General features: G+C 44.4%; 8 protein-coding genes and 3 long non-coding RNA genes across 18 annotated transcripts; 5 read left to right on the top strand and 6 right to left on the bottom strand.

Annotated features, from left to right (window-relative positions):
- The first annotated feature begins 1,708 nt into the window (after positions 1-1,708).
- On the top strand, positions 1,709-10,047 carry atp6v0d1 (ATPase H+ transporting V0 subunit d1). The gene is made up of 8 exons (XM_049031058.1): positions 1,709-1,965; positions 2,663-2,834; positions 3,538-3,716; positions 5,938-6,017; positions 6,139-6,216; positions 7,379-7,555; positions 8,201-8,278; positions 8,570-10,047. Exons 1-8 carry the CDS (start codon positions 1,836-1,838, stop codon positions 8,729-8,731), a joined length of 1,056 nt encoding a protein of 351 aa, XP_048887015.1. The 5' UTR covers positions 1,709-1,835; the 3' UTR covers positions 8,732-10,047.
- Positions 10,048-22,335: 12,288 nt separating this feature from the next.
- hsd11b2 (hydroxysteroid (11-beta) dehydrogenase 2) lies at positions 22,336-38,999 on the bottom strand. Its single transcript, XM_049031077.1, has 5 exons — positions 38,474-38,999; positions 30,936-31,148; positions 26,693-26,878; positions 25,191-25,328; positions 22,336-23,870 (listed from the first exon to the last, which is right to left on the bottom strand). The coding sequence occupies exons 1-5, from the start codon at positions 38,745-38,747 to the stop codon at positions 23,476-23,478; spliced, it is 1,206 nt and encodes a 401-aa protein (XP_048887034.1). The 5' UTR covers positions 38,748-38,999; the 3' UTR covers positions 22,336-23,475.
- A 50,789-nt stretch (positions 39,000-89,788) lies between these two features.
- Positions 89,789-107,500, top strand: zdhhc1 (zinc finger DHHC-type containing 1). 2 transcript variants are annotated; one of them, XR_007400830.1, is made up of 12 exons: positions 89,789-90,458; positions 91,987-92,205; positions 92,695-92,870; positions 93,233-93,334; positions 95,612-95,736; positions 96,021-96,176; positions 98,995-99,116; positions 101,363-101,451; positions 103,071-103,185; positions 103,406-103,508; positions 104,369-106,962; positions 107,310-107,500. XR_007400830.1 is itself a non-coding variant. In XM_049031517.1 (11 exons), the coding sequence occupies exons 2-11, from the start codon at positions 91,987-91,989 to the stop codon at positions 104,797-104,799; spliced, it is 1,638 nt and encodes a 545-aa protein (XP_048887474.1). In that variant the 5' UTR covers positions 89,789-90,458; the 3' UTR covers positions 104,800-106,996. The 2 variants fall into 2 exon arrangements, 1 of the variants encoding a protein (XP_048887474.1); XM_049031517.1 differs by lacking the exon at positions 107,310-107,500 and having other exon boundaries at positions 104,369-106,996.
- Positions 107,501-109,005: 1,505 nt separating this feature from the next.
- Positions 109,006-110,699, top strand: LOC125752041 (uncharacterized). The gene is made up of 3 exons (XR_007400842.1): positions 109,006-109,469; positions 109,665-109,739; positions 109,988-110,699. It is a non-coding gene; the product is annotated as an uncharacterized LOC125752041 (long non-coding RNA).
- A 2,582-nt stretch (positions 110,700-113,281) lies between these two features.
- On the top strand, positions 113,282-119,380 carry tppp3 (tubulin polymerization-promoting protein family member 3). Of its 2 annotated transcripts, XM_049031509.1 has the most exons (5): positions 113,338-113,440; positions 113,517-113,592; positions 116,581-116,779; positions 116,937-117,090; positions 118,290-119,380. In XM_049031509.1, the coding sequence occupies exons 3-5, from the start codon at positions 116,592-116,594 to the stop codon at positions 118,491-118,493; spliced, it is 546 nt and encodes a 181-aa protein (XP_048887466.1). In that variant the 5' UTR covers positions 113,338-113,440; positions 113,517-113,592; positions 116,581-116,591; the 3' UTR covers positions 118,494-119,380. The 2 variants fall into 2 exon arrangements, with proteins under 2 accessions (XP_048887465.1, XP_048887466.1); XM_049031508.1 differs by lacking the exon at positions 113,517-113,592 and having other exon boundaries at positions 113,282-113,440.
- An 8,110-nt stretch (positions 119,381-127,490) lies between these two features.
- Positions 127,491-191,976, bottom strand: plekhg4 (pleckstrin homology domain containing, family G (with RhoGef domain) member 4). 5 transcript variants are annotated; one of them, XM_049031542.1, is made up of 25 exons: positions 191,803-191,976; positions 186,724-186,760; positions 184,316-184,421; positions 156,613-158,509; positions 154,307-154,516; positions 153,877-154,000; positions 153,669-153,762; positions 151,052-151,138; positions 150,533-150,649; positions 150,069-150,167; positions 147,248-147,393; positions 143,691-143,829; positions 143,253-143,375; positions 142,914-143,105; positions 133,339-134,219; positions 132,075-132,324; positions 131,037-131,126; positions 130,500-130,724; positions 130,167-130,337; positions 129,672-129,852; positions 129,392-129,508; positions 129,066-129,305; positions 128,771-128,967; positions 128,500-128,576; positions 127,491-128,362 (listed from the first exon to the last, which is right to left on the bottom strand). In XM_049031542.1, exons 4-24 carry the CDS (start codon positions 158,270-158,272, stop codon positions 128,505-128,507), a joined length of 5,415 nt encoding a protein of 1,804 aa, XP_048887499.1. In that variant the 5' UTR covers positions 158,273-158,509; positions 184,316-184,421; positions 186,724-186,760; positions 191,803-191,976; the 3' UTR covers positions 127,491-128,362; positions 128,500-128,504. The 5 variants fall into 5 exon arrangements, with proteins under 5 accessions (XP_048887499.1, XP_048887496.1, XP_048887495.1 ...); XM_049031539.1 differs by lacking the exons at positions 184,316-184,421; positions 186,724-186,760; positions 191,803-191,976 and adding exons at positions 160,436-160,633; positions 169,275-169,405; XM_049031538.1 differs by lacking the exons at positions 184,316-184,421; positions 186,724-186,760; positions 191,803-191,976 and adding exons at positions 160,436-160,633; positions 169,251-169,394.
- Positions 191,977-194,106: 2,130 nt separating this feature from the next.
- slc9a5 (solute carrier family 9 member A5) lies at positions 194,107-216,613 on the bottom strand. Its single transcript, XM_049031544.1, has 16 exons — positions 216,161-216,613; positions 211,573-211,875; positions 211,206-211,369; positions 207,350-207,428; positions 206,861-207,038; positions 204,705-204,925; positions 204,064-204,266; positions 202,831-202,920; positions 201,517-201,587; positions 201,221-201,347; positions 198,495-198,586; positions 197,838-197,964; positions 197,598-197,756; positions 197,093-197,165; positions 196,369-196,506; positions 194,107-196,113 (listed from the first exon to the last, which is right to left on the bottom strand). Exons 1-16 carry the CDS (start codon positions 216,504-216,506, stop codon positions 195,560-195,562), a joined length of 2,925 nt encoding a protein of 974 aa, XP_048887501.1. The 5' UTR covers positions 216,507-216,613; the 3' UTR covers positions 194,107-195,559.
- A 711-nt stretch (positions 216,614-217,324) lies between these two features.
- Positions 217,325-255,910, bottom strand: fhod1 (formin homology 2 domain containing 1). The gene is made up of 25 exons (XM_049031543.1): positions 255,482-255,910; positions 253,483-253,589; positions 250,087-250,151; positions 240,213-240,280; positions 239,523-239,628; positions 239,059-239,153; positions 238,667-238,778; positions 238,450-238,544; positions 238,047-238,190; positions 236,805-237,076; positions 233,425-233,535; positions 231,635-231,730; positions 230,305-230,355; positions 228,864-228,994; positions 227,470-227,562; positions 225,537-226,420; positions 225,114-225,269; positions 224,480-224,662; positions 223,819-223,938; positions 223,358-223,519; positions 222,946-223,136; positions 222,380-222,572; positions 221,554-221,719; positions 221,206-221,379; positions 217,325-218,653 (listed from the first exon to the last, which is right to left on the bottom strand). Exons 1-25 carry the CDS (start codon positions 255,644-255,646, stop codon positions 218,574-218,576), a joined length of 4,020 nt encoding a protein of 1,339 aa, XP_048887500.1. The 5' UTR covers positions 255,647-255,910; the 3' UTR covers positions 217,325-218,573.
- Positions 251,220-253,374, bottom strand: LOC125752027 (uncharacterized). Its single transcript, XR_007400833.1, has 2 exons — positions 251,753-253,374; positions 251,220-251,559 (listed from the first exon to the last, which is right to left on the bottom strand). It is a non-coding gene; the product is annotated as an uncharacterized LOC125752027 (long non-coding RNA).
- Positions 255,911-257,046: 1,136 nt separating the features above from the next.
- Positions 257,047-262,687, bottom strand: LOC125752028 (uncharacterized). The gene is made up of 3 exons (XR_007400834.1): positions 262,540-262,687; positions 259,937-260,006; positions 257,047-257,249 (listed from the first exon to the last, which is right to left on the bottom strand). It is a non-coding gene; the product is annotated as an uncharacterized LOC125752028 (long non-coding RNA).
- Positions 262,677-278,394, top strand: abcc12 (ATP-binding cassette, sub-family C (CFTR/MRP), member 12). Of its 2 annotated transcripts, XM_049031546.1 has the most exons (31): positions 262,677-262,909; positions 263,720-263,788; positions 263,884-264,047; positions 264,558-264,704; positions 264,787-264,934; positions 265,960-266,193; positions 266,824-266,997; positions 267,246-267,393; positions 267,807-267,955; positions 268,041-268,148; positions 268,304-268,546; positions 268,752-268,823; positions 269,020-269,144; positions 269,350-269,422; positions 270,392-270,595; positions 270,896-271,030; positions 271,193-271,283; positions 271,375-271,450; positions 271,768-271,853; positions 271,941-272,044; positions 272,585-272,767; positions 273,422-273,648; positions 273,755-273,892; positions 274,027-274,213; positions 274,558-274,647; positions 274,738-274,927; positions 275,482-275,641; positions 275,862-275,940; positions 276,126-276,239; positions 276,547-276,711; positions 276,918-278,394. In XM_049031546.1, the coding sequence occupies exons 2-31, from the start codon at positions 263,732-263,734 to the stop codon at positions 277,008-277,010; spliced, it is 4,164 nt and encodes a 1,387-aa protein (XP_048887503.1). In that variant the 5' UTR covers positions 262,677-262,909; positions 263,720-263,731; the 3' UTR covers positions 277,011-278,394. The 2 variants fall into 2 exon arrangements, with proteins under 2 accessions (XP_048887503.1, XP_048887502.1); XM_049031545.1 differs by lacking the exons at positions 262,677-262,909; positions 263,720-263,788; positions 263,884-264,047; ... (14 more) ...; positions 271,375-271,450; positions 271,941-272,044 and having other exon boundaries at positions 271,739-271,853.
- Positions 278,395-288,358: the final 9,964 nt, after the last annotated feature.

The following is a 288,358-nucleotide window of genomic DNA, read 5'->3' as shown; positions in this document are numbered from 1 at the left end:
GTTGATTATCAACAATAAATTGTCCTTTGGGAAAACTGAGATTGTACAGAAGCTGTGCAAGAATGAACTTAAATGGACCGAATTGAACTGGCTGGAACAAACATGCACTCGTGCCTGGAGTTATTTTTCTCCACTGAAAGTTTATGAAGGAAGTAATTTCACAGCCATCTCACTCCAAAATGAAAATGTGTAAAACATTTCCTTTTTCCCCTTATTTATAACTTATTATTTTCTTCACTTTCTACTGACAGTATTTCAGATCAACAAAGTGGAGCCAGGACTTCTGGCTAAAGAGAAGATTATGGATTCTCATCCATATATCACTTCTTTTATTCAGCCTGTATACTTTCCCCCAGGTAGTCTGCCTTCCAGATTTTTCAACATTCAAGATTCTTTGTCACATACACAGTTATACAAGTATAACATGTAGTGAAATGTACCCTGATTTCATCCTGAGACCGTACAGTAACATTTAACGAATTGAGTTAAAGATAAATACGAAAAGGGTAAGGCTAAGGCAGTGAAAATACACAGAAAAAATATACCCAAATAAACATTATAATTGTACACAGTATCTGTACAGTGTGCAATATAATAGAATATACATACATATTTTGTTGTTGAGGTAAATAGGCATAACACAGAGATGTCATAACAGCAGGGAGTGGAAGTTCCCTGAGAGGTCAGAGTGTGTTATTATGAACACAGTTAAGCTGTGGTGGTATGTCCTGATTTAGGAGTCTTATGGCCTGAGGATAGAGGCTTCTCCTGAGCTGAGTTTTTGCCATAACACTCCTGAAGCGATTGCCTGATTGAAGCAGATGGAAGAGGCCGTTACTGGAGTGAGACGGGTCTTTGACGACCCTGGTTGCTCTGGTCCGGCATCTCCTGATGTAAATGTCCTTATATTGATTTCGTCTTCGGAATAAGAGCGTTGTGAAACATTTAACGACCCAAAATCCAACCAATAGAAACCTCTGTCAAAAGAAAAGAAGCAATCGATTCAAGATACATGTCAGAACATATAAGAGGATATGTGTCGTTTGTGAACGTTTATTTCTCGTTTTTGAATGAAGGATTTCGGTTTCAGCGCATTCTGGACCGAACTGTACGATGCAGCTCACCGCCGATATGCACTCTCTTTCGCCACCTAATGGTGCAACGATGTACAGAAACCTGAAGGCAAATATATTAATGTTTTTTGCGCGGCAAATATATTAACGTTAAGTATTATATATAAAAATGTTTCAATTCTCTACATATAGATTAGATATTGTATGTAAATATATAATTTAGACAATTTAATAAATTACATTTAAATACCTTCAATACCACATGATAGTATTAACATAAATGGGCGACTCATCAAACGAGAAAATACGGCTCCCTTGGGAATTCGGGGCTATAGTCCGTCTTTAAATATAAAAATGTATATTGCGTGTCGGAAGTCACCGGTTTTTAGCAGAGAGAGCTCATAAATGCTGCCAATTCGAATTCATGTTCTCGGGCTGTGCTAAGGTATTCAACTTTAAAACGTCTATTTTAAAAGAAAGTCCCATCTAAGTAAATTATACTACAACTACAACAATTATAAAAACAGGGATGCAACAACCACTCTGCTTGGAGTATTAATGCTTATTACTCCGCTTGGAGTAATAAGCGCGACCGCAGCCGCTGTGGTGACGTAGGATGACGATGTGCCGAATCATATGATTGGGTCACGTGACGTGCCGCCATCCGCAGGGTCTCTTCCTGAAGCTACGTCTGCGTACCTTTGGAAGGAGCCGAACCCCGGTTCATTTACCTCAGATTGGACGTATTAGAAAAACACCAGCATGCCCACATTCCCCGAGCTGTACTTTAACGTGGACAATGGTTACTTGGAGGGTTTGGTGAGAGGTTTTAAGGCTGGGATCCTTTCACAGGGCGACTATCTCAACCTGGTGCAATGTGAAACCTTGGAGGGTAAGTAAGACAGAGCGATCTGCAGGCTTTTCTAGGCCTTCACTTTAAAATACTCTGTCGGACGAGGTCGTGTTTTTGTTGTGGATCTAAACCGTATCCATACGTCCATCAAAGGTTTCGCGTACGATTGGATTTTAGATGACAGAGCCGGAAAATGTTATAGCCTGGTTTTTAGCATTGCTAATAGCAGTGTTAGCCCCTGCTGATAAACATTATAACGATGAGGGTATCCTGTGTTTTCTGATATTACATGACATTGTCGTTGACGTTTTCCTTGTTGAAAGCTGGGTAATCCGGAGCGGAATATTGGGTTATAGTTTGAATCAACCCTCCTGACTGTTAAGCAATGCTGACTAATATGGCATCCAGTTCGCCCGGTTATTGGTTTAACGATTTAATGCTGTGCCCTTCGTTAGCCCTTCTAGCATCCTGAAGTTGTCATTTTATTTATTTTCACTAGTAAAATGGAAAAAATCATTTAAAAAATCACCTTAACCCGAACAGTAAAGTATCAAATTGTCATATTCAATGTTGATTTCTACTCTGCTGCATTTTGTCCTCGTTCATAAAAATATTTCTGTTACCTATAATTTATTTATATTTCAGGACTGTTATGTCTTTAAATATAAAATTCTCTGTTGGTTCGTGATGGTGGACCTCTGGTTATTCATATATTTGTATGTATTTGCACCTTCAGACCTTAAGCTGCATCTGCAGAGCACAGACTATGGGAGCTTCTTGGCCAACGAGGCCTCGCCACTCACTGTGTCTGTCATCGACGACAAGCTGAAGGAGAAGATGGTGGTGGAGTTTCGTCACATGAGGAACCAGTCCTACGAGCCGCTCGCTAGCTTCTTGGACTTCATCACGTAAGCCTAAAGGAACCAGAGCGGCAATAAAAGTCTCAGTGACAATCCTTCTATTAAGGATGTATATCAGGGTGACGTGACCTGGGCATCAGATAGATGTCCCTTTCAGGACAGACTGGACAGGACAGGGATTACCATGGGAACAAAAGCACAAAAAAATGCAATTTTTTTCTGACAAGAAAACACAGAGAACCTCCAGACTCAAATGAGGAGGGCTGAACCAACATGGCTTTCACAAGCATGCATGATGGCATCTAAAACATTTGAAATACTGTGGTCACCAAACACAACCTATCCATTTTAACTCTCATCGGTGACAAGGGACTGGTGGAATAAATGAATACGACGTCTGATCTTCTTTGCCACAATTGCCACATTCTTAAATTCTGAAAGCCAGCAGCTGTTCAAATATCCATCCATCCATAACTACTTTTCCAGTTCTCAGTCGCAGCAAGCCTGTAGGCTTTCCCAGTAAGCAAAAGGCAGGGAGATGAAATATGTACAGCCTCTTAGAAATGTATATTATTTTCCTAACATAAATTTGAAACTGGTAGCTATTACACTGTTAATTGACAATGTGTGCCTCATTTTGAGTGTAAAAAGCCTTGTATTTCCTGTTAGTAGCAGAGTGGTTGGCATGCCTTGAGGCTTGTGGTTTGTTCTGACTAATGTCTCTGTGCCCCGCCCCTTCGCCCATGTCTAGGTACAGCTACATGATCGACAATGTCATCCTGCTGATCACGGGCACCCTGCACCAGCGCTCCATCTCTGAGCTGGTCCCCAAGTGCCACCCGCTGGGCAGCTTCGAGCAGATGGAGGCTGTCAACATCGCCCAGACACCTGCTGAACTCTACAACGCCATCCTGGTGGACACGCCCCTCGGTGAGCTCTGCTATTTACAGTTTATTTTTATTTTTTTTTAATTTAGCCTGTATTTTATATTATTTTCAAATTTTATTTGCAGTCCAGTTTTAGTTTGTGTGGTTTAATTTTATTTAGTGTTTATATTAATAGTTTATTTCTGTTTTAGTTTTTATGTATCTTAATTTCAGTTTAAGTTCAAGGGATACACTGAAAGTTGTAGAGCTATTGATGTGTGATCTTCAGAGAGTCCTACATGAGTGTGAAGTGCATGTTATATACTAATATCCTCAAAATGAGCCAAACATCTTGCAGGTAGGGTTAAAGGTCATCAAAAATAAAGAAATCATTACTTTAACTGAGCAGTATTAGAAAACAGGGTGCCACATCTCAACATTTTTAGACAAGTCATAAACACTCTTTTCTTTTTATTAATGAGTTACTACCATTTACAAGTGGTGACAGGGAGTCTTATTGTAAAGTGGTACTGAAAGCAGTAATGAAAAGCATGTTTTTTTATATATTTTATTTCAGTTTCAGAAGCAATATTGATAGTTTTTGTTTAAGGGTAGTTTTTAATCTAAATCTATTTTATTTAGATTTTCTTTTCGTTTTCGTTAATGCTAATAATGCTGGTGAGCATGCAGCTTACTGATGGTGGCGGGACCCATCATTTGCAGCTCTATGCTTTAATTACTCAGTAAGCTCCCCTGTTATGTATGAGGGGCCTGATTGTCACGACCGGTCGCGGAGGTAAGCGGCGATCGTGCGGTAGGGCATGGAAGGAGCAGGCAGGCAAGCGGGATAACAGGAAAACGGGGGTTTAATGAGGTAACGGGGAGCAGGAGACATGTAACGCCACTAACATCAATGACAGACAAAGCAAACTGGGGAGACCAGGACTTAAATACACCAGACTGAATGACAGCAAACGGAAACAGCTGGGTACAATTCGGGAAACACACGTGGGTAAGCAGGGGCCGTGGCACACAGGAGGAGCGGACGAGCCGGGCATGACACTGATGCATATATAAACAGGAGCCTGATTGTTTGAGCATCAACAGGCCTCACCTCATCTCTATTGAAACACTCCTGAAGTACGTGTGACATTATTTTTTTAGGGCATTTATCAGTATTGTTTTGAAGAGGAGTAACCCAGTTCTCTTAATAAAAAAAAAGGCTTTCTGTGCATCGCCAGATACAGCCCTTAACACTTGTGCCTCCACCCTGCCGCGGCTCCCACACCAGAGCCGCATGTGGGCTGCCGTGCAGACGGCTCGTGCTGGAACTACAGGCCAAATTGGCTTCATTTAAATCCAAAAAACCTTCTGCGAGGAATTAAATCTGCTTAACTTGAAAATTCGCTTTGCAGATGGAAAAATATTCCCTGTTTTTTTTATTGAACTCTTTATGATGTCCGGACAGAATGTACCGCAGGTGGCAGTTTCACGCTGCTTCTCGCTGTGATTTATTGTAGCTAGTAGGTTTAAACATGGTTTTTGACATTTATTCTGTACCAGTGAATGAGTGCTGGATTACTACCATAAAAGGGGCGAAACTGGCCTGAGACAGCTGCTAGTCTGACACGACTATTGTATGTAAAAACTATATATTGCAAAAAAACTGCCAGTTTTAAAAATCCAGGAATTCTATTGCCAGTCAAAGTAGCTGTCATAAACGTGTGATGCATATGAACTTCCATCTTTTTCTTGCCTGCTATCAGTTGTTATTGCTTCTTTGTGTGATTTTCTGTCCTGTGTGTTTATCTTCATCCTGTTTATATATCGTGTGTGTGTGTGTGTGCGCGCGCCTGCCCACATGTGCACTTGCATGTTTTGTATACATTTCCATTATGGTCTGTCTCTTTGTTGGTTGATTCTGACTCATTGATATTCCGTCCTGTAAATGACACATTTGTAGTATGATCTCAGTCATTGTAAATGTAGTCTGTGATGGGGGTGTGTTATGTTATTACCCAGCCCAGTCGAATACTGGAAAAAGGAAATGTAAGTTACTTAACCTTTATGACATTAGAGGATGCCAGACCAGCCCATAAAAAGTGTCATGAAGTGTCACAAGATGGAAACAATCTTCCCTCTTTCCGATAAAGCCTTAAAGTATTGTGACTGCTTTATTGAGGATTGTTCAAGGTTTAGAAACATTAACGGATACCAGTATGCCGTCCTCAGGCATGGTGTTTGAATTTTAACCAGCATTTTATTTTTATCTGTATCTATTCCAGCTGCCTTTTTCCAAGACTGCATATCTGAGCAGGACTTGGATGAAATGAATATTGAGATTATAAGGAACACTCTGTATAAGGTAAGAAAAGGCCCAAAATCAAACTGGATTTCTGAGCTGCACTCAATTACCATTATTTAAATATCTAAACGATGATGATGTGAAACCAAAAATAGTTGAGATCTGGTATTTTGCTTTGCAGGCATATTTAGAGTCTTTCTACAAGTTCTGTTCATCCCTCGGAGGAACCACTGCAGACACAATGTGCCCCATCCTTGAAGTAAGTAATGGCTGTGTCGCTTTTACGGACGGACCAGAACTGCCCCAGAACCACCCTAAGCAGCAGTAGCAGTAGTGAGCTTCATTGTCATGTCGACTAAGTACATTAAAGCACACAGTGAAACTAAATAACGTCCAACATACAACACAACAGGACAACAGCGCAATTATACCTGTACACATATATCTCTAAATATACATACAGATGCTGCTCTATTTATGAACTGTCAGCTTACGAGCTTTCAAACATCCGAATGAAGAGCACTGTAAGTCCAAATTATGTTCCTTGGGCTCCTGTTTCCTGTCCGCAGCATCAAATTTTTTTTATACGTGTTTTTATTCCGCCTACGTAGTACGACTTCTGACCACTACTCCCACCGCGCAGCAGCGTAGCGTACGTACTCCCAGCACCCTAGTTCTTAGTACTTGCGTATACCCTTAAAATGATCTTGAATATTGACTTACGAACATTTCAAGTTACAAACGGCCGTTCGGAACGTATCTCACTCGTAAGTAGAGGAGCATCTGTATACCAGACAATAAGATAAACTAAACTACTAAAAAGACTTGGGGGCATATTAGGGGGGCTGCGAAAATATACATCCATCCATCCATTTTCCAAACCGCTTATCCTATTGGGTCGCGGGGGGTCCGGAGCCTATCCCGGAAGCAATGGGCACGAGGCAGGGAACAACCCAGGATGGGGGGCCAGCCCATCGCAGGGCACACTCACACACCAGTCACTCACACATGCACACCTATGGGCAATTTAACGACTCCAATTAGCCTCAGCATGTTTTTGGACTGTGGGGGGAAACCGGAGTACCCGGAGGAAACCCCACAACGACATGGGGAGAACATGCAAACTCCACACACATGTGACCCAGGCGGAGACTCGAACCCGGGTCCCAGAGGTGTCATACAACAATATATTATACAATTTAATTTGTGCATTTTAACATTAGACTATGCGCTATGAGAAACAGTACAAATATGTTGACAGTGTAGTCAGCGTAGACTTGTATGCTGCTGTACAATCACGTTGTGCAAATATGAGCAATTGTGCAAGTATGCAGTGAGAATAAAATATTTATAGCAAATGGAACTATATGTTCATGTTTGTTTCTGCCGCCCCCCCCACCCCTCCACTATGGCATGACCAGTTCGAGGCTGACCGCAGAGCCTTCATCATCACTATCAACTCGTTCGGCACTGAGCTGTCCAAAGAGGACCGAGCCAAGCTGTTCCCCCACTGTGGCAAGCTGTACCCTGAGGGGCTGGCCCAGCTGGCCAGGGCGGATGACTATGAGCAGGTCAAGGCCGTGGCCGAGTACTACCCCGTGAGTGTCTACTTCCTGTGAACGCCATGCCCTGGCCCACATGCAGCCGAAGGGTCAAATTTATCAAACTTTTTTTCAGAGGAAGACAATACAGTAGAGAGACGGTTCTGTGTTTTCAATTAATTTTCGTTTCGGTGGGCTTGTATTTGTTTTGGTTTGACTGTGCTAATATTGCACTCATTCAAAAGGCTGTTTCGTTCGGTGCTCAGACTCTAGCTGTTAGTGTTTTTTTATCATCCTTCTCCTCTGGTAGATTAACAATCCAGTAGAGAGAATTTGCCGTAAATTCCCACGCTTTGCATTTCCCTAAAAAAAAGGGAACTTTAAATGTTATTTCATTACTGCGGTTCTTTGAGTTGCTGAGTTGAGTGAAAAAAAAAATGCTTCAAATGCAAACCTGGAAACCCGCATCTCTAGTCAGCTCCCTGAGACTGGTCATCTGGGCCTGATGAAAGATCACACAGAAATCTCCAGAATTTAATGTGCTGCTGCTGAAATGGATATCCAGTCTGTTAAAGTGACACGAATGATATCAAATCAGTCAGAGTACGCATGCAGCTTTTGAAAAGGACAATTTGTTGCTTGGTATTATATCTGCTGTGATGTAGGATTGTCATATAAAAACATGTTTCTGCTTTGCTGAAGGAATACAAGCTGCTCTTTGAAGGGGCGGGCAGTAACCCAGGAGACAAGACACTAGAAGACAGATTCTTTGAGCATGAGGTGAGCAGTGTGACTGTGTTGAGACAGGTTGTGCGAAGTAGGTGGACAGCTGATGTCTTATTCTCTGCTCTAGGCTGTCACAGGTAACATCTGGGAAGAAATTAGTCTGCATAATTAGACAGTGCTTTACTGTTAATATTTGTATGGGACTTCCATGGTATTCTGGTTCTGGTCCAGTTGGCAATGCTATGCAAGTGGGGGTGAGAGTTTCCAAAGGTGCTGCTTTGGTTTGACTGCCAGGGGGTGAAAGTGGGACCTGACAGGTCACGGTGACTCTCTCTCGGCTGGCAGGTGAAGCTGAACAAGCTGGCCTTTTTGAACCAGTTCCACTTCAGCGTGTTCTACGCCTACGTCAAGCTGAAGGAACAGGAGTGCCGGAACATCGTGTGGATCGCCGAGTGCATCGCCCAGAGGCACCGGGCCAAGATTGACAACTACATCCCCATCTTTTAAAGAGGCGGCCCTGTGGCGAGATTTTATGAATCCCGACCCCCCCCACCCCACCATTTTCATGACCAAACTCACCCCCCAGATTTGCCACCTCCACATATGACAAAAATGACAGCTTCATCATATTTTAACAACTCCCCCTCCCTCCATGACCAACTCAGATTAAATGCCCATATTTTTCCCCTTACCCTCCCCATTGTAAGACTAATACCTTGTCAGGGAGGAGGGATAAGGCATTTTTTTCTTTCACAGTTCAAGACAAACTGGATATTGTAGGTGTACCACAGTAAAATGAGTCTTGCGATGGTCTTTGTTTGTTGTGTCGATTGCTGGTCAACACCAAAATATTTTTGATTTGTCAACTAACCGGCTTTGTTTGTTTGACACTTGACTTTGGGCCGCTGGTAATTTTGGTATCTGCCTGATGGTCTGTCAGCGATAAGAGTTCACTGGAGCAGAACCTGAGTGGGCTGAGTATGGAGATGTCTACTGTAATGTTATTTCTTTTTCGCAGCAAGAGTTTTTTTTTTTCTTTTCTTTTGTTATTCCATAAAACATGCTGCAGTTAAAGCCGGCTTTTCTACCTACTACAGTACTTTGAAGTTTTCCAGTGCAGTTTCAGGTGAACCCTGGAGAGTAGGTCAGCAGGTTACCCATCCATCGGCAGATTAGGATATGACCACAGATAGTTCCGCGAGGTGGATTTTCTGTCCTGAAAGGCAACTCCCCCCCCCCCTTAATTTAAGGGTTAAAGTTTAACAAAATTTACACGTTACATTCCTTTCACAATATCCAAATTATTATATGTTGGTTTTAAAAATATTGGCAGTTCTTGATGTTTTGCTGTCTTAATCTAGCTGGATGTGATAAAAATATGCTTGGTAACACCACTGCAATCATGGACATTTGACGTTGTATAGGTGCTGACTTCCTGGAGACAATACAAAGGCTTTGCTTTTTCCAACAAAAGACAAAGATCTTTGCCAGTTGCCAGGGTTATGGTTTGGTTTTGTTTAGGAGATGTTTTGAAATGATTAACTTTTGTTGATGAGTGAACTCCTTAAATGGCAGCATGCTTGTTGCATATTTGTGTGTCCCCAATAATTTAATATATTTCTGTGTATGTAGTATAGATTTTGCTTTCGAACAAAAATGTGAATTATATATTCCTGTGTGATAATATGGATAAAATTGCATATTAAAAAGTAATTTCATGGAACTTGTGAAACAGTAAGAAATATAAAGTTATAAATTATATGATGTTTATATCATAAACTATGATATATAATTGTGAATAAATGGCAGTAGGATATGTACTATGTGCTGGCTTTGTGTTACTGTCTGCTCTAGTGTAGCTACTCATGCGAGTTTGATCTCTGGGTATTATTATATTGGGCTCTGAGTGCTGCAATGGGGCAGAATGGCCTCTAGATGGTGGTGTTTCCCAGCCAAAACTACTAAACCAGAGCCGCTTACAAGAATTCTGTGCGGATCCATATTAAAGATGTCAGTGTTACCTTTTGTATGGGTCAAACGAATGGTGGTCCTGAATAAACGCCAGAAAACTGAAATGTAATGAGCAGTTGAAGCTTAAGAGGGTTTGAAGCTGAAAGGCTTGGGTAGCCTTGAGGTTTTCCTCCGTCACCTATCGCATCACACAGGAACAAACTGAGAAAGTGACTTGACATACAAAACGGCGTGATCAGCAGTTTTGTCACCGCCAAACAATGATCGGGGTGAGACCGCGAGAGTGCTGAGCGGAGCCTTGTAAAATCTGGGCTGCTGACGCCTCCGAGAGCTTTGCAGAACCAGAGAGACTCAGCCTCAGGTGGGTGGGGAGTGTATGTGTGTGGGTGTCTCGCCAGCTGGCAGCCAACTTCTGACAAAGTAATGAATTAGACCCCCAGGCGAGGAGCACCTTCGTATAAACAGTCAGGCATTTTGTTCTCTGTGGTTTGTCAGACCGAAGCAGCGGCTCTTGATAGATGTATGCTGGTACGATTTAGGGACTGGTCTGCATCACAGTGACACATCTGCCCTACCCATCCTCCCACTCCTCAGGCACCCCTGGTGCATAAGAGTTCATCGGTGATGAAAATTACACCTCTCTATAAATCTGAATGGCGATAGTCTGTCTTTGTATGGATTGATGGTCTGGGAATAGGAAGGTACGTATTTGTGCCACCTTCCAGCGATGCTTCCTGACCACCAGAGCATTGCTGGCACCTGTACAAGAACGTTTATTATACACCTTGAGGCTGCCTGCGTGGGTTCAAAGGCAGGGCCCTGTGCTGAAGCTACTCATTGATGATTGATGACGACCTGGGGCAACATGATTTAAAACCATATAAACACTCGTTTATGAAAATCTTCCACATTGAGTCAAGGCTTTTCTTCCTTTCCTCTTTTCTGACTTTCCATATGGATAAGAGTGTACAAACACCACCCCCTCGACTATTCCAGTAACAATAAAATAGAATGATTCAATCATTAAAAATATAAACTTAATTGCAGTAATTCCTTTATGACTGCTTAGCTTCTTACTGGGTCTGGAAACACTAAACGGAAATAAAAGTCTTGGAAATGTATGGACTGATTCTATGGGGTTGAGTCAAGCATGGTCCATATGTCCAAGCATGACCCTCAGAGAAACTGGAGCTCCTTGCAGCCGGGATAATCCCGATTAGAAAAAGCTTTGTTGATAGCTGGTTTGCCTTCACACGAGCTTGGTACCTTCAGTGGAAGAGGACCAGCTGTGATTTCGGTCTAATGTTGGACCCCCCCTGTTTTTTTATGGTATGATCCAGCTGACATGCTGCATACGCAAAGACTCTAAAGCTACTTAAAACAGTATTATAAGCAGAAATAAACAGTAAGACATTTTCCCATATTGTCCACATGTCTACATTTCTGCATATCAATTGGCAATGCAAATTATTATTATACCTAACTATGTCATGTGATTATCCGGTCTGTGATTGGTTGCCCCCCCATCCTGGGTTATTCCCTGTCATGCTCTTGTAGCTTCTGGGATAAGATCAACCCCACAACCCTACATAGGACAAGGAGTTATAGAAAATGGATGGATGGATGGATGGATGATGATCCTGTTGCTGAATTACCATGTGGGTTTGTATTCTTAAGGAATATATTAAACGAATTATCTGTTATAATTACATTTTATTGATACGTTATTATGAAGGTCTCAAAAAAGAAGACATATCCGTTTTCCTAGACTGATGATATCTAGAGGATGAAGGTCTGTCTCGAGCTGTCATTGACCTTAGGCCATACTGCCGTGGAGATGCAGGGAATGCAGGAGCCGAGCAGATTCAGACAGAGCTGCCAACCGTTTCTGAATTTATGGACAGTGTATAAAAATGTCTTAAATTCACTGTGTCCGCAGCTCCATAAATCCATTTTAAAGCTTTTTAAAGGTAAAAATTGGGTTCCGGTAGAAAATATGGCATGTCAGTGGAAAGACAGTCATTTCAGTAAAATCACAATTTTAAGTTTGGCAACCCAGGATTCCTGACGTGTGTGTAGTCACTGTTTTCACAAACTCACTCAAGAAATGTAGAGCCAAATAACAGAGAAATTAATTACTGGCCTTGTAGATAAATAATTAGGTTAAAGATGTTCTAGTAAGTTATGGCTGTATAGCGCTGAAAATCAATGAAAGTCTGTTCTAGATCCTTTAGCAACAGAGAAGCCCTCTACATCCCAGGGTGCAGGATCCCCAAAGGCAGACTATGGAATTATATAGCTATGACCTTAGCTAATTTTGTTAATACTTCTGCAGCATTCTCTACATTCTACCCACTGCTCCATGTCGTATTGGTACTTCACTCTGCCACATGTCACTTTACTACCTCATGTTGAATGTTAAATTATATGTTATTAGGTATCTCACAGTAGTTAGTGTTTTCGTACTTAGTATTCATGGGTCAGGTCAGGTTGGCGAGTATGCACTGATTCAGCACGTTGCTGCACCCACCACATGACAAACACCTCAGGCTCCCAGGCCGACGCCCCCCTGATATGGTGTCTATCTGGTGCAGGTAATGTGCCTCCTTCTGGACTTCCTGAGCAATCATCCATTCCACACAGAGCCAACCCCATGACCCCCCATGCTCTCCCAATCCATCTACTGACTTCATACTGTAGGAAGAGTCACCAGAGACATGAATGTCACTGCCGAGGTAAGAGAACCGCCCGACAGGGTTGACATTCCCACCGCAGACAGACACACTGCTGATGTCTGTGCCCAGGAGGTCATTAAAGGCCTGGATCTTGGTTTTTATCCAGGTCACTCGCAAGCCCAGACACTCAGACTCCTTACTCAGTCTCTCGAGAGCCCCGATCAGAGCCTCCATTGACTCTGCGAAGATCACAGCATCGTCGGCGAAGTCAAGATCCTCACCTACAGATGCCCCACTGCCGCTGAACTCCATGACCCTGCCCAACACCAAGTCCACACGAGCACTGAACAGAGAAGCAGGAACATACCCCGGAATCAACTGGGAAGAACACAGAGGTTCTCCCTCCACTCTGCACAGCACTCACATAACCAGGCTGGCCATGACGTCCAGCAACTTCGGGGGGGGGGGGGGGGGGGGGGGGTGTTTCCTCTCATTTTATGCTCCTGATTCAACTTCTTTGCTAATTACCACACAGTTCCTGAGCTTAATCAGGTGTGGTGAAACAGGGAAAGATCTAAGCTGTGCAGGGCTGCAACCCCTCAGGACCGGATTTGGGTACCCCTGGTCTCCAGCATTAGAAAATAACAAGGACTTGACGTGCTACAGTAAAACAGACAAATGGAAACCCTCACTTCCAGTAAAAGGACCGGATAAGCCTCTTAATGAAAGAGAGCTTTAGGACGAGGCCACGGCGCTCTACCCCCCCCTGTGGCACAAAGCTGCTGTCGGTTCACACGAGGCCGGTATGCATGACGGCAAGCCCATGCCGCATTCTCGCACACTCACTTGGCTCTCTGCTAATGGTGGGAGAACTCCGCAAGCCTTTCGTTCAGCAATGCGCAACCTGCTGGCAAAAGCTGTAGGGTATGCTTTTACATAACCGCTATAACCACTGTGACCACTGTGTGACTGCTATAACTAATATAGCTCCTCTGAGATTTACCGGGAATTTGCGGAGGGAACAATTGAGGGCAGACCCCTCTCCTCCATGACCTTCTTCCTTCACTACAGATCCTAGGTGGATGGCCAGAAACGGAGCCCCAGCTATAACAGTATGTAGTCTTCAGGAGAAAAGGTACATCTTAGTGAGAGCCTTGAGAAGCGTAAAAGGCAAGTGGTGCATGTTGATAAAGATTTCCTGAACCCGCTCTGCAGTCAGGAAATGGGGGCGGACTAGTGAGGGGGCTCTTCATGTCCCCCCGAACGAGGGGGCCGCAGGAGTGGGGGTTGCGTAATTCCCTATTTCCACGCGCACATACAGTCCTGCCCCATCTCCATGGCTTCTTTAACAATGCTTGTTAATCCTATAGGAACCACTGCAAATTTGGGCAGGATCGTTCCTGGCTCAGTTTCAGCAGAGGTGCGCTGTTGGGTGTCCACGCGTGACCTGCCTCTCTGTGAGCACTCTGCTTCCCATCTAACCTTGAATTGGACTCCTTTGCCGCTGCCCCAGCAGAAACTGGGCTCGCTGTTAACTCCATCGACTCCAGGATCATGCAATCCAGCATTGCGAAATGCCCCAAATGACCTCACCTGGTGTCACATCCTGAGGTCGCAAAACTCCTTCCCGTAATCTCCCCGACCACTGATAATCAGCCATGTGTGAGGGAATCAAGCATGCCACAGAGGAGCACAGTGTAAGACATGCACAGTACCTGCAGCTATGTTCATGGTAAATAAACATGAAAGGTGGCATGGGCAACCATTATCACACAGGGTTTACTGCATCGCTTTGATGGGTGCGGCCGTTTCCGTATGCAGTGCGAACCGAAAGCAGTGCCACCCAGCTCTGTGTTCTCTCTCAATCCCACTTCGCCGTGCTGCAGTACATCGTGTTCCTGTGTGCTCTGCACTCCCCCCAGCAGGCAACGCAATATGGAAATGGTTATCCTTCGCTTTCGCTTCTTCGCTTGCATAGGATAACAATCTCCCGCAGGGTCTGGCAGTGCTGTAGAATCTGAGGTTTATTTCACTGCGAGTTGCACAGTGCATGTAATACCTGAGCAGGTATCAGCCGTACAGTGCATTAAATAGGGATTTTGTCTGCACGGTTGCATCTGACTGAGAATTACATCTGGCTGAGATAATGAAAAAAGTAATTTTACATTTTTTATCTGACATAAAATGGTGTATAAAACTGATTTATCTTTCAGAAAAAAATCATTACTATATCTTCATCATCACCATGATCGTCATTTTCATGCTGGTAAAGATCATGGTGGCGACATGCCAGGCAGGACAGACCAGACCAGATGTTTCCAAGCCAGTTGAGATTTATCTCCCCAGTATGTCCTGCTTTTGGCCCAGAGCCTCCACCCAGTGGGATGTTCCTGGAACAGCTCTCTTGGGAGGTGAATCTCTGAGTTCATCACCTTATTGCAGAAACTGAGCCCAGTTTCTGGTCACTCTGTGCATCAGCTGCACATGACAAGGGGAGGAACTGCCTTACACTGTACTTTATATGCTTTTTTAATCCTCTAGTCTTCCACTGTAAAATGAGTATAATCTTACGCACTGCACAGCCGTATAAGGAAGTTGTACTATTTGTACTACATATTTATTTATTTGTTTGGTTGCTTGTTTGTTTATTCATTATTGTCTTGTGTTTTTGGTGTCTTACATGTAAAACCATTTGTTTAAAGTCTTGGACAAATGCTATTTTATTTTGTTGCATGCCTGCATGTTTTGAAATGTCGAAGTTTGATTTGATGTGAAACCCTGAGGAAAAACCTCTGTTCCCTTCTATGGCCTTCTTCTTTTACACATAGCAGATCACCCTAAGGTGAAGAGAGGCACGTAGCCAGCAAACGACAAACTGCAGCTGACACTTCAGCTGCTGTTTCACCACCACAAACCTGCTTATTGTCCACAAAACCGGCACTTCCTAAATGATCCACCTGCCATACTCCCTCTTACTGTCACTGTGAAGATGATTCCAGGTACTTAAACTCCTTTCCCAAGGGTAGGACCTCCTCCCTCACCAGAAAGGAGTGGTCCATGAAAGAGCACCGCTGGTTCAAATGTAAAGGTGGTGTTTCTTATCCCTGCCGCGTCACACTCAACAGCGGATCATTTATGTTCCTGCTGGAGGTCCTGCTCAGATGAGGCCAAATGAAAAACATAATCTGTAAATAGTGCGAAAGTGACCTCCAACCCCCCACCCCCCATGCCAAACACCCTTTTAGCTATGTCTGTGCCTTGGCATCTTGTCCATCACAGACAGAAGTGGAGACAAGAGACCCACGTGCTCATATGCCTTCTCCCAGTCCATGAAGCACATGTACACTACATTCAGATGAAACCTCACACAACTGCGAAGAGAAGAGTTGTTCCACATTCTGGTTGAGAGTCTCCTCTCCAGTATCCTGCTATAGGTTTTCCCAGTGCAGCTGAGAAGCCTGATCCTCTAACAGCTGAAACACATGCTTTTTAACATCGGGCGCCACCAATCCCACATTCATCAATCCAGAGCTTCTTTACTCACCCTCCATGCAACAGTGAAGACAGGGATCAGCCACATCATCCCAAAAGAACATCCAGTGTTTTCAACATCTTCAGATGGATTTCATATACCCCTGCAGCCTTTCCACCATGAAGGCCTCTGACCAACACAGCACCTGCAGTCATAGTCTCCATCCACCAGGTGTTTCTAGCATTGGCTCCTTGTGAGAAGGCATATCCACCCCAAAATTGGTCAGAACATCCCTACTCCTTTCGAACACTTCCAGAGCAATGAAGAGAGTCCCACCTCTTCCTCCCCAGGCTTCAAAAACTTTGGGGACAGCAAATAATCTCTTAGCATAGGCTCCCCAAAATCCTCCCATAAGCTTTTGCCACCCTGGCGGCCTTCGTAGCAGACTGTCAATACCTTTCAGTTGACTTATAAGATCTCTATTGAAGCACTAGTGGTGTCCACCATTAGGTCCAAGAGTTAGCGCCATGTCTTCTGGTCACAGCTATTTACAGCTGCTGCAAAAATTGCGCCCTTGAACATGACCCTCCTAGGCTCAATGTCCCAAGTGTCACTCTGCACACAGGAGGTGTAAGTTGATTTCATCTTGTACAGTAGCTTCAGCCAAACATTCCCAACGAACTTTGGCTGCTTGTCTGAGTTGCAATGGGCCATCTGGCTTTTCCCCATACCCTAAATCCAAACCACCACGAAGTGATGATCAATAGATAGCTCTGCCCCTCTCAAAACACACTGTCTCACGTCAGATGGCGCAACAACAAAGCTGATTGCTGACCTTTGGCCTAGATTGCCCTGATACCATGTATATTTATGAGCAATCCATAGACAATCCATGGCATGAAAGTACAATTGCAGTTCATCACTCAGGTTTAGATCTGGAAGGGCATTCTTCACACTCATGACCCTTCTGCTATCTCCATCATTCTGCACATGTAATTTGAAGTTTCACAATAGAACCACAGAGTCTGTAGGAGACATCCTTTCAAGTACCTTTCCACCCTGTTGCCAAGCTACTTCAAATTCCTATTTGTCATACAAACATAATGAACAGAGTTTTTCTCTCTCTGTACCTCACAGTTGCTTAGATGTGATCCTCTTGTCCCCCAGGAAAAACTCCACCGGTAAAGCCCTCAGCCAGGGACCTGCCCTGCCTGAGGTCTTCCATGATGAGAAACTCCGGATAGGCTCCACCCATTATCAAAAGGCCTGGTTTCAGAGCTCACACTGAGTGTGGAGGCAAGGCGACTATATCTAGCTAATTCTGTTCCCACATTTCCTGAAGTTTCCAGTTTCAGGTTTTTTTGTCACATACACAGTCACACATCGTACTTATCGTAGAGAGATGCCTCTCTAACTGCTTCCTGGGCTGTGCGTCAATGGAAATATGCAATGTAAAGAAAAATAAAATAGTATAAAAAGATAAGAATAAAGAAAAATAAAGTAGCAGCAAAAAATAGATTAAAATAATTCCCAATAGACAATAAGAATAGAGGACACTCTATCGGCAGCTGTAAAAAGATGTGCGATGACAGTGTGGGATGATATAAAGTGCGTGAAGTGACTTATTAGCTTTGGGACTCTTCGTTCAGAACACGAACAGCCGGAGGGTCGAAGCTTTTTCTCAGTGTCTCGGTTTTGATCTTCAGGCAGCATTAGCGGCTCCCCGGCCGCCGCAGTGAGAGCAGCCCATTGTTGGGCTGGGCAGGTTTTTTATTATTTTCAATGCTTTGTCCTGGCACTGCTTCCTGTGGGTGGCCTGCAGGTTCAGGAGGTCACATGGTGCCGTCCCGCTCGGTGCGGCTCCCAAAGCAGGTGGCGATACTCCCAGGCAGGATGCTCTCAGTGGTGCAGGTGTGGAACGCTTTGAGAGTCTTGGCAGCCAGTCTCAACTTCTTAAGCATCCTGAGGAGGTGGAGGCGCTGAGGTGCTGTTTAAAAACGAGCTTGATTCTTTAGGTTTCTTCACACGATAGGCAATGCTCCACATTCCCAAAGCCATGTGGGGTGTTTGGGCCTGATTTTTGTCACAAACTTTAGATGGAGTCATGGCATTCAGTCATGTGTCATGGCATGGTTCTGTGGTCCAGATGCCCCCTGACAAATGAGGTTTTACCTCATCGCATACCCTATCCCATGGTCGGATTCTCATTGATCTAATAATTATACCCAGAAAGGGTTTCACTTCCAAGATTGAACATTTGAGTGACTGATCCAAAGTAACTTAGGGAGAAATCTACTTGGATTAGTTGCGCCAAGTCCAGTTGTTGCTTTAAAGGAAAATTTTATTGTCGATTCTAATACAGCCAACACAAGTCTATATAATAATTTATCTCAGAATTTGAATAGACAGTCAGCAGAATGTTACAAAGGTACAAGCTTGGGGTTGCAAATGCACAAGCCGGTTGTCCTTTAACTGGGTTTAGCTGTACAGTTCATTTTAATCCACTGTAATACCATGGATTCTAATGACCGCATCAGTAACACAAAAGCCATCGCAGTTCTGCGAATCTCCACCTTAAATAAACACAGTATGTAAATGTTTAGTGCCAACGAGGCGTTCATGTTTTTGTGGTGTAGACTGACTACACCATGCGGAGCAACCGTAATCCCAGAACAAGGACTGGCTTTAGGACGACCACTAAGCTAGAATGTCTTGACATGTCCGTAGATTTGTAAAAGGAAGATGTGCCTGTTGGGTAATAGATCAATGCTAATTTGTGGTTGTAAAGTTTCCAGTATTGTGTTTCTATGGGAACTGGGCTATTGCCGAACATCGGCAGTTACACATACAGAGCCTGAGCACAATATGTGATATAAGCTTTCAAATGATAATATGTTAATTTTAAAGCTCTGGAAGACTTCCAGCCATTGCTGTTCTTTTGGTAATCCTCATTCAAGAATGCAAAATAGTTGGCATCAGAAAATATTTGTTTTTAAAAATCCCTTGCAATAAATTTCCCGTAAGTTATATCCCTGCCAGTACTATGTCCTCCCATGATCTCTTGGTGAAAAGAAAAAAAAAAAACAAAAACCAAATAACGCAGAACATTTTGAGCGGATACTCAGAATTTAAGAACTCGGTAATTCCTGGAAGTCAGCTCGTGTGGTCCTGGATTTGTCCCCCTCGAGAAGTTAAAAATGACAGATGTTTAATAACCATTTTCCATGGTAAAGAAATGCCTTTTTCACTTTTGGAAATGTAATTTATTTATTTTAGTAGAGCCCATTGCTAGCAGTTGTTCACCCTGGGTGATCGGACCTTTGGGGCCTAAACTGGAAGCCACTGAGGGAGCCGTTGCAGGCGGCGGCGGCAGGGAGACGTGTAGCACTTGGTACAGGTGCAAGTCCCACACATAATACTGTGTGAGGCGATGAGACAGGGCATACCGTCAGTGCTTCATCTGGATTATGCATTATAGGTGTGCATATGGCAACAATATTGGCTTGGTACTGGACTGTCACGCTGAGGTAATTTCCTGGCAAACATAAACTGACGTAGCTGGATGCGGGTGGAGGTGGGTCAACAGAAACAGATGAATCCAGGTCAAATTGATTTATCCAGCTATTCATCCTTTCTGGTTTAATTTGCTTAGCTGTGAATGATTGGTCTGAAAGTGTCACTGGAAACGTAGTTAAAATTCTATGTAAAAATTACTAAACTAGGGCTTCTCAAATCTTGACCTTGATTCCAAATCCAGGCCTTGTTTTCAGTTCTCCCAGGTAGTTAGTTTAATAATGTCTGATTCTGATTGGCCACAGAGGCTTCACACTTGGCTCATGGGTAAAGGAAGGCTGGAAAATCAGCAGTGCTTTGACCTTGAGGACCGTGATTGGAATAGCCCTGTGCTGAACAGTTAGTATTCAAAGTATCTAACTTGAAGTTTTTATTAATTTACATGACTCAGATACAACATCAATGAACCTCAAGGTATAAGTCTTGTTACAGCCCTCGTGTGGATCACCCCAGGTGCCTCTCGTCTGCTCCCTCGTCAGTGATGTATATAGTGCCTCCTTGTCTTGAGCTCCCCAGTGCAGTCATTGATGTTGCTGCCTGCATGTGCTCCCCAGTTTGTCCTGTGTCCTGGCCGTTTCCTCCCTACCCTGTTTTGACCCCTTGTGGTCCATTTCCTTTTGTCCTGCCTGTAATTTTATTTAATAAAGTCCCTTTTGGATTTCCCCATGCCTACCTCCGCTTCTTTCTGTACCTGCGATGTCTTCTCCAAAATTCGTCTCAATTTCTGGATATTGCTCACATGGGACTCACTGTTGAAGCCCCCTTTTCTCTTCTTGAATGACCTATACAGATGGACAATATCCCATCCAACATGCAATACAATCAAGTGGATGCTCCCAGGAGGGAGCAAAAATGTGGACTGTCTGACATGGAGCTCAGAAGGACCAACTATGGGCTGCTAAGGACCAGATTGGGAAACATTGCTTTACTGTATTGTCTTGTAATACAGAGCAGTTTGTCACCCCACCCCCCATCACCCTTACCCTACAAGCTTCACCCCTCACCCTGATACTCCATCTGTGTCCTCAGGCACCGCACTAAGTTTGGATCTGGCGCATGGAAGTAAACACTGAGTCTTCTTTTCAGAACTGGCTCACACATACCACACCGTTCCCAGCTGCAATTGAACTGGCGAGCGAGATGAAAACATTTGTGAAGCACAGCTCTCGAGTCTGCAGCCCAGCTAAGTAAACATGTCTAGGGCTCAGTGCTAACCTGGAGGCGACTCGCACTGCGTGGGGGCTGCACCGGGATCATGGGGGAGAAGGGGAGTGGGGAAAAGTTGGCAAAGATCGCCAACGGAACTGAGAAAGCTGGCAACAACTGCAGGGACAAAGGAAATATCATGCAGTCACTCTGGCTGGGAAGAGACTTATTACTGGGTGAGGGGCAAATGGATGGCCTTAAGCCCACCAGTCATCCCAGATAAGAGAGAGGCACGCTGTAGCCACATGCTGATTGCATGACCGGTCATCTCAGGACTGGATAATGGCTAGTAATTGCATATGAGGAAAAGGAGCATAGAAATCTTGCGTGGAATTAATATGGAGCTGTACTGCTGAAAAAGAAACATGTGAAAGAACAAATCTATTATCCGAAAAATATCTAGGCCCACCAACTTATAGGTCAAGGCACCATATTTTCTCTTAATGCTCTTCTAATTATAATGCATCCACTGTCCACAGAAATTGGGTGTGAGATACTGTGGATGGGATGTCAATGTATTGCAGGGCTCAAGCTGACTGAGTGCAGAAGTAAAACAGAGAATCCAAAGGAAAGTGGCACAATTGTAGGGAGAACACGCACGCCGCACACACACAGAGCAGGGGCCGGGAAGCGAACCCACAATCCACCGTGCTCCCCGCCGAGCCACTGTGTAATAAATCATACTGTTCCATGGAGAGTAGCTTTAGAAATGCCCAAAGTGGAATTTGACTTCATGCAACCTGACAGTTTGCATCATGTGACATGGAAACTGCGAGAGAGGGCACCTGTCCTAGCAAATGATGCGGCTGGCAGCCACTTTTCAGCAAAAGCGCCATCCCACTGGCGTTAGGGAATCTCCATGCCAGCCGCTGTGAGGCTTCTGCCAGCCTGCTGCTTCAACGAAGCCTGGGGAAGATTCCCGGAATGGGTACAGACAGACTGCCGATCATTATCTAATGAGGCTTCGTATGTGTGCTGACCGGCCGGAAAAAACGGCCACAACTGCTTTGTTTTTATAGCTGGTTGTTGGCAGAGTGGGAAATTTCCCACTTCGTTAATCAAAACGGAATAAGAAATTAGGAAACATAGAGGCAAACTAAAATATACTCCAGCGAAGTATTTGAGGACAAGAAATTTTAAATAATTCAATGAAATCTTGGTGAGAAATAAAACATCAGTATTGAACATGGTACCTTTAGGAACACAAGAGACAATTCAAAATATTTAATTTTTTAATACTATCAAAGAATTAACTGTGTGAACAATTTCATGTTTTTCTTTTTTCTTTTTTTTTTTACAAAATTCACAGTCATTGATTTGTGGAGAAACTGGCATAAATATTTCGACTCAAAGAACAACATAAGGGGAAAAGAACACTAACAAAGAGTAATATAGCAAAAATGACCCTTGGCAATTCGGTCCTTGCACACCCAAACTGAATATCAAGGTGTTTATTTACAAAACCGAGAGCTGAGGCATTGCGTGAGATTCAGCCGCTGTGCTGTGAACCCAAATCAGTATGTGGCGTTGGTGAAGTGGTGGTGCTGGATCGGTTCTGCCCAGAAACAATACGATTCCAGTGTACGGCAAAACCCCAGATGGAGTCTGCCGACAAACACAGAAACGCTCACATACATACACAAGCACACACCGATATACCCGAACGCATACATTCGCACGCACACAAATACAGTCAAACACACAAAAGGCAGGCAGTTTTTTTTCCATACGTGTCAGTGCATTTAGGTTGAGATTTTGCTAATGGGGGTTTTACTTACACAAAAAATCTTCTGAGGGCAGAACGAAAAATGAATGGTTCAGAGAGATAACCAATCAGATTGTAGAGGAGGTGGGTCCAAGAAACTAGAAGAGGTGGAGTGAACCAATCAGATGTCTTGGTCCAACCTCTTATAGTTACTAGGCCCCTGCTCCTCTACAATCTGATTGGTTATCTCTCTGAACCAATCAATTATTCTTCTTCCCTCAGAACATTTTTGTGTAAGTAAAACTCCCAAGAGCTGAGATTTTAACACGTCACATGATTTAACCAATCTAAGGGTTCAGGTGGACAATGTATATATTCTCACTCAGCAGAAAACCTCCTTCTCAAGACAGCACAGTAAAACTACTTAACAGTCTGGCTTTGTGAACTTTAGTCTACTGTCCCCTGTTTGACCTTATTACACGCATATATGTGCCATGTCCTGCAGTAAGATGTAGACGTTTGGGTGCGATTTGGTGATCCCTTCAAAAAGTACAAAACACAAGTAAGGAAGAGGGTACAGTGGGAAAACATCACTGTGAGTACGCTAAATGGGTGGTCCTATCGCATCTCTGCGTGCGCCAATCCGCGTTTATTCATCTACTTTGTCGATGTTGTTGTTGTTGTGGCTATCGCTGGTGTCGCTGCTCTGCTTCTGCAGTACCCGAGGCAGCACTTTCTTCTTCATGAAAAGTCTCTGTAGGAAGCGGTCGCTCAGGGACAGGGGGAAGTAGCTGTGGATGAAGTACATGAGGCCCACACCCGGGCCGGCGTAGTAGCGCACCTTGGGTCGTGGCGACACTAGAGCGTCGATGATGGTGTCGATGACGGGGCTCAGGTCCTCATTCGCCATCTTGGCATGTTGCTGAAAAAGTTGCTTCGTCTCCAGTACGTACTCCTCGCCGTACTCCTCCAGGAGGGCTGGAGGTAGGTTCTGGAGGAGGTGCTTGTACTGGAACTCCCAGTACTCAAAATTACTGGATTGACCTAGAAAAAAATGCCGACAGGGGGCAGGGGTCACTCAGACATGAGGTCTTGGCTGTTTGTCTGTTTAGTGATCCAGAAGGTGTCCAGTAGGGGCCACTGTCTACAAAGGGCTTTTACTTCAATCCCTAAATCAAAGTAAACCCAAAGTAAACTCTGCTAGCTCAGAAGAAGCCCCATGCCGTCCAAGTCTATTTGGTGCTCATGTGTTTATTTAGTTGACACTGAATCATGTTCTATTAGCTGAGCTGTGTGTGTGGAGGGCTGGCGGCTTGTTTGAGATACACCATTCAATTCAGTGACTGTGTTGAATCCCTCCCCCAGCACATGTAGGACTGCAGCACTTCTTGCCTAACTACATTTCACTGGGTGTGGATACCCCACCTGTACTGTTTAGATACTTCCAGTATGCTGACTTCCACGCTCACCCCCCTAATCTCGTTCTTCTGGTCTTTTTCAGTTTTGCCGGAGGGGCAGCCGGTTGATTAAGTGTACAGGAAGCGTCGACGTCAAGACGACCGCGGGTACAGTTTATCCAGGGATTTAGAGCACCTTCCCTTAACGCAACATCTCACGGCGGTAGGTGAGCGCAGAAGTGGAACAAAGCCGCCTTCGCTCTAGCTGTATCTCATGGCCCCCTGGATGCAGGATGGAACTACTGACCCGTGTGTCTACAGGAAGGTCCAGGAGTTGCCGGCAAACCTTAAACTGTAGGCTGCGATGGCCTGCTTGTAAATGACAGGGGCCCGGCAAGCCCATGAATACTATACTGAAAACAGATGTGTTTATCAAAGCCAGCTTATGTAACTTAACATATTACCACTTTACACGGTTGGGCAGCTGCTTATATTAACGTGCCATATGCCCCAGGGTACGGCTGATTGGACTTGGAGTACAATCTGCACATGTGAATCCTTGAAAGGTGGCCCATGAGGATGCGGATGCACATGTTGGAGCTCTGCAATTGAATATGCACCCTGTGGGCAGGTGGCTTGCAAGCCAGATACGTATCAACATTTAGCCAATAGCCAGAGGTCCAAGAAGCTACCCCATGGTGGAATTTCACTGGCCGATTTTGTGTACGTGTTTAGAATAACAACCAGATCTTTTCACCCATTTGTAAATGCCAAGTCTTTTCTGTTGTCTGTTATTTATGTCTCTACATGGACTTTTTTGTGATTCCAACAACTAGTGTTATAATGGGGTGGGAGGAGGCTTTATGTGGGCAGGACCTTGCTGTGGGCAGAGCTTTGATGTTGTCGGGAGCTTTGATGTGCGATATCCCATGATGCACTATAGTGTCCTCGGTGTGACACACGGTACCTGTCTTGAATGATGCGGGGAGTATGGTGGACACCTTGACACCCCAGGGTTCCAGCTCATGCCGCAGAGTGTTGATGAACAGGTTCAGTGCTGCCTTGGAAGCACCATACGCTGCCAGGCAGGGAAACGGCTGCTCCCCTGCAAAGTAATGCATGCGGCACGCGTCACAGCATGCAACTGCACAATGCATAATGGTATAGCATGGGTAGGATACAGCACAGTGCATAATGGTGTAACATGGGTAGGATACAGCACAGTGCATAATGGTGTAACATGGGTAGGATAGATCAGCAAAGTGTAGCACAACACTCCGTTGTGCAACATAGAAATCCAATAAACAGGACAGCTTAGCAAAGTATACTGTAGGGTGGCACGACATAAACTGCAACACCATTCACAGTCGATGCGGTAAACTGACACCTATTCAAAGCAAATTGCGCAGCCTTTTATCCAGTCATACTGCTGGATGATTTACTGACACGATACTCGTTGAGCATCGGAGCTGGAAATTGGATTGTAGGCCTCATGTCCGTGCAGAATTGCAGCTGGGGACAGCATCTGCGATGCAGAATGATGGCCTACCATTTTCACCCCATGTGCCCGACAGTCGCATCTGGTCGTGCCGCTGCATAAGTACGCCATGGTGATAAAAATAGCCCTGCTACTAGAATCTGTTGATACTGGGAACGCATGTGTGAATGAGAACGCATTGGCAAGCAGGGAAGGCCCGGGGGGGGGCTCAACAGCAGCCTTTCGATGGGGTTCTCTGGCAAACCAGCTCAAGGGGAGAAACACACCTTGGAAAATACTGAATTGACTGTTCATAGCAAAGTGCCTGAACAACCCTGGCTCTTCAGTCAAGCTCACCCAGTCCTTTTACTTGGCAGCTTGCACAACTTGCAGAGTTGTGTGCCTGTGAGTTTTGGTTGTGTTTGCTGCAGGACCAAGAGCATCGTATTTTTTCCATACCAAATCCACCGGCCAGCAGGATTTCCGGTGAGTGAACGAAATTCGCCCACCTGGCAATTTTTTTCACGTGCTACCATTGGACTGAAATGCTGTGATTGAGACTTAAAACATTTATAACATGATGTCACTGTGTCACCACGCTGCACAAATATTACAGAGACAGGCCGATCTGATGGTCTCCTCAGATGTTCTCCTAGGCCTTCAGGTGTTCCGCAACTTGCCAAATGTTCTTTTGGACATTACCTCAATATAAAGCAGATATATGTAGATGTATTGCTAGGATGAATATTTAGTGACATGTGATGTTTTCCATGACTTTAAGCAATGGTGAATGACCCTTCAACATTTTCATAGCATTTAGTGGATTCGAAAATGTTTATAAAATGCACAGGGAAGATGCAAGGTTGCACAGATTTGTAGAACAGAGTGGAAATCATGAGTAATTTCATTTACAGCAGACAATTGCATTCACAGCAACAGCAGATGAGGAACATCTCAGTGGAGAGGCGTAGCATGCTTTCGGACCTCCGTACCTGAGGGGCTGGACACTGTCACAATCCTGCCTTTCGCCCGTCGCAGAAGAGGCAGGAATGTCTGGGTCACACTCAGTGTGCCGAAGAAGTTGACCTCCATGCAGCCCCTGTAGTTGGACATGAGGGAAAGCTCCGCATCCCCGAAGTTCACGCACACCCCAGCGTTATTCACCAGCCCCCAAAGGCCTGTCGAGAAAGAGCAAGGAGGACTGGATGTCACTTAGCTGGAAGCTGAGCTCACCTCTGATAGCTGCTGAGATCAGACCCTGTGACAGCGCTCAGTTCAGCTGTGCGTGAAGCGTATGTGAGGCTTGGAGAATGGTGGTATGGGGTTTATCTGGTTCAGTGAAGATGACGATCAGGCAGGTCAGCTTTCAAGTAGATGAACCCTACAGTACCAGAGTTGACATGACAAGCCTTGGACACTCATACCACTTGCACTACCAGGTGTCCATCACTGGGGGTGGGGGCACCAAATAACACAGACAACAAATTACTATGAGGAGCTTCCTTCTAGCTGATGGCATGGGGTAAGCATGGGGGGCATGGTGAGCTTTGCTCAACTCAATAGGAATTGCCCAGTCCCCCCTTCTCACTATGTTTCATCCAGAATGTTCTGCCATGGCTGGGTGGTCTACAGACATCTGGATGGATGTTGTCAGAGATGCCAGCTTGGACAAACAAAGAAAGAGGAGTAAAGGGGAGTAAAACAGAGAGTTATGGGTATAACACGGCGATCCAGAAAACTCCGATTGTTTCAAAATCACAGACATTCATGTTGCGGTAACATCAAGTGCCCTTGCTTAAGGTAGTTTCCTTAACGCCCACCCTCCCCACACTAACCTCCATCCTTTCCCCTGTGCTCGAGTTAAATTTTTTGCCTTACATTTCCAAGAGTGCAGCCGATTTCATGATTTATGCTGATTTCCAAACCCCCTGCTTCGTTTTCGATTCCATCGTGCTCGAGAGGGAAAAAAGGGTGGGGGAGGGGGGGTATGCAAGATGGAAAGAGCAGAGAAGAGTGCAGAGAGGGCCAAAAGCAGAAAGGCAGACAGGGAACAGTTTGTGCTCCGTGTCCACGTGAAACAGCGAGACCCAGAGGGGGACGAGGAGAGCAGACACGCGTGCCGGGGGGTCTAGACATTTCCCATGGACACTCATGATACAAGAAACAGACAAGAAGTCAGGAGCAGAACACACAGGGACGTGGACCTTTAGTCAAAGCCTGGCATCACCCATTTATGCTTTTGGAATTTTTATAAATATTCCATGGTGCCAGAATCAAAATCAGCGTAAATTCAGTCTTGAAAAAGTTCATGTTCACGTGTCTCATCACTGGACACCCCCCACCAGGTAGCAACAGCTAATATAATGTTTTGTTGCATGCATGATTTTCCATCATTTCTCCGATTGCCCCAAACCATGAGTCCATTCTGTCCTCATATGGACCCCTTCACTGCAGACTCCAAAGCCCACATATAAACACTGTTCAGCTATCTCGCGCTTCTCATTTCCTCTGCATGTCTCTATTATGGGGGAATAAAGTCCATGAGCTCAAATGACCTGCACATCTACTTTTTCTTACTGTTTCAAGGTTCACAGATCATGTTGTAATTCTGTTAGATTGTTGAGTAACTCCACTGTTTTGCTTTGGTGAGCAGGTGAAGGACAGTGTACAGATTCTTTCATACAGTTTGACTTTTCATTTTCTGTTTTATATATTTTTTTTACCTTTAACATAACTAAAGGAAAAAAAGCCCTGTGTTGTTATTAGAATGTTTTTCTTTTGATAAAATGGTGTTGATTTTGTTCCCTGTGAAGTTTAATTTGATTGTGCCTCTCTGATAATGCCCATATTTTCTGCAAGCAAACATATACACTCATTTTTCCAAGTTCTTCTTTCTACAAAGCTATTGTGCGTACATAGATCCTCCAAAACGTTTGATGGAGACTGCGCTGGGGAGTGTCTGCTTCTCTGCTGGTCTTGTCGTCCTGTCTCCATCTCCTGGACTTCCATGACTCAGTTCTGCTCACGGGGGTGCACGCATTTCTGCGGACAGGATGCAGCAAACCCCCCAAATGCTCACACTTCGCCCACAAACAAACCGTGCTGACTGTAGTCTAGGACGCTGCCAGCGCTGGTAGCGCTCACGCCTGTACAGCTAATGAGGGGCCCCCCTGTTAGTCCACCCACTAACCTAAAGCAGGTGCCCCGCACAGCTAGAGGTAAACATAAAAGCCCTTATCGCAGCTGTCTAATGAATGACTCAGAGGCTACCAGAGGCCACAGAGTGCGACACAGTGTTTACAAAAAAACGCAAAGGGATGCTGTGTAGCGCGGCGGGCTACTGAGCTATGTCTGCATCCAGAAGGTTGTGTGTTTGAAACCCGTGGACAGTAATCATAACAGTGTTGGACCCCTTGAGTGGGGTCCTTAACCCCAGCTACTCAAGGGAACCTATATGCTGGCTCTGAGTCTGCCCACGAAGGGCCAGACGGAGTCTATGACAACCCAAGAATTCCTAAGAACCTAGTTAAAATTTCATATCAGGAACCGAGGAGTCACATTCATCCCACATCGTGTGTTCTAACCCTTGTACGCTCATTTAAGCTGGCGTTCACATCTTTTGAACAATTCTAAAATAGAGCCAATTCAAAACATGACCTTAACGCGAGAGCAAAATCTGGAGCAGGAGCTATTTAAAAGGACTGTGTTCACATGTGAACTTCATCCCTTGGCAGGTGGCCAGCTCTGGTCCCGCAGTTGCCTTCTTGATGTGCAGCCTGGGATGGCCCATAAACAGGATGTTTTAACACGTCCTCCGGTGCTCCTGCTTTTAACAGCAGGGCTGTCAAGGGCGCATGGGAACGTCTCCTGTGTTTCTCTCAGCGTAGCATTGTTTTCCCTGCCTCCCTGGTTCACAACAAGACAGTTTTTGGTGATGATTCAAGCTGCACTAAATTGCCGTCATGGGAAATGGACATCAATAATAGCTGATACATGCTTCACCAGTCCCAATATGAACCGGGAGCTTTGCTTTAAGCGCTTCTCTTTGAGCTCGTCTTGTATAATCGCCTGTTTTCAGCGACACTGTGTAGCGAATCGACGGCCAAGCTGGGTTTCTCGGGAACGGCGGCGTTTCTTCATTAGGCACAAGGAGCAGTGGATTCATCTCCTTCATTGTTCTTGCAGCTGTTTAAGATACATTTGGACATTCTGGGACACCCTGTATCGACCAGATGGGATCTTGATCTAAGCCACGCCCCCCACCCCCTCCCATCCGAACACGATCAAGCATTCCAGGCATCCTATATGGATTCCACAGGTGTAGAGGTCTGCGTTCCCCCCCCCCACCGCCGTTTTCCCTCTTCTCCACACACTCTGATATCATTGGATAGCTCCCCCCTTTGGACATGCACATTCAGTGGAACACAAGAGGCACAGCGTGTGAGGCGTGTTGAGATACGTGTGCCCGAGGGCCCGAGCTCACTCTGCGTGTGGAGAGTCATGGAAACAAACGGGCCCCTCAGCTCTCGGCTGGAAATTGTAAAGTGAGCAAGGTTACTGGGTAGGTGAGCGTGCAGTGGGGCAGAAGAAAAGTGCAAGTGACTGAGTGACTAAGCAAGTGTGCGCTTGTTGGACAGAGAACGTGGGAGGGATGAGTGACAGGACGAGTGATCCCCGCATGCGGGGAGATCCAGTTTGCCCCTATCTGCCAGGAGTCAGATTTCATATTGGCAGCATCCTGTACAGCCAATACACTGTTTTTTTTTTAAGTAAACAAACCCCCCAAATCGTGCATACAAACAGAGACACTCACTGTGTCAAGAGCGTAGGAACCTGGAGGACGAGTGTCCCCCCAGTACTTAATTAGGATTTATTTACCCCTCGCAATAAATAGACCTTTGTAATTAAGTTATTGAGTTGCTCAAACTCTCCCCTACACTGTTGCATTAATTGCATCTTCAGCATTTCTTATTTTCACCTCAACTTTTATATGGTGGATTTTTTTAAAATAAAGCAAATTAAAATTGTTGTAAAACCTTCTCCAGTGTAAAAACAATTACCGTGTCAGTAACACTGCATGTCTGAAATTCACGATGAACTGCCCGCGGGGAGCTATAAGTCGAAGAGATGAATGTTTATGCCTGTCCCACAATATGAGACGTGGAGAAACACTTGACCCCCCCCCCCCCCCCATGTGTTAGGAACCACTCCAGCTATCATTAATGTGCATCTCACCTCGGAGCCCCAGTTTGGCCTTGGTGCGAGCCAGCGCCTGCTGAATGTCCTGAGCTTGGGTTATGTCCATCTGGATTAGGGTAAGACGGGGCGAGCAAACGCGCTGCAGCTCTTGGGCTCCTTCTCCACTCAGATCCAGCACGCTGGCGAACACCTCGAACCCAAGGGCGTCCAGCTTCTGAGCAGCTGACTTCCCAAAACCGGAGTCACAACCTGACAGAAAACAGAGAGCGTGCGTTAAACCCAGTTAACAAACGATGGTACATCCATGCTTACTTCCGTTGTTGGGAATTTTCCTTCTCCTTATTGTCACATTATTGAGACTGCATCAAAGTCAGTATTAAATATGCACTATTTTCATGGCAATGATACCGGAATATTGAACAGATCCTATTTGCATTCTGCGGTGTGATGTTTTGTTCCTTGTCAGGTATCAGTACTTCATCTAAACATTTGAGAACACTGATTTGTTCCAGATTTATTTTGGTGTACTAGAACTTACTGTTCTTTCAACTTGATCTACCTGGCTTTCACAGAATGTCACTAAACTTCCCTTGGAATGTTATCCCAGGATGGAATCGCTTTCCGTAGTATGAACAGCATTTTTATCTTGATAACTTTCACAAATATGTAACCACAAAGGTAACAACAACCCATGACTATGCATTGCAAATAGCCAGCCATCCATATAATATAAAGTCAAGGATATGCTCCATTGCGTTATGGCCCAATGCACTTCTCAAAAAAAGAATTCCACCTCTCCTGTTCTCTAACCAAACATAGTTTTAGATACATAATCCCTTACATGTATGGCTGGAAAAACACAGTTTTGACACTTATTCATGAAATGTGTAAACACTGAGTAACAAACAATACAAACGAACAATCTGCTGTAAGTTTGCAAAGAGGTTTTACTACCATTTAGTGGAACTAAATATAAAACTCAAATGGACTTTGGCACTATTGCAAGCATCTAAGAGGCTATAATTTAAAGAGGGGTCTATTTTTCCTCAAAACTGATGAATGACATTTCTAGGTGTAGCCTATCATTCCTGATTTAGCAATAAGTAAATGAGTAACACAAAGGCATGCTGAAAACCTTCAAGAAATACATCACAAAACGTCACATTTTGTCCAGTACAGGGAGTATGTGTACCTGACACTTGACATTCTATCGATTGTTAACTAAGGAGTGAAAAGTCCGCCATGGACGGACAATAAGAGGATGATAAGCATTTCAGTGAACAATGCATTGATGGTTTCATATGCATCCAATTCATTCTGGTGAAAGTTAACACTTGTCACCTTTACCCTGAACGACATGTTCATAATGAAAGACGAGTTGCCCTGTTATCATAATCACACCTCCATAACTCATATTTCTGCTGGACCTTATCATAAGATAAGGTGGTCTGAGGATACATGCCAGATTCACGAATCATGCGGAGGTCAGGCTGTGTCCTATTGCAGCCCAGATATCCTGTGTGCATTCCGTACCCTGTGGGCAGGACCATCACGCCAAAAGATCTCAGGACATGTGTCACATGTAAATACCATAAAAGTCAAGCAGCTGTATTCCAAAGACTACACAAATTGGCCCGATTAAATGCGTAACCCATGTTTGTTTTAAGTTACTGAAAAGTGAAATTGTTCTTTCACGTTCCAGTTAAATTACAAATACACCTTACAGAATCACTCGGTTTCCACAGAATAAATATATGGAACAAAACAAAGGTTTCATCATTAGGAATTCATTTAAGAGGTGGTCAAGAGCAGCCACTGGAATTCTTTTTTTGCCACAACAGACCATGTCAATATTCAAACTAAAGATCAAAATGGAAAATGAGATGCATGCAATCGATTTGATAAGAAAGCCTCAAAATACGATGGCTTCATTCGTCTGTTTTTTTTTTTTTCTACGTTTCGTTTTTGCTGTTGACAAACCGTAATAGGGTGAGGTGAAGCTGTATCAATTGCATAAGATTGTGTAGTGAAGATATTTTTAGAGTCGAGTTTACAGGGCCTTTCAACTACAGACTGATGCTGGACATCGTCCAAGAACAGTGCGTAAAACTGCACACCCGTGGTTTGGCGGCGTAAAGTAAATCTGTTGAGTGACATTGGGTTAATATTGCTGAATAAACAGCACACAGAGTTCCCTGGAGTGTGAGAGGTTCAACTTAGTGTGTGACTCACCAGGACGAGGACGGCAGAGCAAGTCATGCTTACTGATCTGATCTCTCGTGCCAATCAACTTCAAGCAGTAGCGTGTTGGTTAGCCAAATATTGACATGCTGCTGGCAAGGCTTGCGACAAATGAGACAAAAGCCAATAATCTTGTTTACGCCCCCATTGAGATTCGCTGTCTGCGTGTGATGTTTTTAGTCTTTCACCCACATTAGATTAACCAGAAATTACTTGAATGTGCTGGGTTCCCAATGAATTCCTTGGATGGTTTCCAAAATGATTCTGATAACATCGTAACAGTATGTTGACTCAACTATTTTTGAGTACACTCTTTATTTTCGCTTTATTTGTTTTCAGTCTGCGCACTGACCTGAGGGAGACCACGGTGACCCATATAAGCCAGCGAATTACTTCAGCTAATAGGCACCAGCTTCAAATGGGCTGAAAGGGGAAAAAAAAGACAAAGAAGAGGCAGAAGTCCTATAAAAGTGGCGGCTACGACGGATGGTATCTGACTCTGCTTGCTTTTTACCCAACAACAACTCAGCATGTTCTCGGGAAGAACTGAGAATCGTCTAGCGATGAAAGAAACCGAATGGTATGAGAGCACACAATCAATACCCAATGGGCAATTACAGCAGGCACATAGCACGTCGAAACAGATGGGAATGGTGTGGAATTTGTTTACTCAGAAACAGTCTACGAAGTTTAACCTCGGTGTACAGTGATGATGGAGATGACTGCGCCAAGAAGGGAACCAGCCCCCCCCCCCCCCCGAGCGTGCGGAATTAAGAACAAAAACCAGTGTGGTGTCCCTAAAATATTACACAGAAATAGCTCATGCGATTACTAGCCAATTAACCAAATTGGGCACCTAATTGAATGTGTAGATAGGGTTCTACATGCATTCATTAAAAAGCAGACGGAAAACTGCCACGTGTTGAAATCATAACAAACGAATGTGAAGATTAATGGGGCAGATCAGTATCATTATTTTGAATGCAAACAAGTGCAATCAGTGTTTTTGTACTGTGGCATGAGAAAAATGCATGCTATGTGATGCGGATCTTGGTGCCAGTGAGACACATCGATCGTAGCTTGCAGAAAGTGTCCTTTCAGGTTTCTTGAAATGCCAGAACAAAAGGCTGGTACCAAAGAACTACTTTGCTGTTTTTGCTGGAAATATCAATTTATAGCTCGTCTCGTTCATAGTATATTTGAGGTAAAGCAGGTTAAATAGCTGCTCAAAGTTACAATAATAGAACCCATGGGACTGGAAGTGACAACCTTGCTGTGCTTTCGCCTCTGCGATACTTCCAGGAACAGGCAATATGTTTGGTCTCCCTTGGTGGCACTGGACGTGCCTGGAAACCAATGCACATTAACACTTGCATGAGCTGTTTAATCTCACCTGTCAGTGTACCATTAAACCATTCCCTGCTGCAGTTAAAAGAGTCAAAACAAAGCCAACCTTCAGAAGCAGAGCCCCCACGTTTCCCGGAGACTCAGCTTTTCTGTGCCATCATCATGAGGAAAAACAACTGGATATGGGCTCCCTTTAATCTCTGATCTTTATTTAAAAACACACAAAAGAGCTATTTCCACTTTGCTGTTCTTGTAAAGTCCCCCCCCCCCCCCCCCCCGCACACACACACAGTTTACGCTTCAAAACTTGTTCTACATCATCAAGCTGTTTTGCTGCCTACTTGAATGGACAGGGTTAGTGGGAAGATCTAGTACTCGGCCATAAGTACTGCAAACTGGCTGTAATTCAAGCTCTCTTGCTGTAAACTACCTTACAGACATTCCTAAAATGAACCCAAGACATTATTTTCCCATGTTGACTTTGGTTATGTAAATAAAAATACAGATTAAATGTGGTTAAATAACATTAGAAAAAAACACAGCATAAGGCTTTACAGCAGTATTTCTTGCGGGTAACATGAACAAGGGCTGGTATATACCCTCCCGTTCAGCACATTAATTTACAGTGACCCACTGAACAAGTTGGAAACTGAGCCAGTCTGTGCAATTCAAGCTTTCATCCCCACAGGTATGCTGGCGATCCCCCTGCCATTTAAATTGATTCATAAGAGGTTTAACATTTTTCCCTTCCATTTCTATTTATTTATTTATTTGTTTGTTTATTTTACAAAGTTACAATACAGGTCAGGAAAAGTCCATTAATTAATGAAATGTCTATTAGGAGCAATTCTCAGTCCTGAAATCTGGCAGTGACATCAGAATGTATAATACTACATGCCCTCACGTGGTCTACATAATTCATAGTTAAATCTGGACTACTGTAAAATCTGTGCTTTATTGGTATTGGAAAGTGTAAGAGCCACTTGTTTTCACAGCATCATTGCACCTCTTGCATATTTGTACCCGGTAAGTTGTTCTTTGTACTAGGTGCGGCTGAATGAGTGAGCTTTTCAGTGCACTTGTTAGATTGTAAAAAAAAACACATCTTGAATCCTTAATACTTTGTTTCATTGGCCTACTACTGGTTTTCGCTTAATTATCCATTGTTCCTCGAAAACAGCGACGTGTCTTTGAACGTTGAGTAGTCTTTGAATGCACAAATGAAATCCTGGTCTCTCCCGGATATTAGTGATAAAGAAATATGACACCACTTCCAACGGCAACAACAGCGTCATTGGATGAAATTCAACTTTTTCAGCTTAGTGAGCTGTAAATTATGCCAAAGCACGGCGGCTTGTACTGAGCGTCGGGCGGGGAAACTTCGCCCCTTAAGCCATTGGGTAAGAAGGTGATCCGAGTCTCGTTTCCATGCCATTAGACTGCCTCTTAACAGCCTCAGCCACTGCAATTATTTTCCAGCTTTATTTGGTCACTTTCAAACTGTCAATGCATACCCACAAACTTTTGATTTGGTAATGAAGTGAGCAGCCCACTAAGTCCAAGTACCTGCTCGACGCTTTTAATCATAAACCTGGGACGCTCCTTCTCCGCACGCTATATCTTACGTTTTAATGTATCATTGTGTACACAACGTTAATTTTTACTCACCACAGAGTATGCGATCATAAATGAGTGCATTATTAAACCATCAAACGATGTGAAACGTACATCAACCTTTATAACACGTATTATTTAAGTTTGCCGGTACACTATGCTCGTTGGCTTGAAACTTGGTTAATGCTGTTTCCATGGGAATTTAAATTGCCTACTCATCTATTTCAAACTAAATTCATATCTATGTTTTCTAATTTCCAGCTATAACTATTCTAATACACTGTTCTTCCTTGAGGTACGTAGTATTTTTGCCCTAAAAGCTGTTTTTACGGTCAGACCAACGTGCTTAGGTTCTTAGTTTGCATGTTTTATGCATGTTGGTGCCATACACATTATAGTCGGGCAAGGTAAACAGCAATGTGGAAAGCAGGCTGAAGCAGCATCACAGGTGTTCCAGGGGTAACTACCTGCTCTAAGTGTCGTGCAGATATTTCCACCTTTTTTGACTGGATATTCGGTGTCGATTTGGGTTCATGCATTGATATTTCATGATACCGATGTAAAGAATAACCGACCATCAGCATAAAATAATCCCAACTGCTCCAGAGTGTCTAAGCGACAACCTGTAACATATTTACGTGCATTTTTATATGTAAATGATATTTATGTTTGGTTAAAACACGATTTAAAGACAGTTATTGTGAGAAGGTCATGGAGATTGCGTACGGGCAGGTGAACATAATGAAGCGTCCGCTGTTCTTGCAGATTAAAAGACAGCCGGGAGCAAGAGAGCGAAACCGCACACGGGATTCTTTATAAAACAGATCGGTGAGCATACATTTTTCCGTGTCGTTACTCGGCATGAAGCAGATAAATTCTGTTCTCACTTCGGAAAGTTGTTTGTCCCGCCCACACCTTTGGATTCAGGCCAGAGAAGAATGGTGTTTATTTAGTGTGAGTGTGTGTGCGCGCTTTTAATCAACGGGGAAGTACGATAGTATTTTGTCTTGCTTGCAGCAGGTACCATAAAGTACAGCTAATCTTTTATATCTCTATATGGGTCTGCTCCATTCACCTAATACCAGTCTTGAAGCAACATGTTCCCATGCGAAAGCGTTATGTGGATCTGCATAAGGGTTCTATAATGTACAGAAGTGTGTGACGTAAAATATTGGAGTTGAAGTGTTGACACTGGGCTATATTATGCATATTTAGGATTAATGGTAATAAGTATGGATTTAATTTATTTAGGATACTTACACGGCAAATATGTAATGCATTTTGGTTTCTAAAGACCAGATTGGGCAGTATAGCTCTTAAAACTATTTTTAAAATAATGACAACAATAATAATAAACACATGTTAAAAACATCACATTTGTAAGAATCAGTCTCCGCATTTTTGGTGTTGTGAGGTTCAGGTTAACTGCTATGGTCACAGAGCAGGATTAGCAATGCCATTGGCTATGCTCAGTCTACAAGTAATGTATGTCTGGATTTCACTGAAAGTTTAGGCAATAAGATATATGTGTTGTTAATGAGTTCATGATGTTAATAAGGTCAAGAAGGCTCATGAAATATAATGTAATTTTCAGTCATATGGATCACATGGGAATATCATAAAGAAACCCAAATTTGGTTACAGGTAATTTTCTGGCATTTACACAAGCACAGTATTTTATATACTATATACAGACTTTGCTCAGGGATTTAATATAGTTATTCATTACATACAGCATTAAAGCACTAATCATTTAATTCTGTTTTAGCAATTTACAGCAGATGTTGGCTGCAGATCTTGTAAAGAAATACACAGGATTATGAGCCGGTGATTACTTCAATATAAAAAGGATTTAATAAGCTCATTAATATTTAACACACACTCCACTGAGAGATGCTATCCTTAGAGTTATATAAGAACTTAGCTTGATCACAAGAACTTATGCTTTCAAACAGTACATCAAGTGAAGTGGAGGTAATCGGTTTGCACCAAAAGGCTTACATTAGTTTTGAAATTAGATAGGAAATATGTGTTTAGGGGTTCAGTGTGCTATATCATAAATGAGAGCATATGCATGCTGGGAACAGTTTGTGCTGAAGATGTAGTACCAGGAAGGGGCTGCACACCAGGACATTTCCGAAGCCCAGATGCAGACAGACACTCGATCGGGGTCATGCAGCTGCTGCTTGTGTGAAATTTAACATGTCAGGGGCATGTTGGAGTCTTGCAAGCCGGTGCATTTGAGAGAGAGAGAGAGAGAAAGAAAGAGGGAGAGAGCGCGCGCAGAAAGATAGAGTGACAGAGGGGAAACTTGTGCAACTAGTGCCTCAGCTGGTAGGTAGAATCACGGCGGTGCTGGCGGGCGCCCCTACCTGTGATGAAGACCGCCCTGCCTTCTGTGGGAAGGGGGGCCACCGGGGGGCTCCAGTAGGGCACAAGGAGGCAGACGGCTCCCAGAGCAGCCAGCGCCAGCACGGCGGGGAGGCCCAGCGAGCTAAGTCGCTCCACCAGCATGGTGACCCCCAGCCAGGCCACCATGGTGGGACCGGCGCTGACGTGCGTCGCCAGGATCTTCCTCATGGCCCCGCCGACCATGGCGGACATAAGTCCCATGGAAATCCAGAAGAGCAGCGCATGCTCTTCCATGGCATGTGAGATCTGAAGTGCAATTCTCCCCCTTACTTGTTTCCTCTCTCTCTCTCTCTCTCTCTCTCTCTCTCTCTCTCTCTCACTCTCTCTCTCTCACTCTCACTCTCTCTCGTTTTCTGACAGAGGAGGGGATGTGTCTCGCAAAGAAAAGACCATGTACCCCCTTAAGACTCACGCACGCACACACACATGCATACACATACGGCGCAGGCAGAGTGCAGGCTGATGAATGAGTCCTGAAAACTGTGTGTATATATAGCACGCTGCAGAAGGGGGGGGTGGGGCTGCTTCGAAGGAGATCTAATCAGTGCCAAAAAGAGTTTTACTACTCTTCAAGGCTCCTTTTCTCCTCTTGTCTCCCGGGGAGCGTGCTGTCTTTATGCACGTCCCGTTGATAGCCCTCGCCACTATCCTCTGCAGGAAAATGGGGCAGCAGTGCGTACGCTCGCATCAGTCCCCCCCCCCCCCCCCCCGAGAGAAGCACCCACATGTGCAAAGAGACCCACTGCCGTTCTGAGGAATTGCTCAAAGTTTTCAGGGTGCTGACGGGGGTGACTTTGGCGGAGGTCTGTAATATGTGCTGCGGCAATCAGAGCCCGTGGTGCCTGGCGTGGGACCGTGAGTGTGGTGATATTGGCCATGAGTAAAGATCCCGGTGGAGGTTAACTGTTTCTCTTGAAGCCACTTGTGGAATAAAAACGGGGTGGGGGCAGCAGCAGCTGCCTCGTCCGCCTGCCAGCGGACCCCCTTTTTTTCCCCCCCCCGACCGCTTAAGCATGCCTGGAAATGCCCCCAGCTCCAGCCTGGCAAAACAGGTCTTTTCTGGCCAGTTCTGGTGGGAGCCAGCAGTTCTGCTCTGTGCATAATCGACTCAGAGCCTTCAGAGGAACATGCACATTCTGGACTCTTTAGGCAGGTGTCCCATTTGGCAGAACCGAGACGCTTTGCTTTGCACAAGGGGCGTGAAAAATCTGCTATCAGCATGGGGTTTGCTGTTAGCTGGAACTAAATCAAAGCTCCTTGCTAGTACTATAAGCGATTCCACCTTTCTTATTTAAATCTTACCACGGAAGAATGCAAAACAGGAGCATCTTTTGGCGAGAGGTCCATGAGTTTTCCAGAGCAACAGCTCTGAATCTCATTGTGAACGAGAAGTGGAAACAGGCACAAAGTAGGCGGCAGTGCATGGGTGGTATGATCAACACAAGCACGACCAGAGTGTGGTGTATTCTGGGTATTACTGGAGAGCATAGTGATGCCACTATCACTGTTGGGTCACATGACTCTGGATTGTCTGTGGCCACTCCTTTGGTCCCTCACCGGTCGGTCAGTGAACTCAGCCAGCCGTCGGGTTTGCAGTCGCGGCCCAGAACACAATGCCGCTCTCCTGCTGTCCTTTATGGCTACGTAAAGCAAACTGTGAGGAGTCATTTATTTAGCCCAGATTTCTGCTCTTCCGTGTGTCATTTGGGCAGGAACTTTTGCTTCTGCTCGACAGATAATCATTTTTATTGGGGGGGGGGGGGGGGGGGGGGTCTGGCCCTAGAGATGACTGTCTAGGGTATGTGACCTCCTTGCTTTCCCTGAGATGGGCAATACAATCACAAATAGCCACTCGAATCTGCTTTGGTACAAGAGTGCAATCCTCCATAATGGTGCATATCTTATGGGTACTGTGAAATGCCCTCTGAGTATTGTCATATATTGAGCCTGGCTCAGCACTAACCAGAAGGCAGACACCCACCTTTCACATGTGATACCTTACCCAGAGGGGTAGTTCCATGTACTGGGGAGGCGGTGGGGGGTCATTTGATTTGCCAGTTCTGTGGGCAACTTCAAAGCATGTGGTTAAGTAGGTTTGTACCAGGAAGAAAGTAACTAGATAACCCTGATATTGCAAAATATCTTAAAAAAAAAAAAAAAAATCAGTTTTATAGCTGGAAGCCATAATATACCTGCTTGTGGCTTTGGAAGTTTGCGCTGGGATCTGTGTGTTTTTACCTTGATTTAATTTGTCAAAGAAGAGGCACCTCCAGCTTGGCACACACTGCTGTCTTCACAAGCACGCAGGCGGCATTGTGAGGAGCAAACGCAGGCACAAAGCAGGAGTGGGACATTAATGCAGGACAGACTATGTAGCCTTATTATGAAGGACAAGGTGACCCTTTTCGGTGGCTGCGGTTAAACGCTGGCGAGGGCAGCGGCAGCGAAGAACTGGGGAATGTACACTTCTGCTTTTAGACTCCACATCAATTATACGAAATAAGCAAACGGCATAAGAAAATAACAAGAGAACTGTTTAAAAATCATGGACGAGTAACCTGTGGTAATGCAAATCAGGGAAAAAAAAGATTAACAGCCATCAATCATAACCCCCCAAAACAATAGGCTTATGCATGGTGGCTACTGTCTGTTTAACGTGGATCAGCTCTCTGATATATTTGTAACTCATCTGCAGTTCAGTTTACAATAAACAGTAAACAGTTTGCACCGCCACTGAGATGTATGTGAACTGCTTGTTATTCTGAGTGGCGGAGCAATGTGTAATGATTTACTGGAACTGGCATATCTGTTCCTTCCAGGCCATCCCGAGTGAGGAGGAGAGGCCAAAACTCCCATTCTGAGATTTTACGTGGCAGGGTGTTTTCCAGGAGCACACAGGTGTGCTTTCGGTTCTTCCTGGCGCCACTATACAGGTCTCCAAAGAGGATCACCATGAAGGTGCCGTTTCATAAGGGCTGTTAGAAAGGAGGCCATTTGAAGTAGATCCAGCCAGGTTGGCTGTCGTCATCAAAGCCAGTCTCTCAGTGTCAAAACTGTGACCCAGTGAAGCAATGCTGTGGTCTGTCGACCCACCCTCGTGAACTTGCACCTGGGATCCTGCATACCATCCAGCTGTGAAATCTGAAGGGTTGACTCCTAGAGCTCATGCAGGAGCTGCAAATGGTACAAAGCCAGCAAAAACACTCTGGAACTATGGGTATGCAACATAGAAGAACAACGATCCTGAAAATGCAACTGGCACTATATGTCCAAATGGCAATGGCTTGATCCACTATAAATGCAAGCAATGCTGGAGGAGTCCATGTGTGGCACCCTGTACCCACTTGGGAGGGATTTTCTTGCTGGCTACAAAGGAACTGAAACATTTGTGCCTCAGGATTCCAGAAGGTGCATTTTGAGCACTTATTTTGCGTAATGTGAGTCAGTTGTAGCACCAAGCCCCTTCAGAAACGGTACCAGCAGCATCCCCTGTCATTTGCTGACCGTCTGGAAAGAAGCAGGCTGATCTCTTTGGCCATTTGCCTTTAAAATAAAACTTAGGAGAATTTCCAAAAGTCCTATTTGCATTATATAATCTTTAAAACTCTGGCCAAACAAGCAAAACACAAGACTCATAGCTTGCATCACTCTTGCTTCTGCATTTCACAAGAATTGTTATAGGTGTAGTCATTAATTTGGACGAGTTCCATCACCCCACATATTCAAGCCAATGGTTAACTGCAGACGTAATGGATAGATGTGCACTCCTACTCTAATTACAGGGTCCCAAACAAAGGACTCCTACACTAATTCCAGGGATCCCAAACAAAAAACACGTACAACACGTATCATTTTTGAAACCGGTACTGATTATACTTGTTTGTTTAGCTGCACATGAAAAGTGTGAATCTTCACAGTTTTCTAAACTTTGTATTAATGATGGTCATAATATGCTACCCAATATTGTTGTGTGTCTCCAACATGGGCAGTGCCAGGGGCGGCCCTAGAGGGCTTCTTTACAATCCCTATTACAATCATGGTCACCAAGTCGTCACGTGTGACAATTTCTTGACAAAGCCCAGAATGTTTTCTGACCCAAGAAACGCATCTGCTCTCCACCCTTAAACCTCCACTGCTGTCGGTCTTCTGCAACAGTGGTGGGCAACGTTCTCTCCAAAGGAGGATCACAGTATCTGTTGGTTTTTAGCTCTGACCCTGAAAACAGCATTGCTAGAACAATTAAGGGCTAGGCAAGATTTAGTTTCATCCAAACAGTTGAGTATAAAGAGTCACAGTCACAGGGTACTCAACTGGTTGGTTGAAACTAAGACTTGGTCTGGATTTTTGCTTTCTGGAGCTGAACTGTCCACCTCTAGCATTCATGAATCCCCCAATCCACTCTTCAGAGAAAATTCAGCAAGAGGGTCCCTTCAGCATGGGCTCTGTGTTATCCTGAAAGAATTAAGTATGCCAGTCATGAGCATGCTTAAGGTTGCAGGAATTTGTGACGGACTGTATGTATTATTTCGCCGATCTTATTGGAGTGTGTCCAAATGCAGCTTTTGTGATGCCTGTTTTTGTGTATGTGTAGATGTTTCAAGACAGACTCCCTTCATGTCCATGCATGCTTTCATGTGTGTGCGCATCCTGTACTCTTCATCCGATTAAGATCAAACTGGGTTATCTGTCCTAGGGTCACATGTTGGCTTCTTTATTGTGACTGCAAAAACTGTGAAGCAGAAGACAAAATAAAAAAGAAATTAACCTTCAGCATTAACAATGCATATATATTTTGATCCACTTCAACATGCTTGTAGACATCCATGGGACTTAATTTAATTAGGTCATTTGGGCTATACGGGGTTAAATTCCAGACCACAGCAAGCGAAATTCCCCACACCTGCATTCCTGATATTTGCATGGTTTGTCCGGGGGTTTCAACACACTGGTTATGCAATCGTCTTGTCGGGAAGCCGCAAACACACGTCGTGGGAGTGTGGTGGCTCAGCGCGGGTACTGTGTCCTGTGAGCATGGAAGAGCGAGTTCCCAGGGAAAGGTGGATCATGGAACAATCCAGAAAGCAGAATGGACACTCAGATGGTGTACCGTGCATGGGTCAAATGGTGGGAAATAACCTTAGTGATTCTGCTTGCTGCATGACACAAGCAAGCCGAAAGAAGACAGAAATGCAAATAAATATTGTGTACAATTATTATGTACTATACACACACACGCACAGATCTGTACTCATATCTTTGTGGGGACCGTCCATCCATTCCTATGGACATAAAAAATGGTCCTTACAAAGTCAAAATAAGAGGTTTTTAATCAAATTGTGGAGACCCCCCCACACACACACACGGACACACCATTTGTGTTTCTGCCTGTGGTGGGATTTCCCATGTAATAATTCACAGCAACTTAGATTTAAAACATTTGGGCGTCTAGTTTCTTACGAAAAGCACTGCTGAAACATCGATTGGTGAGAACATCCACATAACTTCTGACTCACTATGTTTATGGGTGCAAAAGATGTGACCACAAATGCAGAAGAGCCCAGTTTCGCTCAGAAACACAAGTCAGATTAACGAGTCACCATTGGAAAATAAGCTGCGTCATTTGTTGCCGGTTTTTACAGGCAAATGGTATATTACAGGAACATAATGACATTAATTTGTGGCAATCCGTAGCGTTTCCAACTCAATGATGCCACCTGTTGTTACCTTGTGATTAGAAGTTGATAACAGCCAAACATTCATTTAAATTACTGCTAAAAGGTGGTTGAAAATATAAATTACACTATATTTTCTGGTCTTTCTCAGATTAGTTATATTTTGTTTGTGTCTCCTTTTAAATAGATTGAAAAACCATTAAGGTTGTATTCAAGGGTATCACGTTGGGCTGAGCAAGGAGGGGTGGGGGTGGTGAGGTCCCCACCCACTTAAGGGGATTTAGGGGGGTGTATTGGCTGGTTTTGATTATTGGGTGGGGATTAAACCCCCCCCCCCCCCCATCCCCCCTATAATTTACGACCATGGCGATATCAGTGCAGGATTGCCGCACCCACTGGACAATCAGTTTTCACTCTGCATGACTATTTAATGAAACAGCTGAAACACTGATATAGGTTGGACCGAAAGTGCTGTGTCATTACAGTCTCATATCCGTATAACGTGTTTAAATATTTCGTTGATATTTACCAGATTTTATCAATAAATTTTATCAATAATATAGGTACTTTCATGGGTCATGAGTTCAAAGTAAGCTATGGGGTGGTAATGGGATGGGTCAGCTTTTTAAAATATTGTGCAATTTAAAGGATTCATCTGTGTCTTTTACTGAATAGATAAGTTTAGAGATTGCATAAGTCATGCACTTCGGTGCTATTTTTTTTTTTATATATATCATGACAAATACAACTCCAGCATAAAATTATTGACATTCGGGAAATCATCAGCCAGCAGCTTAATAAGGTGGTTTCTTTCCTGGGGGGGGGGGGGGGGGTTCCTGATTTCACTCAGGCAGTGAAGCTCAGAAGCAGTCAGAAGACATGCACTTTGGCTGACTGGCATCTCTAAATTCCCAATAATGTATCGGTGTTTGTGTGTCCTACCGTGGACTGGCTTCCTTCCATAATGAAAGCTGTTTGGAACACAGATGTAATTAATTATAACTGTTCAAATATCATGGAGGCAAGAGAGAGACGAAGAATCACATGACCTTACAATTTTCACCACCTAAGCTGCAGCTGCAGCTTTATCTGTCTAGACGGACTAATGTCAAATAAGTCTTCTGTAATACAATTAGTTAAAGGACACTAATAACTATGAGAAAAAAGGGATGGTTTGCATTTTGGTATTAAGTTAAGAATAGTGAGACGTTCGACATTAACGTCAACCTTGCATTTATAAGTCATTTATAAGTCGTGTGTGTGTGTGTGTGTGTGTGTGTGAGAGAGAGAAAACAGCAGGAGGTCACTGCCTGTGCTAATGTTTAGGCAGGCAGATGCAGATGGCAAGACAATCCAAGACTTAAATCACTCAGTTTTGTCTGTTTTTGCACGGTTAGATATTGGCCGTCGCTACCATCTCATGGTCTCTGTTAAAGGTCGATAGTCTCTCCTGCTGGATCGTTTTCGAATTTTTCACAGGCAGCCTGGTCTCGGCGTAGTGCTCAGTGGCCTTGGGGCGTCCTGTGCTTTTTTGATGCAAACGTTCATTCACAGTTTATGGACAATTATTACTGATGATTCTCTGGATAGATTAAAAAGTAAAACGGGTAAATTTGTCTGAGTCATATGCTTTGTTAAGGCTTCGGTTATAATGGGTCACACGAAAAAAATCACTGCTAACCTCAAAGACAAACCGAGCTCCTGTTTAATGTAACATGTAACTCGTCTGAAGTGCATGAAAATGTTGATGACTTGTGCCCTTCATTCAATCAACCCTTTAATCAAACTGACTTAATTGGTTCAGCTGAAGCCAAAGTCTACTTAAAAAGGCAATTCTTCTGGTGTTATGCTCCTAACCCTAACCCTAACCCTAACCCTTTCAACAATGCAGAATATACTATATGGACAATAGTATTGGGACACCTGGCCATTACACTTATAGGAACTTTTATGACATCCCATTCTAAATCCATCCATCCTTCCATCCATTTTCCAAACCGCTTATCCTACTGGGTCGCGGGGGGTCCGGAGCCTATCCCGGAAGCAATGGGCACGAGGCAGGGAACAACCCAGGATGGGGGGCCAGCTCATCACAGGGCACACTCACACACCATTCACTCACACATGCACACCTACGGGCAATTTAGCAACTCCAATTAGCCTCAGCATGTCTTTGGACTGTGGGGGGAAACCGGAGTACCCGGAGGAAACCCCACGACGACATGGGGAGAACATGCAAACTCCACACACGTGTGACCCAGGCGGAGACTCGAGCCTGGAACCCAGAGGTGTGAGGTAACAGTGCTAACCACTGCACCACCATGCCACCCCCCATTCTAAATCCATCCATCCATCCATCCATTTTCCAAACCGCTTATCCTATAGGGTCGCGGGGGGTCCGGAGCCTATCCCGGAAGCAATGGGCACGAGGCAGGGAACAACCCCAGGATGGGGGGCCAGCCCATCGCAGGGCACACTCACACACCATTCACTCACACATGCACACCTATGGGCAATTTAGCAACTCCAATTAGCCTCAGCATGTTTTTGGACCGTGGGGGGAAACCGGAGTACCCGGAGGAAACCCACGACGACATGGGGAGAACATGCAAACTCCGCACACATGTGACCCAGGCGGAGACTCGAACCCGGGTCCCAGAGGTGTGAGGCAACAGTGCTAACCACTGCACCACCATGCCACCCCCCATTCTAAATCCATTGGCATCAATATATGAATATATTCATGACTTTTTAATAAAGACAATAAAATATTTGTTTGAGGTTTAAGAGTATAAAAATGATTTTAATGGTGTGAGAAGTGCTCTTCTGGTGAGCTTGACTCTTCACTGGGAAATCCAATACAAAAGGTCATCGGATTGGATCGGAGTGGATTGGGAATCACTGGAATTGATGATTTTGTTGGAGCATGTGCCTTTTTCCCTGTCTTATAAAATCAAAATAACTGAGAATACTAGTGATAAACCGAAGCCCCTCTTGCCATGCATAAGGCAGCAGGAAAAAAAAATGTGTTTTTTAACAGAATACATTAGCAATCACATCCCAAACCCAATCCAAACAAATCCAAAGGTCATCGGTTCTAGGTGTTCCAGGAGATGACCTCATGTTGTACCATTGAGTGAAGTCCACATTCTTAATATCTGTATCGAAGTGCCCTGGGTTGCGGAAGGATAAAACTGCGAACCATGTGAACCCATTTTAATGAGTCTCACGCTCATGCCTCGCACCCCCACACGCATGGAGTCCAAATAAAACAAAGTGCGAATATCAGAGGTTGAACAAAGGTGTTAGATGTGAGAGCTGGCAGTCAATGAATCATGTGTTTCTGCTGTTCTTGAGTGTATATTTATATGTTTGCATATGTTTCATGTGAGAATAATATGATCATTAATCACATCAGACATGTTGGCTTCTGACGGTCTAAACAATCAGTGTAATTGGATGATTTGTCAGTGATCCAGCAGCAACAGTTCCTGATAAACCTCGTCAAAACCAAATTACAGGGGGCACATGGCAGGACTACATGCAGTATTGCCATTTAGAGACAAACGGCAATTTGGAATTACTACTCATCGGTTCAAATTAATTTCAATCAAATCTAAATGTCACAATATCTCAGAGTTTATGGGAAAATTGTGCTTCTGGCTTCATCCAGCCAGGACCTCCAGTACTTGATGCCAAGTGTGAATCTGTGAGAATCAGTACCTCCAAAGCCTAGGTGTTGATGCTCTCTTGGATAGGATTGTACTGCTCCTTTCAGGTGAGGGGGAAGAGTCTGTCCTCAGTGATGGAGTTTAAGTTCCTCTGGGTGACATTCAAAAGGTACGTAAGTGGGATTGTGAGACTGACTGGTGGATGGATTTGCTGACCTGCACTTTTGAAAGCATGGAAGAGGTCCTTGGTGAAGTGTCCATCTATGGATATATCTTCACCTATGGTTATAAGCTGTGGGTAATTCCCAGATGAACAAGGTCATAAGTACAAGTAGCTGAATATCAGTTTTTCCAAAAGGTCATCAAACTGATAAGACAAGGAGTTCAGAAAACTAGAGGAACCCTCAAAAAGCTGATATGGCATCATATTAGGGTAACACCAAGTTGGCCTCCGCGGGAGCTGTTTTGGGCGCATGCCAATGGGCAGATGCCCAAATGCAGACCCGTGACATGCGGGTTGCATTGCATGTGGCAGCTGGCATAGGGATGCCTGTCCTGACCCGCTTGGCATTCTGCCACTACAAGCTTTACCTGGAAAGGCAGTGTAAGATGGAGAGATTAAAAATGAAGAAGATCAAATTGGAGCACGTCTAAGATCTTTTGAACATGGGTTCCAGCTGTGTGCAAAATAATAGCTCAATGGCGCTTCGCCATGTTTGATTCAAACTCCAGTCATTACTAACTGATCTAAGGGGCTTCCTGGTCTAGTATTAAAGCTTAACAGAAATATGGTTTGGCCCTAAGCCACTTAGTGATTTATAGACAAACAACATTCTAAAGTGAATTCTGTAATTAATTTGTAGGTTTAAGAATGGGGTTAATGTGTTCTGTTTCCTTTACCCTTGTTAGAAGTCTAGCAGCAGCATTTTAAATCAGCTGCAGCTGGCCAATGGCCTTTGAGGTTATAGTCAGATAACAGATCACTGCTGTGTTCTACTTTGCTGGAGTTAAAAGCATTGGTAAGTTTCTCTAAGTTGTACATGGGCATGAAACTTCAAAGTGTTTAAAATGATAAAAGGCTGCAGTGCTTGCAGTTGAAACTAAGATCTAAATTCAGTGGCGATTCTAGATCATTTCACCTGGGGGGGGGGGGGCAGACTGGGGCCAGTTCTTATGTTAGGGGGGACAGGTACATTTGACTTGAATGTCCTCCAAGAATTACTTACACTTGATCGCTTGAATTAAGAAGCAAAAGACAATTTTGAGTTGCAAGTATGTAACTCACTCTGATTTCTTGTTTTGACTGTCTCGCTTCCGCAACTTTGATCATTTTTTTCTGTTGTTAACTTCACCAACTGAAGCGACTAGACCACGTGACTCACCCACGTTAAGAGATCGTCATGGAAATGTGCTTACATTTGTGTTTTGTTTTTTCCCAGCAGACAAAATATTTGCCCATATACAGTATGTGCCCTTGAGAGGTAAAGTGGGCTATCCCACGTTTTTGACCCCTACCCCCTTTTTATTGAATATTTTCAACTGGATAAGTTGTTATTATCTAAGTCATACCTCTGTGCTACCTATGATATATATCAATTGTAGGGTATAGGCACACTGATTTTTTGAAAAAAAATTCAACTTTGGAGCTCATTTTCTCAACACTTTGTTTTTGTGGGATAGCCCACTTCACCTCTCAAGGGCACATATATAAATGCAAACAATAATAATAATAGTAATAATTATAGCAATAATACATTTATTTCAGACCCAAGTAGCATAATTATTTAGGGGGGCCACAGAGGAGGCCATGCATGTTGTCATGGGGGGCACAGGTCCCCTCTGCCCCCCTAGAACCTCTTCTATCTAAATCCATTAGAACACCAAGATTGAGCCCTGTTGAGCCCTGAAGCCAAAGTGGATAATAAGTTTAAGTCTCTTCTCTTTATTGCTTAGTAAAATGATCTCTGTCTTGTCTTTAGTTGAAGTAAATTTTGTCTCAAACATTTGTTTAGTTGCTCTGTGTGCTGATGTAGTGAGTCTAGTTCATTGGTGAAGTAAATTTCAGCATCATCTGCATCGATATGGCAGGAAGTGTCATTATCCAGCAAGATTTGGCCTAGAGGGAAAAGGTAGAGTGTGATTAAGGCTAGTGCTGCAATACGGTTGGATGCTGCCTTGAAAGTGGTATAAATAGGCATTTACATTTAGGAAGATGCTGAGTTGATGAAAAACAACTTTATCAATTAATTTCCTTATGAATATTTGCAATTTTTCTTGGATTATATTATATAGAAGCACACAAATTGCACGGGGGCGTAATTGTTACACTTTTCATTGACTTTGGAAAAATCCTTTTCGTTCAATATTTACAGCACAAACAATGCTAAGCAACTGAAAACGTTTTTTTTTGTAAAAGCTGGTAGGGACAATGTTTAGACCGCAGTATTCTCAGTTTTTTTGATTTTATCAGACTTGATAAGAAGGTGCATGCTCCAACAATTCATCAAGATGTCATGGTGTGTCTGTTTATGGTGTTTAGTTTTTCTCCAGTTACACTGGAGTACAGAGTTTTTCTGCAATCTCTTCATTGCCTGAAAAGTGGGAATGTTCTCAATAACCAGCACTGTGATTTATGCTTAAAGTGCAGGTTAATGACTGATCACAGGAATTTCTAGGCAGCATAATAAACTACTAGGAATTAGCATGGAGTTTTAGTTCCTGGTTACTTTTACATGCCTGAGAAGCTTGGCTATAGACCCCACAATCCCTAGGTCTTGGCTTTTTCATGTAAATTAACAGGCTGTAAGCTATACAAATGAAAATCAGGACAGTAGGAGAATTTTGATTCAGCACTAGTCCAGATGGTTACTTTTTTTAAGTATGTACTTGCACTGGGCCATCCATACCATGCTTAAGCACATTTGACCCCCAAAGTCCAGATCATTTGACTAGTGTGAGTGCTCTGTGCTGTGCCTGGGCCCACTTGAAGAGGTGAGCTTGGTATGGTTCAGTTGGTCTCGGGCATGGTACACATCTAGTGTGATGTGACTGGCACATGCTTCCACAAGCTGCACTGTACATGAACTGGATAAGGAAGGAATGGATCAGGTTGGCTGTAGGTAGTGAGAAATATTTAACAAATATGGCAACAAAGGGATCGCTGTAGTCTATGGCAGAGGTGCAGCGTTTGCTGGAAATTTGGACTGATGGGAGTATCGAGGAACAACTGAATGCAAGACACAAAACAGCTGCTGACAGGTGGAGTGACATTAATGACTGGACTGGGGAATACAGAACTGACTAACAAGACTAATGATAGGGAGCTAACGAGAGGCAGCTGTGATTGATTAACAAAGGGGTTAGCAACAAGATGCCTGACTTGTTAGAGTCATGTTAGGGAGGAGAGAAGAGGATCAGATAGGTAGGACATGATACTCCGAGATATTTGGTAAAATACGGGACTATTTTCTTGTATGTGCAGCCCAATTAAGTGAATATTGCTGCGATGCATACTCAGTTAATCTGTCACCCAAAATAACTCCAAAGAAGCTACAAAATAAGGACATTAATCATGAACTACATTTTGCTGTGTGGCAGTGCTTTTCATTCAGTGTTTTCTTCAACACAAAAAGTCGCATGGTGATGATGAAAGCATGCTCAGGCCCAGAACATTAAGCGCAATGTGAGCACAGATCAGCAGAGCAGTGCGGAGGGACGGCCCTGAAAGGTACACTGGATGTAAACAGCTGTTACCTATTGAGATTTAGTGATGTGCGTGGTAATTTACGGGTTTAAAAATGCCGTTTGCTCCATGTTGCTTTCTGCTTGTCTTAAACTCTACAAGTTTATAGAGGGCTACATGCCTAACAACAGAAGTAAAAACACACACCTATACTGACAACCAAATCCAGTATAGGCTCTTGAATGGCAGTGGGCCCTTCTGCAAATGGGGCCCAATATATGTGAAAATCTGTACCTGTTTGGGGTTAATTAGAGTCATGGACTGTGTCCCCCCCCCCTGCCTTTTTTGTAGGCAGAGAGTTTGTATGGTTTTTGTTTAATGTCCGGGTGCAATCCATGTCTGACACTGGCTATCCATCTGTCATGTTATGTAAGTCAAAAATAAAATAGACCCATACATAAAACTCACCGCAAAATATTTTCTGAAGTAATGCATAGGCTATTGATCTGGCAATCCAATTTGCATGTAGCAAGATCATCATCTAAAAAGACTTGTTAGCAAGGAATTAGACATTAAGCAGAGCTAGTGTCATTGCATTAATGTTAGGCGAGATTAATGGTTGTCAGATGGTGACAAATTTGATACATGAATGTTCCCTTTTCATTCTATTACCAATCAAAACAGGGAAAAATATGGACCCATTTAATGTTCTACTGTAAAAATGTACTTTTATCCAAGCCAGGGGAAAAAATAATGATTCTGATACTATAAACATGAATAACCGCTTGATAGAAGTTGTTTTAACTGTCATGTGATCAGGGAGTGATTCCCAGCCCCCCACCCCAGATTGGCAGTCAGTGTGGAACGAGCCGTTCTCCCCAAAGACATGTATTTACATCATAAGAATTTCCTACTGACATGGGGGGGGGGGGGACCTGATGAACTCCATGTACAGTGCAGTGGAACGTACCTTGTTTCATGTTCTTAATTCATCTCCTGTTTGCCAAAAGCAAGAATTTTTAATTGGACGGATCACTTTTCCAGGAGTCAATGAGCTGCATTAAAGCATTAGTCCTTTTCAGAAATGTTCAGCATAGAACAGAGAATGTGGCTTAAAAAACATTTTCATTTGAATGTTTAGCCTGACATTAAGAATAAATAATAATGACAGTTTTGTTGAGAGTGACTGATGATGTGCATTTGCTTATTTTTATATATTCCTGTCATTGCCTGTACCCTGAGGTTATTTGTATACCTAAATGTAAGACAGTTTAGTACATCTTCAGTTGGTACACACAGCATTTCTGGTACACTTTGCTATATTCCTTGTTGTAGTACCTCTATATATTAGAGTAATATTTTAGCAACGCATGCAAATAATTTTTTTGGGTAACTTTCAAACATTTTTCCAGATTTCTTCCGTTGTGATTCCCACAAAGCTGCTCAATGTGTCTCTTTAATTTATTGAGATATTAACATAGAGCTTCCTGCTTGACACTTTATTAATTTATGCTGTGTACATATGATGTGGTACATATCATTAGTGTCCAATGAAAAAGATATCTTCAAAATTCTTGGAGTTTGGAAAAAATGCATTTTTCAGAAAATACTTTTCAAAATAAACCTAAAACAAATTAAAATCTTTAAACCATCAGCCGTCAGTGAACAGTTTAAAGTTTTAATACTAGTTAATTAATTTACTTCATAACACGTCTCTTCAATGGTCAATTAAATGTCAAAAACTATCTTTTTCTGCATCAGTTTATGGTCCCAAGGCCAGCAGCCAGCCTTAACCGTGGCACCTCTTTTTCATATTATCAGCGTGGTTCATGAACATCAAAAGGCCGTCTGTTAACTTATCTATTATTATGGCTGTGAAAAAAAAGTTCAACATGAAATAGGAATGTAGCTATTTGTTTTTTCATCTGTGTGACCTGAGTTTCTGCCCAGAATCTCCATTAGGTTGCAGCTGAGAGCTGAGAGCAAAAGTTGCCATAACAACTTAAATCACAACATAAGCTGAGGCCCAAGGATTAAGTGCAATATAAAGTAGAGCATCTCGGCTGAACACGGAACAATAATATGAGAAAATTGATGGAACAGAGAATTCTTTTTTAAATTAAATGAAGCCATGAAGAATGTTGCTGTGACTTGCTTAATGATCCCGGGCACTGATTTTTACTCGTATTTCAACTAGATCCTTGGTTTTGTAGGGCAATTCATTTTGGCAGCTTGTCTTCACCCAGGTACAACAGTACCACCCCCTTACAAATTCAACCTGGGTTTTTTTTGGGTACAAGTTTGTGTTTTTACCCACAGTTGTACCAAACCGTGGATTGTGAGTAACTTGGATTGGGAGTGCTTTGCAAGACAAGCAAATATTTAAATAAATTTTAACTTGATAAATGAGCTAGGTCTTGCAATACGAGAATTATGTATACGCTTTATCTGCCTAGTATCACCTGATCACAACTGAGCCGATGGTTCTTCTCTCTCTCTCTCTCTCTCTCTCTCTTGCTGCGGGATTGTGAGTAATCGTCTCCCATGCTCTGTCTCAGTCGGCGTGCCTCACTCGTATAGTCAAAATTTAGTAGAAAAGCACCACCCGAATAAGGGCATAGCAGTGTGAGCGATGAATCTGTTTAACGACAATGCAATGTCTACATTTCCGCGAAATCGAAAAGGAGGCAAAAGCGGCTGTCAAGGAATAAGTTCCTTGTTAAAGTTGCAGAAAAGGAAAAAAATTCCAGTGAGCCAACAGATAGCAGTGATTCTGTTAGTTATAGTGAAAGTCGTTCTACAAAATAACCCTCCTTTTCACTATTCTTTTCAAAGGTAAAGTGCAGGTTAATTAATTGAATGTATTTTTACTTTATATTTTGTATTAATAATTTTTATATGAATATTGTTGGGTTGTGGAACCAATCATGTGAGTTTCCATTATTTCTAATGGTAAAATTTGCTTTGATATACGAGTGCTTTGGATTACGAGCATGTTTCCCGAACGAATTATGCTCACAATCCAAGGTTTTACTGTACAAGACTTTTGGCACCAAATACAAGGACTAACGAAGGATAACAAGCACCAGTTGTGGCTCATCAGGGCCATGAAAAGGAGGAGACAGGAGGGTCAGGTGTGCAGGATGTGACATTAGGAAGACCGCAGGGTCCCTAAAATTAAGAAAGTTAGTTGTCCCTTCTTAGTTCTAGCCTCCAGAGAAATCAGTTGTGCTAGCCTAATTGAATAAGTTTAGTATGGGAATTGCCACCCTGAGGATTTGAGATCTAATAGGGTTGCACCTCATAAAGTGTCTAAAATCCATTCCTTTTCAACAGTCAACAAATAGCAGGTAAAGTCAGTAGGATAATCTCTGCACCCATGGAGACTGAATTTCAATCAGGAGGTTAGGTGATGGTTTTATGTCAATGCTAGTTTCTGTTAGGGACTGCAGTCCAACTAAGAAAGACCTTAGGAATCCCACTCCCGTTATCAGATTACCTTCTACAAGGACAGCATTGAGGCAATCATCCCATTCTTATAATACGAGAGCAAGGATTATGAACTTAGTAATAACCGCAACCCTTATAAGCAAGGGCATTAAGCCTTGTGGACATTTAAAGATTTGTTTCCCAAGGTCTCTAAGTACCATAATTATTGCATATAGAGCTTTAGTAAGTTAAGTGCACCTCCTTGAGCATTTTTTTTCCACCTGGATTACCACATGTTCCTCTAGGAATTTGATGAGCACAAAATTAGGTGAGAGATATCTTTCAGCCTTGGGCATTAGGTCACTCTCTGGTCCTGAGCTAGCACAACTGCTTTCTGACTTCAGCAAATTTAGAATTTGTGACATTATTCTCCCAAACGAGAGATGCTGCCAAACTTACTCGCTGCCCAGGAATTAGACTGCAGTCTTTGTATTCTACCTACCAGTGACATAAATAAATATCTAACTAAAACTTTCTTTAACTGTCAAATGCACCTGTATGTAAAAAAAAAACTTTATGTGAGGGGGCACAAATATAGTAGTACACTCTTACTTAATGCATTAATTAACTAGAAACTAAGTGTTTGTTATGTAATGATCTCATGTTCTTTCATCGTTAATCAGTTATAACAGTTAATGTATTTCATGCAGTTACTATATTTGTACATAATTGTGTACTTGAGTACACTCAAGTAAAGTTTTACCTGCACATAATCTGTGGGTCAGGTTTTAATGTGCGATTCTGGCACAGTTTTCTTATGATCCAGTTTTATTGCAGGGATTTTTAAAAGCTTTTAATCCCAGGAAGTTTTCATTTTTCCCAAAGCCTTCACCCGCCTGCAAAATGTTTCCAGTCGAGGGACGATGCCACTTTGATGCATCAGTTCCGTTTTGGTTGAATAAGGTAGCTGACAGTGTGTAATACCCCAGGCTGCCATTTCATTCATCAACAGGCTTCTGATTCCTGGGTGCAAAATGCATTTATGCAATACAGAATGCTGATGCTTGAATTACAAAACATTAATATCATATTGAGTCCCTTCGTTTGGGAGCAGCAACGGATGAGTTAGGTTTTGTCTGATCAGTCTTTGTTGTGGTGGGTTGTTAAACATGAAATGGCATTTCACTGGAATTTGAGGAAAACAAATTAGTAGCATTAAAAGCACAATGTCCGTAGTGGAAATCGGAGTAAACAACATTGCATTCTTATTAGGAAAAGAAATGATCTATTAACTATTGGGGCATGCAAGTTTATCTGAAAAATTCTGGATTGTACCTCTAGGTTGAAAAGTCAAATATGCATTGAATATACCTTTCATTAGATAAAAATATGCTACCTGTTTTGCACAAAAAAAGGCCCATATTCATGAAATGTTTTGCCAGAGACATGGAGTTCCTTTATAAGTAGCTTTTTCCAGTGTGTCCAGCTAAGGAAGTTTATCTGCCTGATGCTTTAGGCATGTTCTTTAATATTTTTTCATACTGAAGCTGCAAATTCTGATGATTTGGTTACACATATTTTCATGTTTTTTTTTTTTAGTTGTAATTCAGTTTGTCCTTATCACATTTCATTCTGCTCTGCAAGTAATTCTTGGCATTAATAAAGTTTAAGGTCATTAAACAGTTTAACTGTGTAGATGATTTCATATTTATCCATGTCTCTGAACCAAGCCTACGTGAGTTGTGATATGTTATCTTATGTTGTCATATAAGCAATTGGAACCTCTTTTTTAAGGACAGCTGCCTCAGCACTTCAGTGGAATTTTACACGGTTTTTTATGGTGATTGTAATGCTGTAAGACCAACTTTGGTTCGCCGTGAGATCAAGGGCGGACATCCTGACATTCTACTCTCCATTATTCTGATAGTGCTGAAATTGTCATTGCGTCATTGAAGGCCAGCTTTCAAGGTCCTGAGTCAGCAGAGCAGCTCCAAGAGTCACAGTCACACTCCCATGCAGGATGATGGGGATAAGTGTGTGACATTTGAAAGTAGTGCATGGCTCTTAGTCAAACATTACTTTGGCCATTTCTTTGGTGCATTTGTGGGAAAAGCTCTACAAATTCTATGATTCACCAGTGTGCTCTTCAGGTGATCTTATGAGTCTAGGTAGTTTGGTCTCCTGCTTTCCATCATTCCAATGATGTTCACTCATTTTCTACTAAACAGTCACTTCATCCAAAGCATGACTGGCGCCCAGATCCTTTACTCCTTTTTTATCTTTACCTTTTTCCAGTTTTTCTTTTTTGGGAAGAAAAAGAATTCTGGACATGTGGCCTTAAGTCCAGCCTGTCTGGACGCCTCAGTTCCTTATAAATTGGTTTCTGGTTACAGTAATATGCAGTAATAATGAATCAATGCACCTGTACAGTAAGCATTTTTGAATAGACCCCTTTTGAAATTCAAATAAGTTTGCACTCTACTAAGCAAAACGTAAAGAAATGAAATTGAATGTAAGATAATGAGAGATTGGAATTATACTATCATCTTTCTCTTATTTGCCAATCACGTATGAGCCAATTTACATGTTGGATGTTTAATAGCAGAACTGCCTGTACTATGGATTTTTTTCTAATTTGCATTAATTTTCATAAATGATCACTAAGGTTCACAAACCTTTGCTAATATTTTATACATTTTGGGCTGATTCATGTCTGCAGTTCGATTTTGTTGCTCATTGAAATAAAGTTTAAATGCAAGGTTAATAAAATACTTAGAGTTAGCTGCACCTTTCTCGTGGAATGCTTAACAATAGGGATTTTGACAGTTAATGACTATAATATTAATTTCTCTGTTACCACAAGTCAGTGGTATGCGGTTTAGGGTCTGGTAGCAGTTCACATGAATGCAGCCTTCCACTTCAACTCGTCTCAGTGTGTAATCTGACAGTGATGAAATTCAAGATCAAAAGTAACCTTGGGCAGAAGTAATTGTTAAGGAGTGATCGGCTGTCTGTTGAGCTTTAAGAGACACCAATTTAGAACCAGTTACATCTTACTCAAAGGTACTGTATGAGTCCATGTCATTTACTATTAAATTATCTTCTGTTGCGTTGAGGAACTTGCAACTAGTCTATTCTTTTAACATCAGATGCTGGTTTGGAGCTGAGTGGCTTTTGTCTGAGCAATATAGAAAGAAGATAAATGAACAGGAGTGGAGCAGAGAGCAGGGGAGGACATGGGGTATAAGTTCATATGTTCCTACTGTATGACTGAACTGATTCCCAACACTGACTGCCTTGAGGAGACTTTATCTGGTCCACCTCCTTCCAATCCGACACACAACTACACACACACACACACAAACACACACACACACACACACACACAGAAACACACATGTCTGTATTCATATCTTGGTGGTGACTGTCCATTCATTTCTATGGGCAAAACCCTAATCCCCTCAAAGACAACCTTAATCCCTACCCAGCCCCTAACCTTAACTATAAGTAACCAAACAAAATACAAGACAAAATAAGGTTTGTATTACATTGAGGGGTACATTTGGTCCCCACAATGTAATATAAACATAACCCACACACACACACACTGTATTATTGCAGAACCAAATTGTCTATGTAGTCATCTTAAGGTAATTTTCCATGCCGCGTACTAAGTCTTTGTCAGCAAATTGCGCTTCCATTTTTTCCACTGATTCTCACATTAAAAATATCCCGGACAATATGGCAGCGAGAATCGGTCTAACGCCGGAAATTTTGTCCGAGTGACACTGATTCAGCACATTTGGAAAGAGGAGGTTCCATCTCAGCTGTGTTACTAAGACCTCTGCATCCAAGCCACTTCTGTATCTTTGGAACTCAGCAATACTGAGAAACAAAAAATCAAATGTTTAACCTTGGCATGGGTATTTGTAAAAAAAAAAAAGAGGAGTTCATATTTATACTTTTAAAGTGCGATTAGATCTAAGAAGAAACATATAGATCGGAATTGATGCCGGTGGAAGTTTGTAAGAGAGGAACCAGAACAGAAAATAATCTGAACCTCTAGTGTAAGTGAGATGTAAGAATAAATTGTCTCCTCTATTTATATGTGTTTATGTGTTAAATTAATAGGTTGATCAAGCTTTAACAAAAGGAGGTCATCGCCTGGCTTCATTCCATTATTAGCGATGCTGCTAAAATATGACAGACAGCTGCAAAGCAGATGTGTGCTTGCGTGTGAAAAGAAAACCGATGGCAACGATACACTCTGACAGCGGAGTAAAGTTGCTAAACCATGGGAAATGGACAAAGGAAGGTCAAAGACTGAGTGGGAGACAAATCTGAGGATTTATATATATATATATATATATATATATATATATATTTGCACTATGAAGACCAGAAATTATGTGTCCTTACTGCATTCCAGAGTACTGCACTCTTGTTACTCATCTTGAGACAATAATGAGTCTTATTTAAAATGTTTAGCAAGATTTTACCATTTTTATGAAAAAAAAAAACATTTGTTAGTTGTGCAACGGCTTGGCAAGATTCCTGTGATTAGATTAATGTGGTGAATTAGAGGCAAAATCCCAGAATTATACTGTGATAATATCTTAAAGGGGAAGCTCTCCAAATCAAGCCCTGCTTTTTACAAGTAACCATAAAACACTGTTCAGCATCTCCTCAATTCCCAGTCTCCCTTTTTAGCCCAGTAATCCCCCTTTATAGCTGTATTGTAATTTGATTAATCAGCTCAATTCTAACATTTAATAGTGAGCATCTAACAGTTCCAGAAAGAAAGCAATTCCACTGTATTTTATTTAATCTAAGTATATTATATTTGCTCTGTAAAATAAATCCATCTCTTTTCTAACCACTTAGCCTGGGTCATGGGACCTAGAAAATGTAATCATTACAATCATGCTTCTGCTCATTAAGAGTATTTTTATATAGAGATATCGTACATTTTTCATATAATTAATCATTTTTTGTCATTTATGGTTTTCAGGATAAGTTGAACAGGAAAATGTCAGTCATCCCTGCACAACAGTGCATCTAGAAATGTTGGGTCCCCCAAGCTGGATTAATGCAATTATGTTAGAAATTTTTTGGATCCCTGTCACTCATGTTCCCCAGGAATCACCCTAACAGCTTCTGCCCCCCCCCCCCCCCTTTCCAGCACTCCAGTCCCTGCAACATTGACATTACACTTTAATTCAATAGTCATATTTTGAATATGCCATGTTTGTGGTTCACCCACAAAAGATCACGGAGCTTGTTTGTCTCAATCAAGCCCTTTGAGTGTTTTTTTTTTCCTGGGTTTTTTTTTCAATCATCACAGTTTTGATGGACATCATTTAAACAACAACAACAACAAACAAATTAATTTTTATATAGCGCATTATCACAACATTACATTGTCTCAAAGCGCTTTACAGCATCCTCACCCAAAGCCCCCAGTGAGTAAGTCATAGGCGACAGTGGCAAAGAAAAACTCCCTAGAAGGAAGAAACCTTGGGAGGGACCAGACTCAAAGGGGGAGCCCATCCTCCAGGGGCCGGCAGGGATAGTCAAATAGAGAGATGGTTAAGTGCCAGAGATGGGCCAAGTCACATTGTCCGAATCATAAGATTTGGGAAATAACTGGAGAGCAAGGAAGATGACAAGCTGATGCCGATGCCGAGTCTTCTTCCAATTGCCAGGCAACCAGAGGTAAACCTGCTAACAATTTTAGGTAACTCCAGTGCCTCTTTAACTTCTCTGAAACAAGACAAAAGTCCTGAAGTTAAGGAAATGGCAAAAAGTTCCCAGCTCAAACCCCGGAATAATAGCTTACCATTCAGCCAGATATTCACTGTGCTCAGTCATAAAAATCCAGCTGCATGAGCACATAAAATTAATAATAGTTTTATTTGTTGCATTCATCTTGAACGTGTGAAAACGTAATAACAAAAACCACTGAAAGCAAATGTATCAGTTGTACTGCTTCAGAGACGCTTCTCACGTGTATTTCTCTCCATAACCGAAATACATACTGCGAAAATGATCACACTCATATAAAAACAGTGGAACGTAGGGGTAGGATCAGGGAAATCCTACAGACTTGAGCTGTCATCTGACTAACTTCCTGGGATGGGTGGTTAATTTTCATTCAAACATGTTAAAGCGGTGCAATTACCTCTTTAACCATTCAGTGTTCAGTCAAGAATCAATAATGTATGTACTGTATTTTGCCAAATAATTTGATTTTATTTAAAGGATGGATAATTTGTAGGATTACCCAGAATCAGAATCAAATAAATATATCTGAACAGTAAAGAGAAGCAGTAAACAGAGAGAATATTCAAAAATGAATTCTTGAATCTCTGCAAAGTAATGTGATTATCCAATTATGGTTCCTCTCATTTAATTGTGGTGGACCGGGGTTCATCAGGGGTGAATTCTTGTTCCTACACTGTCCAGTGCTTGCATGGACTGGGTTTTGGGCAGGGTCATGGGGTGGGGCATCTGTTGGTGAGAAAAGATTTACCGGTCTTACCTTTGTTGACAATTGTGTGATCTTTGCGGAGCAAATGGAGGCTCTGATCGGGGCTCTCGAGAGACTGAGTGAGGACTCTGGGTAAGAGTCTGGGCTTCTGAGTGTCCTGGATAAAAATTGAGATCCAGGCCTTTAATGACCTCCTGGGGTCATTCACCTGCAGTGTGTCTGTCTGCGGAGGGAATGTCAACCCCGTCGGGCGGTTCTCTTACCTCGGCTGCAACATTCATGTCTCTGGTGACGCTTGCTATGAAGTCAGTAGATGGATTGGGTGAGCTTGGGGGCTTCATGAGGTCACTGGAAAGGGGTGTGTGCTGCTCCTGATATCTTTGTAAAAGAACGAAGGTTCAAGTCTATAGAGTCCTGGTGCTCCCTGTCTTGCTGTATGGCTAAAGACATGGATGCTATCCAGTGAGCTGAGACGAAAACTGGACTCCTGTCCCTGAATAAGCATGTTGGAGATGGGTGGATGGTTTGACTTTACCAATAAGGTAAGGTAACAAACAAAGCTGTAAGGTTTTAGTCTTCTATTTTCTGGGTATCCTGCAGTATACTTACAGTGGGACCTTTATATAACCCTTCATGAATGTCTTTCTTAGATCCAACTGAGCCTTTTCAAAAATTATTTTCCATTAAAAAAATTCAGAGATGTCCAAAACAGTAAACCCATTAAGTGTCATTAAGCGTGAGATGTAGTGAGTTTGTTTTTATCGAGGAGAAACATAACAGTAAAACACATATTCAAGCATTTTCTTTCTGCCGTGATCTGGCACAACATAGGATTCCACCCATCTGTTGTAAATAAAGAGAGAACTGGTGCGGGATGGTGTGTGACCATCACAAGGACCTGCTGGAAGTTATGAAAACTCACAAGGACTATAGAAGATTCTGCACACATTGTACTGGGCAGTATTACATTCTGCGTGACATATTTATGACAATATGTGGGCTAAGCAAAATGAACAAATACTGTAGATGCTGGGTGGTAGGCTGTTTGGAGGAGAGTAGGAGAGTACAGACTAAAGTGTTGCGCTCCTTATTTATATTTCAGAACTGCAGAACTTCAAGTATCATACACTAACATCTGGTCCTGGGTTCTCCCTGTCCTTTTGCCCAGTACTTCCTTCACTGTAGCCCTGTAGTGCATAAGCTACGGGAACATGGATGCATGGATGTGTGAATGCAAGTATCATATGTGCAATATGCACAAATACATTTTAGTTTGATGAAAAGTATTGTAGTATTTTTACATGCCGCACGCTATTGTACGGAGCACTTGTACTTCATGCATTTTTGACATTCACAGTTGACAAAACTTTTGAGTTTTGACGGTTGTGTTGGATATATTGGAAAATGAATAACAGTGTGTGAGAAATGAGCCTATGCAAGGGGGGGAAATCTGAAGATGTGTGAAGAAACTGAGAAATACACTGTAAATTCAAAATGTTTCAGTTCCATAGAAACTCCGGTTTCATTTTTTCATGCCAGACATTTTCATCACTATCACTATCTCTTAAATTTTATTCAAACTGCTTGTTGAATAATTTTGCAAGTTCTATTTGGACATTTAAGTATAAATCAGCACTTGGAGGGGACGCTTAGCTCAGAATAGAACCATGTTCAGTTTGACTGTGACATTGTTTAACTCAATGAAACTCACACGACTGTTTTTATATTCTACAACAAATATTTGTGTCCATTAAAGAAAAACTTTTGAAAAGGACCGATATTTGGAGGCTTCTGGGAAAGCAGTCATAAATTACTGTTTTGCAACTGAGTGTTGAGAAATGTGTATTTCTGTATTGAACATGTGGCTATTTTAAAGTTCTACTCACAAGATTTAGTTTTAACCAACCAGTTGAGTACTCTGTAACTTTATTCAGTTATATTCAACTGGTTGGTTATATTCAAATGGTTGGTTGAAACAAAATCTTGGTCTGGAGTTCTACTTTCTGGACCTGAACTCTACCTCTGTATTTTAGAGTTACAGGGATTCTTGGCAAGAGTTGAGTAATTCAGGTCTAGAGAGTAAAAGTTCAGACCAAGATTTTGTTTCAACCAACCAGTTGGACATAAAGAGTCAGTCACAGAGTATTCGACTGGCTGGTTGAAACAAAATCCCGGTCTGGACTTTCATCGCTGGACATGAATTACCCAACTCTGTTCATGACCAGTAAGAAGATAAAGGTAATACCAAAACTCAGAAATGTAATGATTTGTGCCTCCTAACACTAGAGTAACAGACACAGTACTACATTCCAAATTTGCAACATCGTATTAACAGTTTCAGCTTGGCCTGCAACTCTCCACAAGCTACGCATCATCATGAATGCAAAGGGGATTCATTCCATGTGACTTTTTGCTTTAGAATCCTTTCTCTCTTTTACATGTATTCTTTTATTGATGCGTTTGTTTACTGAGAAGATATACAGGGAGTGCAATAGAATCAAGTCACAGTGGTCTTAGAATTGTTTGCAGTGAATACAATGAGGCCTTCCTCTCCATTCAGGGGTAGCAAACCCACAGCAGCTTTTTTGTGCTAACATGCTAATACAGTGACATCTTAAAATCAGTGGTGACAAATACAGTAAAAAATTTCCTCAAGTGGATTGCAAGTCAGGTGTTAAACATTTCACCTGTTCCCTTATCACCACTCATGGAAGATTTCAGAGTTCTGTTTTTCTTCTCAAGCCTACAAAGTGAGCCCAGACCTCGATGACCAACCCTACTCCCCACTGCAGCCCAGCACCAGATGCTAATTTCGCTTTTATTGTGTGCAACTCCAAAATGGCTGTTAAATGTTGTCTTTCCTCCCTGCTATTTTTGCATAACACAACTCCTCTTCGGTGTCCAAATAAAGTCTGTGTACCCTATCCCTGAGACTCTTACATTGGTATTCATCAAGCACGTGTACAATCCTCCTGCTGTTTTATAAAGAAAGACTCCTAATACATTATATTATATAAAGCTACTTACTGCCCCTTACATACTATGACCTACCCAGTATATATATTATGTTCGTGTGGACTGAACACATTTGTTGTGCTATAGTCTTTAAAATGTCACGAAGGAAGCACTGTCTGTACTTTGGACTCTTGGATGGCTTTCATATCCCTCTCGAAAATCCAGGGGCCTGATGTGGTTTTTGGCCGTGCGTCTCGGGATGAGGGCCATCTCGCGCTCAGCAGTGAATGCACTGCTGTACCCGCTGTGAACCTTCTTTCTTCTGACCCTGGCCACGGAGTTGCTTTTCATACCCAAATAGTCTCCACGTTTACAAGTAGGCGAGGTGTCACTGTAGTGTCTGCATTATGAAGCACAGCCAACTACAGCAACCTCCTACTGTGGATAAGGACAGTCTGACCTCTTCAGATTCAGCTTCAGTCACGGACATACCTTCACGTTACCTTCTGGTTAATGTATGGTCAGTTATGATTGTTTCAATGACCTTGCTGATACAACTTTGTTGTTGTTGTAATCTAAAACCATCACCAGGCTGTAATATTTGACTCCTTGCTGAATATCTCCCTAAACTGCAGGGTGATTATTAATTACAGTAATCACTTTGAATATAAAAGGTGGTTTGGATTAGAAGTACTGGAACACATATTAGTATTCCTTTTTTATTTTGTTTTGAAATGTGTATTCAAAGCATCGCATAGTTTTATGATTAAAATTGCACTGGCTAGATTTAGATTGCTCAATGTTTCACAAGTCAGGACATCAATCATCAGGATAAAATGCACCATGACAATTGTGATTTTACAGAGTGTAGTAAAAAACGGATGAATTCCATCCATCCCTCCGTCCATTTTTTGTAACCGCTTGTCCTGTTCAGGGTCGCAGGGGGTCTGGAGTCTGTCCTGGAGGCTACGGGCACAAGACAGGGAACAACCCAGGACGGGACGCCAACCCATCATAGGGCACACTCACACACCATTCACTCACACAACAGTCCATGAATTCAGTAGAAAAATATATTTCGTTGGTGCTGCCGACATAGCAGGCACTAGTAAAAGGAGCAATAATTGATAGCTTGGAAAATCCGTGAAATATCTAAAGAATTAAAGCATTAAAAATAGATATAAATCAGTCTAAACCATATTAAATGTGAAAACAATGTAGTATGAAATAATAAAACGTTACAGATGCACAGCTGTTGATTTATATGTTCTGAATTTTCATTGGTCAAACATAATTTGTCATATATGCCCCCAATGAAATCATTTTAATACTGACCAAGCACATTCAACGAGGTCTTTGGCATCTTTGTTGAAATGAGACACCAGAAGTAAATATGATATGAACGATGGTTCTTGGAGCAATCTTTTGAGAAATCCTGCTGGATGTCATATTTGATGCACTTTCTTTTGATAGATTAAAACATATGATGTTACATGAATTTAGATCATCGTTATATACTTTCAAGTCAAAGCCGTTCCCGATTAGTTTAGCAGACCCCAGAAATGTACATTTAGGAGACGGGCTAGGTGCGTATGCATCCACCCCAGCTCTTTGAAGGCGAGCAGGCATTTGACATAATTGAAGGCGCTGAGCGTGTGAGTGGGTGGGTGGCAAAGTTCCGCCCACCCCAGCGAAAGCCGGTCTTCTGGAGAACATTCAGTTCAGATTCCGTTCCTTGGCAGGTGACACTGCGTGTGCAAGATTTTGCCATCAGAAGCCTTGTTCGATCTCTGTGTGTTTGTGCACATGGAAATCTGTGCAAGTTTGTGTTTTCTGTGTGTGTGTTTGTGTGTATGTGTGTGTGAGTGTGTGTGTGTTTGTGTGCTGGCATGCATACTTGAGCAGTCAAGGTGTGTTTACAAAGGAGACTGTGTGTGTTCATATATTCATCTGTGTGCATGCCCTCAGTGAGGAAGCCTGTGTGTGTGTGTGTGTGTGTGTGTGTGTGTGTGTGTTGCTGTTGCTTCTCCTTAGGTGATCCACACGAACAGACCTCCACTATTTACTTTACAGAGAACGTTTGACACAGATTCTGAGAACATGGTGTTCTGGGAAGCCAAAGTTGTCCTCTTTATTTTTAGGAAAAGCAGGGAAAGATTTCAGCTACCTTCCACAGAGCCCTCAGGGTTATGTTGCCGTTTGGATGGTCAGTGCTAAGTAAACCATTCCCTGCTAAACCATGCCTGAAAAAGGGACTGACCTTAATCGGTAACAGCAGCTTTTTAAAACAACAATTTCCTAGAATGCATTCCGTTAAGTTTTGCCTGGCACTGTTCAGGATAATTTGTCTTTTGTTCTCTGTCTTTAAAGTACACGGTACCCTAGTGATGCGTGATAAAATTAGAATAGATCTTTCCTTGGTGTAGCTCAACCTGTCTCTCCATCCCCTTTGACAAGTAAACCATCCATAGCCATTGCTGCTGAGTGTCCTTCTACAAAAACAGTCAATTCTGCACTTATCTACTTTACACAATGAACTTTAAAGTGGCATGCAATTAAAAAGTGCCTGCTTGTATCCTGTTGCACTGCGGGGCATGAAGCCTGGAAAATGGCACTGGGGGGGGGGGGGCAGGGGGCTTGGGGGCTTATGAGTGTGTGTTTACCATCAATATAAATACTTCTGTTTAGAGCAGAGTTATTGCCTAATGCTTTGCACTGGACTGTTTACCGTGGATATTTTAATAGGCATCTCTCTTTCTGCAGGGGAACCTGGGTCATATCATCCAAATTAGCAAATGACAAATCACAGCCACAAAATGCAAATCTTTGGTTCTGCAGTGAAAGTTCTGTTTACAGTACAATGAAGATGAAGCATGTGTCTGATAAATTCTGCTCCTTTAATCTTTGACGTGTTCCATACCCAGACCCATGTGGGCCAGAAGGGATGTTAGTATTCAAAACTGCCACATATGTGAGTAAGACAATAGACATTTAAACCTTTTTTAAATTCATTTGTTTTCCAATATTAATTCCAACATAAATTTCTAGGAAGGTATATATATAGAGAGAATGTGCAGTAACTTAATCAAGCGTGGTTTCAATTATAACCAGTAAAAAAGGACTATTTAAATCACGATCCAAATGCACTGACTATTGCTGATTTCCCAGCCTTCCTTTACCCATGAGCCGGATGTGAAGCCTCTGTGGCCAATCAGAATCAGTAATGATTAAACTAACTACCTGGGAGAAATGAAAACAAGGCCTGGATTTGGAATCGAGGGCCAGATTTGAGGGGCCTTGCTGTAAAATATCTACTCACCGCTGGAACCCATAATCCTTATTATGAAACTCTTGCCTGGCCACCCAAAAAGTGCCCACGCCTTACACTTATAAACATTCACCTAGGGTGGCATGCTGGTACAGGTGTTAACACTGTTGCCTCATGCCTCCATACCTCACACAGTGTGTGTATGGAGTTTACTTGTTCTCTCCGTGTTATGTGGGTTTCCTTTCACAGTCCACAGATAATCATCCATCCATCCATCCATCTGTTTTCTTGAACCTGCTTGACCTATGCAGGGTCGCGGAGTCCGAAGCCTATCCCATAAGCCACTGGAGCAAGGCAGAGAACAACCAAGGGCGGGGCGCCAACCCATCGCAGGGCACCCAAGGATAATCAGTTCTAAGTTCATTTAGTTCTAAGATTAAATGTTGTCTCTAAATCGCCTATAGTGTGTGATTGTGTATGTGTTTTGCCAATGGCTTAAGAGAACCAAACAATTTGAATACAAAGATATGTTTACTGAGAGGATGAATGAAGCCAAATTAAATATGTCCCAGGTCTGATGCCCATGTGCCCTGCAATGTACTGGAATCTTATCCAAGACATACTTATTGCTTGTGTCCTCTGCTGCCTACGCCTCCGTGACCCTGGCCAGGTTAAGCAGTTAGAAGACGGATGGATGTTACACAGTAAAAGTGAAATTGAAGTGTATAGCTTGAGAATGGGAAAATCACAAGTGGATTATGGGAAATAGATAGTGGTAAGAAAGCCAGCAAGGCAATTATGACAGGGAGAAGCACTTCATCCTCGGTTTGAGAGCATTTCTGCCAATAGATGTGAAGGAAGGGATGAGTGCTGATCGTAACGAAGATCAACAGCCAGTAAATTTGATACATTTCATATGGTGTTAAATTTCCACTTTTGGTTCCAAAAGTTTCCCTGACCAATGATGCGCAAGTGAAGATTAAAGCCAAACTTCATTTTCCCCCAAATCCGCTTCGCTTATTTTAATATTCCTGTCAGATGTTAAAAAAAATGCACCACTGTAAGATTTCATGGTCACAAAGACTGATGCCATATAAATTAACCGTTTCTCCATTTTCTTTTGCAGTAATAGGCGTTTTTTTTTAAGTATTTGCCAAGGAATGTTAACTCAAAGGCTTGACTAGCACACAAATCTGGATTACAGTACCCAAACCACACAGTTACAGCCTAACAGAATCAAACTGGTATTTAACTAATTCTCTTCTATTTAACTTTCTTGACATTCTAATGCACGCATAAAGGGCAAAACTTTAGCTATCATAATAGAGTCCTTCTTAATGACTGTCTCACATGCGCAGGTAGACAGCATTGGGTAACTAATACCAGTTACTGGCAGCTGACTATAGGATTTTGAATTTTTTATGCTGGTTATTTGCTGGGAGCAAACCAATGAGCTATTTCCTTCTTAAATCTGCATAAGGGAAAAGACAGCAACAGATCAATTGTAGCATTCAGTTTGTCATCAGAAGGACATGTACCCTGAGAAAGTGATATTTGGCACCTGCAGCTTGACAGACCTTAAGGGCCATTTGGATGGGTTTCCTTTCATAAATTCACTGTAAGCACTCGGGTCTCCTGTAACATCCAAACCAGCCAACGTCTTAAGTTCCGGAGCCTTTTATCAGCCACCTTTCTCATAAACAACCCTGTTCATCAAGTGAAAACTTGCATGGGCTGATAAGGAGCATCTATTTCACAGATAAATTCTATTTCAGGACCATATTGGCCTTTCCCCAGAAGAATATAACTGGAGCATGAAAGCCAAAATCCTAAATAGGTTTATCTCTTTAATCTGTTCCTGTTTTCAGAGACAGAGTGTTCCACCACATCTCCTATTGTCAGAGGCTGCTGACCATGCCTGGCATTCCCTAGCCCGCAAGCCCCTTGTAGACAGTGCCAGAGCAGCACCACTGTTGTCGAGACTGTCCCAGCGTGTGTCCAAATACCCGTGGAGACTCAGAGAAGAACTTCACCAAAGCGAGACTCGGCCACAAGCCCCCGTTACTCAAAAGGAATGGCCTGCATGTTTTTCTCCTCACCTTGGACCGACTCACAGAGTACACACCCTTAATTACTCCTAATTGCAGCTTCTCTTATGGATAGACTTTAAGCAGGGTACTCCCTGTTCCATATGACTTTATTAATCGACATTTCAGTCACATATCCTGATTCTGCTGGATCCCTCTGCAGCCCTCAGCTCAGTACACCAAATCGTCCTGGCAGCCCTCTCAACTTGTAAGTGAACTTCTTTTCCCAGTGGCCATTCCAGTCACTGGGTTTGTCCCAGTGTCCTGTTACATCGCAGTACAGGCAGCAGCACACAGACACACATACATATTTTAGCCCACTGGATTCTGGACACTGAACTGGACAAAAAAAAACGGTGACATCTCAATTGGAATTATTCACAGCTGGCTCTGGCTTACTCAGGTTTTATTAAGGGCCAGCAGGACTGGAGTAGGAATCAATTGTACAAGGATATTCTATCCAAAATCAATTTTGCAACTGTAGGAATTGGGCATGTTAATACTATTTTTCTGTTTTCTTGAGATCCTTGTCTTAAAGCACTAGCTCCTGCTTTTTTGATGGGGGGGCTCCCTATTGAAGGCCGTTTTGAGTTCATTATTATGGCACTCATGTTGCACGTGTTGTGACTGTTTCTGACACGAATAAATATACTTGCGTACCATCTCAAGCCAGGGACGGATTATGGGTTGTGTGGGCCCCTGGGCAAAACGTTCGTGAGGGCCCCCCCCCCCCCCACTACCACCAGCACCACAATTCAAGGGCCCTTGGCAGCCAAACGCCCTCCCTATAGGGTCGGGGGCCCTTGTAGGCAGAGGATCAAAGAATGTAGGCCCTCTAAAATAGACAAACAAAAATACATTGTTGATAAGCGTTGCAAATTGTTTTGGGCTAGGGGCCCCACGGGCCCCCTGCACCCCAAGGGCCCCTGGGCAGTGGCCCCGCTGGCCCGGTCCGTAATCCATCCCTGTCTCAAGCACAAGTGCGTGTACACACACATGCACAAAAAATACATACAACATCCAGGCTTTAAATATAGATGGAGTCTAGATCCGTCTCCTTCATCATTAACCGTTCTTTCCTTAATGCGGCATTTTGTCATGGGGACGTTCTGAATAGATATTAAGTACAATAGCTATATCAAATAAAAATAACTATTTGGTCTCATTTGTTTTGTATTGTGTTAAAGGGGTAACACAACAGGCCGACAAATGAACGTACTACATCATTAAGACGGTGATCACAAATGTAGTACACATGATAACTAAAAAAAGTAATGTACAGAACCACACCCCCACCACTTGTGTTCAGCACCTCACAGTCCCCCCCCCACTCACTGATTCTGATTTAAACCCTGACCACCCCCACTGACAAGCCCTCAAAAGCTCACACATAAATATATATATACTGCATAAGTGCAGACACAGAGGCAGACACATGCTTAGACACAGTTAAACACATGCAGATATGTCATAGTGACTCCTCTACACAGATACAAACACAGGCGCATACACCGGAGCATGCCGACTCCGTTCTCTGGCTAAAGTGTGGCAGCAGGATTCCCTCCCAAAGTTACGCAGCAGAAGTCATCCGAAAAGCTGGAACATTCACAGGGAAGCCCACACCATTTTCTACAGAGATCTATGGAGGTGGGAAACATAAACTTACTGGAAAAATAAACATGGACTTTGAGAAAACGTGCAATAATAACAGTCACCTAATTACATTATGTAAAATGCGAAAAAGTTGCATAATTCCACAGAGCGCAGGCCTTATTATAATTTATGTATTTTTGAATCAGAGATCTTAATTGTTTTCCCTTGCTATAAGAATGCACTGGATGGACTGTGTTGGGGCTGCAGGATATAGCTGATGCAGTGGGGGGGGGTCCGGTCCCTGTGGCTCACTGAAGTCGCAGTCAGACACGTCATGCGCATGCACTGGATTTCAGACTTGCATATCTATACACCAGCAGCTGCCAACGTCCTCATTCTCTTTATCTTATTTGGCCTGACCCAGTTCTGTACCCGTCCTGTTCTCAAGGTTGGACATAAACTGGACCTCATCTTGACAAGTAAGTACAGTATCTCTGACGACCTGCTTGATACCCCTTTACATGTCTCCAAACACTATTCAGTTCAGTTCACCTTGTCACTCTACATTTCCTTCTGTCTCCCCTCCGTGAACCTTCTTCCATAACTTTCACTTTCTCTCCGACCTGCTTCTCTGCCTCTTTCTCCTCTGCCCTTCCTTCTCCTGGGGAATTATCTTCAGCCGATGCCCTGTCTTTAAGTCATTCCCTGAAACCCTCTGTCCCCTCTCCTGCAGGCAAGCATGCTCATAACCCTTTCAGCCCTGCCTCTCCAGCACGATCTGCAGGCAAAAGACGAAGCTTGGGATGGCCCAAAGAAAATGGCAGAGAACAAGACAAAAAGTGGATTTGGCTGAGTACCAATCAATTCTGTCATCTTTTTCCACTTCCATCACTGCCATAAAAACCACCTACCACCACGATAATATTTTTGCCACCACTTCAGACACGCAAATTATTCTTCACATTCAACACTTCTCAGCCCTCCTACTCCCTCTCCCCCTTCAACTGAGACTGCCCCCCTGGCTTTTGTCAATGCCCTGAGAGTTGCAAGAGCTGCATTTCAGTCAACTGTCCTGATCCTGCTAGACACCTCTGCAGCCTTTGAGTCAGTAAACCATCAAATCCTCCTGGCTACCCTCTCTCAACTAAGCTTCTTGCAGAGTGCTCTGGGATAGCTTAACTCTTACCTATGAGACAAATCATTCTAGGTAGTGTCTTGGAGTCCAGAGGTATCCACAATACATCAGGTAACACCTGATGTCCCCCTAGGCTTGGTCTGTGGTCCCCTCGACTTCTATCTTTACATACTTTGCTTATGACCAATCATCCAGTCATGTGGCTTCTCCTACTACTACTACACCGATGTATGCTTAGATACTTGATGGTGCTCTCTGTCAAGGTCTGCCAGGAACCAAGGAGTAATGATAAATGACCAGCTATCCCTCGTTGAGCACAAAGTATTCTATAAACACATTCATAATGCATTATAATGCATTCATAAAGAATTATAAACATGCCTATAAATATTTATTAAAAAGTCATAACACATTATATGAATGCTTTATGAAGCATATCTTTGTAACAACAAATCATTTCTTTTCACAATTTTATTGGTTTACTTTATCACATACTAAAGGCATGCAGGTATACATTAGACAATTACTTTTAATTGAATCACTTTTCAGGAGAAAATGAAGCATCGTTTCAATGAACTGTAAGGGTGCCAATAAATTTGTCCACGTCTGTAACTCTTTCTAGATCGATGGGCAGCAACAATTGCTTCTCTAAGATCATTGCTGATGTCTTTCCTCCTTGGCTTTGTGTTAATGCACACCTGAATACTCCAGTCCTACAAACTGACAAAACCTTTGCTTTTATAGAAGTTGTAGTGATCATCAGTGAATGTAGTACATTGGATTAGAAGCACCTGGTTGCTACTTACCCTCTTAATTCCTATGAACTTAGAATGTATTTAATTTTTCCCACAATGCAGAGGCATTGTGGCCTATTTTTTGTTAAATAAATAATGACATGGTATAATATGTCGTGTTGTTGTTCATCTGAAGTTGTAATTGTCCAATTTTAAGATGTGCAAAGGGCCAGATGATTTTTTTATTATGTCCTGATATGTCAAACCATAGAACTGAAAGTGTACTTTCTTTTCGCATTATTGTAATGCATTTTCACAACATTGCATTGTCTCAAAGCACATTATCCCTGCTCAAAGTCCCCAGTGAGCAAACCAGAGGCGACAGTGGCGAGGAAAAACTCTCTAGAAGGAAGAAACCTTGGGAGGAGTACAGGCCATCTCATACCATTACAGACGCTCCACATTGACTGGTTTACCAGCTTGTGCTGTCAAACCACTTAAATGATTAAATGATTAATGATTAAATATGGGCGGCATGGTGGCGCAGTGGTTAGCACTGTTGCCTCACACCTCTGGTACCTGGGTTCGAATCTCCGCCTGGGTTACATGTGTGTGGAGTTTGCATGTTCTCCCCATGTCGTCGTGGGGTTTCCTCCAGGTACTCCGGTTTCCTCCCACAGTCCAAAAACATGTATATATAATGTGCTACTTGTAATGTGCTGTCTTGTATGTATTTTTGGCTTAAAGTGTTACTAACTGAAGTAAATGTAAGTCTGTTTGTATATATATGAACCTGTTTTACATGCATACACTGAAATCCAGACTAGCATATATATATATATATATATATATATATATATATATATATATATATATATATATATATATATATATATATACACTGAAATGTACACTGTCATCTTCATACAGTGAAAATCCCACCGACATTTCTGTAAAGTGCAATCCACTTGCCAGTCTGTGGACCAGAATTCCCCATGCTGACAAGTTGCACATTTACCAAGATGTATCACACCTGCATTTCCCGAAAAAGCAGCCCACTGACACTGTAGTGTGATATGTCTGCTTGAGAATGTTCCATCTGCAGAGCTGCCTGGTATGATTTTGTTTGATTTAAAATGTTACTGCATTGGTTTTACCAGTAACCATTTGAATGGGTAATATGTTATTAATTAACCCTATTCTGGAGGAATCACAAAAACTCTGCAAGAAGGCCTTCATCACTTTTGTCCTGGAATGTTTGAGTCATCCCATATTGCATGATGAAACCAATTTATCCTGCAATTTAGGAAGGACCTGAAGCAGTCTCTCTTTGAGGAATGGCTGTTCTGTACGAGATGTACTGGTGTCATGGTCCACATGTGTGGGGGTTCTCCAAACTGAACTGGCATTCATTACAGTAACAAAATTACCTGCTCCTATCTCCACTCGGAGCTAGACAGCTGTAGTTTGAAGTTTCAAGCCACAGGAGGTGCTGCTGAACAGCGGCCAATCATGTATTCGGGACTAATCATCCAAAGGTAGACGCCTATAGATTGTAGCAGTCACAAAAATGTCTAATATGATTTATAAACACACATTTCAAATCAGGTATATATGCCCAAATCGATCCAGATGGCTGAAACAGTGCATTGAAAAAACCCTATAACCCTCCAACATACACAGATTTGGTCCATATGTGCTCTGCTCTGCAAAGGAGCAGGAATCTTGTTTACTGGACCATATGTAATAATTATACCTTTTGCTCAAATTTTATGTTAAGCCGCATCTGGTAATCTTATTAAAAATCCATGATATGAAATGTTCATTGCGACACTGCAGATTGCTCCCCAGGAAGGAATGTCTGTAATTACATCGCCATACAAAGCCATCTGTCCGCAGCACGGATCATTTGGATTTCTCTCTGGGAATGTGTGGCCTCCAGCAACGTAGGTTACATCCAGACCTCTCCCGGGGCAGGGTCAAGGGAGTCGGGATAGTAGAACATGTGGGCACAGCAGCCCGCCGACCTCCTGCCGGAGCGACAGAGAGATCGGAGATGCCAAATCCTCGACGCATCTGGCCACTACCTCGGTGAGCTGCAGGGATCGTCTCACTTGCTCCGCGGGCCATATCCTGCAGCCCCAAAACAGCGAATGCCGTGCAAACACTGCTCTTTTGTGCTTTGATGGCCATGATGGTGAGTTGATCCAGACAATAGTGAGAACTTGTGCCCAGTGGCAGACAACAGCATTATGGGATGAAACCTTCGGTTTGTACAGTTGAATGTAGCAGTTCCTACATGAGAACGGTTCACACCTCTGCCTTCCAGCAGCGTGTCAGTGTAACAGCAGAGAGCGGGGTGAGGCAGGGGTAAGCGGGGGGGGGGGGGGGGGGAGGTTAGATCACCCAGCCTGGTCCACCTTCTGTGATGTAGGGCAGTTGACGGCGTGTCTGCCAGAGAGACTTGAGCTTGTTTGATGGTTTGTTGAGCAGCGAAATTCAGACCATTATCTATTGTCTTTGCCAGGGTCAACTTGACATGAGAACATGCTGATGAGTAAAAGATTCTTTTAAAGGTAATTGCTTAGGGAACAAGTTGTTTTTGTCCCCTGCTTTCAGTGGTGTCAGTCGAAGGTTACTATGCTTAATTCTATGGGAACTCTAAAGCAGTACAAGACAAAGAGACCTACTGTTTGTTCCCAGTCCTGGATAGCCGCTGGGTAACTTGGTTTGACAGAGAACTACTCAGAGAAATCATTCCGATGATCATTCTACCTCATGCCCATACCCAAGTCATTAAGAAATGCTTTAAGACCGAAAACAAGAACAATGTTTAAAAGGACCAGTTACAATTACAATAACAGGGCAGGGAGGGAAATGGAGGGGAAATGAGTGCATATATATGAAAAGGAATATTAAAGTACTTTGATACAGTCAGCTTATTGAGAATCAGCTAAATCTCCATATTGCTTAATCCCTCATCTGACCTCCAGCAAGTACTAAACTCGTGCTTAAAAAAACAGCAAGTTCCATTTTTTTTCCCCTTTCCCACACACCATCATTTAGCCACGCAGCGTCAGCCAGCAGAAAGTAGATTAGCAGCAAGGGACTGGGTTTTAAATGGGATGTACAGCTTAACCCCTGTAGTGATTGCTCACCAGCCCTGGCACAAGAGGAGTTACCAGTAATGATGCCCACGTGACCCCGATTAGGCTGCTCGCCTGGCAGAGTTGAAATGGGGTCAGCTGGGTAGATTCTGGGAAAAAGAGTGAGGAGGCATTTTGTTGGGGGAAAGAGTGTTGTGTTTTAGCTGTTCTGTCCCAATTTTTGTAGCATTCCACCACTCCTGGAACAACAGTCCCAGGAGTTCTGGCTACCCTCAGAAAGTCCACAGCCCAGAGGTGGACCTGCTGCTGGTTCCACAGCTCAGGCAAAGACAGCAATCATCCTTTGCTAACTCACCTCTTAGTATCCAAGGGTCACATCCCTCAGACATTAACCAAGCAGTATGACTCCACAACAGGGGGAATTTCTGCCTGCTGCTCTGCATATCCACAGAGAATTATATTTAGATTCTTTGAAGCATAAGCAGATGTATTTTTCTTTGGCTCCTAAGGTCACAGTTTGTCCATTTGCACAGCTGAGAATTTTACTGGAGCAACTCAGGTTAAGTATCTTGCTCCAGGGTGTTCAAGAAGAGCTCCTTCTGGGACTCGAACTGGCAACCGTCCATTCACAAGTCTGAGTCTCTAACCGCTAAGCCGCTTAGGCTTGTGCGTCAGCTAAAGGGATGAAAGTAAGCTGTCTTTTTAATTCCTCACATTCAAAATCCTTATATCACAGTCATTTATCAGGGTTTATTAAAAACCGGTGCCGTCAAATTGCCTGTCATTTTACATCCCAAGGCCACCAACCAACACTTCAGAAAAGGATTCAAGTATGTCCCTCCATTTTTCCTGAAGCCCATTTAAATCTGGTGCAAATGAGGGCATTTAATTTTTTAAATCCTTTAAATATATGCTTTCAACTAATAATGGCATTTACTAAAGCCACAAAACAACGTATACTGAGACAGTATGCTGCCTGTTACCAGTGAGCAGACTCAGCTATACTGTAGCCAAGATAGTGATGACTCCCTTCACATCATCCTGAAACTCAGGTTTTTCAGTTCCTCACTGAAAGGTAGGCGTTTTGGTTCCTGTATCATGCCTGACATAAGACGGAAGCATATGAGCTTCTGTGTGAGGCCTGTATACATTTTTCTGCTGCTTCACGTTATTCTCACATAACCGAGAAATCCAGGCCTCCTGCTCACTCTCCATAACTCTGCTTAATTACATGAAACGAAGTAGCCCAGTGGGACAGGAAATTGAGAAAAAAAAAACCTTAAACTTTTGTGGAGAACGTTGCACTGGCGAGCGGATCTTGCCTTTTTTTTTTTTCCTCAGACAATTTCCAGTGTATCACCATAAATCCAGCCGTTTGTCCAGACTCTGGCTTAATCCCCCTTTATTGCTGTGACGCACTTGAGGCTGCCCAGCCTGTATGAACAAGCAGACCCCAACAACAAAGATTTCTCACTCATCCCGAAACCATGCCCCAACTTCTGTACCTCCTTGGGCTATCTGCTACAGTCAAGTGAGGTTTAAAACACTGGGCCTTTGCCCACTAGTGCATGCAACATCTAGACACCCACAATTCAATATCACCTGTTTTTTTCTTATTTTTTTTTCACTGTTTTGTCTGTCTGCCTCCCTCATAACAATTTTACTTAATCAGCTTGCTCCACACGCATGCTTTACTGGCTACCAAACTCCCCTCCCACTAAAAGTTTACAAACACTTGTGATGATACTCAAATGACACATGGTGTTTGGGTTCGCGCACGCCTCCATCCATCTATCCATCCATCCATCCATCTTCTAGCTGCTTGTTCTTGTCGGGGTCGGGGGGGCTGGAGTCTATCCGAAGTTGGGTCATCATGTTTGGTGAGATGGAAAAGAGGATGTGTCTGGGGATCAGAGTATTAATCAGTTTTCACATTCACCGACCAATCGGGTAGCGCTTCTCTGATGAATATTAATGAGTTTTCACATTCGCCGACCAATCGGGTAGCGCTTCTCTGATGAATGTTAATGAGTTTCTCATTCACTGGCCAATCAGGTAGCGCTTCTCTCACGATTATTAAGGATAAGGCTGTTTATTGTCATTGCAAAATACATTGTACATGAAGAAAACAACCTGAGGTACTCAGGTCCAGTGTAGTATCAATAATAAAATAGAAACAAAATTCAAACAAAAAAATTAAATACAATAATGATATTAAGATAAGTAATGCATGCACCCAAACCACCCTGTAAAACGAAAATTTGCATCCATGGAAACCCAATCGTATGGTAATGTTACAGTTAACTGCTGTTTTACAGTCTACACACCATTGACACGATATACACAATACCATTAGCACAGCTCCACCCATTGTCATACATGGATGGACAACTTATACAGCACTGCATAACATTTTATCCACTGGAAGGACATCTATGTGGCACTTCTTCATATTTTCTGCAGCTTAAAAATATACGGAGAGAGATTTATGTCTAAAGTAATCATACGTAAAAAAAATTAATTGCAAATCCAAAACCATATTTGTAAATTAGTAACTTGACCTGTAGGCAAAGATTATACAAGTAGACTTCTACTGTGAGATTTACGACAACAGATTTGCACATTCAGTTCGCCCTGCATGTGTCGAACTCTAGGTTTACAGATTCTTATTTTCCGAGAGTAGATTAGTCTTTAGCTACTAATGTGCAATCAATTCATGGGTATCGGTAGATCAATTTACATCTAAATTAATCATACTTAAATGTCACGACAATCTCTGCTGCCTACGTTTCACAAGTACTATCCTTATTTTACAATGATGAATCGCAATTTATGAGTTTAAGATGTTAAAGTTATGATTATAGATCACAGTTTATGTATTTGCAACTTCAGAACTATATCAACGAATCGCTATTTACGTGGGGGGAAACGATCTCACTGTGATTTTCAGATGTGCAATTGAATTTTTACGTACATAAATTTTATGTGCATTTCCAAATCTGAATATGTATTTGCGAATCGTAAAATTACAATATCAACGTGACATCCATAGGAATACCCTTTACAGCACTGCACCCCCATTTATCTACTGGAAAGGGTATCCTTTGGGACACTTAATAAAGCAGGGCAGGCCTAGATGGCACTTTGCCATTGGAAGGATACCCACAGACAATTCTAAGGGCACTGCATAGGACACTGCACAGGGCTCTGCATAGGGCACTGCATCACACTGTTTCCACTAGAAGGGCACTCATTAAGAGATTTCATCAACTTTTTTTGCTCTGTAGGACACACTAAGAAGCATGAAGGGAGCACCCTAGACTAAATCATGTACAATAGCAGCATTTTGCCATTCTAAAGGGCACTTTAGCAATGTTTTCTCAGCCTTGGGGGCACAGTGCACAGAGCAGAGGTGGGCTTTAAACCCTGAAGCATTCATATGGATGTTTGTAATCATTTAATCCCTATGTTTTAAATATCGTTGCATGCAAAGTTACTGGTAGCCTAAATGATAGGGTTGGCCCAGCGGTCAGCTCTGCTGCCACCTGGCTTTGAGTCTCCACCCTAGCACTACATGTGTGGAGCTGGCATGCTGGCAGCCTATCCTGGGTTATTCCCTGCCTTGTGCCCAAAGCTTCCTAAATGGGAGAAGCAGTCTGGATGGATTTTGTGACCAATCTCAATCATGCCAGAATTTCAAGATTATTCAAATAATCCAGATACAGTCATTTGTTTGGTCTCCGCTAACAGGGTTAAGGTAGCCTTGGAACGTTTCTGTACAGTCATGTTAGCCAATCGAACTCCTGTTACCAGCACAGTTATCAGTAGTAGTAACAATAATAAGTAAAGCTTTTCATATGGAAACAATTTTTATCATTGAGTTGTAAGAAAAATTTCAGGACTGTGATAATACATTTCAAGATATCCCATTATGTACAATTAACTATTTATTAACTATGTATTAACCATCCTACAGTAAAAAATCTTATTCATCAGACTGATCTAATTAAATTACTGCAAATTAATTGCGTGGCATTGTTATACAAACAGCATTTTAATTTCATGTGTGGTATTCAAAGCATATTAATGTATTTCAAGCAAAATTGGAGTTAAATTATAGAATTTTAAAACTGGACTGTGTCCGGCCAGCTTTCCAATGAATTAATGCATTTACTGTCCTGTATGAGTTATAAATATCCATGTTTTTTAGAAAAACTCAAGATTTGATCCTTTTCTGCACACGAATGCCACCAGATCGGCCGTGAAGTTTCCACCTGAGCACGGAGCCACCCGTGACCTTGAACGTCTCAGCACACGTTGAAATATTACACTTGGAAACCTGAGCCTGCCGCTGCACTAGCACAATGGCCCCTGGCCACATCTCCGTCCCTGTCCTTGTCTGACCTCGAGTTAATCACCCCCCCTTTGCAAAACACCTCGTGCAGCTGCGTGACCCTGCGCAGGCTGGCCTGGGAAGACAAGGCTGCGCTGACTGCGGGGGCCGTGGCCGGGGTAGCGGTTTTCGCGGCATGTGCACCAGAGCCATTACAGCGCACAAAGCCAATAAGCTCTAAGGCCAGTTCTTCGAAATGCAAAATTACTGAACAGATTTTAATGAAAAGCTTCAGTCCTTTCTAACCGAGGAGCTCAATATCAAAGTGCCACAATTCAGCAGGTGCAGCAGATACATGTCCCAAGACTATTGATCATCCTACTGCTCCAACCTCTTATCAGAATCAGAAAGATTTTATTATCCCACAGAAAATTGCTTGAAGCATGGGACTGGATGCCAGTCCATTACAGCAGGCACATAGTCACATTGTATAACAAAAATAAGAATTTCTGGTGACAGGCTGTCTTCATGTGGCACATACATAAACTAATTTAGAACTACACACTGTCTCCAGTTTATAAATACCAATTCACCTACCAAGGAGAAACCCAGAAAAACATGGGAAGAACATGTAAACATTAGAGATTTTTTATTTAATTAAATCATTTCGGTTAGCACACGCTGGACAGTATTCTTGGGTGGGAATGAGACACCAGCACATGCTTGTTCTTTTCTCGCTTTCCCTTTGTACCTTGTGCTGCTCCGCTTTTCTTCCCAGGATCCTCTCTGCTGTGCACACATGTTGCATGCAGTGTGACAGGGCTGTGTGTGTCTCTTGGGCCGGTGGACGGCATCCGTGTCCCAGCACGTCTTCACGGCGCCACCAAGTCCCCCCGTGCTGAAACCCACAAACGGCTCACATGCTATCAGAAGATTTATCAGAGATTTCAGAGCAAGGACATGCTTGGTGCCATAATCCTTGTACAATTTGTACAATTTGTATGTATCCATACAAATGTATCCATCCATAACGTTTTGTTCGCTCTTTCACCCTGGGAGTCGGAGGACTGAAAAAAGCCCTCAAGCAAACCTGTGGCTACTGTAAAATCTGCGATCAGGAGCGCTGCTAGCAATTTTGGGCCCTATGACAAAATATGAGGTTGGGCCCCCCTACCACACCCATTCAGATCTCTGGGGGCCCCTAAAGGGCGTGGGCCCTTAGAATTGTCCCAACTTTCCCCCCCTTAGCGGCGCCCCTGTCTGCGATGTTCAAGTTTCTAAAACAACCGACTTGAACCAGCACCTAAGCCAAGGGTGGGGAACCTATGACATGGAGGACCGGTGTGGGTGTGGGTTGATTGCAGGATTGGCACTCCAGGCACTGGAAAAAAAACCTCAGACTGGTCCATTCAGACTAATGTGGTGCTGAGGTATCACCCACTGCATGGCTGCATTCAGGTTCTCATCCCTGAGGTTGTGTGGTGGGTGGGACAATGTGCTGTAATCTATGCATGCCCCTTACCTCTCTCTCCATCAGCCAATAACAGAGGGTCCCCAAGACTGGAGTTGAGAACCACTGTTTTATCATTGGTTGATTGAGAGGCCAAAAATCCACACCCACTCCGGCCCCCCCTGGTTCCCCACCCCTGACCTAAGCGTTCCCCTGTACTTTACTGTGGGGGCACTCTGTGCTTTTAACCTGGCTCCCATCTACTCACGAATCTAGATGGGATTCCAGGGTCTCCATCCCAGCAGTGATCTCCATCTTGCTGTTCTTAACAGGCCTTACCCCAGGTCTCCATACTCTCCACTTGTGCCAAAAACAGCACTGGGATCAATCAGCACCCTGTCATCATATCCATTACAAGCCACACTCTTTCCACAAGGACGGCTGCTGGGAATGGAGGGATGCTGACGTTTCATCTGTGCGAAACCAATATGGGTTCTGGGCTTCTGGGCCTGCGTGATCATCACAGGGGCTTTCAGTGTTTGATACCTGGAACACTGAATGAACATAGAGGTAAGTTCACATCTGGCTTGTAAAGCCCCAGTCGTATATTTGTGAGCTCCCTCTGAAACGGAGCTGTCAAAATCCACTGGTGGGTGAGACGTTCCATTGCGCAACAGCGCATCCCCAGTTACTGGGGGCCAATCCATGTGGTTCAGCGGCACTTCAGGGTGATGTCAGCTGACATGTGAGGGCCTGGTGACACGTTCCAGCTAAAGGCCTTGCCGTGGGGATTTTAGAGCGCTGGATACTTATTTTTCAGCGCCCTGCTTTTGTAATTCCTTCGATAATCTACGTGTGACCCTCACATGGCTACAAGCGGCTTGCAAAAGAGCAATAAAACTTTTGCAACACTTACTCATATTTCATCTCAAATAGTAACAACATTTCCATCATTGTTTAAGTCAGCAAAACAAGACAATGACTTTTTCATGCGCAATCATCTGCAGATGCAGGCTTTCACTTCCTCCTTCGCTACACGGCGTCCCACACGCAACTGTTCATGGATAATTGACATGAACAAAATGAAAAGCGCAAATTAATTGTATTAACAAGACCATGTTTCCTCTTTCCGCATTTATCCCACTTTTTGCATTAATAATGACCTTGTAGTTCAGGACATCGATCAGTGTTTGTGGTCCATTCCATTGTGTAAGATGTGGGCTGTAATTTCACTAATATAAGTGGTCTGTTCTGGACCATAAAACATGGTCACATGACACAGAGAAGTGTTAGCATCATGTTAAAAAATATCCTTGTAGTGATGTTGTAATCCAAACCATGTCAAAAACGCATTAATTTCATTGCTTGCTTCATAGTTTTCTGCTTTCTGCTGTCAGTCTATGTTTCTGTTGTTAATTTTCTGTTATATATCAGATGTTCTACTCAGAACATATAATAGATTATAATTTACCAAAATAGTCCTGTTTTTTATCTCTTACAATGCTTTGTGAAATGTTTTATCCGTAGGCACAAGGTTACGGCACTCAAAGTACCAAAATCGTAGCCCTCAAAATCAACAGGGAAAGTCCAGAGGAATTGTCATTTTTTAAATGGACTTGGGTGCCATGACCTGGTGTTGGCCACGGCCGAAGAGCCCCCGCAGGGATGGTGACCCAAGCAAGCACTTAATGGGAGTGGCATCAGCGTATGGGGTCTTGGGAAGTCCGCTCGGTCCACATTCTCATTGTGTAATTGCTCATTATGGCCCAGCAGGTGAGCCAGGGCTGGGACTGACTGGGAGAGAATGTGTGCTGTACTCACAGCAAACCCCAGGCAAACTCTCAGGGAGCCGGCAAACAGAAAATAATAGTTCACCGGGGGGGCGCTTTGTAGCAATGTGGGTCAAGCAATGAACATGAGAACGCAGTGTGCGCTTATATGCGTCCCTCCCTTTCGCCCTTCACAATCTGTTACTTAAGACGGCAGTGGCTTTTGGAGGGAAAATGGAGGATCCTTTTTTTCTTTTCATAATGTTTGCAAACAATGTTTCCTGGACAGCTGACCTACTCTCGCAGTTTACTGGACACTCAGGGTGATATTAACCACTGAGAAATGATTCAATGCCGCCATCCCTCACTGTGCTCAGCCTGGGTTGCCTCAGCGTCACTGATAATAACATAAATTTTATTGTATTTTGGTGTTCAATGGGCAGATACCTATGGCTGTGTTTCCCAATCTGGTCCTTGGTGACCCACAGACAATCCACATTTTTGCTCCCTTCCAGCTCCTGATCAGACAATCCACATTTTTGCTCCCTCCCAGCTCCTGATCAGACAGTTCACATTCTTGCTCCCGGTAGGGAGCTGGGAGGGACACTTTCCTCCATGCCACTTCCTGAAACAGCCAGGTACACCCATTCAGACCAGCACCACAATACTGGGCTTTTGGCTGGATGGTTCCTTTGGGCCCCCCCCCCCCCCCCCCCCCCCCCCCCAAATCTCCGGAGCCTCCATATGTGGCCAGGAAGCATTTAACAAGAAAAGTTGTTGGCCACATTTCACATGGGTTGGGTTCTTTATTTTTTTTAAAACAGATAAGCTGTAGAAAGGCTGTAAAAGCTACACATATAAAATATCTTAAAACAATGTTTTGGAAATCACCAAAAAATTGTTAGCAGCATGACACAGCGAAGAAAAGTTAATGGTTATTCAATGTATATATAGTTTTCAGGTTCCTGGTTTTGCTTCCTTTTTATTTACTTTGTCAGCTGCTAATTTGCTGATGAAATATAAAGTGCAAAGGCTCCATACAAAATGACATTTGCAACTTGAGAATGAAAGGTCAGGGTTAGGGTCAGGGTTAGGGTCAGGACTAGGGTCAGGGTGCACTTTGGCTAGAGTGGCTTTTCATTCACAAGGATGCAGCCTTGAGGTCCCATATATGCATTTGCATTTACGGCTTCATTGTAAACTGACAAGATTATAATCTCTTCCCATTACAAGAAAGGTAGGTCTTAACATAGAAGGGCTGTCCTTAAATCCATACATAAAAGAAAGTGGGGGTATTATTGGGCTTGAATCCAGTACTAGCTTGCATTTTGACAAAAAAATAATAATAGATAATAGATAATAAATTATCGTAATGCATGAGTGCATCGCACCGTCAGTAAAGGAATTTGCAGTGAAGGTAGAAATGCCTGCAGTAACCCAGATATTGTTTGAGACTGTCTTCCTTTCTTGGGGGGGGGGGGGTTCCCAAATCAGTAATCAAAAGACCTACGTGTCACCCTGGAACAGAATAAGCCCATGGACCAGAACAAGCCATAGCATCTCACCGCTTCCTCAATCCTTGTTATGTACCAAATGAGAAGACATTTTTCAGCCACCAGACTATGGCAGAGATCCGCTCCTTAACTTTGTTGAAAATACTAGGACTAGCACCAGATAACAAGTAGAAATGACAAAACTGACATTTTAGCATGGTTGTAAACGCAAAACAAACAATGGCATGAATGGCTGGAAGAAGAAAAAAATGCAAAACACTAGAGCTGCCCAACATGAGGACTTTGGGTTACTGGGAACCATGCAAACCAGATCTATATATATCAGATGGGAATAAGGGACAGGCAGAAACAGATCAGCACAGAAAATCTCACTCTAGTGACTCTCCCTTCACATCCAGCCAATGGAACCTCATCTTCCTTTCTCATAAATCCTTTCTTCAAAGGCATCATTTTGGGTGCTTTCCCTGGTTATTGGCTGTGAGTAAAATGTCTGGGTGGCGCATCCAATAGAAGAGCTCCAAATCCCTGGCTGTAAAAAGCATTCTATTTAGGATTTAATTTAGCCTCACAAAGTGAACACAACCGCCTGGAAAATACAGGGTAGGGAGTTTAGGAAATGGTGTGCTCTTGCCGAAAAACAAATTATAATCAAAACTCAGTCGATTGTGCAAGGGCATTTGTAGTTAGAATAATGTTGTTCAGGTCCGGAATTTTGATACGGTTTATTTCAATGGCGATGCACTGGCACTGGCAAACATATATCTTACGTTGGACCATGTGATAGAATGCTTCTGGTTTCCTTGATTCCATCCCTTCCACTTGCGTTCTCTTGTGAGTTAACACAGTAAACCGTGACATACGGTTGCAATCTGTCATTGGAGACAACGGGTTCTGCTCGCTGCTACATTGGGATGCGCATCGTCAGAAATCCACCTCTTTGGGGCACATCACGCTGCCCCTTAAGGAGTCAGCCCGCGACATTCTGCCTGTGCGGCCTGGCTCCGATGGGATAGGCTTTCCCAGTGCCAGCCCTCCTGACATACAGCTCTGATTAAGGCCCTTGGCACCGCTCGGTGTGTGCCTTTGATGTGGTTTCCTGCCAGGATCCCGGCAACAATCCAGGCCCAGCTTCACTTGGCCAGAGCTCCTCTGACAAGGAGGCGATCTCTGCGCTTGTTCCTGGAAGTCTGGGGTCGAATGAGCCCCAGCTGTCGTGATGCATGGTACAACAGCTTGTATTTGTTTTGGAAGTGCCGAAAAAGCCAACTGAATGGCAATTCGCCACTACCGGCTCTCGAAAGCTGCAATGAGCGTAGAAGGGGCAAATTCAGCTGTAGAACACTTACGTGTCCCGACAAAGACACCGATGACAGCAATTTGCATTTATACATTTTCTAACGCTTCTATCCAACGCGACTTACAGTAGAGGAAGGGAGTGATATTTATGTGCATTCTATGGGATTCAAAACCACAACCTTTGCATTGTTAGCACAAAGCTACACTTGTGCAGCCAGACAAGCACCTGTGCGGGAGTCATTCTGGCGCGTAGCAGAAATGAAGAGGAAGGAGGCCGGAGCTGAACCCCGAGGGGTTACCTCGGGTGAACACCTTGGCCGCTGGCCCACTCCCATGGTCTCCCCTGCCAAAGGAAAGAGGCCAAACCCCCCTCCAAAGGAAACAAGGCCTCACGTCTTCATGAGCTGATGTGACCACCGTCCAAACCTTCTGGAGGGATCTGATCCTTCTAAAAACTTTACACCCTTCTGGGATGCAGAGAAGACCTACACCCTGTTGGCTGCACCTGCAAAATTCTCTCAGCAGGGATGTGATTTACCACTTATTATACAGCAGATGCATGTATGGGATTTAGTAACTAAATTCTCCGGAATTAAAGATCTTCATTGAACTTCATAAGGTTAAATAGCAGGATCTCTTCGGCTAAAAATCAAAGGCTACATTTTCATGAAACCTTGAATACATGGTACTTGAAGGGGAAAAAAACACCCACAAAAGGGAAAGAAGAAATTTCAAATGGGAAGGGGGGGGGTGTCCCACTGTCTGACATGCTTCAGACTGGCGTGCTTCAGACTGGCGTGCTTCAGATTGGCATGCTTCAGATTGGCATGCTTCAGATTGGCGTGCTTCAGATTGGCATGCTTCAGATTGGCGTGCTTCAGATTGGCATGCTTCAGATTGGCGTGCTTCAGATTGGCATGCTTCAGATTGGCATGCTTCAGATTGGCGTGCTTCAGATTGGCGTGCTTCAGATTGGCGTGCTTCAGATTGGCATGCTTCAGATTGGCATGCTTCGGATTGGCATGCTTCAGATTACATGACCGGGGTTTGCAGCTGGCAGGGTTCAGCACAGATTCAGGGTTCAGACAAGGCAGTTAACCTTGTGTGGAGAGCATTTTGTGCTTCAAAGTCAGCAGTGAAATCTGACCAATGTGAGCCATAAAATTTGTCAACCTTGACATCTAGGCAGACTTTGTTACAGGATTTTAAGTTTAGCGTGAAATGACTGTTTTGAATTACTCAAAATGTCTAGATTGCAACTAAGTCTAGATATGAAACAGAAAATTCAATTTAAAAACTTTGCAAACTTTTATGGAGACAGATCATTTGGCACCAGTCTACAAAACTACACTGAAACTGCTGTAAGTGTATCTCACCATGTGCTGTGAAAACAATAGGGGATTTCATTTTTATTATCAATACCCTATCTGTGAAACCCGTATATTTGAAACTAGCTAGAAAAACTAATTAAATACTCTGAAATCATGCAGCTGTGAGCCACTTGTCGATACCGAGCTTATGATAGGGCCATCCGTTTTGCGAAACTTAGTGCGCGTAGAATCTCACATTAAGGACACTACTGTCACCTAATGGCACTGTATGTGTACTGCACGGCTATGACCGAGGATTCTTATTACGCTAATAAGGCGGGGGCAACTCATATTCCCTCAAATTGTCATACCGCAAATGTCATTAAAATTTGATCCTTCAACTTAAAACAAAGACTAAGGCCAACATCGAGAAATATGTCATCATCGCAATAAAATACTGCCTATAAATTACATGATGGAAAGATATAGTCGCGTCACATCAATGTAATTTAACTAAAGGTTTTCCCGTACATAAAGTACAACATCACACAAGTTGTATTGTGCATTCATTTTCAAAAGTATTTTTAAAATTAAAAAAAAGGACATGGATAGTAGTGACCGCGGGCATCTCGGATAATCCGCGGAATTAGCGGAGCAAGTCATAAAAATGACCATTCTGATTAATGCGTTGCACGTGGGTGATTATATGGCATACAAGAGTGAAATATTAATTACACTATCTAAAATTTGAATATAGGCCTATTTTATGCTGAGAAATACTGGAAATGTGTGATCAAGTGCAGGTCTCTAAATCAGATAATAATTAGTTTGGGTTGGTGGCAGGCCTGAGCGGTGTTTGGCGGAGCTAGGAGGGTGCAGTCGAAATTTTAATTGATTGATACGACCAGAATTTCACATGTTTTGCGCTGGCACTTTGCACATTTGAATAAGTGGTTTGTTTGTACGCTGTAGGTAGACAAAAAATAGGTTATGTGTGTATTAAAACATAAGGTAAGCAAGTTGTATTTTTCCCTCCCCAAATGTATGTGCAAGTTAAGCATTCCGTTTTTCCTTTAACGGCTTCTCATATATCCCCACCTTTGTTTCCATCAGTCAAATCAGGTGCTAGAGGTCAATACACACCCCACCAAAGCTACTGAAATGGAAACATGGAACATATAGGGACGTGTGGAAAAAAATAAGACACTAGGACATTTAGCACAACAACGTAATTAAAATAATTTAGTACATTTCATTTGTTCTATTTCGTTGTTGCTATATGCACGGTTCTTGTTGTTACGGTTATGATCATTTTTAAAAGCCAAAGAACGTTTTATGCAAAACAGCTATGTTTACTTATTACGTAGATGTAAATCATTATTATACTACAATCTGGGGTATTTTATTATTCCATTCATTGGATGTATCAAATGATAAGAATTTGTTGGGTTACTTCAATAGGTCTATTTGACTCTGCTTCTAGTTTGTAAATAATTCACTTTAATAAGTAACTGAATAACATTCTATTTAATAAACAGTGAAAACAGCGGACGGCACAGTCAAGCACAAGGTAGGGACGTTATGTTATGTTCAGGCTTCTGATCGTGTCCCCCACTGGGTGCCCGAGCCTCCCGATCTGAACAGGCAGTTATAAATCAGATACCCTTAACTCATTCACGACCGAGCTACTCATATAGGGGGCTTGTTTCGTTTTTTTCCTTTTCCGTAGTGGTCACCCACTGACCAATAACGATGAAGAGTCTTTTCGTTTCCAGGGCAACCGGTTCTATATCCCGGAAGTAGGGAGCAAATGGAGAGAGGATGGGAAAAGCCTATCGACGGGGAATGGCGTTATCCAATTTAACAAAATTTGTGTTTTTCCTCGTTAAGTGTAGCAGACGGCAGTTTACTAACTTCCGTGGAAATAAACAACCCAATTATATTTTAGATGCGTCGTTAACGTACTTTAAATGATAATAGCACCGCCTGTCATCATAGCAGTCGTCCGAGGTATCAACGTTATCAGGCTAAAGCCACTAGCTGTTTTCTGAGGCGGGATAACCGCTGTGAGGTAGCCGATAGCTCGCTAACTAACGCTGTGGCAGTTTGGGGTCGCAACTTCGGCTCCTTCTATAGGATCCAATTCATTTGGATGGCGGTGGCTGCACAAGCTAAATGGTACAATAAAGATGTTAAATAGATGCGTAGCTGAACGATGTAGCTGAAGTATGTCGCTTGGATGGGGGAATTGGGCAAATAGCCACGACGCTTGGTCAGTGTTTGTAGTAGCTAGACGACGAAGGATATGAGCTTTAATGTGGGAAAAAGGGACAGGGCGTCATGATGGAGTGAGCGCCCAGCTCCGGGTGCGGCCTGCGTCTCTCCGACGTTTTCATGTCCCACACATGTCTGGTACCGCGTAGCCCTTGTCATTTGTCCTCACTGAAAAGGTACGTTTTGTTTTTTTACGTCCCGGCTTTTGTGCTAATTTGGCAGGAGTCCTCTAACGCCGGCTGCTAGGGAAGTGGACTTTGGACGCGAACGTACCCGTTCACATCCTACGATACGTTTGTTACCAAGTAATTTAACATAACGCTATCCGCCTTTTATTGTAGTGTTGAACTCGACCATCCAAAGAGTAACAGATTAACTTTCATTAAACAAATGAAAGTGTTCAAGTCTTTTTTTTTTTGTACTGAACCTGTTCCGTGTGTTTTGTTCTTTATGAACAACTTAATTATACTCTATCACCTTGCGATTGCATTTTTGTAACGCATAGATTGCCATGTTTTGATTTGACATCACTTATAGTGCAGAAATTCGTGGTTTATAACTATTATACAATAATGAGATGTGTGATAAATGAAACAGTACAGAAATAGCACTGAGTCTACCTTCACTGATAAAATAATTGTAAAAGGCTGCACCAACAGAGACTGGGCCATTTAAGAGCACTGAATTTTCATTCTTTGTGACATCAGTATAGCTTTGATTATACATACTTTTTTTAAGGTAATCTGAAGATGGTATTCTAGTTCATAAATGGGTCATGCCATTTTAATTCAACAAATTGCCCAAAAAGTTTTTGCATCACCATTTTTGATTTTGATGAAATTTAGAATGAGAATTCCACCTGCCTTCTAGAGCTCTGAAATGTTTTTATTTTATTTATTTATTTATTTATTTATTTTAAAAAGAAATGTTCCCTATTAAGTTACAGCACGTTTTCATCACTGCAGTTATATCGTCTAGATAAGATGTAAAATTAGATGCAGTCCAAGCTAGGAGATTCAAGCCCAAAGTTTCTGTTAAATTAGTGATTCTCAAGATCGTATCACCACAACCACTTTCTGTGCTTTTCAGCAAATCTTGATAAGTGTAAAAGTACTCTTTTTTCGAAGAGCTATAGCTGAGTCATGTACCTGTAATGGTAAAAAAGAAGTTACACCTCTTAAGAAATTCTCATTTTTTTGTTACCCATGGTGAAGAAATATATTGCTATATGTCTCAAAAACAAACAAAAAAAAAAAACTGATGTGCTGTAGAAGGTAGGTGTGATTAACATACTGAATTTCATCAGTCAAAGATGGTGATGCAAAGGCCATTTATTGAATTTAATTGGAATGACCCAGGGGGCAGTGAGCTAAGCCTCTGTGCCTGTGATCGGAAGGTTGCCGGTTCGAGCCTGGTCTTAGCAGAGTAGTCGTGTCTGCGGACCCTTGAGCAAGGGCCTTAACCCCCAGGTCCATGGGTGTTGCTACAGGTGTCTCCCTCATGTCATGGAGAGGAAGGTGGGGCAGGCGAAAAGAGAATAATGATGATGATGATGATAATAATAATAATAATAATAATATGTCTTGGTCCTGATTGGTGAACATTATCCCAGTCTAATATGTTTATTCCTTAAACCCCTTTTGATAACAAAAAAGGGCCGTCTGGAATGTTAAGATGGTTATAACTCTTACTTTACCTGTTTAGATGGACCTCTGTAGTCGGTATCCCAACCGTACGGCCCCAGTGGGCGAGGAAGGGGCCCGCAGGCCGGATCTCCCCCTGTGCTCCCGCACCAATGGCTGGAGCTGGCCCCCCCACCCCTTCCAGCTGTTGGCCTGGCTCCTGTATGCTTATTTTGCAGTGGTGGGCTTCGGCGTGTTTGTCCCCCTGCTGCCCCCGCACTGGATTCCTGCGGGCTACATCGTATCCTTACTCCTAATTACTGTTATCATCTCTCCCACTAGTGCTTGGCAGTGAGTAGCACAGATATTAAACATCAGGACTCCGTTAGCATAGCGTTTAGGACTTTGGCTCTGCTGTTGCACCTTGGGCGTAAAATTATATCCTGAACGGCTCCTGCTGTTTATTTGAGTCAGAAAGTAAGGACATTTCCTAAGCAACATTGCACTTAATATAAATAGGTAAATAAATTAAATCAAGTATTTTGTTATGGCGTCTATGTCTCTTAGTTTCAGGTTCCTTCCAGGATATTCATTATATCACCAGGACACATAGATGATTACTGATAACAGGTCATTCTGGATGGCATTCTTTGCACTGGGATGGAAATTGAGTGAAAGCACAACATGGTGTGAAGTCGTGCTAGTTACAGAATTGTTCAGTAGAGTGACTCTCCGACACGTGTGCTGTAGGTGCCGTTCCTGGCCGTGTTTGTCCTTGACTGGTCAACAGTGCACCGGCGTCATTTTTGTGTGTCACCTGTTCGTCCATCTGACTGCCGTGTCCATCGACCCGGCTGACGGCAACGTCCGGGCCAAGAGCTACAAAGGCCCCCTGCCCGTGTTTGACCGCACCAAGCATGCCCATGTCATCGAGAACTGCCACTGCTACCTCTGCGAAGTGGACGTGTGAGTAGGATCCCTCCCACCCTGCGCTGGGCAGACTGAGAGATGTTAATGCCTTGCTGTGGTTCTGTGGGTCGGGATTGTACGCCTGTAACCAGAAGATCACAAATTCTGTCATCGGTGCGAGAGAGCGGCCCTTAACCCAAATTACTAGAGGCAGTGGCTGACCCTGTTCTCTGATTTTTACCTGTATGCCACTTTAGACTAAAGTGTCTGGCAAATAAGTAAAATATAAAGTTTTATTCTGTGTATGACAGTAGCAGTGATCTTTGGATCAGTTTGGCTGAATTCTATGATACTATTAAAAATGGTGCCTTTTTATGATGGTGTTATGCTGTCCCCTAATATACACTCTGTTTTTCAAGGAGCCCCAAATCTAAACACTGTAGCGCTTGCAACAAGTGTGTGGCCAGTTTCGATCATCACTGTCGATGGCTCAACAACTGCGTAGGCAGCAGGAACTACTGGTGAGTCCATTCACTGCCCATTGGCACATCCCGACCATCTTATCAGCCCCCCTTGAAGAAGCTAGTCCGCCTCTGCATATTGATGTAGGTAGCTCAGGTACACACCACAATGGCCCTTGCACCAGAAATTTCCATCCATCCATTTTCCAAACCGCTTATCCTACTGGGTCGCGGGGGTTCCGGAGCCTATCCCGGAAGCAATGGGCACGAGGCAGGGAACAACCCAGGATGGGGGGCCAGCCCATCGCCGGGCACCAGCACAAACTTGACGCCAGCTAATAACCTTAATGTGAAGGAGTTGCAGGCCCCAGGAGGTGGGTCTGGTTGCTTCCAAAGTTTTGTATTCCTACTACTGATTTTTTTTTCCCTTGCCACTAGCACCTCTGACCTATTCTGTGGGGGGGCATTGGCAGTGTAAAGGTCATTTATCAAATTAAAACGTGGAGAAAACCGAACACAGTATATCAGCACAGACACTTCATACCTACCGTCATGGTCAGTGATGGAGGGCTGATGATTTGGGCTTGTTTTGCAGCCACAGGACCTGGGTACCTTGTAGTCATTGAGTCAACCATGAAGTCTTCTGTACCTCAAAGTATTGTAGAGTAAGATGTGAGACCATCTGCCTGACAGCTAAAGCTTGGCCGAAATTTGGTCATGCAAGAGGACAATGATCCAAAGCACAGCTAGCAAATCTACAACGGAACGGCTAAAAAAGAAAATAATCAAGGTATTGCAATGGCACAAAGTTCAGACCTCAATCTGATGGAAATGTTGCGGTAGGATCTTGAGAGAGCTACTCATAAACGGATGCCTGCAAACCTCGATGAACTGAAGCAACACTGTAAAGAAGAGTGGATCATAATTCCTCCACAATGATGTGAGAGACTGAAAGTCATACAGAAAACGATTACTTCAAGTTATTGCTGCTAAAGGTGGCTCTGCAAACGATTGAATCATGGGGCGTACTTAGTTTTTCACACATGGGTTCTCCGTTTTGACTTAATTTTTCTTAAATAAATAATGACACTGGAATCTGTGTGCTGTTCTACACTAGAGGTTAGATTTAAATCATTTGAGGACCTGGGAAGTGCCAGATGATTTTTTTAAAATTATTTCCTGATACATAAAACCATTGAACTGAAAGGGGGTGTACTTTCTTTTTCACATGACTGTATAGTCAGCGGTTCTGACCCTGTAAATGATCCTAATGGGTTATGAATGGATTGGTGGATGAACTTCATTGATCCCAGCTGAGACATTTTTTTTGTTACAGCAGCAAACGTAAATTACAAACATAAAGTACAATTACACAATGTGGCTCAGTACAGTACATGCCATCAAACCTTGGTACAACTTTGATTGTGTGTTTTGTAACCCTTGGGGTTTGCAGTCCATGTGAACAGTTTCCACAGCCGATGGCTATGTTCTGAATGCAATAAGTGAGTAGGTTTACCATCTGCAAGACATTCCTGAAGGCACTGTCTGCTTGATTTAAATGCTTCACTCTGCTAATCTGAAAGTATCTATGCAAATTTTCCGTTCTAAAGTAGTTAGTTCAAACCATGGGATATCGCAGCACTGTCGAAGGTTAGGGTCCAATTCCGAAATGAGGCAATGAGGTAACCTTTGCCAAACCAGCTTCCCTAAGCCCTTTGTTCTGCTGTGTCAGTAGGTCCAAGGAACTGGATTCTGCATCTGGATTCAATGGGACATCGAGTATTTGCAAGCTATGTCCAATTATAAAGCCACATGTCTGGGTGGGGTGAATATTGTGCGCGAGGGCTAGGCCCGTACAGGAAAATAAAGAGTTTGGATGCTCTTTGTAGACCCTGGGCCTCAGCCCCCTGAGCAGATTGGTCATGATATCCCCATAGCTTGATGACAGAGGACACTGCACCATCTTCACATGGGCACAGCATTCTGTCTATCGGGTACTAGTCCAAAGACTGCCGGCAGCAACAATGAACTTCTGATAGAAACACATAGCTGTGTGTCTGACCCCAAGGTTACTCTGCTGTCTGACCCTTTAGAATCATAATCTAGTATTGAAAACAACAATGTGCACAAAGGTGATAAAATTTAGTTAGAAACGAATTTGCGTTTTGTATTTCACTATTCTTTTAGCCGCTGTACATCTGCATTATTTGATGGTTAGTGGCTAAGCTATTGTTGATTTTTACATCTCTACTCTTCTTGAAATTGCCGTCCACCCATTTGCCTCTTCCCACTGGGCTCCCATCTAACCTCCTTTGTTATTCCTTTACCTTCCCACAGGCTTTTCTTGTACAGTGTGATTTCTGCACTGCTGGGAGTGTTCCTGGTGGTACTCGTTGCCAGTTACGTATTTATTCAGTTCTTTTTGGATCCCTCCACGCTACGTTCCGACAAGCATTTCGAAGGTAATCTGCCACCTGCTATTTGCGCCGTTTCCCAAAATGGGTGGTGGTCTTCTTCCAGACAAAACTTTCCCATCAGTGACATTCCTAACAATGGATGCAGTTTGTTGACGTATAAAATGATATTTTGATTTAAGGAGTTTTGGAGTGTTTAGGAGAGCTTATGCCAACACACACTGCATCAGCACCTGTAGTAGGATGATTCATTGTAGAATTGTTTGTGAGATTTGATGATGTTTGTATGAGAGATGTACTCCAACTTGCCTCAATCTTCTGTCTGCCTTCAGTGAGCAATGGGACCGTGGTGTGGTTTGTGTTCCTGCCCGTGGCCCCTGTTTCCACCACTGGTCCAGCCATCCCTGCCCTGGCTGGCATCACTGTGGCCATCGGCCTCCTCTCCGTCCTACTGCTCGGCCACCTTCTGTGCTTCCACATGTACCTCAGTAAGTGTCCGTGATGTCTGCTCCACACTCCTGCTGCCCCTCTGCATCAGTCTTACTCCATGTCTATCCTGCAGTGTGTGTGTGTGTGTGTGTGTGTGAGTGATGTCTTTTCCACACTCCTGTTACTCTGCTACATCAGTCTCGGTCAGTATGTATTCTGCGCTACCATGCATTTTTCTATCTGCGTCAGTCTCAGTCAGTGGGTATTCTAAATTGACCTACACTTCTGTATTAACCTCCCTGACCCTCTACTCTGTGCTCCCTTATACCATTACATCTATTTATGTTTTACCATGGTACAAATAGAGCTGACTATTTTTCTATGGATTAATCTATCGACTCTTTTACTGATTGGCAGTTACGTATTTTACGATCAATTTTCCTCCAGAAAATCAAATGCACCATTGTAATAAATTATATTTTGACTACAACAGACTGTATGTTATTGCAGGGCTTTAGATAACAGACGCCAGCTTTTCGGCATCATACGGGCATTATTTTCACCCACAATATCGCCCTCGATAAGCAAATTCGCAATATGCATGAAATATTAATGTGATACCCAAAAGTTAGTAATCTGTATAAATTCGGTATATTCTCAGGCTTATTAAGTTTTTCTAGTGGAGCACGCCACATGTGACATATATATGGAAACGATAAGCACTGAAGTCAAGAAAGGGACAGCATCTTTTACAATATCGTGGATAAACAAGGCAAAAAGATGTTGGTGATGTGGCGTAGCGTTTTGATGATCAACGTACGATACTTTTTTGTGAATAGTTTTCATTTTTATTTCAGCTCATGATTTATTTTCTTTTTATTTAGTGTCTATTTTTCGTTTAAGTTTTAGTTTACGATAATGACACAGGTCCCATCAAGCCCAGTGCCGTCGAGCATACGTACACTGGCACCGTCAGTCCTCGTAGAATAAGGCCAGATTTTAGCCTAAACATTTTCTCAAATGGAAATTCTAAGGTAGCAGGCAGACGACTTTATGGCTTTAATATTGAGTGTATTTCAATAAGCTACAAGGGTAAAAGATAATAAAAAGCTCTCTGTACTAATGGTAATTTAATAAACATGAATAGGCAACACTTACGGTGGTTTTGCTTCTTCTGGCGGTCCAGGATAGCGCCTGTATTTTTCCTTCAGCTACTCGTCCGTAGCGATGGTGCCCCTGTAGTACGTCATCGAAACTTTCCGCAGTGTAAAGCCACTTTTTTGCGTTGTAATAATAATTTGAACTACTCCCATAATTACGTAGTAATATTAAAGGAAAACATTTGTTATAATGAATTGTTTTAGGAATCCATAATGGTAATTTCATAAAAAAAAAAAAAAAAAAAAAAAATGCAATGTGTCGAATTTAAAAAATATTGATGTTGATGCATTTTCAGCCTCAATTGATTGTTGACATTTATAACGTCTATTAATCGCTGTAGCCCTAATTACCAATCTGCAGTTTTTCCATTTAAATCATATGTCCTGTCCAGGTTCGTGTCGGCATTTACAATTACCAATATCTCCATTGTTACACACTACATGTGAGGGTAGCCAGAGGTAGAAAGCCTGACCTTATCTATATTTTATTCCTTTTTTTTAAGTTCAAGACTTTTCTTAGTTATTTTTATTCATTTGTATACTTTACCATCCAATAACATAGCAGATTCTCTTGTTGAACTACCTTAGAAATTGGAGATGTTGCTCAAGTCTAATTGAACCCATACCTGAGCGACTGGCAAAATGTAAGGTTTATTACAAAGCTATAACAAAAACGTGTCAGTGTTGCAGGTTAGTGGTGGTGATTTATGCTAACCTTGCGTAAAATCTTTTACTGTAAGCTTGCATTTAAATGTTGAAATGGCATTGAATGAATCTTATCGTTATCATGCGCCAGTTCAATGGGAATGGATACGTGCTTCCAGGAACCCTTATTTCTAACTGTATAGTTCCTGCTTCTGTCCCAAAATGCCACCTTGCACGTTGTGTCTGACCTAACCTGCATCAGCACATCTCTTACATTAATAATCTGGTTTGGGCTTCAGCTGCATGCAAATCCCAGTGTAGCCACAAGATGGCGAAAGTGAAGAGTTTATCTGAACGTGGAACATAAATCGATGATCCCAGATAGGTTTATGCACAGAAAAATGAATGTTTTACACGTACTTGTATGCACCGTTGGTCCACCTGCACTTATTGCATAAGTAGCATTGAAATATCTGGTAGTATGTACCAGTCCCTCAGCACGCGCCACTGTCCAGGTCAGAAGTTGCTCTCACTGCTTCCCGTGCTGAGAAACGAGCTTTCAGTCTGTTGTTACAGGCGGCCACAGTTTGAGCTTTAAAAAACTTTTGTTACAGCAGCAAACATTAAATTTCACTACAAACATGAATTACATGGCACAGGTAGCTTAAGTATAGGGAAGAATTTAAGCTTTAAATGAAAAAGGAATGCATAGGTGAAATATATCCCATAAGTGATCTGCCCAGTAGGTAAGGGTATTGGAATAATCCCCAATATGCATCAGAAGCTGGAATAAGGATTAGTGTCAAAGGTAGTGCAAACATAGAACATGAACGCACAATAAGCAGTCTGCAGTGTAAACGGTGTGCAAATATGTGCAAGTTGTAGTGGCCAATGAAAAACAATGAAGCACAATTGCTCTTAAGTAGATTTCTTGATGTTTACCAGTGACTTTGTACAGGTTTTGCATTCCATGTACTTTACCTGTTAATAGTTTGAGGACAATTACTAATAATGGCCTCTTTCATGTTGTTGGCTATCCTCTGGTTTTTCTCCTGCTCTTCTCTTTACCCAGTGTGGAACAGGCTGAGCACATATGAGTATATTGTCCGGCAACGGCATCGCCAGGACCCTAAGGGATCTGCCAAACACCCCTCTGAAAGCAACCCAGCACCACCCAGAAGCCAACCGACGAAGGTAGAGAGTCCCTGGCCAGTAGAAATGCCTTCAGATGTGTGTCATTTAACCTTCTGTCAGCACTGCTTGGTTCATGGTCTGTGTGGCAGCTCTATGACCGCTGTATGCCTGTAAGTGGGGGGTTTAAATTGTAACTGCTCTGGGAGGTCAGTGTGCCCATTACCAAGCATTTACTGCTCGCGCTCTGGTATCAGCATTTCTGAGGATCAGTACTTTGTCAGGAGAATTAAAGAAAAAAATATCAGCCATATGTTTTTTCTTTTTTTCCTCCTACCCTTGAGATATGAAAGACTTGGTCTTGATCTAAAACAGCCTGTAATAGATCTACCTGCCATGAGGCATTTCTCCTTGTCTCCACTTGCCCTTGAAGATTAAATCAAGTTCTGGTAATTTGATCATATGTGAAAGAATGGGAGACAAGCCTTTGAATGCTTTCCACAAACTGCTTTGCTTGGTTAAAGTAGGAGAAGCATTGTCTCATCTCCGCTTGCCTCAGGGTGCTGTCCTTTTATCCACCTGGGCCCTGAAATCGAACTCCCATTTGCAAGCACACCTGTTGTTTTCATTAATTTTTAAAACAATCCTATCTGAAATGACAAATGTGTTTTTGGGAGGTCAAACGCACACCACATGGAAAATGGGGGTAGCTTGTTCATCAACCAAAACCACGAAACGTCACTTGGTCACATTCAGTTGGGTTTGAGTAGGTTGGTACCCTATGTATAAGGTGGTCTTTTGCTCCAGGTCTGGTCCTTTTGGTCATCCGGGACAGTTGGCCTGACTTTGGTGCGGTGTTTGTCCTACACTGAAGTTAGTTCCGCCATTTTGTTGGATCAAATGGAACAGGTGGCAGGTGTTGGACAGGTGTTAACAGCTGAGGATGATGGGGGATTTACGGTGTAGCCAGTGCCGGTCTGTCAGTGCCTGATGGATGAGTATAATCATGCATGCGATTTCGCTCCATGGGCGTGTCTGTTCGCACCATGGCTCGTGGATTCAGCAGAGCGCCGCACTGACAGCACCCCACGATGGCAATGCTGCCATCAATCCGCGAGGCCCCATGCTGCGGGAATGTCACTGGCCAGCATGGTATTGGCGTAACCTAGGAGACCTGACCGTGCACCAGTGTGGGGGAACTGTGGTCGACTCATTGCCTCTGAGGGCAATTAATACATTCCCTGGAAGTGTAGCACCATTCCAGATAAACACAGAACAGAGGAAATCAGGGGAGTGACAGTGAGGTCATTTCCTTTTCCTGAGGAGAATCACCATTGAGCGAGATGAGTGAAATGCCTTTTGGACATTGGACAGCATTTAATTTATATCAGTGGAACTTCTCCGAATATTTATTTTTGTTTCATCCCAGCTTGATGTATCAAGTCAAATTCTAGCTGATTGCACTTGATGGCGGATTGAAAGATTTAATTTCTTATAAGCAGTTTGACATTTTTTTGCTCAGTATTTCTGTTGCCTTGTTTGAAATGTCTGTTCAGGCAGACTTGGGGGAGTGGGGGGGGAGAGAGACAGATTTATCTTTTTTGATGACATGTGAACAGAAGCACATTGTCATGATTTTCACATGGTGCGATTTGCTTTTGGCATGATTCCTCAAAACCCTCTGACCTTTATTCTTAAGCTGCGAGTCAGCTGCTGGTCGTGCCTAACCGACTTCAGGGTGACACTGAAATGTCCGTCATCTGTGCCGGGAGTGTCTGTGAGTGAATCGTCTCCCCATGTGTCCTGGCTGCCCCTCTATGCCACCGGGGGACCCACTGGGTTGGCTTCCACTCCCCCCTGGATGAATCAGACTTGAAGTGGGCCAGCTATGCCTCACTGATAGCGACTGTCCTTCAGTCACTAGGCTTTTATGTGAAGGCTCAGCTGAAGTAGGTCTATCTTCACTTCTCACCAGTCATTTAAAATGGTTTCACTGGGTGTTTTGATGCTGCAGAAAGAGCTTTCAGATGGTAGTACCTATCGATCAAGAAAAGTATTTGTCTCGATTAATAGTTTTTATGGCAGATTTTAAAAACATTTGCTCTGTAATTATTATTTTGCCTTTATTTTAAAATAATGTACCTGTTAGATTTGCATGTGCTTCATTGTATTATAAATTACAATGTAGCGCTATCCACTCAGGAAGTAGGTCCTTACCCAGAATCCCTTGCATTTATAATGATATGTATGTGAGATTTCTTGATAAGGAAATGATATTAAACACAATTTCCCCTCCCACCCGATACTAGGATGTCAGCTATTCGGGAACGATGGGTTACACCAATGCCGAGATGGATGTGGAGGAGTCCGTTGCTGCGGCAACACGGGCAGGACCAGAGTAAGCTTCCTCTGGGGGCCGTTTTACAGATGCCCCCCCCCTCACAGCGGCAGTTTATTGGGGCGGGTGGGAAGGGAGGCAGCTGCATTGTGTTCCTGGGCAGGAGCCCGACAGTCACCTAAATCACCCTATAAATGAGCGGGGAGAGCAACATGATATCAGCGCCTCAGTTTGACAGGCAAGAATATGGCAGCTTGTCGACACTTTGCGTTACTGCGTTACTAAGAAATAAGAGATGTGCGACTGCTGACAATTTGTCTTTTATTCAATACATAATTAATTCTTTTGAGGAAAGAAGTTTACTCCAAATTCAAAGGATTTAGGAAGCTTTAATCCAGACTTAATTGGTCTTTTTTTTTTCCCTTAGAGCTTCAGGGTTTTAAATGTTAAGATGTGTAAGTAAGAACCTTGACTTCAAATTTTGACGACCTGTTGTCATTGCACTGGACCGGTTGGTGCAGGTTTCATTACACACAATAAACAGTCGCTCATTTAGCATTAACGTTAAATTCATAACAGAGATGACAAATTAGACATCATAGCTGTTGCCATGGAGTCTGTTTTCTTAGCAAAAACAAAATACAGTAAATCAAATTCTTTTCCCATGACTTGGATAATTTGTGGTAAGAACAACAGTGGATATTGTATGCGTGTATAATTGCAAGGCTTAAATTGGAGAACAGTGTGTCCTAGATGTTGGTGGGTATAGAAGAGTGCATTTCTGATATGCATTGCGTAGGCTGTTAGTCTATCCTATATTTTGTCAATCTGAGAGCATAAGATTTTGTAATTCCCGCTTGGGACGTGGTGGCATGCAGTAGTGCAGTTTTGCAGTGTCAGTCAGTGTGCGAGTGCGGTTGTGCAGCTCGATGCACCAGTTAGTATATTGTACATCTGAGTGCATTGTGTTGCTGTAAGTACCCCGCAGATGGATCGATTACTGTTACAGTTGTTGGAATAATGCCTGGGTGGTGATGACTGCTTGGCCAAAAACGACTTTCAAACGACTGCCCTCCTGCTAACGTTTATGGGGGGTTTTGTTTGGCATCTCTGAAGTTTTACACTGCAGCGCATATCAAGAGGGGGGCCGTTGTGGTCGCCTGAAGTTGGCTCATCATGGTCTTCCAAAGGGTGTGTCCCTCCATGCAGATATTTCTGAGGAAAAGCTGTTGACTGTGTATGCAACTGTATCACTGATAATTGCGTCGGAGTGGAATGGCTTTACAAATAGTTTAAACGGCGACAGTATGGGTTTGTTTTAAACCTGCATATCCACAGCAAAGTTCTTACCCTGACGTAGGGTTTCTTAAGCTGGTGGGCAGCGATGTGCAGCTTCTCAGTTCATAAGCTCTTCAGCACTCAGTCAGACTAATGTTGAGCTTGTTGGCTCAGTGTAGCTTTTACTACCAGAAGTGCGACTGTTACCAGTTTATAGAGCTAGAAACGCTGTAGGTTCTTCGACCCTCCTCCAAGTGGCAGGTTTTGGAAACCTCAGAAATGGTAAAAAAAAAAAAAAACTACATAATAGCAATGTGTGGGTCTTATAGAAGCCGAGATCTTTTCAGCTCATGGTTCTCATAGAAGGCCGCTCTCCCTCCGGGGTTCTTGCTGGGATGCAGGTTTTGCGGTAATGGCCGGTTGAGGAGTCTGTCCACCCGGACGCCGGAGGGTGAGCGTTTTCCTGTCGCCTACGCTGAACACGAACTGAACCGCCACCCCCAGAAACACACGCAGGTAAGAGCCCCGGGGGCAGCCATCTCGGGGTGTGGGAGGCCTCTGTGCTATAGTGATGGCAAGCGGCTTGGCATTCAGGCTAACGGGTGTTCGATAATGCCTGTATTTATGGTGCTTATGCTCCTCCTAGTTTATTTTGGGGCGTTGAATCATCAGTGTGAGTGGACGTGATGTGTGTCTGGAAGCATCCTGTAAACAGCATTGATCTCCCTCTTCACAGAAGAGGAAGAAACGGAAGGTGTGCAAGGTCCCTGCTGAGCTCGACGATGACCGACCCAGGGAGTACACCAGCAGACCCCCCTCTGCGGACGCTGTGGAGCCAGGTGGGACTGTACACACTGCGCTGTGGTCTTCCAGGTTGCTTTCCCATGACTGGTTGCATGTCTTCACTGCTGCTGACATTCTGGTGTGGGTAGTATGTTTTACCTTTTTAAATGGTGATATATAATTTTAGTAAAGACCTTGAGTATATGGGCTGTGCTACAGTTACTGTGAAAGAATAATTCAGATTCTGGGATACTGTTCAGATTGCATCCATCCATCTATCCATCCTCCAGCTGCTTCTCTCTGATAGCCTCCAGGCCCCTGTCGTGACCCTATCCCAGACAGGGGTACATTCCAGACAGGAAACGCACAGGGCACAGGGAGAGCATGCAAGCTCTACACTTAAACGCAGGAGAATGGGATTTGAACACCCAACTTTATTAATTGTGAGGGAACAGTGCAAGCTGCTTATGTGGTTTGGGACGCAGTTTGGACCCTCTGTAGTGCATAGCTGTCAGGCAAGATTTATACCTGCCCTGAGCTTCTGAGCCTCGGCACTGCCCTCCGTAACCCCCTCAGTGACTGACTCATAGAGAGAGTCCCCACAAGGCAGTCTTTGGAGGGAGATGTAGCATGTGAATGACGTCACCAGGGCGGGGGGAGATGAGGCCCGGCAGATCAGGACGCATCGACCCGAATCATTTTCAGCACTCATGCCTGCATTTACGTAGAATTTGTCTTTCAAGTACATGTTTCACACTTATTAAAAAGTAAGTACCTGACCGTAGCTCGTTTAGTGTCCGTATTTTTGTGGCGAATGTAACTGCCTGATAATGGCCTGTTTAGCATCTTAGCTTCATGGTGGTACTGTGTTTGAAAGATGCCCTCCTTTTGTGTCCCTTGCTCTTCCCTCCTGTAGACCCCTGCGTGGTCACCCTGAGCCAGGGCCTCCCCTTCCCCGCATTCCCTGTGCGGGCTTCCCTGCCCCCTATGGCCCCCGTGCGGGCGGCCGGCCCCCCTGCTGAATATCACTCTGACTCTGCAGAGTCTCTGGAGGAGATTCCCGTGGTTCTGGCACGACTGGGCAGCGCTGCCCCGGTGGGGTCCAGGCCCCCACGTACGGCCCGTTCTGCCTCGGCCTTCCACCACATCTCCCTCCCCACCACCGCCGTGCGGCACCCGACCTCCCCTCAGCCCAGGCCCAAGCGCAAGGCCCCCCCACGCAGGCCAACTGGCCAAACGCTGGAGATGGTAGCCCAGGAGCCTGCCGTGTTTGTCAGCCGGAGCAGCGGACAAAGCCCCTGCGCTTGGGATGGGCCCAGCCCCAGGACAGGTACCCCCTCAGCATAGGGAGGCTGGGCTGTGGTAGGTGGGGCTTCCCTGACTCTGGTGCTGATCCAATTGCAGCGGATTGGAGGACATGCCGTGTGATGCCTTTGGTCCTCTGGTGTCATTAAAGCAGCATGTCTCCACACACTTGCCAATCTTACAATAAGGTGACGGTGGAATCCTCATTCCTATTGAATCGCTGCACTTCCTAATACTATGACTCCGAGAGATATTTTTATAGTAAATGTTTTATTTATTCTTATTATAAATGCCAAAGCTTATAAACATTCTTTTTCTGAAAGACAATAGCTTATTTATATGGAAGTAAATTTGTTCCCTGGTACAATTGCATTACCTCAAAATGTAGATTTATATATATATATATATAATATGTGTGTGTGTGTGTGTGCACTTTCAAATTTTATTCAGCCATCTCTGAACTTTTGTAGAAAATTTTCTCTTGTGCTATTGCATCCATGCCTGTGTTGTGATTACGTCACTGTGGATTGGCTGGGAGTTTTGCACGAAGAAAAATTTTGCATCCTGTGTAAGGAGAGCGAAACCTCTGACCCGAATCCAGCTGCGTTCATGTTCGCATCCTTCCCTGTTCGCCTCGGCCCATAAGTGTTTCCCGATGACGGCGGGAATAAATGGGCTTGCGTTCAGTGTTTCTGGTCGCGTCACCATGACGTGGGCACATCCCCTGTGTCATGCTGCATGGATGCATTCAGGCTGCAGAGGAGTCTGGGAGATGCAGGAGTGCATGGCCCCATGCAGCAGGTGTGCCGTGTTGTGTGAGCGGTAAGTGGCATGGGATTCGCGCTGGAGTTCGACCAGGCCGAGGCGTCGGAAAGCAGACGGCTCACTCTTCTTATTGCTGCCTTTGTTTTACCCCCCTGCTGTCGCTAAACCCCAAATGAAGATCCTGGTATCATGCAGGCTACGGTAGCATGGCACCAGGCCGGGAGCCGGCTGGTCAGCAGCACCCTGGAGAGCTTTGCCAGAGCAGCCTCGTTCTCATCCTGGCAGTCATTTTGGTTTATTTTCGGTTCCTGAAGAGGATTCAGTTCCCATCCGCGCTGCCAGCGAGTAACGACCTGTTTCTTTTATTTATTTTTTTTTGCCTGACCAATGCAGACTGCAGGTTTAACGGCTCATGAGACCATCCACACGGCTTCCTTTGGTTCTCTGTGAGGTCATTAAATTGATCCAGACCTTATGTCCAATAGCCTGAAGTTTTGGCTTGATATGCAGGTGTTCAGTCGGTTCCAGTGTGTGCTCACAGACTGCTCAGTGTGCTTAGTAGCCTTCACTGGATTCCGCTTTGTAAGCCAGAAGGAGGGGACTTTTGTCATAAGACCCAGTACTGCAGCCAAACCAGAGCTGTGACCCCTCCCCAATCACCTCTGCCAGGGTCAAAGCACAATAGAAAGGTCAAAAATCAGTGAGCCAATCTAAGACTCGCTAATCCAGATGATGTTTTACAAAAGCCTTTTTATATATCCCTATTCTCAGTTAGTGTCCAGCAATTGCTAAAAATAACCTTTGCTTTTCATTGCCCGAGATCTTCCCTGGCTCGAATCGTTGATGTAGTTTGTTTTCTCGGATGACACGTGCCACAGAAATCGCTGGAACTTTCTGTTCCTGATGCAGCTCTCATGGGGGTTCCAGCTCTGGAATACAGCTGTGATCTGACGGTCCAGTACAAGCCCCGCCCCCCCCCACTGGAAAGTCACAACCCTGCTTTGTGTGCTTTGTACGTATTGTGCATTGTTTTGCCGGGACGGTCTTCTCTGGCACCCCCAATCCTGCCAGCTGCCACTAAGTCATCCTGCACCACAGCAGAATAGTGAGGGTCTCCATGGAAACAGTGACGATTTCATAACAGTGTCAGTGAAGACATTTTGGAATGAAAGGGGACTGTGACTGTCTGTGAGAGCCCAGCTCCAGTGGGCAGCCGGTTGTATGACAAGGACAGTGTCCCTCCACGTTTGTCTTAAATCAGCTGTACTGATCAATGTCATTGTCTCTTTATACACATCTTATTTAATAAAACCGCAAAGAGCTAAATGCACCTGAGGGGCCTGCTATTGTTCATATGACGTTCTGAAAGTCTTTGGAAGCATTCGGCTATGTGACCTTTACATTTTGAATGCCTGTCTCAATTTTATACATCTGAAACAGGTCTGTATTTTGTAATTAAACTAATTTTCCTTTACGTGCAAGTCTGGTTGTGTGTTTTTTTACCGTATTAGGGATGGGATGGCGGTATGGTTGACTTTTGCATTGTACCAGTATAAATGTTTTAAATTTGATATTTTGTTTGTAGTGCCAGTATTCTTTACATTAAGTACATTACATTAAGCTAATTTCATTGTCTTTCGGTCCTGTGTTTGCCCTATGAATTGTTCCACAGAAGATCTCCATCATTCTCCATTGTCCACAGGTGCCTGCTGTTTTTACTCCGTCTCTGCACATTCTCAGTCCCTTTTTCCGTGTTTTTTGTTTTGTTTTTTCTCTCTTCTGAGCAGTGAGTGCAGGGGCAGCTACTTCCGAGCACATTAAAGCAGATCGATGGTGGGATTTAGGTCCTCCAGCCCAAAAGTCTGCCACAGCCCACACAGTGCGATTCCTGGGGCCAGATGGACGGCAGGCAGTCCAGCATCCGTTTACATCCCGGAGAGACGGCAACTAAATGGAAGCATGTGTGATGGGATGTTGCTCTCGACTGCTGTTTTTTTAGGCGTCATGGTGAAAGTCAAGGTGTCCCTGCACAGGCCTTACTGCCATCTGAGCAGCGTAACATTTTTAACATACAGGCGACATACTTTCAGTCTGTGCCGGAATGCGGTGCAGTCAGGTTACCCTTTTATATTTGCTATCGCGTTCCCTTAGAAACATCACTGTGCTTAGCCGCTCAGCAGTTGCCGTCGCTGTGGGAACGGGGCGAAAAACACTCAGAAATCAAGCCGCTTCCTCAATTTGGTTCGCGTCCCAAAGAAAACAGCCGGCGGTGCCCCATCTGGGCTTGTGACGCCCTGCGGGTTCTTTCTGAGGCTGTGAGGTGCGTTGCCTGAGGGAGGTCCAGTGCATTGCCCACCTGCCCTCATTGCCCGGGGCTCCGTGTCCCTTTGTTACGGTAGAGGGGCCAGCAGATGGACATCTGTTTCCTGTCAGGACCTTGTCGTCCCCCCCTCCTTCCTTCTGAAGTGTGGTGAGCTCACGGCAGCCTATGAGGAACACCCTCCGGAGGGGGTGGTTTACGTTAAAAGCAACAGCGGGTAACCGTATGCTGATGACACGACCATGCTCATCTGTCCATAAAAGCCCAGTGCTTCTCCGTCCATCAGCCTTATTCAATTACACCACTACTCCAGAGAGTACTCCCCCCCCCCCCCCCCGCCCCAGCTCTTGCCGTGCCATTAAAGTCTCAGACGGAAATTTTAAATGGATTCAATCAAAATAATTAGTTGAATCTGGTGGATTCGGGAGTCGGACTGGAATAGAAAGCTTTTTGGGTTTAGCAGAAAAGCCTGCGTGATGTGTAAGACGCAGAATCTGCACTGCCCCAAGGAGCCCACAGGAGGCACCTTCCTTTCACACCTGCTCACTAAAGCGGCATCATTGTTTTTTGCCAATTGTTTAATGCTTCTTATTCAGTGCACGCTTGCCATTTTCTCCATTTATTATGGTACTTCTTGCACGTCAGTGTTTAAATTTCCTTACCCAGGGGTGCAACAGTAGTCCCCCGTTCTCTTTAAACCTGTTTTCATTTCAGTAGTTTGGTGTTTTCAGTCTGTCACATCATCTAATTTGGTAACAGATGTGAGCCCCTCCTCTGTAACGCCTTGTCCCTTGGGCGGCTGGCAAACTTTGAGTCAGGAGCAGTAGCACGGACAAGCCTGCAGGCCACAGTGGCCAAATGTGTACTGTGCAAAAATCTTAGGTAGTGAAAGGAAATGTTTAAGGCTGTTTATCTGGGTTGTAAGTGTATCTTAGCTCAGAATAAAGCACAATTTAATATTATAACATGCAAATTAAGAGTGGCAAAATAAAACCGAAATTTCAGACGTAAGTGTTGGTTGTATGCTATGCTCTTACTTTTGCTGATCTGGTCCTGGTTGTGAGACTGACTGCAGCAGGCTGGTGTGTTTGTGATGAAACGAGGCATCAGCAGTATCCCTGAATGTGATTAATGCCTGATTTTGTTCACACCTAACCGTGTGATTGCTGCCAAGTTAAATGACAACCTGATTTATTGTTCTGTGAACCTACCTGCTGAATCACACTTGTGGTTGATCCACTTGTCCTCCAGTATGAGATGCGTCAGATTAAGTACTTCTCACCATAGCTACAGTAATCGATAGGTTCTCAGAACTCGAGGTCCTCTCATAACCAAACCATTGCTGTAGATGCGTGGTCTGTGCGTTCCACATCTGCCGAACTTATTCAGGGGACCTGGTAGCTGCATTGTTGGAACCTGGCCGGGTCCGTATGACCTAAGCAACATCATCTGAGGTCATCCAAGGCTACTGGATAAACCCATTGGCCGTTGATTACATTTAAAAACATGTTGCAGATGTTTGTGTTCTGGGAAGCTATTTTAGTGCAATTATGGTGGAACAGTAAAAGGTAGGACAGCTTTCTCATTGTTCACAGGCAGAAGGGGATTCCTGGTCCAGTTCACAGAGGTGAGGAAAGGCTATTTAAGTCACATCTCTGATGGCCTTATTATGTAGCTGCTTAGCATCAACAGTGTACAAGGGTACAACAGCTAGACCCTCCTGGAATGTGAACCTGCAACTTTATGGCAATAACTTGGGTTCCTTGACCTTTGCATAGGTTCCAGTGCTTCCAAGCTGATCAGACTATCTCTCTAATTTTAGGACCATTACGGGTCGCTGCCGGCCGTACAAATTTTGCTCACTGGAATTGCCAGAAAATCTCATGCACCCCATCTGGTATGCAAGCGAGTCCTTGGTCTCTGTTACCTAGACCAGTGTTTCCCAACCAGGTCCTTCGGGACCCACAGACTGTCATGTTTGTGCATATGCAGTCGAAGGAAATGTTTAAGGCTATTTATTTGGGTTGTAAGTGTATCTTTGCTTCAGAAAAAAGCACAATTCAATATGAATACATGCAAATTGAGTGACAAAAACAAGAATTATTTTTTTTATTCAGTAAAAAAATATGTTGTATCTTGTTGCAGGGCTAGAACATCGCTTCAGTCCCCAAACCTCTGATCAAGGGCACCGCAGCCATTCAAATAGTAATACGTGAGTAATAATAAGTGAGTTGGACGGTTGCTGCAGGTAATTTTACAAGAGGTTGACACACTTTGATGCCCATATTTTCGTGATGTATAATATCACTATTTTTCATATGCATGAAGATCGTTTAAAAAACATTTTCTGTTTATGAACTACTGTACTGTGTATATTGCCTAAGTGGTTGTTTCCATGTTAGTTATTTCGTAATGGCTGCTTTCTGGCTTTTCTGGGAATATGATTAACGGTAATGCAGGTCACAGGCGGGGCTGCTGTCACGCTGCAGCGCCGACAGCGTTTCCAGGTAAAAGGTGTGATGGTTTCCTGTGGCTGATTGGAGGGAGCTTCTTCCTCTCTAACAGGTAGCGGGAGGCTTTTCGCCAGGTTTCATCAGTGTCCATTTTTGGTATTAATGCAAGAATAGTGAGGAACGGCATGTGTGTTCACATGTCGTCCTGCAGACGCAAGTGTTGGTCCTATGCTGTGGTCTTACTTCTGCTGATCTGGTCCTGGTTGTAAGACTGAATAAACATTGACTGGAATTCCTTCTATTCTGTAAAAAGTTACTAATATCTTGTTGGAAGGCTAGAACACCGCTTCAGTTCTCAAACCTCTTCCAGCTCAATTAATTCATTAGCTTAATTAGTTAACTCAATGGGGTATTAAGTTAATGATCAGGTGGGGTAGTGGTTGTGTAAAAAAAATATATATATATATATATAAAAATACAAGTACATGGTATGGTTGCTGCGGATACCTAGGTGATTTTAGAAGAGGTTGACGATATATGCAAAAATGTGGACTTTCTGACAGGGAGCTGGGAGGGAACAAAAGCTTGAACTGACTGCGAGTCCGTGAGAGCCCAACTGAGAAACACTGAGACCATACAAGCTCTTGGAGCAAGGCCCTTAACCCCCAGCTCCCTGGAAACCCCAGGGGTGGCTGCGCTTCACAGACAGCTTACTCTACAAAGAGCAAGCTGAGGGGGGCATGAACAAGACAATTTCCTCACAGGAATCAATAAAAGCACCATTTATTATTACAATGAGGGCAATTGAGAAGCAAGCAGCTTCAGCTTCATGTCTCGTGCTAAACTTTCAGCAGGACAGAGAAGCGTAAAGGCATGAGGGGGACACTTTAAGAAACCGGGTAGAACACAGTACATTGTCATCCTCCCATTAACAGCACTGGCACACTGGCCGGGCGATTAACCTCATTCCTGTTACTAACGTTTAAACGCTTGACTTGTTGAATGACCAGCTGTGGTGAACAGACGCGGTCGCCAGTGGAATGAAGGACCTCGGCGCTGACAGGGTGCCCAGTGAAACGCCTGTACGTATCCAGTGTTAATGAGCGTCTTTTTTTTTTATTGTCACTCTCACTGGTATTCCTCATTATGGGGCATGTGTAAAGAGGCAGGGCAGCCTTCAACTGTAAGCTAAAGTGGGACAAGAAGGAAGAAAAGACAGTGTTTTTCCTGCGAGTTTGAAATACAAAAAAGAACTGTAACAGTTGGGGAGGGGGGAAGACGACAGCGTAAATCTAGGATTTGTTTATAACTTTGTGGGCCATTAAATTGTGGGAAAATGAATTTAATTACATCTAACCATAATTAAAAAATATATTTCAGCATGACATCAGGCGAGCTAGGTCACCGTTGGCTCTGAGTTGGTGGCCTGTGTCCACAGGTTCAAATCCTGCCGCAGTGCAAGTTCTTGCCATAGGATGGGGAGGAAAGAAGGTGATGGGATCGGATGGGGGAGGGAGGGGCCTGGAAAATCTAACTGCATGATGGCTGGTGGTGCCAAGGAAGGAGCGAGCAGGGGAGGAGAGAGGAATCGAGGGCCGGCAGCCTGGTCGGGGCGTCTTGATGGGAGAATCTGACGAGCTTACTCGTGCATGGGGGGGTCCCGAGATGCCCCCACCTTCCAGCCTTACACTAGAGTCTAGTGTGAAGGGCTGGTGAATGGAATGTCTTCGCAATCTCTGCCTGCCCCGTTCATGTCCTGCTGACTCTGAATTGTGTGTGCGTGTGTTTTTTTTGCAGTCACTTTATGAAATGGACATGCTCATTGTCTCAAGCTGCGCTGGATGCAGGCCAGCTGGTTTTCCTTCGGGCCATTCATGCGTGTCACAGTTACACGCCATGATGCAACATCTCAGAGTCTCAGATATCTAAGAGTGCAAAAAATCCTAATAAGGCAGTCATGCCAAATGCGCGCGTCAAACGCGTCTGAGAGTCTGCAGCCATAGCTTTGAAGAAATTAACTGTTGCCTTTTTTTAAAACGCATTTCATTTATTTGTCTGCTCTGTACTGTTAAATTTATTTGCACTACGTTTGCTTTGTTTCCACTGTGTCTCACTGTCTTTGCACATTTTCTGTTTGGCACTATGTTCTTGCTGCTGTGTGCACTACAATTTCCCCCTGGGATCAATAAAGTCCATCTTAATTTTAATCTTAATCTTAAACCCTACATAATTTGACTTAAATAAGCAAATTAGCTTGCTCTTCCACTAATAATATACTGTGGCAAATACTGAGTGCCCAAGCAAAAAAACTCACAAAATACTTGCAAAGCAAAAAATCTCTGGTGGGGCCTTATAACCTTGCGCAAGTGAAGTACATACCTATTTTTACCTGGATATTACTTGTGTACATAATCGAGAGCAAGGCTGGGTGATTCACCAAAGCGTTTAAAAATGAACCAAACAAAGGGAGTTAACAAGGACATAGATCATCGAACATGGTGAAGGATGGCGAGGCGACGTTATCCTGCTTCATCAACTAGCGATTATTGCCGCAGGACCAGTAGCATCAATCCAGCTGCCATGGCGACTCCTCCCCGTGTGAGAAGATGCCGACCGCCAGCTGAAGGCACGCCTGCCAAAACTGGTACCAGGCCGAAACTCCACACCTTCCAAATATATCCCCGGTCCAGTTATCGTGCCGCCCAGCATTTGGTCTCCAGTTCCCCACCACACTGGGAGAGGGGTGCCTGTGTACGCCCTTGCGTCCCTTAACTGTCATTAAGGTCACATGAACAATGCGTGGACCTGAATCCATGGGCACCCTGCTTGCATTCCCTTATTTTCATTTCATGAGAGAGGCCATTGCAGCCCTGCCTGAAGAATTGACCTCGGTCACTTGGTTGCAGAGAGTTTTTTTTTTTTTCTCTTCTCCCACCCCCCTCCTTTTTTTTATTGCCCTCCCTTGATGTTCAACAGGATGTCTCCATGGATACAGGGATAAACAGGGGATAACAAGGCGTCCGCCTTTAAAGCGCATTTCAGCAGCGGAGCGCGCGGGAGTGGCTGGCAGGCGGCGGGTGGGCAAGGCGCACCGGAGTGTAGCGCAGCACAGTGCAGCAGGGATACGCAGCAACAGCTCGCAGAGGTAAGGGGGGCCATGAGGGGTGGGGCTCTGTCTCCGTCTTCTGTCCTTGAGACCGAGGTTCATCCCCTCTGCCCAGTGTCTGGGCTGCCAAAGCTGGGACTGGACGGGACTCCGTACCCAGGCTGTCGCTGTCTTTCCTGCACTGCCGTTAGGTCTGTGCTGTGTAGCGTTTCTGCATGAATTCTCCCGCGTGGGGATGCACCTCCGGTCTGATGCATGCTCTAAACTGCGCAATTAATGGTGTTATGTTGCGTGGCTGCCAGGTGCAAACGCAAACTGCGTGTTCCTGGTCTGAATTTCTGCACAGGCTGATTGTTAAGGGGCTTTGCTGTTTGATGTCAATATCACTGGATTATTCATGCATGTGTGTAGGTATTAGTATTGACTGCTTCCTGTGCAGTGAGGTAATGTCTGTATGTATACATATGTGCATTCATAGTATTAAATCTTGATTTTCATTTTTGGTGGTAATCGGTTTGCTGTTCAGAGACATAAAAACTAGAATTATGTATTGCCTACTAATAAGCATGATTTTAAAATGTAGCATGTCGAGGAAAGTCTAACGGGCTGAAATTGTACGAATGAGCAATTCCACCATTATGTTAATTGTAGCGATTGATGATTTTTGCGTAAGCTATTCTCATTGTTTGCCATTACATTTGTAACCATGCATTAAAATATGCGCATTTTATCATTTAGTTTTAATAATGGAATAGTGAGATAATTGTAGATCGTAAATAAATACTGGCTTTATGTGAGCGGACTAGCAGCAGCTGCTGCTCGGCTACGTCACTCCGGACCCAAAGCCTGCAGCGCCGGCTGCCTGATCGCCGCGCAGCCGCAGCGTTACGCACGCAGGTGTGGCGCGCCTGTGCGTGTCCATTCCATATAATGACAGCAAATACGCTAAGAAAAGGAAACAATGAAAATTACCCTTTAAATCTGTATTGCGATTTTCCTGGTGCCGCTGCATGTAGCGGCTGCAATCAGTTACCGCCAAATTCTCCTTAAAGAAGGAGTTTTATCAGGACTGTTCAGGTGAAAACCCACTTCTGCAAATGTGCTATAGGTGTCAGGACATAATAGCAGTGATAGCTATTTATAGTGCTTGTTATTATTAACTTGTCGCCATCGATCTAGTGACGCAGAGCTGCAGCGCTTTCAGTGTATATTTAGCGATTAGCCGAATGATGCTGAGCGTATAAAGTGCTCCTTAAGCTAAGCAGGATCTCCGAAATTCCTGCAGCTGGTGGTTATTTCCATACAACCCACAGAGAGGTCGCTGATTTCTGCGTGCTGCGTACAGTGTTTCTGCATACTGAGGACAGATCCCCAGGCTGTGAAGCTCTGCAGAGGTTCGCTGCTCTTGCTTCTGTACGCAAAGGGCGCATATCTGCCAGCTGTAGGCCACACCTGCTAATGCAAACAGCTCAGCTATTTTATTGTTTACATTACATAATGTGCCTGCTTAACAGACGCTATTACGCACATTCACTTACAGATTTTACTCAGTTTCCAGGGGAGAAAAATAATCTATCTGGCTTCCTAACTGCTGCGCCCCCTGCTGATCAGAATTGGGAGACTGGCATTGGGTCCGGAACTGGAGTGTATCTGAATGTTGCTTCTTTGTTGCAGCACTGTGAGGAAAATGTATTCCTCATTCAGACACTGGGGGGGGGGGGGGGGGGGGGGGGGCTCTTTATAACAATCACTATCACCACCCTTGAAGTCACTGTAAACAAATTAGGTCTGCATGGCAGTGCTGACAGTTACACACTGGAGGATGTTTCAGGATAAGTAAACCCTTTGTAGTGGCCATTTTCATTCACAATGACAACTTTATTCTACTGGCTTTGGAGGCGGGTCTGTTGACCCCAGGGAGCCCAGACAGAGTGCTGAACTCATATCAGCCCCACCCTTTGTGTAGCACAGAGCAATCTGGGGTGGAGCTTTCGAACTGACCTGCAAATGAAAACAAGACTGGATCCACCCTCACTTACTCAACCAGCATTCTAAATACACTCAGTACACAGCAAACACATCAAACCTCTCATTTTTATAGTAATTCATTCTCAGAATGATAATAATCTTGAAGAACAGTATTTGCATGCTTTCTTAAGCACGAGAAATGCGAATCTGCGTTGTAAACAACCACAGGGTCTTCTGGTACCGCAGGAGGAAGGTTGCTATGGATACAAGGCAGGGGATTGCATCACCATTACTTTCAGCATAGGTGTGGGGAGCAGGAGGGATGAGGTCATGTCTCGCAGGCCTACAGTGTGGCGGCTTTCGTGACGCCACCCCCCCCCCCCCCTCCAGCACTCTCTGCAGCCCGTTCCTCTGTGACATAAACATAAGCAAGATTAAAAGTCAAACAAATGCATCAACCCCTGGCAGCTTCCTCTAATCAGAGCAAGGGTTTCACATGCATTGCAGACATAGATGTCATCCTCATGGATTTTTCTGCTCCTGGCAGACGCTCACTTTGCATCCAGCTTAATGGACGTGTAAACCCAGCAAGATCCTGATTGCTCGGCTGTAAAATGGATTTTGTGGAGTGAGTGCTGCTGGTTCAGTTCTCTGAGAATAGTGGAGAAATGATATGGCAAACCAGATGCTGTCTGCAAGGGGGTGTTTGTATACTTTTTTAAAATTATTTCCAAACTTTTATGAATACAAACAGGATCTCTGTGCTCTGGAATATCTGTCATCATAAATATTATATTTATTGCTGCATATAACTAATGAAATTAATACTCAAGCTAGTATTTAAGGTAACTTGAGAGAGAATTGAAATATCTTGTTGCCAGTCCTTCGTATCTGTCTGTGTATATAAGCTTGAAGCTCCTAACTCATTGGCTGAAATCATGGATATATATATATTTTTCTTTTTTGCTTCTGCCAAGGTAATGCATTTAATGACAGTTTTCCTAGCAGATGTGCTTAAGTTCTCCAGATGTCTTGTGGAGGCTGGTTGTCATGATGCATGTTACAAAATAAGATCTGGTCAACTTTACAGTCCCTTTGGTTGGTTTTATCCTGTTCAGAATTATTATTTAAGGCATGACAGGTGATTTGGCTCTGCCATGGTTCTGCACGGCGTGTTCATATGATGCCTTGCCTTCTGTTCTGTGCTGCAGGACACCTCAAGATGGCTGAGGGTGCAGACATGGATGAACTCCTAACTTCCTTCAAGAAGTTTGCAATACATGGAGACACTAAAGCCGTCGGGAAGGAGATGAACGGCAAAAACTGGGCTAAGCTCTGCAAGGACTGCAAGGTCATTGACGGGAAGAACGTCACCGGTACCGATGTGGACATCGTCTTCTCAAAAGTGAAGTGAGTTACCGTAAAGTCACTCTGAGATCGAAGCTCCTGGGATGGAGTTAACCGATATAGCTCCTCTGCTTCTCAACACCTTTGAGTTATTATAGAAGCCTTCAGACCACCCTGCTCTAAATGTCTTGTTTTTTTGTGGCACTCATTTAATCGGCAGAGCGAAGACATCTCGTGTAATCACCTTCGAGGAGTTTCAGAAGGCTCTGGAAGAGCTGGCGCCAAAGAGATTCAAAGGTCAGAGCAAGGAAGAGGCTCTGCAGTCCATCTGGAAGCTGATTGAGGGGAAGGAGCCTTCAAATGCTGGTGTGACGGTAAGGACAGAGGAACACTATATGTATACTCTGGGAGTATCCCAGTCCATCTTCTAATACCAGTAACACATGAAGTAACATTACTGTGTGTGGGATGCATTGTGATTTATGTAGGTATTTAATTGTTAGGAAGACAAAGAAAATACTCCTAATCTCCCTGGAACCAGATCCTTTGAATGATGGTTTGAATGTACGAAGACTCCTAAATTTCCTACTCTGGCCCAGTTCCAGAACTTAACCTTTTAAAGATGGGAACTTTAGTGTAATTCATCACACAGCCCTCCCCATTCACCTGCCCCTTCAAGCAGATTCATAATCTTAATGACACATCCACAATGGCGTAACACCTGTTTATACACGTCCATAAATGTTTGCAGTGTGAGCAAGACTGCTGTCACATGGGGATACTTTCCGATCACCCCGAATGGCATTTTTTGTATGCAAAGTTCCATCATTTTGATGCCGGGAACGTGTCACAATGGCTATAGAGATGGGCATGGCAGACAGGGCCTCAATAATGCACCAACAGGAGATAACAGTGGAGTTTGCACCAAGCTCCCATGAATTGGTCACTTCTTGTTGGTGTGATTTAGATTTTCTTAAAATCATTTAGGTCTGTCTTGATGCCATTGTTCAGAATTTGAAACGGTGTCAGGTGTGCTTAGTGTTTGTCAAGTCAACACTGAGGCAATATTACAACACTTTGGCGTGCTTTTCCTTGGACTTGCTTGGCTGTACACTCTCTCCCAAAGCCTGTTCGCTCCCCTTACATCGCCCTCCCGACAGTCTGGCCCTGAGTCGCAGCGACACCATGGCGTAACAGTAGTGTTTCACGACAGCTGACACTCAGAGAAAGCTGGGCCTCCAAGGTTTCTGAAGGAAACTTGGAAAGACGCGCTGTCTGGCGCCAAGGAGACGTTTGCGCCTAACACCAATGCGCTGACAAACGCTGTATTAATACCTTCATTATGACTGTTGAATCTGAGAGCCACAACTTGGGTTACAGCAAATGCTTTTGGCCTGACGCTTCTTGCCCTTCAGGAAGGGCTGCAAACGCAAAGCATTTACCCCCCCCCCCCCCCCCGGCTTGCCTGCAGCCTATCGTTGACAGCCAAGGTCACGTGTGGCACGCCAATGACCGTCCGCATTGAAGTGCTACATTGACAGGCATTTGCGTGTTTCCTTTGCCTGCACATCAGAAAGTCACCAAGACCAAGGCAGTGGACCGGCTGACAGACACCTCGAAGTACACAGGCTCGCATAAGGAGCGATTCGACGAGACCGGCAAGGGCAAAGGCCGGGGCGGCCGCGAGGAGCTGGTGGAGAACACCGGTTACGTGGCCGCCTACAAGAACGCCGGCACCTACGAGGAGAAGGTCAAGACCAAGGAAAAGGCGCAGTAGTCCTGGCTGACGGTCTGCGCCCCACCCGCCCCGACACGACTCTGGCAGGTCTGGACCAAGTCTGACGTTAGGCCCAAAGTGCAGCCCAGTACCCCGTGACGGATGTGTCGTGCCCTGCAACGAATGGGACGAGGGGGAGTGTCCTCCACCCTGTCTTCATCATGCCTTCTACGGCTGCGTTCCCGTTGGTTTTACTGAACGATCTTAATGCATGGCCATGCATGCAGAGTCAGTGTGCCCGTATATAGGGGATTATGGGTAATCTGCTTATGATGGAGACAGCTGCAGACATTTCCTTTCTGGATATATATGTTAAAGAAAAAAAAAACGAATTCACTAACAACAAGCCATTTACACTTGATTCACTTTTCCTCCCCGGCCGCTGAAAATGCCCAGTATTAAGCTAAACCTTTACATTAGAGGGGCTTGATGATTTGTGTTTTATTTGTCATAAACGTTTTATATATATATATATATATATATATATATATATATATATATATATCGCATAAATATATATATTTGTTATTAGCATTTGGGATTTCTGGATGCGGCCCCTGTTTGATTTCTCAATTGATTAGAAAGACACCTTGTGCTGTACAGGAATTTGGCCAGCAGGAAATTGAAGTAGTTTTTTTGCCTAAAATATTTTGTCATCTCCAAAAGATTCCAGAAACGTCTTCCGCTAATCACTGTGAAATATGCCTATAAAATGAATATTTTAGAGCTATTAAGCGTATAGGCTGTGTAACACTGTTTAGTCACATGAAATCCATTGTTTTGCCATTTTGATTGTATCTATCTGCCTTAACTCTTCTGTCGTCCTGAAAATTCACTTTCCAGCTAATCTTATTACTATCCTTATTAAAATCTCAAATTCTAAATTATTCAGATTTTGAGAGTTACTTTTGTTTGTTTCACTATGTGTTACAGGTGCTGTTGATACATATCAAATGATCTGCCGCAATTGAACTTGAAAATGTAATTGGGATTGAATTGCCCTTCCTCCCAGTACCCCATAGGTTGTGTCCGTTCTCGGTGCAGATCCGACTCTGGTCGCCATGGCAGCACAGTCGCCTGACTACCACCTTCTGTAAAGTGTGACAACTGTTGCCCCTCTGAAATGTGAATATGCTTTCCAACAGGTGAATACAGTTAGGGCTTTTCAAAAATAGAACAGGGTACATATGTACTTAACACAAGCTGTTTCAAAAGGGTAAACGACAGCGTCCGAGAGTCCGCTTAAGAGATTCCTCTTAAAAACACATTTTTTTTTTACTTAATCAAAATAAGGGGCCTGACATCCTCGGTGCACGGACCCCTGTGGAATATCCCCCTGTCCTTCATCGCTGATAATTATAATTTTCACTCATTTGCCCACATTACCTTGTTTCAGAATTTCCTCTGTACTTTCCCATCTCTGTATTGACATGTGAATCTGTACCAAAACTGGAAATATTACATACATACCAAGCAAAGTTATTCAAGGGAAAACATGGATGTGTTTCTGAATCACTTACTTCGAGGCTGCGGGTCTAATTCAGGCCTCTGAAAGATTAAAAATCTACTCATGTAGATTATTGTACACATGAAAATGTGCATTTATATACATACATATATTTCTACAGCATTGTAACTACATGCACAGTCCATCTACGGAAGCGCCGGACACAGTGGCGATCTCGTACCTGAGTCTCTCCGACTTATTTATTTCTCTTTTCGTGTCGAAAATGAGTTTTCCTCATGCCCCCCCCCCCCCAAACCCCACCCTCTGGATTGAACTCATGCAGTAACAGAACTCTGTTTGTGCTCTAACCCTGCGCTTCTGGCCCTCATCCAATAGGGGGCTCTAGCACGGAACAAACAGTGGTCCCCAGGCAGTAGCCGCTGTGTCTCCTGAGACTTCCTGTAATATTTCTGTCTCCCCCTCCCACCCCCACCTGCCTCATCTCCAAGGAAACGAGGGGGGCTGTTTGCCTCCACTGGCTCCCGTGTGTGTCCCTGCCTGTCACTGAGCACATGGCAGGAAGATGCTATTTGAGATGACGATCGCAGTTTCTCGTGGGCGCGGCGGATCTGTCCCTGGAGCACATGCGCAGCAGGAAGGACACGCCCACCGGCATACACACTGACACACACACACTTGTCTCCAAGCAGGGAACAGGAAGCCGGCGTGGGTCCCTTGTTGCCATGGCAGCAGGAGTGTACACAAGAAAACATTCCGGCACCTGGCTCCAGCAGCAGTTTCCCTTCTGTGTTTGTAACCAAACACACAAGTTCATGGCAACGCTTGTTTGGGACCATCTCCTTGGAAGCCCTAATCAAAAACATCTCTATCAGAGACAGCTTCATTGCCACTGGCCTTCAATGCCTGCTGTAACAGGGTGATGAATAGCATAACTGACAGGTCACGTGTTTAGCCTCGTACTCGTCGCCCACAGCAGCTGAGGGGGTTGGGTAGCCTCTGTATATGGGATAATTAATTACCCATAAAGACTTGTGTGTTTTCAGGGGGTCCAGTGAGGGGCCCCTGTATAAGCAGCACCATGTGTTGGCCCCTGGCAGCGGTGCGTGCGTGGGGCCCCTCGCCTGCTTCCAGGCCTACCGCGCAGGTCCTTGGTCTGGCATGCCCGAGATGGGTGTGGAAACGTGAGAAAAGGCAGGCCACGGGCGTGGGTGTTTGACAGAACTGGCTACACAGTGAACAGTGAACTGGCTACACACTGCATACACAGAAAATGGGTCATCACTGGCCAGTCAGAAGAGAAACACTGCGCTTCCTGTGGGTCGTAGCGGCTTTCGGTTGGGGATGTAACAGTGGAGTCCAACCGCTCCACCTGAATGTTCATGCCGTTCAACATCCTGTCAAATGCCGTGCAAATAAACCAAGAAGTTGGCGTGTGATATGCCAGTCAGAAGCACTCAGTCTATGCAGCACTCAGTGCTATGGCAGAAATCAAGTACACTTGAGCGTGCTACAGTATATTGTCATTCCTGTAGTGCTTGCAACAAATATATGCCACGGTTTCTAATATACGATCGTACATTTTTCTCATACTTTAGTTGAATAACACAGTCAAATTGCATAATTGAGTATAATAGGTATGATAGGTGGTACAAATCATTCCTGTCTGCTGAAGTCTGATTGTGTCGCCTGTCATTGAATGATTCAATGACACCGAGGATGTGAGCAGGCAGAGTCAGACGCAGGGCCGTCTGCTTTTTCCAAGGTCTTGGGTTTTCCTTGGCTGTCGTAGAGGTCCACCATGCCTCTTACCCGCTGCTGTTAGTGATACGATAAAGAGCAGCTCATGGGCAGCCCCATAAGGTTGCATGTAATTAGGTCTGGTCCAGCGTGGCTGAGGGCCCAGCGGCTGAGGGCAGACCGAGGGGGGAGCCGTGTGTTAAGTGCCAACTCGTTGCTACGTGTCTAATGGAGATTAATCAGCACGCACCCGCTGAGTAAGCCTGCATCCATGAACTCCAGACCGGGGAGCCTCCACACGACGCTTCGGAAAACATCCTCTGGAGATGAATGGCTGAGGCATGCAGAAGCAGGAATGAGAGTCCCTCGGAAACAAACAGGTTTGTCTGTCAGTGTGACTTCCGCAGATGTTCCCGCTGGAAGTTTGGGTTCATTAGGAGAGCCATTACAAGCAGCACCGCTGGCTGTAATTAGGTGGAGGCAACTGTTAAATGTTTAACGATGAGTGATATGGCCACACGCAAAAAGGCATTTTCATAGCTTAATTTTTACATATATCTAAACTACATATGCTTTCATAAATAAATCACCTATTGTATGCACCCCCCCTGGAAATCGTCAGGCCTACCATTTCTAGGTCGGGTCTTCAATCACTATGACCATTCACTGAATCCGTCTTCAGGGTGATTAAATACACTGAACTTATTTGATCATTTATAACAGCTTTCTGCCATAGAGCAGAATTATCCCAGGGGCTCTCAAGTTTCATCAAACGTTTGGAGAGAGATTACATCTGTTAGGGGTGCAGTCTGTGTCTCACAGTCAGTGCGTGAGACTTGAGAGCCCTGCTTACTGCATTCATCAGATCTTGCTCTTCCACTTCTACCTTGTCTGCACTCTGTATGTTTGTGCATCCATGTAATAACGAGCTTTTGCAGCGAGATCAATTATACCTTATTTGGGAATTTATACGGAAACAGCAGATGCTACATTCTGATTGGTTGGTAGGAGGTTATTAACTCTGCCTAACTTGATCGGGACAGCTATGAAATCCGCTCCGTATGCCTGCACATCGTCCATTAATTCGATATAGCAGGACACCTCGATGGCGGTTATCCCTAACTGGCTGAGGGAGATCATGCGTCTCTCCTTGTTGCTTTGGTCAAAAGCATCTGCTAAATAAATAAGTCTAAATACAGAAGGAACTGATCAGTTCAAGTATATAATATATATGACAGAAGGTGTTTCTGCAGCTGAAGTCTGGCACTGCACAAGCCCATGTTTTTGTCTTTTACGAGGTTATATATTCGTGTTTAGCTACCAGGAGGCGTATCCATGACTACCACGATTGATCACCGAAATGCAAAGAGACTTAGCTACTCCTTGAAATGCAAAGCTTCTTCTCCTGGGCTGCAATGCTCCTTATAGCTGCATGGGCTGGAGCAGCATGACTTTGGTCTCGCCGATCTGTGTTTTTTGCATTACAGACAGTTAATGATGGAAAGCCGACATGATCAAAAGGAGAAAAAGAAGCTTAATTTGGACAAATCCCTGTAGGTGAGTGTAACTAAACACACAGGCCACTTTGAAAAGGTGTTTGCGTAATTCAAAAATGACATCACGCACTTGCAACATTAAAAACAATGCTCAAGAACAAATTTCAAACCAAGATGGCAAATAGGTCTCTTACGCAAACAAATGTGAACGAAATATAGGAAAACAGCTTCCAATAATCTGTGCCTGTTTTGAAAAGGATTTTTGAGCACCATATTTAAAAAAGGATGCCAAGATGCATGCGACTGACAGATGACATCCGTCCAGAACTGGACACTAGCATCTCAGCTTGATACGGCATCCATCTCTGGGGGTTTTTGATCCACTGTAAAAAAATCTAAAATCTATGGTGAAAGGGTGCTTAAGGCATGGTTTTAGTGAAAGGAGCCCACTGTCCCTATGACCTCAATGTCTGGCCCACAAATCCTAAATTAAGCTCCACCCACATCTAGGGGCCCAATCACATGCGCACACTCGTACTTTCTGGCATAGAACAAGAAAGCCATATTACTTATGACAAAGTACATTACATTTTGGGGGGAGTATAAGATACTGTTCTCTAACTGGGGGGGTCGTAAACCAAAGTGGGTTGTGTGACAAAGATGTGATTTTGGTTGTGCTTAAAGAAATTATTTAAAAAAAATTTCTGATCTTTTTTTTTTTTTATCCATATACTATTACTTTTTTGTGACATAAATTCAGTTCAGCTTTCAGCTGTGACTTAATGACCCAGGAAAAATGTGGGTCCTCAGGCTAACCATGCTGAGAGTCAGTGGGCAGGACAAACTAGTCATTCCTCTTGCTGTCATACCTACATATTTGCACACAGGCATGTAAACACATAAGGACTGTAGCCAATCCATTTCCACTGCCAAATAAGTGACATTCCATATTTTTCCAGTCCTCTGTGTTCACAGTTCAATATATTGCAACACTGGTGACAAAGGATTTCAGTATAGTATTCTGTCTTTTACTCCCTGTCACAGACTACTCCTACTTGTAATAATGTCAAAATTAAATAAAACAGGCCCTGACCAATGTCAAGCTGCAATACTCCCCTTTTAATTCCACAGCATCTAATTATTCAGTGTGAAAATGCAGTTATCTGTGTTCAACAGCTACTGGACTTAAATGGTTCCAGAAAACCAACTTTTGTTGACATCGAGGTGTCTCTGAGCTCTTCTGACGTCTCTGTGATGTTAAGCAGCTAAATCGGGAAGTTCTATCATTCAACAGGTTGACATTTTCGCAATAATTATCATCAGATTTTCATATGTTCTTCATCACTGGAGCATGACAAACAATGGCAGCGGCTTCCAGAAAATCTTCGAAATGTTTATTTTTAGGTAGCTTGGAAACCCCATAAATGATCGGATCATACTTACTCTGAGATACGGTAGTTTTGCTTGCAATGATTTTAGTGAAGCAAGAGGCTTAGTGTTTTCCTTGGGGATGTGTGCCTTCAAATTGTCATGGACTGTGATTCAGCTCACCAGACCCAAGTCCCATATGCTCTCTCCAACCCTCAAGATATTATCCAGCCCGATCCAAAAGGGGGCGCTAGAGTGACCACTGCCCAGGACACCAAGACAGTTTGGATGATAGGCATTTCAGTCACTATTCCAATAGCCTCACCTATTGCAAGATGTATGCATAATGTATAGAAAAATGCTGGACAGATTGTTAAATGGTTTTTAAAAAATAACTTTTAAGGGTGCTGAGATAAAAAATAGGTGAGCTGAAGCCCCACTAAAAAGGCTCTAGAACAGCCTATGAGCCTCACCCCCATGAAACAGAGAGGAATAGAGAGCCCTCCTTTGGTCAGTAGTGAAGAAAGCACCCAGGAGAATCCTCTAGCACCCATCCGCTGGGCCAGGAGCCTGTCCACACACCTTCACAAGTGGAAAGTTCAGGTTCAGAAATTAAAAGTCCAGACCAAGATTTTGTTTCAACCAACTAATTACTCATAAAGGGTCACAGTCACGTTATACTTAACTGGTCCGTTGGTCTTAACAGGAAGATCAATGTGCATTGAAATCAGTCTTATATTTATGATAATGCTCAATCATTCCAATAGTAGCATCACCAGCTGTGTGATCCTTGGCTGCTCACATGATAATTCATCTACTAAGCTTTGTAGTACATTTATTCCATGTGGTCAACCCCCGGAAATAGCCGGTGGTGTTTCAAGCTGAGATCTGCACGTCTGCTAAATGTAATACAGGGTAGAAGTTGCCGCTTTTGGACACCAGAGGGCAACCTTGTAAAAGGAAACGAAATACTAGGCTGTAAAATGTATTTATTCACACACATGTAAATTTATTTCCCCCAGCTACCCAGAAAGGCATTTTAAGAAGATGGGACCTGACTGCAGGCTCAGGCTACTTACTGTTTCCTTACTGGCTCCTCATTCAGCTGCATACCTGACTGACATCGCTCAGTCTTTTCTTGATTTTTAAAATGGGCACCTTTGCACAGGCTCTCCCCATAGTGTCTCTGCGGACAGTCTGTTTGACAGTAGCCCTTCTAGGTCGCCAGGCCTGATTCATACGACATACATAACGCCATGGAAAAATCTAACTTGATGCTTGAGAGTACGGGAGCAGATAAAGACTCAGGACGACTCTTCATTCATTCTATTTAAACCTCTATCGAGATCTTTTGGGAAGAAGCAGCTTAGCTTGCCTGGCTGTAATGATCCATCTTGTCTGCTTCACTGAGGACAAACTCGTGTTGCTCAGGAAGTTAGTAGCGTTTCCATGTAAAAACCATCTATACCATATTCAAAGTCAAGCTCAAAGACAATACTTCCCACAGCTACAGCCTGTGACCTTTCGGAAGGTCACGTCTACTCCCCGCCTGTGAAATCCATAACAAGCAGGAATTTGGCAAGGAGGGGAGACCGTTTCCATGGCAAAAAACGTGAGCGGGTGGCGCCCCCTTTAGTTAATATGATAATACTGAGATGACATTCCTTAGAGAGCAGCTGGAACTGGCGAGCCATTGGGCTACTGCGGAGTGCAGCTCATTCATCTCATTAAAGTTGTATATTTCAGTCTTTTCCATATTTTTGAGATTTAGAGACAGACGGACGGACGGACGGTCCGTCGGTCCTTCCTTCCTTCCTTCCTAGATGCACGTCCGGCCAACGTCTGCTAATGACGTTGGGGCGACGTTATGTCCGACGTTCTACCAACGTTGGGCCAACGTTAAATGTTAGCTGGCAAAGTACAATGAAACTCAAAATATTGACTTCCGGAATTTCATAAGCAACGTTATTTCTCAATATATGTAGTTACGATATTTATAGATCTCGGTTATAAAGTCAGTCAGTCCGTATGTCCAGCCCTCCGTCGTAGACGTTGAGTTGACGTAAACCCGATGTGCAGATGCACGTCCGGCCAACGTCTGCTAATGATGTTGGGCCGACGTTATGTCCGATGTTCTACCAACGTTGGGCCAACGTTAAATGTTGGCTGGGAAAGTACAATGAAACTCAAAATTTTGACTTCTGGAATTGCATAAGCAACGTTATTTCTCAATACGTGTAGTTACGATATTTATAGATTTCGGTTATAAAGTCAGTCAGTCCGTCAGTGCGTGCTTCCACACATCCCACACAAGAGTTCACAGTTCTGCTCCCATGTAGTCTTACAAGTTATTTTTTAATTGGCATTAATACCCAAAACACCAGATGAGCCAACTGTAAAAACATCAACTTCTCTGAAGGGTCCTGTAGCAGTAGACTCTGTACCTTCCAAGGTCATTATTATGTCCGATGCTAAATCACATGTTTCTTATCGCTGTTGCAAGGTCACTTTACCCTCGGCTAAGCATTACAGCCAGTGTATTAAGTGCCTGCTGGAATGGAGAGCTGTACGGTGACGCTGCTTCCTCGGCAGACAAAAGTCCCCGTTTCACTCTGGTACGAAAGCTGTGGCAGTCGGCACCGTCACACGCCGGGCAACAGGGCCTTCACACTCCCTGCACACCCAGAGGACTCATGCATGAAGCCTAGTGCTGATGCGATGATCAAGCCGTCTTTTTGCTGAATGAGCCTGGATGCTGTCACTGGGTGCAAGACCAGGTCACACACACACACACACACACACACACACACACACACACACACACACACACACACACACACACACACACACACACACACACACACACACAACAGGCAGGATGCAGTACAGAGCACATAAATTCTATATCAGACACACACAACACTGGACTCAAAGAAACGAACTCCATTTTTATTAAATACGTGTGAACTTCGGAGGATTAAGATTTTTCTTCTTGAACACGGTAAGAATGGCACAAGTGATTCCCTGTCTTGCTGGTTAATACATACATGTACAAAGTTATCTATAAGTAGAATGGCAGAGCACCATTGGCGCAAAATATTTACAATATAGACTTTTGCGTGTTTAAACGCCATCCTTCAGCCGCACTGAGCTGTTGCCTCTTCGCTCCCGCGCAGGCCTGTTCGGACGTCTTGGCCAGGCGCACACTCTGCTCAGGGGAACAACTTAGCAAGGCTATGAACCTCCTGAGCTGATGGACCAGAAGCCCTGAACTATTCTGAGATGGAAGTGCTTCCAAACTCAGAGAGTGACCTGTGCAACCACAGTGTGAGTCACAGTGATACAACAAGGCCTGACCCCGAGTCAGTTCAACAACAACGAAAAGAGGTGTGTGGAAGACCAGGTCGTAGAAAAATTGTCTTTTTAAAAAAGAAAGCACATTGCTTTTTAAACCAGAGTATGCATGTACCCTTTGGAAATACCTTTTTACATGAAGGTACATGTATACTTTTGCTGTTAATTGCAGTCTACAGCAAAGTGGTCAAAAGACAGTTTAACTGCATTGTAAACTATTACAATATAATTATTTACAGTTTTCACTATAACACAAACATAACTGAACATGTTTGGGAAGGAAAAGAAAAAAAAACACTTTAATTAAAGGCTATATCTGAGACTTATCAGTGCTTTACTAAAGCTCATTCAGTGTCTGAGATGAGGTGCTCTGGCACAGAGAGCTATAAATACTCCGGTCTCCTCAAGGCGAAACTGGCTTCTTGATGAGAGGAGCTTCATCAGACCTGAAAAACAAAACAATACAACATGAGCATGGCTGGGTGCACATCCCCCAGCCTGCCTACAGAAGGGTCAATGGGAAGGAAAAGCAGGTTAGGTGGCGAGTAGGTGGAGCTTCAGCTGGGGAGGGGTGCTCACTTACCACACTCACACTAGGGTGGATGGGTTTATGACCTGGCCTGCCTTCTGTAAGTGGAGAGAGAGGCAGCTGTTACTGGGCTGTTAGGTGAAGATGGAGGGAAAAAGCGGGGAATGGAGTCACTGGGAGTCTTGGTTTAAGAGTCTGTAGAGTGAACAGCCTGGGGTGCTGGTTTGTGTCGGCATGCTGGCCATTTACCCCCCCCCCCCCCCCACCAGGGAGTTTCTGGTAGCAGTGTGGGCGGAGCTATGCGTAGCGTATTGCCCACACTCACCGCTGAGATATACTGGCTGTTGAAGCGTGGCTTGTCCTCCACGGGGGAGGCCACGTTGGAGTAGCAGGAGGAATCGCAGGGGGAGTTGGGCTCCTCGGACAGCGCCTCCGGCAGGTGGCTGGAAACGCAGCCGCTGTCCGAGCTACTGGAGCCGCTGCCTGACAGGCAGGGACAGGACGACTCCGAGCTCTCTGTGGCTGCGGATGGAATGCAGAGGGAAACGTGTCACAAGTCAGAGGGGCAAACCCCCTGTGCAGGAGGGCAAAGGGCCTGGGACGGCTGGCGGGGGACGTACTCATGGAGGGCTGGCTGCTGGTCTCGTGCTCCTGCTCGTCTTCCTCCAGGATGAAGGGCCGCTCGCCCGACATCAGGGCCTGGCTGCTGTACATGTGCAGGTTGAGAGGCCCCAGCAGGGATGAGGACGAGGGGCCCCCTGAGGTCGGGCTCCCACCTGCAGTCGCATTAACTTGCGCTTGCTTGAAGGGGTTGGAGTGGTCGAAGAGGGAGACCGCTATGGAGGCCCTGGTCCTGGCTCCTGGAACAGGCAGGTGAGAGCACACAGGTGGTCAGAGTGCCACGCTTCCGGGAATCCCGCAAGGCCAACTGCAGCACTGGGAATACCTCTGCCCTTCATGATGTAGTCGATGGCTCTGTCGTTGATTGCCGCGTCACTTGGCTTTATGTCCAAGAAGGGCTTGTTCCCCACCCCCATCGACACCATCTCCTGCATTCTTATTTCTGCAGAACAGTTAGAGACACAGTTAAAGGCGGTCAGCAGTAACGGGACACATGAGGGAGGTCGACAGACAGGCCCCTGCAGGCGGACACCGGTATAACCATGCTGACTATATGTATACAATACTAAAGCGCAAGCGGCCGCTCTCTCTAACAGGGACATCACCTTTGTTCCGCGTGGCTTGCTGCCAGAGGATCCTGGCAATGCTGGACGTCCACGCTTGCTTGATCTCGGGCACGCTTGCCTGGAGGATGTATGCTTGGTTTTTGGAGGTCCGTCTCCTGAACCAGATCTCAAACCGCAGTCCGCTGTCCCCAGAGGTCTCTGTCATCCCCACGTCGGCGGTCTGGGGGAGGAGGGGGGGCATGCTAACACAAACTTCAGATGTATTGTTTCTAATGCTATGCCTTTCTCATTGACCCAGATCTGGAACTTCACTGGTTCTTGGAACACACACACACACACACACACACACACACACACACACACACACACACACACACACACACACACACACATACACAGTGCACCAGTCAAGAGGTAATGAACTGACCAACCCCACAGGAACTATACCTGCCAGGCCAAGTTTAATGGCAACACCTGCCTTTAAATTTAATTGAACGGCATCATTTTAACATCCCCTCGCAGGCGGGGTGGCACCTTAAAGGAGTGCTTGTAGATGTAAACGTCCAGTCCGCCATCGATGCGCTTGGGCTTGCTGAAGAGCACGAGGTCCTCAAACAGGAAGACGTGTCTCTGGCACTTCTTCCTGCCGTACAAGACTGTGAACTCGTCCTGCCGCATCAGCTGCCCCTGCTCCTTCAGGTTGACCTAAGAGGAAACCAAGAAGGTCCCTCAGGACTCCAGACCAGCAGATCGATGGTCCTAACCAGGGCTCTGCCCTTCCACGTTGCCTTCACACCAACTTGAATGAACTCTCATGACTGGCCCTTCTGGTGCGTACTGAGCAGCTGCCCAGACATGGACACTCACATCGCAGTCTCGGATGGCGTCCATCGCCAGCAGGTCGTTGCCGTGACGCAGCTGGAACTTGACCATCTCGGCGGCGGCCTGCAGGTAAGCCAGCTCCTGCTCCTGCACCTCGCTCACTTCCTTGATGAGGTCCTTGAGCAGCAGGGCGTACTTGCTCATGCGCTGGATGGGCTTCAGCAGGTATGAGGCCAAATCCATCTTATCTTCGAGTTCCAGCTGCTTGTTCTGTGGTCAGAACACACATGGTTTGCAGGGGGGGGGTCATGCATAAGGTGTAAAGCTCTCACACATGCAGACACTTCAAAGATGGTCACGCAGCTTTTTTCCCCATGAAGGATAATGAGTGAAATTCTCAACAGAAAAAGACTAAAGCTGCCATATAATCACACATCTGTCAAAACATTACAGGTACAAGACCACCCATGGAACTATGCTTTACTGGAGTCTGTGCAGAACTCTCCCCCCCCAGCAGAAGTCTCTGCCTCTCCCCCCCAGCAGAAGTCTCTGCGAAGGTATCCATGTGGACGCAAGGCTCACCCTGAAGAAAGTGTTCCCGTGGCTGGCCAGCAGTGCATCTGACTTGGGCTTGTTTTTGCTGTATAAGGCGTACAGCCCAAACTGGTCTTGCTGGGATCAATAAAAATAAAAACACACACACACATTACGAGCCAGTCAGTCACGCGCTTTGCCCACATTCCAGGACCGTCGCGGAATAAACTCATTTTCCATACAGTCATTTTCCCTTTTACTTAGAATGACTTTTGTATGGCAGAACATGGGTTTGATGTATTCCACACAGACAACATACAGTATTTTGGGGATATTTTCAGGAGCCAAGAACCCATCCCTCAGAGCACAGTTATCAATCCCTGCAGGCTTCTATGAAAGGTTGACTGTTGGGCTCCAGACTAATTAGAGGAATCTATTCTTCACTTGGTGCCCAGGCAGACTTTGTTGACTATGCATATTAAAATGTCCAGCCTCGAGCCTCTGGGCTAAGCTCACAGACTGGAGTTACCGCAAACATGAGCCAGACGTGGCCAAAGAGCGGTGAAATAGTTTAACCATGTGCTTTATGTGGCTTTGCTTTCTGTGGAGTGATTTTTGTATTTATGAAAGATACATTGCTAGGAGAAGAGGAAATATGAGATGGACGAATCCACCCCCCCGGCCTTCTTAGTAAACTACCTAGAGTCTGATCACGGAGAAGCAGAATTCCTGAGACTGTTTGTGCAGCTGTCTGAGTGTTTTAGGTAATGATGCTCACTGGAAGGTGAACGATACTCCGACATGCCCTGATCAGTGAAGCTGGTCATCTTAGAGAATGACAGCGAGAATGTTTCACAAGTAAAAGCTTTACATGTAAATGGGCTCCTCACCACTATGTGATTGTTAGTCTTCTGATGTTTTGTATCTTTTCAGACTTCAGTCAGGTTATAGCTTCTAATGGACAGTCCTTACTGTCAGAGCCTCATTCTGTCGTACTTATGGTACAGAGATAAGGAGCTCAGGCATTCAGCACGAGCTGGACTGGCCCCTGCGGCCAGCAGGCCCCAGCTGGACCCCCACACTCACATGTCTGAGGAAGCAGTGGCTGACACGCAGCGGGTGGTTGCAGCAGCTCTCCAGCTCCTTCAGGAAGTACTGGCTGTGGAAGTCCACCAGCTTCTCCAGGTTGCCGAAGATGACGCTACGCTTGCCCCGCAGGTCCTGCGGCAGGTCGGCGCGCTCCATCTCGGGGAAGTAATGCTCCATGATGTAGCTGAGCGAGCGCACGTACTCGCGCTCCGTCGCCACCATCTCGTCCACGATGTGCCGCAGCTTGCTGTCAGGGCAGGGAAGGGAAGCCATCGATGGTGGGTCACGGCCCTCTAAACACCCCTGTCTAGTGTCACCGCGCCATTTCATACTGGTCTGACACCTAATTTCATGGGCTATTTTTGGGATAAAAAAAACCTACCTAAAAATAAGGGATACTTATAGGCAGCAGTGACTCTCTCTGATCTACACTGAGCCTGCCAGGAAAAATTAAATATTTCCTTCCAACTAACAGTCACTGAAACAAAAACAGGTAAGAGTGCTATTGTTTCCACTGTCATTTGTGAGGTCTTACTAGACAGACTAGCTGACTGCCTGGCCTGCGAGTTCACACACATCCCCGCTCTGCTGCCGGAGTGGGATGTCCTTGGGCCAGTCAATGTGGCAGAATATATTAAGGCTGATCCCTTTATTAGAACGGGGGGAAAACATGCGGCTGACTCCCTTTTATAAGGAAAATGTGATTTTTGGCAATGAGCGAAAATCCTCCATGCAGCCTGATACCCCTGGAGCCACAGGCTGCCTTGGCTGTCGGATTCACAAAGCTGCCCACCCAAAAAAAACGGCTGAAATTCTGCACTCCAGTTCGTGTTGGATGGCGCCTGCTACAAAAACAGAGCCCAAAGTTATAAAGTGTAAAAGCATTTCAGGGGCTGAGGATGGATTTCCAATCAGGAAAAGTGCTTATTCTCTATTGGGGGTCGCAGCTGAAAGGTGGCAGGGCTGCTTAAGCCATTAGTGCTATTGGAGGGGGGTGGGGGCACTGCATTTAAAGACTGCATCTAATTTGCTGTTTTAGTGCTTAGACACATAATGTGGTTCAGAAGCATAACTGGCTGTTCAAGACTAGAAAATCAGGACAGTAAAGAAGTGTGTTTTAGCCGAGGCAAGGACAGTGACTTCTTGGTGATGTTTTGCTAGGGGTACAGGCAGCCTGCATGCCAAGATGCTGAGGCCACAGGACATGGGAGAGATGCAGACGGATGCAGACGCTTACTGACTCTGCTCGGCGGATACGTACCTGCCCTTAGCTGTGGGCTCCGGTGTGCTGTTCCTCAGGGGGTCCATGGGGGACCAGCTGTGGGAGGGCAGGTGGGAGCTGAGTGAGCGGTCTGCCACCTCTGTGCTACTGACCTCCAGGCCCTTGATGAAGACGCCCGTGTTTCCGCGACGGGCAGGTTCACTCAGCGTGCGCTGGCAGGTGGGGTACCGCGGCAAATCTGCGACACCCGCTGCGTCGAAGCTCTGGGTCTTTCTCAGCACCCGGCGGCCGGGCTCCACAGAAGTGAACCCAGGGTTGTAGGAGGACGGCAACCCCTGGAGAGGCGAGGGCGCCTCTGAGGAGGTGCTGCGGGAGAGCCGATGGGAGTTAGGGGGTGTCCCTGGGCTGCAGTACTCCAGGCCCGCCAGATGGGCAATGGTGCACTTGTTGTCACCATCCTTGACGTCCCTGGCCACTGACTGTATACCGAGCTTCTCCTTAGCCCAACTACCAATGAGGCCCCTCCGGCAGGAGGACAGGCTCCCACTGCGCTTCTGGATTGGCTGGGGGGAGAAGCTCTCCAAGTTATCCTGGGGTGTGGCAACCTCAACGTCGGCCTTCTCACTGTCCGCGGGCGATGACCGCCTGGTCCGAAGCGCCCTCTCCAGTTTTTTCTCAAACATCTGCTTGGTCTCCTGACACTTGGACCAGGCGAACTTCCACTGCTTGAGTCCCTTGTCACTCTTCAGTTCCCCAGCCAGCTCCTTCATCTCCTGAAATCGGTTATCGGGGATGTCTGGGTGATTGCGCCGGTAGCTCTCCAGGCAGCGGATGACTGAGCCGCACTTCTCGGGCACGCTGCAGTCCTCCATGCTGATGGCGGCGAGGTGACGCATGCCCTCTAGCGCCCACTCGTATGCCTGAGATCGGAAGACAAAACACAGTATCAGGTCATGCTCATGGGCAGAAGAAAGGAAACATTGAACATGTGGGCACCTCGGAGCGCTTGAAAACGACACTGCGTGGCACAGACCGCCAGCGGCCCAGAGAGCAGCCCCGCTGTACAATGGGCCTGTTTTTTATGCACATCGGAGAGCGGACAAGGCCGGCTTTATGGGGGTGCCGGCTCAAAGGCAATTCTCTCCCCCACTGTCGAGCGAGGCCATCCGTCTGAGACCAGGGCCCCCTTAGAGGAAGGCCATTCTCATGGAAACAGGGGCTGAGTTTACAGAGGTGAGGTTTTACACACAAATCACCCGAGGATGAGGTAACAGCTCCTTAATGGAGTGCGACAGCCTCTCAGATCTCCGTTTTCCTGGCTGTTATGGTTATGCTAATGAGGGGCATTACAGGCTGAAACAAAGCAGTTACATCACACCACTGCTGCTCAGTCTGACGAACAGCTACCTTAGCAAGGCAAAAAACAACCTACAGCACCTGTACCAACCAGGGCAAAATACATCTGTGACAAGGTGTCCAGCAATATTACTGAAACATACACATAGAAATCATCCAATCCAACAAGAGGGAGATTGACTAAATGAGCTCAATCTGGTTTGCTGGCGCAGAACCACAGAGGGATTTTTGGCAGAGATTAGCGCATATCAAACCTGCTCCGAGACCTGAATAAATTGGGTTGACATTGCAGGACCCCATGTTCCTGCCTTGGCCTATGTTGAGAGGGTTGCCAGCTCTGTTGCTCGCTCCCTCTCTGCATTTGTGTCAGTGGGTGCGTTTTCAGTATCTCAGCCCTGAAGCCCCGTGACCAAACACACCTTCTGGATAGCATGCAGAGACACTGCGGTCACATACCAGTGACAAAATTCCCAGTGCAAATTACTGCTGTCACCGTGCGGCCTGGAGGTCATGTCCCCACAACAATGGGAGCAGCAGAAATGGTGACAAGAGTTGGAGTCATGCAGAGAAACCAGCCAGATGAAGGCATGCGTATAATTCAAGATTTTAGACACAATATTTTAACTTCCCAATGTTATTTCAGAGCTGATGGGCAAAGTACCGGCCAACTGATCTTCTTAGAACATGACCAACAGTTGCAATCACTCAGGGACCTGTCGAAAGCTAATGCCCTGCCGAAGCACCATCAGCTCTGGAGGACCCAAGGAGAACTCTGAAGACCTGAGGAGCAAAAGGAGTCAATGCAACAGCTAAAGTGCTTAAACAGAAAAATTAAAGTTATGTTCTTTGCCGTTTCATTCATATTAAACCTTCATGGCTGTAGTGTAAATCATTGCTATTTGAAAGTGGGGGGCCAGGCTCAGATTCTTTCCAGCCTCCCAAATGGCCACCCCCTGCCTTAAAATCCCCATGGCTAATGCCCGTTTCAGGTTTCAAGCCACTTAATGGTGCTGGGGGAACATCGCCTGCCTGTGTTTGGTCGCTGGAGTTTCAAAATGACATCATGGTGGAGATTGTTAGCAGTCCTGGACCTTTGAAGTGTGAATGGGCAGCCGTGAAAAGCATGTTTGATTGGTGAGGGCTTGGAGTAGGCCTAGATAAAGCACTCGCAGGGGGGCGGAGCAAAGCTCTAAAGCACCACAATGCACCCTCCACTCACAGGGCCCACAAAAGGGACAGCATTCCTTTGAGCGTATGGGCAAAAAGGAGGAGTCCCAGTGGGCTGGAAGAGGACGGGATGACCCTCGCCGAGCCTCCAGCCTTTGTCCACGTGTATAAATTAGGTCTTCAAGGCATACTGGAGAAGCTTTCTGCCTGGATTTATTTATTTATTGTCTGATATAATAACTGAACACCTTTAAGGGCGTTTTTCTAAAAGTGTGTTGAATTGAGAGGAGTAAGAGAACCTTGGAATTCCTCCTCTGCTACGACAAACAATTCTGAAGGTTTGAGAAGCTACTATCATTCACTCTACTGGAAAAAACAACACAAGGTGGTTCTAACAGCAAAACTCACCAAAACAGGTAGTAAGACATACTGTACAGAAAAATTACTGTGGGAAAACACTCCATGCAGGGTCTAAAAGACTAATTACAGATATAGTGACTGGATATGCTGACTGCCGAGGTCTTAATGTCCCTGCATGAGTGAAGCGATACCAGTAGGGCTCCCGTTCTTGTTCATGTACAGAATTAGGAGAGTAGCTGATAAATATGACCTGACACCAATACAATAGGAAAGGGGACTCAGTCAGGAGAAGGTGGACCACACAGCGAGGTCAGGCCTCCCTAAAAAAAATCCCAGTGGCACATCTGAAAACAAATCTCTTGTGACTCAGCCAATTGCTTTCCTGATCTGAATTTTCCTTCTAAGACTAATGATCACGCCGTTAAAATTCCCGCTAACATACACACTGAATCTGCAGGAACTTGCATCCATAACAACTCTTAAGAAACTGCCTGCTGTTTTGGTAAAGCTTTGGAAAATGCTGCAGGAAAAACACGGAGGATGCTAAATGGAAGTATTTCGGGTTAGTTAATCAATGGACCTAGGTGAGAGCACCTCTCGTGGTAAGAACATCCACACCATGTCCATTAAGCACTGAGCGATCAGTGAGGAGGTGCCAGTGCTGCTTTCTTTGGCTGCAGTGAGAAAACCCTCCATGAGAAACCGCCCCAGGGACCCCCTTTTGTTGGCCGGGAGGAGGGTCCCCGGTCAGAGAGGGAGCGTGCTCCGGGCAGGAGGATGCAGGGACTGGGGTGGCAGCAGCTGGACTGAGAAAGGAAGCCCTCATTCCTCGTGTGGCTCCAGAGTGTGCCTGGCCTTTATGCCTCTGGGCAGCCCCTGCTGCTCGGCTCCCATACCACAATGGGCAAACTTCGACACAAGCTACCCCCCCATTTGACTTCCCATTTAAATGCGTCCTATGTTTTTTTCGCTCATTGTTGTCCATTGCTTCCTCTTCAGCCTGCAGTGCCCCCCCGCCCCCCATGCTGTTTGCTGGTACCTTTAGAGGCAGCTACTGGTGTGCAAATAAGAAGCAGATGTTTACTAACTAACCTATAGTAAAAAAAAAAAAAAAAAAAAAAAAAACACTGAGATAAGGTTCACTGATTTTATAGCAGCTCATGATGACTGGGAAAATACAGTTACCAACCCGGCAGTCGCACCCAGTGCAGCGATATCCCCTCCATTCATGTGAGGACCGTAATAAGCTCATAATCTACCTTCATTAGCTGAGCAGGTAGGGCTTCCTGTGAACTGTGCCTCGGGCAGGTCTGCCTGGGTCCTGGGCTCATATGAGCAGCATTTCCATATGAGTTGGGTTGTGTAAGAAGGAGCAGCAAGGAAGGTGAATAGCTGGCTGGTTTGTTATTGAATCTCTTTTCCACCAATGGCATCAAAATAATAAGAGTGAGCAGGTTTCACTGAGCTCTATCTCACATCAGTAAAACAGATTTAAAAAATAGGACAGTATGAATCAACACAGGTTTTGACACGATGAACCCTAAACACCTGAAAGTGCTTGCGGGTTATACACAGAGTCTGTGTGTCAGGAAGTGGAGGGGGGGATTGGAAGAACAGGGTGTGCGGAGCGCAGGCAAGATCCTCACACCCACGCCTGTACAGAAGCGTCTTGTTACGCGGTTGCGCCGACTGCCCGGGTGCGCCTCTTCATGCCTCCAGGTGCTGTGGATGTGCCAGCAGGCTCACGACTGCACTGGGCCCAATGCCCTTCAGCGCTGAGACGGCAAGCAGACACAACAGCCTTGCCTGAGCTTCCTTAGGCTTCCTAACTCTGGGCTGAGAATTGCAAACACAATGAAGTCATCCGGGCCACAATTAAGAGACGGCAGCCGATTACTGCATCTCGCGGGGTTCGCAGCAGATGTACTCTGGTGACCCCTGAACCCAGTCTCCAGGATCTTTGGAAGTATGCTCTGGGGTGCCCACTGACCCAGTAAGTTCAGCTAAATTAAACCACCAGCATTCGGAGTCCAACAGATGAAAGGGAAGGGGTTAGGGTGGGGGGTGTTTAATTCCCCTCTGGAATGTCTCCTGGCATGTCTACACCTATTAGCTTATACAGAGTGGACAAGTGTCACTATGTATAAACATCCAGTGAATGGCCTGTATTCCCTCCAGTTTGGAATAATCTGAAGTCTCCATCTGCCTCTCTAAACAATAGCATTTCAATGTTTATACACCAAAATTGTTTATACAAATCTCCATATTCCGTTTATCATTCCTCACTCACTTTTAGAGTTTTCTGTGGGAGACACACGCCCTGTTACCCACGCACACACGCAATCCCCCCACCCAAAAGAACAGCTGCAACACTCCGCAGACGAACATCAAACAGAGAAGCTCACCCCAAGTTGTACTGCGAGACGTACAGAGCTAGGAAAGGGGGGGGGGGGAAGGGCAATACAGCCCCCCAGCTATAGCTGTGAAAAAAGTAATCAACACATCAGCTTACAAAATATAAAAGGGGTGGATTCCATTTTCCTGGTTGAATGACTACATTAAAAACGATGCTTGTTTGAGCAAAGGACCAGAAGACCTCGCTGGAGTATACGAGACCCCGCAGGTCACTGGCACAGACGGAGCCTCGGCTTTAGACCAGCAGATCATCCCAGTACAGCACACGGCGGTGCTGCCTGGTGTCAGCTTCCTTGTCTAACATGTGTTCAGGTTTAGAAGAGACAAATGCCATGCGGTGTTTCAGAGCAGCTGGTGCTGGGGGTGTTCCCTGTCAGCGGGCACCGTACTGATCTACAGCATGCGAGCCCCCAATCCACCATTAGCTCAAATGCGCAACATCATGCAAAATATGTTCAACCAACCCACCAATCACAATGTATTAATGAAAAATATCAGCAGAGATGCATGTAATAATCGCTAAATCGATCACCCTCTTAGGGGCCCACAGCAGCCCCGTGAGGTCGTCCTACCTGGCCACGCCGGCTAGTCACTGTCTCCTGCTCTGGTTCCGGTGCAGCACATGGAACTGCTGCTGCCGTCATGCTGCACACCGAGTCCGCACTGAGCCCCCAGCGCCTAGAGGCCCCGTCCATGCTCCCTTCCCCAATTCACAGGCAAATGCTAGTCTAAATAGCAGATGGGCAAGCCCTCCAGTCACGGGACGGGGGGGGGGGGGAGGGGGGGCTGGTGGGTGGAGGGTTGGGGGGAGAGGGGTGTCTGTCACAGCACTACAAAGCAACTGGAGTGGGGAAGGAGGAGTGGAGGTAAAACTTGGCACTGGACCGGCCCCAGAAAACCAGCGACTATGACCAGACAGACGTGATACATGAATCAGTACCAGATGGATCTATGCTTGTATCACAGATCGTCAAATGTGTCCGTTTAGGGCTGAAATGGGCCAGCTATATGGACGGGGCTGTTCTGTGACGAGCAGTGTAGGTTTGGCTGCTTTCTAACAGTGACGGCCTGAGCTGCCTACACCATTCTTATTCAGCTGCTAATTTCACATTCACATGCTAATTTTTCCCAATATTCAATTTAGGAGCAAAAGCAGAGGCAACTCCTCCGAGAGCCTTGCATATGATCGGCGCTGATGTCCATATCGATCCTCAGCACGCACCCATAACTCCGCTGCCGAGCTGGTGGCCCACCTGAGGTCAGACACCCTGGCACCAGCTTTGCGGGTGTACAAAGCATGAGAAGAAGCCCAGCACTTAATTACTGAGCCGATGGTCGCTGGGGTGGCCAGCAGGTCATCTGTGAAAGGTCCTGCTGAGCGACAAGCGGCACCAGCAAGCTGCGTGTCCTGAAGAGCAGGGGACAACGGTCAAACGTCCAGTGGGGTCACACAAAACCAGTTTCAGCAGAAACGTCTTTCTTGCGCTGCTTGGCTAATCCCATTTCCCCAGTCAAATTTCCCCAAATACAGACTTCATAATGAGCTACCAGCAAGAAAAAATAATACAGAAATAGTTATGATTCAGATGACTGACAGCTTTCAAGTGTATAATATTACTTCAACAATAACAATTAAAAAAGATTAAATAACCTAATATTACTGAAATATTTCTCTGTTAGAAAACTTAAGTCCTATTAAATGTATGAAACAAATGAATATTTCAGGCATCTGGATTCGAGTCGAGTCAGAGCAGCTCCTTCCAATGCGTCTGCCTCGCTGCTGAACCTGGCACTTTTCCTTTGTTGACACATCAAGCGGTGAGGAATCACTCGAGTGACTCCGTACTCCTTGGGCTGAGCCCATCTGGCCCGCGAGGAGGTCAGTGCGGCACGCAGGGTTAGGGACAATAAGCGGCCCGTGCCCGCGGGGGCTTGTCGCAGACCCACTGTGGGGAGACAGTCACGGTTCAGCCCGCTGGCTCCAAGTCCAGACCTGACACCTCTGGCCTAAGGGCAATCCACCCAGGCATGTCCATAGGGCTTTGTGAGTAAATGTGTGTACGAGTAGAAAGCGGAGCTGGGTCCCTCTGCCCAGCTAGGGGCTGCTAACCCATTTACAGATATGTTTTCATACTGTATATTTACCATTGGGCTGACCTGTAAGAGGCAATGCACACTCCAGTGTTGGTGTGAGTGGGGTACAGCGCTGGGGACCAACTTCCTCTCAATTCACTGCAACCTTCTGAGCACGATTCTGAAGGAGCTGAGCGCTAGTCAGAGAGCCATGTCTGGTAACTGCTTCTCACCATAAGCAACCTTAACGGGCTCTACTTTCTTCTATCGTGGGGAATTGTGGGTAATGACTCACCACAAAAAGCAGACTGAAAGACCATCCAACAGTTCACCACATGGAGCATGCTGCATACCACAGAACTTCCTTAGAGAACTTGGACAACTTTCTTTGAACATAACCAGCCTGTATACACAGTCATAGCAAAATTTTGATAAAAGGAAATTAAGAAATTTGCCCCTATGTAGACACATAAGCCCGGAAGAATATAGTGTAACAGAGCAGACCCCATAGGAATAAGTATTCCTGACCCCATCCATGTCACTCTGTTTCCCACAATACCGAGCGACAAGGACAACTGATGCTTTTTCCACAGAATTTCTCCACTTGTTGAACAATTTAGTAAACATGTCTGGGTACAATATGCTTGGGGCAAGTGCTGAATACATCTAAATGCAAATGCATGCTAAGCTATCAGCACGCATTGTGCCCTGAAAACAACTGGGATTAATGTCACAGTTCAATAAGCTAACAGATGGCATGGGATCCCCATGCGCAGGGAACGCGGCCGGCGTGCTGTCAGGGTCAGCAGGGAGGCGGCGTTCATGCTGGGCCTCGTCGGAGGGAGCAGCCCGGCCAGCCCGCTCCTCAGGGGAATCCTCCATGTGACGCCTCAGCACTGACACAAAGAAGCACAACTAGAGCGTCTCGAGTCCAAAATACACTTTTACAAGCACACGTCAAAGTAGTCAAATAAGTCATATGCAGGGTACCAAGCAAGGTAGGAATTAAGGACACGGATTCAGGGACTCATATGCAACAGATGCAGTTTCACCAGCACTCACATGAAGAAAGGTATGGAGATATTAATACTTCAGGCAGAGTTTGTGGGCTGCTAATCTGAACTGAAACAACAGCACAAAGCTTCAGGTTTAAGCTGACCCTGCATTTCGCTGTACCTGACCCAGCCTGGCTGCATGGATCTCCTCCAGCGTGGGTCTTCTTGCAGAACCGATGCTTACATCCTACAACGATGCTGTAAATGTCTGGGCCCTTCCCCGTGTTATACAGCAGTCTGAACAAAAAAGCAGCTTTTGAATCACTACCTTATGGAACCCATTAGCCAGCAGCGCTGGGATGATCTCACTGACACAAAACAGCAGCCTGTATTTAATGCGTCCATTTTTAATCAAACACTGTTGACTCAGTGCATGTTAACTGATTATAGATGCAATACAGTTGTTATGGCACCCCTCACCTCTATTAGTTACTACATCCCATTTTCGAGAACAATATTTTCTTTTGGGTTTAAAGTGTAAATTTAATAAACAGTGCCGACGCCTAAAATACAGCATAAGAATTCGGAGTATAACTTGACAGCTTTTCACCGAATTTGAGGAAAGTGTGCAACTGTCACTCACTCATTGCCCTGGCTACCAGAGTCATGGGGATACAATGGAAGCACACAGAATGGACAGATTCCAATTAGAAACCATTCATTGTTCTTGGACTGCAGTGAAGTCACACACACTAACAAAGCTGCCAGACATCCTGCAGGCTCCTTCATGAATTAAAAATTGCAATTACTTTGAACTTGAAACACTGCAAGGAAGACTACAAATCAAATGCATATATGGTGATTAAATCTATATATAGACTACAGTAAGCACAGCAGTACAGTAATATGTAATAGGAGCCATATCTTGCAAGGACAAATCAAAGTGACCACACAAGAGTCTTGTGTTCTACTCATGGTCAGTAGCACTATCATCCAAAGCAGTTTGCACATCTGCATTCCATAACAACATCTGGTGGGAGAAGTAGCACCCTCGGGGTCCCAAGCTAGTTTACGTTAAGGAACGGCCTCCTGAAGAAAGCTACCATGAGAAATCCATCAGAGCGCTGGAGCAGAGCTGTGTAATTCGCATGATCTGCCCTGCAATGCAGCTGGTTTTCATCCCACACAGACACGAAGACAATGCCACCAAAGCACCACCTCTACAGAGAGCACGCTTATGGCTCTTACCTTGTCAAAGAACTCATATAGTCGGACGGTCTTGTCGATCTTATCCTTGGTGTCCTCCACCCTCTGGGAGAAATCCTGGAGGTGCACCCAGAAGGAGCGCACCTTCACCTCGTAGACCTGCAGCTCTGCTGAGCTCACATCCTCCCAGCGCTCCAGCCGTTTCAGCAGGGACTCCCCGCTCTTGCAGTGCTCCTGTAAATGCCGGAATATAAACCATGGGTGGCACAGGAGCGGTCACGGCTTACGTGCTTTACCTCCATGGGATACGCCCCAGGACGGAGTACGGCATTAGACATTCACATGGTACCTCAGTATAATCAAGTCGGGACACAGACTCACGTATGCGGCGGAGTAGAAGTCTTTGAAGAGGGCTTGCTTTTTGTGCAGCTGCTCCAAAGAGTCCCCCAACTCACTGAGGGTCTTCAGGCGACTTTCCCCCACCTCCTCAATCCAGCCCCTCACCTGATTTCGAAACGCACATGATTCATTCACACAATGAATGACAAGACGCATCGCTAGATGAGGGTCGCTACAATGATTATTCTCTCAGCCAGGCTCCTAAATTGTCTCTTTGAGCCAGGTCACGAGAAACCTCATTAATATGTTCCACACGACCTTTGTATAAATGTCTAGGAGGCCCAGAAGATTTACGTGTCAGCTCCAAACCCTGCAAAGCAGCAGTTCTCACAGGGCTGTCTCCCATTCAGCTTTCTTTACAGTCACACTTACAGCGTATCTGCTTAAGCTCCTTTGATACACATCCATTCTGCAGCTCACCTCCTGGAAACCTTCCTCCAGGCTCTTGAACTCCATGACCAGCTCCAGCTCCTGCGTGCGCCTGTTGGACACCCTCACCAACCCATGCACCAGCTCGTCCACCTGCTCGTACAGCTGGCTGACCGCCTCGATGGCATCCCTGGGGGGATGGGGGAGACAGAGTCGTGGTCAGCCTGGCTGCCGGCTCGTTGCGCCGGTCATGGTGCCCACAGAAATAAAGGCTCTAAGAAAAACCAGCTGGCCAAGGTGACTCTGCTTTTGAACCAGAGCAAGACGTGTCCATAAAAGTCACGGCTGTGTTCAGTCCTTAACAACAGGAAGCATCAGTTCTCTCTGAAGCATGTTATGTGGTCCCTTCCCTGAGCCTGGCCGAGATGGGCCCGCTGGTATGCCAGGCTCGCAGACTCGGAACGAGAGAGAGAGGCGGGCGCCTCATCGCAGAACCTGCGCGCTGCAGCCTTGCCCTCAGCGCAGCTCTGCACACACACAAGGCCACTGTGCCCCTGAATGTGTGACTGTGTGACTATGCGCGTGCGTTTGTTTGTTTGCCTCTTTGTGTTTGCCAGTTCTGCTCGTGGACGCTTTTGTATCTGGATGTCTGCCCATACATGTTTCGTACGCCATTGCATTTATACTTTTTAAAGGTAAAAAATACACTGTCGGAGACACCTGGCAACCAAATATGACATATTATTCATGAAATTTGTGAGAAGTAAGTTTCAGCCCTTAAACAGTCAGCTGATGTTTGGCTGATATCACCCCCTGTTGAAGGGCAGACCACACAATTCATGTGGGACACCATCACAAGGCTGCTAATTCCAACAGACAACATTTCTACTGATCTAACACTAAAGCAACAGAGATCCATAATGAACTTGATACTGATACAGAACGGGGTTATTCTTGCAACTGACTGTACCTTCTGTGCCTGACATGTCCGGTTCTATAGCAGGTTCCTGGCCAAAACAATGTAAAGCCCAAGAAGGGACATGGAGAAAAAAAATCCACAGCAACATTGCCTGACATAAAATCAACAATCAATCAAAGTTAATGGCCAATACCACAACTGTGCAGCCCGGGTAACAGCGGGCCAGAACCTTGCAGAACAACGGGCCATTGACCACTGGGAAGTTTTCAGCTCCATTCTTATGCAAATGTCTGTGCCCCGATCGGACCGTTCTGTCAGCCAGGGCTTTTGTCTTCAGCCTGTGATTTTTCTTTTCTGTTCTTTTAAAAAAGGAATTTGCCAGCATTTAACAAACTATACTGGGCGATATTACTTTCCCCATTTTTCCAGCAGAGGGGAAGTACAGTTGAAGGTGGGAGGGCTGGGGGCAAGAAGGCAGAGAGAGGGGAGCAGTCAAGGTTTCCCCTCCGCTGCCAGGAGAACAAACAAACCCTGACTGACTGGAGGCTCATTCCCTGAAAAGGGCCTTATCACCAGCAGTGCTTACAGAACGTCAACACTGCAAAAGGAATAAGCTTTCCTCACTGGGTGTTTATCACCATCCCGAGTGACGGTTTAATCAGGATTTCCCAGAGGAAGATCTAAAGGCCTTTTCCTCCTAACTCATGTAACTTGTACTAAGCCGAATAGCAAAAATGTCCAAATAGGAAACTACATTGTTTAAACTGCGGCCACTGACTCCATTCAACTCCTGAAGAAAGTTTAAAATGAAAAAGAAATTATGAGCAGAGACCATGATTCACTTGTTTCATCAGAGCCATGAAATAATTAGTGTATTTAACCTAGGAAGGGTGAGTCACGGCATTTGCCCTGGCAGTGAATGGACGCTTTGTGGAAGCAGTGCCACTTTGCTCCCACTGTCTAGTGGGTACGCGCTTGGTCATTCTCCACACCCAGTGTAAACATCAACGACTCGTGAGCAAGCCAGATGTTTCAAAAGCATTCCAGCGTCAGGAGGAAAAGCACTGATAAGCTCTTAATGGGGCAGAGGAGCTGGTTACCCAGGAATCCAACGCGTGATGAAAGTTTCGCTTAACATGGGCCGTAATCACCAGGCAACAGATGTGCCGGCCCGCTCTCTTAGAAGCGGATGGCTTTGACCTCCGTTGAAAGTGATGCTTGCTGTTTGCAAACACTGAGGCCTTTCAATACCAGGAAGTGACTCACAGCAAACACCAAACTAAGATCCCAAGATGGGTTGGTTACCATGTAAGCTTCACAATAAATATAGCATCGACTTCTTTACTACAATGCTGTTACTCATGAAATGTGACCTTTTTAAAGTATGAGAAAAATGCCTCAAAAAGCCTTTAAAGATAAAAGTCAGTAGGTTGAATGACAGCTCACAAAGCCCCTCTTACTCCAGGAACCTCAAAGCTTTATGGTGTAAAAATCCCAAAAGAATCATAAATAACTGAGGAGTTTCTCCATCAAACATAATCACAATAATCACAGTGCATATAGGAAAACATTCCAAAAGAACAGCACTGAGATTAAAAGCCTTTCTTTGAGCGTCATTTCTCTGACGCCAAGGATCATAACAGGACTGAGTTCTTTGGTTGCATTTGGAGGTTTTCGGTTCTCCAAAGCACCATCCAAAATGCTGACCTCTCAAGTCCTGCCTGAGGCTTTCCTGCCACACAGGAGCTTGGCTGACGTTTTACCCAGGCACTGCAGGGCCGGCGGCCGAGCCAAGAAAACATTTTCCTCAGATGTTCTCATTGTGAAAGAATTACACTGCCTATCTGACTCTGATAAGTGGGGAGAAAACTCCAGCCCACTGACATTAAGGTTTTTTAGAAAGAACAAACAAACAAACCTGCACAACCTGCCATTGTTTTTGTGAGCAAAGTTTGGTATGGAGCCCCTAGGAGTTCTGATGGTGGTTCAAATTTCACCTCATGAAACAGTTCAAAGGGTTTCGAGAACAGCACAGGCAGAAGTGCAAGAGACGAGCCTTCAAAGCAGGAATGACATTTACAGCCAAAGAAACCAGTTCTTGCGAGGGTGTCACCTTGAAAATCTTTAGGCTCCCCAGCAGAAGCTTGCAATACAAACTGTTCTTTAATCCCAAAGCAATACTGTATTCACAGATGACGCTTTTGTTTATTGTACATTACAGTCTTCCAAAAACAAGCTGGGCACAGGTTCCAGCACATTCCGTAAAGCAGGATATGGCACTTGTTGCACATGGAACATAAATGGGGAAAAAGCAGCATATCTCTCACACAAGCTAGAGATATTAAGAGCAGGTCGAATCTCAACAGAGAGGAAGCACTAATTCAGGCCACTGTGGATAAGAATGTTCTCATTGGCTTTCAGTGGGGAAAACTCAAACTCGCATTCCAGAGTGGACACAGCTAACGCTAACTGGAGATTGACACTTGTCTATATCTGCTACAAGCATGCATTTTGAAAGTTGTTCCAGTAAAATATGTCTTATTCTTATTCACCTTAAATATCAGAGTTCGTTCAGAGAAGGAAATGCTACTTTAGGTAGCAGTTCCTGGAGTAGGTCACTGATCATGTGTTGTTTCTTTTCCCACAGAGCAGCCAATTACAAGCCAGGATGCCAAGAGGGAGGGGTTACCTTTGGTCCTCCGTGAGGCCCATGCCGCTCTCCTTCCTGAGACGGGACAGAGCCGCACCCCCTTCCAGCTGCAGCTGTGCCAGGTGTGCGTTCTCCAGGACACTGCGCATCAAGTCCTTGCACTTGCACAGCACCACTTGGGCCTCCTGGGCGAAGCAAATGGCAGCAGTGAGTTTTGCCAGTTCCCAATCCCTGTGCCATCTCTCCAGACTGCAGCAATGCCTGGAAACATACTGGGTGTTCTTCTCAACCGCACATGTCCCCACCCCAGTCCTCGCGCAGTCATTGTCACAACTACTAATTGTTTTATTGAAGTAATTAGAATCTGGAGAGAGACCTACCTAACCTGTTTTGGGTTTCTGTGAATCCGTGATTTGTACTGTATTCCTAAATTGAAGAGCAAAGGTCGATCGCCTGGTTTTAACCCTCTGAGGTCTAAGGGTAGGGAACACACTTCCACTGACTGGGGCTTGGTCACACATTTCATTCAATATCATAAACTTAATTCATGGCAAATAAAGTATTTCTTATATATTTGTTTTGGCATTATACACATCTTTATTTTAATGCACTTTGTAAATATGTCAGATTTATGTGAAGTTTGTAATTCAAAGTACAAACATTGCAAAATGCAGTCTGGAACATTTGCAGAAACATTATAAAAGTACATAGTAAGCAATGCTGGCAGTTTGTTTTGATCCCAGATATCTGATCACCAAAGTCTTGGCTACATGATGATGTAGTTGCAACATTCAGTTGGATAAATAAATAAGAAGAACCAAACTCATGTCACTATTTCTGGGCTCCTTGCATTGAAAACGTAGGAGCTCTCATGAGTATGTATGAGCCATTCACACCTGGCCACATCCCCCCCCCCCCCCCCCTTTTTATGCCATTGATGGGGATGTATCTGGATCGTGCTTCACCGTTGCGTCGTTCATCATATTACCATGCGAATGCGATTTGACTCCCCCCCCCCCCCATGCAGGTAAAACAAAGAAAGGTGACATGATTTACTTTTTTGCCGATTTAACCTAATTTTAAAAAGCTTTAATACTTCCGACAATGGACGTCTTGAAAATATGACAGATTACAGATTTAGTCAGTGCTTTTTTGACGTTTCTACAATAAGATTTCAACGAGTTATGAACTGAAAAACACGAGAAAGATACGCAGCATCACCGACGATGCCGTCGACTCCGGAGGGTTAAGCGTAGTTAACAGGGTACAGCTGCTTCCGCATTATAAATTCAAAGCATTCCATAACATACAACTCAAAGTCTTGCTGTGAAAGAAGCCAGCTTTCTCACACTTTCTCAAACGCACCACCTGTCGCAAAGACTTGTACCAAAGGTTAATACCACTCTGTGACCCATGAATTTGCTGAACCAGAACATCTGGCCAAACTGAGGTATCAGGGAAAAAAGAATCCTGTTATGCATTTGTCACAAGCATGGTATCCTGGGACAGTCCCATGACATCTGGAGAACTAACAAGGTTATTCCAATTTGTGATACAGCACCCCCCCCCCCCCCCCCCCCCCAAAGTTCTATTTAAAGGTATTTGTGAAATTTTGACATATCCAGCACACACCTAACAATGGAAAGGAACAAAAGAAAAAAAAACATGGCAAGTGGGCGATGCCGGCCTTTCTAACTACACTGTAATTACGATAATTACACACTTAGATCACCTTTCGCTGTCAGCACAACGTCAAATATCTTAAAGGAATACGAGACTGACTAGACTGCTACACAGCATTGTCTGACAGGTTCAGAGCAGCAAGGCATGCATGTATGACGAAAAGCAAGCATGCAGGCACACACATGCATGAGTGTATACAGTGTGGTGGGACTGTATTTAGATTGAGCTAAATGCATGTGCATGACTGTCAGTGGTGCATGCATGTGTGTAGAGTGTGGTGGGACTGTCATTAGATAGTGCTAAATAGGTATGCATGCCACTTTTTTGCGTGTGAATGTGTGCATGTGTGCAAAGTATGTGTGCACAAATTCCCTGCCTGTTGATTGACAGCCTCAGGGCAACAGACCCCCTAATCCTTAATCCCAAAGTGGGATTTGAAGGGCCCCAGATTTCATGTTTAGTACTTTACCTCCTTTAAGACCCAGCTGTCACACACCTTCCAGGAAGAACACACAAATCTGACCAAGAGGGAGGCTTTGAAAAGCACCATCCACATGCAAAAATACTGTAATCACAAAGATGGCTGTTGACAGATGTGTCCTGCTTCAAAGCGCTCCCCCATTTCTGTCTTTTTCTTAACTAAAACACTCCTCCATAAATTACCCCCTCCCTGGAGAACAGCATGTGCTCCTCAGTAACACAGATGGACACCGAAAGGTCAAACGAATCAATACAAGACCCATAAAATTAAAATCATAAACCACGACTGAATTGAAGCCAAATCGCTCAATTTATTTAAATCTAATCTTTACACACTTCCATCTTTGAGAGCATTCTGGGTAAGATTTCCTACACAGCCTACCCACTCACTTTGGGTTACTTCTCAAAAACAATTTGACACACATTATAAGATTTCTTCCCATTCTTCCCAACAGCGAGGAATTTAATCACATACTTCCTAAAGATGTATCATTAGTCGATTTTTGTGTAAACTTTATCAAAAGCAACTCTTTGTCACTACAGGAACAATTTTCTATAAGTTTCCTGCCATAGTTCACTTTACAAGTTCTTAACATAAGCATCTATATTAGAGTAATATAAAATGGCCATGTGCAGCTTCAGCAATACAATGGACTGTCAGCCTGGCAGTGCCACAGAATGGGCATAGCTTGGTTACCTCTGTGCAGGGTGGCAGGATTGCTGCCTCCAGGGTGGAAATAGCGTTCTTAAGAAGGACAATAGTGTCCTGGCAGCTGCTGGTGAACTGCTCCACTCTCTGGGGGGAGGAAGAGACACACAGAATACCATGACAAAGCCGTACCGATTATGTCATCACACCAGTCTCATGTCACTTCTACACCAATCAGTTGATGCCACACCACTCACGCGACACCATACTAATAAACAAACCCACCAAAAATATTCTCTGTTATACACATAAGTGTTCACACAGTTTATTCAAATGACAATTGAAGGGAACAAATGTATACATAATACATGTTCATTATCATGTCATAAATAAGACTAAAACCCACATCCCTCAGCGTTGCTTATAGCAGAATCACTCTGGAGGGATACAGGGATCAATTCTGAAACCACCATGCAGGTGACAAATGAAGATGCTCAAACAATTCAACTGACCATCCTAAAGGAGATCCAGGTTCTGTGGCAGTAGGGAAAGGTTCCATCAAAGGCAGCTGGAAGCTGGGTGCTGTCCACGTGCTTGTGGAGGGCCTTGAGGGAGGTAAGGACCTCAAACTGGGAGGGGCAGCACCAAGAGTTATGGTGTGAGTACTGGAGATCTCACAGCACCTCTCTGCTTGGTCTAATTCCAACTCTCAACCTCAGAATTCGGGCTACATATGGCACAAAAACATGTTCGTACTACAGAAGAGGTCTCCCTGCGGCTGACATGACAGTACTGCCCACAGATCAATGGAGCTGAGTGTGTTCTTGGAAGCTTACAGTGAGATTAATGGGGCCCACTCCAGGTTTAAAATAGCCCGCTATCTTCCTAAATGAGCTAACAAACAATGAGGAATTCAGGGCATGCTGAGTCCTTTATCATGCCTGCCCTAAGGGTGAGGTCATATTCTGAACCAAGCTGGCGAGCATTGGGGAGCAGGCTAGGAGAGGGCTCTGAAAGACACAGGGAATTACCTGTATGGTGGGGGGTCTCTCGGGCCATGATCTCAGCTCTCTGTCAGACAGCAGCAGCACTGTGTTAATGCAGCCGGGTGCCCCCTCCTATCAGGGAGAGAAAATAAAAACCTGCTGAAACACCCCCTTCTTCAGGTGACCCTCTGTTCACCATGTGCTGTGCAGGAGGCTTCTGCCTCAGCTCCGGGATTCTCAGGCTCTGAATGTCATGTGAAAGGACCCCCTCCCCCATTCAGCCACCCTGGCAGTTCTAAAGTCTCCTCATCGTTCCGTTTTTTTAAATTTATGGGCACGTATTTGGACTCAGTGTGTATCCTACAGGCAGGAAAGCCTCATTACTTCCATATTACCCCCTCTGACATTTACAAATGAGATGTGTGCTGTCATTCTGAAATATGGTGATGTCACTGAAATAAAACAGTAAAGAAATATTCAAAGGATAGTGGGGAGGCAGTTGTATATATGTTTTTAAATGACTTCTATCATTATGACCTGATTCAGCAGGAGTTTGATGCAGTGCACCTGGTTCGAGAGTGGCTGACCTTTACATAACATGTGAAAATGTCTAAAGCACACAGACAGGGTTCTTAGTAAGGGAAGTCGACTGCACTGAGAAACAAAGTCACACTGCCTTTGTATAGAGGAGAGGCAGGGTTTGCTGACAGAGTAAGAGTACAATGTACTAATGAGCCTCATCGGAAGCTAGCCCAAGGGAATTACAAGGCAACCCCCCCCCCCCAGCACCACCACCACCCCCGAAGAAACCGCAGCCGCAGACATGGCTCCTAGAAGGCCAGACATCACAGAGACGAGACGTCCTTCCAGTATCTCCGTGTCCGTCAAAACTGCGACCCAAAATTGACTACAAATCCAATAAGCTTGCATAATAAACAATACCCACTATTGTTATACTATGTGAAGCTGACCACTTCAAGAAAATTGTGTTACCCATTTCAGTGGTCAAAAAAAATTTCACAATACCATTACATCACGAGCTGGTTTAGGAGTCAGTCTGTGTCCCTTCAGCTTTACCCCATTACGCTAACAATACCCATTGAGTTGCATGCTGCTCTCTCTGAACGCAACCCCAACATGCCAAAAACACAGAACCCACAGCCTATCAGAGAGCAGCGTTCTGTATGAAGGACTCCCTTTGAAGTGGTGAATGGTGACGGACGGCCGACCGGGTCTGTGCTGCAACCCGACCATGGACTGACTCGGCTAAGCCTAACCCAGTACACCTGACAGACGCAAAAAAAAAAAAATAACATTTACCTTTAAATGACTAGAACTATTCCCATTACATACAAGACTCAGAAGGTCACGGTATCATCAGCGAATGATAAATGAAGCCAGCAGAAGATTACAATGTCAGTAGTAAACTGTGCTCTAAAAAGAAGATGCTATCTTGGTTTATTGTCCCTACAGAGGACCAACCAGGGGCAATCCTTGCCGAAACAAGAGCCCAGGGCGTCTCCCCTGTCTTTGTTAGTGGTGACCCGGAATGGAGTAGAGGTCAGATGTGTCTTTCTTGGGCTGGAAACACAGAGCCAAGGTGTCCTTTGACAAACAGTATGTACCCCCCCCATGGAGGAAGCGATGCTTATCTGTGAACACTCTGCATTGCTTAACCCTGTGTTTCTGTGCTATGCCTAGACTACTCAACACCTGCCTGAGAACAAAACCAATGACCTTGGCTGGATCAAACTCAAAGGATTCTGAATATCCACTTTAGAAAAAGAAACTCTATGAACAGACCCAAGTCCCTGAAGAAAGGATTCGCCATTATGCCTAAGTCATAAAATAAAAATGGAAAAGCAAGCATGGCATTTAAAAGCATCCGGATTAGTGTTCCCTACCAGCTGCAGAAAGCTCTCCGCTTTTAAAATGTCTCGGCATTTAATTTGTGATACAAGGCTGCTTTCCACAGCCCCGCAGCCTGAGCCAAGGGTTTGGATCAATCTCCAAGTTACGCTGGCAGCAGAATAAACACAGAAATAATGAGGTGGGCCTCTGTCTCCAGGCAGGGCACATTCATCGGGGTCCCGAGTTAGCGACCGCCATTGCCTGCTAATCAAATATTACACCATTGTTTACCAAACACTAGCCATGACCAGAGGTCACGTTCTATTCATACAGGGCAAACCGTGTGTGGAATAAATCCATAAATCCATTCAGCGTCTCTGTTAAATTCATCTTGTTTATTCCAGTCGGCTTTTGTCATAGTGACAAAGTGACACATCTTGTGAGCCCCTGAATATTTCATATCTTTGGGTAATTGCCATTATACTATTAGATATTCAAATATAACGTACAACCCCTCAGGGATCTGGCCCAAATCTAATTAAGACAATGCAAAATTTGAAATGAGGTCCCATATAAATGACCCACCCGTTAAAAAGTCAGATCTTTACACCAACACACCCTTTTCACTGTATCAACTAATTTCACGTCAGCTTCAACTGCCGGCAGGTGCTCTAAGGGGTGGAGTCAAAACCCAGGGGGAATACTGTTATACCCTGAAGCGAGTGGTTACTGTTAAAGGCACAGAACAAGACACACTACCACACGAATCACTGGGTGTAAGACAACATAAATAGAGCAGAATCCGACTCACCTGCAAGACGGAAAACGCCTTGAAAAGGGCAGGAACAGGAGAGCAGCGCCTGGCATCCACCAGAACTGTCAGGCCCTGTGAGCGTGCCTCCTTCCTGCAGGATGCGGAGAGACACATGGGGGGGGCGAGGGGTGGGTTGGAGATGGGTGATGATGCGAGCAAAAGCACGCTCAGGGACAAGGTGACGAGGTGCAGGCCTGGCGGCTACCTGAGGGTGGCATAGAAGTAGTGCAGGATCCGCACCAGCTCACCGCTGTTGCAGTCTGGGTTCAACCAAACAGTGCTCCTGGTTGTCACAGTGACAAGGGCACGCCCACATTTATCTCTTGTCCCTGCAGCAATATATAAAAAACAGGAGGGTCACAGCTGAACAAAGCAGCGATATAGATATGAAACAACATTTTAAATAAATTCAATGAGGCCATTCTTTAGCTGTTAACAGAACGTTAGCAGAACAACAGAACCACATTCATGCTCCCAACTGTATCCCAGTGTTTACAATTCAGCCAAGTGGTCCAACTTTCAGATGTGAAAAAAAATTACAGATATGGATCCCTTCACCCAAAATGACGAATTATTTACATGTTTAGGTTGTAATGCATTGCATGTTACTTAGGATCCTGCACACATACACTCACCAGTGAGACAGAGCACTCCAGAGCTCAGGACATCTGTGTTGACTTTGTGGGCTTCGGCGAGGGTGGGGTGTGTCTTCCAGGAGGCCGGCGGGAGGCAGGGAGTATCCTGCTGCTTCATCGAAACCACCTCTTCCTGCATGGCAGTCTGGCCTGCGGGCTCCCTGGCAGAGGAGGGTGTATGGGTGGGCGCTGGGCTCTGCTGCTCCCCCCCTATAGCAGAGCGATATGTGGATGGGTGCAGGTCTCATACAGGCACATGCACAAACAGAACAAGTGCTTCACAGATGTCTCCAGCAATTCCTATAGACACACTCATTAAAACCAAGCACACAACCATATATACAGACAATCAAGAACCCTATTTCCGGGTGATTAAAATTAATCGAATATACCACAAAACTCATACCCCCCCGCCCCCCCCCACCAGCACAATGAAGAAGGAAATGCGGCTATTAAAACAGCGGCTTTTAAAACTCCAAATGCTACTTTTTCATTGCAAATTCACAACTCAAAGGCTAGAGGAGCAATGAGCAGTCCAGTTTTGATGGTACTATCTAGATTATTAGTCCATGCAGATAAAGCATTAGGGTCTGGATAACTGGTCATCAGTTACAGGTTTCCCTTTGCCGCCCGGAGCCGTGCACTGCCATCACAAAGGCCATGCTGCTGTTGTTTTATGCCCAGTCAGATACTGCAGACATTGACTTCTTGGTAACCCAGTTTCCCACCTGTCGGGACTGCGACCTCCATTCCTCCCTACCAGCATGTCTGAACCTTACTGGTCTGCTAGTTTCTGGAAGCAAGAACTCCCACTGATGCAAACAGAAGCACGCTAGGTCACGTGACTTCAGCTACACTCTGCTCCTCTCCAAAGATCTGACAAGTACAACATCTGGAAAATACATTAGGAGACCTGCCACACTGTATTACTATTAAACCAAATAAAAGAAAAATGACTGTACAGCAGGACAGCCTATATAGTCACATCCAATTCTGAAACAATTTTGTCTTTTTGAAAATAAAACCTTTGAGAAAGACTAAAACCTTTCAAAAGGTCATTTGTTTAAAAGAGACTTCGCAAAAACCCAATCAAGGGCTTCGCAAAACAGTCTGTCCGGCAAGCAAACTTTAAATGCCAAAGAATATGGACTACTCAGCTGCATGAATGCGTTTCCTAGGTCAAAGCTCACTTTTATAACACACCTCAATCTGTTACAATTGTGGGACAGCAGTAAGCAAATCAGTGCGGAGAGCAGGACAGTTACCTTGCAACTTATTATACAACAACCAATAAACCAATGCTTTCCAAAAACAACATTCACATTACAAAATGCTCCTTATGACACAACCATCCAAGAGCAGATGCATCACCCAGACAAAACGCATATCAGCAGACAGAAATCCCCGCCAGGTGACGCGGGCCCTAGGGGACACCAGCACAATGCTCCTCTCAAACAGGAGCAGGAAATGGGGCATACGGCTATGCTGCACCCCCAGCCCCCCAAGAGGTACCATCAAAGTCGGTGAAATGATGGCTTGGGCTCTGAGAACGCACTGGAGGAAACCCAGCAATCAGAGGGTGAATATATCAAATGGAAAAGCAATATTAATGTCTATGATTCCCCAGAGCAGAAAAAAACAACAGAAATGCAATCCTTAGAGCCAATCAACATGATAACAAAACAAATAATTATTCAATTCTGGATGAAAGGTAGGAAGATGGCTCTACCTCCAATGAGGCATGATTTTCTATTACAGAGTTAAGGTTTGACAAGATGTGTTTCCTTAAACCTATTATCAGGTAATATGCCATCTGAACAAAGCAGGCTAGAAAGAGATTATGGTAAATACACAGAAATTCTTGGAGGTACCACACCAGTTTAACTCCAAGGTTAATAAGAAACAAGCACAAGTGTACATCACATTCAACTGAACCTTTTCAGATAAAATTACTTAACTGATTATCCGTGACCAGGTTAAGTGGTTGGAAAATAGATGATTAATACTGATTAACAAACTGGCTTAAAATAAAAAGCTATACTTAAAAAAAGAGGTCAAGGTATTATGGCAGAGTGGAGACCAGATTATGAGGAAGAAGGTGGGGGTAAGGCAGGAGAAGGTATGGGAGAGATGTATGACAAGACGACATTTTTAGAAAGACAGCATTGAGAAATACAAGCATGTAGGACTTACTGGCATGGAATGAGAAGTGCTTGGAAAGGATGTGGGAAGAGGTGAGGCTGATAGTTAGAGATGGGTGAGGGACAGAAGCGGGGGGCCTTTAATCAGTGTGAATGACTGTGTACCTTGCGGCTGAGAGTCCAAGGGCACTGCCTTGAGGTGGAGGGGGCTGTCACTCTCATGGTTTTGCTCTGGCTCCTGCCCCTCAGCCTCATCCTCCAGCCCTCGCTCCTCGAGGCCGTTTGTGAGTAAGCCACAGGGCTTCTCCAGGAGGGAGTTGTTGTGCTCTGCCCCCACCTCCAAGCTGGGAGTGCTGCTGCTGGAGGAGGTATGTCCATTCTCTGCCACACTCTCAGCAACCTTGCCGTCACCCACTTCTCCTCTGCCCATCTCTATAGCCCCTGTGCTCTGCTTGTCTACCTCTCCCTGCACTTCTTCCCCTTCCTCCTTTTCTTTATCCTTCTTCTCAACCTGCCCACTTTCTGCTGCTTCCTCAACACTGGTGAGCTCCACTGGAGTTTCTGTTTTCGCGCTGGGGGCTAACACCTGTGCTGTGCTCTTCAGCATCTCCCCCTCAATCTCTAGGCCTGGGCATTCTTCTACACCCCCCATGCCCTCCATGCAGAGCACGGCTGGGGGCAATCCTGTCCCAGAGTTCTCTAGAGCATCTGGCTGAAGACCAGGACCAAGGGCCCCAGACTCATTCTGGGATCTCTCCCCAAAGTCAGAGTCTACAGCTAAAGGAACAGGAACCAGACACATCTCCTCACCATCACACCTGGTGTCATCTTCCTGATCGAGATTGAGAAACACATCAACTGCCTCGCTACTCTCACTCAAGCTATGGCTACCAGCACCTCCCTCCACCTTGTCTGGAGACCCCACCTCCTCCACATGTGTACCTCCTGATGGCTTGCTTGCAGGCCCCAAGTTTACTTCTGAGTCTGGAACACTATCTCCACCAGCCCCGTCAACGCATCCCGACTGTGAGCCATTGCTTTCAGCAGAAGGACAGCAGACAGACACCTTGCTTTCACACACGACGGCAGTGTCCTCCACACGCGTACCTCCTGGTGGCTTGCTTGCAGGCCCAAGCGGCAGCCTGGGAGGTACATCACTCAGGTTCTCCTCTATGAGTTTTGCACAGACCGCAGCCTGGCCATAATGCCCACTGCCCAGAAGCCCTTCGGCAGAGGTGGTCTGGCTGTGTGAACTAGTCCTCGGCTTGTTCAGGTTTTTGTAGCAAAGACTTATAGACTGAGTCAATGATCCCTTCTGGGGGATGAAACAAGGCAGAGTAAGATCAGCCAGTTCCACATATTCCCCCTCTTGGTCCGAGTCCTCCAACATTGTGTCTTTAGGGTCCTGCACAACCGTCTCCTCAAGGACTTCGCCATTTTGTTCCAGTACTTTTTTGTTGTCATCCTCCTGTAATTTGTCATTGTTTTCCAATGATAACTGTTCATTGTCCAAGTCAAATACTACGTTATCCAGTCCATTTGATCTGCTGTCCACATCGCCAAAATACTGGCTGAGGGTTGGGGCCTGCACAGCCTCCGGACTCTGAGTATCCACTTCCTGCGGAGCAATGTCTGAACCCCCCCCATTCATCCCCATGGACTGACTGTCCAGCCCCTCTCCCCCAATTATTGGGGGCCTATAGATGAATTCAGGCTGCACCACGTCCTCCCAGGGCACTCGGAAAACGTGACCATCGGCAGCCAGCAGGCAGTGCTCCAGAGGGCCTGCCACTCGCTCCCGGTTGAGCGAATCCAGCCAAGCCATGGTGAAAATGGAGGTGTAGCTCACTTCAGGCACCTCCAACTGCTCCACGTACCGTCCGTCACCAGCCAAGGCCCTCAGCACGATGTGCGGGGGACTTCCTGAGCACGGTAACACCTGCAAGTAGAAGTCCCCGGGCCGCAGCACTCGCCGGTCCAGGGAGGACAGCTGGATTATGAGCTTCTCGTGGACACACAGAGGCCAACCCTCATGACGGAAGAGAAGGCCACTGAACGCAGACTGTGGGGAGAAGCCAAAAGGAGACAAGGGTTACTGGGGATCCCTCACCAAAATAACCTTCAGAGGATAAAGTCCTTCATCAATTGGGTATATTATTAGATACAGCATTCAACAAAACTCCTCCTACTACCAGCACTGCTACAACAAGCCAGTACGCTGAGACTTGATTTAAATGTAAAATCCCCCTTTTCACCCATAAAGCACGATAGACTTCCTTAGTCAATGAGGTGTGTGTTCCTGCAAAACAAGATGACTAACCACCACAGGGAGGAGAGACTGCGAGAGGCATGACTGGCTGGGGACAGCCATCAACCATTTACAGCTCTGTGAATCTACTGGAGTTAAGCATTTAACCAAACACAAAAAAGGAGCAGGCCGGACACACTTCTGGGACCTTATCCAGTACGGAGGTTACTTTAAATAACCAGATTAAGATCACAGAGCCCCAGAAGTTTCCAGATGAGCCTGTGCAGTGGTACAGTCCCATCCGGATTTGGCCCTTTTTCCAGTACTCCGCTTTGTCTTGCAGACACATGCCAGCAATAGCCTGCTTCAATGCCGTTACAGCATTAGCAATTTGTAGGACCTTCAAGGTTTACATCGACAATGATAATGAAGGGGGATGCCTGAAATGACCCACTGTGGAGCTATCCAGGGGAGATGCCCCTTCTCAAACACCCCATACAGAACACCCCTCTGTATTCCAGTACCGGGCAATAACGTGTTAATTCAGCACACAAATCATTAGAGGTGGTCCCTGTAGGATCTATTTGCCTGCAATGATCTGCTATGATGAGCGCAAAGTGCAGCAGCAAACCCCAAAGCAGCTGAAATTTCAAAGAGAGTATCAGACTTGTATCATAAAGCATGACATATGGTTATGATTCTTAGTAAAGACCTACCATCATAATGGATCAAGCCCCATCTCTCATTTCTTGTAATTATCAGGGAATTGCAACCTTGAAGATCTTATGAGATGTTCTGCACAGTGCTTGTTAAAAATATTCTTAATGTCCACATTCTTGTCTCTATGGTATTCAACAAGTGCCATTTTCTCACCATCAAAGCAAAAGCAAGCTAACACCATGCTAAAGTGATATTTTCCATTACAATCAGGACCCTGGTCAAGGGTGTTAAACATACTTAAAGGGACACTAACTGCAGCAGGGAACTCATACCAACCAAAAACACAACAAACATAAATGCAAGGTTGTTAAAACTAATATCAGCTACATATAGAGGTACATTATAAAGAATTAAATTTAGAAGTAGCCTGCTAACACATTCCCTGAACTTACTCCAACCAAAAAGTTTCCATACATAATTATACAAAAATAAGACTACGTATCATTATAATTTGTTGTCAAATACTGTCAATTACTGAAGCCAGCACAAATGATCAATAATGGAAACCATTCCCCTATTGTGTAATGACACAGTGTTCGACCAATCACAGAACACAATATCAGAAAGTCCTACTAAGAGGCTGCCTATGGCCATGCAGAAGATCATGGTACAGCGGAAGGCCATTTGAGCTCTAAAACCTGGTGCAAGAGGCTGAGCATCAGAGGTTATTTTTCTTCCTTACACTAGAGCTATTTAAAAGTTTAAATGGTTTAATGGTTCAGGCACTACTCCAGTTTATTAGGGTAACTCAGCAAAGCTGTGAGATGCATGTCGGCCAATATTTCAGCCATCACGACTGCTGAAAAAAAATCCTGCCAGGGTCAGGTGGGCAACAGAAATAGCTGCAGGCGAGCTGTACAGGGACCGAAACGGAACGACAGGCATCGAGGATTGGGCCTCAGGCAGCACCCCCCGTGGGTCACCTTCTCAAATAACCACCGGAACCATCCACAATCCATTTTCCCATCGTTGTTTTTCCTGTTTTTAGTGCTCTTTAGACCTTACACACGTGCTACTTACGCAGGCATCTTGCTGGATGCACTGGAGGATGCGCTTGGCCGGAATCAGGAAGTCGATCAGGTAGCGCAGGCCGTCCCCACGGTAGGTGCCCTCTACTACGTCGAAGACCTGGCCGAGTATGGTGGGTGCGGTGGCGTCAAACGGAGGGTACAGTGCAGATAGGGCACTCTGTATGCAGCTGTCCAGGGATTCAGAGTCCTGTGGTAATTGCAGGGAGCAAGTGAGTGAAACCTGGGAAAGGCAGCTGCTGCCCCTCACACACGGCAAGGCTTTGAATTTCACTTCTGGACAGAGGTAAACCCACTTTTTTCTAACCAAAATCAAACCCACCAATGAATCCAGAGAGCAAAAATCAGTACCACAGAAGCACTACAGACTACTGGGCTCCAGTCACTCGATACGAAACGGGCCCTGCTGAGATCCAGGGAGGCAGAAGGCCAATGTCTGTTACAAACATCCGCTCAGATTGCTGCCCCGAAGGCCTGGCAACGGCTGCTCTCTGCATGTGCCGTTCCCCCTCGCGTCAGACAGACCGAATCATGTGGCACAGGGGTCACTCCCTGCTTTAAATAGGACATTCCCCTGGGACCCATGGGTAACCCAATGGAGAGCTCAGCTGTCCGCACAGCCCCTCCCCTCCTGATTTCTACAAATCACCCTGCAACACCACCACAAGGATTACACCTCCTGGATGAAACTCCGCATATATAAATGAGCCATCCCCACCCTATCAGAAGCAGACACATTACATCGTGCATATGAAAATAAAAAGCAGAAAAAGAAAAATCATATTAGTTTGGACCAAAACATTAGCAGAAACATAATTTAAAAACAAGATAGCTGATTAAAGAAGAAAAAAAAAAAACTGACATGCAACAGTTGCAGCACAGGCATGGAGGCACAGGAGCAAACACACAGTAAGTGCATGATTTTAACAGTCAGATATCAGAAGAATGTACATGAGATTTGAAACGTGCTAAGACTATTCAGCTCTGGCTACTGTATAGCGCATACAAAACACAGAAACACACAAACATCCTAGAAAGCAAGGGCAGACACAAGAGAGCCAGATGGAGGATCCAGTGGGAACAAACAACAGAACATTAAGCACGTGTGCACCTTAAGTCAGCATAACTACCGCTGTGCAGGCAGGCCAAATAAACCACATCCGACTACAGACCCCTGTGTGTACTGCAGATCAATCTGCATTCATTCTCTTAGGTTAACAATCAACTGTCGCTTTACATCTCTGGTTAACTGTTAAACGGCCTAACAAATAGGCTTTGCATAAGTCAGCGTTCCAAGACATCGCAAAATAAACAGTTTCTTTGAACGACGACAGGAAATCGTTGAAGCACGCTCGATCATGACTGTGCAGCAGGATGTCCTCTGCCGGCTGTGAGTTATGAACAGGACGGCTAAGCATGCATTAGGACGGGCTAAAAATGAACTGATGACAGATCTGAAAGACACAAAGAAATGGACTCAAAGGAATGGAAATGGCCACTGCGACCAATGGCGGATTAGGTTCTTAAATGTTGAACAGACATTATCATTTGCTCTTGGCTAAAGCAGCCGCCGGAAAAGTGGCACTTAACTGCCTGTGTGTTACTGCTTAGCTCCAATTAAATTCCAAAAAGTGACATGACACACTGAAGTGGACGGCCAGGAGTGTGTCTCTGAGCAGCGTGGACCCTCTTGAGGAATTAGCAGCGTGAGGACTGCTCCCAGGGGCCTGGTCCTCTTAGACATCCTTGCTAATTTTCCACAAGGAGGAGACAACAAAAGTATCTGTCACCCTCTCAAGAGGCCTCGTGTCCCGCAAACATCCTCTATTGGCGGATTACATCTTATTTCCATTGGGACCAAAGACTCCTGAATAATGCAATGGAAGATTGGGGCAAAACTGTAGCCCCTCCCACAAAAGAACCAGTGGCCCTCAATGAGCTGATGTGGGCCAAAGTGTCCCATCACTGAACCAAGGCGCTCAGCAAAACGAAGTGGCTGCTGAGACACAGCACTATGGATTTACTGTAAGACACTATGATCCATTTTACAGACCCATCAGATCTTACACAGCTGGGACTATGGTGATGTGAGACATTTTAGGTAATTGCATAGGTACTGGGGGAAAAAAATATCCAATAAATCAATAGGTGCTCCTCTGAAAATACATGGCAGCAGAACAAGGTGGCAGCAGATTTTAATGCAGGGAATTCAATCTAACACACATAGAGCCCACCAGGCAGTGGGTATTATCAGAAGAGACAAGAAATTACGCCTCCTTTATAATATAGCTGGAGGAGGGATTGTGGGGTCCAAGGGCACATTATATCACTGTAGCAGGAACTGTCACAGGCATCTGGGACTGTCTGGGAAAACCATTTGCTGTTCATCCAGAAAGAGGGAATAAGAAAAGCCCGACACCCCCACCCTCCCTATCCTCTACCACTGATGTGTCTGCATGACAACAACATAATAGGAGGCCGTTGCTGCCTGGTACAGCGGGTCAGACGCCACACACGACAGCACAACAGGCAGCAGCACAGCAGACAGCACGGCACAACAGGCAGCAGCACAGCAGACAGCACGGCACAACAGGCAGCACAGCAGACAGCACACACAACAGGCAGCACAGCAGACAGCATGGCACAGTAGTTGTCAAGGCAGAAAGCCCAGCAGACAGCACAGTGGACAGTAGAGTACAGCAGACAGCATGGTACAGAAGACAGTGCAGCATACCACAGCAAACAGCACAGCAGACAGCCCAGCAGACAGCACAGTGGACAGTAGAACACAGCAGACAGCATGGCACAGAAGACATGCCAGCAGACAGCATGGCACAGCAAACAGCATGGCACAGCAAACAGCATGGCACAGCAGACAGTTCAGCAGACAGCATAGTGGACAGTACAGCACAGCAGGCAGCATGACTGATGAAGATGGCCCTGCAGGATGCTAAGAACTGTCTAACCACTAATATCCTTCAGAAAGGAGCCACATAGACGGCACTTTGTCAAGCATGTGCCTAAGTTGACTAGGCTGCATCAAATGGAGACTTATTACATTTGCTGATTAATCCTCTCTCTCTGTAGCTCATGGCTCAGAGGACAATCAATAGCCTCTGGGGAGAAGCATGTTACTTTCTGCTTTTACTAAAAGGTTTTGCGTTAATAGGACGATGGAACAGACATGTTAACTGCATAGTCACAAAAGAGAATGCTGGGGACAAAGACGTAAAAGTCACCAACAGTCAGACTGATTTACACTCTTCATTTTGGTTTTAACTTTGGCTATCATTTAATGAGTAGAATTAAGACAAAACATTGCATGTCTTTCATATAAAGGTCTATTTATTCTTTACCCACTGTTGATTTCCTAGCAGCCTGTCACCAGCCATGTTGTAGTCTCTTACACCTTTTTTCAATATGCACTAAGATATCAGATCTTTCCTGAAATGTATACCTTCCGCAGCACTGCCATGTTTACTTTAAAGCACTTCCTAAACATTTAAAGCAGCACTCTCTTCTCTGACAGCTGTGAAACCACTGCAGAGGCTGCAGTTAACCAATCTATCAGACTGGAGCCAAATATTCCCACAGGAACCCCTGCAGGGATGGCGTGGCCCTGCTGTCAATCACATGAGACTGCGAGTGCGTGGGGGGGGGGGAATAATGAGACAGCAGAACAGGCATGACTCGCAAGAAGCGGCAGAACAGCTCAAGGGATGAAAAAGCTCAGCTCTGGCACTGAGAGTGAAGGAACAGGGGCAGCGGGACAGACGGCAAGCTCCTGCAAGCTGATGACGGCAGATAAGAGCTCAAGCCCTGCTGGTCGCCTGTCTTGGGTTGGACTCTTTTCCTAGTTGATGAAACAGACGTTCACCTTTCAGCCTCCCTGAGGCTCTCTCTCTGAAACACAGCGCTCTGCGTTTCCGTTTCCAGCGCTGCCAGAGATCCTCAACAGAATCAGCTCCACGAAAAAAAATTATAATAAAATCAGAATCACCAGCAGCTCTGGAAGTCTCTCCTGATTTAAATGTAGAACCCAAGCCAGAAAAACATCACATTCAAGGCAAAAATCTCTTGACAAAAAAATGAATTTATCCTTTTACATGTATCTCTCTCCCTACAAGGGCACAGTGTGTTATCAGACCAGATCAGAAAGAACAAAACAGACTGTTTTGCAGGGGTCTGGAAACCTAAACACAATTTACAGCCTGATTCCAATTTTAAAGTGCTGCACAGCTAAAAACATGATCAACACTGACATTAGCAAAGAGACTGCAACTACATCCAGTGTGTACTTTTTAACCCCAGTGCAGCTTCCTGACACCAAAAATTTAGCATTTTTATTCAAATATGCACCATGAAAATAATTTAACTGCGTCTGCTCAAACAACCTCGAAATCAAAAGTTTCTGCTGTGATTGCTCAAAAGACTAATAATTTCAAATGCAAAAACATTTGATTGAATAGAATGAAATTTAAAGAGAATAACTTAACTCCAAATCATAACTAAGGACAAGCAATTTTACTGTTCTGAAATGCTTAATGTGCATTATTATTGGTTTACGTATGCTTCCTTTAAACCTCACTGTCAAAAGCTTTCAGAAGCACAATACACACTTACTGACAGAAATAACTGCACTGAGACTGGCGGATGGGGGCGGGGGGGGGCAGTGAAAAGCAGCAGATTCCTGCTATCGCCACCACCCCGGCCTGCCCCCCACCCCCACCACACACTCTCCCATGGCCAGGGAAACAACAATAAGATGTCAAGGCAATGTTGGTCCACAAGCCACTGCATAAAAAAACTGCCCTTATGGCACGAACAGGGGAGCTAAACCAGGACAGGCACATAACACAGACAAGAGGTGCATACCGGCCAGGGACTGCGGCTCTCGCGAGTGCAGGCCGGCATCGCAAAGCCTGAGATGTGAGATCCTTTCCGTCTCCTGAGTTTACCTCTGGAGAGGGAGTTAACCGTGCAGTATCAGCAGGGCTCTGACATCACCTCCTCACAATCTGAGGTCTTGCTATTCAAGGACTTTCTCACATAAATTGTGCTGATCCTAACAAGCAACTTCCAAGACCAGAACAACAAACAGAATTTCCCAGCCCCACCTCAGGAGAAACTAAAGATTTAATCAGTAATCTACCACAGGGAAAACCGCACACAAACAGCGACAACAGAAAGTTTTCAATAACACACTATGTGTTTAGAATTTCGTAAATATATTAAAAAACCAAAAACCCAAAATTCAATTAAATGCATATTACTCAATATGCTTAATATGTACAAATACACACAAATTATTGGGAAAAACTATTTTTGAAACCAGCCAGGTGGGAGGCAACAAACTTGAGCCACTCATTTCCTAATAATTACTTGAGGGATTACTATGGAGTTAATCTGGGGACACAATGACTCCACTCTTCATGAAGTTCAAAACTTAACTTCTCCTGTAACTATTTTTCACCAAACAGTGGGTTCAGTAGTACGCTAGGGTTTGCATGTATGTGGAAAACATCTCCAACCTTTGGAAAAGACCAGAGTTCCAGGCCATAATTTCACCGCCATCTGATTTTATTCTTATCAGGCAGCAGACGGGTCCTCGTCTGGAATAATATGTCGTGCCCTGTAACCACAGGAACCGCTTTAGAGCCCGATATGAGGGGCTGGCGCCCCTGTTTGCGGTTTCCAGACAGCAGCGCTGGCAGGAGGCTTCACTCACCTGATACCTGTACCTTGATGGCAAAGACAAGCATGACCATGAACCTTGAAGCCACAAGGAAGCCTCAGAGAAACCCTAACCCCTCTGCCGCTTCAGTACATGATGAGAGAAAAATGTATCATCTGAAGAGAATCAGCCACATTTCTGTATTTTACAAAGTTAGCAAGCAGATGTGTTGAGCATTAATCCAAATGCCATCTGTACCAATCCAAATGCCACCTCACTATTGTTATATTACCCATGTGCTTTTTCTCCCATGGGTTTTGCCGATGAAATTGAACTAGGCAGGGCTGTGGTCTCTGGACACAGTCGATTCATCACTGTCTCCCCAATGTCACAGCAGCCCACGGCTACCCACTGCCGCTCCCAAAGCCACATGTCTCTGGTTGGACACGGCTCAGATTTATGAGCAGTTCTGATCTAAGCCGATTTCACTGTACCCCATAACTCTGAACTCTGTGTGTCAAAGTAGTTTAAGATTTTGTCTTTTCGTAACCGACAGAACGGTTTCAAAAAGAATTATTATTCTATATATTTATAATTTAGTAGCACCTTGCGGCCTGTGATGGGTTGGCGCTCTGTCTTAGTTATTCCCCGCCATACACCCATAGCTTCCAGGATAGGTTCCAGACCCCCCACAACCCTGAATAGGATAAGAGGTTACAGAAAATGGATGGATCAATGGATGAATGAATGGGTGGATAGCAGCACTGATGAAAAGCAATAATTTCAAAACAGCAGAATAAATAAAAGGGTTCAGTTCTGTTTATAGGCCTCACACAAGCGGTACCTGCTGCTCTACATCACGCCCTCAGCATCCTCTCACCCATATCGCTCAGCCGGTCGAACTCCTCTGAACACTCTTTATAAAACAGAAAAAAAAGAAGAAACAAACAGGTTTGTCGTCTGTTATTTTCAGTTGTGGGTGCGCTGTTGTTCCTCACAAAAACTGTACACCTTTTACTTTCAGACTAGCTGGCTATACCGGTTAGCAGAAACCACTACTAGCCATATTCTCCGGCACAGAGCATAACTATCTTGGTATCGGTCAACTCTAAACAAGCAGCTACAAACTTGTGATAAATCCATATTTCAGCTACACCATCATGGTCACCAGTACAGCATTGTACACTGTACATCATTTCAACACTGTCACAATAGGACGAGAAAGGTCAGTAGCACAGGTGCACAGAGCTTAAATTACACCGAAGCTAACATTTCAGTCGCACAAGGAACCAAAACAGCTTGGATTAACGAAGAAGGCAGGGAATAATTCCACCATTTAATCCCTGGGTATTTATCTCTTGTGTGTCTTCTTGTAACAAACTTAAAACCCAGCATCAGGTAGCATGTAAATAACTCACTCCTTGGCACAGAATCCCTAGCTGAAGGTGACTGCACAATGACCGGACACAATCACACAACTGGACGCAATTACATGGCCCACTCTTAGCTCCCATACATGAGAGCCAAACCCCTGAACAACACACACTCTCTCCTTGCACGTGTCCATTTTACAGTGCGCGTTCACATGTAAATCAGGTTCTCTGCGCAGCCTCCAGCTTTGGTATATTCCTCACGTTGACAAAACAAACTGAACTGTGCTTGTAAGGAGTTAGCCTTCACGAAAGCTTTGCCGACTGCCACTGCAGCCCTGGCGGAATGGACACTTTTGCCGAGATGTTTGCATTGGTTTTGAAAGGTGCCCTCTGGGGTACTAGCTATTATGATACTCTGAGAAGTTGGCCCCCAGGGATTCCTGGCTGTGATCCGGCGTTGGGTTACATCTGCGAAGGCATGGCTGACACTCTGACTCGGGACGCAATGCTTTAAGCAGGTCAACAAATCACACTAAATAAGCAAAAAAAAACACTGCACAAGCCTAAAATGGTTGCTGAAAAGTCTATATTATCCTCAGTTAACAAAAACGTTGGGGAGTGGGGGGTCAAAAACCCAAACATCACAGTGGTATGGCTGAATGCATGGAACCTCACGTTAACTGTGGGGCCAAAGCCAAATAGGATTGGGGGGGTGGCTACTGTGAACAAGAGGGATCTATTTAAAGACGTTCACATCATGAGTCAGAGAGCACTTTGAAACAGACAAGGTTTTCCAGTTTATTTGCACATTTGTTCCAGATTACCTTAGAGAGATCAAATCCATAACAAACCCCAGAGGGGGATTCTGAGTCTGTGTTGCTGAAGAAATGAGTCATTTCTATCCTACTCTTCTTTCCTCCTGGCACGGGTACAAGGCCGTCAAACCGCGGACGTGAGCCGCACAACATGGAGCAGGCTCACATACTGCTGCAGCTCTCAAATGCGCTGAAATGAGAGTTTTTACCTGCATCAAAGTTCTGAAGAGCTGGCAAAAAAAAAAAGACTCCAGCACCTGTGTGACTTTTACTACACTCAGGCTTTCCCGCAACTGCTAATATCCGTAAAATGAGGGAGTTACGACTCATGACGGGGACTTCACACTATCAGCCGGCATACAGGACTGGTAGCCAAAGCTGCAATCCAATCCTCCCCCACCCACAACTCACCCTGTCCTCCCAGTGGGGAAGTAGCCCATAACCCTGTTTACCCAGTGCCACACTAGCTGCTAACGCTAGCCCCTCAGCATGACAAAAGCCACCAACGCTAGCCCTTAACTGAGCATCTACTCACCCCCCTCTCCAACACACACAATTGCCTGAAGGAAGCTTTGGGCCACTCCATCCAGATGCCTCCCTAGCTAAAGGGTGGTGAGCCCATCGCTGGGGCCAGTGGGCTGTCGTTCTCGTGTGCACATGCTGCAGCATGCCCTGCATCCAGCCACTCTGAGTGCATGGCAGCAATGTAGGTTTTGACCTCCATGCTCCTCCACACCATGGTTGCTGAGAAGAGGTGCTGCCTCACAGCTTCCAGGATTAACACGAGTTAACAGCACCTCTGTGTCAAAGTAAATTTGTCTTCTTCACTGCCCCCCATTCCACCCACACCCCTCATCCAACCAACCCCTCCCCCAGGTAGGCAAAGCCACCAGCACCAACTGCTAACACACACAAAACACAAGTAAAAAAAAACTGACACACAACCTCAGTAAAGTTTCCAGTCCTCACCATGTTGCGCAGGCTGGGCCCCGGCGCTGAGCTGGACTGCCTCTTGCTGAACCATGCTCTGCTCTGCCTGCTTAACCTGGCTCTGTCCTCCCCAGGGCTCAGCGCTTGCTCTGCCCTACACACTGCAGCAAGCCTCCTAAAGCTGGGCCCGCCCCTGGCCGTCCCCTACCCTGCCCTGATGCCCCTCCCTCTCTCCACAAACACTTGCTGCTGCTGGCGGGGCTCTGGAAGGGGGTGCTCAGACAAGCGACATGTACACATAGGGGGCTTCTAGGGGGGAATTGGGAAACTGGTGTGCAAATTAAGCTCAAAAGTATGGCCTAGTACAGCTTCTCTGACATGACTGTTTTAAAAGTTTTAATGGAATCGTTTACTGTTATTTTTCCTCAATAAATACTGCTCCATTTTATGCTGTGCTACCTTATTTTCAAAAGACACAATGAAAAATCCAAATGTGGTCATTTAAGTGCGGCCTCTTGGGTCCACTTCCCAGGACTAAGATGGGTTTGTCGAAAGAAAGAAAACGGCGCCGGCCCCAGGTTTGGCCCAGGAGGTTCAGCATTAGCAGCGGGCAGTGCCTGACTCAGGTCGGACCCCGCTTTGATCTCCAGAGTATTAAACGCATTTCCTGCATGCTGATTTCACACTCCACAACACATGGACAGGGTGACACAGTATGCAAGGTTGGGGGGGGGGGAATGGGGGGGTTCCTGTCCCAAACAGACCTCCCTGCCAAACAGCCACTTGCACTCAAACATGGGCTGACCCCAAGCTGCACAGCTGGGCTTCAAGACCAGAAATTTGTATCCTGATACTTAGAGAAAATACAGCAAGCAGAAGGAGAAGAGAAAATTACAACAGGAAGGAGAATAAAAAGGCACAGGACATAAATGTGATCCTAAAATTGTAATAAATGATAAATAATTTCTGACTATGAAATCTCCAAATGTCTTAGGTGAATGATAAAGGGAGCATGGGGGTGAGGGGGCTAACAACCCCCTGGGTAAGGTGATCTATTTTCCGGGGCAGACTGGGAGATTTAAAGCCCCACTGTTCATGGTTTCCTCTCAGCCTGCCCCAGTAACACAGCTGCACAATCGCTTTAGCGACGTCCGAGTCCACAAGCTTCACTGCGCTTTGACAACAAAGCTGTGTCTGTTACTCCCTTCAGCAGCCCCTTTCTGATCCCGGACGATCCAGCTTTAGACAGAGGGAAATGTGGTCAAGTGGGAAGTTAACCGGCCTGGCAGCATGTGAAGTGCTGTGTTTCACAGGGAAATTCACTGCAGATGTGTGCCTCAGCCCTCAAACGTAGAAGAGATGGCTTCCTGAGTGCATGACCAACCAAAAGTGCGGCGTCATATTTAAAACTAAATAAAAGCACATAAAAGGAGAAGGAAAACTTGGAAAAGCATATGGCGGTTTCACACATAGTAAAGGAAGCGCTGCGTTCACGTTCATGTTTTGTGTTGTTTCGCCAGAAAGGAGGTTCAGCACAAAATCCCTCTGTAATTAATCCATAATCCCAGTATTTTGCAGGAAATCCATTAAAACCTTCATGCGTGACTTAGTAACACAGTGATTTGATCCCATTTTCCCATGACACTCTAACACAGGCTTCGCTCGGCTGAGCGGGACGGACTTTGACCGCGAGGATGAGGAGGAGCGACGACCCGGCCTGCCGACCTGCCGTGACAGACCCTGGGATGCTCTGTCTGCGTGGGATCCAGACAGGAGCCACAAAAGAACCCTAAATGGAAAAGGCCTACATATCAACCAAGTAAATTGCAGCATCAAATGAATTATTCATGAGTTGTTTTAAAAGAGCATAATAACCTATGGTTATACATACCCCACGATCAAGTATAGCAGACCAAAAGATTGCTGGCTCAATTCCAAAGAGAGGCACTACTGTTGTACCCTTAGAAAGGAGCTTAAGATGATTTATAAGATATGCAAAACACTTCTGTTCTAGTAACAAGTATTTCCACTACTGTTATTATTCCGTACTAATAAATATTAGTTAGATATCACTGCAAAACGTTGACATTTCTACATGCATGCACACACTTGCACTGACTCCATGTCCAACATACAGGCTAGTATCACACCTAAATGGCTCAAAGCATTCAGTACTTTACACACAGCCCACCCACTGTACAAGCAGGCCTAACACCCTGTATAAATCATATAAGGCAATGGAGGAAACGACAAAGGAGTTGGAAAACAGACTACAGATTTACATAGTGTCAAATGTGTAAGTAAAAGGCACAGTGTAGCTTACATGAAGCAGCTTTTGCGGAGATGGATGGATATTCATATTGCACCTCCCAGGTATTTTCAGTGAGGCGCAAACTCACCACAACAGCACAAGCCACACACTCCTCATACATTTAAGAAACGAGCAGCTCAGAAGTCGTCATGACGTAACACAGGAATATAGCAGGCCTTTAAAGAGCAGGCAGAGTTGCATGGGGCAAATCTGTGCCGCCAACCAAATCTCCTGACTCACAGACGGCCCTGAGGACGAGCTCACATGAGTGCTGAACCATCCAGTGACTTGTTACATAACTATCTGGGTGTCTGCTGTCTGTCATTTGGCTTCACCCAGAAGATTGTTGCTAAATCCCTGAAACTTACAGATCTGTAAGCAACACTAGCCACCTGAGTGGGTGGGGGTGAGGGGTGTTAGGGAAGAGAAACCCTACACCAAACTGCGTGTGCAAGAAAAATATGAGCCTTCTGACTTCACACCTACACGGCCGTGGCGCTGCTGCTGGTAATCCCATGGTGGCAGTAGATTCATCGGTATGTGCACAACAGCACTGTGGTCAGTAAGGTTAGCAAAGGCAAGCGGCACAGGTTTCGGAACCTGAGGGTTTCTCTGAAATTTTACAAAAACTGATGCACATGTGCCTGACTTAAGTGCTGAGCCACATGCACATTCATAGAACTTAATCGTCACCATGGCCTCATCAGATAAGCATTCTCAGCCTTTAGGGCAGTAACGATGCATTTAATGATGTTCATTATCTCATGTACCAAAACAAGCTGCAATAAAAACTAAGATTTTTACAAGGTGGCCGAGAGCAACTGAGCTTTCGTAGTGCAGTGCAGGGGTTTACAAACCAATGAAACCTGTGCGGAGCCCCACTGGGGCTCGCCATCTCTGTGGACATTCCATCGACCCCCCCTTGAAGGGCTGGGTCATAATGTCGGCCCGCCCCCGTGCTTCGACAAAATTCGGTTGATGCCGGTGGGCAGGACAGTGGGGGCACCAAGCATCATGTTCAGGCTTAACAGAAAATCCCCATCCATCCTAGGTACTGCTGGGAAATTTTTAAATCTTGAACCAGCATGTGGCAGCATCCATAAACAGCCCCACCAAGTGGGTAATTGTACATTAATACTCAAGTAGGGCAATGTAGATTACCCCCCACTCCCCAAGGCCCAGCAGTAACATTCTAAATACTGTACTTATAACCTATTAATTCCAACAAGAAACGCAGGGGGCACACTTTTTGGCATAAACAGCCTGGCACTGGGAAGGCATTTCCTGGGAAACCTTTAAAAATTCCAGCCTACCACACATTTCAATTGGCTCATCTCTCTGTATGACTCTTCACAGGGCTTTTTGTTCAAACCCTAAAAGTCACTTTTGGTCAGTGGGGATATGGAGTGGCAGCACTGGGAGATCTTAACTTAACCAGACGGGTTCTGATTTCCCTGGTGATTCAAGGCCGAGGTAAAAAGCCTGACTCCGGATGAACAGTGGTCACGAGCACCAATAGGTAGAGTGGACTGGCTGGTAGTATGGCCATTCTGTCCAAGGCAGCCCAGAGATTGAGATGCCCATGGGCTGGCTGCCCTCTAGTGCCAACACAAGCCCACTTGTGTGCTCCTGGAAATATCCCACAGTGCATGGGTGGGCCCGCTATTTGAATGGCACTACAGGCAGCCAATGGCACACTGGGTGACTGGGCACAAGAGTGTGTAGACAGCCCCTCTCTCATGGTATTGCTCATGGTAATTCTGTAGAAACCCTACACACTGCAATGGCCAATGTCCAGCTCTGCGCTGTCATGGTAAAGTTTATTAAACAGAAGCACCAACCTTTTAGTCAAATACCTCAAAGAAAATGAGGCTGTCCACCTCTGTTAACTAAACACAAACTCATAAACAACACTAAGGGGAGGGCAAGATGAAGATGATTATGACACCAAAAGACCACACAAGGTGTCACAAGCCTCTCTTCCAAGATTCATACCTGCACTAAATGAAAAATTACATAAATTGGTCCAGTCCCACAAAGTAACAAAGGAGAAAACCTGATCATACTATAAATGTAACACAAACAGTGGTAAAAAAAAGCACACAAATTTCATTCTTAAACGCAAATACACATACCATACCAAAACTATTAAAGACAAGTCATCCAGTAAAATATTTTTAAAGTACTTGAGCATCAAAAGCACCATATATTCAAATCTATTGATCTTACAGAAAACAACCAATCCTTTCAAATTCACTCAACAGGTCTGAATATAGCATCGTAAGTTACGGCACAATAAGGAAAACTGCAGATATTTTATTTTTAGTCCGAATAAGAGGTAGAATTAGAGGTAAGATTAGTGGAATGACATTTTTATTTTGTGGAAAACAAAAGATTGATCTACACTCCAGATTTAATAAAGAATTATAAAGATGTTGCAGGCTGTTACTTTTTGGCTTCTTCTAACTGGTTATTGAGCCAACAAAATCCTTCATCCTCCACTAGGGAAAATGGCTGACCGCCCAATATGATCATCTCCATTGCTTTAAGAATTATGTGTTTAGCTGTGGTATGATAATGGATATATCATGCATCTCTATATGTTGACTGTTCCATCTTCATAAAGACAATATATTAAGTTATTTGGCTCAGAAATGTAGTGAAGTTAAAGTTAAAGTTGCAACAACTTAAAATACTCAAGTAAAGTACAAATCAGGAAAAAACCTACTACTTAAGTACACCTCTGGAATCAAATCAGATTTAACTCAGTAGTATGGTGTCACACAGAAATACTTGATTCAATTGTCTAAAGCAGTGGTTTAACAAACTTTTTACATGGTAAGCCACCACGAACAGAATTACACTCTATGCATACCGCCATTTCAACATTATGTATGATCGTCTAGAACAATATACTTGGTAAGAACTTCTGTTACTTTCACTGTAAAAGGTTAATTTTGAAGTACTTCCACACCACAGACATTTTGTGGTCCTGCTTCTTTCACTCCGGAATTATATCGCTGATACGTCATCACATGGTGTCGGTTTATAGGCATCGACACATTGTCATGAGGATGAGTACCAGTACATGATTGCTGTATTGGACCTGATACCAATATGAGTACCAATACATGATTGCTGTATTGGACCCAATACCAATATTATCATTGATATCAACGCACCCCAAATTAAAACCACTGCTTTACTGCCCCAGCGGGGCAATCACCTGGAGCCAGGGGCTGCTGCCTCATAGCCAACGTGAAGGACAGAAGCAGCATGTCTTCAAAGCAGTCTAGGCAAGGATAACTCTGATGACAGCGCAGGTCCACTGCATCTTCATCAGTCACCACCAAGGCACAAGATAAAGGAAGAGAACCTCAAATTCAACCGGGCTGACAGAAACAGAAGGAACAACAAAAGCTGACCTTCTTTGTTGTGCTTCTCTGCACTGCTGTACAATAGGCAGAGAGGAAAGGCAAGCTGGGCGTTCAGACTGATTTGCAGACTAAATATCTTGTAATTACATTATGAAAGATTCTAAGCAGCCCTCCGGGAACACTTGCTGATAGCAGGTTTTATTGGATGAAAGCAAAGTCCGTCCGCTCAGTCAGAGAGAATTCCTCTCGGATAACGATGTGACATTTCTACCTCAGCCACTGTGATGTGTGCCTGGCCGTTTTCCACGTTCGGATCTAATGGATTTGCGAGATATGTAAGCTGAGGTCTAGAACAGGGCTGCTGCTCAAATTCAATTTGTTCACGTTTGTCAAACGCAGCCACAGCTGATGTCAGAATTATCTAGGACAAATCGTCTGCTAATGCAGCGAACAACAAAAGCCTTAAAAAATGACTGGCCTGAATTTAACACAAAGCACAAAGACCTAAACTGTGTGCACTTAAAATATTACTGTTAACAATACCATATGTTCCCTCTAATAAAGCTCTTTACTTCAATAACTCACAGCTGCTTTATGAATCGTAACTCAGAGATATTGTTTATAAATTGACAATGGCCACTAATTTGACCCTGCCCCCCCAACCCCGCCACATGTCACACCCAGGTTGATGCTCAGCCTCCCAGTTCAACCCACACATACCAGTCAGGTGGCATAAAGGTTCCAGGCACCAATATGGCTGAAAAAGGAACCCATTAAACAGTCAATATATAGCAGACGCCATGCTAACCCTACAATATATACAAATATACACCACATAAACCACACCTCAATTTTCATCTGTGAAGAGACTATAATGCAACAGAAATCAAAAAAGGAACTGGGACTCAGCTTTTGTGAAATGCCGGTGGAAATGCGCACCCAGCAACACGGCGATGGGCCTGCAGAAGCCTGGCGTGTAATACTCCCCTCTCAGAAAAGCAAACTGGAGGCCCAAGGTCAGGGCTGCCAGTTTGCAAGCCGACACCGGCCATATCCTTGTGGGAACACAGGCTGACCCTTCTCCCATCAATAGGTAACAAAAGTTAAATATTTGGTTTTCTCAAGGCTGGGCCTGTTCTGTGATGAGCCTTAAAAATGGCACTTTCTAGCAGACCTTTGATATTGTCCCTCTAAGGATTTTCTTGGATAAGGACTTTGGATGTCTAATGCCCATAAACCCAATGCAGCCCCCACCAGTTTACTCACTGCCCACAGTTAAAGACCGCTTTTAACTAAGGATGAATGATATGGGCATGACGTTAATATCGGCCGACAAAAGCTTTAAAAGCTCATTATGGGTATCGGCAGATATGAGCATTTCTGTCTATGAACCTGCCCAATAAGGTGACGCGTTTTCTGCGCGCACGCGATGGCGCTGAGTGTATCAGAGCCAGAAACAAGCCTCAACATGTCTACTTATGGACGTATTTTGAAGTACACTCAGCCCTCTCTATCCACTGTAGGCCCATTCCACACAAAATGGTTTTGAATTGAAAAATATAAAATGATTTCTTTTGGGTCAAGAAGTTTTTTTTCTGTTAGCCCTGATGCTCAAAGCTTCAGAAAAATAGAGTATAACTGTCTGCGGCATTGCTGTGCAGCCTCACTGGCTGCTGAAACTGACTAGCTCTATCATGACGGTTAATTAAAAAAAAAAAAAAAAAAAAACAATGAATTTCAATTAAAGTCAATTTATTTTGCCAAAACCTTATCATTTACAGTTATTCTCATAGATGCATGTATAAACTCTAAAAAAATAACATTTTGAAAGTCTCAAGACTAAGATCCAGAAAACGGAGGAAAAAAATGTACAAATGTGGTGTGACCACTGAAAAAACTCAGTTTGTTCATATCTAGTTTTTAAAGTTAGAATATAGTTAAACAAAGTTTGAAAGAAGCTGATGCCAAAAGCTTCCATCATTCCTATCAGCCCTCTCTATCCACTGTATCAGCCCTCTCTATCCACTGTATCAGCCCTCTCTCCACTGTATCAGCCCTCTCTATCCACTGTACCAGCCCTCTCTATCCACTGTACCAGCCCTCTCTATCCACTGTATCAGCCCTCTCTATCCACTGTATCAGCCCTCTCTCCACTGTATCAGCCCTCTCTATCCACTGTACCAGCCCTCTCTATCCACTGTACCAGCCCTCTCTATCCACTGTATCAGCCCTCTCTATCTGTGTTCCAGTTCGCATTCTGGAAATATTCTGGGGAAAAATAAATCCCAACATTTTTTTCTCTACTTAATTATAATACATTCTATATGTACTTCTATTTTAAATATTCTATGTTTTACTGTGTTTCTTTCTTAAAACATTAAAGAAAAACAATCGAAGTGTTGAAAAAAAGGAAATGTTATTTGCTGACATTTAGTTTGTAGTTGGGGCGGCATGGTGGTGCAGTGGTTAGCACTGTTGCCTCACACCTCTGAGACCCGGGTTCGAGTCTCCACCTGGGTCACATGTGTGCGGAGTTTGCATGTTCTCCCCATGTCGTCGTGGGGTTTCCTCCGGGTACTCCGGTTTCCCCCCACAGTCCAAAAAAAACATGCTGAGGCTAATTGGAGTCGCTAAATTGCCCATAGGTGTGCATGTGTGAGTGAATGGTGTGTGAGTGTGCCCTGCGATGGGCTGGCCCCCCATCCTGGGTTGTTCCCTGCCTCGTGCCCATTGCTTCCGGGATAGGCTCCGGACCCCCCCGCGACCCAATAGGATAAGCGGTTTGGAAAATGGATGGATGGATGGATAGTTTGTAGTTAGTGTACAGACATGCATCTGCATTTGGGACTAGGACCATCGGACGCAAGTCAATTTGGGCGTATCTCGATAGTTATAGGGAAGAGGTAAGGAAATAAGTACAGTACTGTAATATATATAGTGCTCTACAGAAAACAATAGTTTTATAATAAAAAGCATTACCCACTAACTTTGTTCTAGGTTCACTTTCAGGCGTATCTCGATGCAAGGCTGTACAGTGTAACAACTAGTTACACTGCACTTACACTGTAATAGGCATTGTAAGTTATTCAGAGATGATTTAAGGAATACGGGAGGATGTGCATAGATTATACACAAATACTACACCATTGTATATAAGGGACTTGAGCATCCGAGATGCCATGCATACAGCGGGCCGACTGTCTGAAACATAGCAAAACTTATTTGCAACACACATGTAACATCACCATTTGAAAAGGTTACTTTAATGTTACTTAAACCTTCTTTTATTTTGTGTAATAGACAGCTCACTGTCACTGGGATGTTACAGTGGTGTTTATGGCTCACCAAAAGTGGCATATGGAGCTTAGCTTTGCCGTTGCTGTTTTACTTAAAAATAAAATGCTGCACTGGTATATAATCTACATCTAGTTCAAACTGAAATAATTTCCTTATTTTTGAAAACTTCATGACTTTTCATTTCCAAAATTATACATTTATGGTAGAATCAAATGTTTTAGGTCTCTTGTTTTCTGCCATTACAATTAGAGTAATAGGTTATTTCTAGTGCAAGACAGACTTGGTGTTGTTCTCTTCAAGCAAAACTGAAAAAATGCGTATATACCGGAATTGGCATTGCCTAAAAAGAGTCTGAAAATATCGGCAAAAACCCAACATTGTGCATCCCTGCCTTTAACATCCATTCAACACCCAGATAAGCTCTCACTACAGGCTTTTGTCTACCCAATTTAAACTTGGAATTTAGGTATTTTACACCAGTACTTTATTTAGCATATTTAATAAATGTGAAGGACTGCAAAAATTGCATCACTAATATCATGGATGGACTGGTGCTTCTTTTTTGCCAAGGGGTCAAAGGTCACAGCATGTCCAACTGACCGTGATGCCCTCATGGGCATTTAGTCCTCTGCAGTGCCAGCCAACACCACTTGCAACGTAACCAATTGTCAGGGTTGGCAATTGTGATTGCCCTAAACTTACCATGTTTTGCAACTGGACACATTTCCACATGTTCCAGATAGCAAGCCTTTATCAGTCATTTCACTCACTAGACCATGGCTATATGTAGAACTGATGTATGTTATATGAAAAACAGTATTGGGACACACCTCTCAATCATTGAATTCAGGAGTTTCATTCAGACCCATTGCCACAGGTGTGTAAAATCAAGCCTCTAATCATGCAGTTACAAGTTTACAAACAATTGTGAAAGAATGGAGTTGTTTTGAAGCTCAGTGAATTCAAGCAGGGTACTGTCATAGGTTCCCACCTATGTCAGTTTGTGAAATTTCTTCCCTACTAGATATTCCACAGTCAATTTTAAGTGTTATTATTGCAAAGTTGAAGTGATTAAGACTTCACTAAACTAAGCTATGAAGTGTCAGACTACAAAAAGCAAGAGAGGGGACTTGCCAAGTGATGAAGCACATAATGTGCAAAGTCCATCCATCCATTCATTATCCTGACTGCTTAATCCCTACTGGGGTTGCAAAGTCGCCAACGCTCTGTTGACTCAATGCATGGCCAAGCAGCTGCATGAAAGCTTCACATCACTAAGCGCAATGTCAAGTGTTGAATGGAGTGGTGTTCTGTACAGTGACAAATCACATATCTCTGTCTGGTAGTATGATGGACAACTCTGGCTTGGGTGGATACTAGGACAACATTTGCTACCTGACTGCATTATGCCAACTGTACAGTTTGGTGGTGTGACTTGCAAATATGCCTTTTTTTTTTTAAACCATCATCCTATATTACATGAAACACCCGGAGAGAGAGAGTGTGTGTGTGTGTGTGTGTGTGTGTGTGTGTGTGTGAGTGTGTGAGAGAGAGAGAGAAAGAGAGCGAGTACAAGACAAGGCACTTTCCCATAGCAGGAACTTCCTGGAACTAGGAAGTTCTGTTGTGTTCCCACTGATAGACCTCAGTCCAATTCTAGGTCCTCAGAGGTACTCCTGGGGAGGCGCTTACAGCAATATCTTACTGATTTGGTTGACCACAGGCACCGACACTAGCTTGGAACTTATGCAGAAGTACAGGGAAAAGACAGAACTAGCAGTGCCAAAATTGAGCAGATGGAATTGTTTTTGTATCTCGATTTGTTCAATTACCCATCAGAAAATTCGATTAGTGTTGAAATTTGCCAGTGCTTATTAGTGGAATAATATTTTTTATTCTGTGAAAAATGAAAGATCCATCTGCTGGACAGATTTAACAATGAAAGATAAACTAAATATGAATAAAAGGCTGTTTCCCATTATTATTGCGATCGATGCACCCAGGAACTAACACATAACTAACAAAAAACCTTGTTAGTCATCCATTGTTTTGGGGTAGCGGTGTAGTTTCGTGTGAAGTTTTATCTATGAGCTTTTTGCATCTCCCATGCTTGTTTAGCAACCCAGTTCCTGTTGTGCAGTGGGAAAGCAACACACAAAGTGGCCAGGAGCTACAAGAGATTTAAACCAATATGAACAAAATATAGTAGTCAGCTGGGAGTGGGTTAAACCAGTCAGTGACTAATAACACATGATGCTCAAATCCATCATGGCTTTCAGAGATTCCTTTAATCCTACCAACACTGCTAGTTGGGAGGCCATAGAAGCAGGAAAGATCTTTGGGAAAAGTACAGTCATTTACTCAATTGTATCCAATTCTAAATGTGTAACCGCCTTCAAGAAAAAGTACAGCTTTCATTCCAAACACTCACGATGAGCTTGATCCAAGTATAAGACCAAGGGAGGTCAAAATGGTCATAGATCAGCTGTGACTGACAGAAAATACTTGAGGTGGCTGAGCTGGATCCAAAGGAACAAAGGAAAAATAACTAACTAAGTATGTCTTCCAGTATAGCATCAGAACATCCTGGCTAGTGTAAGGCAAACTTAGTAACTTGGGATGACCTTGAATCAGCTTAATCATTCAGCTGATAAAGGTTAAGAGCAATCAAAGTCTTGCAGACAGAACTACTGACATTAACGATAAAAGGGTATAATGCTATTTATCAACCTGGCTGCAAGCTAAATAAGCTTTGTAAATAACACTAGGAAAAGGTGAGCAAATAAATAACTAAAGAGATCATCCATGGCTAATCACAGTCATTTTAAAGGATTAATGTCTACTAAAAAGATCACTACATAATCATCAATCCACATCCTGTACCAAACTACAGATGTTGTTAAAAATGCCCCTTCGTGAATAACCATGGTCATCACAAGTTAAGATTTACAGAGCTTTGTATGATACCACGTGTCCATGTCAGGCTTACCTGGTTTTGTTTTGAAGATAAACGCAAGAAGCGACTCACAGTGTTATCCTAAAGCGCAATTCCAGAATCACAAAGTCCATGCGACAAAGGTTTGTAAAGAAAAAGTGCAATGCTCCCTAATTGATAATAACAGTCCTTGAGGAGCACTCAAATTCACTTTTAACGGAAGCTTCTGTTAAATGATTGCATTGTATTACAGAAACTAATTACCACACCCAGCGATAGTCATGATTATTGCCATAATATGGTACCGAGATACAGATTCAAATTACACCGAATGCTTCCCATACAGACAGCAACACAATAAAGACGAAAGCTAATTTCAAAAGGCACCAACTGTTACTTCTTCTGTTTGGAATGAGGAAGAATAAGTCGCACTTGACACCCTGAACTGACTACCAGGCTTTACTACCGTGAAAACAATTTGTCACCTGAGAAGACAACGTCAACTGTAGCAGGACACCTCATCAAACCTCACCTGATTGGGAGGGACAAGCAGGTGAATGAGCATATGGGTTGACAAAAAAGCATCATGTGCGGATCAGTAAGTTCCCACAACCCTCAGGTACGAAGAATGGCTTCAAAGTCCACAATGAATGAATGTTCTGTAGTGTTTCAGCAGTACCACGGTTCTTACAGCTCGCAGAATGCAGCACACATCTGAGGACTGAACTTTGACCTCTCAGTCATAAATCTAGTGCCTCTATAGCTTGCACTCTTCATTAATCCTTCGGTCGTCTCTAAACCGTCATAGACAGTACCCTCATACACAGCTTGGCTATTTCGTGATAACTGTTCCAAATGTAAATGCTTTGCTTTGTATGAAAATGGAAAGATGTTCAGTAGAGAAACGTCTCAAAAGGCCAGAGTGTTTTAAAGACACATCAAAGAGGCCATGTTTTCATGAATAAGGTGCCGGCTTCCTTGAATCACATGGGAAACCATGTTGGACTCATAGCTGCATGGCTTCAGTCAGCCTGCTAGGTACATGGAGAATATAATTACTTCCATACCAATTTAAAATGTTCCAAAAAATTGCGCTGAGACAGCGTGGCTGTTTTTAAGTGCTACTGCATGTCACTTGGTGTCACGATGACACTGCAGAATCACGCGTGCAGCTGAGATTCGTGCTGAATGTGCTTACGTTCTTCCTGCCTGTACCCTTCTAGGGAACATTGTACCTAGAGGCCATGGTAAAATGCTGACCAAAGCTGCACGTGTCACTTGGACAGGCCTGAGGCTCACTAGGGAGGAAAACCAACTTTCCATGCTGAAGGAGCCCACCCCATGTCAATACAGTCATCCCAAGGCCTACAAGGCATCCACAGTACATCTCATTATATACGGCATAATGAAGCACAGAACTTTTCCTAGCTGAATATGCCCAATTTCACTAAAGTATCTCTTTCATACTGTACAGGGTCAGCAAAAACCTGCCTGCATTTTACAGATGTGTTCACATCACACATCAAACACAATTTAGTGTGATACAGCCCATCGAAAATCTTTAAGCCATACTGTATAAATCATCCCCAAACGCTTTTAATAGCACTTTAAAGATCCAGCAGGGAAATGGACATTTCTCATCTCATGACAGAAAAAGGTCTGATCTGTGCGGATATATATATAACTGTCAGGAAAGGAAATCTGACTGGCTGTCTTTGAGATCCATCTCTATGCTGAAGACAGCCATGCCTGTCCTGTAAACAATGCAGAGCGTGACATAACTCACTTATGACATATGGCACCTCTAAAATACACCCTGCACGTACAAAGACATAGTAAAATGCTATTTTTATAATTCCAAAGTGGAACCACACCATCAGTTTGTGATTTTGGAATGCCTCGCTGGGTATTCCCATCTATAGATGCTGCTGAATTGTGTCCCAGAAGTATTTTAATGTTTTGTCTTGTATCAGAGATGAGCATCTTATTTTAAATCATTCATCATAGTCAAATTGACTGCTGATTTTAGTACTCATCAGTAGTATTGGAGAGGGTGAGCAAATATTAAACCATTTAACTACAGAAATATCTTTCCAAAATGCTCCCACTCTTGGCCAGTATGAGAAAGGCACTTCTGGCAAACTTAATATCCATTTTTATTTCCATTATTATTCTACTCACACTGCTACCCTGCACTGGATAAGGAGTATAAAAGGGGGGGGGGTGAATAAACCTTTCCAACATTGCACCTGGGACTGTTACATCTTCTCAGATTAACTCATTTCTTCCATGTCAGGTTTGTGATCTCAGGAGACGCGCCACGCGTCATCCACACGTGCGAGAACTCGCTCACCTGGAATCCTGGAGCTGGAATTCCCAAAGGGCGTGAGCCTGCATCACATGCTTCTAACCTCCTCACAAACATGCCTGGCCAGCCTGACCGCGAGCTCAGAGAGGGCCTTGCCAGAAGATGGCCAGCATTGGCAAAATGACTGAGATGGGTTGGGGCCATAACCCTTCCCTGTATAACTGGCCGGACACCACAATGACGGAGCGACACCAGAGAGTTGGCCAATGGCAATAAAGTCAAGGTCACAAAATCTTATTTCTTTACTACTGTTTTTATCAGCGTTACAGTGTCTGTATGTGTGCGCAAGCATGTATAAAGGTTAATTACCTAAATAAGAGACAAAGCATTTCATGATCTCCTTGCTGTTACACACCCATGTCTGAATGCCACACCGGAGCAGAAATTACACGCTGAACCAGATCAATATGCCTTCTTGCTCAAGAAACTTTTGAAAAAGTTTAACTGACTTAATGACTGGGGTAATAAACTCAGGCTTTGTGTTCGTTCCATTCAGGCTTCCTAATTAAAGTAAATGTTAATAGACTACAAACATAAATACACTCTGGACTACAAGAAAGCCCCAATTAAATTGTTGTTGATTTTCACACTTTACATTCAACCGTAACACAGAGCAGATCTTACAATGATTGCATGGAAATTACCACAACTTCTGAAAAACAAGACATTACATTATGTTGTTATTGCATTTCTAATCAAAAAGTTTAGCTGTCCCAAGCCGGAGATGGGGCGTCATTCGACACCCCAAATCCAGGTCGTCCTGACTGAATGCCAGAGACAGGTGACACTTACCCCAGGGTGAACTCCTGCCCATCCACTGCTGTTCGGAAAGAGCCTGGAGCGGATCCGTCTGGAGTTACAGAGCGTGACACGAACCGTAGCCCCGGTGCAGTGGGACCTTGCAAAGAGACAGTGGCGTGGGATTCGTTTGGCACAGTGGCTCCCTGAGAGTTACGAACCGGACAGCACGCCACAAAGGCTCCTCCCCCTTCCCTCCTCCTTTCGAAACAACCCCCTCCCCCTTTGCCTGCCCCAGCATGTGAGCTCATATATCTGATTGCGCACGGATGAGGCAGACAGCTGGAGGAGACCACCAGTGACTGGGAACGGCAATTTGCTCTGGTATTGTGGCCAACAGTTAGCCGCGCTTAAATCCATACACAGTCTTCGGACAATAGTGGAGAGCGAGAGGCCAGATGACGTTCAATCCTTTAATGTAACTGCCTTTAAAGACTACGGCCGGAAAACCTTGAATGTGGTATCACAGAAATTTTTATTTCAAAGGCATAACCAATATGATTTCCCCATATTGCTGTCCAGACAACATTTCTACACCAAAGTATTGAAACCAAGTTATCTAAACGTACAATACTAAATATGCATTACTAGCCAAAGATCACAATAAATCCACATGCAAATATTAAGCACCCTTCAAAAGCACAAGTTTGGTTATTTTGTTAATTAGCTAAATGATTTTAATGTCTAATGGTTATAATATAATTGCATAAATGTTAAGCTACATTAAACTTCAAATAATTTACAACGAACAAACAAAAGCTGTGCTTAAAAAAGGTAGCATGGTGGTTCATGTTAAATTTCATACCCAGATGTCATTTTTAATGAAGACTGCAATTCAGAATTACTTTTATTTTAAACTAAAAAAAATCCCAAACAACAAAAATGTAAAAAAACTAAGGAATAAAAACTAAAAAAAAAGCATATTCATCTTTTTATTTGAGTAAAAGCAACAGGATCTGACACTGAGGCTCAGGCAGAAGTCTAGCAGTACCCTGCTATGGCAGAAGGGTGTGCATTTCACTGTGCTTCACAGCGGCATAACAAGCCCACAACTGCAGGTGACCCCAAACGGCAGATTTTAGGTCAGCCGTGCTTATGTTTGGTTTGTAAAAGCTGAAACATCCTGGGGGGTGAAGTGCTTTAAGACCACCTTCAGTCTGCACAACAATCAGCAGAAACACTTAAAGAGAAGCTAACTAAAGTACAGAGTCTTTACAATTACCTATGAAACCCTTATATCACACCATGTGCATGATGGGACGTAAGAACTACTTAGGCAACATTTTTAGTTTTGACCCTGTAATGAGCTTTCAGGAGAGAGAAATCATGTATGCCCCAGGAAGCCCCCACTGCTTTATGGGAGTCATGTCCATTTACATTAAGCATTTAGAAGAGAACCTCTCTTTCACTAAACACACAAGCCTGTTCCATCTATAATATGCAGACTCCAGTAGAGATAGATGGATTTCACACACCCCCCCCCACACACACACACAGTTCAGATTCCTCCACATAACTAATGAAACAAATAAATAAAAGTCTAATTTGTCTGACAAAATTAAGTACCTAAATAAAAATGAATAGCAAGCATGGTAATGATATTGCATTGGGTTGGACTGCAGCGAGAATGGAGCACAACATAATTGAAGACTGAGACTTCAGCCTTGAACGTGATGCCAAGGATGCCATGACATGAATGGCCCTGCCTCATTAATGACCATCTTCAGAAGTGGACTGGAAACACCACACCTAATGAACAAGACATCAGCAGACCAAGAGCACTACTGTGAGACAAAAGCACCAGCCGTCTGATGTCTCTTTGGGGACAAAGGCAAAACTGAGACCAGAACGCACTCAGAGGTCATTAATACCTATTAATATTTAGCAATTCTTTTTAGCCTTTACCAAAAGGTCAAAGAAGCTGGGTCGCAGGGTCCATGCTGAATAAAAGAAAGAGAAAATGTCATCCTAAAATCCACTAATTAACTCAGCACACCAGAAGAATTACCCTCTTGAGGTCAAGTTCAGGTTCATGAACGGTCTATATGAAAGCATAAGAAAGCTTTTTCAAGACTACAGAGAGGCACCCAACATCAGCATCCAATTAACACTAAAGAAGAAAACTGCTGCTTGCCAATGGAGAGTATATATAGAATATGGAATAAAAGGACCCAAAGCAAAAACTCAACTGAGGACCAGTTTAACCAGATGCAGATAGAATACTTCTTTTAAAAAGGATTCCATTCGCAATATTGAAACACAGTCTTTAGATATGTGGAAGTCTATACCAGACAAAAATTTAATCAACTATTAAAAATCCAGACAAATGCCCTCATAAGTTTATAATTCCATCCTTATCTCATATGCCGCAAGACATTTTATGACGTGTTTTCCAAGCTTACCTGTTCCTTAAGACCTCAGCATTCAGCGACGTCTCATCTAAGGATAAATACAAATGAAGAGTTGTGTTTGAATGACAAGTGGGAGTTAGAAGAGACAAGCAGCTCATTGCTATTGCCTGCTAGGCAAGGCGGCTCTCAAACACACATTCTTATGCAACCAAGTTAACGACAAAAGCACTAAAAAGGTGTGACTCACACCGACTGCACAGCAAGTCTGGGTATGCAAGGCCAAAACGCTTCTGATCTCAGGTTGTATTTGTAATATTTGTGTTTCATTGTGAGGTAGTAAGACATAGTTACCATCTATAAAACCTTCAGATGCTGGTCATGTCATATTTATTGACAGAATGCTTGGTGGTGTACGAGTAGGGGTGTAATGATCTACTCAGCCCACAAGGCGAGACGAGATACTGGGTTCACGAGAACGAGGTAAGATTAACAATATTTTAAGGAAAACTTCAAAGAGGAAATATATTACTGGAAAGCAGCCTTTTATTTCATTAATTTGAAAGACAAAACATGCTAAACAATGCAGATGTATGGTGAAATGTGTTAAATAATCACCATCATCATATGCAGTAAAGAACAGAACAAATATCTAGCACCATAAAATATTTCACCACAAACTTACAACAGGCTTCTCTCGTATTTGACTACTTAATTTAACATAAAATAGAATATTAATAAAACAATATAAACAACAAACATAAAACATTTTTTAATGTTTTCTTTACTGGTGCAGTGGACTTAAGTAAAGAGCTATGATGGTGCTGCAAATGGCTTTGCATAGTAGTAGCGTTAGCTGCTGTGCATGGCATTATTTTCCTACAAGGCTTACAGATGGTTCGTGTTTTGTCTGTCACCCTTCTGCCATTTATATTTTCCACCGGGTACCCAAAATGCTGCCACACGAAAGATTTAAAAATGTCTGGGGCATCTACTATGGTAATTTCGTCAGACGCCGACATGCTTACAGCAACTGATTTGCAGCGCCTTCGCGAGACCAATTTTCACTCGTGACACGAGATCTCGTTACACCCCTATGTACGAGTAAAGACTGGTGGCTAAGAGCGACATCCATTTATGGGAGTTGGGGGGAAAAAGGAAAGGCCTGGATTTCAGACTGCACATGTCAGACACTTCCTGGCAGAGCTGTGCAAGTCACGCATCTGTGCTTCCTGAGTAGGACAGTGCCCATGGGGTCTACTGCTCAGGATGTATAGAGTGCTCCCCTTAAGCATGTGCGCCACACTCATTCTACATCAGTCCATGGCTTCTCTACCAACATGGCCTGTGTGTGTTCCACTGCTGACAGTACACCAAGAAAAAAAAAAGTGCCACCCTATTTGTCACATGACTGCTGCTTACGCACTCACTGACTCCACCCCTCCAGGGTAACGTTCTACAATGGTTGTGCAATATGCAGCTGAAAAATAAACATTTAACACAAAGTAACAATAAGAGTATGCCTAAGGACACTGATGAAGCTTGTCACTTAATAAACTGGGAATTCTTTAAACACAGAAACATGTCTGAGAAGGCAATAAAACAATAGTCGTGGTGTCACACTGTAGACTGAAGGTCTTGTTCGCATCCTGATATCTGGAGTATCCAGTGGTTAATCACATTCAAGTAGAAAAAATTATCACCTAAAAAAATTCTGCTCTATGTGACACCTCAATTCACCCAGTACTGTACAGTACTGTCAATGGACAGAACAGTGACCTTATCATCCATCCATCCATTTTCCAAACTGCTTATCCTACTGGGTCGTGGGGGGTCCGGAGCATATCCTGGAAGCAATGGGCACGAGGCAGGGAACAACCCAGGATGGGGGGCTAGCCCATCGCAGGGCACACTCACACACCATTCACTCACACATGCACACCTACGGGCAATTTAGCAAGCCCAATTAGCCTCAGCATGTTTTCGGACAGTGGGGGGAAACCGGAGTACCCGGAGGAAACCTCACGACGACTTGGGGAGAACATGCAAACTCTACACACATGTGACCCAGGCGGAGACTCAAACCCGGGTCTCTACTCATACTGGCAGACATGCAGGGCTTGTGGTTTTCTCCACAGCAAGTAAACACATAAAAATCAATTTATTCAATGCATTTTCTTCAGATGTATTTAATAGAAGTATTTAAAAAAGTGTCACCTGCACTAAACTCAGATATCACGTCAAACTGCCTATTGGAGTGTATTAACCAAAGGAACACAAGTTTAATCCTTCTTTTATTGCTAATTTAGTCCCTCGGCATCCTTGCCCACCCTGAACATCCATTTAATACTGAAGAGGTTGGCATTAACTTGATACCGTGTGCAGTACCCAGCTGAATCAAAATACTTGCCCCTAGAGTGCCAATCCTTCAACTTCCTGGGAGACAAAATAAGGACTGTAACTGTTGGGTTGGGAGGTTTCTGGGCTCCCACTACTGGTGTGCTTTTGTCAGATGTTGAAGGCTTGTAATCTGACACTCCTACAGTCTTTCATTTGTGCCACATACAAGGATTACTCCCATGTGATATCTGGTTGTACTTCAGCAATTATTTTAATTTAAAGTGAGTTAATCCTCCAGTGAAGACAGAAAGTCCGGTGAAAGATAGAGAGGACAGTCCATGGCTTAAAGAACCAAACCATGCAGAGAAAAAACTCAGAGAAATTATAAAGATAAAAAAAGCCTTCTGCAGCAATGTGTGTTTGGGTTCCGCATCATTCAAAATACATACTGGCTTAACTCAGATTTACTACATCATAGTAGGACAACAAAATGCTTATAGCATAAAAGACTGTGAAAACATGTTTACCTACAAACAAAGGTCAGCACTTAATCTAACAAGAAACATGCAAGCAATGCACTCATACAGGTGCACTTGCAAGTTTTTCAGTGAAAAGTGTTTTACAATAGCTGGTGATTCATCAACAGAACTGCTATCAAACCTTGGCACAAGTAAATCTGTTTCAAAATATGAGACGGATACAATGTTATTACTAAAATCCCCTGTTCCTCTACAAGCCATGTCAAGAAGAAGTCAGTGGTGCCAAAGCCTTTATACCTGGAGTTACTGTGAAGGCATAGTTAACACACAGGAAATTCAGGGAACTCTGTCCCACTGCCAATTTCCACTATCCATTCCAAAGCTCACAAGTGACCAGAAACAATCACATTGAAAATGTAGGCAAATTATACTACCAGTAGCATTATACTTAGCTGCAAGCAGATAACTAGATGTGTCTTTTGCGCAGCAGTGCAATAACAATAACAATCTTTTCAAAATCATAAAACAAGAAAATGTCCTTTAACACAATGAAATACTTAAGTACAAGTTTTATACAAGTATTGTACTCGAGAATGACTAATTGTCTTATTAGTATGAGTGAATAGAAAACGTTTAACAGTCTGTTTGTCTCATTTTAAATACACATGAATTGAACATGCACAGAAATCTTAGGCTAAGATACATTTGTGCCTTTCATTCTCAGGCCTCACATATAGCAACAATCATCAATGTAAAACACCTGAATCCTCCACAAGTATTCCTGTATAATACTATTAATGATCATTACATTTTTAATGGGCAATCTTACCATTATGCAACCCATGTTTTCCTTTAGGGAAAAAATTATATGCCAAATACTAGAATTGGATATAGGGGCCCACCCTGCACTCTCCAAGTGTACAATGCACTTAAACTATTCATTTTCCCTTTGCTGTGGAGTGTGAAATTCACTGCAGTTCACAAAGTGCGAGGGATTACATTCAGCCACCACTCGCTGGAAAGACTCTTTATGCTCGTGTCATTACTTCACCCGTCTATTCATATTTCAAAGGAGGAGGAGAGGGGTGGAAAAATAATCCTGATCACTGGTCTTGATTTGGAACGTCTAACTTTTCTTGCTTTATCTTACAGGAAAAGATTCTGACGAAAGAGATAACTTGTTTATCTGTGCATGGGAATACAGAGATAGAGCCAAAATGTTTCAATACACAAACAGAAAGATACCTCGTATTTACTGCATGTACATTATTATAAATAACTAATCCATTTCCTTTAGAGATTGACAAACCTGCTGCACAGCAAATGAACATGGTGCCTTTAAAATGAAATTAATGTTTAAGGTACACTGCTATGGTATTTGTGGCTCACCAAACACGGAAATTAAGCAGTATAATTTACGATGTTTTCTAACATAATCATCATAAATGTGATGAAGCTCTGGAAGTACTCGTTTAATTTTAAATATGTTTACATCTCGAGGGGTTGAACCGCACAAAGTAACACCAACCTAAGTCAATGTGTTATTTAATCCGTAAAAGTTTTATTTCGGTGGTTGACTAGGCTGTCGGATTATTTAGGAAGTAACCCGGAGAACTGGTTCTATGTAAGCCTACTCTGAAGTAAAAAAGTAAGAAGTAAAAAAAGAAGAAAATAAAATGCTACTATTTCAGGGATACCTAACTAAACAGAGCTTAAGGGACCTCATTAGCAGATATCCCACGTCTCCCGGAAGTCTCCCATAAACTGATAGTAGCTCATTGACACCCGCAGATGCGCAATGTCCCTGGAATCTGTCCTTTCGTTATTCAACGGCTGTCAAAGTTTGCTGCAATCCTGTACCGCCAAGTCGGAAAACATACTACTGGCAAGTCGTCACCCCGCAGCCAGTGCCAGGCTTAGGCAGTATCTAACTTTAATACCGTCATACCGTATACACGTTACACCGCAGTATACTGTATTCTGATCGAATTTTAAAAAGCAACGATATTCTGATATTTCACGATAAAATATGTCGGGGTGGGGTTGGGGTATTGCCATAATGCCGCCAAAGCCTGACCTGCACACTTCTCCCTACTGTCCCTTATCCACCGCCCAAAAATCTGTATGTCTAAGGTGGGATGTCTCAATTGCTGTACATGTTCGTAACGCTACCGTTAAATAACGTTTTACACTAGCGATTAGTACCTAATTTTCTTACTTACATTTAATATTATTACAACAAATTACTGACTATGTATATATAAATAAAATGCCTTAGCTATATTGTTAAAGTTACACTAACAGTTTTACTTACTGTTAAAGTCGATGAAGCCAGAAATGCCACGTCGCCTTTACCGCTCTTCCATTCTAACCGATGATTGGCTTTCAAGTTTTCGTTTGAACAAGTCAACTGACTCTTTGCGAATAATCCAATTAGGGCCAAGTGATCTTGTGCCGAGTTCTATAATTTCTAGATGCTTTAACCCTCGTAAAACATATTAAGACAAGTATAGTTAAACTAGTTTAGCAGTTCACAAAGTGCGAGGGTTATATCGGTTGCTGGCGTGGGGCAGCATGGTGGTGCAGTGGTTAGCACTGTTGCCTCACACCTCTGGGACCGGGGTTCGAGTCTCCGCCTAGGTCACATGTGTGCGGAGTTTGCATGTTCTCCCCATGTCGTCGTGGGATTTCCCTCCACAATTGGAGTTACTAAATTGCCCATAGGTGCGCGGTGTGTGAAGGTGCCCTGGGTTGTTCCCTACCTCGTGCCCAGCGACCCAGTAGGATAAGCGGTTTGGAAAATGGATGATTGTTGGCGTTAATTGTTCGCCTGTTTTTGTAGGCTGTGGCTGCAAAAGGGGATTCGGTGTTGGACGAAAATATGTACAAAATATTTACTGATAACACCTTTAATGCTTCTTGCGCGGCGCAATAATTCATATATTCGTAAATGTATGGTTGACAAATGCCAGTGTGACCTTGACACCTGACGAGAAGCACATTACTTTTGCATGATATTTCCACCTCCACCCACTATAGCTATAATTTATACTGGTCAGCTGCGCTGTCGAACATTACGTAATATATTTAACTCAGTTCCTAGAAGGATGTAGTACAATTAAATGATTTGTTGTTACGAAAACCATTGCACTTCGTTATCAGCTTTGTAGAAATCAAGGTCCTTTTATATGCATTTCATTTTATAGTCTTGAAAACGTGATGCAGTCAGTAAATTAATACTAAAATCAAGCCTGTTGTCTTAAAGATAGTGAGTTAAAGCACTGTCCTTCCACCCCGTTTCCAGCCATTTACCCAGTATAGGCTCGCGGGGGATATATATTTTTATTTCACCTAATCTGGGAAAAGTTAAGAAACTACTTTACCAGAAAACATGTTTGGGATAAACATCGATTATCTTAATGGTACGCTATTTTATGGGAGCTGGGCTATGCAAACGATATATTGCCTTATCGTAGTATAGGGTTATTATACCTTTACAAGAAATTCAAATTTTACTCATTTTGAATATTGATGACACAGTTGGCATACGGAAACTGGCATGTGGCACCACACTCTGGACAGAGGGCTCTCTCTATTTCCTGCTCTGTTCTTTATTCAGAAGGCACAGTATTATACATCAGTGCAGATAGGTGCAAAAGGCTGGGATTGGATTTTCTTTGTTATTCGGTACGGTGCCAATTTGTGAATGGAAAACATGTTTCTGGGTTTCAGCATACGCAGATCGTGACAAGGACATCCTACTGTCAAGGCCACAAAGGGATCCCAGTCCCACTGCTTCAAGACTTTGTGAGAGCACCTCTTCATTTGCCAAAAGATGTATATGATGAAAGAGGCAAATTGCTCTGTCAGGTCATATATCCACGTATACAAGTTTGCAGTGCTGAGGATTTAGGATAACTCTTCGGGGAAAAGATCGCATGGTACTGAATAAGTAGAAAGGATTTTTGTATAAACAACTTTACCTCCAAATGTTTGGCCACTTGTCATACATTCAAGTTGCTACAAGATGTTAAACAGTCTTGTGTAATTATATATAATTGCTAAAATATACAGAATAGTGTGGAGTTTGTCTGTTATGCGTTACACCTGTACTCAGGTTTCCTTCTGTATTCGAAAAGCAGGAAGTTAGGCTAACTGGTATCTGTAAAACGTGTGAGCGCCCTGCGATAACCTACCCTCCCACCTAGGGAGGGAGCCACCCTGGGAAAATGGATGGATATAGAATATCAGTAAAGGAAAATTGCAACTTCCTCTGTTGGTAGTACAGGCCATCATGAAGAGTTTCTTAACACCTGTAATGTATTTATTCATGCAATTTCTAGTTCTGCGAAATGTGGGTTACGTGATCTGGACAAGGAGCAATGTCTTAATCTTTATCGATAAATTGTGGCCACAGCAGTAAATTGCAAAACATGCTAAGGGAAGGAACTATGTTAATTGTACATTAATCTTCTTAAATAATTAACTTTAGATTAGGCACTATTTATATTCTAACCAAGTTTTCCTGCCCATTACATCATTTAGAATCAAAATTAATTCTCTCACGTGCAGTTGTATTGCAGACTACAAAGAGAAGAAAGATAAAGCAAAAAGACAATTTAAGAAAACTTAGAAGTTCCTTTTTTATTCACTTTGGTAGTTATATCCTTGTAGCGGTTATCTTCTTTACCCAGTGTTTCATCAGTTAACCACAAATTAAATAAATACAATAAGGCCGCATAAACAAATTAAAGGATAATAACAGGGACAAAAATAATTTCAAAGCACAGCTATTGCATGACTACAGATTTCCTAAGTATGGAACAGAAGATGGTGTCCATCAGTAAAAGAGGAAATACCACCTACTCTAGTGACGTTTTATTACTCTGTACTATGGTACCTGCATATATTTATAAAAACACTTACGTTTTCATTGTAAATTTCCAATACACAGCTCCAGAAGAACTTTATTTATCTTTGATGCATACATTTTGCCAATAATGCAACAGTTGTATACATAAAATGACTCGTAGTTGCTTATTTGCACATCTATGTCTACATAAATGCGTACTACTGAACAGAGGGGGCTGACAAGACAGGCACTGCACAAGCTGTGATGAAATTCCCTGAACTATTGATTGAAAAGATGAAGGGGAGCCCGACACAGCGCCCCCCGGAGGAGGAGAGTCCTGCACATTTGGACAGGAACTCCAGGTATGGCACATGACCCGAGGGGATGCTGCACAGGCCACACCCCATCCAGATGCCCGCTTTGGTCTCAAGTCACTTTGGGCACCCTGATTGTGGATGATAGAAATAAACATTAATGCATTCCATAGCAGGAAATTTGGTCCAGTGTTTGCATGTTTGGAGTGTTCTTTTCTTCAGGGGGGTGGTTGTCATGGTTTACTAAGTGCACATGTCTCTGGTACATTTTATAAATGTGTATGTGGTTCCCCGCATTAAGTTCTCATGTCAGGTGACTGTAAACCTGCCTCATGCTGCAGTATGTCAACAATGACTAACATATCAGATATGAACATGTTTGAATAAGACAGATGATAAAATCCACATCCACAACTGAAGAGTAAATTTCTAAAACTCGCTGGGTCCATTTTTGTTGTTTGTTATTGAGACTGCCAGTGACCTAAAGTCAGGCTTCCTCATCATGTGTTACTGTACTGGGAATCAGAACTCATTCAGTACTGATGTACTCTAACGAAGAACTTTCATAAAATTTCCAAAACTCAAAAGCCCTCAGAAATGTTCTCAAAAACGAATCCCATTGACTGAGTGAGTTTCAGAAATCTGCTCTTCAGTTAGGTCAACGGGACCTGGACAGATCTGCGTTTAGGATGGGTCTAGAGTCTTCTGACATAGTGTAAATGGTTTTGCAGGCAGATTTTGCCGACAGGCTTGGGCCTCTGGCTAGTTTTGTCTGTGTCTAGATCCGGCTTTGTCCAGACATTCAGCGATGAATGAGAGAAGCCTTGGTAGAGTGTGGGCGGTCTGCATGCAGTCAGTCTGCTGTTAGTATGAGTGTCATATGAATAAGAGGTCGGCAGAGCAGACTAGAGCTGTGTGGGTCCTCTGCTGCGTGGCTCGCTGCCAGGGGGGGATGCTGATACTAAGCTTCTCAGGTACACACAGGGGTTCCTGTTGAAGGTTGGTGGTCTCCTCCCCATGCCCTGGGTAGAGGAAACTTGGGGGGGTGCAGGTGGTTTCATGGAGGACATGAGTGGCTGGCTTTCCTGTTGTTGGAGGCTTTGGCCATTTTCGTCCTCCTCATTTGGGAAATGGAAACGAGGGCCCTGGGCCGGGCCATTCCCACCACTGTCACTGCCCCCACCGTTACCGCTGTTTCCTCCACGGGCCGCCTCTGGCCTGCTAAGGGCCCGGACACGTGGGTGCTGAGGTTCAGCCTGCACTGGAGGCGAGGCTAGGCTTTCCAGGGAGGAGATGCTCTGGTTCCAGGCTTGCTGAAGGTCAATGGGGATGATCTTGGTGGTCTCCATTGAGACACACACCGGGAGGGTACCACCTCCCCCCTTCCAGGGCAGGTGCTTCTCTGCGCAGGTTGGAGATGGGGGAATGACTGCTAGACTCTGATATACTTCTAACATATCTGTGAGTGAGAGAAAGCAGGGGGAGGAAGGAAACCCTGCACTGAGTCTTCACAAGAAGGAACGCTGGTTCATTAATGTGTTCCTTTTTTGGTCACATGGGAACTGCATCAACAAGGACTCTCTAGGTTTAATCACCCTGTAATCGAACACAGGATACTCTCAGGTCCCTTAGCCAACCATTGTAAAGATCTCATCCATTTTCCTATTCTACAACAACAGCAGCTGCACTGGCCTCACACACCTGCCCCACCTACCTGACTTTGGCCGCTCTTTAGGGGGCTCCTTAAGAGTCTCGTGCTTGCGTGCCACAAAGGTGATGCCCACGTCCTCGTCCTTGTCAGCTTCTTCCTCACTCCTCTCCTCTGGTGAGTCAATGGGGGCTGGCGCAGGATCTGTAGGGTACAAGAGGGCACACAGTACAATAGTGACCTTGTTGTGCTTGCTACCCAACAAGTTAAGCAACTAGCAAGCGATGAGCTGATTGGACTGCATTCCCATTAAAGTTCTAGCCCACTGACTAATGAAATGCTGAGCACCACATAACGCATAATCCAATAATATAACTACTCATCCAGTACAGGGTTGCAGGTGTCTTGGAGTCCATCCTTGGCAACAAAGACCAAGGGAACAAACACCATGGATGAGACGCCGTTCTGACGCAGGGCGCACACAAATGCCCTATTTAAAAATGCCAATTCACTTAACTGCACATCTTTGTAGTGCAGGAGGAAATCAGAGTATCTGGAGGCAATCCACACATTGATGAGAACATTCAGTCTCCATCCACACACAGCGGGGGTGGAATTCGAACCCCCAGCACTGGAAGTGTGAGCCATTATTCTGCCCAGCGCTAATCATAATATGCAGTTTTTCACATGAAAGAACTCATTTGCACAATAAATATAACAGGAACACTGCCTTTAACAACGCCGCAGTATATGAAAAACCACACCGACGATCTGGAAGTATGGTTGGTACCTGTGTCCTGCCAGCTGACGTTTCTCCTGGGTTTGCCGTTGACATCTTGCTCTTTTGCATCCGAGCCTTTTCTCTGCAAAGCGAAGTGGTTGTGAGTATGTAACTATCCTACGCAGGTACTAGACTGGTTTTTACAGAGGATGCCAATAGCATTTCCAAGTCAAATTATTACTCGTATCGTATTGCTTCTCAGACACTGACTTTTTGCATCTGATGATAGTAAATGAAATGCGGTGATTCAGGAGGGTCTGCGAAACTGTGACAATTAGAGCTGTTTTGATTGACCACCACTGGACAATCAGTCGTGACAAAGACTTATTAAAGGATTATTCTCAGGCTGGTGCCCTGGCACTGCGTGGGGGGGCCACGCCCAAGCAGACCAGACCCGACCAGACCCATCCTTCCATCTTTCCTGCACTTTGACAGTGCTGAAGCAGATGGCAGCCCTTATGGTGACTGAGGACGCTAACTGGAGGTCGGTGTGTTTGTATGAGGGGGGTCCTGCCTTCTTCTGGCTGCGCTCTTTCTTGTGCCGCCCCTTGGCCTTGTGCCGTGTGGATTTGAAGGACTCGAGGCGGCTGCGCATGTTCCTCTGGAACACCTCCCGGTCCTGGCGTTCCTTATCCCCCACGGTCATAAAGTGCCGGCTGTAGTGGGCTTGGTACTGGGGGCCAGAAGGCGACAGTCAGATTATGGACGGATTAGAAACAGGAGCTTAGGGCGGCGGTCCCAGGAGCTCCATTACCCTTCTCCGAGGCTTGTACAGGTTTCCGGTTAGAAGGTGGTGCGTCTCTGTTTCCTCTTCCACCTTCCCGCCCGACACCGTGTCGATCACCTGCAGGTCCAGGCACACTCCGCTGCCATTCTCCCGCCTGCCCGGGGGGGACACAGGGCACAAGTGCTGTCACTTGCTGCCCCTTTTGAACTGGGAATGTCCAGCCGGAGCCCAGCGTGACTGTGAGGCTGGTAACTTTATCCATTTAACGGCTAATGCTGCTGTCCGTCTGGAATCAGCCGCTGAGGATACTGGTCAGCACAAAAATAGCCGACAGACGGCTCACGTGTGCACACTCACTCACCCACATGCGCGCGTGCACACACACACACACACATATACACACACACACACAGGTTTTTAATTATATCTTTCTGGGGACTTTCCATTAATTTCTATGAGGAAAACTCTAATCCCAACATAACACCCTTAACCCCTATTTTTACTTTTTTGATTGCACTCGCAGATTAATTATAAAACTGAGTTTCTCTTTGGGGAGACCAGAAAAATGTCCCCACAAAGTCAAAATAACAGGTGTTTATCACATTAAGGGGATATTTTGTCCCCACAATGTAATATATAAATTCCCAGACACACACACACACACACACTAGCACCCATACTTACAGGTAATTGGTGACGTTGGTGACCTCAGAGAAGGATGTTCTGCTGGCCATGGAAGGTAGAGATAGTCTGGCAGATGACAGCACATTACCACCCTGGACACACAGAGCAGCATATAATAACGAACACCTGCTCTCAGCACCATCTCTCCGTAAAAAGCCTTGTTATTCCAGCTAATTTCACCCAGTAGTGTAATACTATAGTAAGCCTAAGTGCTGAATGGTGTTAAAGTGCTGAAATACTACACCATTGGGACTCCAGTATTATCAGCTTTGTACAGATAATACCTCAATCCCTCTTTTATGTACACGAATATGTATATTTACTGCTTGTCCTGTCTCAGAATGGAGCCCTTGTCCATCGCTGATCGATACAGAATACACAGAGAAAGCATCTCAAACCTGTCTATGATTTAAAGCTTTTTAGATAGCCTGGCCGCTATCTATAACTCCGTTCTGTCTTGGTTCAAACTGCCCGTTATCTTTCAGGGATGTTTTCCCAGAATTCCAGTATTTGCTTGAATATATACCACGGGTATAATTCAGCATTGTCTTCCAGCTTTGCAAGAATGTCGGTTTGGACTGCGATATATATATTTTTGGAACGGCTCACAGGTGCCGCGGTAACAAAATAAAGAAAACATTCGGAAAGTGAAGACGGTTATACGACGAGCCTTACCAAGTCCAAGGCAAACAGAATCAAAGACACATGAGGGGGGAGGGGGGTAGAGCAGATGACAACTCAAGTCTGAGACTAGACGTGTTCAATTTCATTATGTCGAGATGTATTCTCTATTACAATTGGTGTTTCACAGGATATCTAACACAAATGAAATGTATCTGTGTGAAAGTTCACCTTGACCAGTTAATCGTTTTATTTATAGCCGTTTTTCTGCTGAATTTAATGCTTTATTCCTACTTTCTGTCGAGAAAGAACTTTTTCCACGCTTCCTTCCTACAGTAACAGCAGTTTGCTGGGTGGTCTGTGGAAAGTACGGTCTATGAAGCACTTTATCTGTGCTAATATTAGCTGTCAGCTCCAACTCAGGAAGGCTCTGCAGCCTGCAGCCCAAGGATGCAGGAAATAATATTTTTTCGGGGATCCAGACTCATCAAAAAGTAACATTGTTAAAAAAAGATTAACGCCCAAAAGCCTCTGCTGCTACAGGTCACTTCCTGTATCGTGCTTTTATTAACTTCGTCAAGAACATTAAGTCTCCAGTTTGACCGTATCATGTCGGCTAACGATGTCGGCTTGTGCCAGGCTGTCGATAAGGTCAGTGCCCAGCCCCAGGGCACCGTTTCCACACCCTGTGCCCTCACTGCCACAAATTCACCACAGCCGAAATAGCAAAAAACGAGAGTAAGTGACTGCTGTCAAGTATACCGCTGTTTGTGTGCAGGCGCTGCTCTCTGTTATAATAATAAAGTATATAAAATGAGAAATAACAGAAATACAGAAAATGAGAAAGGTGTGGGGGGGAAAAGTAAAGGAAGTTTTGGAGGGAACAAAAAAGAATACACAGCCTGTTTGGTTTCCTAGAACAGTGTTTACATAGGGAGGTCTGAGTAAGGGAGTGGCGACTACCTGCCAGTCATACTAGTGAACCTTCCCATGTTCTACGGTCGCCAAAACACTTCCACGCTACGCTGTGGTATCCATGTAAGTCCTGCACCCAGTGACGTCGGAAGGAGTTTAACACTGGGAGGACTGAATTTGCCCCAGTTGGGGGGGGGGGCAATGTACATCGTGACATCGCAATGGGCACACATGCAAAGTCGCATCGTGAAAAGATGCGATGCAAGACAGATTTAAAAATCATTTTAGAATATTAAAGTTTTTATCATTTAAAATAAGACTAATACTGTTTAGTGTACAGTTCCACAAAAAACAAATTCACTGACTGATATGATAAAATGATTCTGCCTGATATAGGACTACAGTCATTGTATGTGTTTCACCCTTATGCTCCACACACACACTAAATTAGCGTCAATAATGCATGGATTCATAACGAAAGGTAGAAAACATGCTCTTATTTACTTTTTATTTTTTTTTGGGGGGGGGGGGGGGTGTCCCCCCATTTCCGACACACCTGCCTGCATCTCACCTTCCCCTCCAAAGCTGCATGCTGGTCCAGCTCGACCTAGGTACACCTTTGCATCGGCCCTCGCTGTATTGGGCCATGACACACCCAGATCCTCATAACAGAATTTGGGGTTTTGCAATGATTTTTCATACAACGCTGATAACTTGAACTCAAATGAGACATAATCTGTCGTCTCCAAAGTTAAACGCTATTCGCATCCTACCACACATACAGCCCTTAGATATGGTATCGGCAATACTGCTAAACTAAGAAACTGGAAACTCAGCCGAGGGCATCTATGTCTGCACACAGAAGTGTAAAGAAACTCTTGTCTGTAACCTTTCTAAACTATGCAAAGGTCTACAGACCCAGTTTCTGCCATGAATCGCAGACCTCAACACTTCAGGAACAGCTGTTTTTAGGGTAGAAACTGCGACCTAAGCAAAAGGGGACGAATGCGCACTTGCAAGCTGAGCAGAGCTCCCATGTGTCGCTAATTGGCAATGTGTTTGCAAAATGCACCACCTAGTGGGCACTATATTACACTGTTGGATGCTGTGTGACTTTCGTACTTGTAGGATGGCACAGTGTGGCAGGAGACCATGCAGCATGTCATCAGAAGTGGAAGGGCTGGCCGCACCTGATCGATGACGCTGATCGCGTCCCGAATGTTGATCTTCTGATACACATCCCAGAGCTCGCCCTTGTGATACACAGACTTCCGCATCAGCAGCTTACTTAGGTAGTTCTTGTCAAACTGTTCCCACCTATATGCCACATAAAGATGGGGATACTGTTGTAGAATTACCCTCTGCACAAACAGTAAGTTAGCATTAGCCCACAAAATATATATAATGCTGAGCAGTCAACATGTTAGCATTAGCAGAAGCAAAAAAGCTAATATTAGCAGCAAACGAAATAGCATGGGGTACCAACTTGTCTCTCCAGTGGTGATAGCCATTGAGTCCAGCAATGTCCTCCACTGCAGCCAGTATGTGGTCAAAGGCCTTTTGTGAGAGAGCACAATGGGTCAATAAAAGGGAAGGACATTGCAAGAGCATACGTTCTGCGCGAGAATATTAGGCGGTTTATGGGATTGCAACAGCTTCATGAAAGCAATAAGATGTGTTTGCAGCCTTAACGTCATGCGACATTTCCAGTTTGGCCTTTGTTATCTCACAGCGGCATCGCAGCCATCAGCACGATGGGTCAATTTGTAGATAAACAACATGGGGGATTACCTGTGGGGGGCCAAACAGATAACGAGTCACTGCCTCATACCTTGCATGTGGGGCACCCTGCTGTGGCCATTGATCTCAGAATTACCGTTTATCCAGGTGGTTGCTGGTCCTAAAGTCATCAGGGAGGAATTGATGGCAGCTGCGTCCAGCCCCCCCTTCCCAGACAGACAGACTGAGTGCAGTTGGACGGGAGGCATTCTGAGGCCGCAGCTAGGAAGCTACGGGGCCTCGGTAACTTCTGCACCAGCTGCAGCGATGGGTCTGACTTGGAGGCCTGCTAGGCCGTCAGCCTTGGTGATTTATTTATACGACTTGGGCAGGAGTGACACTGTCTTCTTCACGAAGCTGGCTGCCAGTGTCTAAAAATACACTTGGCTTTCTACAGGAATCACCTCGGCAAGGTCACCGTTTCCAGCCTTGTTTTACCCAAACACCCGAGTAATCGCACATGTAGTGACTCATACTGACTAATACGTATGAAGAGCGGATGGTAAATTACACTACAGTATATACACAGTGTAATTGATTAAACCACTTGCCAAAGCTGAAACATTCGTGTATCTTTAAGTATTCATTGTCATACAAGAATCAGAGTATTAATAGTATATTAGTATTATCATTAATAGTAACCCAGGGGTGCAGCTACAGGTAGACACCCAACCCAAATGGATCATCTGCGCATCCAACACGGTCTGCAGCTTTTACCATCAACATCTACCAAGGCCTCGGAGATATTCAAACACTGCTGTTCACCCAGTGGATCCCTCAAGACCTCAGACACAGTTCAGACACAGGTGACCACCCAACATACCAAAATGTTCACCCCAAAATGGCATCCTGGTAAAGCCAATGTAATTACCCACTGATTGACGATGTACAGTATCAAAATGGCCTTACCCTCTGGTGGGGACAAGCTTGTGGAAGGTTGGTTTTGGATGGCAATGGGGTTATTGAAAGAAACACTGGACAGCAACGATGGGTAAGCGGCCTAACTTTCCATGGCACTCACCCTCTCGTGGATCTCCTCGTTGATGGTGGGCTTGCTGTTGGTGCTGCGGGGAACTTTCAACCACTTGACCAGCGGCTTGATGGTCAGACCCTGGGTGCCAGAGAAGCATCAGATTCCTGGCCTGCTCTCAGGCTAACAGCGGTCACATGTGTGCGTGACCATGCCCACTGATGTCTTTGATCATCAGATAAACACAGATACAACGAGATAAATAACTTCATGTAAATACTGTGGTACCCATTATATAAATCAAATGGGGAACAAGATCATTTCAACACAATGCAGATGTGCTCCTGGTAAAAATGATGCAAACTGCAAACATATAACAACAAGGCAGGATATTTCTAACCTGCTTTCAGACTGAAAAATATATGTATATTTATTAGTTTCAGCTGGCTAAACATCTGAAAAGCCCAACAAGAACAGCATGGCCTGCTCAGCCATTTTACAGCCAGTGATTTCAACTAATTTATGTAAACTCTTCATTCAGTTTTCCAGACCAAGGCTGAACATCTGTGATTCAGCTGACAGCAGGGACTCCAATGATATGAACGATTGAGACAGAGGATTTGAACACTGCAGCATCAAGTAAGAGGGTAACAGAAAAACATAATGTTTTTGGCTTTTTTGGGGGGTAAAGAATACTGTCCTCTATAACAGCACTCACTGTGAATAGGTTACAGACGCCCCTTATTCATTTCAAGAACCCAGTCTCTATTCTCCCTATGTGAGCTACACAGTCACCCACCTGCCTACTGTGTCGACACCGAGCGCAAAGGGGGCTTGTGTCATGTACTGTCAACTCACTCTCCCATGTTCCTCTGCCCCCCCCCCCCCCCCCCATCCCTCGTGCCGTAATTACAGCCTAAGCATCAGAGGTCATCCCTGCTGCCAGTTTGACATCTCTCAGGGCCACCGCAGAGCAGAGATAATAGCGGGATGGAACTAAACAAGCTGATTACAGGGCTCTTCACCAGACTTGGTCCAGCTGAAGGCCTGACCATCTGCCTGCAGAAAGAACATTCAACATAATGACTAATCTGAAATGGACATGAGTCACATAACCTTTAAGTGCACTCCATTCCATACATGTGTAACTCCACTGTACAGGCCTAACTCACTAGCATATGGAAATATAAAGCTTTGATGAGTCATTCAGACTCACACAAGACCTGGCCAGTCACGTAAGCTTCTCCATAGTATACGAGATGAATAAAATGTGGAAGTTCTTACCTGGAACATCACCGTGAAAAAGATCACCACAATCGTCGTGGCCACAAAGTAATCCTTGGCCTTCACCTTATGGCCGTCCAGCAGCACCACCAGTGCAAATGCAACGGCACCCCTCAGGCCACCGTACGACATCACCACTTGGTCGATCTTATCCAGTGGGACCAGCCGAAACCAGTTCAGCACCCAGGTTTGCCCAATGACACCTACAAAAACAGCAGGACAAGCAGGACAGGTAACACCTCCAAGCCTGAAACCTTTCCTACGTTTGTCTGAAGTTTCCACATCCACAGTCCTACAATATGCAGTTATGCTAAACGGCCTCCAGAGCCACCCGTAGTGTGTGAGAGTGTGTGCAATGGTCTGGCATCTGGTCCAGTTCAGCTTTATGCCCATCGCTGCCATAAACAAGTTCTAGGTATCGCTGTAAACCTACCCAGAATAGGGTGTTTATTGGTGCACTAGGTCGAAGTTTGAAATTTAACTTTCTCTCTCACTTTAAAAATAGCATCCTAATTATAAATATATAAACATAAAAGTATTACTGAAAGCACCAGAACCGAACTAAAGTGAAAAACCCCTGAAGACCATTTACCTAAAGATTAATATTTCAATGCAAATGAAGGTACAACCATGCTACCAACCCAAGGCTCTGAAGACAAAGATGAAGATGAGCGTGCAGGATACCAGGCCTGTATCCCAGGCCCACTTTGACTTGTCCACTGCGGAGATGCCCAGGAAGATGAAGATGATGGTCTCCGCGATGCTTGCCAGGGTCTTCATCGTGTACTTGACAGTGGTCCGAGACTTCTGGGAAATGTTGGCCTCCACATATTTGTTACACCCTATGCCGCAAAAAGTCATCCTGCCAGACAGAAGTTGGTCCGAAAGCAAACAAAAATTAAATGTCACAGACACCTCTGTCAAAAGCTACCATTCAGTCTGTACATAATGCAGCCCTATTCCCAATATAAAGGTATAAAAATTTGCCCTCCTATGTAGCTCTATTTTTTTGGTATTATCATTACATCATTATCAAGTTCTTTCATAAATTAGATAACGATATTTACACCCAACACCTGAAGGATAAGCATGTTTTCAGATTACACATATTTACATGGAGAGCAAACACAGCTACCAGCCCTATCTGTTATGATAGTGCATTATCCCAGATGTGACGCATTGAATGGAGAAAGAGTAACCTCCGTTTTATAAGCTGGACATAAACCTAATCGTGCAACGTGACGCTCAAATGGAGAAGCAGTAGAAGAAGGGTGTGATGGCTGGATGCATGGACACAGGTGGGTGCAGATAGCCACTGGCACAATTATCTATCTGGTACTGGGTAGCGTAAGCACAGATAAGGACAAATCATTACATTGTACAAACCTGACAACCCCATGCAAAGCTACACACAGGCAGGTCAATAGATTTGTATGTTATGGCTACGGCACACATGCTCAGAAATTTAACCGAAGGCAAAAAACATAAGTAATAAGACCAGATGTGACATTTTTTTGTGTAAATCCCATAATCCTTCAGGCATTAGGTATCATTTGCTAATGTGTATAACAAAGAGTTTGCGTCTACCTGATGACTGTTACACATAATGACCAGAAGGAGGCACTCTTGTTCAATATTCTTCAGATAATACACAGAGGAATGTCACATGCAAACAATACTGAGTTTAATATCTTCTTCATTTTGCTCGATAATATGCAACAAATGCTAGATGAATCTTGCTTTTGGTTAATAAAATGTGGAAAAGACAAGCTGCACGTAACATAAGCAATACCAGATCCATACTGTCAGATGCACATAATATGTTTGTATACACACAGAAATAAATAATATTGTGCATAAATAAATAAAATTGTTCATGGTCAAATGCTTTTACCCTCAGACAAGCCAGGATATCATGTTCAACTAAACTGATGAAACGCAAGAAGACGATGGATCGATACAGTATTAGGCTGTTGCAGAATGTGGGCGGCTGCAACAACATTTCTTTCTCTTCCCAAGCACAGCCTCAGCATCTACAAAAATATTCTCACACCGACCTGTAAGAAACAGCAGATCCCACTCGTGAAGGCGCATCGTAAAGACATAACGGCGTCCTTGTTCAGGCACCATTGGAGCGCCGCTTTATGGTGCTAACAGAAGCAAGGGGTTTAGCTTTTCCTGGCTGCCAGCTTGGGGCTTTTTGGAAGCAGATGGTTTTACTCTCATGACTCGGCGTCGAACAGCTCTGGAGCAGCTTGTGGGCTCACTGCAGCCATAGAATCGCAGGTTTATTGAGCTGGATGGCTCAGTGTACAGCATTGTTACCCCACGGGTTTGTCGGTTCAAATCATACCCTGGTGTTTATATCGCTCCAAATATTCAGCCATCTATAAGTTCTAGAACTAGAAATTCTAGAACAACTGTATGAGAGTAGATAACATGCTTCTTGTAATGCACTCTAGTTCACTTAGCTATAATCAAATAACTATTTATTGGAAGTGGTTATGCTGGCTACAGATATGTAAAGCTTCTTAAACAGCTTAAAATCTTTTTTTTTCTATTTTTAAACAGTGTTTTTTTCTTTAAGTAGCCTCCTTGCGGATACAATAACAGACCTCTTCCTATTTCATCCATCCATCCATCTTCTAGCGGTTTATTATTCCTGGTTCTCTTTAATCCTTATAGTATCTGCTATTCACTGCTTCGGCTACTAGGCATCTGTGCTGTTTGTCTGGGTCCTCATATCTCATACCTTTCATGACCCCTCCCACCAGCAAGGAGCGCCGGGGCTACTCACGACAGTATGGCGGAGAGGGAGAAGAGCTCGGCAGTCAGGTAGGCCAGGTACACCAGCAAGAAGATGAAGAGCGGCTCGATGATGCGCACCCGCTTGGTGAAGCGTGTGACAAAGGCCAGCAGGACGGCGAAGATGAGGCCCACCAGGGTGCCCCCGACATTGACGATGAGGAAGGAGGCTGCAGTACCAGGTCCGGTCCAGCAGGGGGAGCAACACCAGGAAGAGAGGAAAATCATCACTCAAATGACGACATACCAGCATCCTCAACTGGACTACAGAGGAACCGTTATGTAGCAGTGATGTTCATGCAAACCACATCTGCCCCGAAAAAACCTCTCTCACTTAATTTGGTGGCTGGCTTTCTTTGGACTAACACAACGTTATTATCTGAAAAGCTAAAAGTGTGACACATCCTTTATTAGAACTAGAAAGTTCTCGAGGCCTTCAGGAGCTTTCCGGAGCACGAGAGCTATGCCTCATCTCACTTACCCACTCCTTTAAAATAATCAGCTGTCTGCACATTCCCGGGTCCTACTTCCACAAAGGAGATGAAAACCTTGTACAGCACCTGCAGAACAAAATCGATTTTCATTTCATCTTTCCCTGGTATCCATGTGAGTCCACAAGTTATCTGCTAGCAGTATGGAGGCATTTTCCACATACTGTAATGCAGCACATAATTAATAGTAAAACACCCTTATGGTAACATGCTTAGCAGTGATAGTACTGTCTCTAAATTACGTTCTTGTCCTGAAGTGTGACTTGGTCTTACTCATTTTATTGGCTTTGCAATGTTGTACTGGCCAAGGACTCTTCAGTTAACCCTGAAAATTTCTGAATGGGCGCCAGCAGAGTTGCTAGGTTCTTAAGATACCACAGACATCTGTCTGAAGGTCTGCTTAAAAAAAAGTTTGCTAAAAGGCCTGAGCTAAACAAATCATTCGGGTGTCGTCTGGATTAATTTGGGGCTTTAGCTCAGCCATCCAGAGAATTTGAACCCACAACCTTCCAGATGCAGGCACTGAGCTACACACCACTCTGTAACGTACATAAACCATTACACCAAAAAAAGGCAATTCAACTTTTGATCTGGACTCCGGGAGGATTTCCAGTTGTGGGTTTAGGAGTTGCATTACTGCTGCATTCCATTTACCTCATAGGTTGGAAGTCAGAGCTGGAAATGACGTCACACCCGAGTTAACTGTGTTAACTCTCCAGTACAAGAAGTCAGAAAGCCGTTTAGCAATACCAGGGACCTGCTTCAAAGAGCACAATTTCTTCCTCAGCCGGATAACTTGTCAGATTTAGGGTACTGTAGTTTAAATGGTCATTATCTGTAGTTTAAATGTCCACAGACTGAGGTAATTCCAACTTCCAAGTTCAAACAGAACACAGCAAAAGTCAGGGTTTCTCAGCCTTTCCATCCACACAGTCCAGCTAATCATCATTTGTCACATCGGCAGCCCAGTTATCACCCTTCTCTTTATTTCGCCGTTGGAACATTTCATTAATTTTCCGGGGTAGCCACTGGGTATGCATCCATTAAGAACCAGACCACGTTTCCCTGCCACAATTCCAATAGGGGTCGCTTGTAGCCCCGCCCCTGGGTCTGGGACCAGCGGGTGATAAAGGCATCGCTAGATCTATCGCGACCATCCAGTGGAACCAGGTGGTTCAAACATCCTGCAGCAATAAAAAAATCCACAGACACTCTCAAGGTTTGCCAAACAAAAAGATGAGGGGTTGTAAATCCAATCCGAACTGTTCCATTAATCAGGAACCCTGCAGATTTCCCCTCGGCCAGACTCTCTGCATGAAATGAGTACACTCATCCTCCGTGCGCACATAGAGATGGAGGTTTTGATCTAAAAGACAAAGGGGCTCCTCAAGAGGAGACACAGTTAATTTCACCGTCTAATTGAGTGCGGCGTCTTAATCAAAGGGAGACAAACCCGTATATAAAACTGAAAATTCCCCAAGCAGTTGCTTCCTGTCAGCTTGTTGCCGAGTTGATAACGCTGAATTTTTAGCTTCTGTCCCTTGGAAAAAGTAGGACCCGAATGATGCGAAAATTTTGCCTATGATACCAATGCTGACTGCTAAAAAAAAATCACAATAACTGATCATATCAGCCAATTTTATCTGGCCAAAATTTAAGGAAACGCCAACTTTTTTAAGGTTAAGCGGGTGTTTCCTTGGATGCCTGTTTTTGAGTTAGGGAGCTAAGTGCAATGTGCTGTCTTTTTTATTCAGTGTAGAAAAGTTTGTATATCACCTGCAATTTGTACATTTAGATACATGTGAGTGTGTGTTTTGTTGTTTTGGCAAAATCCATGTCCGAGGCAGGTTATCCAACTCTCAATCTGTGTACGCCTAATGGCTGTAAATAAAACTCACGGCGAAATGAATTTCTCTTGGTCTTTACTACACATAACTACACAATCATTCCATAATGGTTCAACCCAAGATTGAAGCATAACTTATTATGCAAGAAACACATTTCTCCTTAGCATTTGCTCCAGTGAGAGCGCTCCTTCTCTCATCATAAAAGTCTAAAGAGTAATTACGAATGTTTTTTTTTTTTTCAATGCCGATACATTTAAATACCTAAATATTGGCTAAATATTAGCCAACCAATATATCAGTCAAATGCTTGGCTTATTTATCTGGCCTCTTCAGGCAGATTAGGGTTGAACACTTAACTGATATCCTGTGTTACTTGAAAGAAAACCAATGCTAAAGGCAATCATTTCCTGGCGTGACTTAACTTAACCACTGAAAAAGACAAATCAAGCTGTGCACGTGGTCTTCTAACGGAAACACTCATTTGAGCTGTTGCAGACCTTAAACAAGCAAACATAGTATTGCACAGAATGCGTGGACGTAGCCTCATGACACAAACCAGCTGGACTCCAACAGGAACTGCAAGTGAGTTCAACTCTTTGTCTGTGCGTGAGATGTTTCTGCTGACCAAGCTCAGTACAAGGGCAACTCTAACTTGCACGTTGTCTAACTGCACTAACTCCTACATACATTCAAGTTTTCTCTCACTTTGAAAATGAGAAATTAGTAATATGCAGCATTAAAATGTCTGGGTATGACTGTCACATACTGAGAACTGTTCCAGCAGGTCCAGCACCCTTGCATATCACCTCAGAAAGCATTTGGGTCATCTTCAGCAAGGGCCTAGCTTCACTGTCAGCTGACAGGCCACTTCACTTCCTAGTCATTCACACCCATGAAATATCCTAGGTCTTGGTTTTCACACAGCACCCCCTAGAGGCCTGACTTTTACCTCAAAACTGCTGCCAGCCATAAACCATCTGGAAGTGAAAGAGAATCATGTGAAAATGAAAGAGAATCATAACTCAAAGTAGGGTGGGAGTAAATCGACACGTTAGAAACTGATACGATAAGCTAAGTGAAGCTGGTGAAATCTGAGGATTTCTGTACTTGTATTCCCATTAATCCTTTTAAAAGGGCCCTCGGAACCCAGGAGGGTCCAAAGTTTACCGTTAATCCCAGTTTCTCGGTGCGCAGGGAGCAGCGAAAGGGAGCATGATAAGGAAAAGTACAGGGAAGTTTACTGTGGCTGGAGACATGCTGGTGTGTAACCAACGAAGCTCTCTCAGGCCGACACGCTTGGTATGTTCCTGATGAGGTAGACGGCTGTGGCCACGAGAATGGCGAGATCACGTTTCGGCCTGCAGATAATGCCTGGCTTATGAGAGGTCGGGCAAACAAAAGGACCTTGTTTCTGTGATTTAATTCGGCCTTGCATCGACGGCTGTGGGGCCGTTAAGGCCAGCCGAGGCAGCCATACAGCACAAGGAAGAGGATGACCGCATGGGTTGCGCGGCTGCGCTGCGGAAGTCATCAGCCCAAGCGATTTACACAGCCGGGTGCATCACTGAAGCTATTTAAATTACACGCTGCAATATCAGGCTCCGTACGGACCTGCCTGCAGCCCAGCATGACTGAGGCGTGTTACAGATGCCCGTGCCGCAGGCCTTGTTCGGAAGCTTGTGTTTCGGCTTTCTTCGAGGGAGAGAACCACGTGGCACTGCGGAGTCTCTCGACGGCGGCAGGCAATGCTGGCAAAGTTAGTCATCGCCACTCACGGAGGGTGTGTGGGCTGATAGCTGGCAACTGCCAATAGAGTCCCCTGTGCTTTCTGTCACGGGGCTTGAAGGAAGGTGCGCAGGAAGCCGGTCTACGACCAATGCCTTCAGTCGAACCAGGGGGGAGCCCAGGAGAGGGTTGAAGGGAATTCTCCTGATACCTGGAATCAGAACGGGGAGGTGCGATCGGATCTGCTGGGGCGAGTATGGAGGCACGGACTCACCACAGTGACGGCATCGTTGAGCAGAGACTCCCCAAAAACGATAATGAAGAGCGTCTCGTTGACGTGGACCTCCTCGAACACAGCCAGGACCGCCACGGGGTCCACCGCTGAGATAAGTGCACCAAACAGCAGGAACTCCATCATGCCACCCTCCACCTTTTCATCTGTACATATTCCCACCCCCCAGGAAACGGGAAGCGAATGTCAGAGAGGGAGAGAGAGTGCTACCCTTATGGCAAGGGTGAGACATCATTTAAGGTGCAACATCCACAGTGACTCTATTTTTTCCAGCACACACAACAGCTCATTCGAGCTGCCTCACTCCCCAGGGGGTGCCATTGCCCCACCCATCCCCAGCATGACTCACCGATAATACCAACCAGCTTCATGCCATAGAGGGAGAACCCTGTGCAAAAAGCGTTCCAGAGGGTGCCCACCACAGCGTACACCAGGATGGTGCCCAGGTTGTCGAAGAAGAGCCGACTGGGCATGAAGTAGCCAGCATCCCCGACGATGGTGGGCAACAGGAAGAGGAAGAACAGGCCGGGGTCCAGCTGGTACAGCTGCTTCTTGCTTGCGATGAGCACGACCCCGCCCAGAACCAGGCCCAGAAGGATGAGCAAGCAGCTTTCCGGAACGACAGTGGTGACCCGCTGGGAGAAGTGGAACACTGTTGGTGGGGGGTTGAAAGGGGACAGTTACTACCAATCATCAAAATAACCTAGATGATACCTTTCAGTTACTGAACCATGTGTCTGAGTAGCTTAGCATAACAGCATAATTATCTGGAGGATGGAAACTAATCGAGAAATGTATGTATGTAGCTAATTTTAATCTACTTCAGCACACTGTCTTGCATGCCGCCAATGCACCCTCTCCCCCTTCTGCACCAGATGCAGTAATCTTCTCTAACATCACAGGTTCGTGCCCCCACCGATCTCTGGCACTCTCAGCTGGTACAAAATTCAGTCCTTTCTTTCTGAAGAGCATTAAGGTAAGAAGCAGCTGACACACAATGGTGATGGACATACAAACTGGAAATATTATCAAGGATGCAACTTTGTGGGATCATATGACCACTTGAATCCCTAAAAAAATGGATGTTTACCGTCCACTTGTGGTACTGCACCAGCCGCACACAGAGAAGAGTATAAACAGGAAGTCATGCACAGACGTTGCCAGGCAGCAGAGCAGAACACTCTGGCTGAACAATTGGCAAGGCACATCCTCGACGCTTCACACTGTCACATGGCACTCTTCCTGCCCAATCACCTGTCCCCAAAGGCATGGTGCCGGCCTGCTTCTTGGCCGAAAAACCCACTGGTGGCACACCCAGTTCTAGCGCCAAGGATGGCAGAGCCTAATAGATCTAGGAGACTGCACTGAGTGGCGCGTAAAGATGGCTGCCATAACACTTTGGTTGGCATTAACGATCCATTCCAGGAATAAAAAGGGATTTGTGTTCTGGATGCTGGCAACTAACAGTGTGCATATATTTTTTTAAAAAAGTGTTAACTGGTCTGTACTTTTCCTGCTTCAGTGTGTCCTGTGTGGATTTTACAGGCCGTGCAGGCGCCATGGTGATCAGAATGACAAAGGATTATTGCCACAGTTTGTTTGCTCTGGTCAATGCCGAGTTCGTTGTGCAACAGAAATGCTGGAGAAATGAAGAGGGTGGAGTGGGCCTGGCGTGGGGAGTCGCTATCTCAGGGCCCCTGCTATGTAGGGGGAGGGGGGATCACAAAACTACCTGTCACATGGACGGCCACCTGTCGCATGTGAGATTATAAATTATAAAATGACAATTCTCTGAATGACATCAGCGTCCTGACTAATCGCTAGACGTCTTGACAAAACAAACAGGTGAATATATGCACTCAGGATGAAAAATAATGCGTCATATCCATTATTTGAACCACAAAGAACTTATAAGGAACAAAACGTAAAAGCATCACTTTCAATTTTTCAAATCCTGTGTCGCCACCTGAAAATTCATCCTTAGGCATATCCCGGGTGCCTTTAATGAGAAATCATTACCGCAACAACAGCCCCACAGCAGTTTATTTACATATCCACTACTGCATCCTCCTGTCTAAAGAAAAATCTGGCAGAAGAGAAGAAAACTTTCTATAGTGCAGTCAGACAGCTGCAGAATTGGCTCAAAGTTTTCACCCTTACGCCAATGAGGACCGCGTATCGTTCTAACCACCAGATCCTCCGCCCATCAAAATTGGTTCAGCATAAAGCATTTGAATCATTTTACAGTCAATTACAGTCATTTTTCAAAGAAACACCTAAAGGGGAATTAGTAGAAATACTGAAAATGAATTCCTTACACCAGAAACAAAGGCAGTCATGCAGTGTTTTCGTTGAAAAATGTCCATAAAATTAAAATATTCACAGTTTGTAAAACCCTTAATCGTGAATAAGAGTAAATGGCAGTTGCTTCATTACACCATATTATGACACAGCCTGTTTACATGTTTACCGAGACTCTGCGACTCAGGCGCCAATTACACTGTGTCACACACACAGGGTCACCATCTCTCAGGGATTGGGGACGGGGGGGGACGTCAAATGAGCTGCAAATAAAGGGGAGCAGGAAAACAGGAGTGGAACGCGAGGGAGGTGTGTGTGGGTGTGCTCCTGAACTCAGGTGATGAGCTGGCTCTACTGCAAGCCCACACACTGTCAGGAGGTCTGCACCGGTGAGCTAAGAACACGTGACAACTCCAGTGTGGAAATAACGCAGAGACAGACCTCAGGGAGACCACAGGGGTCACTGCAACAAATCTGAGAAGAATCATTCTTCTTCTGTTCTTGTCAATAGGGTCTGAATGTCAATAATATATAATCATAAAAGCCCTACCTAAAAAAGTAACAAAATAGTGGAAATATTATTATTAACAATAATACATGCTGGTAATACTTTACTTAAAACAGTCATCATAATGCATTATAGATACCTTCATAATGTATAATAACACATTCATAAAGTATTAAAAACAATGCTATAACTATTTCAAAAAGGTATAACACATTATAGCCATTTGTATTATGCATTATAAATGCTCTATGAAGCTCTCTTCTATAATGCACTATATATACATTCATTATGCATTATAATGGCCAGCATTATGAGTATTACATTATGAAGGTATTTATAGTACATTATACATGGGTGCTTTAAGTAAAGTGTTACCTACAAGTCTTAGCATAATGCATATAAGCCATTTTAGCACATGATCTAAAAAGCGCTTCCAGTATTATTTAAGAATCTGATCAATCAAAGTAGGCAAAGTGTTATCATTCATGCGAAGAATCAGTTTTCAGTTATACATGTAAAGGAAGAGGAGTCTGCTAGAAAGGCTCGGTAACTGAAAGGAAGAGGACTGGGGGAATGGGGAAGTTGCGGCTGAGGCGTCATGACTGGGGAGGAAGTCAGGAGGAGGCCCTGTCTACTCACTGCACTCGCAGTCACGTTGAACGCGGAGAAAATACTGAGAAATTCCAGCAGTAATGCAGATCATGACCCTTGTTAAGCCAAAAAATGCATATTGAGATAATGGCGATTAAAAAGAGGAAAGTAAGGGCAAGAAAATGTGCTGCGGATAAAGGGGTAAATGGTGACCGAGATGTTAACACATACTTACAGTAAATCATCACCCATTATGGCTTCATCATGACAACATGCCGTATCAAAAACAGCAGGTAATTCACAGTCACAGAAATAGTATGGTGGTAGGAGTACAGTGTGTGTTTGGGGGCTACTTTGGTCCCTACCAATGTTGAAGCTAAACCAATGCTTTTGGTACAGCTCATGAATGGGAGCAAGCTGCCAAAGACCCTGGTGGCTGTAGGTCTGCAGTGCCCTAAAGCCACGTGATTAACATGGATCAGCTCATCTGAAACCATACAGCAGTAATAGTGATTAATCTGCAACAACAAAAACTGTAACAGAAGAAACTGAGAATGTATCAGTAGTCCTTAAAGTCGTGGTAAGTTCTGGATTTCAGGTTGGTATTTGTGATTTACGCATGTGTTTAAATCAATGCATTCATGATAGGCAACCGGTGGCTTAGATTAATTTAGTTCGGCTTTTAATATTTGGGACTGGGTGCTTCAGACCCAGTATAATCCCAGCTCAGAATAGCTTTTTATAATAATAGTACAGCTGCTTGTAGTGACCGCCGCGTAGAAATGGCATTACGGGAAAAGTTGGGTTTACCGTCAGATTTTTTTTTATCTCATCTAAGTAGTTTTACGCCCTAGCAGCTACACACAAAGTAACAGCGGGGCCTCGGTAAACCACAAATCCAATAAAAATACCGGCATCAAGCTGTCGGTCATAACAAGAAAGGGGGGAAAAATCAAAAACAAAATGCTTTGGCAGCTCAGATTCGTTATAAGCTGCCGGCCTTCTGGCTTTGTAGAGAGCTTTTGAAAACAGATCATCACAAAAAAATGATCACCACTCCCGCGGTAAGAATACAGGTGCGATCCCAGTGTCAGCTGGCCTTAAACTAGAGACTGTATGAACGCAGTCATTACCTGTGACTGCACAACCTGAAATGTCCCGTTAAGCATGTTTGCTGGCAAACTTTATAATATAAGACATTTTATAATATAATCCTGCAAAATAGAGGATTTCAATTTCTATGGCAACAAGCAATCAAAATACAACTATTATTTCTTTTTGGGCCACCTTCAGGTCTCCAAGGATTAAACTGTAGGTGAAACGCCGGACGATATAATGGTATTTTGCTTATCTGTGGTGGGTAAATGTAACTTAAACTGAGCAAATTCGCCGGTTTTTAGTGAGATTTCAGATTTTGATATAAGGCTTTTGCTTGTCATCGAACAATCTGGCATTATGGAACAGCACACGTACGCTCCTACAGGCTTTAAAACCTGAAACTTTTTTTCCTAAAAAAGGGAAAAAAATAAGCACTCACGTATTTTTGCAACACTTGCCACCAGGATCCAAATTGCAATAATATAAGGTGTCTGGACATAGCTCCATTCCCACTGTACTATCTTATAGCCCCCTCCGTGATGAGACGCATCGCCGCTGTCAGTGGTCGCGACGGGGTCGTGCGCATCGGCGGATCTGGCTAAGGCGATGCCAGCCTCGGCGTACTCTTCGGGGGGGTAAGGAGAGGCTGCAGGGGACGCTGCGAGGGTCGCCGGCGGGACAGCGCTGACAGCCGGCTCCGGACGAACGGACGCTTCAGTTCCGTAAAGGTCAGCTGCAGCTACCCCGACGGCCGCCACCAACAGGAGCGGAGTGACAAAGAGCATCTTCAGCGTGTCCTCAGCGGGCTGTCATCTCGCCCTCCCTTATATACGTCCGAGAGGACATAGGGACGGAGCCCGGCGGCCGGCTCTCAGTGCCAACACCTTCGTGTCCGCTTCCAGCGGAGGTACGGCTCTGGCGTATCTCAACACGTGACACAAGCCGCAAAAATATCATTTTAAAGAGGCAAGGCGTCTCACACGCACCGCCTTAACTTCGACCAGGGGGAACGCAGTTTCTCTTCAGCGATTCTACACGCCGCATTAATGTTCTTGATTTCTGCGAAAATTCAATTCGAAAATATTTTCACCGATCGTAATTTTATCATTTATAATTAAAAAATGCAATTACTATAAAATTGACGGAAAAAATAGATTTTAGAGTGGAAATACGAATATATTTGTTACAAGAACACCGGCGAGCTATAGACAAAGATATAGCATAAAACGAGTTCTGGGGGGGAAAGTTCGCATTTGTTTAAATGGTTTTGTTGTCCGATTACTATATGTAGCGTAATATTCGTGTATTTAGGCCTACTGTATATTCTAGGCCTACGTTAAATACGTATGAGGCGAGTTTGGGAAGATAAACACTTTTAAAAAGGTGCAATGTATTGAGAAAAGTAAGGGATTTTCATGAACCTTAGCGGTAATTGAAGAGTATTAAATCGAGAATATGAAATGCAACCACTCCCCCATGTGGACGGCGAAGAATGGGCAGCATTATGGTCCTGTCGTGACCACGGACGAAATGTATTAGTCATCATTTAACAACCCCGAATAACCCGATAATGAGTCTATGGTTAGAGTAACGACACAAGTCATTCTTTACAACAAACAAAAAAGTGTTTTATTTTCAGATGCCAACATGTTATTGGATCATATGACATAAGATTACATAAATACATTTTAAAAAGGGTAAGCTGGTATATTATAAATGATTTAGCAGAAGAGTTTGGCTAAATCCTAATTGTAAAACCACCGGAAGAACATCAAAAAAGTGAATGCTGTGTATTTTTGTATGTCTCACACATACAATACAAAATTAATACAGAAAGAGATAAGTACACCCTAACCTCGCAGTGCAAAACCGTAATATCCGCAAAATGAATGTTTAACCGATGTTAGACGTTATACAATTTTAAATTTTGCTTGCATTGTCAGCGCAATTAAAATGCCATGTTAAGACATCTGCTTGCTTATCCTTTGAGCACGCAAAATGTTTGTTTAAATATAAGGGGGAAACAGATTAAAAACTAGGGAGAAGAGAGATAACCGACTGCTGACCAACAATAACCGAAAGGGATTTGTTTCCCATCTTGTCTAGACTCCGGGCCGTGTGTCGCGGCGAGTACCAAGCCATCTGAAGGACGTCTTCAAACGTCTCCCTGACAACAAAGACTATAAAATAAGATTCAAATGCGCATTCACCAGCAAGAGAAATGGCCCAGAAATAAATTAAACAATAATATACGACGACGAATGCCAACAAGCGTACAACCCTTAATTTAGAATCCCCAAGTCTCCATATCATTGTAGCCTCCTCTCGAGAGCCTCACAGAGGTATCCCAATTCCATCCCATTTAAAATATTACCTAAGGGGGGGGGGGGCAGCTTATACCACCTGCATACTACCATCCAGATACTACAGGACCCCCCCCCCCCAGGTAATATTTTAAATACATACATACACACACACACACACACACACACTAACCCATTTGTTCTTGTGCAAAAAAATAATAAAAGTATGTAACATTAGTAGATATATATACTGTGAAAATTCCTCAGCTTCCAGAACTCGATCAACACCCCCCCTCCCGATGTGAAAGCAGCTTCGGCAACTCCTATGCTATATTTCAGAACATACTTCAGACACAGTTCTAGCACCCATAAAACAAACTCAAGTCCAAGACGTGTTCTAGCCGAGACGTTCTCTGCAGCCATATGACCAGTGCCGGGGTCGATTATGTCCTCTCTTGCAGTGGTGGCATTTTGCCGCATCTTCCCCTGTCCCTTTAACGACTTGTTCTGGGTCTCCTCCTGCTTTGTGTCCCCCAGGGGAGCCTCCCGTCACAGCTGATCATTGGGCTTGCTGAGGCCGAGCGCCTGCACCATGTCCACACTCAGGCCACTCTTCAGCGTCCGCCGCACTGCAATATGACGAGATTCAGTAGATGTCAGCCACAAGGTAACAAGTTACAGGCTGTCATCACATGATGGGGAAATTTGGTCCCCACATTGTAATAATCACAAAAACACACACACACATCCAAAAACACTTAAGGGAATGCAATAAAACTGGCCTTCACCTAGGAGGACTTGAACCCCACCTATGTCAATGTGCATTTTTTAAAACTTGTTGAGATTGCAGTTTTCAAGTAGTGCACTGGAGGAGGGATGAGGCCTTCAGGCTATGATAATGTTTATTATAATGACATGTTTACAATGTTTGGAGACTTCTGGCTATACATTATAAGTGTTGTAGTCCAAATTCTTTTTAAGCTGGGCCAAGCCGCTGACTATCTGGCATTACCAATGGGATTAGTTTTAACTGTAAAGTAGGGGATTTAAAAAAATCTGCTGTATATCTGATTAACTAGGCTGCCGTCTAGAGTGATTTCTCCGGAGAAATGTTGATAGTCGCTAACCTTGCTTTCACAGGGACAGTGCGATCCCAAAGTGGCGATCTACAGCACAACTCCCCTGCTATCTCATGGCTGCCACCCAGACTCAAGAACAGACATTTGCTGGCTCCACAGTGGAGAAAACAGAAGACTAAAGTCTGCACTGTGGAATTCGTGTTAAGGAGAGAAAGTGAAACCTCACAAAGAAATCTAAGTATAACTTCAACAAAATGACGCTCATGTTGTAATGAGGTGCATATCATCATGAGAATGGAAATTCATAATAGACATAACTTCTGAGTTGCTTTTTTTTGAACAAGTTGGAGAAGAACTAAAAGCAGGAATTGCTTTCCTGTGATATTTCTGCAAGAGATGTTAGATGCAATCCAGTCTGTCATGGTAAGGAGAAAACATCTCAATGTACCGAGGGAACCAAACACATGCATGACAGATCTAGCATTAAGATTATTAATAATTAGCAAATTACATTTGTATAGTGCTTTCACACACACTGCAAGTCACTTTACAAGGTAAGGGAAGCACATTTATACAGTGTGTTGCAATGGCCACCACACAACGAACCACCTCAGTGATGAGAACCTGAGAGCAGCAGGTGATACCTCAGCACCGCACTAGTTAAAATGGAATGGAGCAGTGAGAAGTTTTTTTTCGATGGCTGGAGTGCCGATCCTGCCACCAACCCCCATGTGCTGCCTGAAAGTTGCAGGACCTGCTTGCAGGGTTGGATGTAGATTAACGTCATAACCTACAATTGTTTAGCTCTGGGTAAGGGATTTGCTCAAGGGCCCAACAGAGTAGAATAATTCACAGGATTCGAACCAGCAGCCTTCTGATTGCCTGCACAGATCCCCAGCCTCAGAGCCACCACTCCGCTTTACAAGAAGGAAAAAAAACAGGCAGAACAGGGAGAGAAATGTTCATTAAACAGGAAAGTCAGATTCAAAAGTATAAAGTAAAGAACAGTCAGAGGCCGAGAAGAGAATTTCAGAGTTTTTTTATAGTGAGAGGGGTAAGGAACAGATTACAGCAGCATGACCAAAGAGATCGAGGGAAAGAGTATAGGGTCAGGAGATCACTGCATTAAGGGGGCGCATTAATGTAGAATAGAAAACAGAAATGGAACAAAAGGAGATTACAGGTTGTTTTGGACACAAAATCCTATTGTCTGCGAACACAATAAATCCGAAAGCAAACCACTTACGACACACACAGAAACCTCAGTGGCACTTCGAACTCTGAGCACATTTAGTGCAACCCATTTAAGACTTTAAGTCAGCCAATTTTAGGGCCCGAGACTTCGCAGAATTTGGTGCAGTACAATACAGGATATTAGTCTCATCCTGTGAAGGAACATCAGCCTGAATGCTCAACACTCAGACCGAGTCTACAGATAAGTTGATGAGATTCAATAGGAGTCCTGACATACAAGTACTTAAATCAACATCCCCACTGCTGACAGGCAGGATAAATACAGAAAGGATTTTTTCCCAAACATCTCCCAGCATGATGGCTGATCATAGCCCAGAACAGCTCTAATTGTCATCTTGGCTCTGTATATTCAAATGTGTCTTTTCACAGCTGCCAGACAGGCAGTTCAGGCAAATGGGTGGATAAATCACCTTTATTTAATTAAACAATAATCTGGGCGGGAGGAGGGGGGGCCGGACGGGGTGCTTGCGTCAGTGGACAGGCATCTGATATGGGCTGCATGACGACTTGCATACTATGCATTCCATGGTGAGTTCCAGATTACTACAATCCTAACTGAATTTTCAATAAACAGGAATGAAGATGGGAGGATGAATCAATGGGTGCATAACATGCATCTGCAAATTACAGCCATTATATAGCACATCTTAAACACGCTTCCCCTGGCAAAAAGGTCACGGTCATTATATCTCGTGTTCAGTGAAACATGTTTCATAGGTTTCCTTTGATGTAAACACATGGGTATAATCAGTATAGAAAACGAGGAAAAAAAAGTCTTTGTTCTGCATGACCCACTGTTTAACGTGAAGCAATATTTCCGGAAGTGGAAGCATTCCGTTTATACTCACAGGATTTCCTGTTCAAACGGGAGCGTTTGCGTGTTTTTGGAGTGGATGGCCTCTCTGATGGATTCTGCGTTACAGACTTCACCAGGCGGTCCATGATCTCATCAGTGGCGTCGTCATGGGAACTTGTGATGTCGTCTTTGGTAGATACATTCACAGGATTTAAATTACCTAAGCCTGACGAAGAACAAAGGAGTGAGCACGTTCACCTTGCGCACTTGCGTGGAGAATAATATGCCACAGATAGTCCACATCCCCGCATTTCTACATTGACACTATTCAACGAAACAGTGCAGGTTTTCTAGTTGTACCATGACACTAGTTGGAATGGAGAGAGGAAATCACACTCACTCCGTACAGCACGACTACGACGCAGATTGCCATGGTCAAGGCTAGCAGTCAGCAAATTCTTCATGTTCTCGTGCTGCTCTTGCGTCGGCTCTGTAACTGCTGCCACGGACACAGGGGTGGGGCTGCTCTCGGTTGGAGGAGAGACAGCTCCGGAGAACTTCTCAGTCTGAAACGCAGAGGAGACGATACTCAGCGGCCTTTGGATGCTGATTAATACGTCAGGGATTGTGCCCTGGCAATAAGCCCTTTGGCATATGGGAACCTTTCGCTTGCAAAGGGCATCCAGGACGCCGGGCACACGACGACATCTGTGGCACGTGTCATTATGCCAACTACATGTAATTCTTCTCTCATACAAGTTGTAACGTGCTTTGAACCCTGGGTTATAAAAGATTTCGCTTTTTTCCCCTTTTCTTCCTTTAAGTGTGGAGGCGGGATATTTTCCCAATGTCTGATCATTCTTCCTGCGATTCTGGTTTCTCATCATAAACATCCTTTTGAGGCATGCATCACAGTTGGTGACACAGTCCGCTGTATCCTGTCATTGTGTATGTGTAGCTCAGTAAGTAGGGCACTGCCCTAACAGTGCTAAAGTTGTGGGTTCAAATCACAGGGAGCAGACCAAAAAAAAAAAATCGTAACCCTTCTCCCTACTGCAGGTCACGCTAGATAAAAGCATCAGACAAATGAATGAAACGTAAATTACATCCCATTCGACGGCTTAACCCTCTCACTACCCTGATTACAGAACTGACTAGCAAAAGTAGACAAAAGCAGTTAAATGGACCGAAAAACCCGCCAAAGGATTATGCTGGTGCCGTCTGACCTCTGTGATCATTTTCCCGCGTGTTTTGTTCCGTTCGCGGTGGGCGGCCCGCTTGCGCTTCTGCGTTAGGACGCGTTCCCATGTGGTGCGGTACTCCAGAGAGAACTCGCTGATGATCTTGCAGAACTGGGTGACTTTGATGTCCCGCACGGAGTGGGATGGCTGGCCCAGGTACAGAACAAAGGAGTGGAACCTGTTGAGGCAACAAATCACGCATCATGCTACAGCCTTGGTCATGAATCAGTCTGGACCCCTTATCCATTGTGCTTTATATACAATATTGCCCCTGCAGCACTAACATGCTGATCTTAAGCTTCAGTCCCTACAGAATTTCTGATCTAATTGATCTATTTCAATTATTAGGTATTGAATGTTCATTATACACGAATGTTCATTATATGGGCAATATTCACTGCATATGTGCAATATGTGTAACCGTGTACACAAATTTAAAAAATTCTCATAATCATTTCTGTTGTTATACTGTAGTTTTCCAGTGCTATTTATTTGTATTGGCTGTTGTAAGAAGTACATTTCCCCAGTGTGGGATCATAAGAGGCTCCCACCTGTTGATGATGCGCCTGTGTACCACCTTCAGGATGATGATGCGCTCCGTACAGTCCTTCAGGAACTCTGTCATCTTGGTCTTCAAGGTGGCTTTGGCCTCATGCTTGGCCACTACCTTTAGATGGTCCCAGGAAGCTTTGCACCTCTTCTCCAGCTGCACTAGGCTGTCCGACAACTGTTCAAAGTCCACCTGGGGAGGAACAGTCCCATACCGGCAATTACAATAAACTGCATGCTAAGCGTTTAGATTTTGCCATAATTTGTACACTGGTTTGTTACTGATCCTAGATTAAATCTACCCTGCTTTGTTGTCTTAATTGGATCTTCTTATGGTGGCTATTCAGACCACACCAGAGGTTATGCAAAAGCACATGAGGCGCGGGTACGAGCGGAGGCTGACGGCAGACTCACTTTCGCACAGCGCGTGAGGGAGCCGATCTCGGAGTACACATCCGACGTGTCTGGGTACTTCTCCACCACGAAGTTACAGATGTGATGCAGGAGCGACTGTCGGTGCACCGTGTCTTTCACCTCGGTCACCTTTTCCAGGTAGCTCAGCTCAAAGCCCTTGGCCTACAGGGGTACAAAGTGACCAATGTCATAGTGGGCTCATGTGGGGAGGGGCAGTCAGCTGAATATGTGAGCAGCGCCACAACCCCACACCCTTAGTAAGAACGACGACTCGCGTTTAAATAACAGCAAATCAACGTTTTAGGCTGGTTTTAGGCTCACAGAAATACCCATCTGCGTCTCTTTTTTTTTTGCTGCATTTGTTTTTGTCTTGTGAAAACGGCCGCACTAAAACGCACCAGCAACCTGTGGACAGTCACTAATGGCATACCAGGGTGGTGGGGGGGGGGGGGGACACTTACGCTGGAGTTGTTCAGGAAGTTTCCTGTGGCCAGAATGGTTGCTAGGATGCGCTTGAATGTTTGGTTCTTAGCGAGCTGCTCCATTCCTTGTTTAAGGTCGAACAGGGGCTCTGCAACCTCCTAAAGCCACCAATGAGAACAGGCATTAAAAAGGCAGAAACCTTGCCAACCACCACTGTTTTGGACGGAGAGTCCATCTGCTGGTGAATATCTGTCATTGCAATTTGCAGACTTTTTTTCTGTGACGCATTAACAGCAAATAAACATACGGTCATAGGCAGTTAATTCTGAATGAGGCACGATACAATACTATATGGTATTAAACATAATCCACAGGGATGCCAACAGGGATGCCAACAGGGATGCCAACTTCTGTCAGCTGGCCGGCATGAAATTTTCAATGCGAAAAAGATCCGCACACTCATTTACATGCATGTAATAGTTTGTAGGGCTTGCAAACTTCCCCAAAGCTTTTAATGTAGTTAATTTTAGGTTTATAGTGGAATAATATAGATTTGCAGTCAGATTTCTTGTGTGAGCGTGACAGTCAGAAAGCTTGAGTATCACGCCAGATGCGTGAAAGCTGCCAACCCCGCATCCTTCTGCGGTGCAGACATGGAGGTAACAGCGCGTTTCCTTTCCAGAGCAGAGAGTGACAGACCTTCTCCAGTGTCTCGTAGTTCAGCTTGAAAGCCCAGAGCTGCAGTCTGGCGGCCAGGGCGCTGATGGAGGACAGGGCGAGCAGGAACTGCTCGGCTGTGCCCAGTGGCATATCTGGGTTGGCCAGCTGTGCCTCCTGGATCTTCTGCTTCTCTTCCTCTGTTGGCATCATGGTCAAAATTTTCTGGCACCACCAGACAGATCAGACAGAGTGGGCAGAATTGGATGGGGGGGTTAGTTAGCTATGCATCTGATCAAGGAGATTGGAGCTACAGTATTTAAGGAATTTGAACCCAAGTCACAATAAAGCTATTTAGATCCTGCCCTTTTACCCATTTTTACTCCACAGACACTAATACTAGGTCATAATATGTATATAAAACTATGTACATATTTATTTCAGCGTATGCTTTTATGCAAAGTACTTAAGAGAGTGGCAAGAAGCCCCCGGAGCAACTGAGGTTAAGGGTCTTGCTCAAGGGCCCAACAGTTCAATAACTCTGCTAAGCCTGGGATTTAAACCAAAGACCTTCTGATCATAGGCAAAGGGTCCTAACCTAGAGGCACACAATCTCTCCCAATAAGTACAAATAGGCTGACCCCTGATATTCAGAATGCTGGTGCCACAGTCCTACCTCGATTCCTTCTTTATTAATGGCAAACTCATCAAAATTAAGAATGGCGGTCTTGATGATGTGGACAGCAGGTAAGACGGTCATGCCAATGTTGATCGCATTGCTCCTCTTGGGATCCAGGACGACTATCTCGGATTTCTTCACCTCAGACCCTCTCTGGGTACATAGAGGACGAGGAAATGAAACCGCAAAATGAGAGAAACAGACTCTGCACTTCCATCTTTGGTTACTTAATACAAGTACAACTATTTGCAGATCCTTGTATTTTCAAAGGCATCCCGTCCATTTTTCAGGGAAGAGGCAGAAACAGCAGCAGGGAGAGTTGATGACAGTTTTAATGTTAAACCGGTAAATGAACTGTGCAGGTATGATGAATTAGGGTAATAATACAGAATCATTGCTGGAGACGGTTGTCATACACACCTTAGCTGCAGGAAGCTCTTTGGCTTTGGACTCAAACAGGTGCTCCAGTTTGGCTGTGTCCACGGTCACTTTGTCCAGCGACGCCCACACCGTACCACGGCCAAACTTGCATTTTCTTGGGCTGTCCGACTGCTTTAGCTCCTTCCAGAAGAGCTTGACAGTTTTCCTCTTCTTAGCGAAAGCGGGGTCTGGACTCGCTGAGGGTGGAGGAGGGGGCATGCCAGGGGCTGGGGGTGGCGGAGGTAGGCCAGGGAGACCGGTGCCAGGTGGGGGAGGAGGTGGAGGAGGGGAGCCCAGACCTGGAACCCCCGGGGGAGGTGGCGGGGGTGGCGGCGGAGGAAACCCCAAGCCAGCTAGGGGCGGTGGGGGTGGCGGCACTCCGTTAGGCACACCAGCATCAAAAGAATCAACATCCAGCACGTCGATGTCCTCTTCTTCCTGGAGGTCGGAGAAGTCCAGGTCTTTGATGCGCAACTGCCTGTTGGAAGGCTGCAGACGGTCCCAGCCGCCCTGGCTACCCCTAGACAGCGGTGTCATCAGGGTGGTCTCCAGGTTGAGCGTGTTGGTCTCCGCGTCGATGCTGTACTGCGGACGCACGGCCCGGACCTGCTTCCCCTCCGCCAGCAGTGCCTTGGCCGCCCGCATGCTACCCTCCAAGCTCTCCAGCTCCGCCTGCCGATGTGCTAGGCTCCGCCTCTCGGTGTCGGGCTCCTCCCCATCTCCAGCCTCAGATTCGCCTGCTGAAGGACTCTCTTCCTCTGTTGTCGACATGGTCAGGGAGCCAACGGGGTCCTTGGCATAGAGCATGTCCAGCATGAACTTCCTGTCACTGGAGAGGGTGCTGCGCTGCTCTACCACACTGCCCTGTCGCTTGATCTCTCCACCTGAGCCAAGAGAACAGTTACACATGTACATGAACCCAAACTCCATCGCCTGACATCTGCAACTATAACGATACACCACAACTCCAACAAATACCAGATCTGTATTACGCCTGATCCACACACATCTGCACCTCCCATGTCTACACACCTTCTCTCTACATGATACAGAACACAATAAGGGCAGCCAAATCTCAGCCCTTAATACACAACATTGAAAACAAAATCTCATATATACAGTATATTCCCCCAAAATGTTCCAAAGATCAGATAGTATTGTTGACAGTTTCTCTGCATATTTTAAACCATACAGCAATTACAGCTGGATCTGGAAATGTGGTTTTTAAAAAACACCTTGAATGTACAAAGGAAAAAAAACACTTATCCAGTCTTTGATCTCCATGAGTAACCAGCAGCATCACCTCATATTCTAGCCTCCCTCAATTCCCTCAATCATAGTCTCCCTCAATCCCCTTTTGTCTCTCTCTCTCCCAGTCCTTCTCTGCACCAGAGACCGCTCCACGTGACATCCAAACACTTGCATTTCAGGCCACCTACTCCGAAGTTTCATCCAAGCCAGGGAGAAAGGGAGGCAGAAAATGCAGCCCATACCCGTAACGGCTCCCAGCAGGGGAGCTGAGCTTTGCTGCCCTGCTGTCTACCCTGCTAAGGATCTGAGAGCAACAGAAACAGCTAACAGTCTCAACAGCTTCTCTGTCTCGCCTGAAAGAAAGGAGTCCTCAAATGCCCCATTTCCGCCTCAAAAAAACTGAATGAGTGAATGTGCGCTATGGTGTGATTCGCTGATCATTTAATCAATCACATGTTAATATACAAGAACAAAATATGAATACTCATTTTACAGAAGGCATTTTCACTTTTGATTCGTTAGAGCTTGTGGAAACCGCATATCTGATAAATTACAAACACTGGATGATATCTAGTCCTCCAGTGAGCCCCACTGGGTGTGTTTCAATTCCGAGAAGGAAAGCTTTCGTGGGCAGGGAGGAAAGGCACAGGTGAGACGAGGTGAGAGATGTCCTGTGTCTTACCGAATTCATCATGCGTCACGCATTTAACTTCAGGCTGCTGCAGGACGACAGCAGAGATGCCGGCCTTTCTGCGTTCTTCCAGCTGACTGCGGTCTGGTGTCACAAACATGTGCGTGTGCACACACAGACACACACACACACACACAGACACACACAGACACACACAGAATATAAGTGAGCACAGTTAAACGGCACTGACTGATCCATTTAACCTGTAAATTGCTTGCTGTTATTTTTGGACTCATATTGCATTTACTTGGCAGACGCTTTTGTCTAAACGGACATACAAGTGAGATAGATCACCGAGGCAAAACTCTGATGCGTTTACATTATTTTTTCAAGGCCAGACAATAATCCACATCTGTAACCAGACATGGCCATATTCCACCCAAACCAAACCAACTCTGCAGGTTCCATGTAGGACCCCGACCCCAAAACTGCAACCCAGTGTGTTGCTGGCTTGCAGTGATGTTTCCACAAGCAGACATCACACTCCACTGGCCCCCTAACCACAAGAAAGGTCACCACACCACGTTCATGCTGCCTACGACCGCCGGGCGCCTGCCAGCGATCGAAGGCCCAAAACAGACAGGTTTCATAATTCCCAAAGCATCGCAGGAGAAGCCATAACAGGCTGTTAAACCCATTTGGAGGATTGATGGCCCGAGCGTTTATCAGAACTGCTGTAATTAGGGTTATGAAATGGAAAGTTCCTGGTCTGAATGGAGCCGAAGAGAGCGTGTGTGACAGATGATCGTGCCCCCCCACCCCAGTCCTCACAATGTTTTCCTTTCTCATTACTATGCCAGTGGCACCCTCTCTGCCCCTCTGCCAAGCAACCATTGTTATGCTTCTGTGACCCCCCCCACCCTGCAAACTCTGCCAGTGATGCTTCATTTACTGGGGCAGAAAAGCAGCCCCCACCCTTAACTCCACCCCCATAGAACCCCCGACCACTTCCCCATACCAGAAAACCCACCCTCTCCTGCCTTGTGACCCTCACTGCCTAGAGTGGCCAACTGCTCCATTGACTAGTCCTTGACTTACATATGGACTCTGACAGTTACCTAGCAACCAGCTATTGACAGCTTGACCGAAGTTTTGATCGGCAAAGGAGAATTTCCCCTGGTGGGACATTCTGTTCCGTTTCATAATAGCGATTTAACGGCAACATTACAATCAGTTATGGCAGATGTTCAGCTTAACTTTGCAGTTCAGCTACAAACTGAGCATCAAACAGCACAAACAGTAAGAGATGGGTAACAGGTCCTGCTAAAAGGTTGGTAATAAGGTCGGTAATATGGTCTCCAACCACAAAGGCACAGATGTTCATGTAATGCCATAATTGGACAAAAATATTTCCCACATGCCTCCAGATGGGGGCGCCAGCGTACCTTCAGCAGCAGTGCTGTTCTGGCAGGGCTCTTCGGGTTTGGGGGAGGGTCCCTCCGGCTGAGTGCCATGGATGGACTGCCTCTTTCGTCGCTCCCACTGGGTCGCCTCCAGATTGCGCAGGAAGTTACCCCTGTGGGATGAAGCAGACCGTGACCTCGTGGCATACGCCCCCTACAGGCAAAACGATTCACTCCCTCGTCATTGGCACGCCAGTGCCGCTGCCTAAACCTCTACCACCACCAGCTGCTATTTTAAGCAGAATTACATGCTTTCAGTTGCCTGTCAGTGCAAAAATGTTAGCTTATTGACCTCTGAAAGAAAACCCAAATATTCACAAATAAGTCACCGATTGCACCACGAAGGAATGCGGTATTCATTTTAAAAGCAGAGACATGCCGATTCAGCAATCTGCAGCCCTCAGCGGACATGGCGTCCTCCTCAGAAAAGGTTAAGTATCGTTAGTGATATCACACTACAACCTACGAGCAGGACCACTAACCTGTCCCCAGCCACAAAAACCATGTTGACCATATCCCACCAACAACCAACCCAAATCACCACGGAGAACAGGCCGTCAAAGTCCTGAACCGACCGTGTCATCAGCGCACGTGGCCTCCGCACCGTAAGGACCAAATCGGCTGGCCTGAGTCACTGAGGATAGGAAACAGTGATGATCTGGATGGTTCAGTAAGTGGTGAGGATTAACCAGAAATCGTTACGGGATTCTTTAATGAGCAGGTGGAAGGTGAAGGTGTTTTCAGAGCAGTAACACTCATGTTAACACTCGAGCCAATTCAATAATTTTTTTGATAAATAAATCACAAAATTAAGCCAGTGCATTCAAAAGCAATTAAAAACATGTTTAACATGCATTCTAGTAAAAGAAGAAAATACTTGTGCAACGTTTCATAATAGACGGAGCTCCAGGAAGCTGAATACCTGGCAAAGCTCCATCTTTACAACCAACAGAATTGCACTGCCCTAGTGTCAATTGTTCAGTTTCCCTTTGTAAAATAAATAAATAAAAATCACATGATGAAAGCAAGTCATTCCCTTCAATCACATTTGCATTTTTACATTGAAGGGTGACTTACAAATATTTACTGGTTTCCCTGCCTGCTGAGGGTTCTGCAAATCTTTGTTCACATGGTGATTGTTTCTGGAGCAACAAGAATCATTTTAATATACTGCGATGCCTCCCTTGAACGCAAGCCGTCCAGATCGGTACGTTTGCCAGTGGGATGAGAAAGGATACAACTGAGATGCGCAAGCAGCTACCAAGAGATATTAATTTGCAAAAATATAAATGGAGAAAAACCCATAAGATTTGGATGAAAATAAAAGAATGCAGAAGCAACAGGTTCCCCAACACCATCACCAAACCACCCCTGATCACCTCTTATCATAAGAGCGACCCCACCCCCCCCCAACCATACTTACTCAAACCTTCTGAGAACTGGTTTGTCCATATTTATACTACAGGCTTCCAGGCTGAGGAGAAACATTTTGTTTAAGAGAGGAAGGCATGCCCAGTCGTTACAGACACACACCATCCAATGACACAAAAACCACCCGTTTGGACAGAGTTTAAGCTAAACCAATAAGAAGCCAACCAGCCGCCTACAACTGGCCAGGTAATGGCAGCTTTAAGGATTTGGTTACATTAGCAGAACCAGTTCAAATCCCAAGATGTTTATAAGCATCAGTATCTTGTTAATATTTTTACTGGAAACACCTAAGTAAAGTAAATAATGAGTGTGTTGCACTAAATCACAGAGGATCAAAGAGCTTCAAAACAATAGTTTACGATGCTTAAAATTTTGGTTTATCGCTAATTAATACAACAAAAGGAATGATGAAAAAACGAGAGAGGGGTAAGAGTGATGAGAACATGGCTGACCTACCACAGAGAAGCAGCCTAAAGCCTTTTCCCATAGAAATATTCCTATATTCATATCACTCCCAAAACATCTCATAATTTTCAGTCCAAAATACTAAAGATCCTGAACAGCCAGTTGGACTGACAACTACGCTGACGGGATGCAAATAAAAAGCTCAGTACGGAGGGAGCCGATCCTCAAGAGAACACAACCCCGTCCCGCATCATCGCGCCGTGTGAACATTCGGGAAGGATCACTCGAACCTCCCTGTGCCACGTCCCTCACGACAGAGGGCGAGCAGAGATTCAACGCGGGTCATCCAGTAAAAGGAGAGAAGACTGCGGACAAGAGGAATGTAGGACGGAGCAACGCAGGAATGAGATCAGGATGCCGGCCAAACATCATAAGGGAGAGAAGACTAAAAGGAGGAAGCAGAGATGAAACGTGCAGGGACAGGACATAATTGGAGGAAGCTCACAGGAGAGCAGGACTCAGTCCGCAAGTGTAAAACTCATAACGAAGTTTACTGAATCAATCTGCCTCCTCTCCACAGGACAGCTTCTTCACAAGAACTTCCACACAGACATTTAACCAACAAAGTCCCCACAGACAAACCGTAAAGCATCTATTCTCCATGCCGAGAAGCATCACAGCAGAAGCTTGTCATAACAGACTCAAAAACGTTCTAGTTCCATGTTTTCAAGTTCCGACCCGTGATGCGGAGCTGTCATTCGAAAGGGTGACGGAGCTGCATACAATGACATGTGGAGCATCCAGCGATTCGCACAGTAAAGTTTTTTTTTTTCTCAGCGTGTGATTAGAACCCTGTTTTCCTAACACCGGACCCACTTCACCTCACCATGTTCAAAATCACTCTGGTGGGTACTTACTTGAAGACGCCGCTGTCCTCGGTCTGAGACTGAGTGTTCAGCGGAGGCTGAGGCTGGTTCTGGTTCTCCACAGAAGTGGAGTCTGTGGGAGATGGACTGCAAACAGGAGGAGACATAGGCACACACACACACACACACAAAGACAGACAGAGGCACACAAAGACAGACAGAGACACACACACACAGACAGACACACACACACACACACACACACACACAGAGTGAGCCACAGCCAAGGCAATAACGATCCTCCTCATGACAGCCCCATCCGATACAGTTACTCACACTAAAGCTTGTGTGCAACTGGTAACTCAGAAAAGCCTGTTTGTGTCTTTTCTAATAAGCAGGGCTACTTTAGGTGTGTGTGTGTGTGTGTGTGTGGCCCCCATTGCCTGACACACTGCACTGTGTTGCCGATCGTCAACTCTGGGAACAGACTCAAGTCCTTTTCAGTGCTTCAAAAACAAAAATAAACGAACAAGTAAATGACACTCACTCACACTCTCTCTCTCTTTTTCTCTCACACACACACACACACACACACACACACACACACACACACACACACACAGGTTGCCAGTGTGCAATACCTGAGAAGACAATAGTGCACATTTATCAGTGTGGTAAAACACTAGAATATTCTGAAATTTTAAGTTGAAGGTTTTTTATATTTAAATAATTTAAAACTTGTTTCATTTACAGAAAGGGGAAAAATGTTGAAAACAGTGGTCAAGGAGGAATAAAAGATTAAGACATGAACTCAAAAAGTTTGAGGAACTGAACGGTTGTTACATTCTTTTACATTGAAAGCTGAGGGGATTAGTTCACATTCTCCAAAAGAAACACTCAGAATATTTTAAATTTTTACTATATAAAACTTCGGAATAAATTTAAGTGGATTCCGGGTTGCTGCCCGTTTTGAAAGATACATGCAACGGCAGGTTGTCTTGGGGATAAAAAACAAATGCATTTTGTATAAACAGCACAAAACTGACTGGCCGACACTCAAAAGTGTTCTTAACTGAAGCCTGTCTCACTGAAAATGCTTTGCGGAAATGCTTCCTGGGAAACGTCTGAGATGGAGTACACAGGAAGTGCAAATAAACGCCTCTGGCTCTTTGCCGTTTGATAAGTGAGGCACCAAGGGAATGTGGAGGATCTGGGGAGGGACAGGGCACCGGCACCCAAAAAAAAGAGGCATGGTTCAACATGTCCTTTATTCATTTCTGGAAAGCCAACATCACTGGTGTGTGTGGGGGGGGAGTAGTTTCTCCAAATCCTCTCAGCTGTGGAAGGGAGAGAACTCCTAGAAGTCCTTTTTAGTGGGGGAAACACTAATCCCTTCCTTACAAAGCCTTTCGAACATTTCTATCAAGTCTCAACAGGGTGGAGGTGGCAGATTGTATAGTTTGATAGTGGGGGGGTGGGAGACCCATTAAATCCCCACAGGCACAGAGCCCATTTTAATAATCACAGTGTCAACACAATGCACAATTCAACACCAGGCTCCACAGCAAAGTTTTCTGGTATGGCACAAGCTGAAAAGAATTACCATATTGTGTACACACAAAAAGTGAGCTCTAGTGCTTAAACAAAACACAGCTTTCGATTTGCCAGCGGCGTTTCTGCTTTCGTAAGCAAGGCTGATGCGCGCCTGAAATTAAAATCTAATGCACTGGAGCTTAAGGAGATGAATAAAGAGCAGAAATGTATTAAAATGAAGGAAAAATTACATGGATCAGTTAGATAGGGATAAGAGAGACCCAGAAGCAATGATTCGGTTTACAGACCTGATAGCAGCGGCAGGAGACTCCTCGGTTATTGACCTTGCCTTGTTAAACAACCTTGACCGTCTAGAACCCCCCTTACTGGACAGATAATGACTGATGAAAGAGCGCCCCCTAGTGGAAGGACCAGGATAGTAAGAGAGAGACAGGCATGTTGAATGATGTGAGGAGAGGCTATTAGTAGGGATGGAACACACCATGTAAGCAAGCACACCACACGGCTTTAAAACACCAACTGAATGTTTACTGAAAGGTGACCCGAGAAAATAACCAGTCATAAAAGAAAATTTACGCATTACTGAATAGCTTTAAGCTGCTACTAAATATTAGTTATAGACACATGCTTTCTGTCATTTATAAAATAAAACAGGGTGCAGTACAGCATGAGGTGCGCTGCGAGCAAACGAAAGATGCGCTGTTAGCCGTGGTGTCAAGTTAAACCGCATTCATCGTGATCTAGCATAAGCAACAGGGTGCATTTGCGAAAGCGAGTGCAATGTACATTTAAACAAACAGCCTCCACACGGAGCAAGACGACAAATGACCCAAAACGCTCCACTATCCCCGGCTGTAACCACCTGCTAAATGTAGCCGGGCGGGGGCAGAATGTTACAGAAACTTTTCATACTCTATTTTTAAATAAAGAAATATTTCGCCAGGACAGCTATGTTCCAAGTGAAACATTTACACACATGGTTTGTCAGAAGAACAAAATGTTACGCAGCCTCCACGGATTATACTTAAAAGGGCAGTTTTAGTATTTACTCGGCCAACTAACGTCACAGAATACTTGTGATATTCATCGTTTTAGTCACCAGCACGTGTGCGCTCAAAATTACAAACACTACAAACATTAGGCCACTTAAAAACAAAAATTGGTTCTCGTCCTTTTTTTTTTGGAGGGGGTGGGTCGGGGGGGGGGGGGGGAGGGATTTTTTTTTTTTTTATTTATTTTTTTTTTTTACAAATTTTGATTGACTGTTTGGACTTTCAAATATGTAAGAAAATACATATTTGAAAGTACATACCGAAGAGAGCAGACCTACTTAGTACGCCTCCTCAGTTCTTCCAGTTTGTTGCGTTTCAAATGTATTAAATGTAAGAAAATACAAGAATGTAAATTCCTTGATCCATGTGTCTCTCATAAATGCCTTCCCAACTCTGGATTTGGATACTTTATGCTGATGTTTCATTCGTGAATATAAAAACGATACTATTTGAAACCAATATTCTGTTTGTTCATTTAGAATGGGAATGACAACCAAGATTTTAAAATATATATCTAGAAAGAAAGTGTATTAAAACATGTTAAAACACGAGGAATTTACAAAATACAGGAACCTGAATGGTTGAACAAGGAAATGCAACTCTACAAACAAGTACTTAAGAACATGTACCACATCACTTCCCCAGATTTAAATCTTTGCACAGCCCATCTCAGGTAGAGACAAATTTAGGTTCATGAAACCATTCCAAGACTAGGATTACACAATTTTGAGAAAACTAGATTGAAGCTAGTATTTTCAAGACTGTAGGAATTTAACTGCACTGGCCCAAATCACATCACGAAACCCTGTTCTATTCAAACACACTGTCCATGAACTATTCCTTCAAAAGTCTTTGAGAAAGACTGAACATATACACACTACAACGATTCACGTCTGATTCAAGCCCTTTGACCCACGTCTTGGAATGGGAAATTCAAATTTCGTCATTCTTGGGCGTTTTCCAAGCGATTTTTACGAAATAAAAAAAAAATTAAAAATCGGATCGAGGCATTTCGGCGGGTCGGGAGGGGGCGAGAACCAATTATTATTTTTCTTTTTTTAAAGTGGCCTTACTGCGATAACCAGGCATAAAACTAAATTAAAAACCGTCTATCCGAACAACCTAGATTCATTCACTTCTAATAAGTTCAGTGGAGTTAAACTCCGTACTTTTGATTTAAGACACTCAAACTCTCTACCGATCCGCACACTGGACTAAGGTATGTTGAGTCTAAAGGATTACAATCTACAAAACAAGACTGACTGGTTCAGTGTCTTTCACATATAAATCATATTTGGAATGTATGCGCATATTCAATACTATTTATTGTTAACTGGTTAAAATTTGTTTTATACTTAGAAAAAGACAGTACATTGCAGCTGCAACGCCTCTTGAGTTACTATCAGTCATCTGTAATTATTTTAATGTAATTATTGTAATGGTACATTACATGAAAACCCTTTTCAAATGTCAATAAGGAGATTAAGGAACTTATTTCTGCTTATTTTATTAAGAGATTTGGTAACTGATACCAAAACAATATCCGCTGTTCTGGTTTAGACTTGCAAGTTTGTACCACGATAGTTGCGGTTAACAGTTGAACATAATTACGGCAGTACTTTTCTTGCTCCACTGACTCACACTGCGCAGGCGCAAACTTCAGCGGCGTGAATCCCGAAGGCCCAGAAACGGGGGTTCCGTCCATGTCTCCCTGGTCCTAGTGCTAAAGTCTGGCACTGCGCAGTGGGAACACAGCGGCGTTTACGCAATTTCCAGAGTGATTTACACTGCTGATGGACACTGTTTTAGCACCTGACTTTGCTTTTCATACTGGGACTGAGGCCGCAGAGAGCACAGAAGGTAGCCCTCACCTCCGCCAAATCTGACAATTTCAAATCAAGTTTAAAAGATTAGAGCTGAGCCAAACAATGTACAAGTTATGAGCTCATCTCCTCCCGGAAAATGGTGCAAAAGCAGGTAGTGAAATGACTCCTCTACAGCACAGGCTGTCTAGAGAAACCGCAGTGCTCATTCGACAGTGACCTGCGGCGAACTGCAGGTGCAGTGACATTTTAAACTTCACCGTCAGGTTCGTCCAAAAGGGAGCTGCCACAACCAGCCATGACCACATAAGGGCCGAGCTGGCAGGCCATTTTAGCCACCTGGGGTCCTTCAGTATTATATTTGAACCGCATGCCCCATCACTTCCTGTCTCTGGCAGTTTGACATTACTCACATCACGCTCCAGGAAGCTGGGGGGGGGGGGGGGGGAAGTAGTTGTTAAAGACACAGCAGCATTTTACTTGCATTTTCTTCATTTAAAAACTACAGTATTAGTTTTAATCCGTGATCACAGTGCTCCCACGCAAGCATCAGTCAGAGGTTTGTATCTAAATGTCAGCCATGCCTAATTGTTGGTAGGTATTATCTTAGAGTAGTTATGGCGAGCCGTGCATGTTCAAAATAAACAAACAAAAAAAAAAATCAAAAATCAGGAAATAAGTATCTTTTTGCAGTTTCTTATCATGCACACAAACTTAGGCAAAGCAAACAAAACAGTACCACAGAGAAGCATGTTCCAGGACGCGCAGACCCAGGAGAGAAGGGACACTTACGGAGCTGACGGCACCTGCGGTTCTGAGCTGGCAGAACTTCTAGCAGAACCATTCCTGGATAACGGGGGCACTGGGATATCCCCCTGGACCGGGTCCGTAGGGGTCCCTTCAGGGGATGAGAAGACAAGGGGCAGAGGACCGTCCACCAGGTTCTGTGCGGAGGACCTGCGGCTCCTCCTGCCCTCCTCGGCGCTCGGAGCCAGCTTACGCCGGTCCCGCCGGGTGGTGGGCATGGCCTCTTCCACGTCGCCGTCCTCATAACGCAGCGCGTTCTGCATGAGAGTGGGAGCACACTGCTTACAAACCGGCACAAAACGCCACAGTCACAGAACCAAGCATAGAAATAAAAGTAGAAATGATGCTTTATTTGCACAAGAATGAGTACAGGTACACTGGAGTGCTTCTTCACACATATCCCATCATGCTCTGCTTTGAGACACATGCATATACAGTTGAGAGCGAAGCTTAGGGGTCAGAGCGCCGAATCAGCCTATTTATTTGGCGCCCCTGGAGCATTATGGGGGATTAAGGGCCTTCGAAAGGCCCAAAGGAAAATGTGACTATTCTGTCGAAGGCAGGGCTGCAACAGGCAACCTTCTGATCTTGGCCACAGCGGCTTAACCCACTGACCCACACACTTCAGCTACATAATCATATCTAAGTGATCTCAATTATTATTAACACTAATCCATTGTTAAGGTAGAATAGGGCACAAGGCAGGGTGACACTGAATGCGATGCCAGCCGGGCAAGGTGACAGAAGCCATTAGACCACACCTCTTTGCCTTGTATCATCACCAATACTGTTCAGCCAATTCCACATTTTTTGTCTGGGCTTGGTCATGTAAAACTCTACGACATGGTATAAAAACTATAACAATGGTTTTTCTGTGAACCAGAAAGTATCAGATACAAAGTGTTTATTCACAAACAAAATCTCTGAGTGTCATCATGAGTCAGGCCAAAAATTGTACCCAGCCTGCACATCAGTACACCACAGGACATAATACAAACTCAACCTGACATCCAAGAGCATTATATTTGCAGACGTTATATCACATAAAAGTATATTTATTTAGGGAAACCAGAGTTTGTAGAGGAAACACACTGAATAAATTCAAACTGCACATACACATAGCAGGGGTGGGATTTGAACCCACAACCCTTGAATAATCAGTGCAATAAAATTTGTCACTCGCTTTAGGACACGGGAATGCCTAGTTGTAGAAGACTGAGATCCTACCTCGTATATGGTGAACTGCTGCTTCAAATCGGGGTCAGTGCCCTTGATGTTCATGTGCTTCTGCATGATTTTCTCCATTCCCAGCTGCTCCAAACAGTCTGCGACATCGTAGAAAGAGTCCTGATCTGGCAAGGCTGCCAGGGCCTGCGCAGAACAGTGGAAACGGTTACAAACCATACCCTCATATAGACAGCATGGACTAATGAACCAAGAACCCAGAGCACCACACCTAACAAACAGCCAGCCTGATGGAATCAGGGAAAAAGCTGGTTGATTGGTGAAGATCCTGGCAGATCTGCGTTTTGGTAATTGAGCTGGAAAGTGCCATTCTGTAAATGCGGTTCCCATGGCCTGATCTCACAGGCACCATGTGGTGCGCAGTGGGGTCAGGAGAACGTCATACCTTATTGATAAGTGACATGGCATAGATAAGAAGCTCACTGTCTGAACCGTTCTTCTCTTCCAGGATCTCTGTTAGGTAGGACCAAGGCTTTGCACCTGGAAACAAACACACACAAGAAGCATTAGTGCAGCCTCAGAAGAACGCAAATCACTCCACAGGGCCGGGGTGAGTGTGCTTTTCAAGGTACTGCATTTCCAGCGAGGGCAGGCCGACTCACCCCTTTTGCCATCCACAGTGTTCACGGCCTGGATAAGCAGCGGGCTGTTGGACTCCGTGTACTCCACAAACACGATCAACAGCTTCAGGGCTGTTTTCACCACCAGCCGTGACTGAGCCAGACAGAGCGGGAGAGTGAGTGGATAGAGAGGGAGGCAATACACATGTCCCGCCACAAGATGGAGCCACTGCACCTCACATCGGATAAGGCCTTACGCGCAAAACATCCAACAGACTCATTGAATCTTACTCATGAAAAGACCAGGAAAAAATCTCATTTTAGCCAAGTTGATGCAAATTTTGCTTAATGGCAGTTAATTTTTTTGTTCATTTATCTATTTGTTTGTTAGTGTTTGTAAATTAATTAATTACAAAGAAGCTGAACACACTTACCAAACTCCCACACAGGGTGTACAGCCACTGTAAGGTCTCATTGTGGTGAATCACACCATTCATCCCGTCCACAAACAGCATGATTTGGCTGAGGGCTATAGGCAAAATTTTGGGGATAAGTTGGGGTGGGGTCAATACCCAGAGAAGAGGAGGGCCAATGCAGATGGCACCTAAACAGGAGCCCTCAGAGTAAACAATGGCTTTTCCTTGTTTCCTTGATTTAAACAAGCCTGAGTGTGATTTCCACTGACAGAGATAAACAAGACATTTTCCCAGAGTCCTCAGCTGCCTTTCAGAACACGACGTTCCCACTGCCCCGTTACACAACAGCAGAGCGGCCACTGTTTACCCGGACAGCGGCGCAGCAGCAAAAGCGATGCCATCGCATTCCCGGCCGACTGTGCCCCATCCACCAGGACAAACATGACCTCTGACCCCTTAAACAGGCCCCACCCACCACCCACCTCTCAGAATGTAGTTCTGGTAGTTATGGTCAGCTTCAGCCCCTACTTTGATGAAGCAGGTGAGCCCGTCTGAATTCACGAACTCTGGCACCAGGTCTTTGTCGTCCTACGTCGTGAAAAAACACAACAGAGCTTAGTCCAGCCAAACCAAATATCATGGCGCAGAAATGACGTCCCCCCTACAGTGAACATGCATCTTTCAATACAGACAGACACTTAGCTGCCCCTAGCATGGGTGTAAGACGTCCTTTATCCCTACGGTAATCCTGCAGGCTCACATTTTTGTCTGTCAGAAAAAAAGTAAGAGGATACATCGTACAGAAGATCGCTAATCAGCTAACCTGCATCCCGTCTCAGTCACCACTGAACTCCCAAAGGTCAAACGACACAACTCCCCGTTCAAAACATAAACCAGTCAGAACATAATTACAGATTTTTTAAGCATGATGGGAAACAGCTGGAGGTCACAGGCACACAGTTTACAGATTCACACTCAGTTGTATTTTGTACAGTTCACTGTTTAGACGCTTTCACTTTAAGCAGCTTCAAAATTAAAATCATTAATCATTCGCCAGTTTTAAGCTGCCATTTCCAAAGGGAAGAAGTCAGAGGTTAAAATTCCTTCGGACACACGTCCTCCCCGTACTTGGGTTGGTAGGAGATGTTCCATCCCACATTATGGGTCAGTACCTGGAACAACTGCTTCAGGGAGAAGAGGGACCTTCTAAGCTCAGGTCCATGGGAGTTGTACAGCTTCTCTGAAGGAGCAGAGAGAAGAATCATAAATTCAGATAACCAGACAAGGTGCAGCATCATACAGACACAAATTAGTTATATCAACGATTTTAGCCCAGTTAACTTTTAGCCTGTTAGCTTTCACACATTAGAAAGCCAATTTAGGCTTTGGCTATTTGCCGTTTTTGGCCCAGTTAGCCACCCAGCTAATGGACCAGTCAGGTCTTACACCACAATCATCCGATTCTATTATTTTAAGGCACAGTAACGCAAAGGACCAAACTTTCTGGGGTGTCGGAGAAAGTGTATGGGAACGTTTGGAAACAAGCAAATGTCATTTAGGAAGTTCATGTTATCGAAAATGCTTCTGGGATAATGTGTTCCAGTTCAGTTACTGGAAGAGAAAAAGTTGAATAGGGAAGCAAAAAAATATATATTAAAACTACAAAAGTACAGTTAATTCAAAACGTCTGTTTTAGTGGCATATCACAGAGAATCTGTGCTCTAAGAGGCACACTTTCCCCGAATGTGTGATAACATCTTAACTTTTAATAAAAGACAAAAATCTCTCCAACATAAGCAATGATGGCTGTTTGCTTCCTTCATCACACAGTGTAAATATTTTTCTCCCAGAAATCAGTGGCCCATTCTCTAGAGCGCTGCCTATGGAGGTTATACTCTGTTACTGGTAACATGTCAGTATATTTTAAACACAGTACAGCAGATCCTCTCTTTAAAAGGTGAGGAGAACATGCCTTTTTGCTGTGAGCGCACTAGCTAAAATATGCGTCTATTATTGGACATTATTCAAGCATGCAACAGTCCAACTTTTTTTTTCTTTAACAGTTCCGGCACCATCGCCACAAGGTGGAGCTCTTACAAAACACCAGAGAGCTGGAAGTCATCATCATCTCACAGAAAAATGGGAGCGTTTTCTGCCAGCAATTCCCTTTAAGGCATGTAAGAGAAACAGAAGAATGCTCCAAGCACGCTCAGCAATCTACTAATCCTTCCATGTCTGCAGGATAAAAGTTAATTCCTTGGGAAGATCTCATGGCCTGTGTTGGGCCACGTATGGAAACTGGTTCAGACATATGCAAACCTAACAATCAAACGCTCTCCAGTGGCCTATACTACGAAATGGGGTTACTGGCTTGTCGGATTTAAGGTACCACAGTTTAAATGGACTACATATTGGTTCACTTACATTTTGCCCAGACTACCTTAAATCCGACAAGTGACCCCGATAAGCTGGTAACCCCGCTTCGTAGTACAGGCCACAGAGTTATGGTAGTTTACAAACTCATATTCCTTAAGGCTGGAACAATCCACACCAAAGTCTAGAAAAGGATTCCTATAGGGCCGATAAGGTATCCAAACACCCAACTCACAAATATTGAGATCAATCATCACAATGACATGTAATATTCATATGAGAAACCGCCTTTCTTTACAGCAGGTCAATGGCTATTCTCCCAACTGGACAAAACGGTATTTTCCAGACCTGTGGTCTATTCCTCTCACGCCGAACAGGAAGGAAGACGGGCAGGCCTCAGGGCCAGGCTATACAACACTGCTCTTCTGTGACAATGTCTCTCAACAAGCATGTGCATGCAGATAACACAGATACTGCGATCCTGCTCAGAGTGCATTCGGATTTACCCTTAAAAACGAAGAAGTACAGCAAACTACTGTCGGGAAAGATAAAAAATTTTTTTTATATATATATATATAAATATTTTTTTTTTTGTCACCATTACGAAATGACTAGCAAAATTTCTTGTAGTATTCGGTAAATCTAACAAGCCAATGACACAATCCTGGTATCAGTTTGTCACTCTTCGGCTATCAGAACACTGTTCTGAAGTACAGAGTTAAACACAAACACAACAAGCTAATCGGTCCACAAACATGATAATCTAATGAGTTATGGTGCTGCTGTAAACTTTTGAAACTAGCATTATCATCAATACAGTCATGGATTCACAATACAGAGGACCGAAGGAAAAAATACCCAGGGTCTTTAAAGACAAACAAAACTCCTAACTGAAATATGGCAGCAGAAAAACTGCGAATGCATGGGGATACAGACTGACTATCGTCTTCAGCCTATCGCTTGACAAAATTGTATCCATTGTTCCTAATGAACTGGAACCTCCAAAGGAGAACAGTTGTGAGCCAAAACTACGGACATTTAAGTGGTACACGCTTGTGCACAATTAGGCATCAGTGGCAAAAAAAAAATGGTTCAGTAAGATGCAGATAAACTGACTGGAAAAAATTGCTGCAAGCTTATAACCGTATCTGTGGCAAAGACGATATTGCCAGGGACTATAATGATGCAATCCAAAGGAAGAAATATTAGAAAGAGCAGAAAGTGGAAAGAGAGAGCAAGTAATTGTTGGATTTGAACAAGATGCCTTTGACACAGCCTCCACCAAGGGCTATGATCTGTGCCCTCGCGTTCCAGTTTGAAGATTAGCAGGATTAGCAACACTATGTCTGATGGTCTAGAGGGATCTCGCAGTCCTGAAATGATTCTTCTAAGGCCCTTGCTGAATCAAGAGTGGTAATCACTTCATCAGATACCCTGGCGTCTGGAAGACTGAATACAACATGCCATTGAGGATTAAAGTAAACAAACACAAACGTTCCAAGCTGAGGAGCAAATCAGCACATTCCTGGGGTTGGAAGGGGGAACAAACATGGGATGAAATTCTACTGTGTATGGGGTGTTGCCTTATTTGCTTGAGCTCCTCTTGGGGGCCACATAAAATAGAGTGCAATGCATTCAGCATCATGCCACCTCTGGCTCCAAAGGACGCCTAGGAAGGGGATGGAATCGCACACCTGAGAGCCACGCAGAGGCAAGACACGGCCCAAATTCTATTCCGTTTGCATCTAGAATACTGATCCCCATGACTGTAGAGCTAGCTCCAAGCGTGCTGCCACCGCATGACACGGGAGGGACCGGAAGGAAGACGGACTTTATTTAGGTACAGTGGTGGAGCTGCGTTTAAGAAAACAGCGCAGAGGAACTGAAACAAAGAGGCAGCCATTTTTGGCTTTAGAGCAACAAAAACGTCCAGAATGACAAGAGCAGCACCAGGTCTGGAGAAGAGCTGCAGTGGAATGCGGGATTAAGGCTCAGCGTCTGGACACAGGTTCAGTATAATGTAACAGGGGTTACGCCATAGCTGAAGCAAATTATGAGTTTATCATCCAGCTTTGCCCCTCCCTGGGAAATTGGTCCACAGCCATAAATACCGCATATCGACATTTAGAAATGCATCAAATATTTTCAAGAATCATAAAATTTTATGTTGCACGAGGAAATGCTGATAAACCGAATCCCACATGGGAATCAGATCTGATGAAGTTTACAGTAACAAGTTCCTTGCCTTAAATGCCCCCCCCCCCCCCCCGAGACATCCCTGGCCTAATTGTCAGTTCATAGTATGAAAGACCTACATTGTGTTCAGTTTCCTAATAATCCAATCCTTACTGCTGCAGTGAAGAACTTCCAAACGATACACAGTTCTGCCCGTAATGGCACAGAATCAGCGGAATTATGCTAGAGTCAGACGTTCAATCGCTGACACAGCCCCATATTTTCAGCATTTTCCAGTTCAGCAAATAGGCTAAAAAGATCGCAACGTGCAGGTTTTTTCATGCATTATATCCTGCTGTTATGTTTTCCTCAGGATGTGGCAGCTGAACTCTTGAAAACAAAAGGAACGGCCAAGTAGCACTTTTAATGCAGCCAAAGGCGAACGCCTTGCGAAAACATCAAAGTTATCTTCGGGAAGCATAGCTCGTGTGTAGCAGACCTTATCGACTACACTTTTCAGCGCGATACAAAGGGCAGCCTAGCGCATTTTCAGCCAGGTAGACTAGGACGATCTTACAGTTCTTTATAAAATCTGGCTCTCCACTGCCGCGCAAGTCATTTCGGCGTGACCGTTATAAGGCATGTCGACACCACGTTGCAAAAGACAAGAAATCATTAATTCTGGATAACTGAGATAGTATCCAAACTTGTTGCAACTGGAATTATGTCCTATTCAATAGTGCAATATAGTCTAGCTGCCAGAAGATCAAACAAACACCCAAAGATTGGGCTGGACATAAAAAGCTTTGCATGGATTTTGCCGCAGTTCCGACAGATAAGCAACAGAACAGGTTCTATAGTAGTGGAACTGGGTAGAAGACCATTAGTACACATTTAACACGAAAATGGCTCCGCAACATGACTTATCAGTGACGTCAGTCAACAAGCCAGACCTATAGTTTTGTATAAACACCAGACAAACAGAACCGGCCTTATCCAACTACAGCAGTTCAGCGAATGTAACCTCTGACCGGCTCCGTGGGTCTAATTCCAGGTTCCTTCTTGGTAGAACAATGCAAACGTGCAAAATTTAGTATAAAACCCCAAGCTAATTTAAGCATAACTGTGGAGAAACACAAAACTGAGGTAAGAATTCTATTTTTGTCCTGTCAATTTTGAAACTGCACCACTGTGCACATGGGGAGACCGCACCTAAAACAGACACGTCACACACCGTTAATCCTAAATCTCATTAATAAAAAAAATTATAATCCAGAAGTCAGACCTCCTGATGTACAAAGGCAGAATCACTGGCCACATTGTACACGTCAGCAGATCAGGTATTATGCTTTTATATAATATTGCAAATGGTTTAGGAATTCTCTCACATACATGCAAATAGGTTATAAATAGCCCACAAAATGGAATGAAGAGAAAGAAGAGAGAATATTATTTTTCATCAACAGTGACTCAACAGGGAAAAAATGTTGTGGCAACCATTTCTTCTAGAGACCGAACGCTCATACTTCTCCAGGAAAACCACCAGGGACTCAGTAACATTCTGCAAAGCCATGACACAGGGCAAGCTGGTCTGTGCCTTGAGATTGGAGTTGGATCGGAAAACAGACGCCGCGGGCTGGTGACCAACAGAAGAATCTGGGCAGCACCCAAGCAGGAGCGCCGGGGAGAGGGACTGGGCTTGGCAGCCGGGAAGGCTGGGGATTGAGGGGCGGAGTTGGTAAAAGCAGCAGACTGCGAAATGCCTTCCACGAGAGTAAAGGACGTGCACTTCATCTTTACACAGTGGCAGCCGCGGGCAGGAAACGCCCAGAGTTTGGGTGACGCCCATGTCATTTCAGAGCCTGGGACCTAAAACATACTGGTGCCACTTGCTTACTTTGGAGACACTGGGGCACTACCAAGGCCACAACCATAATGGACACATTCAGGGACCCTTTACAGTCAAGTAATACCGCATGCAACCTGTTCATGAACAAGGTAAGGGGTTAAATAATAATTATTATTTAAAAAAAAAAACCCAACAAGGGGCAGCGTGTGGCTAAGTGGGCTGTGAGCAGAAGGTTGCTGGTTCAAGCCCATCCAGAGCACATCTGTAGGTCCTTGAGCAAGGCCCTTAACTCCCAGCTCCCTGGGTGCTGCTATGGGCGGCTGCCATTCACGGCCAGCGTGCTCCCTCCTGTCCATGAAGGAAAACCCTCACCTACAGAGAACAAGCTGGGGGAGGCGTAAAGTGAATTTCTCCAAGAGAACACATCCTCCAATAACAACATGGGATTCCCAAGATCTCTGGAACTGAAATATAACTGGTTGAGGGGCAGAGCTGCTTACTGGGTAAGAGAGAAGGTCCCCAGGGACCATCCTGAACAACACAATTCACATGCATGGCTTCAGCGGCACTTCAGACCAGACCAAAGATGGCAGAGAACCCGAATCCACCCCATACTCAAGGGAGGGGTGGCGCTTATGGGGCCATTCATTTTGGAAAACATTCAGATTCCAGAAAGGACTGTGCCACTTCATCGCATCTCAACGATTAAGCAAGGACCCTGTCAAGCAAAATATACGGCCGTATGGCTACGAAAGTTACCAAGAGTAGCCTGACTCTGATGGCGCGAAGCCAGCAGTCACATTTCCATTACTGCCAATGTGTGCAGCAATGAGACAAGAATTGTCCGCATGAACATCCCACCCATACTGAAGGGACGGTGCAGACACCAATGTTCTGCTGTCTGCCGACACTTAAAGTAACGTGGCTGCCCCTGTTGCCACATCTCGCTCGCTGCGGAGTCATGCTGTCAAACTGAGGGCTCATGACGCAACGTCACCTCAGATAAGGTCGTGGTTAGATAAGGCTCCCTTTGACCGTACGCAGTTCATTCTCAAGCACCTGCCAAGCAAAGACACAAAACATCAGCACTTGCCAGCTTTCCATCGTAAATGATTTCAACAACGTCAACACCGCATGTCGCACTGAAACGTACGCTTCAAGTAAAAGCAGAAATGGTGTTTTCTGGCTGCAGCATTTTTCACGAAACCAAAAACCAACACCCACTGACTGAAGAATCTCATGTTAATCACTGGGTTCAGCTGACCGGTTTCAAGGCCTTGTAGTGTGACGTCCATTTTAGCTTCCTTTTCTTTCAATCCCATGAGCCCTTGCTGCTGCCTCTTAAGAGGATTCCTGATGACAAGGAACTGCTCATTAGCAATCATGACTCCCAAAACACAGCCATGATAGGCCAGGCAACTAAACACTAGAATGGTTTACTTGGTCTAAGTAATATAGCTTGTCCTCACCATTAAAGGAGACTATGGAAACTTAATTCCATTTTTCCAACAGATTAATTCCATTAATTCCAAGTTACACAAATTAACCAGAACTCCACCAACTGGACAAGCTTAGATCATCTTACCTTAGGCTGGGTTGTCATTAGCTTAGATGTTAACTGTTTGGATGAACACAGCAATGTCTCAACTTACACCTACAGCTTTTTAAAAAATAATCCCAACATGCAAACATCAAGAAGTCTTTTATTCAAAAGTGCCAATTTCTTTATAGTAATTAACAAAATAAAATTTACGGAATAAATTACGGACACCATAAGCCTACCACCTAACTTTACGTTTTCCTTTTACGGCAGTTAAGGGTAAGGCAGTGCCGAGGGTGTATGTATAACAGGGAGGGGGGTGGATCTATTTCATTCCACTTCAGTATGACTGAAATGATTATGTTTCCATGTGATCAAATGTACACGGACGCCTCAGGATTTTCGGGCTCGCTGACAGCTAAGACATCGAACCTGCAGTTACTGGCCCTTTCCACGCCCAAAGAAAAACAGGGAAAATAGTCTTGTTTTCGTGTCATTTACTTGTGATGGCATTAGGCAAAGCTCTTTGTCTCACAGCAGAGAGGGGCCTGTGCACACAGCTCGTCAGACTGGAATGTCACAGTGCAGTGCTGCTCATGTCACCGTCAGCATGCGTGCGGTGAAGAGAGCCTGATGAAAATCAGAGGCCCTGTCCTGGGCCTGACAGAATGGTTCCTCAGCCAGCAGCACATGACATGGGCAAAGGAAAGCAGGACCTCCACAGACAGAGATGGGGGCAAATCCACTCCCACACACTTCCTTATTGTGCCTCCCCACGCTCAAAAACTTTCACTTCAAGACTGATGACAGTCACATGATCCAAGCATCATGAGACGGTGGGGGGGGGGTGTCCCTCTGGGGATACCACCATCCCCAGTGCCACTTAGGTTATGTTGATTTCGTTCATGTCGCCGTGGTGACTGAACACCCACGGGGGATGTGGGCGTGGCTTTTTAAACAAATAGCCTCTCCAACCTGGTTGCACTGCGGCACTAATTTAACTGCGACTCCCTGAAGGGGAAGTGAGGCTAAAGGACACACATTAATTTAGCTAAACATCAAGATACAGTAACTCTGGAAGCTGTTGAGGGAGAGGCTGAGTCAGCGTGGCAGAGGCACATGCGCTTAATCCAAACAGGAAAGACTGAAGCCATTTCTTCCTCAACAAAACATGCTAAAAGAATGTTCATCTCTCGATTATTTGCACGCATACTTGGGGGGAAAAAAAAGCAGAAAATGAGCCATTATAGCATGACAAAGGCAACCATGTGATTCATTTGCAAGGAAAATTTAGTCAATAGTGATTCACCGGAATACCCTGAACACAGTGCACAGTGAAACCGGCATCAAGTGAAGCAGACCTAACTTAGGTAGCATAGTGTCCTAGAAGTCCTAACTGTCTAGCCCAGAGTGACCGTAACTCACCTGAAAGAGAAAGCATGTCTTCATGAAAATCAGAGGGACCCGAATTTGTTTGGCAGCATTCACATGCAGATACTTTAGATTGTGTATATGACATCACAACTGTCCTGAGACTGACCTCGCCATATTCTGAAACGGTGCCTTTTCATTTGTTTCCCAAAGCTCACCGTTTTTGCAATTAATACACATTTATACATTGTTGAATCACCCCATCCATTTTCTGTGACCCATGCAAGGTCACAGGAGCATATTGTGGAAGCTACCAGCACAAGGCAGGTACAACCCAGGACGCAGAAATGGAGACTCGAACCCGGGTCCCAAAGGTGTGAGGCAACGGTGCTAACCAATGTACCACCGTGCCTCCCTACATTTATTCATAACAAACTAAATACTAATGGCCAAATGCTACCACTAGTCTTATTAGCTCTCGTACTATAAACAAGACTGAGCTGCAGTGGGCCGGCGGAGCGACAGGAATGTGACAAACCAGACGAGTTTGTTCAGGCCGAGCCTCCACCTGGTGAAGGGTTAGTGTGAGGATGTGAATTTCATAAAAACAAAGAACGAACAATGGAGCATCGATCCAGTGAAAGACCGACACCATGTGGCACAGGGCGTGGTTCAGATCTATTCAAAGACAGCAAAAACAAATTCTTTAAAACATTTTTAAAGCCAGGGTGCCAGGTGACACTCAACCCTCCTTCAGACATTACAAACCATGGCACAGCGCAGGCAGGAGGAAAAGAACTAAATGCACCCTGGATGTTAAACAGCTTTTAAAAGAGGTTCTATAGGTTGAGATGAATCTAAGCATTGGAACTCGCAGACCATTGGCCCTTACTGGGAAGACCCCCTCTGAATGCTGGGACAGCTTCCGGTTGTCCCACGTAGAAAACTAGCCTCAGTAAACCGCAGAGAGAAAATGGGGATTCCAGCCCCCATCAAACACACTAAAAAGTTTCTATAGAAACTAAAATACAACATTCAACTGCACCTATGACAGGAAATCCACTCCCTTTCAGCTTGGTTCAAAACTACAAATATCCATTCATCCATCCATTTTGAGAGCAATTTATGCCCAATCAAGTTCACAGTGAACGAGGAATCTATTGTAGAAGACGGAGCCCACGGCACCTGGAATGCTGACCTGGAAGCCAGCTTATTATGAGGGCACATGCACTCACTCCAGGTCGCCAAACTGCACATCTTTGAATGGCAGGAGATAACCAAAGTCCCCCATGTGACAGAGAAGGAACACGCAAACTCCTCACTTTAAAAATAAGGGTGGCATTTGAACCCAGAGGAATGAGACACCAGCGGTACCCACTAAGCCACTCTGACCCCCAGAAAACAGCGAATAAAACAGCTTCGCACTTAAACACTTGCATCTTTTTAGTAAAGACTGAAAGACAAAACCTTGAAATCCCACAGCCAACCTTGGGTATTGGAACTTATGATGTTTTAAATCGGAGGGCAAAACCGAGGACAAATAAAATGGTGCTGAAGTAGTGAAATGTGGAAAAACTGCGAGAACTGCTTCCATGGCAATGAATGTGATGTCATAAGGCAGTTAAAAAAACAAAATACAAAACTCCAGTCACAGCAGTATGGAGTGGCCTACGTCATGGAAAGCACCTCATTGCTCCTATTTTTCTGTTTGAAGGGAGCCAGGAATTTATGTACTTACCGAGAATGGAGTGAACGCGGACAGACAGCTGGGTCCTCAGGATTAAGATCGGCCGTTTCCCCTGTCTGCGGAAGGAGGAGGCACATTTTCCACTGAACAGCAACCTCAACAGCAACCCAGACTCTGACACGTGGCATGTGGGAATCACCACTCGCACGTCTGCTGGTCTTAGGGCAGGGGACCAAATGGGTCACGTTATAACTATACAAACACAACCTCAAGGTAAATCTGGGGATTCCCCACGTTAATTGGCACAGCAGTCCGATTACGTAACGTGCATTGACAAGTCATGCCAAAAGAACAAGCTTTTTGAAAAAGTTCGATAAATGTCTGATATTTCCAAAGTCAACAATAATCGGGTTAAATAATCATGATGTCAGCATTTTTTTTTTTTTTTTTTTTTAGAATTTAGTGATTAATTGTCATTGTTGACACACCACAGCACACAGTGGAGAACAATGAAATGTGTTCTCTGCATTTAACCCATATGTGACATAGCAGGGGGCAGCTAATTCAGCGCCCAGGGAGCAGAGCTTGGGGGCGGTACCTTGGTCAGGGTCCCTCAGTGGTGCTTTGCTGGTCGGGGATTTGAACCAGCAATCTTTCAATTACGAATGCGCTTCCCTAACCATTAAGCCACCACTGACCAAAATAATCGTGATTGTTATTCTTGCCATAATTGAACAGCCCTATCTTAATGTGTAAATATAATTTTGTATGGTTGGTTTGAGGTATGAAATTTATTAATTCATAAATCCATTGTTAAGTAATTTTTAGTCAAGGAATTTACTTTGGGGCGCTGGGCAAAGCAATGAAGGACAATCAATATAATAAATGGCGTATATAACTAAAATACTGTGTGTAGTGTGATGGGGGGGGGGGAGGTGGGGGGGGGGGAATGAGAGCAGCCAGGCCCAGTTGAACCTGAGCTCCAGTTCCCACTCAAGAATAAGAGCAACTTGGTTCCGAATTTTTTTGGGGGGTGACAGCAAGATCGATCTGGCGATCCACCTCCTCCATACCACATGTGAAAGTGTGTGTGTGTCTTTAAAGGCCAGACTGAGGAGTGCCTGGCCTGCACCTTCCAGCAGGCTCCAGTTCACATGACGCGCTCTGTTTCTCTTTCCCCCAGCTGTACGAGCCGTAACCACACACAAGCCGTACAATTACACACTCAGCTCCCAGCATAAACAACGCTTACCGTTCAAATGTTGCTATGGCGATTAAAAAAAAAAGAACAAAACAACTCAGTTACGCTAAACTGGAATAAAAATTACATTAAGAAAACGATTGTTTTTTCCTCCTGGTCAGTATTAGATTCATGCCATTCTATAATCCCCATCAAGCCCTCATGGATTACCTGGGGAGGGGGTCTAAAGGGGGGGCAGGGGTGGTCATGGCCACCACAAATAAATTTGTGGCCACCGCTGTTGTCATCCAATGTCAAAATTTTAAAAAGGAAATCCATATTACCTAAGTCAGGGGTAGGGAACCTGATCCAGGGAGAGCCGGTGTGGCTGCGGGTTTTTGGGATGGCCTCTCAATCAGCCAATAATAAAGCAGCGATTCTCAACTCCAGTTCTTGGAATCACTGTTATTGGCTGATTGAGAGGCCATCCCAAAAACCCACACCGGCTCTCCATGGATCAGGTTCCCTACCCCTGACCTAAGTGGTTCCATAGAAGAGAGAGGGTGCATTGCGGCCACCCCCATGAGTACAACTGGCCCCTGATGACCACCCCAATCAGAGTTTTGTCGTGACGCCACTGACCACTGCATATACAATTGGGCTGTATTCAGGTCTGTACTTCCGCCACTGTACTGCTGGGCAACAAAGCCGTAATTGCACACGTTTTATTGCGATAATGGATGCGTCAAAAATGCTGCGGTTCTGATATTTCTAAAAAAATATTAAATTCAGATTACATTCCACGATGACAAAGATTTCCATTGAAAGGCCCACAGATCAGCTGACCAAACAATCCCCATCTGTCAGAGGGGAATATGTTAATACTCTGAATATAAAACTAGAAGCCCATAAAAATCCATTCAGTTTTAATGGGGCATTCATACATCAAGGGCCTCTTTCAGCCTCCAGAATCCAAATCATCATGACTGATACATTCGACCACGTGTTGATGATGTAATGAGACACCCAACATGTTTCATCACCAATACTGTCGCCATTTTTAATAGTGCAGGAGTTATGAAAAGGATGTGAAGGAGGTAACCATGAAAGAGGCAGAGACAAACCCTTACAGAAGCAGAGAGGCCTGGTTAATATTCTGCCCCATAAAACTCTGGCCCATTCTTTAACTGCTGCGTAGCCAGTCATTCCTAAGCATGGCCCTGACACTCCACTCAAAGAGCTCGGAGGTCTAATACACAAACACCCCACTGTTTAGTCCCATTTCGTTCCACACCCCTCATTAGAAACTTTTCTAAGAGATCACACTCCCCTGGTGGCTCTGAGGCTCGGGATCTCTGCCAGTAACTGGAAGGTTGCTAGTTCAAATCCTGTGAATGCCCAGAGTGATTCTACTCTGTTGGGCCCTAGAGCAAGGCACTTAACCTGCAATTGCTTCATCCTGGGTATGACGTTAAACCTACATCCAGCCCAATAAGGAGGTCCACCAACTTACAGGGATAATGTGGGGGTTGCTGGTAGGATCGGCACTCCAGCCACTGGAAAACACCTCAGGCTGGTCCATTTGGACTAGTGTGGTGCTGAGGTATGACTGGCTGCATCTGCATGGCTGCACCTGCATGACTGCACTCAGGTTCTCATCCCTGAGGTGGTGGGTGCGGTAACGCGCTGTAATCAGTGCACACTCCTTACCTCGTCCTACTCCTCCCTAGCCGCAGACAATTGGCAAGATCAGCACTGTACTTATGAGAATCAGTTCACGCATTGGTGCTTTAAAGGGGACCTGTTATGTTTTTCGCGTTTTCCCTCTCAGAAACCACTCGTCTAATCTGACTGAAACGCCTGGTAGGAATTCCATTCTCTACTTCCACGACATGGTGAGGTCACCTCATAACACAATCCTTATTGACCGCCTACCAGCAAGGATCCGTCTACAGAATGCAAGATGGCGGCAGAACATAAAGGGTAAGCGGACCAATCAGAACACACTGGCATCATCAGGGGTGGGGTTTAAAGCACAGAGCATTTTAGACAGAGTTGTCGACAGAGTGAATAGATATGTACAACATAAGAAAAATGACGTGTTTGTGGAACACTGAAGCATGTAAATCTATTCTAGAAGTCTTCAAAAAATAATATTATGAACAGTGAAGATCAGCATCATGGTGCCCCTGTAACTGCAGTGTTACCTGCAGCAGATGTGGGTAGATTGAATAGGGGCTCAGCTCTACTAATGAATGGATACTTACGCAACATCTCTGTAGAGCTGCTCCAGGTCGTCCCTCTGCTCGGCAAGGGATGACTCCAAGTCCAAGTAGTTGCCCCCGGGAGAGAGCTGCAGTGTGCATTCTTCCAGCTGGAGACAACACAGCAAACACCGTGTGGATCTGAGGTCTTCATCCAGAGTGCAAACATCCCAAGTAACAACCCAAAAATATTATGGGATGATATGGCCATAATATCTACTAATGATTTACACAAAAAAAATTTAAAATTTGGTCTTGAAGACCCACAATCCTTTCAGGTCTACATACTGCACTAACTCGAAGTTCAGGAGGATTGTGGAAGCTAGGAAGAGGTCGCTTACCAAACAGACCAACACAGAGTTGGAAGGATTTCTATCATGCTAATGCTTCAGCAGATGCCAAAGTTGAGACTGGGTCTATCCAGGGCCAAGGTTTGAATCCACTAGGCTGGAAAGAAAGACCTAACCTGGTGTCCCACACAGTAGGAACCTCAACAAGCTGCCGCAGCCCTCGGAAGTTCCTCACACTTGGTTTCAAAAGCATTTAAAACAATTCACAAACCTGACATGGCAACCTTCAAAGCCTTCTCTATACGAGAAAATATGTCTCAGGAAATAATGTATTTAAGTTGAACTTGGCCTTCTGAGACATTAACATGCAGAGGTGCCCCCTCATACTCAATATAAGCAGGGCCCTCCACCAACCAAAAAAATTAATACGGGAATAACACTGTACATTCAGTTAGCTTAAAGGAGAGAAGCAATTACAACAGACCTGTCTTGCAAATATTGTCTGATACACAATGCAAGAAGCTGCTAGTTCAGACCGATTTTGTGGATTCATTGGCAGGAGTAGAAAAATTCTAGGCTCCCGTTTTCTTATAGAGGAAATATTTTGACCCAAACCCCAACCTCTCCATCCCCCACGGAACAGGCTAAGCGCATCACATTCCTGTCCCTTATCTTCTGCTTACCAGATCCCACCCTTTCCTTAAGAATAAGCCTCAATTAAGCCCAATCTAACATCCCGGAAGACACTGCTGGTTCAGTAGCTTCCAGCAGCAGCCAAGAAAGTGCAGAAAGGCTTCATCTCTCTACAGCAGGGTTAAAAAAGTAGACATGCTACACTTATGGTGACAAAAGAACCCCAGGGAGTCATTTCCTGCTACTGGGGAAATGCAGTTTCCCTATAGGCTATTCCATTTGAAAATGCCCCCTCCACACCCAAAGCATCCATTAATTATAGCAAATATGTACAAAGTTTATAAATCTAAATTTACTCCATGCCCAAATAAATATACACACGATATTACCTGGAAAAGGACTCATTGAAGCATAGCAGTTAAAGTCAGATTTTTATTTCACTAGCAACTTTAAATAGACACAGATTAAAATCTGTATAGCAACAGGAGGCTTCCGATCTCAAGTAACCTCCTGGATCTACTGAAGTCAAATATGTCACTTATTTTGGTCATTCCATGCATTCACACCCAACATATAATGCAACTCAAACTCCAAGTCTTTACATTTAGTATAAAGCACCACCTTTAATTTAAAGAAACCCAACTACCAAAAAAACAAAAAAAAAAAAAAAACGCGATCAGAGGCGTTTAAGATTTATAACACTCAAAGATAAACCAAAATGCAGTTAACTAGTGGTACATACATAAGTTTAACAAAATTCTTTAACGCGGACAAACGAGTTCATACACAACACAAAAAGCGCAATAATAATACTAAACATAGGGGGAAATTAAATCGCTTATTAGTGGTTATGTCAACAAATAATGTTATTTTCCGATAGTGTCGGGTTTCGTTTTTGATTCTAGAACTTTTAAAGCCAATTAAAACTGGTCAAATACAATTTACGAAATAGGCATTTAAACGTAGGTGCCAGATTATTTAAAATACATCGTAAAAACTCAAGGTAATAGGTATTGAACAAAAAAAGAGACGTTCCAGTGTTATATGACTGTACCGCATAGACGAATAGTCATGCTTACCTTCAGCGGGGCTTGTAATAGTTTATGAACGCCGGCGATTTGCTCACTTAGCTGCAGGTTCTCGTGGAAATCGTACTGCGGCGGTCTTCTAGGCTCAGGAAAGTTCGTGCAGACGAAGGGGTCCGCGTCCTCCAGGTATTGCACTCGGCATGTTATAATAGCCATACTTTATTAGCTTAATATCTGTATTAGTAAACCAGCTCGGGGGAAAAACCACTAAACACGTTTAACCGGCTGTAATACGTAGCTGACAGACTTGTATGTCATCCATTTAAAAGTCCAGCCAGGTAAAAAGTCGGGGCGCCGCCTCACGCCGAACTTAAAGCCGAAGGACAGCGCACTGGGGAGACCCGTCCTACTCGGAAAACGTGACGCGATCAGGAAGGAAGCAAAGCCGTGAATGAACCACGAGCGCTTAGTACGGGCAAACTGCAGATACACTTTCTAACTCGCAATATTGACGATTTAACAATATAATGATTACAGTTTTCAAATTCATGGACTGTTTTAATCGTTAATTATTTGTAACGTTGTAGATGGTGAAACACTGGCAGCGTTTTACACCTGTCATATTCGTATACTCCTAAAATGTATTTTAGCAGCGGCACGTCATTAAATTATTATTTTTTAAGTGGGCAACTTAACAAGTACTTCTACGTTAGTGTTTTGAAAGCGCCATCTGATGGACATTTACAATGCGCAGAGAAACACACCCATGGCCCACAGTGTCGGTTCATCCCCCTGGTTAGGGGGCATGGTAGACACGAAGCTATGGTATTTGACAAGTTAATGGAATCACTGGGCTATCTGTAGACTGTCCCAAACGCTGCCTTCAGATGCCGCTGATCAGCTCCATAGCTTTTATCATGACTTCAGCCGTCGCTCTAACCCTAACCCTAACCTAACACTAAACCTAACCTCTGTGCCTCCAGTGTCTCTTTCATCTTATTCGACCAACTTCCCTGTGTGATCACCAGGAAAACAACACATCTGCAAACATCTGCTTGTGAGCTTGCAGTCGTCAATGTACTGTCAAACTAATATAAGACTGGGATATGTGGCTTGGCCACCGGTCTGCTACGCACTGTACACGGTACACTGCATTTTATATTTCCATCTCACCCTTCTTCTGATGCTCACTGTGTTTACTGGGCAAGGCTCCTTGACTGGAATATTTACAAGTGGGTATCATATGCCTTGAACCTAACGGTTTCACTACCCTCATAAATCCCCTTTCCTTGACAGTCAGCACAGAAACCATGCAATATGCAAAGTAATTGCTTCAGTGTTAAAGAATACTGAATCCTGAGGGATTCCTGTGGAAATCCATAATCTAGTCAGCGTGATTCCCTTTGCCTTACCTTGCGGTCGCACTGCCACCTGCTGGACAGAAGTAGTACTGTACCATCCAACTCAAACTTTAGCTCCAGCGCAGTTCAGGCTCCAAAAATATGCAGGAGAGCAGAGTGGAGACGGGTACTAATGGAAGAAATGAGAGGTGAAACCCCACTGATGGTGTATTACTTGTGCACTGTAATTTACGGGCAGTGGTGTGCAGCGCTTGAGCAATTGTGCTTCATTGCTGCAATTAAGTATTATTTTGACAACTTTACACTTAACCCACTTCTGTCTGCAGTGGCACAGTAGAAACACAAGTACAGTCAGTCCAGGAGAAGCATAAAATCCAGTCCAGTCTCAGCAGTGTTGCCAGGTTCCGCAAAATTCTCCAGTCTGAGCTCTGTAGAAATCCGCACAACGTAAGCTGAAACTAAATAAAAGAACAAAATGATCATTATGTAACTATAGGAGTACGAGTACTATTTCAATCCTGATGTAAAATGTATTTCATGTATCCAGAATGAAAAACGCAACAGACAATGTGGTATATGCCAAATTATTGCCATGAATGTTATAACTAATTTAATATCCGGAATGCTTCATATTTTAAAAGTGATTAATAGATATCTAGGCATGACTTTGACAAGCTTTCATCGACAACTGCTGATGTCAATAAAAATCTACGCTGTTTTCGTTTTTGTTGTGTGATTTTTTTTTGATGCATAAATAATAAAACTTTAAACAGGGGTGACAGAAATACATGTTGTGATTAAAAACAGCATCTCACCTCTCGTTTGGAACCCCATGCAGATGGCTATTGTATTTAACTGACTATCTTGCACCACCAGTTCACTTAAGCCTGCATTTAATACTATCTAAATACTCTTGATACATAAGTGGTATTAATATCAGACACTTTATGACTTTTACTGAAGACATTAATGGGTGACCTTTAACTTTTCCTCTGGTGCCTTCCTTTGGTTGTCATCATTCACATTGTTGAGATGCCACACCAGACTCCCTATCGCTGGCAGCAGCTCTAAGCACAACAGCTCCAGATCAAGGTCTCCTCTGCTAGGATCATCACTCTGCACCCCTCATTGGCCTTCTGATATAATGAAGGGAGAATCCCCCTCTCCACATTACTCAGGGAAACTTGAATCCTACACGTCACCTTTCCCACCTGTAGGGTTGCCAGATATAATGTTTTATCCCACTTCTGACAGTGTAGCCCCCCCACACCCAAAGCTGCAACCCAGCTGTCACCCGTAAGGCAAGTTAATGTAATAATGCTGTTGTGCTGCAGCCAGTGCTTTTGTTAATATAAAAATTATATTATAATCCCTGATCTTGGACTACTATTCTGATTACTTCCATTGCATGCTTCCATCTGAACATTTATCATTTAATAAGGTACACATATTGAGTTGAGTTGATCTTTTCTAATTTTTTTTGCATTTAAGGAGCAAAAACGCGCCAAATCAATTAACCACATTTATTTTTTTTATTCTCAAAAGTAACATTATTATTGTAACATCTGTAGTAAAATGTTGTTTTCTGACCTTTTATTTTAGAAGAGCCCCATCCAGGGCTCACTTTACTTTACTTACATCAGTTTACTCTAAAAGAATTTTTAGGGTGCTAGTTTTTATTTTTTATTCAAAACCATCTTACCTCTCTTCTTTTGATTGTGTATGTATCGTGTTTGTGTGTGTGTGCCAAGTGGAGTCAAAAAATGCAGCAAATGGTTCATGAAGCATCATTTTGTCCATCAATATGTAACAAATATCAAGCAACTGGGGCTCAAACCAGCAAAGGATGAATGACAAGGAATCAAGGGACAAGCAAGTGGCAGAGGACACAGAACAGCGCAAGGAGCTGGATGTGACGACAAAAGTTAGGTGAAAACTGTTAGTCTTCTATATTTCAGTAATCGATACATCGGGCTACATGAACGGCCAAAACGTAATTCTTAAAGCTACTCGTGACGCTTTGGATGAAATGTGCTGCAAAGAAGCGAAATGACATTTTTCATTATGTATCAGTCACCGATAGCACACTGAATTGGGTCAAAGTGTCAGTAAACAGGATATAATCTTATCTTCACTAAAATAATCTTGCCTTGTGTAGTCTAGGCTCCATTCATCCTGTCTTGACATTGTCCTGAATAGCATATTCACATATTGAATGAACTCTTCTATGCTATTTATGGGAGTAAACCCCCCCCCCCCTCCCCAACTGAATACAGTGAACAGAGCATGTCTGGAATTCTGCTTGAAGAATCACTCTGGCTTCTCAAAGGCACATATCATGGAAGAAGAAGGCAAGAATTTTCCAGTGGTGCATGAGGTCAGCTCTCAGATGGTTATGTTGCCAGATCCTCTGGGTCCTATGACCACTGGAGGCTAATTCCACTGTCAGACCCCCCTCCCACTTCAGATTCAGAAGGTCTAACAACTCCCATAAGTCTTTTCAGAACTTAAAATTTTCCTGGAACAAATACTACTTTGCTTTATCCATCCTACTTATCCTATTCAGGGCTACGGGGGTCCAGCACCACAGAAGCTATGGGTGCAAGGCAAAGAATAACCCAGGATGGGGCACCAACCCATCACAGGGCACACTCACACACCCCATTCACACCTACAGACAATTTGGTAATTGTAATTCACAATAGTATGTCTTTGGACCGTGGAGGGAAACCAGATTTCCAAGAGGACGCCCCATGACGACATTTGGAGAACATGCAAACTCCACACACATGGAACCTGGGCAGAGACTCAAACCCTGGTTGGAGAGGTGTGAGGCAACAGTGCTAACCACTTCACCATCATGCCGCCCCCCTTTATTTAAATAAAACAAATAAATAATCACACGAAATTGCTTTCTTTTAAAATCTATTACAATATTTTTGCCTTTTGTGCATCCATTTTTGCAGAGGTGGATAGTTCGGTTCTAGAGAGTGAAAATCCAGTTCAGTATAATGAGTCACAGTCACAGGTTACTGAACTGGCTAGTTGAAACAAAATTTTGGTCTGGATTTTTACTTTCTGGACCTGAACTATCCACCTTTTTGTGTGCAATATCTGTGCTTTTAAAAAATAAGCCCACACATACCTGTAATGATTGTCCTCATGGTTCTGGCCAAGGACAAACAGTGCCTGGCTTCTCCAAATGCATGAACCTTCTAGTATTAAAACATGCCATTAGTACGAAAGTGCAGAGACTGTCTTCCTACCACTGAGCTTTGTTTGACCATGCATACATGTTTATCAATATTTTAATATTAAATGATCTAACATCAAACAGTCACATGAATGTCAGTGGTAATTTGTACCAGGTATAGAGTGTAAGGATCTGAAGCTGTATGTTGTATATTAGATCAAATCCTATGTGATTAGAGGTATAAATTACCATTGATATTTAACTGAGTGGTGGAAGCTTAAGGCATTCATTAAACAAAGTGTATAAGGGATTAAAATGGTCTGTGTTTAGCCAATGTGATTCAGATTTGTACACAATGACGCCCAATGTTTCCCGCCCAACACCATCCTTGAAGACTCTCCTCCCTGTGCCTCGCATGCTCACTTGTATCTTATTTCGTTCTTGTATGAACACTCAGGGTTCTGTGTCAGGGGCCATCATATTCTGAGGCAGACACAAGAACAAGATGATCCCTTGTTTTGAAAACCGGTGGACCACAAGCTAAGATGAGCCGCTACATGGACGGTGTAATCCGGAGCTGGACCCGAGGCAGGACAATGAGATACACCTCTGTGGTGTCACATCTGGACCCACAAGACACGCAGCTCTCCCGAGGCATTCCCGTCTCACAAAGCGGTAATCTATCCTTCAGTTTTCTGTTATTTATCTTTAATTTATCTGTTGGATCAGAATAAACATGGGAGCCTATATACTTTTATTTGAGCGTGATTGTTAGTGATAACTCAGCTATTGGTTGGTTTTATAACTGATAATTGGTACAAAAAGAGTTAATGAGGTCTTCCTCTGGAGATTACACTTTTAACTGTATCAGACATATGGATAGTTTACCTTTAAACATAAGGTAATTTAAAAGCAATTTAGCTTTGACATTTCAATGAGGATGATATGAGGATGATATATTTACTTGTATGACAGAAGTACAACATCCCAAGCATGTCATTATAACATCTTATTAATTAAATTAACTCAGCGCCTGCTAAATATTTGTAGGGACCACAGGCAAAGCTATACTTGGGAGGCCCCCTCACCAGTAAAACTCATGATCATTTCAATTTCTTCGGCCTTAGACAGCTGAATATTCTGCCCCAGAAGGCGCCTCTACCTAAGGCCGTCAGATTCCTGAATACCTCTACAGCGCTTATTATTTCAGACTTGCTCCATACAGTACATACGCAGCATGCACTTTATCTGAGCTGTGTTGCTGTTTTCTATGCTTTCTATGCTTTTTATATCTTCTTTTTCACTATAACTTAATGTCCCTGATTCTTTGCATATTTATTATATTGCATTTTTTTCTATTTTAATTCTTTTATTGCTGTTACTTTTATGCTTTATGAAGTAGACCGGCGTTCATTTTACTGCTGGTTATAGTCTAACTGTATAACCTGCATGTGACAAATAAAAATCCTTGAATCATATATAGTTGGCGCCAGCCCTGAATTAACCTTTTGACCAAGTCGTCCACCATCGGGTACATTATATATGAAGAGCATATCAGCACACTTCCATGTGTTTAATAGTTCAATTAACGCAAACATTTGAGGGGGAAAAAATCATTATCGTTGTAGACAAGAACTAGTCTTGTTTAAACATACTAAATTACTGTAGTTTTCTGACTAGTTCCTCTGGATTGACATGCCTGCTCTCTCATTTTAGTCCTTTACTTCCACCTAGCGGAGATTCAATGAATAACGCCAATTAGTGTGAAGTGTATCAGAAACGCTGACAGACTTTTAATAATGGATAAATAAAACGAACAAACATAAACTATAATTAAAACTATGACGTCTTTCTGGATATAATGAGTTTCACGTCCGATTCTTTTAATATGTATATCTTTTTATGTTTGGTGAATGTGGTTACTTTGTCGTACGTTAAACTAAATTTACGCTTGGTCTATACCCCTCGTGTTTAAATTGGTGATATTACAAGCGATCCATTTTACTCAAGTTAGGGAAGTATATAAATAAATGGGGGCGGCCTCACACCTCTGGGATCCAGGTTCGAGTCTCTGCCTGGGTTACATGTGTGCGGAGTTTGCATGTTCTCCCCATGTCGTCGTGGGGTTTCCTCCGGGTACTCCGGTTTCCCCCCACAGTCCAAAGACATTCTGAGGCTGATTGGCCTTGCTAAATTGCCCGTAGGTGTGAGTGTGCCCTGCGATGGGCTGGCCCCCCATCCTGGGTTGTTCCCTGCCTCGTGCCCATTGCTTCCGGGATAGGCTCCGGACCCCCCCGCGACCCAATAGGATAAGCGGTTTGGAAAATGGATGGATGGATGGATGGATAAATAAATGGCGAATTTAGCCTACACGAAGCAGTAGCTATATTTAACTTGTACATTTCTAATACACGCTCGGCGGGCGCTAAATTTTATGATCGACTTCTTGATAATATTTTATATTGACGCGCAATTGACTAATAGTATGTCTTATAATTAACCTGTGTAAACCGACTCAGCAAACTATAAAAGTGGATAATCTGCTGAACACATACCCGTTTTGGCATAGGACTGTACTCCATGTCTTACTATTGCTTTTCCCCTACAGCCGCGTAACAACAGCAACAGCAGCTCCCTTAGAACCAGGCTTTACTCATGTTTAAGTGCTTTTTCCCGCTGTTCTATCTACGGACATTCTGTGTACGTTCTGGGTTTCTGTGACTGGGTTCAGTGTGACTCACACTGGGTTCAACTGACATGAACAACTGACTGTTAATACCGACCTTGGATTAGCGATTATACATCTACGTAAACGACGAGTTTGTTTGCTTTTTATGTGAAAGCGAAGGGGCTGAAATTTAACACTTAATTGTCTATTCATTTTTAAACCTGCTGTTCTTCTACTGATGATCACATTCGTAAAAGGTACGTTTTTTGCTTGTAGGAAGGGAACTTTGGTGTCACATCTTTGAAAGTATGCTGGTATGAATCTCTCCACATTCCACGATAATGGTTGGCAAAGCCCATGACAAAACAGTGACAGAGACCACAAGCTTTAATAGAGAATGAAGTACTAATATAAATTATATATAGTTAAGACACAGATTTATCTGTTTTTGGAAACCCCGAAGCTTTTACCGTCTCCATTTGATGAAGTGATCTTTTATGAGAATGGTAGCATTAGGTTAGAGAAATTTCCGTTTTACTGCCTAAAGTGTGATTTGGCCCTAATGTCTGGGGCGATTTAGTTAAATATTAAAACCGATGTGTACCAGAGCCAAACTGTAGAGATGAGATGGCAAAGTGGGCTGAGAGAGTGATGAGACCTCTGTACAAAGTGATCTTTGAGCCTCATAAAATTCTGCGAATATATAAAGCTCTTGGACAAACTTCGATAATGCATTTCACCGGACCTTTCCGTGCCACCTATCCTTTCAGGTATTGTCTAATTCTCATTTTAAATGATTGAAAATCACTTGAATAAGAATCTACCGTGGAGCAGATGCTGTCACGAGAGCAGTTGCTCAGCGTTTGTTTAAAGATTGATCTGATGTGCTCTTATGGTTATGTACGATTCTTCACGGTCGTTACTCTTTTTTTGTTAATTGGAGTATATTAAATGGAGATTTTAAAAAAAAATAGCACAGCGTGGAAATACCATGTAGATATGAAGACATTTGCTTTTGGATGCCTGTCTTTGATGGAGGCCCTCACTGTGATATTCTCTTCTTGCAGGTCCTAGCAGACATGACAAGTAAAATGAATGACTTTGGCGATTCCGAGATGGTTAAGGGGATCTCTTTCGTGAGTTCACAGTCACTCCCATCCCTCTTCTGTCTTGTCCATGGTCTCTTTCCCAACCTTCTCATTTCCATTCTTTTCCCTTCTGTCCTGTAAAGAAAAAGAGAAGAGAGAGCCTCCCCTTGGAGTCTGCATCCAACAGCATCGTCGGCTCTCCTGAGTTACTGCCATCTCTAGACTTCCGGGACGAGGAGCCTTCAGCCCAACATCACAAGTACTACGCCAGCTGTCAGAATATGATTCCTCTCCGGTTTACTTCTCAGTGAGTACAGGTGCTGCTGTCATTGATCTCCGCTGGGGTTCAAATGATGGTTAGGGTTAGGGTTAGGGATCCCCCGCTAGCACCTATACGAATCTTAATACTCAGACACCACCCAACATGCGTGAAATGTGGGACAATTCTAGGATTTGACCCCTAGGAGGGGGGGTTCTACCTCCTGTAAAACTACAGGACACCCACCCGCACCATTAAAGCAGGGGAGGGGGAATCCCCATGGTAATACTTACTGAGCCGGGTTCTATGGAATGTATGCAAAAATATGGGACAAATTACTAAATGGTTTTATAAAAATCATTCTTAGGGGGACTGAGACGAAAAAGATCGGGGGCTGACACCCCACTAAATAGGGTGTAGCACTGCCTGGGCTTGAAGGGATCATACCAATGTCTGCTTCCATGTGTCAAAATATTTTCAGTCTGCTATCTTCATTGCTTGCCATGTGCTACAAGGACAGGTGGTGCCAAAATCTGAGGTCAGTGGCACTTTCTGCAGGTCTAACCCCATGGATGATGCTGGGTTTTTCTCCTTCACGTCATTCTCCTGGATGACACCCTTAATGTGGAAGATCTTCAGGAAGAGGCTGGACCACGGTTCTTTGTCTTTGTCGCCACAAGACAGTGCTCACGTTAACGGAAAGAGGTACTCGTACTGTCCTTGTTGCATTTTTTTTTTTTTTGACATTTTGAATGGTGGAATCCCTTAGTGATTTCATGCTTTTCAGGTTCCAGAGGCTTTGGGAAGCAGAGGTAGCCAGAGTGGGATTTGAGAAGGCATCCTTGGGACGAGTCATGATTCGTTTTCAGAGAACGAGAATGTTCGTGGCGTTCTTCATCAGCGTTTTGTTTACAGTAGCGGTTTTTATTGGACCGGTATGTGTCTCCAAGAATAAGGTTCATGAGTTTAGGTGGCTTTCGTTATGTGGATTTTTAGTTATCATGGTGTGAAACTGTGTGTGCGCGTATCTGTGTGTGCGCGTATCTGTGTGTGCGCGTATCTGTGTGTGCGCGTATCTGTGTGTGCGAGTGCTTTGGGATGAGTCAGGATGCATCGGTTGAGCATTGTCAATGCAATCTGTGCATGTGGAATAATCACAAATCATCGCAACACCACTAATATATCTGACACATAGATAATAACGAGTTTTGTTTGGCTGTACAGATGCTTCCCAGGTTTTGATGAGGTTATGTTCTGATATATCTACCTGTTATACTGCATTTTAATACATTACACATAACCTGACAAACATCATATCCTAGCCTAGTCTACCATAAACATGCTTAGAGCAATTACAGTTGGGCAGAATACTTATCACAAATCCTGTTTTGTAATAAAATGTTGAATATCTCATGTAATTTATTAAATAATCATACCCATCGTAAAGTCAAAATATCGTAACAGGGACCATCGTAACCCGGGGAGCGTCTGTAGTTCATTTTGCGTAGTTTCATCTCTTTTTGTGTTATACATATTGCAGTCGTGGAAAATTCACATATCGTGATACGATATCGTTGTAGCCCTAGTTTTTAGCTGGGCTGTATCCTTCATTGCACCCACTGCTTCTTGGGACAGACCCTAAGGGGCTCACTACTAATAGGATAATTGGCTGTGGTAAATGTATGGATGGATGAATGAAGAGGTTATTGTCGTAGTTCTGTGTGCTGTATTTGTCACAGCTACATGTAAACACAAAATGCAAGTCTGTTTACTTTATTTCATAGCTACCATTCTGCCTTATTGTGCTTAAGTATTTTTATTATGGTGGAGTTGACCAGCTTGCATTTCAATGCAGGTTATAGTCTGACTGTATACTGTGTACGTGACATATAAAACATTTAAAACCCTTGAATGTTGAATTTAGCCATTTTAATAATGTTCATTTGTCTTTTATTTGCAGTCTGTCCTAGTTTATGAAATTTTGAACTTTGTGGAGATTCAGGACTCCAACGTACTTCATGGGGTTGGTCTTTGTTTTGCCCTTTTCACCTCCGAATTTTGCAAAGCCTTCCTCGTATCGCTGCTCTGGGCAGTGAATATACGGACTGGCATCCGAGTCAAAAGTGCCTTCTCCACCCTGGCCTTCCAGAAGATCATCTCTCTGAGGATGCTCAACAACATTTCAGTGGGGGAAGTAGGTGGACTTTCGCTAAATTTTGCTGTGTTTCGTGTCAGAATGCATTTCTTTGAGAAGCCTTTGGGATAGAAGCTAAGCTGGTTTCATAGGCTCAAGATGGATAATAACCCTAAGACTGCAGAGCACCCAGACCCATTAAAGGTGTGGCAACATTTCTGGTCGTCCAGTGGAGTATAGCATTTCATTTTAAAATAATTTTTTTGTTCACGTAGTTATTTTATGCAACGTTAAGTTAATGTAACATGTTCTTAAGTGTTCTGTGTAGTGTTCATAATTGATGGTAATTTAAGAAACCAAGAAATTTTGCCCTGTTTTTATTCATATTCACCTCCCCCCCCCCCCCAGCAAAAAACAAAACCGAGGTAAGGACCTAAACTGTGGCTCAAAAATCGAGGCCTGAACTGAACCATGGGTCTGGAGGCTCGTTACACCCATAATTTTAACTGAACCTTCATTGAAATCATGTGTCGTGAGATGAATGTTTTTAGTCACACAGGTATCCAGGATATCTGGGGATATCTGGACCAGGTTTTTAATCAGCTCCAATGATTCCAGTAACACTCAATCAGTGAGTATGAATTAACGAAGGGGGAATGATTTTTTTTCTCTGCTTTTGCTTCCCTCCAGATAATTAACCTGCTCACTAATGATGGGTACCGGATGTTTGAGGCTGTCATATTTGGTACATTCGTTTTCTGCTTACCACTGCTGCTGATCATTTGCGTCTCGTATGCCTGCTATATCCTGGGCTACACAGCCTTAATTGGTGTCCTCGCGTACGCCGTCTTCATTCCTGTACAGGTACGTCTCACCCTGCATCCTGTCTCTTGTAATAAAAACACACATGACCTCACTTCGCCAAACCTTGTTTTATAACATAGTATAGCCTCATGCTGCCTGCATGGTAAAAAAACGTATAAACATTGGTTAAAGTTCTTTGTAACGATTGTTAAACATTAACATAATGGTGGAAGTTTTTTTTAGCACTTTTTTTTTTTGAACGATTGTGCAATAGGAGAGTTAAACTTTTCCCCTTATTTGTTCTCAAGTTTGGTATGGGCAGATTGATCAACTTCTACAGGAAGAAGACCATCTCTGTGACGGACACACGCGTGCGCACCATGAATGAGATCCTTACATGTGTCAAGCTCATCAAAATGTACGCCTGGGAAACCTCTTTTGAGGAAAAAATCACTGGTAGGCACCTACCCCTGTACAAATCCCCACCCCTCCCCAACCACTGACCACCAGTGAAGTCATCGACTGCCTTTGTAATCGTACTGATGTAAGAGCCAACTGGCCAATGTTTCTACACACTAAGCATCAGCTGGAATCATCCAGGTGACCTCGTTAACCTCATCCAGAAACCTGCTGCTTTTGGACACGGGTACTTCCACTGCTCAAAGGTTCCCCAGGCCAGGTGCTGTCAACATCTGGCACCATCTGGGTTTCTGCACCCAGCAGTTAGTGTAGCCATTCTGGACGTTTCATGCAGATTAATGTACTGGGTCATGATTTTGAATATGGGACCCCACTGCCACAATGGCCAGTATTAGGAGCTTGGATGCCTTCCTGGGTGGCAGCAATATGTTCGCTGTGGTTGTCCTCAGATATCAGGAAGAAGGAGAAGCTCTTACTGCAGAAAGCTGGCTACATTCAGAGCCTGAATAACGCCATCACCACCGTCATCCCCACTGTGGCCACCATCCTTGCCTTCGTTGCACACACATCCCTGGGGTTCCCCCTAAACTCGTCGTCTGTGAGTGCTCCCGTTCCTCCTTCACCTGTTGCTTTTGTGCTCCCTAGTAGCTGACCGTGACCTGGAGCCTCGTTTTTTGTTGCAGGCCTTCACCATCATTGCCATTTTCAATTCCATGCGCTTCACTCTGGGCCTTCTCCCGTTTGCAGTTAAATCCATGGCAGAGTCTAAGGTCTCCTTGACACGCTTGAAGGTGGGGGTCACCACTTTTTCTGCTGTATACCGCATATCCACTGTTGTACCACTCATTGTTGCCTCAAGAATTCATCAGCTAGCCTTTCTGGAAGCAGCACATGGCAAATAGTACATTCAGAAACATCACTAATACTTGTTCACCCATTTGTGTAGAAAATCCTATGTATGGAAAACCCGGAATCCTATGTGAGGATGGAAGCAGGGTCTCCTTATGCCCTGGTGATGGAGAAAGCATCTTTCTCATGGGAAAATACCCAGGGGGGGCCGGAAAAAATGCAGGACTCCCACGCCAATGGGGTGAAGGGCAGGAAGGGAAAACCCCAGGCTCAGAATGGGACATGTACCCCCGAGAAGGTCAAACTTGTGCTGAGAAACATCAACTTTGTGCTACCTAAGGTACCGGTCTGACTGCTGGCCAATGGAACTTTATTATAACACGTTAGATTTAGGTTTGCCCAATGACAAAGCCTTGCTGTGCTACCCCACATATATTTTTAATTGCGGGATAAATAAAGTGAAGTGAATTGAATTTAATTGAAATCATGCTGTATTTCTTCAGAATCTCTATTGACACTTTAACCCTTTAATACTTTCCTTTCAGGGAGGTCTTCTTGGAATCTGTGGGAATGTAGGATCTGGAAAAACATCCTTAATATCAAGCATTCTGGAGCAGGTAAGTTTAGGGAGCACAGAACTGTACGTGTATTTTAGATAGTATCATGTAATAAAACATTACAAATTCTGTCTGAATGAGTACTGTTGTAGTCATTCGGTTTCACATTCTTTTCCTGTTAGTGAATCATTTCTGCTTAATAGTTGACATTATATAACACTTGGTCATGAAGGGTATGACTTTGCACCTTGTTCAGTTGCACCTCCATCACGGCTTGGTGACCGCAAATGGGACGTTCGCCTACGTCGCCCAGCAGGCCTGGATTTTTCATGGGACTGTACGAGACAACATTCTTATGGGGGAGGAGTTCGACGAGGACAGGTACTACGCAACTGTTGCTTTAGTCTGACCTTAACCTTGCGGCTTTGACCTGTGTTATTGCTTTGTGTTATTGACAGTGGACTGCACAATTGGTGTAATAAGGATGTAACTGTGCTGTGGGTCATGTTTTCAGTCTACGTGACATTTTGACTGACTGCAATAAAATGACTCTGCGTTTTAATGAACCCAGTCATGCCTTTCACAGGTACAACAAAGTGATCAGTGCCTGCAGCCTTAAGCCTGACCTGGAAATCCTCACTTTCGGGGATAAAACTGAAGTAAGAGAGCCTTTCACTGAACGCATGGTGGGGAGCCAGACGTTGAGGTTTAGTGGGGTGGGCTTAGGGTGTGCTGTCAATCATTACCCATGTTAACTGCTCATGGGAGTTTTACTTGCATACCCAATCAGATTTTAGATGTGGTGGGTCCAAGCAACTAGAGGAGGCAGGACCAACCAATCAGGTATCTTGGTTCCACCTCGTGTACAAGCTGATTGGTTATCTCTCTGAACCAGTCATTTTGCCTTCTCCACTCAGAAAATTTTTGTGTAAGTAAAAGTCCCACAAAAATGTTAATTCAAAGGGAATGATGAAGTAACCAGTAAGTGATGGCAGAGTCCCATGTACCAGGGATTTGTAGCCTCAATAATCCACACATTTTTCCCTGGCTATCACCACAATTTTTTTTTGTGTAGGGTCAACTCATTTAATGAATCATTTATCAGTGTGTCACTCAAGGTCAAAGGGTTAACAGTCTAAGTAGTATTGCTGAGTGGTGTCACTCTTGACATGATGATGATATGATTCATGTGTCCGGTATTCTGAGTAATATCCAATGATCTATGAGAAGTCTTCAAATGATCTCCAGCTTGCTGAGAAGGTCAGTTGAGGGCAAGTTTTCAGACAGTGTGGGGGAGGGTTGGGCTTTACATAACTTCTTGAGTGGATGGTTATGCAATGGGAGTGTTCAATTTTCAACTGGTGACAAAAAGGGAAGTGGTGGGGGATGGTAGCACAGTGGTTAGCGTGGTCGCCTGAGTGTGAAGTCTGCATGTTCTCCTCGTGTCATGGGGTTTCCTCCATATACTCAGGTTTCCACCCACAGTTCACAAACAAGCTAAGGCCAGCTAAGCTTCTGGGCTAGGCTCTGGACCCCACAACCCTACACAGGGCAAGCAAGTATGGAGAATGAATGAAGGAATGGATGGTGACAAAAAGGTAAACAGTACTCTGTTCCCTTGCCTGAAGATCGGTGAAAGGGGCCTGAATCTCTCAGGTGGGCAGAAGCAGAGAGTGAGTCTGGCCAGAGCTGTGTACTCGAACAAGGACATCCTGCTGCTGGACGATCCTCTCTCCGCTGTGGACGCCCACGTGGGGAAGCACATCTTCGAGGAGTGCATCAAGAAGGAGCTGAAGGGGAAGTCAGTCATCCTGGTGACGCATCAGTTGCAGGTACTGGCTCACATGACCCTCTTTTATTGTGACGAGCAGATGTAACAGCCAGTGTGATTGACTGCGTGTGATTGACACAGATGAGCACCTTCCTTTAAAAGTGAGCATAACCATTTGATAATGAGTATATTCAGAACCAAAATGCATGAAGAACAGGATTTATCATGCAGTTTTTGAAAATGAATGAATTTTCTCTGAGTTCCCACAAATGCCAACATGTGACCTACTATTATATTGTTGATTGACATACTAGACATATGCTGCCCTGATTGTGGCCTGATGGTGCTCTGCCCCCCCCAGTACCTCGAGTTCTGCGATGAAATCCTCCTTCTTGATAATGGAGAGATTAAAGAAATTGGAACCCACAAGGAATTGATGAAGTTAAAGCGTCATTATGCAAAGCTCATTACTAACTACAAGCTGGAGCAGTCGAATGTAAGACACACTCGCCACCATTTCACTATTTACGTTGGAGAAAATAAACAACACAAATTGCTGTTTTATTCAGATCAGTATTGTTCAGCAGTGGTTGATCAATAGACTGTTATCATGCTTCAGATAAATGCCTAATTCATAATATTTGTCTTCTTCATAAAGAATGCAAGCAAGGCTGATTCTGAGCCTGATGCAGCAGAGTGTAATGAGAAAAATGATTCTGACAGTGTAGCAAACGGAATAGAGAATCCTGGTAAGTTGTGTTCGGTTTGCACAGTAATGGTGTAATGCCTTTGGTTTGAAACCGGAATGCAAGTGTAACTAAATATGCAACCTCTTCACAGCATTTGACATGTCAGACGAATCAGGCGGAACAGACGGGTCAAAAGTCGAATCCGCGAGTCATGACGTTAAAGGTACCTTAATAATTAAACGGGTCTTCCCATGCAAACTGATTAATGGCAAAGTTCAAATGAACCGAGGCATAAAAATCACAAACCTTGGAAGGGATCGGTTAAATGGGTTGCTGTTTATGTTTCACGATTTAAATTTTACTCTACGCAATTAACCGGCTGCCAAATTATTAATCTTTAGGGAAACGTAAGATGTATTCTTCTCGTGATGTTTTTTGACAGGCATCTTGTTTATGAACTTTTACTGATTCCATGAGCAGCAGCTTACAGTGAGTAAATGATGGGCTGTGTTTATGCTGAATTTGTCATTCCTGTGATAGGTACCAGTGACCAGCTTGTCTCCAAGGAATCTGCCCAGGAGGGCTCAGTGACATGGAGGACCTATCACCAGTACTGCACAGCAGCCGGAGGTAAGAATTCTGATAGGTTAGTGCACACAGAGGCATGAGTGCTAGAAAGCCATCGATTGTTTCAATACAGCTCTCCTGTGCTTGCAGGTTATATCATAACCTTGATCATCCTCATCATTTTCATACTGCTTGTGGGAACGACGGCTTTCAGTAGCTGGTGGCTCAGTTATTGGCTAGAACAAGGATCTGGGGTAATGTCACTGGTTGAAAATTTTCATTAAAAATCTCAAATTTTTATTTGAAATCTGTAACCTCATGGGGGCGGCATGGTGTTGCCTCACACCTCTGGGACCCGGGTTCGAGTCTCCGCCGGGGTCACATGTGTGTGGAGTTTGCATGTTCTCCCCATGTCGTCGTGGGGTTTCCTCCAGGTACTCCGGTTTCCCCCCCACAGTCCAAAAAACATGCTGAGGCTAATTGGAGTTGCTAAATTGCCCATAGGTGTGCATGTGAGAGTGAATGGTGTGTGAGTGTGCCCTGCGATGGGCTGGCCCCCCATCCTGGGTTGTTCCCTGCCTCGTGCCCATTGTTTCCGGGATAGGCTCCGGACCCCCCCGCGACCCAGTAGGATAAGCGGTTTGGAAAATGGATGTAACCTCATTACAAGTATATTGGAGACATTTATTAGTTTTTGTTTTTGTATATCATAAGTATTTTGATCGTAAATGCCAAGAGAAGCTGGGTCGAAAATCAAGCATACAGGTCACATTCCGGAAATTTCACCAAAACAGGGAAACTCCACAAACGGTGACGACAGTGGGAACATATCGGACAACCCGGACCTCCTCTTCTACCAGCTGGTGTACTGCATAGTCATTGTGGCCATGGTTCTCTTCAGCGTCATCAAAGGCTACTCCTTCACTAAGGTCACCCTGCGCGCCTCCTCCAAGCTCCACGACAGAATGTTTAGAAAGGTGATTTCCGTGACGACCGTACCGCCACATGTGGCCTCATTAAGTCGTCAGGTGTCTGTGGGCACCAGGCCACACAGCCCTTCTGCACAGCACTAACTGACTCGCAGCATGGAGTTGGCTGGATGGTGAACTGGAGAAGGACATGTCAGCTTCCTAACAATCATGAGGTCATTGGTTACACATGGGAGTGATCCAGGTCAGAACAAGATTGAACACTGAGTGGAAGGAAAATGCTTTTTAATAACCTATTAACTAGTGATAGCCAAATGACGCGTCACGAACCATTTGTTGTATTTTCTGACCCCACTAGATGGTGCTCTTGGTTTACTTTGAGGCTTACTTTGAGCCCTATTATGAACACTGAGCACCATCTAGTGTAGTCTGAAAATACAGGAAATGGTTCATGAAGCTTCATTTGGCCAACACTACTATTAACATTATTAATCCTGTTACCTGTCAGTAGCAGTTAGGCACCACAAGAGTCTAGTATTTGAATAATTTATTTTTCAAGCAGGTGGAAGTTCGTGAAATGTGTTGGATGTCTTTTAAGTTGAGGGCATAGGAAAGTTAACCAATTTCATCATGAACAGATTAATGTCACCACCTCCTGTGGTTACCTGCTGAGGTTATATTAACCTGTTATGTTACATTCAGATTCTCCTGAGCCCAATGAGCTTTTTTGACACCACACCCACGGGCAGGATGGTCAACCGCTTCTCCAAGGATCAGGACGAGGTGGACACTGCCCTGCCATTCCACTTAGAGAGCTTCTTCCAGTTCTGCTTGATAGTCGTCTTCATCCTCGGCACTGTCTCGGCTGTCTTTCCTTACCTTCTCATTGGCATAGTCGTGCTGGGCCTGGTGTTCAGCGCCATCCTTTAGTGAGTCCTCACCCCGGCTTTTTGTTTTTCTGCATGTGTGAGAAATCGATCTGATAATCGTGATCTGATCTACTATCACCTTCTGAACATTGGGTGTTTTCTGCAGTGTTTTCCAGAGGAGCATCCGGGACATGAAAAGGATGGAGAACATTAGCAGGTCTCCTTGGATCTCACACACAACATCCACCATCCAAGGTCTCGGCACCATCCATGCCTACAGCAAAGGGACGCATTACATTGAAAAGTAAGGCCTGTGCTCGCCATGTCTAACACTTGCATAATGTCTAAGAGTGTTTGAGTAAACGTAGAATGGACACTTACTCTACTGATCTAGTGTGTTGCTTCAGATCACCAGTCGTTGGGTTGTCATGGTTTCAGGTTCAAGTTGTTGAGTGACGTGAACTCGAACCACTTCTTACTCTTCAACTGTGGGACCCGCTGGCTATCCTTCAGGCTGGACTTCCTCTCTGCCATCGTCACCCTCTTAGTGGCACTGTTTGTCGTGCTGAGCCCAGAAACCATAAGTTCAGCCTTGAAAGGCCTGGCTCTGTCCTACACAATCCAGGTAAGAGCTGTGAACAAGTTCATGAACAACGTCATAGACGTTAACATCAGCAGCTAACAAAAAGCTAGCGTGATTTATGAATGACCTGGAGGACTGGACCTGTCCATCGTCAATATCTAGCGACGCAGTTAAACATGCGTCATTTAAACATCATTCATTCGGCATATTTGGAGTTAAAAATGTAACATGCTGGATACGCCGCTGTTAAATCCCACAACAGAACTGTCATCTGGTGCCCATTATCCAGCGTTCTGGTGCGCTTGTAGAGCTTGCATGACAATAATAACCACATTACCAGTGTTACAGTCACCAGAAGACCTATATAACTCTCTTCCACATTGCAGCTGACAGGAATGTTGCAGTATGTTGTGAGGCTATCAACAGAGGTAGAAGCAAAATTTACCTCCGTCGAAAGACTGCAGGAATATATCACGGTGAGACTGGTCGAGTGCCAGCTAAATGTTTCGTAAGGTACACTGTTCTTCAAACCGACATTAACATGACCGATGTTTCTTCACTTCCAGAACTGTGTCCCAGAGGCACCTAGGAAGATCGAGGATGCTAAGATCCCCAGTGGCTGGCCCCAGAAAGGGGCCATCACCTTTAAGAGCTACTGCATGAGATACAGGGAGAACACCCCCATAGTGCTGAACAACCTTAATATGAGCATTGCACCAAATGAAAAGATTGGCATTGTGGGAAGAACGGGCTCAGGTGAGTGTTTGTCACCCCGGATAAAACGGCGCGGTAAGGGAATGTAGAACATGCAGCAACACTTTACTTTAGGGGGCACAAATGATGTAATATTAAGCTATTACTTACATATTACTTAACCATAAATTAACTCTTAGTTACATATTGATCTCATGTTTGCTCATCATTAATGAATCATAACGCATCTTTTATTTCAATTAACTACTATAATGTTTACTTATAGTATACTGCTAAGTATTTGTGTCCCCTCCAAGTAAAGTGTTACCAAATACACCGTACGCGTCAAGTTTAAAGCAATCAATGAGTCCATCCATCCAACTTCTTTAACCGCTTGTCCTATTCAGGGTTGCGGGGGGGTCCAGAGCCTATTTTGGAAGCAGGGCAGTCTATGAGTCACGTTTGTTAAATTAATGAAAGCAGCCTTGCTTTCTTGTATGCTAATGCTTCATTTACTACACTTTCCCAACAATGTTAATGACTAACATGTTTGCTAAGGAAGAAATAACCCCGTAGTACGATTGCTTGAAAGTGATGCAGTTTCATCGGACTCCCAGGGAAGTCCTCGCTCGGAGTGGCCTTGTTTCGTCTCGTGGAGCCAGCCGCTGGCACGATCTTCATCGACGACGTGGACGTCAGCCTGATCGGGCTGGAGGACCTGCGCAGCAAGCTGTCTGTAATACCACAAGACCCCGTGTTGTTCATTGGCAGCGTGAGGTATGCAATCGCCGTGTGTTCGCTGGCCTGTCAGTTCCGATCGTACTCATATTAAACCCCTCACACATCCGCATTTCCTTCCTGCTTGCATAATCAATTCTTGTGTGTATTGCAATGAGTTATCCTGAGCACCGCTTTTGAATATACAGTAAAACTCGAGTCACACCAGCCTTCCATATAGCTGTATTAAATATATTTTTATTTCTTTATTAAATTGCAGATATAATCTCGACCCTTTCGACAATTACAAGGATGAGGACATCTGGAAGGCTTTGGAAAGGACATATATGAAAGATGCTGTATGTCTACAGTTCTCCAAACAGTCTTTTTCTTCCCCAGAAATATGACCTGGTGGTAACTGAATCACTTTCCTGTGTGTTTGAGGGGTGTGGGAGAATGCAGATGTTATTGGGCTGCCAGACTTACGATCACAGTGGATTTTTGCAGAGAATGTGGCCAATATCTCTCCTCTCTCCTTGCGCAGATCTCCAAGCTGCCTGGGAAGCTGGACTCAGCTGTGGTGGAGAATGGTGAGAACTTCTCAGTGGGCGAGAGGCAGTTGCTATGTATGGCCCGAGCTCTCCTCAGGAACTCCAAGGTGAGGGGCAGGCCACCACAGACCACGCCAGCAGAACAATGAACCCAAAGGCTAGACACTAATTAGTTAAGCAAATTATCTGTGTATATCCCTTTATGATAAACTCAAGTCAATGGTCTCAGTCGAGTAGTTCAGGTCCTGAAAGTAAAAATCCAGACCAAGATTTTGTTTTAACCAACCAGTTGAGTACTCTGTGACTGACTTTTTATACTCAACTGGTCGGCTGAAATAAAATCTTGGTTTGGATATTTACTTTCTGGACCTGAAATATCTACCTCTGGTTACAAACACTCTGCCCTCCCCCCAGATCATCCTTCTGGACGAGGCCACGGCCTCCATCGACTCTGAGACAGACTCCTTGATCCAGCACACCATACGAGATGCCTTCCATGACTGTACCTTGCTCACCATCGCCCACCGCATCAACACTGTGCTGGAGTGTGACCGCATTCTCGTCATGGACGGCGGAAAGGTAGGCCACCCTACCCGCCCTTGTGGACCAGTCTGGCCAGTATCCAGTAGTTTTCACACTTGAGTTACTTTAGAGAAGGATCTTCAGTTACCATCTGAAGTATCCACTAGCCTGAATAATCTTTTAACCACAAGTCTTATAGAGTTCCTACACCACAGAGATATGCGTCTTTTGTTTGGCTCTTATCTTGACTTCCTTCATCTTAGGTTGGAGAGTTTGACAGACCGGAAGTTTTGGTGCAGAGACCGGATTCTCTTTTTGCATCCCTCCTGGATGCAGCAAACAAGGTGAACACCTGAGGTGAAGCCGGTGATGGAAGCGTAAAGATGCACCAATCTGGGGATTGTCACCCACATGCAGGAAATGCAAACGACACTTGCGGCTGCATTTGTGATCACACACACGTGCTGTCTTCTCTCTCGGACACTCGCGCGCACACATACTTGTAGGGATCAGGAACATTCGCGGTGATGGCAGAAGGACAGGCCCGACCAGGAACCACTCTGAGCATCTGTGGCCGTTTGAGGAGAAATATCCCGAAATAAATTTTCTAGCGACCTGCGGTAGAGAACAAATACTCCTCTCTTGCTTGAATGAAACACTAATAATATAGCATAGCATAACCTATTTCAAAAGCGATTATTATTTGATTTCCTACAAAATTCAGAGGTCACAACTCTGGCTTGGCATTCTAAAATGCAGAATTTTAGCTTTTTGTTAAATCCCCTTATATAATACTGTGTTCCCCGGCTTCCAGAACTGATCCATCCATACGTTCATCTTCAAACTACTTCTGCCAGTACTTGAAGTGAGCCAGTACTCACTGGTACACAGTACTGGCACCAGGAATGTCTTGTGTACCAACACATAATAGCAAGGGAAGAAGTGGTACGGTAGCGGTTCCTGAGTCATCAAGACTCACAGTAAGGCAGAAATGCAAAAGAGCGCCCTCTGGTGGTTGAGATAAGCATCACATGTAGCTTCGCTGCAGCAGAGGGCGTAAACTAGGAGCTTTTGACCGGCAAAAAACCAGCGTCTCCGATAGGATGTTTACACTGTTGTCCGTAGAGTGTGATTGTATGTACGTGAGTCCAGCCTCGTGCTCTGTGCCTCCTGGAATGTAACTCGTGACAGTAACAACCCCATTCCATATGGGGGCCGGGTATATTTGACTACTTTTATGTTTCCCAGTTACGGAGCATGTGGTTTGGTCAGCAGTTTGCTTGTGTGTGTGTGTGTGTGCATGTGAGTTTGTATCTCCAGTGACTCGCTGACATGGTTTCACTACTTTTTTCAAGCATCTAAAGGTCCATACTTTAAATACCAATTAACACCAACCACATCATTAATTAAATTACAAAGTTCATTTAACCCCATACACAGCAATGAGCGATCACGTGTATCGCAGCAATTCAAACTCCCAAAGAATTAAACCCCCCCCCCCCAAAAAAAAAAAATTGAGAAATGACTTTCCAATATATGGTCCACAGTTAAAAACACTTTCTGCTGCTTTAGCTGTATTTGTATTTATTTTATATTTCCATTTTTGTAACATTTACTTAGTATCATATGCTTTATATTGTTTCTTTTTTCACCTTTTCTGACGTTTATGTAAAGCACTTTGAATTATTTCATGTATGAAAAATGTGCTCAATAAATAAAGTTGTGTTCCTCCAACCCTGACTAGCTATGAATACATTTTTATTCCCGCATTTACATTGTCAGTTTTTCTGTTATCTCACCACACATCTATCTTCTAACTACTTAGCAGGCAGCGCAGGGCATAAGGCAGGTGAGCACCCTAGACAGGATGTCAGTCCACCACAGGGCACATAATCTCTCACACACACACACACACACACACACAGGCACACACGTTTGTATTCCTATCCTTGTGGGCACCGTCCATGCATTTCTTTGGCCATAACCCTAAGTCCAATATGACGACCCTAACCCCTACCCAGTCCTGACCTTAACCATAAGTATCCATCCATTTTCCAAACCGCTTATCCTACTGGGTCGCGGGGCGTCCGGAGCCTATCCCGGAAGCAATGGGCACGAGGCAGGGTAACCTTAAGTAACCAAGCAAAACACAAAACTTTTGCCAATTTTACCTTTTTGACTGCAGTTTCAGATTTTTAGAAAATTATGTTTCATCTTGTGGGGATTGAAATGGTTCCCACAACGTCACAGAGAGGCTTTTTATCACATTGTGAGGTGATTTGGTCCCCACAACGTCACAGAGAGGTTTTTATCACATTGTGAGGTGATTTGGTCCCCACAACGTCACAGAGAGGTTTTTATCACATTGTGAGGTGATTTGGTCCCCACAATATAATTTATACATGACAGTGACAGTTGCATGTCTTTGGGTGCAGGTAGAAGCATGCACAATGGAAAGAACATGCAAATAACGCAGTCACACAGGAAAGGAGGAATTCAAATACCAGCCCTGGATGAATGAGGTAACAATCTCAAACATGTCTGTTTTTTTTTTCTTGCATGCATGATATTTGATTATGTGCTCAGTAGGGCATGAACACAACATAGGTTAGTATTTTTTTTTTTTGGTAATGCTGCAATATGGACAGATGCTTGTTTGGGATTAGGGTGATTAGTAAGTGTATTTACTTCTCCAGTAGGGGGCGCGTTTGAACCATAAGATATTGTGTCTATGCCAATAATACTCTTAGAACACTTCTTGGACAAGGAGTAAGTGGTTATTGCAGACTTTAAAACTATTAAATGTTTTCCGATAAACAGCCATGTGCAAACATTTGACCAACAGTCTATATGCGAACTACTTTGCTGCAAGCTTTTAGTTGCAGGTACAATACATTCTCAACTTTGTCGTTGCATCTGCATTTTATTATTTTCTTAATTCCATCAATGAATCCCACTTGGACATAGCTGTGATCTACTGTGTTTTGTTAAATTTGCAGGCTTCTCTTCAACAATACTAATTACAATTTCATAACACACTCCCTGTTTGGAAGAACAACAAATCACTGGCAAATGTGGAGTCGACTATTTTAAGTCTTATATTACAGTTGGCCCAGGGCAGCTCTTTCCTAACTCTTTTGGAAAATGCTTAATGTATTGTCTCTGAATAGAGCAAAAGGCCTTCCTTTCGCCAGGGAGTTAATTAAAGATGTTACAGACATTGAGCAGATGCCTCGGGAGCCATAAAATGCTTTCTGTCATGCTCTGCACAGTTGTCAGTGGCAAGATCACACAAGGAGGATGGTCACCAACCTGGCTGAGGAGTGTCAGATGGGCAGGGAGACTCTGGCCGATTCAGGGGGGCTAACACTTTGCAGTGTGGCATCCCCATCCCCAGCAAAAAGGGACATCTTTATAGGGGGTTAGATTATCCAGTCGCACCCCCTGCCGACAGGTGGTGGATGAATCTGGAACAAATGTAATGGTAGGTGCCTCATTCACATTTAGTTTGCAGGATAAATTATATTTTTCCTTTACAAGTGGAGAGTGACATGAATGACCTTCTTATTAAGAAATAACATAAGACATTTTGGGTTTAAATTCAGATTCCCTGGGTGGTAAATCCCACCCAGACATTTTAGGAAGCTGTGGCAAAAAGTGTCTCGTCCCAGAAGCGCAGCCAAGTGTCTGGCTAAGAGCCGATGAGGGAGCAGTAACCACGTCGCTCTGCGTCCTGTGGCGTTATCTCAAGCTAATTTACAAGAAATGGCAGTGAAAGAACAGAGGTGACCGCTGTCGTTTATATTGATCCAGTTCAGCTGTTCCTCAATCTCCGAGCCCCTATACATAACTGCCGATCACTTTTGTTTTGACTGTAACTCATAAAAAGAGCCCTTTCGTTGTGAGACGTGTTCAGCAAAATGGCTAATCTCACGTTTGTTTTTGTCACCCTGGTTCTCTGTTCTCTGCCCTCTGCTTGTTCCAGCTGTGCGGAACAAACTTCGCCGGAATCAAAGGTCTGGGCGGAGTGTGGGTCGGTTGGGTGTGATGGTGAGTCAGTTGCCATTGTGGGCCACGCAAACAGCAAACTGCTATGGTCGGCACAGACCGTCCGCGTAGGGGTGGGGAGGGGCGACTCCTGACACGGTTGAGTCAGCTTCATGACTCCTGATCTTACTGTCTTACCATAAGAAAGACACCCGCCGCCTTAATGTCCTTGCACATGGTACTCGTACATAAATACTTCATTGGTGCGTCATTCATTTCTGGCGTAACTTAAATGCCTGTCAAGATATTCCATGCGGTTTCTGTGTTTTGAAAGTTTTTTGTTTTTCTTTACCTAGGGTGTTGTCCAACTCTGTGGCTTAGGATGCTCTGCCTGTCAGGTCGTTGGTTCAAATCCTATAGATGGCCAAGCGGTTTCACCGACGGATCCTTGAGCAATTGTACGTAAACATTGTATAGAGGCGTCTGCCAAATGGATAAATGCAAATGGACTCAACATGAGACTGGTGTGATAAATAAGCAAATGATCTCTTTGCTTATTCCGTCTGGCTTTTCATGGGACAAACTTTCAGGTAAGAGTACATTTGGGCTTGGGGGGGAGGGAGTGGCAGCAGAGGGTCAGCCAATGTCTAGCACACAGGAGCAATTGGAGATTATGGTCATTCCTCAGGGGGCCAACAGCGACATCAGCTTGCCAGCCAGGGGATTTGAACCAGCAACCCTCTGAACACAGACACAGAGCCTGAAACCCCTGAGCCATACACCGTTTCTCTGGATGCCATAGTACCCCCTGCTCATTCCTCAGGTGTGGTGTGTCATTTATCCAGGCTGTTGGAAAAAGACCTTCGATAAATTTTGGGATGGCACTGCAGATTCACCCAGCCGAAGCCATTAGACCTTGAGAAGATGACCTAGCCTGCTAAAAGAGGCTCAGGGAGGGCCCCATGGAGGCCTACTCTCTCGCCTGGGCTCGTTCGGCCCTCTTCCCAGAGCTTGGGATATCCTATCCTCCCTTCCTCACGCACGGAGCAGGGTGGCTGGTATCCACGGAATGTTGATTCATGCACTTACAGCGGGGCAGATATGCGAGCGTGTTCAACGTGTCTTCGAAAGAGATGGCACAAGACATCTCCACACCTGATGGGGGCCATTTTTATGCGAAAATGTGAAACCTGTTTGTCTCCATACAATGAATCTTCTGGCGGAATGTTTCATTTACATACTTTGGTCATAAAAAGAAGGATGGAATGGGGAGTACAGCATAGGCTCCATCCAGCTTCAGCTTTGACTGTTTCTTTTTTCCCACCACCCCCCCACCCCCCCCTCCTTGCATTCCTTCTCCGTTTCATACAGCTGTGATCTAAGGGGCTGGACAGGAAGACTGGTTTATGGAGGATGACAGAAAGCAGAGAGCTGGCTCTGTGAAAGCCTGGAGGCAAATGCCTTCTAAGAAGAATCCAGTGCCTACGAAGGGATTGTGTTGTGACAGCAGATGGCGCAGGCGATGTGGATATGGGCTTGGGAACTTGCTGGCTGAAATGTCAGTAGTTGCCCTACTGTGGTACTCTTTGTGTATTTAAAAAAATGAATGGTTTATAGAGGAATATTGGATATGGGTGTATTTAAAGATGAATGGATATGGGGGCGATATGGGGGAGTCTTTACTGCGGGGGGGCGATGGCAAACATACACAATATACAAAGCTATCCATGACCAATAATTACACATTTCTTTAGGGGGGCTTAAAAACATTTTAGGGAGGTTAAAGCCCCCCTTAAATTGGCCTAATGACACCCCCGGATGTGGATTATATATTTAAATCAATCTAGTCACCAGCTAAGTACCTTAGCCACTAGACATTGTTGTTGTTAACTCTTTGTTCTGAGTTGCCTATTACATATGGCAAGATTTGTTTTGTATTCGTGATCAGACAGGTGATTCCCTGACCTCTTGGCATTGTCCAGTCTTCTTGAGGTGTACATGTATAAGTGGGTCTGTCTGTCTCTCTGTCGGGGGAGCAGGTCAGCCTCAAGGCTCCACCTCTGATGGCGTCCAGTCAATGGGGGAACAGAAGACCCCGCCCGGCCCAGATAAGATTGCAATGATGAGGCTATAAAAACCTCAAACCCTGATTACGGGCTGAACTTTAAATCTTCCTTCTGCCCACTCCACCCACCGGGCCCACTGCACATTTACTGATGAGTCACAGGAAACCATTGTGGACAGCTAAGACATTTCCAGTTTCCAGATGATACAGTGAAATGTTGAAGCAAAAACTGAGTGGGCCAAATAAATCCTACACTGACCTGAGCCCTACATCGTAACCCTAAACAGTGGGAGCCGGGACTCCCATCATGCGAACGTGGCTAATCTAGGTCGTGTACGTGAGTCAGTTTTCACCTGCTCTTTGACTCCTTGTCATGCACATGGTCGATGCTTCCTTGGGAAACCAAATGAGTATTTTGAGTCTTTGCAAAATTTTAAAAAAATAATGAGCATGTGAATACCATAGAAATAACAATGGCAGGTCATTATTTTCACAATAAAAAGAAGTAATAGAGATAATATTACAATTAAATCAAACAATTATGCTCTAGTTAAGCAAGTGGCTAATGGCAGCGGGTTGAAATGTATTAATTTTACCCATGATTAATATACATTAATAGTAATCCTAATAAGATATAATGAAAAAATGCATATAATTATAAATAATAGTACCCCACAACCCTGCTTTGATGTGGCAGTGAGGAGATGTCTGTTCAATTGATCTAGTCACGTTTTTTAACTTGTCCTGATTTTGAAGTCACTTTAAAAGTGACATAATGGTGTTTGTGTGACCTTTGCACAAAGGTCACCACGCTGACGCCGGACCCCACAGGTCGACCTTGAGCACAGAATCCCGGGCAGATGCAGAGCAGTCTCCAGGGACTGAAGCCTACAAGAGCATATTGCACATTAACAGCGAGGGCTAAGTGCCTGCCACTTCGACCTTTCACCCACATGGGCCTGTTCCACGCGGCAGATACACTGAATCAGCACTGAGACGGCCAGCCCACGTGAGCGTCTGCGAGTGCAGCGGTTGGTGCAGCCTTTGGTAGCCCAACTGGCCCAGGGTAGCTTACTGTCGCAGGGCTACAAAGGCGAAAGCACAGGGCCAACATGGCAGGCACACGTGCCCAGCATGAACCTGCTGACCCTGAGCCAGCTCTGATGACGCCGGTCCCCCTGACGGAGCCCTGCAGCAGCGCGAAGGTGATGCCTTATCTGGACGTGTGGCGGAATGGCCAGGAGTTCGCGCTACGCCTCTCCGAATTGAAGGCACGTAAATTCACTGGGAGTGACGATTTCACAATATGTGCATTAAGCACTGGGGTGGAAAGAAAACAATCATGTCGCATCAGGAAAACGAGTTTGGGGGAGTTATGTCCGCCTGGGGTGTCGTTGGGAGTTGTGCAAGGCCCCGTAGCACGAGGAGGCAGAATGCACTGCTGCTGAACCCTCGATGCTGACCGCCTCCCCCCCCCCCTCCATCACTCAGCCACAGACCGGACCCCACTGGCCCTGAAATGCATGGAGGGGACACCCCCAGAGTGTATCTGCACCCCTAACAGGGCCATCACTGCATCACGTGGTGGCTCCAATCAACTTGGTGGTCACCCTCTTTTTGCATCGCCAAGGGTGACAGAAGTGCACCGTAAATGTCACATATGAAACATCTCCATGGTAACGGTTCCCATTGTCCAGTCACTGCTGACCTGCTGGTGGAAAACAGTCTAAAAGTGTAACAGCTTGAAAGAGTGATGGTCTGAAAGGGTAACACTCTGAAAGTGTAACAGCCAGAAAGAGTAACAGTCTGAAAGAGTAACAGTCTGATACGGGCACAAGCAAAAGACTCTCGCTATAGTAACATTTGAGAACAGAGCAGAGGATCCAGTCCCTACTCTACAAAATATCAAGCATGACCGGAGCCCAGGGACATTCCAGATATCGTTCAGATTAACATTCATGAGAGAGAAGCTAAAACTGTCTAAACTGATTGCACTGCTTTGAGGAAAAGCTCATATGTTAGGCATGCAAAGTCAGACGTAGCAAACGTCAATAGCTTAGTCTTAATAGATGCTATAGGTACAGTCTCGGGAGATGGGAGCCCGGGTGGGCCTGGGTGAGGGGGTGGGTCCCCATAGCAGCTTGCACTACATCCCTCTCCCCCCCCCTCGCTGAAAATGAGTGAAACTTAATAGAAAACAGGGCACAGGGAAATAGGGCAATTCTGCAATCATCAGAGAGGACATCAGACTGCTAGATAGCGGTGATATTTATGTCTTCGATTACAACACGTTGGCCACACATGTCAGGCGCCATCATCTAGTGGGGGTCAGCCATAAAATTATTTGGACATCTTGTTCCCTGCTACCTGTGAGGAACAGCTGCCAGCACTGGATAAGGTGTAGATGTGTGCAGTGAGTTCAGCTGGGCCTCTGATGTCATGTTGCATTTTGGTGTTTGCTGCTGTGCAGGTAGCTGTGAAGTGGTCTGTCAGCAGGACGTCAGCATAACTGATCATCCATGACACCTCACCCAAGTGCTTTATTAGACTATAATATATAATCATAATTAGATATGATTTTGTATATAACAGAATTTGACAGGCAGCACAGTGGTTAGCGCTGTTGCCTCACACCTCCGGGACCAGTGTTTGAGTCTCCTCCTCCGTGTGTGGAGTTTGAATGTTCTCCCCGTGTTGTCATGGAGTTTCCTCCAGGTACTCTGGTCTCCCCTCCCAGTCTAAAAACACGCTGAGATTAAATGGAGTTACCAAATTGCTCATAGGTGCACTGGGGTGTGGTGTGAGTGTCCCCTGCGATGGGTTGGTGCCCCATCCTGGGTTATTCCCTGCCTTGCACCCATAACCTTCGGCAGAGGACTCTGAATAATTCAATTCAATTTTATTTATATAGTGCCTTTAACAACACTCATTGTCACAAAGCACTTTACATTTAACCGGCCAGAACCCCACCAAGCAAGCCTGAGGCGACAGTGGCAAGGAAAAACTCCCTCTAGCAGGAAGAAACCTTGAGAGGAACCTAGACTCGGAAGAGGACCCCATCCTCCTCTGGGCGACCGGGGAGCATGAAACTGCATTTATATTGACATTCATTAGAGATCATATAGTTATAGGGCAAGCAGTTTCAGAAGATTGATGGATGGACGGATGTATATAATTAGACATATAGACAGATACATGCCTGTACAGGAATCACATTATATGGTCAAGGAGTTTAGCATCAGCTTCAACCTGTGAGAAAAAGTAATGGACACTTTTTTGAGTGGAATCCTGGTTCTGTGGTGGATGAAGTTTTGGAATTAGAATATGATTGCAGAGCTAAGCTAGAGTACTAGGATGGGTCATGTGATTGAGGCCTTGTTATCAGTGCTGGTTATCAGGGAGATCATGAACCTGGCCACCCCTGAGGGCTCAGACAGATTAGGCCTGGATCCCACTCGTCTTGCTGGTGATGTCCTGGACCCCACCCATGCCCTTTATTATCTTCTTATCACTCAAGGAACAGACTGAAGCCCTTGTCTATGAACCTGAAACAAAGCTGCTGCTTTGTGGGGGGTTTGAAGTACATCCTGAAAATAGCAATGCTACCCTTGGCAACATAAACAAATAACCTATTGTTTCTCCAGCTTTTGGTTCAGGGTGGTATGTGGCTCAGCTACTCTCTGGTTCAAATTCTTGGGTCACCAGAGTGGTTTTGCTGTTGTACCCTTGAGTGACGTCCTTAACCCTAATTGGTCTATGCACTGGCTGACCCTGTTTTATCCATTAAACGTCACTTTGAATAAAAGCATCTGCTAATTAAATAAATGTAAATTCGTCAGACGGTAATTGATTACCCCCCTCCAAGAATCAACTCCTGAGGGCTAAGGGACTTAGCCGCATGTGGAAACATCACTAGCTGGAGTGTCTCGGCCTTCCGGCCACGTCCTGGAGCTTCTGTCATACTCGACAAACTGGCTGCCGCCTAATGATCTCAGCAGCTGCGGAGGACGAAGGTGCTTTTTAACACGTTTCGATTTAACTCCGGCCAAGATGCTTGTGATTCACTGACATGCTTGTTGTCTCTTTTCATGACCTCCCTTCCCACCCCACCCCCCCCCCCCCCCCCCCACCACGACCCCCACTGAAAAATTCCCAAACAGAACTGCGATCTCCAAATGTCTGCTGTCTCTGTCTCGTAGACAGACTGATAGATGAGGTCTGGGGTGTGTGTATGCATGTGTGTGTGTGTGTGGGGGGGGGGGGGGGGGGGGGGGGGAGGCGTTTGTAGCAGCACTGGGGAGCCATTGACCCTCTTGTCGACAGCCTTGTCCTGCAGATATCCATTAGGGATTAAAGCCGATCACCAGGGACGTCTGCTGTGACAGGATTACAGGTTTATCTAATTTGATTTGCCACCCAGTCCTGCATTCTCAGAGCAGACAGTCTCTAACCCAACTTCTGCAGGCTGTTTCAGGCCCCTCATATATTCAACTCACACCCAACATCCAATGTTTTATGTTTTCACTTGGTCTGCTCACAGGATGTCTTTTTTTGTGTTTTTACATAACAACAAAAGTAAGCTGGAACTGCAGCCTTATTCCTGTGTAAGTCACAGATGCATGAATCAGAAAGGCCGATCGTGGGGATTCTCTGTGAGCCAATTGCATCTCGGGAGCGCTAAACATGCTCCCGAGAGGGTGATGTGCACGGTTGCTTTCATTCCAACCCATACCTCCGTCTTAAAGGGAAATTTCATCGGTTTCACATGTTGTGCTTTTAGGCCGTTCAGCTTTTCTAAGTACCGTTAATAAAATAAGTATTTTCGTATGCCGTTCGCTGGCGTGAGGATAACGACCAGTGATTTCATATGATTCCCAGTGAGGATTTTACCATCATCCAGTCCTCCTCTTAACCTTTTCATAACAGTCAGAGAAATGAGAGGGGCAAGAGGTTGAATATTCATTGATCTTCCAAACAAATGAAAGGGAAACCTTCTGAAGAGGACTCATGGCTCCAAGATTGTGAAACAGGGGCAGGATATCAGTTCCTGAAACTGTGTTTTATTTATATGCAAAGGAAATTATCTGGTAACTAAAAATAGAGATTCAGACTCACTTCAGGCTGTACGTCAGGTGCCAGGATTGGCCCTATATGCACCCAGCCGTATCTAATGAGTTGTAAGGGAAAGTCACGGAAAACGGTACCTTCCCAAACAGGACACATTGACAACACCTCCTAAATGGGAGATGGGTTATCAATATAACACTTGCGCATTGGATTCTGGTTATCATGCTGATCGGAACATCTGGGAGAGGCACCTACAGTGTCCTGGGACTGCGGGAGACAGCTGGGAGACGGGCCCATGGCAACAGATAATAACCCAGGCATGGTGGGTTTGTACTTGATGTTTTCTTGCCTGCTTGTGGCAGTTTGCTCCTGCGATTTACAGAAGGGGGCACTGCCAGAGGATGTTTAAAAGGGTCCGGTTAGCTGACTCATGAACGTGTCAAAAAAAACAAGATTCTCCTGCCGCAGAAAGTGAGCCGAAAGTGTGCCCGGATAATTAACCACAACCCTCCGTCTTCTTCCGTAATGTTAGCATGTCTTAGTCTCACTAGTGAAAACAGCCATCTCCTTGGCCAGAGAGACCTT

The sequence above is a fragment of the Brienomyrus brachyistius genome, chromosome 11, assembly GCF_023856365.1.
Source record: "Brienomyrus brachyistius isolate T26 chromosome 11, BBRACH_0.4, whole genome shotgun sequence".
In the NCBI taxonomy this organism is placed as follows: Eukaryota; Metazoa; Chordata; class Actinopteri; order Osteoglossiformes; family Mormyridae; genus Brienomyrus; species Brienomyrus brachyistius.
Note: the sequence above shows the minus strand (reverse complement) of the source record. Positions and strands in the feature narration are given on the sequence as shown.

What these genes read in the sequence shown, in the direction of transcription:
- atp6v0d1 (XM_049031058.1), top strand. Translation starts at nt 1,836, where the DNA reads ATGCCCACATTCCCCGAGCTGTACTTTAACGTGGACAATGGTTACTTG. An exon ending in GCAATGTGAAACCTTGGAGG is followed by an intron (nt 1,966 to 2,662) that starts GTAAGTAAGACA and finishes TTGCACCTTCAG; the next exon opens with ACCTTAAGCTGCATCTGCAG. An exon ending in TAAGGAACACTCTGTATAAG is followed by an intron (nt 6,018 to 6,138) that starts GTAAGAAAAGGC and finishes TTTGCTTTGCAG; the next exon opens with GCATATTTAGAGTCTTTCTA.
- hsd11b2 (XM_049031077.1), bottom strand. Translation starts at nt 38,747, where the DNA reads ATGGAAGAGCATGCGCTGCTCTTCTGGATTTCCATGGGACTTATGTCC. An exon ending in GGCCAAACTGGGGCTCCGAG is followed by an intron (nt 26,879 to 30,935) that starts GTGAGATGCACA and finishes CTTTCTCGACAG; the next exon opens with GCCTTTGGGGGCTGGTGAAT. An exon ending in CCCCGCATCATTCAAGACAG is followed by an intron (nt 23,871 to 25,190) that starts GTACCGTGTGTC and finishes ATTTTTTTCTAG; the next exon opens with GTCAATCCAGTAATTTTGAG.
- zdhhc1 (XM_049031517.1), top strand. Translation starts at nt 91,987, where the DNA reads ATGGACCTCTGTAGTCGGTATCCCAACCGTACGGCCCCAGTGGGCGAG. An exon ending in GTGCTTCCACATGTACCTCA is followed by an intron (nt 96,177 to 98,994) that starts GTAAGTGTCCGT and finishes CTCTTTACCCAG; the next exon opens with TGTGGAACAGGCTGAGCACA. An exon ending in TGCGGACGCTGTGGAGCCAG is followed by an intron (nt 103,509 to 104,368) that starts GTGGGACTGTAC and finishes TCCCTCCTGTAG; the next exon opens with ACCCCTGCGTGGTCACCCTG.
- tppp3 (XM_049031508.1), top strand. Translation starts at nt 116,592, where the DNA reads ATGGCTGAGGGTGCAGACATGGATGAACTCCTAACTTCCTTCAAGAAG. An exon ending in ATCGTCTTCTCAAAAGTGAA is followed by an intron (nt 116,780 to 116,936) that starts GTGAGTTACCGT and finishes TTTAATCGGCAG; the next exon opens with AGCGAAGACATCTCGTGTAA. An exon ending in CTTCAAATGCTGGTGTGACG is followed by an intron (nt 117,091 to 118,289) that starts GTAAGGACAGAG and finishes CCTGCACATCAG; the next exon opens with AAAGTCACCAAGACCAAGGC.
- plekhg4 (XM_049031538.1), bottom strand. Translation starts at nt 169,277, where the DNA reads ATGGTGAGGACTGGAAACTTTACTGAG. An exon ending in CCTGGATCTCCTTTAGGATG is followed by an intron (nt 150,168 to 150,532) that starts GTCAGTTGAATT and finishes TCCTCCCCCCAG; the next exon opens with AGAGTGGAGCAGTTCACCAG. An exon ending in TCCTGCCACCCTGCACAGAG is followed by an intron (nt 147,394 to 150,068) that starts GTAACCAAGCTA and finishes TGCTTCGCCCAG; the next exon opens with GAGGCCCAAGTGGTGCTGTG.
- slc9a5 (XM_049031544.1), bottom strand. Translation starts at nt 216,506, where the DNA reads ATGCTCTTTGTCACTCCGCTCCTGTTGGTGGCGGCCGTCGGGGTAGCT. An exon ending in TGATTATTTTAAAGGAGTGG is followed by an intron (nt 207,039 to 207,349) that starts GTAAGTGAGATG and finishes CTGGTACTGCAG; the next exon opens with CCTCCTTCCTCATCGTCAAT. An exon ending in TCCCTCTCCGCCATACTGTC is followed by an intron (nt 204,926 to 206,860) that starts GTGAGTAGCCCC and finishes TCTGTCTGGCAG; the next exon opens with GATGACTTTTTGCGGCATAG.
- fhod1 (XM_049031543.1), bottom strand. Translation starts at nt 255,646, where the DNA reads ATGGCTATTATAACATGCCGAGTGCAATACCTGGAGGACGCGGACCCC. An exon ending in TCTCCTGCCGCTGCTATCAG is followed by an intron (nt 231,731 to 233,424) that starts GTCTGTAAACCG and finishes TCCTGTTTGCAG; the next exon opens with TCCATCTCCCACAGACTCCA. An exon ending in GAACAGCACTGCTGCTGAAG is followed by an intron (nt 227,563 to 228,863) that starts GTACGCTGGCGC and finishes TTGTGACACCAG; the next exon opens with ACCGCAGTCAGCTGGAAGAA.
- abcc12 (XM_049031546.1), top strand. Translation starts at nt 263,732, where the DNA reads ATGACAAGTAAAATGAATGACTTTGGCGATTCCGAGATGGTTAAGGGG. An exon ending in TATCAAGCATTCTGGAGCAG is followed by an intron (nt 268,824 to 269,019) that starts GTAAGTTTAGGG and finishes CACCTTGTTCAG; the next exon opens with TTGCACCTCCATCACGGCTT. An exon ending in TCGTCATGGACGGCGGAAAG is followed by an intron (nt 276,712 to 276,917) that starts GTAGGCCACCCT and finishes CCTTCATCTTAG; the next exon opens with GTTGGAGAGTTTGACAGACC.